General features: G+C 40.6%; 6 protein-coding genes and 1 non-coding gene across 14 annotated transcripts in view; 2 read left to right on the top strand and 5 right to left on the bottom strand.

The window, feature by feature from the left end:
• Positions 1-35,754: 35,754 nt before the first annotated feature.
• LOC128110619 (translation initiation factor IF-2-like) lies at positions 35,755-39,751 on the bottom strand. Its single transcript, XM_052738255.1, has 3 exons — positions 39,644-39,751; positions 38,169-38,883; positions 35,755-35,986 (listed from the first exon to the last, which is right to left on the bottom strand). Exons 1-2 carry the CDS (start codon positions 39,749-39,751, stop codon positions 38,269-38,271), a joined length of 723 nt encoding a protein of 240 aa, XP_052594215.1. The 3' UTR covers positions 35,755-35,986; positions 38,169-38,268.
• A 9,650-nt stretch (positions 39,752-49,401) lies between these two features.
• Mis18bp1 (MIS18 binding protein 1) lies at positions 49,402-83,997 on the top strand. Of its 2 annotated transcripts, XM_052738610.1 has the most exons (16): positions 49,402-49,509; positions 51,314-51,933; positions 54,896-55,362; positions 58,602-58,675; positions 61,054-61,184; positions 61,811-61,898; positions 62,855-63,000; positions 65,775-65,878; positions 67,300-67,396; positions 69,792-70,599; positions 74,061-74,233; positions 75,644-75,804; positions 78,216-78,355; positions 80,381-80,477; positions 82,874-82,928; positions 83,107-83,997. In XM_052738610.1, exons 2-16 carry the CDS (start codon positions 51,399-51,401, stop codon positions 83,202-83,204), a joined length of 3,174 nt encoding a protein of 1,057 aa, XP_052594570.1. In that variant the 5' UTR covers positions 49,402-49,509; positions 51,314-51,398; the 3' UTR covers positions 83,205-83,997. The 2 variants fall into 2 exon arrangements, with proteins under 2 accessions (XP_052594570.1, XP_052594571.1); XM_052738611.1 differs by lacking the exons at positions 49,402-49,509; positions 78,216-78,355; positions 82,874-82,928; positions 83,107-83,997 and having other exon boundaries at positions 50,414-51,933.
• A 2,289-nt stretch (positions 83,998-86,286) lies between these two features.
• Fancm (FA complementation group M) lies at positions 86,287-142,028 on the bottom strand. Of its 2 annotated transcripts, none has more exons than XM_052738608.1 (23): positions 141,411-142,028; positions 140,534-140,706; positions 136,053-136,130; positions 131,629-131,787; positions 128,917-129,048; positions 127,067-127,199; positions 125,673-125,798; positions 124,280-124,366; positions 123,255-123,439; positions 121,516-121,722; positions 119,663-119,867; positions 117,119-117,270; positions 116,126-116,281; positions 111,556-113,383; positions 100,204-100,289; positions 100,034-100,099; positions 98,223-98,351; positions 97,475-97,631; positions 94,484-94,590; positions 92,614-93,174; positions 90,137-90,509; positions 88,513-88,804; positions 86,287-88,067 (listed from the first exon to the last, which is right to left on the bottom strand). In XM_052738608.1, the coding sequence occupies exons 1-23, from the start codon at positions 141,886-141,888 to the stop codon at positions 87,911-87,913; spliced, it is 6,027 nt and encodes a 2,008-aa protein (XP_052594568.1). In that variant the 5' UTR covers positions 141,889-142,028; the 3' UTR covers positions 86,287-87,910. The 2 variants fall into 2 exon arrangements, with proteins under 2 accessions (XP_052594568.1, XP_052594569.1); XM_052738609.1 differs by lacking the exon at positions 141,411-142,028 and adding an exon at positions 141,072-141,399 and having other exon boundaries at positions 86,290-88,067.
• A 1,626-nt stretch (positions 142,029-143,654) lies between these two features.
• Fkbp3 (FKBP prolyl isomerase 3) lies at positions 143,655-160,005 on the top strand. The gene is made up of 7 exons (XM_052738607.1): positions 143,655-143,809; positions 146,973-147,074; positions 147,991-148,098; positions 154,709-154,844; positions 155,811-155,878; positions 158,149-158,246; positions 159,659-160,005. The coding sequence occupies exons 1-7, from the start codon at positions 143,702-143,704 to the stop codon at positions 159,711-159,713; spliced, it is 675 nt and encodes a 224-aa protein (XP_052594567.1). The 5' UTR covers positions 143,655-143,701; the 3' UTR covers positions 159,714-160,005.
• Positions 160,006-160,280: 275 nt separating this feature from the next.
• On the bottom strand, positions 160,281-186,033 carry Prpf39 (pre-mRNA processing factor 39). Of its 4 annotated transcripts, none has more exons than XM_052738603.1 (14): positions 185,896-186,033; positions 180,906-181,249; positions 180,341-180,466; positions 179,577-179,695; positions 174,329-174,496; positions 169,426-169,591; positions 168,806-168,913; positions 167,132-167,296; positions 166,691-166,817; positions 165,888-166,156; positions 164,649-164,833; positions 162,353-162,427; positions 161,164-161,278; positions 160,281-161,016 (listed from the first exon to the last, which is right to left on the bottom strand). In XM_052738603.1, exons 2-14 carry the CDS (start codon positions 181,218-181,220, stop codon positions 160,960-160,962), a joined length of 1,995 nt encoding a protein of 664 aa, XP_052594563.1. In that variant the 5' UTR covers positions 181,221-181,249; positions 185,896-186,033; the 3' UTR covers positions 160,281-160,959. The 4 variants fall into 4 exon arrangements, with proteins under 4 accessions (XP_052594563.1, XP_052594564.1, XP_052594566.1 ...); XM_052738604.1 differs by having other exon boundaries at positions 181,044-181,249; XM_052738606.1 differs by lacking the exons at positions 180,906-181,249; positions 185,896-186,033 and adding exons at positions 179,824-179,986; positions 180,090-180,157 and having other exon boundaries at positions 180,341-180,451.
• On the bottom strand, positions 165,749-165,835 carry LOC128111371 (small nucleolar RNA SNORD127). The gene has a single exon (XR_008218615.1). It is a non-coding gene; the product is annotated as a small nucleolar RNA SNORD127 (small nucleolar RNA).
• A 10,460-nt stretch (positions 186,034-196,493) lies between the features above and the next one.
• Togaram1 (TOG array regulator of axonemal microtubules 1) overlaps positions 196,494-203,217 on the bottom strand; it is a 61,485-nt gene continuing 54,761 nt past the window's right edge. For all 3 annotated transcript variants that reach the window (XM_052738599.1, XM_052738600.1, XM_052738601.1), the window contains 3 exons: positions 202,831-203,050; positions 198,590-198,676; positions 196,494-197,613 (listed from right to left, as the gene is read on the bottom strand). In XM_052738599.1, coding sequence (XP_052594559.1) covers positions 197,348-197,613; positions 198,590-198,676; positions 202,831-203,050 — 573 coding nt within the window. In that variant the 3' untranslated portion in view covers positions 196,494-197,347. The remainder of the gene's footprint in view (positions 197,614-198,589; positions 198,677-202,830; positions 203,051-203,217) is intronic.

Here is a 203,217-nt window from a genome sequence, read left to right as displayed (position 1 = left end):
AGCCCATACTGGTCTCAGTGTCCCCTCTCTCTGCCAGCTGCCTGTGGATCAGGATGTAAAGCTCTCAGCTACTGTTCCAGCACCATGCCTGCCTGCATGCTGCCAAGATCTCTGCCATGATAATAACAGACTCGCCCTCTGAAACTGTAAGCAAGCCCTCAATTAAATACTTTATTATATAAGAGTTTTCTTGGTCATGGTGTCATTTCACAGCAATGGAAACCCTAAATAAGACAGCCACTTTCAGAAGAAAGAGTGTATTGAAGGCTTACGTTTCAGAGGGGGAGTCCATTATCATCTTGGCAGGCAGCATGCAAGCAAGCATGGTGCTGGAGCAGTAACTGAGAGCTTCAAATCCTGGTCCACAAACGCAAGTCAGAAAGAGAGAGCTAACTGGGGATGTCTTGGGCTTTTGAGATTTCAAAGCCCACCCCCCCCCCAGTGATATATCTCTTCCAACAAGACTACACCTCCTAATGCTTCCCAAACAGTTCTACTAACTGGGGATCCAGCATTCAAACATATGAGCCTACAGGGGCCATCTTCATCAAAACCACAAAAGAGAGGAATAATGCCAAACTAGATACCTCTTTACCAAATAAAAACTCCATTACCAATCATGGGTTACCTCTTTTTGAGTTGTTGGACAGTGAGGTCCCATAGATACCCAAACATTGCAGGCTACTGCCATTGTTCTTGCTTACCCACAGAAGTTGGCGGTAAGACCTTATTGCTGAAGACAACACATACTTAAGTCACAGAACATAGATAAATCAAGCTGATAATAACCTGGAAGCTCACCCCTACTGACTGGTTTCATAGTGCTGGAAGGTGGTAGGCATGCTAGAGAAAAATAACCATCAGTCTCACCCAGTTACGAATCTTGCAAGCTACAAAATGATGGCACAACTGTTATGGGAGTAACCAACCACTTTAGGCTTTAAGGCCCACTCCATGAGATGGAATCTTACCTAGCACTGTTAATGAGGCTGAGAACCTGTGGCTAGATAAGTCATAGGCCCTAGAGAAAAACTGACTACTTTTATCCCACTAAATGAACATAATATTAAAACTACTCCTATTGCTATACCATAGATCAGTCCATCTTTCAACCCTCATCTGGGAAGCTTCTTTCTATGGTACATGGCAATTAACAAAGACCCACAACTTGTAAACATGCAGAGAATAAGAGACTCTAAGGTACTTGACCCTAAATGGGATGTCTGTATCATACCCTTCTCCTCAAAGCTCAGAAATCTTCAAGAAATTGCAGGTGGAAAGAGTTTAAGAGCCAGAGGTGATGATGTCTTCTAAAAAAAGTGATGTTTTCTGAACATAACAGGACAGTTGTTCATATAAACTCACAGACACTGTGACAGCATGCGTAAGACCTGTGCAAACTCTGGCCAGACCAACCAGAATGAGAGTGGAGAGGAAAGCATGAAGTCCCAGACATATCTGAGAAGCTATTGGTATTTGATAGCTACTTGGAGAGAAGGGGGCCAGTTTTCTTTAATGCTGTGACCTCTGGTTTATTGACCATACTTCAGGGCAAGCCCCACACCCAAGAGTAGTTGACCAAAATAAACTGGACTCAATTGGTTTGACAGACTTATTCTTTAGTACAGCACAAAATCTTGAATTTAATAATTGAAAAGAAGTTTAAATAGTCTTTATGAAAAAAAAATATATGAGTTTTCTTTATATCGGGATCATTTATAGTAAATTTTTATTATATCTTTGGATATTTCACATCATGCACTCTAATCCCACTTATTTCCCAGTCCTTCCATATCTACCCTCCACCAATGTAGCCCTCCCCATCAAGATAAATAAAAAATAAATAAAAATTAGAAAAGAAAGGGAAAAAAAACAAAACATTTCATTGACCCCTCTGGGCAACAACCTGATCCTATATCGACTGCAGCATTCTGTGCATGTACCATTCTGCTCCTCTGTCTTTCATGCATCTCCATCACATATTCATTTGTTGTAGTGGCATTGGAAGCTGTGGTGTGTCACACAATATACCATTTTGCCCAAACAGCTTAACTTGCAAATGTTCATTGCAATGAGTCATTAGGCTAGTTTAAGGTCTCTGACTTCTGCTACAACGTCAATACTGGACCCTTATTAAGACTCTTAGGTATCCTGTTGTTGCCCTGAGTTGTGGGGATTCTGCAGTTATGGATCTGCAGGACTAGCCCCTTCATGCAGTCCAGCAGGTCCAAGGTGAAAAAGATGTTGAGGGATGCCAACTCCATGGATCTGGGCCTGGGTGGTAGCTGAACTGGTCAGCCTGCCAGCTTTCCTACACTCATGCCACCAGAGCCAGCTCTCCCTCTGGCCATGTGAGGGGTGGAGCAAGCTCTCTCATGCTGCCCCATTGAAGGCCAGGGCCACTTCAATCCACATAACCACTAGCACTACCATGTGGTGGTTGGTGAGGGGTGGAGCCAGCTCAGGGTAGCCCTTGGACATCAACATGGCTTCAGCCTTCAGTATAGACCCCAGACATCCTCACCATGTACGGTGGTAGTACAGGCCACTGACATCAACATAGACCCTAACTGTAGCAGGACCACAGCAGGGGCCTGGACGTCACTGTGGACTCAGGAAGCTGCCCAGGGCTCTCACATCTGGCTGCTCCTCACCACCATCTTGTCTCCAGTCTGCTTCTCTTCATAGCCCATAAACTGCTCAGCTTCTCTTTCTCACCCATCTCTCTACCACACACTTGCTCACTTCACCCATGCCCAGCCCAGCACATCAATTCTTAAATAAATGTTTGTTGAGTGGTGTGGAGCCATTGAGATGTGTGTAAAGGAGAAATTAAGTTGTTAAGTAAGCTTTTACCTACTTCAAAACTTTGGCTAGATGGGAAACTAATGATAATTGTGTAATAGTATTGGAGAGCCTTGTCTATCTGCTTAATAAAACTGTATTATAGAAATAAGTAACTACAACCAACTATTTTTGTTGCCGTATAGTAACATGAGGAATAGCCAGTTAGATGCCACTGAGATCAAAACTACCAGCCTCATCCAGCATTTATTTAACTGTGTTTTAGGTTGTTATTTTTTTTTTTTTTCAGATACAAGATCTTATGTCCCAGGCTGGCCTGGAAGTTGCTGTGTAGCTCAGGCTGGTCTCAAACTTTCAGCTCCTCTGCCTCTGTTTCACAAGTGCTGGGATCACAGGTGTGAGTCACCACTTGTCTAGCTATAATAATAGAGGAGACAGTATATTTAATGGTGAAGCAAAGAACAAATTTCTAACTATTAATTTGTGTGTGTGTGTGTGAGAGAGAGAGAGAGACAGAGACAGAGACAGAGAGAGAGAGAGAGAGAGAGAGAGAGAGAGAGAGAGAGAGAGAGTGTTTCTGTATCCCAGGCTGGTCTGGAACTCACTCTAATCACTCTACAGCTACGTAGTCCTAGCTAGCCTCAAACTCCCTGTATCCTGCAAACTCGGTATCCCCAAGTGGGAATACAGGCATGGGCTGCTGCAGACAGTAAAAAATAACGTTTCTGAAGAAGGGAATATTCACTTATTAATAGATACAACAAAAATTGTGGAAACAAGAAGAACATAATGAAACTTTTGCATGATCTTAAATGTATTCTCTCATCTCTAGGCTGTGGGCACTGTCTGTGGGAAAACATGAGGGATGGGGTTTTTTAAAAAAAAAAAAAACAAAAACAAAAACTGGGTTTGCTTTGTGTGTTCTGTTGTAAATGGTGTGAGAATGGGAATATTCAGAAATATGTAAAACTTGGATTTGCGTTATTAAGTGGTAACCACATTCTCAGAGAGAAAAAAACCTTATTTCCCATCATTAGATTTTCAGTACAGTTGACCCACTTTGCTCCTCATTAGGTGCATTCCAAAGAAGCTCCCTCTACGGCCAAACACTTAACTGTATCCACTTCTTTTCTCACTGCTGAGGCACAGCTCTTGATGAAAGCCACCGTAGGCAGGAAGGGTTTCTTTAGGCTCCCGGTGACAAAGTTGATCACAGAGGGGAAGATGAGGTTGAGGTAAACGAAGCAGATGAGCACACTGACTCTAGAGTCAGCGAGCAAAGCGAGTTGAATGTTGGCACTCGTCTGGCTTCTGTTTCTCTTTTTATTCCATCTGGGACACCTGCCCATGAGGCGGTGCCACCCACAGTCAGGGTGGGTTTTCCTTCCTCAGTGAGACCTCTCTGGAAACACTCCGACAGACGTACTGAGAGGTGTACATGGCATTTTGCTGAGTGGCCAAATGAACACCCTGCACCATCCCCCTCCCCTTTACTTGACCTTACCTTACAGGTTGATGCTTAGCCCAAGCGCAAGAGCAAAATTTTGTTCAACTCCCTTGTTGAGATGGTTTCTCTTCCTCACATTACTCCTCCCTGACTCCTCATACTTCTCTTGCATCCGCTGTTGATTGTACCATGTCTTTTAAGATGATCACTAACAATAGGAGAAAGCATTAAACAGATGGTATTTCCCACAAGATCCTAGATAAGGAGTTGAAAAGTCTTTGCGTGAGTACTTGAACTTTTCATGATACTGAACTAAGGAAATGAACCCATTTCAGAGAACTCTTTAACTCTAATATCCCCTGTCCTGACACTCTTGATCATCTGTCAATTCTTCTGTGGCTTACTAGGAATAAATTGCTGCAGGATAATCCTCTTGTACACTGTAAAGATTTGTCACTTGAACTGGTTTAATAAAACACTGATTGGCCAGTTGCCAGGCAGGAAGTATAGGTGAGGCAACCACACGAAGGATGATGGGAAGGAGAAGGGTAGAGTCAGAGAGTTGCCAGCCAGACATAGAGAAAGCAGGAAATGAACATGCCATGCTAATAGAGGTGCCACCACGTGGCAAATCATAAACAGAAATATGGGTTAATTTAAATGTCTGAGTTAGCTAGTAACAAGCCTGAGCTATCGACTGAGCATTTATAATTCATATTCAGCCTCTGAGTCAGTTATCTGGGATAGGGCAGTCGTGACAGAAAATGTCCAGTTAAAATAATATAACTTTTGGCCGGGCAGTGGTGGCGCACGCCTTTAATCCCAGCACTTGGGAGGCAGAGGCAGGCGGATCTCTGCGAGTTCGAGGCCAGCCTGGGCTACAGAGTGAGTTCCAGGAAAGGCGCAAAGCTACACAGAGAAACCCTGTCTCGAAAAACCTAAAAAAAAATATATATATATAACTTTTGAATACAATTATCATCTTTTTAAGATACAATTATAGAATGGAGAGACAACTGAGGGGATAAGAGGACTAGCTGCTCTGGCAGAGGACTCATGTTCAATGTTCAGCACCTATATGGTATACAGCACAATCCTGAGAGTCACAGATGTTTAAGGATAACTCCGGGTCCAGGGGATCCAATGCCTTTTTTTTTTTTTGGATTCTTCAAGAACCCTGTATACATGCAAGCAAAACACTCACATAAAATTAAATTAAATTAAAGTCTTTTAAAAATACTTTTTAAGCCAGGCAGCATTAAGCTTAAGTGTACATCTTTAATCCCAGCAATTGGGAGGCAGAGGCAAGTGTATCTTGGAGTTTGAGACCAGCCTGGTCTACAAACCCAGGGCTTCTAGGACTACGCAAAGAAACTCTGTCTTGAAAAAAAACAACATATAAATAGTCAATGCTACCCCCCCATATGTTTTCACATGTGTGTGTGTAATTTTATATGCATATAATAACTACATATAATTTTATATGTATATATAATTATATATATAAAATTTTAAAGAAAAAACTTTTAAAAAAGAGATGCAATCAAATCTACCCATTTTTCTCTTTTCCATTTAATACACTTTTCATTCTCTCAACTATATCTCTGTAATGCGTAGTTGTTCTGTCTATAACCTTGAAGCGCCGTCCCTAGAGATGCAGCAGGTAACTGCTCCACTGACCTTGAAGTACCTGCTCCTGGGGCGTGGCCTTGTGGACCCTTAAGACCTGGGATGCATGTAAGCATCTCTCTCTCTCCTCATGGTATTAAATGCTGAGACGAATCAAGCAAAAGAACAGTGTGGACCACAGCTCAGCTTTCCAGGACCCTATCTCCTGTGCTGTAGTGAATTTTTAATCCCCTAATAAATTCCTTGCCCTTTAAGCAGACTCCATGGATTTCTCCACGGAGAAATGATGTGGCTTCAATTTACTCTTTCTCTTCTAGAAATACTCCAATTGACCAGTAATTTTCAGAATTGATGGCCAAATTAAGTATAATCAATCAGATAAGTTTTATAGGTAAGAGAGGCTATGACTTCCTTAGTGATTGGACCAATGACTTCATTATAAGTTTGGGGTTTGATATTGGAGAGGTCCATAACATCATATCATCAATGTGTTTTAAATTTAAAGTCAATGATACCCCCATATGTTTTCACATGTGCTATATTATACACCATCATGGGGCCTGCCATTGGATTACTTTTAGAAATGTAAGCACTTGGTGCCTGAAGAAATAGCTCAGCAGTTAAGAGCACTTACTGCTCTTGCAGAGGACCCAAGTTTGGTTCCCAGAATCCACATCAGGTAACTCACAACCAAGAGTATCTAACAACCTCTTCTGGCTATCTTAGGTAATGCACACATATACTTGGTACACATACAGACAAGGAGGTACACACACATACAAATAAAAATAAACAAAAAACATTCTAATGCAGCACTTTACATTAGAAAGTTTAGTTTCTTTAAATTTGACCTTTCACCTTTCACTCCACCTAACCAGGTTCATTCAGATATTAATTTCATCATTCAGCAAATTATTTATATTTCTTATCTTCACCACTTTCCAATTTAGTAAGTAGATTATTTTAGTGAATAGTTTTAAATGTTTAATTCAATATTTCAAAGGCATATTACTAGAGCTATATTTTGGGCACTGTCAGAACACAGCCTCCAAGCCAGTTTCAAATTCCATTTCTATACTTTTTTTTTTTTTTTTTTTTTTTTTTTTTGGTTTTTCGAGACAGGGTTTCTCTGTGTAGCTTTGCGCCTTTCCTGGGACTCACTTGGTAGCCCAGGCTGGCCTCGAACTCACAGAGATCCGCCTGGCTCTGCCTCCTGAGTGCTGGGATTAAAGGCGTGCGCCACCACCGCCCGGCTCAATTTCTATACTTTTAAGTGGACTGTGCCTTGAAAGCATGTTTGTATTTTCCTGTGAAAAAAATTAAGTGCCAGAAACCTTCATGGACCCTCTAATTTCTAAAGATGAAGTAAAATGCTGGAATGTGGGACAAGTTTTCCCACAGGAGACTTCTGCTGTTGTTCCATTCATAGCCCTGTGCTGACAAAGTCAGCATCTAGATTCTGCCCCTTCCTGTAGCCATAAGTTTTCTCAGGTCCTGCCTGGCCTGCAGTCCCTCAGCCACTTATAAAATAATCATTCAGGGCTTAACATCATTTATAAACTGTATGGCCTCTTGCTAGCTAGCTCTTATAGCTTAACTCAACCCATAACTATTAATCTATGTATTATCACATGTTCTGTGGCTTTACCTGCGTCCCATTACATGTTGCTCCCAGGATGGCAGTCTGGCATCTGTCCAACTTGGCCTTTCTCTTTCTTGTCTCTTTTCTTGGATTTCCAGCCTGCCTCTAAGCTGACTTGCAATAAGTCAAAGCAACTTATTTATTAACCAATGGGAACAACATATATTCACAGTGTACAGAGAGACATCCCATAGCACTTCCCCTTTTCTATCTAATCAAAAAAGAAGGTTTTAGCTTTAATATATTAAAATTATATATAACAAACAGTTATCAAGCAAGAATTACAGTTAGAATATCTAGTCTATTTATATTTGGCAAAATAAAGTAAATATCATCTATCCTTTATTTGTGAGTCTAAAGTTTCATATCTAATTTATCTTTTATCATAACCAAGAAAAATTAATTATAACTATTTAGTCTTCAACTATATCAAAGACTCCAGAAGGATATGATATTACCTAAGTAAACAGGAATGCATTGCAAGCAATTTCCATAATTCTATAAATGACAGAGACATCTGGTTGTCAGGACAGTCATCCAAATTTTCTCAGCATTGTTGAGACATCTATCTTCAGCCTACAGGCCTAGAGTCTCTGGCAGACTTTTTAGTGAAGCAGAAAATTTGAAGGATTGTCTCACCTATTGGCAAAGATCATCAGTCGCTTCTCCCTGTGTCCTGCAGAATGTCTGGCAATCTCCTCTGTGAAGAAGGAACCTGAAGGACCATCTCACTCTGTTTAGGCAAAGTTTAGTGGTCACTTACCCATGGGTCCTACATGTCCAGTCTATACAACATACTGTCAAGCAGTCCAGGCAAAAGCAGTTTCTTACCTAAATGGTCAGTTTTGCCAAGAAGAAGACAAACTCCATGATATAACACAAATAGCTTAATGGTCTTATTAATAGAAAACCCAGAGCCAGATATCAGGGTGAAAGCTGAAAGATCAGAGAAGCAGAACAGCCAGTCACTAGTTCTTACTTCTATGAAATCCTCAGTCTAAAGGGAGAGAGAGTTCCTGTTTCCTCATGCCTTATATACCTTTGTGTCCTGCCACATTACCTCCTGGGATTAAAGATGTGTATCACCACTGCCTGGTTCTGTTTCTCTCATGTAGCCCAGTGTGGCCTTGAACTCACAGAGATCCAGATGAATTTCTGCCTCCCAAGTGATAAGATTAAAGGTGTATGCCATCACTGCCTGACCTCTATGTCTAATTTAGTGGCTGGCTCTGTCCTCTGATCCCTAGGCAAGCTTTAGTGGGGTACACAATATATCACCACACCTTCTCACAGCAGTGATTGAGCTATTCTGAAAATTTGTATAATATTGTCTTGAGTGAGACTGCTTATAGGGCATGTAGTCTACTGAATTCTTTTAAATATGAACTCAGTACAGACTGTTTTTCATGCAGACATTTATAGCAAACACCTCAATAGGCAGAATCTACATACAGGTTCCAGGCAACCAAGGAGGCCTGTAGCAATACAACACTGAAATTGTTTCCTACTTCCTATTTGCTTTAGAAAGTTTTATAGCCTGTCTTTTTTTTTTTTTTTTTTTTTTTTTAGTTTTTAGTTTTTAGTTTTTTTCAAGACAGGGTTTCTCTGTGTAGTTTTTGTGCCTGTCCTGGATCTCACTCTGTAGACCAGGCTGGCCTCGAACTCACAGAGATCCGCCTGCCTCTGCCTCCCGAGTGGTGGGATTAAAGGTGTTGTGCCACCACCGCCCGGCTTATGATCATTCTTACAACACCCCCATGCCACTGATTCTTCCCTAGAATCTGCAGCCCTGGCTTGGTGAAAACATGGTGACTCATAAGCTATAGCTTTATTTTTAGTGCACAGCACAATCCTGAGAGAATCACAGATGTTTAGAGACAAAAAAAAAAGAAAAAGAAAACTAGTAAGACTAAAATAATACTCCTTTGGACTTTAAAGAGAATGCCTCTTTCTGCCTGAATTTTAATGCATGTCATCAAGGCACGTGGCACATTCTGGAGAAACTGTGTGCTCTCAGCACTTTTTCTGATGCCTTTTGAAGTGTGACAAAAGCCACAAATGTAAAGGAAGAATACTGCAACCATCACATTGGTGAGCCAGGTTAGCAATCTACCATACAGCTTCTATTACCCAAAGGCTATGTGGGAGACTGAGTCACCAGAGAAAGGGGAGCTGGAAGTGGCACTGGATTCCAGCTCAAACAAGCCATTTATTATTTATTTATTTTTTAAGTCAGAGGACATTGTGCTCCAATGTTTCTAAACTATAAACATTGTAGCTCGAGTTTTCTTGCCTGGCCCACAGTCAGGACAAATTTCTCTCACCTGCCAGTCCCACAGTCACTCAGACCCAACCAAGTAAACATAGAGACTTATATTGCTTACAAACTGTATGGCCATGGCAGGCTTCTTGCTAACTGTTCTTACAGCTTAAATTAATCCATTTCCATTCATCTATACCTTGCCATGTAGCTCGTGGCTTACCGGCATCTTCACATGCTGTTTCTCATCATGGTGGCTGGCAGTGTCTCTCTGACTCAGCCTTCCACTTCCCAGCTTTATTCTCCTCCTTGTCCCGCCTATACTTCCTGCCTAGCCAATAGCCAATCAGTGTTTTATTTATTGACCAATCAGCAACACATTTGCCATACAGAACATCCCACAGCACTTCCCCTTTTCTTTTTTTTTTTTAAAAAGGAAGATTTTAACCTTAACAAAGTAAAATTACACATAATTTGGGAATTTGGGCGTAGCTTCTCTTACTACTTCCTGTTGGAGGGGGTGCTGTATCTTATGGGGACACAAAGAAAATTTTAGGATTATGGAATAGTCCATGAGGTTGTATTGTCTGAGTCAGTTGCCTTGAAACCATTCTGGATGTTGGATCATATGGGCCATGGTGTCATCAGAGACCTTTCACAGGGTCTTGGCTGGTCAAACCTGATGTATCTTAATCTGGAACAAATCCATAGCCTTTGGCTTTCTGTGGGAACAAAAGCAGAGTCTCCTTTCCAAAGCAACATATCCTTATATCCAAATTTTGAAGTCATGGTATCTTTAAAATATACATATTGGTTTAACTCAACATCTTTTATGATCAAATGTTTTTCTGCAGTTAAAAATCCCAAAGACAACACAATCCAGATTCTCTGTGTAATATTTATCTTTACGTGGCTTATTTTATATATTAATTTTACTGTCTCTTTAAAGACTTTATTTTTTAAAACTATGTATTTGTTTCTATAACTCTATATATTACCTTTTTTGTCTCTTTCAAACCTACGTATCTTTTACACACATTGTAAACTATTACATCTGAATCTTATTGTGAATCTATTGCTTTAAACTGTAGCAGCTGTGGCTGCTGGCTCCACCCACCTCAGCTTCCCAACATGGCGGTGTTACGTTTTCCACCAGCTCTGGGAGCTATCGTGGGTCTATGCTTTTAGCCAAGCAGTGCGTAGCCCAGAAACCTCTTTTTTTTTTTTTTTGTTTTGTACTAGCAAAGGCTAAATCCACAATGCAGCTTAATGTGCCACTTGCAGAGGCCTCATTCTCGCCATACAGCAGGTCGAGCGCGCATGATAGGAACCTGCCAGTAGCTCAAACCAGCAGCTGCCGCTCATTTGAGAGAGACAATTAAAAAGCTGTTTTTAGCTCTGTTTTAGAATCTTTTTTCTCAGTTTTTAGGTGGAAACTCTTGCCCCACGTTGGGTGCCATTTGTAGCTCAAGTTTTCTTGCCTGGCCCACAGTCAGGACAAATTTCTCTCACCTGCCAGTTCCACAGTCACTCAGACCCAACCAAGTAAACATAGAGACTTATATTGCTTACAAACTGTATGGCCATGGCAGGCTTCTTGCTAACTGTTCTTACAGCTTAAATTAATCCATTTCCATTCATCTATACCTTGCCATGTAGCTCGTGGCTTACCGGCATCTTCACATGCTGTTTCTCATCATGGTGGCTGGCAGTGTCTCTCTGACTCAGCCTTCCACTTCCCAGCTTTATTCTCCTCCTTGTCCCGCAATACTTCCTGCCTAGCCAATGGCCAATCAGTGTTTTATTTATTGACCAATCAGCAACACATTTGCCATACAGAACATCCCACAGCAAAACATGTCAAAAAATACCACTTGTTCAAGTGTAGTTGCCCACTTGGGTTTAAAAAAAAAAAAGTGCCGGGCGGTGGTGGCACACGCCTTTAATCCCAGGCGGATTTTTGTGAGTTTGAGGCCAGCCTGGTCTACAGAGCAAGACCCAGGAAAGGCACAAAGCTACACAGAGAAACCCTGTCTCGAAAAACCAAAACAAAAAAAAAAAAAGTGTGCCAGTAATTAACTACTTTTTCAATCTCTCTCCCCTCCCCCTCTGTGTGTGAGTGTGTGTGTGTGTGTGTGTGTGTGTGTGTGTGTGTGTGTGTGTGTTATGGTGGGGAACACGCATATGAGTGTGAGATACACCCACGGATAAGCATGCAGAGGCCGCTGAAGGATGACAGATGTCCTTTCCTGCGATCTGCCTTATTGCTTTAAGATGGGTTTTTACACTCAAGTGAAAGCTCACCTGCTAGGCTGGCTGGTCAACAAGCTCTTAGGGTCTACCTTTCTCCCCTGTCAACACTGCAGTGGCAAGCACGCGCAACCGAACCCAAGTTTTTACATGAATTCTGGGGACTCCAGCTCAGGTCCTCCTGCTTACAGATCAAGTACCTGTATGCACCGATTCATTTTCCCAGCCTTTTTCCTGCTTGCTTTAGAAAGTTTTACAGCCTAAATAACGATAAAGGTAAATTAATCCTTAACTCAGAATGTGGTTGTATGATTCAATTGTTTTTTTCCTTTGAATAAGTGAATTTAAAATAATGAAATCATGTAATATAATGATTTTATACACTGATTGTTCTCCTTCCTGTCGACAAAAATGCTGGGTTTTCTTTACAGTAAGAACTCAGGTGGCTAAATGGTCTTATCTAGCAGAAACTGGTCCCAGCCACCATGGCCCAGACATCAAAGACCTCAGGATATCCTAGAGAAAAAAAAAAAAAGACCTAACAGAATTGACTTCAGTGCAATTCATGGTGGCCAGAAATGAATGATCTAATGTAATGGTACACAGATTGGGAACCCATGTTAAAACATAGCTAAAGCACTCACTCGGACACACACACACACACACACACACACACACACACACACACACACATCAGTTTTAAATGCTTGCATTTGCTATATACACTTAAAGGACGTTTGAGTATTTTCACTTGTATCATAGTACTTTGCTACCAAATTATAGTTCATAAGTCAGTGGCACTGGCCTCTCTTGAACAGGGGATATAGCTCAGTGGCAGTGTGCTTATATAGCATTTTTAATCCCCAGCACCAAAAAAAGATAAAGTAAATAAATGAATTAAAATTCAGAATCTTAATCCTGCCCCCACTTCTTGACTCTAAATCTGTATTCTTTTTTGTTTGCTTTGTTTCATTTTTGTTTTTGTTTTTTGAGACAGGATTTCTCTGTGTAGCCCTGCTGTCCTGGAACTCATTCTGTAGACCAGGCTGGCCTCGAACTCACAGAGATCTGCCTGCCTCTGCCTCCCGAGTGCTGGGATTAAAGGGGTGCGCCATCACTGTCTGACTCAAAAATCATAATTCTTAACAGAACCCAAGGTGGTTCATACTCACACTAAGCTTTGAGAAATATGATCACTGTAGACTGAAAGTGTTTTCTAGCTCCAACCTTGCACAGGCAGAATCCCCTACTCCTGTTCAGATACCTAGACGCATTAATAATAGATCCGGTATTTAGGTTTGTGCTCTATTGAAATGAACTGGAATAAAAAAATGTGAAAGTTGTGAGTTCGAGGCCAGCCTGGACTACCAAGTGAGTCCCAGGAAAGGCGCAAAGCTACACAGAGAAACCCTGTCTTGAAAAACCAAAAAAAAAAAAGTGAAAGTTGCCAAATAACAAACAAACAACCGGCTCTGGTGGCAGGAATGGAAGTTATATAAAACCTGATCAGAGGAAACAAGTCTCAGGGACTGAGAACACATTTTCCCTCTTCTAAAACGGAGAAACAAGACAAAGTGAAATGACCAGGCAGACACCGAAGAAGCACTTGGGAGAAAAAGACAAGAAGAAGGTCACTATGTCCACACAGAGGCTCATTTGAAATGGGAAATAGACTTGTTCAGAGCATGGGGGCTGATGGTGTCGTGGGGCATTTTGTCCTTCTGCCTCACCCTGCGCGCATGCCTTGTCTATGGGAGAAACTGCCCAGGCAAACTCACACAACTGACCCCATCCACAATTTCGTGTAGACTTCTTCGGTCTCTCCAAGCTGTCACCGGAGTGGGGTGCTGTGGGATGGTCTGTATGTCAAGTGTGTTGCTGATTGGTCAATGAATAAATCACTGATTGGCCAGTGGCCAGGCAGGAAGTATAGGCGGGACAAGGAGGAGAATAAAGCTGGGAAGTGGAAGGCTGAGTCAGAGAGACACTGCCAGCCGCCATGATGACAAACAGCATGTGAAGACGCCGGTAAGCCACGAGCCACGTGGCAGGGTATAGATTTGTAGAAATGGATTAATTTAAGCTATAAGAACAGTTAGCAAGAAGCCTGCCACGGCCATACAGTTTGTAACCAATATAAGTCTCTGTGTTTACTTGGTTGGGTCTGAGCGGCTGTGGGACTGGCAGGTGAGAGAGATTTGCCCTGACCGTGGGCCAGGCAGAAAAACTCTAGCTACAGTGGGGTTTTAACAACTGCAGTGTAGTTAATACAGCAGCAAAAAGAAGAGAAAGGAAAGGGCCCCAAAGCTGATTCAGCAGCACTTACAGTACAAGTCTGATGACCTGAGTTCATTCCCTGAAACTCAGGGTGGAAGGACAAAACTGACCCACAAAAGTGGTCCCCCGCCCTCAACATGCATGCCGTGGCATGTGTGCACCGGCAAAACCACCACCAACAACAACAACAACAGCAATAGTAAGAGCAGTAATAAATTAGGGAGAACAGATGAAGTCCTGAGTGGATGTATATTATTGCCATGGGCACAGCACAAGTACCCCAGTGCTTCAAACCCATGAGACTGGCAAGGCCTTCCTCAGGTCCTAGTACTGCTGTTGAAACTGTATGCATAGAGTATCCCTTGAGGTTTCCTCCTTTAGAACTACTGCAGTCTGAGACTCCTACCCTAGAGAAACTCACACCCCACCCACCCAACCCCTCATACACAGACCAGATTAGCTAGCTTACCTCCTCCCTATTCTGGCTGTCTACAATGAACTTGATGAGTTTCTGGATTGCTGCTGGTGCGTCTCCAGCAGAGCTTACTGCCCATCTGATTACAGCTTTTCTGTCTTTTCTTCATTCCCTATTATCCCAGTCAGATCAACCCCAAGGTTCACCTGCAGTGACTCATTTCCTCTAGGGAGGCTCCACCTCCTAAGGGTTCCATACCTTCCCAAACAACACAACCACCTGGTGACCAAAAGTTCAGACATATGGGCCTTATACAGGCCATTTCATATTCAAACTAAACAGTGGGCATAGTATTTTGTCCAAGAATATAATAGTCACCTGCATTTCCTCCAGAACTAAATGTTTCTGCAAAAGTCTGATAGAATAACAGACATAGGCAGGAAGACAGAGTTCAAGGTTATCCTGTGCTACACAGTGAGATCCTGCCTCTCAAGACAAACAAATAAAAATGATCTGATGCAAGCTAGATTTCCCCCCCCATTTTAAGGTAATTTTTTCCTGTTTGATATCTAAACAATTCTCTTTTGTTAATACTCAGATGTTGACAATCCAGTATCAGTTTTTCCTATTTGACGCATGTACTTTCTTACTAAAGAAGTTTTCTATTATATATCTTTGATTACTTTTTCTTGCCATCTCTTGTCTTCCTTGGAATGCCAACTGTTTTGACAATGATCCATGTCTATCAACCTCTTCTAATTGCTTTCATTTACACTTCACTGTCATTTAGTGTGATATTATTAATTTCTTCCACCACACTAATTTGAAGTTAACTATGTCTTATCCATTCGTTAATTTCTAATATATTTACTAGATTAAAAATGCTGTTTCATATCTGCTTACGATTCTTTGAACCAGGACTTGCCTTTGCAGGGGAGGGAATAGTGGCTGGTGGGGTTTTATTTGGAGATGGGTTGTTCTAATTGCAACTTGGTGAGGAAAGGGCTTTGTTTCCACGTTACACTCCACCACCCGGGGAGGGGGTCGCGAGGCAGAGGCCACAGGAGGAATGCTATTTACTGACATATTTCCCTTTGACTTGCTCAGCTACCTTTCTTACACAACACAGGCCCACCTTCCCAGGGACAGCAATGCCCACAGTGGGTTGGGCTCCCCTACATCAATTAGCGATTAAGAAAATGCCTCTCACAGACATGGCCACAGGTCAATCTGATTTGAGCAATTCTTCAGCTGAAGTTGCCTCTTCTCGTTTACTTTATTGACTTTTTATTTCTATAAAAAAAATCTTCCACAGCAAGGGGAACTCACAGGAATTTCCATTATTGAAATTATGGACTTTTACAAATGGCCTTTTTCCCATCTTCACATGTGTCTTGCCTATTCTGACTCTTCATTGTACCTGTGCCTCTGTCTATAATCCATTTGCAGATTTTATGTTATTTCTTTGCAGCTGGTATGTCCTTAAAATAGGCAATACTGAGCCAGGTGGTGGTGGCGCATGCCTTTAATCCCAGCACTTAGGAAGCAGAGGCAGGCGGATCTCTGTGAGTTCGAGGCCAGCCTGGTCTACAGAGCAAGATGTAGGAAAGGCGCCAAAGCTACACAGAGAAACCCTGTCTCGGGGGAAAAAAAAAAAAAAAAGTAGGCAATACTGTTCAGGCATTATGCATTTTAACACAGTGAACTCAAAATCATGTTTATTTATTTTCACAGCCTTCCGTAAAGGTAATGCCAGAAGTTTTAACCTTGATAATGTCTACAACAAGAAGAAATTAATAATTGATACTTTCAAACATTTATATGTATATAATATATATGTGTGTATATATATACATATATATATATATATATACACATTTTGTGATAAGTAAGTAAGTTGGTTTAGTGTAATTCACTCATGGTAGGCACTACCATGTAATGGCTAGATGAACAGGCTCTGGGACAAACTGTGAGTTTTATCCTGTATATTTGGTCAGTAAATTATTTAATCTCTGTAGACATCAGTTTTATAATCTCTAAAATGAGAGTAATAAAAACATTTAATCTTATCAATGGGAAGAGTGACTAAAACAGTGTGAACATACATATAAGACACTCACTGTGTGTCAGATGCATGAATGAATGAATGTTCTCAAAATGAAACTTTTAAATATCGCAATGTATTTTCAGTTTCAATTGACTTGATTCTAAATTTGTCTAAATTTGTGAATTGGTTCCTTTATCTTTTTTTTTAAACAAATGCAGCTGTTGTATGCAAAGATGTAACTTTTAAACAGCAGCAATTCTTTAGCTCACAGAGAAATTGAAAGACAATGCTTGCCATCTAGTGGAAACCTGATAAATTTCAGTACCTCCATTGAGTTCTTGAATTAAAACAAATACAAACTCTTAGATTTAAAATGAACTTCTTCACTTTGTAATATCCTTTTGCTACATTTCCTTCATATACATTTTGTGTAAATTTATCAAAGAAAAATGTTCTATAGTGGAGAAAAACAACATTAATAATAAACTTGAATTTTTCTCTGAATAAAAGGCACCTGCTTTATAATATATTTATCATAGTATCTACAAGCGAGGATTGAAAATCAATTCCTGAAAATGATAAACAATTATTAAGACATCTACTTGTTTAAGAGTTGTTGGAGGTCCAAGAATACAAATAGAATGCTGAGTCCTGGTTGTTTTCTGATTTCAAGGCTCATTTCTTTGTTTCTACAAATTACCTCCTTTTTCTTCACCCTTGTATTTCTGTAGATAAAAGACTTTTCATAAAGTTCTATTCTAATTTATCTTTCAAAGAAATTTCATTTTATCGTCCAAACCATCCTGGGGCTGGGGAGATGACTCAGCGTGATAAGGCGCTTGCTGTTCAAGCACCAAAAATTGAATTCCTGACCCACAGCACCCAAGTAGCACAAGTGTGTGACCCCGGTGCAGGGAGGTGAAAGCAGGTGGACCCTGGGGGCTTGCTGGCTGGCCAGTCTAGCCAAAATGGTGAGTTCCACGTTCCGTGAAAGAGTCTCTTAAGATATAAGGTGGAGGGGCTGGGCTGAAGAGATGGCTCAGCCGTTAAAAGCTAGGCTCACAACCAAAAAAATAAAGTCAAGAGGCTGGTGAGATGGCTCAGAAGTTAAGAGTACTTGCTGCTCTTACAGAGGACCTGGGTTCAATAGCCAGCACCAGCCTGGTGGCTCACAGCTGTCTGTAACTCCAGTTCCATGGACTCTGGCCCTCTCTTATGAGCTCCATGAGCATCAAGCACACACACACACACACACACACACACACACACACACACACACACAGTACACTTACATACATCCAGGCAAAATACTTCACGCACATAAAATAAAAACAAATACATCATTTAAAAAAAATAACCTGGCAGCTGTGGTGCACACCTTTAATCCCAGCACTCAGGAGGCAGAGGCAGAATAATCTCTGAGTTTGAGGACAGCCTGGTCTACAGAGCTAGTTCTAGGACAGCCAAGGCTACACAGGAAACCTGTCTTGAAAAAAAAAAAGGTGGGGTGTCTCCCCAACAACAAAATAATAAGATAGAGAAACAACTAAGGAAGAGATTCTGTGATCAACTTCTGGCTTCCCACATAGGCACACATACATATACATACCTATCACACACACACACACACACAAAAAAAAAAAAACAAACAAACAAACAAAAAAAACCCGATGGCTATTTTTGGTTTTCAACTTGACTACATCTTGAATTAATGAAAACCCAAGAGTCTGGGTATACCTGTGAGGGATTTTTCCTTAATGAAATCCTTTGAAGTGGGAAGACCCACTTTTAGTCTGGATCTTTGAGGTAGTAAGAGCCACCTTAAATCTGGACCACACCTTGTGCTAACAGCCTGTGTAAGGGACATGGAAGAAGGAGACTCACTCTTGCAGGCACGTCCATTCCTTCACTGGCATTCGAGCGCACTTCTTCAGAATTCCAACATAAACTGAAGACTGTTGGGTCTGGGAATCATGCAAATATTGAGGATGAGGCCACCAAAGTTAGATAAGAAAAAGCAACTTTATTCCATCACCACAGGGTACCAGAAATTCTAGCTAATTAGGGCCATGGGCAAATCAGTTTCAGACACTGTGACCCTGAACAGAGGGAGTAGGGTCCTTTATAAGACAAAAGCCACAGGTGGGGGGTGGTCAGGGGTGGTGTAAGAAAAAGAATTTTTACAATTTGAAGTTAAGTCCTAGGTGATGGTACATTCCCAGAATTTACAACTTGTGATAACATTGTGTTTGTACAAACTGAACAGGGGAAGGGGGGGGTGCTTACACAAGTCCGTGGTTATCTTAACATAGCTTTTGACACAGCTGGGGTCTTGTATTAATTTTTAACCATCCGTTCTCCCTGTGACTGAGAATATAGGGCACGGGTCAAGTGATAGAAGAAGCTGGGTAGGTGGGCTGATGTTCAGACATACTCTGGGCCCTTCAAAACCCAGGCTGAGACACCTAGCCTTATGGACTGAACAACTACTGGATACTTTGGCTTCCTGTTGGTATACAGCCATTGTTGGACTAGTTGGACCACTAGGCTTATTGGCCTGTAAACCATTCTAATAAAACCCCTTTCTGGAACAACCCTGAAAGGCACCCACAAAGGGAAATCTTCACAGTGGGCAGAACTTCAGGCAGTACACATGACCATGCATTTTGTTTTGAAGGAGAAATGGCCAAATATCCAATTGTTTACTGATTTATGGGCTCAAACCAATGGACTGGCTAGATGGTCAGTGACTTGGAAGGAGCAGGACTAGGAAACTGGTGAGAAAGACATCTGGGGAAGAAGCATGTGGATAGATCTCTCCAAATGGGAGAAAGATGTGAAGATACTTGTGTCCCATGTGAATGCTCACCAAAAGGTGACTTCAGCAGAGAAGTTCAGTAATCAAGTAGATAGGATGACCCATTCTGTGGACAGTCAGACTCTTCCCCTAGCCATTCTTGTCAAATGCCTATTGGGGGTTATGCATGGGTTCTGCGACATAGAGCTCCAGTCATCAAGGCTGACTTGGCTACTGTTACTGCTGAGTGCTTTATCTGCCAACAGAAGAGATCAACACTGAGCCCCAAACATGGCACCATTTCCTGGAGTCATGGTCACTGGTGGCAGATTGACTACACTGGACCACTTCCTCCACAGAAAGGACAACATTTTGTCCTTACTGGAGTAAATACTTACCTTCTGGACTGGCCTTTCATGCTCATAATGCTTCTGTCAAAACTGTCTGTAGACTTTCAGAATATCTTATCTAACATCATGGTATTCCACACAATATTGTTTCAGACCAAGGAACTCACTTCACAGCCACAGACGTGTAACCCTGGGCCCATGATCATGGGATCCACTGGTCTTACCACGATCCTCACCATCCTGGAGCAGCTGGCCTGATAGGAAGATGGAATGGCCTTTTGGAGACACAGTTACAGAACCAATTGGGTGACAGCAGCATGAAGGGTTCTTCAGAAGGCAGTATATGCTTTGAATCAGGATCTAATATATGGTACAGTTTATCCCATAGAGAGGGTCCAGGAATCAAGGGGTAGAAAGGGGAATAGTTCCACTCACTGTCACCCCATTAACCCACTAAGAAATTTTTTGCTTCCTGTTCTCACACCCTTAAGTTCTGCTGGCCTAGAAGTTTTGGTTCCAAGCAGGGCAATGCTCCTGACAGGAGCCACAACAAACATTCTACTCAACTGGAAGCTCAGATTTTCCCCTTAAGGGCTTCTGATGCCCTTAAGTCAACAACAGGCTAAGAAAGGAATAACAGTTTTAGGAGGAGTAATTGAGCCAGATTACCAAGGGAAAATTGGCACTGTAACTGTGTCTCCACAATGGAGGTAAGAAAGATTATGCCTGGAGTGCAGGAGATCTCTTAGGGCATCTTTTGATGCTACCATGTCCTACGATTAAAGTCATTGAAAACTACAACAACTTAATCCAGGTATGGGTCACTCCTCCAGGGAAAGAGCCAAGACCTGCTGGAGTGCTTGTTGAGGGTAAATACAAAGTGGGTAGAAGAGGAAGGTAGCTATAAATACCAGCTAAGGCCACATGACTTAAGGCAAAAATGAGGATTACAATTGACATGAATGTTTCTGTCATATTTTGTTATGAATATATTTGTATAGATATTTGTGTTTTCTTTCCTTGATTTCTTTATCGTGTAATACAACATCAATAAAGAAAGTATCAATGATTATATTTAAAATTTTGATACTAAAGAATATCCCTCAAGGGACATTGCCATCTAAATTTGTAAAGTGTTCGCAATTATACAAGAGATAGTTATAACATGTTAGGTTTAATTATGACCTGGTTATTGTTTTCATTTGGAAATTATGCATGACATAAGAAGATACAATTGTATGTCAAGTTGACAAGAGGTGAAATTGTGATGGCTATTCTTGGTTGTCAACTTGACGACATCTAGAATTAACTAAAACCAAGCACCTGGATACACCCATGAGGGATTTTTTTCTTAGTTAATTAATTAATCTTTTGCAGTGGGAATATACACATATTTATTTATTTATTTGCTTATTTATTTATTTATTTATCCAAAATAGGTTCTCACTATATGTTGTCTCTGGCTGTCCTGTAACTCACTATGGAGACCGGGCTGTCCTTGAACTCAGAGACCCACCTGCCTCTGCCTCCAAAGAACTGAGACTAATGGTGTGCACCACTATATCAGCAGAAAATACACCTTTAATCCAGACCTTTTGAGAAAGGAAGATCTACTTTTAATCTATACTTTCTGTCATCAGACTATATAAAGGACATAGAGGACTGAAGCTTACTCTCTTTGTCTACCTGCTCTCACTGCCCATTTCTTCACTGGTAGTAGAACCTACTTCTTTGGAATTCTGGCACGTATTAAAGACTAGCTGAGACATCCAGCTATTTCAGACTAGGTGGATGACAGCTGTGGTGATATATTGTGTACCCTAATAAACTTGCCTGAGGATCAGAGGACAGAGCCAGGCACTAGATTAGACATAGAGGTCAGGCAGTGGTGGAACACACCTTTAATCCTATCACTCGGGAGGCAGAGATCACTCTGGGTCTCTTTGAGTTCAAGGCCACATTGGGCTACATAGGATTGATCCAGTATAGGAGAGAAACAGAGCCAGGCAGTGGTGGCACACACCTTTAATCCCAGCACTTGAGATCTCATGCCTTTGTTTGGGAAGCACACATGACTTTAATCCCAGGAAGTAATATGGCAGAGCCTAGAAAGGTATATAAGGCATGAGGAAACAGGAATTCTCTCTCCCTTTAGGCTGAGGATTTTGTAGAGGTAAGAACTAGTGGCTGGCTGTTCTACTTCTCTGATCTTTCAGCTTTCACCCTGATATCTGGCTCTGGGGTTTTTTTAATAAAAGACCATCTAAGATTCAAACAACAGACAGCTTCTAAGTCATTCTAATAAATACACTATATATGATATTAATATTAATATAATATATACACATATATTCATTCTATAAGTTCTGTTCCTCTAGAGAAAACACACACACACACACACACACACACACACACACACACACACACACACACACTGCTAGTCAGGTTTAGTGATACATGATTATAATTCCAGCATTCTAGAAGCTGAAGCAAGAGGATTACAAGTTCAGGCCAGCCTGGGCAATGTAGTCAGGCCAACTTGAGCTACATAGTCAGACTCTGTCTTATTTAAAATAATTTTTTTATTTCTAAACAATTTTCTTTCCTAGCAGATTATTACCTTTAATAAGCCTTGCTCAGTTTGAACTTTGAACTTAGTATGTTCTTTTAATCACCATAGCAGTAAAAGTTTAAAGTAGTTAAGTCTTGTGAGACATCCTACATCTCAAGAAACAAATTAGATTGGCAGAGTTAAGAATTGTGGCGATGATGTACAGTTCTTGGGTCAGAATGGTAGCTAATCTACACATTGAAGAAGAATCCTGCTCGAAAAAGAAGGGAATTTGACAAAGTTATGGGCAATAATTCTTAAAAGAGGCAAGTAAGTAGATTCCGTAAAAATTATTTGAAAGGTTAATGGTCTTAAAATATAATGAGGCAGGAGCTGTGGTTGGTTAGGAAAAATATGCCAGTGAAGCAAGGTATAAATGTATTTGTGCAAAGGGAAGAGGCAACTTGAATGAGGCTATTTTTGACATTCATCTGTATACTGAGCAGCATGCTCTGTAACCAAGCTTAATTGCTTTTATCTTTCAGGTGGGATGTTCCAAAGACCCATAGACATTAGAGAAAAAAGCACCAATGAAAGTTTCAAGTGCCACTGTGTCATGAAGCTGGTGTGTGCTGTCTGATCATGCTCATAGTTACTCCCAAATATACCAATTCACTTAGTGGTACACAATACATCAATACTAAACTCAATGAGTAAAAGTGATTGCTGTACATGCCTGGCAATCTAAGTTCAAGCCCTGGAACCCAGCTTCAAACCTTGGTGTGGTTAGCATCTGCTGTCTTGCACTCTAACAGCAAGGTGAGAGGACAAGACAAGAGAATCTCCGGGGGCCTTACATTCCAGCTGGTAGGTCTCCAGCAGTCTATGTCTAGAAATGAGCTCAAGCTGGACCGTAGAAGGACTTCTGGCAGTTAACTTGTGAAATGAATTTTCCATCCCCAAAAAGGAGACCCTCCCCTGCTCATCCTCCTTGATTTATCCACCCCCTCACTCTCTCCCTACTCTCACATTATCCTGCTACTCTCACACTATAGAGAATAAAGGGGGGAATTATGGACTGAATTGTGTCCATCTCCCACTTATGGCTCATATTTAGAAGCCCTGTATTACTATTGCAACAAAATACTACAGGCTAAGATGCCTTGATTAAAATTCATTTTTTTCTACAGTACCCAAGTGTGATTGTATTTATAAATAGAGCCTTTAATATGGTAATTAAGGTTAAATGGAATCATAAGGGTAGAGCCCTAATTTGATAGCACTGGTGTCCCTTTTAAGAGAAGGAATATACAATATATATATATCTTTTTTTCTTGTGCTACAGAAGGCAACATGAGATCCCCAAAACAAGATGATGTAAGCTTCTTGTCAAGTCTTTCATCTCTTTAGCTTCCCTTCCTGAATACAGCAGCTCTTAAGCTATTAGACAGAGCAGAGCCCCTACTGCAGGCTGTCTGAGCTTGGCAGAGCAGAATAATGAGGAAAGCATATAAGAGCACTGTCTTATGATGTCTCAGAATCTCATGGAATGCACCAAGCGTGCCCATGGCAGGATAGCAAGAGAAGGAATGTCAGAGCCAAAGGAGAGTGAGAAAAGTATCTATACTTTGAGGTTACCAAGAACATACAAAAATGGAACCCTGTGACTGTAATGAGATTCTGAGGGATTATTATCCTTAAGGGTATTCTGACACTCTTTAATTATGTATATGGAGCTTAAACTGGGAATGGAATCCCTCAGCTCATCTTTTTCTTTTATCACTTTGTCCAGCCACACCAGCATCAAGAAACCAACATTGTTCTATTCCCCAGTTTTCAAAAATGTTCAGAATGATCATAAAGTCACTAAGTTTCTTACCTCTTGTAAGCAGCTGCTGAAAAATACCCAATACAGACAATTTGTGTATCTCCATAAACAGCCCAAGCTATAGACCATCAATACTGTCTGGACCTTTCAAAGTAGAGCTGTTAGCATTTTTTTAAGTCAAAGGATACTATGAAACCAATTCTGGAAAGTACAAAGCCAATGAAGAAATGTCATCAAGATTCTGTTTCTCTAGACTCACTCCTAGCACCAAAATCTGTATTAGTGTCTCTAGAGAAAGTTAACCAATTGAATAGATGATAGGTAGGCAGGTAGGAGGGTAGGTAGGTAGGTAAATCATGATGAGTGAAGAATTATTAAAGGAATTTGAACTGGTCCATTCAATCATTAAGGTTGTGAAGCCCCATAGTAAGCTGTCTGAAAGCTGTCTAGAAAACCAAAGGCCTCACAACCAGGAAATCTGGTGTGGAACTTTTATCTGAAGCTGTAAACCTGAGAACTAGGAGATCCTTCTACCAGTACTTGAGTATAGAAGTCAGAGAGTGTGGACCATCAGTAGCTACAGGAACAGAAGAGGGAGAATGTGGTGATATTGTGTTCCCCAAAATATTGTGCACCTTAATAAACTTATCTGGGGTCAGAGAACAGAACAGCCACTGGACATAGAGGCCAGAAAATGGTGGCACTCACACCTTTAATCCTATCACTTGGGAGGCAGAGATCCATCCAGATCTCTGTGAGTTTAAAGACACACTAGAAACAGCCAGGCATGGTGACTCATGCCTTTAATCCCAGGAAGTGATGTCCGAAAACAGAAAGGTGTATAAGGCGTGAGGACCAGGAACTAGAGCTGATTAAGCTTTCAGGCTTTCGAGAAGCAGTTCAGCTGAGATCCACTTGGATGAGAACTCAGAGGCTTCCAGTCTGAGGAAACAGGATCAGCTGAGGAATTGGCAAGGTGAGGTGGCTGTGGCTTGTTCTGTCTCTCTGATCTTCCAGCGATCACCCCAATACCTGATCCTGGGTTTGTTTTTATTAATAAGAACTTTTAAGATTCTTGCTACAAGAGAAAGAATGAATATCCATCTTTCCTCCACTCAGTCCTTTCATTCCCTTTGACCCCTCAACTAATTTCGTAGTACCTACCTCCACTGAATAAGGGTGGATCTTCTTTATGCAGCCTCGGAATCAAACAGTATCTCTTAGTCTGGTGCGATGTAGAGGGCTTGCAAGTTGAAGGCCAGCCTGTGGAATTGAGTGAGATACTGTCCCCAAATAAGATTTTGTTTGTTTGTTTGTTTGAAGAGGGTAGGAGTGGACTCGGTGATAGAGCACTTGCTAGCCTGCACAATGCCTAAGTTCAATTCGCAGTTCTGAAGGGAAGAGGTAAATTGAGTTTAAAAGGACCTGCAGAGGCACATCCTGAGATAATATTTTACTAATTATCTGGAAATCCCTTACTCTACTTATTCTAGTCAGGCTGATACCTAAAAGTAACTATCATAAAGCACCAGGAGACAAAGAAGACTGCTGTTTTTCTGTTGGCTTAGCGGCCACACCTGAATACTGATATTGTACCTACTGTCTGCACTCTGCCCCTCAGGCTGTGGTCTGGTGGGATTTCCAGTCCTGCCAGCACTGGCTCTGTAGCTGCCACCAAATGTAGTTTTTAGCTAAGTCTCTATCATTCTATTTACCAATAAAGACTTGAGAGTCAGATGTTGGGGTGAAAACCTGGTAGCTTAGAGGGGCCAAAAAGCAACCAGCTGACCTTCCTTTTGGACAGAGACTCAGTAAGAGAATATTCTCCATTCATCCCAAACCAAAAGGACCTCAAATCTCTAAGTCCCTCCCTACTCCTTCCTGTGCGTCTCTCTATCCGTCTTCCTGGATCCTCTATGGGTCCTGTATTCCTTCCTGGTCCTTCTAGCATACTCTCTATGGCTAATTCTTATCAACTAGCTGCTGGCTCCACCCCCCCCATCCAAGGTTGATTTTATTAACACAGTCTTGGAGTTTCAGTGCGATCAAATATCCCACAACAGAAGACCATCTACATAGAGGGGTTGCTCAGTAAAGTGTGTAAAAGTTCAGATGAGATGGGCCTTTACATAGGGTGAAAGGGAACTAGGAATGAGTGGTGAGGCATAAATTTGGCAAATCAGGCTTCTGTGTAAGGAAGGAGATAATGAGGGTGAATATCAGGGTGGTTAAATACAGGAATATAATATATATATATATATATTTTTTTTTTTTTCTTTTTTCCTGAGTTTAGGTTTTCTCTATTTTCACTTTCAGGTGTTGAACATTTTTTTCTCATTTCCTTCTACTGTTTGCTTGTGTTCTCATAGATTTCTTTAAGGGATTTCTTCATTTCCTCCTCAAGGATGTCTGTCATATTCATAAAGACTGTTTAAAGGTCTTTGTCCTGTGCTTCAGCTATGATGCAGTACTCAGAGCATGCTATGTATATTAATATTAATTAATTAATATTAATAATAAATTATTATATTAAAGATAATAGAATCCAGGTTTGTCACTGATGAAAAAGGGTTATTGAACCTGGTATGATGGCACTCTTTTAATCCCCACACTTGGGAGCAGAAGCAGGCAGATCTCTGAGTTTAAAGCCAGTCTGATCTACAATAAGAGTTCCAGCAAGGGCTACATAGAGAAACCCTGTCAAAAAAAAAAAAAAAAAAAAAAAAAAAAAAAAAAAAAAAAAAAAGAAAGAAAGGAAAGAAAAAGAAAAAAAGAAGAAAGAGAAGAAAAAACAAAACAGAAGAGAAAAGGGATTATCAATGTAAAGAGGGAGAAAACTAAAATGTGATGTCAAATAAAAAGGGAGTTAGGACAGCCACTCCTGCTAGGGAAGCAGACTAACTGCAGATTTTACCTCTCCTTCAGCCAAGTCCAGCCCCCAAGCCTCATCCCACGCTCATAGCAGACTACCTACTGGGGGGGGGGGGCCTCCCTTTCCTCTCTGCCCACATCTCCAATCTATCCAGATCATCTCCCTCCTAACTTTCCTCCCCACATTCATTGCTTAATATTAGCTCCAACCCCCAGGCATTCACTGGGAACCCTCAGGCCACTCCAGCTAGCAAAGCACATAGGCTAACTGCAGATCACCTCTCTCTCCATTCCTCCAAATCCAATCCCCCAGTCTCATCCCCAGCTCTGTAGCAGTCCACCTGCTGTGACCTCTCCTCACCTTCCATCCCCATTCCCAGGAGACTAAGCAGATCTTAGTGGAACACCCTGCTTTCCTCACTTCTCTGAACCTACCTCGCCCCACCCCCATCCCAATCTCATTTCTAAATGGCAGCTCCCAATACCCAGAAACACATTTTACCTGGAACTCCTAGTGGCCATACTTACCAGGATCCCAGAAGAATTTCCTACCAGGCAACACAAAGCCACCAATACCTCTAAGAACCAGAGATGACAACAGAAACAAGGAACAAAACATCAGCCCAACAAACACAAGACCAGATATCAGCATCTAGAATTACAATCATCTCAACCCCAGATGCCAAGATGCCACCTTAAAAGCACAATCAATAACAGCCAGGACAATATGTCTCTACTAGAACCCAGCACAGGCTCTGAGGACTGAAACATAGCTGAAGCGCAAGACAGGGGCCTGAAAACAGCCTTCCTGAACTTGATAGCTATTCCTGAGGAGGAAATGAAGAAATCCCTTAAAGAAATGGATGAGAACACAAGCAAGCAGCAGAACTAGAAGAAAAACAAGAAACAAACCAGTTCAAGATCTGAAAGTAGAAATAGATCAACAGAGAAAACCCAAACACAGGGAAATCTGGGAATTAAAATTTTAGAAATAGGAACAGGAACCTCAGAGGCAAGCCTCAACAACAAGATATAGAAGATGGGGGCTGGAGAGATGCTTCAGTGGTTAAGAGCACCGACTGCTCTTCCAAGAGGTCCTGAGTTCAATTCCCAGCAACCACATGGTGGCTCTCAACCACCTGAAACGAGATCTGGTGTCCTCTTCTGGACTGCAGGGACACATGTAGGCAGAACACTGTATACATAATAAACAAATAAATCTTTAAAAAAATTATATATATATATAAATTATAAATTTTATCATATATATATATATATATATATATATATATATATATATATATATATGATGGAAGAGAGAATCTCATCAGGCACTGAAAATACAATCGAAAGGCCGGGGGGTGGTGGCACATGCCTTTAATCCCAGCACTCAGGAGGCAGAGGCAGGCGGATCTCTGTGAGTTTGAGGCCAGCCTGGTCTACCTAGTGAGTTCCAGGATAGGTCGCCAATGCTACACAGAGAAACCCTGTCCCGAAAAACCAAAAAAAAAAAAAAAAAAAAGATGAAGAAGAAAATACGATTGAAGAAATGGATACCCCAGCCAAAGAAAATCCAGGCACAAAACATCCAGGAAATCTGAGACACTATGAAAAGACCAAATATAAGAATAATAGGAATAGAGTGAGGAGAAGAAACCCAGGTAAAAGGCACAGAAAAATATTTTCAACAAAATCATACAAGAAAATGTCCTTAACCTCAAGAAGGAGATGCCTATCAAGGTACAAGATACATACAAAATACCAAATAGACTGGACCAGAAAAGAAAATCCAGTCTACACATAGTAACTAAAACACTAAAGGAAAAAAAAAAGAAAGAATATAAAAGGAAAAGAGATCTAGTAACATATAAAGGCTGACCTATTAGAATTACATTTTACTTCTCATTGGAGACCCTAAAAGCCAGAAAGCATGGACAGATGTGCTACAAAATCTACAAAACCACAGATGCCAGCCCAGATTACCATACCCAGAAAAACTTTCAGTCATCATAGATAGAGAAAATAAGACATTCTGAGATAAAACCAAATTTAGACAATTTCTAACAATAAATCCAGACATACAGAAGGCAGTAGGAAAACAAAACAAAAAAAACCTCCTACCTAAATTAACTGCACCCAAGAAAACATAGGAAATAAATAATCCCAGACCAGCAAATCAAAAGATGGGAAACAGACACACACATCACCACCACCACCACCAACACCACCACCAACAACAAAATAACAGGAATCAACAGTCACTCTCATTATTATCTCTCAACATCAATGGTCTCAATTCCCCCAATAAAAAGACCCTTACTACCAGAATGAATACAAAAACAGGATCTATCCTTCTACTGCATCCAAGAAATACATCTTAAAATCAAGGAAAAACATCACCTCAGGATAAAAGGATGGAAAAGAATATTCCAAGAAAATGGATGTAACAAGCAAGCTATTTTAGCCATTCTAATACCTGGCAAAATAGACTTCAAATCAAAATGAATCAGAAGACATAGAGAAGGACACTATAGACACATCAATGGAAAAATTCATCAAGAGGGTATTTCAATTCAATTCACCAAAAACAAGGGCACTCAAGTTTGTAAAAGAAATACCACTACAGCTCAAATCACATATTGCCTCACATGCACTTCAATATCCTATTTTCACCAACAGACAGGTCATCCAGACAAAAACTAAACAGAAATGTTGGAACTAATTGGTGTTATAAACCAAAGGGACCTAACATATTTACAGAACATTTCTCCCAAACACAAAAGACTACACTTTCTTCTCACCACCTCATGGAATTTTCTCCAAAATTGACCACATACTCACACACAAAGCAAGTATCAACAGATACAATAAAATTGAAATAACTCCCTGCATCATATCTAACAACCATGGGCAACCCATGGTTATCAACAACAGAAAAAGCAACAGAAAGCTTACAAACTTAATAGAAATGGAATAACTCATTACTGAATGAAAAAAATGGGTCAAGACATAAATTAAAAGAAAAACTAAAAACTTTTGAGAATTGCATAAAAATGATAACCAAAATAATATCCAAACTTAGGGGACACAATTTAGGCAGCAATAAGAGGCAAGTTCATAGCACTAAGTGCCTACATAAAAAATTCGGAGAGATTCCATCCCATACTAGTAACTTAACAGTACACCTGAAAGCTCTAGAACAAAAAGAAGAAATCACAGCCAAAAGGAGTAGATGGCAAGTAATAATCAAACTCAGGGCTGAATAAAATAGGAACAAACAACAACACATACAAAGAATCAATAAAACAAAGAGTTGATTCTTTGAGAAAATCTATAAGATTGACAAACTCTTATCCAAACTAACTAAAAGATGGAGAGAGAATATACAAATCAACAAAACTAGAAATGAAAAGGGGAACATAAAAATAGACACTGAGGAAATCCAGAGAATCATGAAGACATACTTTAAAAATCTGTACTTGACCAAATTGTAAAATATAAAAGAAATTAATAATTTTCCTGATACATACCACTTACCAAAGTTAAATCAAGATCAGATAAGTAACTTGAATAGGCCCATAACCTCTAGTGAAATATAAGCAATATGATGATATTTTGTTTGTGCTTTAACAAATAAATCTTGCCTGAAGATCAGAGTGTGAAGCTAGCCACCAGAGGCCAGACAGTGGTGGCACACACCTTTAATCCCAGCACTTGGGAGGAGGAAACGGGAAGTGATATGGCTGGGCAGAGAGAGGAAGTGATAAGGTGAGGTGGAGGCAAGAGCTTGGCCCTTTCAGGTGGAGGATCAGTAGAGGTAAGAAGTCTCTCTAGTGGCTGGCTCCTTTACTGATCTTTCAGCATTTACCCTGATATCTGGCTCCAGATTTTTATTATTAAGACCAATTAGGATTCATGCTAAACAATAATTAAAAGTCTCCCCCACCCAAAAAAAAAAAGCCCAGGGACAGATGGCTTTAGTGCAGAATTCTACCAGACTTTCAAAGAAGAGTTAATGCCACTTCTCCTCATGTTATGCCACAAGACAGAAATAGAAGGAACATTGTCCAGTAATTTTAAGGCCACAGTTACCCTGATACTCAAATCACATAAAAGCCCAACAAAGAAAGAAAATTATAGACCAATTTCCCATAGATGCAAAATTTGTCAATAAAATATTTGCAAGCCAAATTAAAAAAAAAAAAAGACCATCCATTACGATCAAGTAGGCTTCATCCCAGAGATGCAGGAATAGTCTGACATACTTAAACTGATAAATGTAACCTACTATGTAAACAAACTGAAAGACAAAAATAACATGAACATCTTATTAGGGACAGAAAAGGCCTTTGACAAAATCCAACACCCCTTCATGATAAAAGTCCTGGAGAGATTAGGGATACAAGTGACATATCTGAATATAATATTGGCAGTTTACAGCAAGTCCATAGCCAACATCAACTTAAGTGGAGAAAAACTCAAAGCAATTCCACTGAAATCAGGAACAAAACAAGGTTGTCCACTCTCTCCATATCTATTCAATGTAGCACTTGGAGTCTTTACTTGAGCAAGGCAACTCAAGATCAAGAGGATATGAATTAGAAAGGAAGAAGTCAAAGCATCTTAATTTGCAGATGATATGATATTATACACAAGTGACCCTAAAAATTCCACCAGGGAACTGCAATAGCTGATAAACACTTTCAGCAAAGTAGCTGGATATAAAAACAACTCACAAAAATCAGTAGCCTCCTATATACAAACAACAAACAGGCTTGAGAAAGAAATCATGGAAACAACACCTTTCACAATAGCCTCAAATAATATAAAATATTTTGGTGTTTAACTCTAGTCAAGCAACTGAAAGACTTGTATGACAATACAATTTCAAATCTTTGAGAAAAGAAATTGAAGAAGATATCAGAAGATACAAAGATCTCCCATGCTTATGGATTGGTAGTAAAAATGGCCATCCTACCTACCAAAAGCAATCTACAGATTCAGTTGAATTCCCATCAAAATTCCAACACAGTTCTTAATAACTCTTGAAAGGACAACTTTCAGGTTCACATAGAAACACAAAAAACCCAGGATAGTAAAAATTATCTTGAATAATAAAAGAAGTATGGGTGGTATCACTACCCCCCTACAGGGAACCATAGAGTCGGCTTGGCCTAGCTACCTTGAGAGGCATGGGTCATAAGTTTTTCAGGTTAGAGTCCATGGCTTCTGGGGCACAATGTGCTTTCCAGTTCCTGAGAGACTAATGCACTCCCTCAGGCAGTGGTGTCCAGGCCCCTTTGTCATTCTCTGTATGTTGTCTTAGTAGTCAAGGAAGCATGGAAACTTGACAGGACACTTGGTCTTAGACATTAATCTTAAGGTCCCTGTATGGCTTGCAAACTTCACTGTAACCTGGCAACTACAACTGTATTGATCCTGCCAATTGCCACTCTATTCTGTCTCTGATAAAGGTATAAAAAGTCTGAGTGCTCTCAATAAAATTGTCACAGTCTCAGTTGTGCTGAGGCCCCTCCAACCTGGCCTGATTTAATTCCTCAAGGCCATATCAGGTGATCTTGGCCCAGTAAGCAAGCACAGGCCCTTACAATCTCCAATTTCAAGTTGTACAACACAGCTATAGTAATAAAAAACAGCATGACATTGTCTTAAAAACAGACATGTTGGTCAATGGAACTGAACTGAAGATCAATATATAAATCCACACACTTACGAATACCTGATTTTTGATAAGGAATCCAGAAACACACACTGAAAAAAAAGCCAGCATCTTCATCAAATGGTGCTGGTCAAGCTGGATGTCTCCATGTAGAAGAATCCTAATAGATTTATATTCATCACCCTGCACAAAACTCAACTCCATATAAAGGAAAGACCTCAACACAAGGCCAGGTGGTGGTGGTGCATGTCTTTAATCCCAGCACTCAGGAGGCAAAGGCAGGCAGATCTCTGTGAATTCAAGGCCAGCCTGGTCTACAAAGCAAGTTCCAGGACAGCCAGAACTATTACATACAGTAATTCTGACTCAAAAAACAAAAATAAAAACAAAAAAACCTTGTGGGGGACAAAACTGGCTATGGCTTTTTTTTTTTTTTTTTTTTTAGGTTTTTTTTTTTTTTTTCGAGACAGGGTTTCTCTGTGTAGCTTTGTGCCTTTCCTGGAACTCACTCTGTAGCCCAGGCTGGCCTTGAACTCACAGAGATCCGCCTGGCTCTGCCTCCCGAGTGCTGGGATTAAAGGCGTGCGCCACCACCGCCCGGCGGCTATGGCTTTTTAAACCTCAAAGCCCACTCTCAGTGACACACTTCCAACAGGGCCACACTTGCTAATCCTTTCTAATTAGCCCATCTGTGGGGAACTAAACATTTAAATATATAAATCTTTGGGGAACCATTTTCATTCAAATTACCACAGAAGTCCATATGCCCAGATATCTTGAAAAATATTACCAATAATATGAAAGATCAAGTCAGTCTCTTGTTCCCAAAACCTACCAACCCACTAGTCTGATAGAAATGTTTGCCAATGAGAATTACCAAGATGAACCATAGGACACAGAATTTAAAAGAGCAATCATAAAGTTCATGAAAATTCAAGTAACTTAAAGAAGACACAAAGAAACAGTTCAATGAAATTAAGGAGAAAGATATTAATGAGAATAAACACCTGAGTGATGCCCTTCCCCCACAAAAGACCACACAAATTACATAAAGCTTGTATAAAGGATGAAGACAATCCAAGACTTGAGAACTGAATTCAATAAGGAAATAGAAACATTGAAGAGGACTCAAGCTGAAATAAAGATGGAATTGAAAAACTCAATAACTCAACTAGAAAACTCAAAGGAAAGCCTTACAAGTCGAATGAATCAAGAAGAAGATTAAAAAATTTGGACTAGAAGATAAAGTAGAGGAATAACAGCTGATTTCTCAAAGGAAACTTTGAAAGCCAGAAGAGCTTGTAGTAATGCATTCCAAGTCCTAAAAACTGTACTGGCCAGCCTAGGTTAATTTACCCAAGACTGTTGGCCATAAGTGAAGGAGAAAGAAAAACTTTCCATGACTTAAACAATCTAAAACAATCTATTTCCAACAAACAAAACATAAAAGAAAATATAGGAAGCAATATTTCAGGCTGAAGAAAGGAATGAATATAGTAGAGAGACTGTGGAAAAAAAAAAACAACAGCAAGACTTAATTATTAAAACACAACAACACCATAAAAAATAATCAACACAATGACAGCAATTAACACACACCTTTCAAAAATATTTTTAAATATCCATGTTCCCTCCAAGAGCCAAAGACCACCTAACGAAAGACCCTAACACCAGGAATAAGAAAAGAATTCTTGAGTTGTTAGTCAGGGTCGCCAAGAGTTTCCCCCAAACAGTTGACTATTGTTAGCACCCTTGGTTTACTCCAGAGGTAGAAAACAAATCTCTGTTGCTGAAGACACCAGGCACTCTACAAATAGGGCTCAGAGGCTCTAAGCTGGAACTGACTAGCTTTCCCGGTACCAGAAAGTGCTGTATTTCCAAAGGAGGGAAGCAACCAACAGTCCTACACGGCTACGATATCTATGAACTACAGTAATGACCAGCATGGCACAACAACCCAAAGGGTGGGTGCAAGAGTGGCACACATTTCTTGGTGGTAACCAATAGGTCTCTAACTGGACTTAATATGCATTCAACAAGAGGGAAACCATGCCTGGTACTGGAAACATAGCCAACGATCACAGATCTTGGAGAACATATAACCACCACTTTATTAAACCAATATAATATCCACTACATTCTAGCTATTTGTCCTTATACACACAGAGAAGTGTAGTTCTCACTCCCTATCAGGAAACATCCTTTTGCAACGGATACACTAGGAGACCATTATGGAAAACCACAACCAATCAAAACGCAGAATTGTGGAGCTCAGTCTCAATAATCTCCCAGCCCCGAGGCTCAGGGAATGTTTCAGAAGAGGGAGGAGGAAGGATTTTAAGAGCCAGAGGATGATGCAATTTGCTATGAGATTGTGTCTCCGAGGAATGTCAGATGCTACACCTATAAAGTCTCACCAACATGACTGTCTAAACATGAGCTGAATGAGGACAACAAGACATGCTGACGTGGGGGGAAGCCCAGGTGGCTTCAACCCTACACAAAGAACGACAGGATGACAGCGGGAGAAAGTCTTCACCAGGGAAAAGCACGTCAATTGGTTGTCCAATACCAAATGGTTGGCCCTGAAAACATACATACAAGTAACACACAGACTGAACAGGTTATATTTAGGAATGTCTATGTATATTCACATACATACATACATACATGGAATAACAATTAATAGAAAAAGGAGGCCATTTGTAAGAGAGCAAGGAAGGGCATATGGAAAGGTCTGGAGGGAGGAAAGGGAAGTGGGAGATGATACAATCTCTAAAGTAAAAAAAATATGAATGGACTCGAATAGAAACTCAAGGACAATTTTATTAGAGTTTAAAAGAAAAACACCTCAGGACATGTAAATCTTAGCAGCTGCCCAGAGAAAGAGGGAGCAAAGAAAAAAAAAAAAAGACCGTGCCATTTGAGTTAAGAAAGCACTGAGGTCAGACACTAGGTGGCAGGCAGCCACAAGGCAGGGAGAGGAAGCTTTAGAGAAAAAGTAAAATAAAATAAAATAAAATAAAATAAAAAGCCCATAGCATTGTAACCGGCTCCAAGACCTTCTTCATACAACCGACTCCATGATGGAACTATCAAGCAGGCCATAAAACTCAGCATGTAGTAGACAGCATCACCTGCCAAAACAAAAACAAAGACCTAATCCACAAAAATCCATAGTTCTGGGAAAGTCTCTAAATGTACTACCCTTGTTTTTTTGGCTTCTGTAGTTCTACTTCTGGCTAATTGCAGGATGTCAACCCAGGGATGGTTTTTTTTGTTTGTTTTGCTTTTTGTTTAAAAGCTCACCTTAAGAAAGGGCTACACTAGGATCTCAAACACCCAGCATAGTCATTGGCTGGCTAACTGAACGAAAAGGAGGACATGACTGCTCCCAGGTATGGTTGAAGAGAAGGATTTTATTGTAGATATAAGGGAAAGTATAGCCAGAGGCATCTGGAAGGGTCCAGACTGAACCTGGCCATGAGATGTGATAGGGGTTAGAGGAAAAGCGAGAGAGAAACGGGGAGAGAGCAAGCAAGCAGATCAAGAGAGGAGCAGAGGGCCACGAGAGAGAGAGAAGAACCAACAGAGTGTATGGCCAAAATGGCTGGTTTATATAAGAATTAGAAGCTGGGGAAAGGGAAGGGAAGCCTAGCCCCTGGGCTGGAGAGGTGACCAGGTGAGAAGCGCTGGGAGGAACCATAGAAACTGATAAGCCTTGTTCTAGGTCTCTTTGGGACCTGACACTAAGACTTTCTATTGCCTTAAAACCATGTCTGAGCACTCTTCCCTGGTGGATAACCCACACTGGCATTAAAGAAGCAAACTTAGGTTCTGGCCAGCATCCTGAAGCGAGAGCTAGAAGAAAGGAAAGGAAAGTTCACAACTTTCTGAGCCAGGACTCAGAAGAGTGAGCAGACCCAGCCAAACTTCATGACAATTCATAGGGGCTAAGCTAGGGCAGAAGGAATTCTGGGATGGAAAAACATAGTTCATTAAAGGAAAAATTAATTTGCCTATGTCTTTGGACTAAGGTGAATCTGACTTCCTCAGGGTGGTCCTGCCTTCTGGAGGCATGAATTCATGAACCCGCCCAACTCTATTAATTTAAAGTCTGAGTCAATCACATGTCTTCACCTAAAGGTCAGTCCACAGGCCTGGGCACACGTCTGTCCCTTTCATCTTAATAAAACTCTTGTTAGCGGATTCTGTCGTGTTTCATGACATTTCCTCGCAGGGTAAGAGCGCCGCAAAATAACTAACAATAACAGTAGCAGAATTACAGTTATGAAGTAGCAACAAAAATAATTTTATGTTTGGGGTCACCACAATATGAAGACTTTATCAATAAAGGGTCGCGGCAATAGGAAGGTAGAGAACCACTGGTCTAGGGAATGGTACTCAGGGGCACAGTGTTTGACCATCACCCATGAGTTCCAAGGGCAGATATCAAGTAAGAAAAAAAAATTTGCCTGGAGAGATGGTTCAGTGGTTAAGAGGACTTCAGTTCAACTTCCCAGCACTGATACAGTGGCTCATTACCATCTGTAACTCCAGTTCCAGGGGAGTCAAGACTTTTTTCTGACTCCCCTGAGCACGTGGTACACATACATATATGCAGGAATTCATACACATAAGTCTTTAAAAATAGAAAAAGAAGGCACTGGAGTGGTTGGGAACAGAGCTACATTATCATTCCGGCTCATTCCTACTCTTTTTTTTTTTTTTTTTTAAGATTTATTTATTATGTATACAGTATTCTGCCTGCATGTATCCCTGCAGGCCAGAAGAGAGCACCAGATCTCATTACAGATGGTTGTGAGCCTCCACGTGGTTGCTGGCAATTGAACTCAGGACCTTTGGAAGAGCAAGCAGTGCTCTTAACCTCTGAGCCGTCTCTCCAGCTCCTCATTCCTACTCTTAATGTTAAATTCCTGACCCCCCCGCCCTACAAATTAGGACAGTGAATCACTATGTATTACAGGGCTGCCCTCCAATTCTCCATCCTCCTGCCTCAGGCCTTCCAGTGTTGGGATAACAGGCGTGCGCTACCAACCGGCAAGGCGCACTTTGGGGACCCGGGCCACAAAATGCACTGCAACCGATGTCCACTGAGAAAAGTGTTTGTATTCTACCACGGGGCTTGGATTCTTCAAAAGAAAAGAAAATTACATGTCCGGCCGGGATAACTCAAATTAAACGCTAAAATGAGAATATAACTTTATGTCCAGTCTACTTGCCGGGAACAAATTTTTTTTTTTTTTTAAAAAAAAAACACTGAACGGTGAATTGGAAGAAAAATTCCTCCAAACTCACTAAGCAGCTTCTCCCTTCAGAACTGTATTTGACCGAGAAGGAACCCTCCTCCCGGTGGGCGGAGCCTGAGACTAACAAGTGTGGCCCGGAAGGGTCAAACTTAGTCGACTCCCGCCGCGCTGAGCGAGCTCCGGGGAGAGGGGTGCCAACCGTAGTCGGCCTTTCCCACGCAGAGCATCACGGGAGGAGGGAACGCCCTCCCTGTGGAGAGCCACAAGGCCCACGTGCCGCCGTGGCGCTCGCGGCCTGGCTCCCAGGCCGTCGGCTCACTCCAGCCTCGTCCAGGCGGCGCGAGGGGTGCGGCGGTCTGTTTCCGGGAGTCCCCGGAAGACGCTGGGTGACGCCATTTGCGAGCGTGCCAATCCCGGGCACCGGAGGGCGGGCTCTTCGGATTTGAATTCCAGCGCTGCTGCTGTCTGTCCGTGTGGAGGGAGCGAATGCCGCCGGGGAGCCGAGCGGGGCTCGTGTCGGTGTCTCCTCTGCGGTCCCGCGTGTCGTCCCTCCCCGGGCCTCCGCGGGCCTGCCGCGCAGCGGGCCCTGGGGCGCTCGGGCCCCTGGGCTGGGAGCCGAGCGGTCGCCACGGCCTCGGGCTGCTGCCTGCCCTGAGGTAGGTCCGCTCTGTTCCCTCCGTCCCACCCCCGCCCGGCGCTTCCGCGTTCGCGATCACGCCGGGTTCGCACGGACGGCCGCGCGCGGACCTGGCTGCTGGGGCGCTCTAGACATTTGCTCTCAAGTCAGAATTGTCGGGAGCCATAGCGTGTCGGTGCCCCCCCCCAACCCTTCAGCTCCGGGCCCAGCACTCCAGAGAGACTTCCGCTCACCCTTTCTTGGGATTGAATCCCAAGCTTGTTGCAGGCTTTTGTTTTGTTTCTGTTTTTCGAGACAGGGTTTCTCTGTGTAGCTTTGCTCCTTTCCTGGAACTCACTCGGTAGCCCAGGCTGGCCTCGAACTCACAGAGATCCTCCTGCCTCTGCCTCCCGAGTGCTGGGATTAAAGGCGTGCGCCACCACCGCCCGGCAATTGTTGCAGGCATCTTTAGATGTTAGAAAAATTATTTGAAAAATGGAAAGCCCCCTCGTCCGTTCCTTAAAGGAAAAAAAAAACTGTTTACAGCCAGGTGCATTTGTTGTTGATTTTTGAGGCTATAGTTTAATTGCATTTCTCCCTTCCTTTTACTCCCTGCAAACCCTCCCTTACACACACACACACACACACACACACACACCTCTTTACTCTCCTTGAAATTCAGTGGTTCCTTTTTCACCAGTAACAATTGCATGCATATATGTGTGCACATATCTATCCCTCGATATAACCTGCTGAGTCCGCGAATGTGTGTTTTCAGAGCTGATCTATTTTTGTTTTGTTGTTTGGCCATGTTTAGGGAGCATGGCAGTGATCCCTAGACACCATTACCAAAATTCTAATTTTTGTATCATTTCGTTGGGCGGTAGCTGTGCCCTCTTTGGGCTCACATCTTGGGATTGGTTCATTAACATATCCACAGCATCTTGAGGTTCATTAGCGTATTGGCGCAGCCCTGGGCTAGGCTCGCATCTGGGTGGCCTTTCTCTTTTTGCCATCATTATTTCAAGTTGCACAAAATGGCTTTTAAGCTATGTTCCTTACAATCACCTTTAGGGTTGCTTATTATTGCAATTTAAGTTTGAACCTTGGGTCGCCCAAGCTAGGCAGGCAGCAAGCATCTGCCACTGCGCTGTAGCTTCCTGTTTACCTTTTCTTTTGAAACAGGGTCTGTTGTTGACTTGGCTCCGTGCCCCCTTGGAGACCTGGAACTTTCCGACCTCCGGTCCTCCGGCTGTGCAAATAGCTAGGACTATAGGCCTGTACCTCAGGCCAACTTTTATCTGTCCTTGAAATTCCTGTGTGTTGGTACAAAAATTGGCTTGTTTCCAGCTTATTTGCAATTTTTATTTGTGAAGCAGTTCATCAGACTGAGGAACTGAGATTAGGTCACTTTGACCATACTTTGCCATTTTCCCCTGCGATTATATAGTCTCTTCATTTTTATTTATTTATTTTTTTCCGTTTTAAGATTTATTTAGCCGGGCGGTGGTGGCGCACGCCTTTAATCCCAGCACTCGGGAGGCAGAGCCAGGCGGATCTCTGTGAGTTCGAGGCCAGCCTGGACTACCAAGTGAGTTCCAGGAAAGGCACAAAGCTACACAGAGAAACCCTGTCTCGAAAAATCCAAAAAAAAAAAAATTTATTTATTATGTATACAGAAGAGGGTGCCAGATCTCATTACAGATGGTTGTGAGACACCATGTGGTTGCTGGGAATTGAACTCAGGACCTCTGGAAGAGCAGTCAGTGCTCTTAACCTCTGAGCCATCTCTACAGCCCTTCATTTTTATTTTTGAGAGTGTAGTTTTTTTTAATCGGTATTGTTAGTGGATATTACTAACTCCGATCAGTGCCCACCTGATGAATATACATCTGTTGAGTGCTAGGACTGTAGCTCAGTGGTTATATGCCTAGCATGCCTGAGGCCCTAGGTTCAATCTCTAGCAGTGCTAAAATAAGTAAATAAATGAATAAAGCATATCAATACATAGTTGAGATAAGGCTTGTGAGAAAATTACAATGGCTTTTCTGTCACAGGGCCAGATTTACAAGATAGATGTTTGTCAGCTGTTGAAAAAAATACTTCAAGTAGCAGGGTGTGGTGGTGTGCATACCTTTAGTCCCAGGACTAGGGGGCAGAATCCCTGAGTTCGAGGCCAGCATGGTCTACAGAGCAAACCCTATCTCAAAAACAAACAAACAAAAAAAACAAAACAAAAAGAAAGAGAAATAAAAAATACTTCTCTGTATTCCCCCCTATAATAAACTATTAGATAAAGTAGGATTTTGTATATGGATTTTCAAGTTGCTTATTCACTTTTTGAAAAAAAGATTTGATAGCCTTTGATCTAATTGCTTTAGTAATTATTTTTCTATGTTTTGAGACAAAGTCTGTTTTGTTTCAGCCTCCTGTTGAAAGACCCCCGAAGGTAGTCTTCCCTCTGGAGAAACCCTCGCCCAGAGATCACACCGAGACCACAAGTCAGATGCAAACAGCAAGAGGCTTTATTCAGGAACACGGGTACCCGGGGCGACACAGTCACTCCAGAGGCTCAGGAGGCTGGCGCGCCCACGGGCTGGAGTGGAGGGTTTTTATATGGTCGGGCAGCAGAAGGGCGGGTACAGAAGCAAGAAGCATGGTTTACAGGGTTCTGATTGGACGATTCATATGAGGCCAGGTTACAGGGTTCTGATTGGACAATTCATATGAGGCCAGGTTCAAACTCAGGACAGTTCGTGGTTTTTCCCCGAGCTCGACACGCCTGCTGACTTGGCTCTTATCTAGGGTACAAGTTGTTTTTCTGACCTTTTAGTTCCCTGTTCTGGGGCCAGGTGGCCGACCGCAGATACCCTGTTTGTTCCTGTGCCCATGTCCTCTAACTGAACTTTCCCCGTACTTTTCAGGCCTTGCTCAAAATGGCGTTAGGTTAAGCAAGTATGCTGGGGCCTTTCATTCCCCCATTTTCTTATCTCAGGGAATGGAATCCTCCATTCATGGGGAAGAATAGGGACGTGGCTCCATTTCCACCTGGTTGAGTCGTTGGTATTGTTGGGTCAATACCAAGGTCTGAACAGTAGAAACGCGTTCCCTGATAAATTGGACAAGTCTGTTTAGGATACAGGGCCCGAGCGTCAGAAGGAGCAATAAAATCAGAAGGGGTCCCATAAGGGTGGAGATGAGGGTGGTGAGCCAGGGGGACCTTCCGAACCATCCTTCAAACCATCCCTGCTGTTTTTCTAAGAGTTTTTGTCTTTGTTCTAATCTCTTTCTTAATTTAGCCATGCTATCTCTCACCACCCCAGTATGATCCGCATAGAAGCAACATTCTTCTTTAAGGGCGGCACATAACCCCCCCCCCCCTGCAGGAAGAGGAGGTCTAATCCCCTCCGGTTCTGCAGAACTACCTCAGACAGGGAGGTGAGTGACTTTTCCAAGGCACTCACGGATTCCTCCAGTACCTGGATATCGGTATGCATGGCAACCTGGAGTTGTCTGAACTGGTTGGTTTCCATGAGGGCAGTGGTACCTGTGCCTATTCCGGCGGCGACTCCTCCCATAGTTAATCCACCTAGTATCAGGGCCAGGGTTAGCGAGACTGGCTCTCTTTTTATACGGGGGACCCCTGTTTCATATCGGGCATAGATATCTTCAGGTGCATGGTAGACTATCTTGGGGTACAGTTCTATGAGCACACAATAATCGGCCGTGTTGGCTAGTATTGAGGGGGAGAGGCATGGTGTAAGTCCGGTGCTACAGGCCCAGTGAGTCCCGTTGGGAGCCACGAGATAGTGGGGTCCTGGAACAAGTGCCTGGGTACGATTACACAGGTGTTGGTGGGTGTAGGGTACCGTCCCCAGACATAGTCCTTGTCCTGACACCTCGGAGATTGTGAGCTTATGCTGAGGTGCCGAGGCACATCCTGACCGGGGTGAAGAAGAATTGGTGAAGCTTCCGACTACGGCCACCCCCTCATAATAGGGAGGTGTGGAGACTAGGCATAACCAGCACTCCTGAGTCCGATTTGGGTTGGTGACATTGAGGGCTGAGTAAGCGCCCTCTATAAGATTCAATAGCCGGTCTCCCGTACTGGGCCTGGGTGGCTGGAGGGTGACTGGGGTTACAGTAGCATTCGGAGCCGTGCTTGGGCGAATGGCCGAATTGGGTCGGGGGGTAGCCCTCGGGGGTGCCGGAGCGGGTGAAGAGGGGCGCTTTTGGTCAGAGAGAACCTGGTTGGGACCTATAGAGGCGGAGGGCTCCGTGATTTTAAGCCTAATCGTAAACACGACTCCCTGGTCCCGTCCCGTCATGTAAAGTCTAAGTCCCCATGTTTTACCTTTAATCCAGTCTTGTGTTATCTCCCTTCCCTTTTGAGTAAAAGATATATTCAGGGGGTTGCAGGTGAAATTTACACAGGGCCCCCCCCCCCTTCCAGTAAGTGTCATCTCTTCCTGACGTGACAGTTCCCCAACAACGTCCTTGGGTAAGGGGGCGCCATGAGTGGCTTTCTCCTTGGGTAGTCCTTTTTATCCTAATGAGGTCCCAAGTGGATGAAGGCTTCCAATAGGTATTACCAGTTGTTTCACATCCCCATGCTTTACAGAAGTAACTTTCATAACCCCCACATTGTCTAATCGTCTCTCTGTCCCTACCATCCCGGGGGCAGACGTAGAAGGATAGTTGTGACAGGGCTGCTCTGGTTTCAGGGTGACTACATCCGTATCTCCCGCCACTACATTTGCAAGTTCCCTTACCATCCTGACAGACGTTTGGTGCTCTAGGGTTCATGGGGTCAGTGGTAGGGATGTCCCAGTCCTCTGACCCTGCTACTAGTTGGCAGAGATCTGGATGCAAGTTAGGCCACCATGTAAAGGGGGTGTGAAGGGCGGTCGTTTGTCAGACCGTCTCCCCAGTTTGTGAGATAACCTGCCAAGTGAGCCTCTTAACTAGGTGCGGGCTCTCTGCCGCCCTAGTCCCCTGGGGGTAGGCAGAGATTAAGAGGAGGGGGAGGAAGAGGAGCCGCGGGCCAACCTTATTTTTAGGGGGTTTCGTGTGCGGCGCACTGTCCATGTTGACTTTCTGGATCCTGCTGGGTCGGGTTCCCTGGCAGCCTTCACATGAGAGGCGTGGACCCATGCAGCAATCCCGTCGACCTTGAGTGCAGTGGGGGTGGTCAGCAAGACAGTGTAGGGCCCCTTCCACCGTGGTTCCAGATTCTTGGTCTGGTGTCGTCGGACCCAAACGGAGTCCCCGATCTGGAAGGGGTGGGGCACCACCGGCTTGTCTAGCTGCTCCTGATAAGCCTTGGCCAGGGGCTTCCAGATCTCCCTCTGCACCAGTTGGAGGGCTTGAAGATGTGCCTCTAAAGTAGGGGTGGTGGCAAAAGATGAAATATCAGGATGGAGAAAGTTTACAACAGGAGGTGGGGCCCCGTACATGATCTCAAAAGGGGTTAGGCCGTGTGGGCCAGGAGTATTTCGGGCCCGGTAGAGAGCCAAGGGAAGTAGGAGCACCCAATCTCTAGTGCCAGTTGCAAGCGTTAATTTGGTTAAAGTCTCCTTGATTGTTCTATTAGCTCGTTCTACCTGTCCTGAGCTCTGGGGGCGGTACGCACAATGGAGTTTCCAACCAACCCCCAATAGTTTGGCCACCTTCTGACTTACCTGAGAGACGAAGGCAGGCCCGTTATCCGACCCCAATATTTGAGGCATCCCGTACCTGGGGAAGATTTCTTCCAACAGTTTCTTTGTTACCACGTTAGCCGTCTCATTCTTGGTTGGAAATGCCTCGATCCATCCGGAAAAAGTGTCCACGAAGACCAGGAGGTACCGGTACCCGTAGAGTCCGGGTTTTACTTCTGTAAAGTCTATTTCCCAATGAACACCAGGACGATGGTCTCTTTGGCGGGCCCCCTTGTTTAGATGAACCTTTCCTGCGTTGACTTGAGCACAGGCTGGGCAGGTAGAAGTTACCTGCTGGAGTACCTGATCCTGGTTCAGCAACACTGCCCAGGTGTTTTCTCTGTCCAATAGGGTCTTCATCTTGTTTTTGCTCAAATGGGTCAATGCATGGAGGAATCTCAGCATATATCGGGTATGGGAGGTTGGCATGACCATCCGGTCCCCTAGTATATATGCTTGTCTTCCTTGTTCCCAGTCCGCCCCCATTTTCTTTGCTAGCTCATGGTCTTCTGGGCTATAGGGCACAGGGTCTCTCTCAGGCTGTGGTTCTTGTATGGCCATCAACTGGCTGCTCCCTGCTGGCTGGGAAGCCACTGTTCGGGCAGTCAGATCCGCCAGCCGATTCCCTCTGGCTACCGCAGAGTCATCCTTTTGATGCCCTGGGCAGTGGACAATACTGAGTTGGAGCGGGAGGAACAGGGCCTTTAGGAGGTCTAGGATCTCTTTTTTGTTTTTGATTTCCTTACCCGCGGACGTCAGCAGGCCTCTCCGTCTGTAGATTTCTCCGTGGACATGCGCAGTGGCGAAGGCATATCTGCTGTCAGTATAAACTGTGAGCTTCTTACCTTCTGCCATCCGGAGAGCTTGGGTGAGCGCAATCAGTTCTGCACGCTGGGCCGATGTCCCGGGCGGGAGTGATGATGCCCATACCACTTCCGATTTGGTGGTTATAGCTGCCCCGGCTCTGCGTTCCCCCTCCTCCAGGAAACTGCTCCCATCTGTGTACCAGACAGCGTCTGCATCCTTAAGCGGCTGATCTGTCAGATCAGGGCGGGTGCCATGTGCTTCGGCTAGAATCTGGAGGCAGTCATGCTCCTCGGAGGGGCTAGGCAGTGGCAGCAAGGTAGCAGGGTTAAGGGAAACTGTCGGCCCAAAATTTACCCGGTCTGAGTCCAGTAGTAAGGCCTGATAGTAAGTCATTCTGGCGTTAGAAAGCCATCTGTCCGGTGGTTGTCGGACCAAGGCCTCCACTGTATGGGAGGCCAGCACAGTCAACGGCTGTCCCAGAGTCAGCTTCCCGGCATCCTTGAGTAATATGGCAATGGCTGCCACCATGCGGAGGCATGATGGCCATCCTGTAGCCACCGGGTCCAATTTCTTGGACAAGTACGCTACAGGTCTCCTCCAAGGTCCCAGTCTTTGCACCAGTACCCCTTTGGCAAAACCTGAGTTCTCATCCACAAACAGCTCAAAGGGCTTGGTTAGATCTGGCAGACCCAGAGCCGGGGCCTCGAGTAAGGCCTTCTTGATCTGTTGGAACGCTTTCTGGTGCTTCTCCTCCCATTGGAACATGGCCCCTGGTTTAGTGAGGGGGTACAATGGGGCTGCCAGTTCGGCAAAGCCAGGAATCCAAAGGCGGCAGTACCCAGCCGTACCCAGGAACTCTCGAACTTGGCGGGGGTTCCGAGGAGGGGGGATGGAGATTATCGTCTCCTTCCTTGCCCTTGTTAACCATCTTTGCCCCCCGCTCAGGGTGTAGCCCAGGTAGGTAACCTTGTCTCGGCATATTTGAGCCTTTTTGGCTGAGGCTCTATAGCCCTTTTGTCCAAGTCTGGCCAGTAAGGCTCGAGTGCCCTCCAGGCACTCGGTTCGACTCCTGGCCGCCAGGAGTAGATCATCCACGTACTGGAGCAGAGTCAGGGTTGGGTGTTCAACCCGGAATCCGGCCAGATCTGCATGTAGGGCCTCATCAAAGAGGGTTGGGCTATTTTTGAAGCCCTGAGGGAGCCGGGTCCAGGTTAATTGTCCCGAGAGCCCTTTTTCTGGGTCCCTCCATTCAAAAGCGAATAGCACTTGACTTTGAGGGTGCAGTCTCAAACAAAAGAAGGCATCCTTCAGGTCTAGCACAGTGTACCAGACGTGGGTCGGTGGGAGGGTGCTCAGAAGGTTATAGGGGTTGGGCACCGTGGGGTGTATGTCCTCCACCCGCTTATTGACCTCTCTCAAGTCCTGGACCGGCCTGTAGTCCCCTGTCCCCGGTTTCTTAACAGGCAAGAGAGGGGTGTTCCAAGGGGACTGGCAGGGCTTTAGCACCCCTTGGTCCAGGAGCCTTCGAATATGGGGCTTGATCCCCTCATGAGCTTCCCGTGACATTGGGTATTGTCTGATTGAAACGGGAGTCGCGGAGGCCTTTAGTGAGATCACCAGCGGTGGCTGATCGTGTGCCAGCCCTAAGCCCCCAGTCTCTGCCCAGGCCTGAGGAAACTCTCTCAGCCAGTTCTGTAGCTCCTCAGGTGATTTCTCCGGGGGTTCTGGCTCAAACAAACGGTATTCTTCCTCTAAACTGAGGGCAAGGATTTGTAGAGGGTCTCCTTTAGGACCCGTGACCCTCGGTCCCTTCTCATCAAAATAGATTTGTGCCTTCAATTTGGTTAATAGGTCCCGTCCTAACAGCGGATGGGGGCATTCAGGTATATGCAAAAAGGAGTGAGTTACTTGCCCTGATGCCAGTTGGACTTTTCTCTCGGCAGTCCAATAATACCTCTTGTTTCCAGTTGCCCCCTGCACCAGTGCAGAATGCCGGTAGCCTCCGGCATGGGTTAGGACTGAATGTTCGGCACCAGTATCAACCAGGAAGGTCACGGGCTGCCCCCCGATCTTGAGGGTTATCCTAGGCTCAGGGGGGGGGGGGCTCCTGGCCTCGACTCCCCTAGTCTTCCAGACTAAGGAGGTCTACGGTCTTGGGCTTGGGCCGGCGGGGTCCTTGTAGCTTCTTGGGGCACTCTCGGGCCCAGTGTCCCTTCTCCTTGCAGTAAGCACATTGATCTTTATCAAGGGGTGGCCTCCTTCACTCTCCCGACCTATCTCCCTCTCTCCGCTGTCCCTGAGACACAACGGCGGCCAAAACCTTTTTCATCTCCCTATGCTGTTTCTTGTCCCTTTCCTCTTGTTTCTGCCATCTCCTTTCCTCATGCTCCTCAGGAGTTTCTCTCTTATTGAACACTTTCTCTGCTTCCTTCAATAAGTCTGGCAAACCTAGCGCCTGTAAACCTTCCAGCCGCTGCAATTTGGTTCTGATATCTGAGCTAGACTGATAGATACATGATAGGATGACACCTGGTGCTTGCCCTGGGTCTTCTGGATCATACGGAGTGTACATCCTATAAGCCTCCTTCAGCCTCTCTAAAAATGCAGCGGGTGTTTCTTCCTTTCCCTGTATCACATTCCTTACCTGAGCCAAATTGGTAGGCCTTCTGGCGGCCGCTCGGAGACCCGCTAAGAGCAACTGGCGATAGAGACGTAGATGCTCCCTACCTTCAGGTGTATTGAAGTCCCAGTCTGGGCGGGTCAAGGGAAAAGCTGCATCGATGATATTTGGGAGTTGGGTTGGCCTCCCGTCATCGCCCGGAACCTGCTTCCGGGCCTCCAGGAAAATTCTCTGCTTCTCCTCTACTGTTAAGAGGGTCTGCAGGAGCTGCTGACAGTCGTCCCAAGTCGGCCTATGAGTCACTAGGATGGACTCAATTAGGCCGGTCAAGGCAACAGGATCCCTGGAGAAAGGGGGATTATGTTGTTTCCAATTATAGAGGTCTGAGGCTGAAAAGGGCCAGTACTGCAACTGACGATTCGGCCCCTCTCTGAGCGGGAAGGCCCTGGACTCATTAGGGGGGTCATCCCGGCGGCCGCGGAGGCGGCCGGCAATGGGGGACGGGGCTGCGTCCTCTTCTCCAGCCCCGTGGGTCCTGCGAGTCGAGGTGACTTCCGGATCTGCCACGGGCACGGCCGGGGGCGCCGCCACCGGGGCGGTGGCTGGGGCCGCTTCGGCCGGCTCTCCAGGTGGTCCGGCTTGATATGGTGGTGGGTCCTCTGTCAGGAGATCTATAAGGGGGGTATGGGGGTCTGGGGGAAGGACTGGAGGCTTAGGAGTCTCCTTGTGAGGGAGCACGGGGTAAAGGGAGGAGTCCGGGTTGGGGGGCGCAGAAGGCCCAGAGACTGGAGGGGGCTGTGGAAGGAAAGGCTTAACCCATGGAAATGGGTTCTCGACCAGTGATCTCCAGATGGCGATATATGGGACCTGGTCGGGATGCCCATAAGGGCTAGGGGCAAAAACCTTGCCCTCCACCTGTGAAATAAGAGAGAGGTTAAAAGATCCCTCTCGCGGCCAGCCGACATTCATCATGACCCATTCGGCCTCGCAGATGGTGATCCATTTCTTCTTCCTGATAATGACACCTTCATTGTTTCCTCGGGCCTTAACATCGGACCAGTGGTCCGTGGTTAGGCTCAATGGGGTGGCGACAGCCTGTCCCATGGTGGTCTCTAAATAAAGAAGGGTTAAACACACAGCGAGAAACAAACAGACAAGACAGACCACAGAATTTCGCGCTGCGCGGCTCCGGCGTAAAACCGAAAGCAAAAACTAAGATGGGGACGCGGAGTGTTTGAATTCTCCGTCCCCTGCCAGTACCACGTATCCTTCTGATGCGTGGGTGGCCCCGAAAAACTGTGCCCCAGAGGGGACTTCAGATACCTGTGGAACGTCTTCCAGGGTTTCTGTGGGCGAAGTCCGAGCTCGTCAGCTCCTTCAGCCCCCACCGACTCAGACCTGACTTAGGACGCCCGACAAAAACGAAAGACAAGTAAACAGACTGAGACAATACAGACAGACAGTGGCCGGCCAACTTACCTCCTGACAGTGGGTCGGTGGTCCCGAGGCGGGGGTCTCCGATCCCGGACGAGCCCCCAAATGAAAGACCCCCGATCTTAGTCTTCCCTCTGGAGAGACCCTCGCCCAGAGATCACACCGAGACCACAAGTCAGATGCAAACAGCAAGAGGCTTTATTCAGGAACACGGGTACCCGGGGCGACACAGTCACTCCAGAGGCTCAGGAGGCTGGCGCGCCCACGGGCTGGAGTGGAGGGTTTTTATATGGTCGGGCAGCAGAAGGGCGGGTACAGAAGCAAGAAGCATGGTTTACAGGGTTCTGATTGGACGATTCATATGAGGCCAGGTTACAGGGTTCTGATTGGACGGTTCATATGAGGCCAGGTTCAAACTCAGGACAGTTCGTGGTTTTTCCCCGAGCTCGACACGCCTGCTGACTTGGCTCTTATCTAGGGTACAAGTTGTTTTTCTGACCTTTTAGTTCCCTGTTCTGGGGCCAGGTAGCCGACCGCAGATACCCTGTTTGTTCCTGTGCCCATGTCCTCTAACTGAACTTTCCCCGTACTTTTCAGGCCTTGCTCAAAATGGCGTTAGGTTAAGCAAGTATGCTGGGGCCTTTCACTGTGAATGCTAGAACATGGGTGTGTGCCACCATGCCCCATATGTATTAATATTTTCCATGATAGGTCTTTTCCATTTAGATGTAAAAAGTTATTAGAATGGTTATAAATTCAGTAGTAAGAGATGCTATAATCTTGATTAGTAAATTCCAGGCACCTAGTATTGAAATACTAATTTTCTAATTATTAATACAGTGTTTGGTTCTATACTTGGAATTTTATTTCTAGTTATGGAAAATACAATTTACATGTAAGAAAAAAGCCAGGTGTGGTAATACGAGCTTGTAATCCCAGCACTAAGATGGCTAAGGCAAGAAGATTTCAAGGTTAATGCCAGCCTGGAGTATAAAGCAAGAAAGAAAAAAACAAGTTTAAAATTATACATATTTATTTATTTATTTATTTATTTATTTATTTATTTATTTATTTTTTTGGTTTTTCGAGACAGGGTTTCTCTGTGTAGCTTTGCGCCTTTCCTGGAACTCGCTTTGGAGACCAGGCTGGCCTCGAACTCACAGAGATCCGCCTGGCTCTGCCTCCCGAGTGCTAGGATTAAAGGCGTGCGCCACCACCGCCCGGCTAAATTATACATATTTAAATAGATAATTTTCTCCAAAAATTCTAAATGGCAATACATTTAAAGAATTACAATAAATTCAAATTCGTTCTTTATTTGAAGTTTTTGACTAAAATCTTATAATTTAAATATTCTGTAGCATAATAGAGCCAGATATTTAAATAATTAAATGGGTATATCAGCATTCATTAGGATCATTGTAGCTGGTGCCTTAAAAATTTTAAGTGCATAAAGGGAAGTACATTTGTTAACTTACTTTTTTGTAGCCTAATGTAGTACCTAATGCAGATGTCATTTTTGTTTAATGCAAATACTACTTGGAACCTTAAAGACTTGATGTCTGAATAAATTTCATTGCTGCAGTAGAATGCTTGTATAGCATGTTCAAGGTCCTGGGTTTGATTTCTAGCTAGCATCAGAATCAAAAATATATAGGAAACCTGATCCTGGGTGGCTCTAAAACCCCTTTAAAAAGCACATTCCCATAGCTATCAGGTAAATTTAAAAAACATATGTTTATAAGTCAGAACTTAGAGATATTAACTAAGTTATTTGTTGAATGGTGCCTTTTCTTTTTTTTCCGGAAAGTAGGCAGTTTTGAATGCCAAACTGCTTTTTTCTTGAAAAATGGTGAAAACTGTAATTTAACAAAAATGTTAAATATTAGTCTGAGTTGTGGTCTTTATGTTATTTAGTGTTGATAAGAACCAATTAAACCTTTTTAATGGTATACTGTTATGGAAAATTGGTAAATTTAAAAATCACCAAACAGTGATACAAGTTGATTTTATTACAGGTTTCTCTGGACTCCTGTTCTGCCCAAAAACTTGTGTTGATTGAATTTTCTATAAGAAGAATTTTTTTGCCACTGTCTTATCAAGATGATTTCAACACCTTTAAAACATTCAGGAATTCATTTGTCTTCTGGGACATCTCAAAGAAGAAATCTACCTGTAGATGCAGTCTTTATTGACAGCATTCCTTCGGGCACACTTACTCCTGTAAAAGATTTGGTGAAATATCAGAAGTCCTCTCTAAAACTGAATGGTCATAAAAAGAATCAGTTATCAGAAACGGCAACTTGTAACAATAAAAATAGGTTTCAGTCCACCATGCTATCAGAGGCTGCCCCTTCAAACAGCTCTCTTGATGTCAGTGCTATCGGGCCCAGTGTGAATGGATTAAGAAACGAAAAGATCTATGAAACACCTGGAAAAATCTTTCAAAGAATGAAAGAAAAAGTGCAGCGTGACAAAGAAGAACAAGCATCAAGGAGCAGTGACCTGTTAGGATCACCAAAATGTGAACGTAATAAAGTCTGCACTTCTAACCGAGATAAGAAAATTCAGTTACAACAAACCTACCTCTGTGAGGAAAAAGAAAAATCGTTCCAATTCAATAATACTCTATTAGGAGGTTAGTTTATGCATGGATTTAAGAAAAAACTACAGTGTCTTTTTAATTGTTGAATGTGTCAGACCCTTTTAAGTTCTTGGGATATCATAATGAAGAGAGTACCAAAATGTCTGCTCACATTCTGGAGAACTTTAAAAGTAATTTTTATGGTACAACAGAAGAGAAAAAACAGAAAAGGGGGAAAAAAAAAGGAACCAGGCATAGTGGCAAATTCCAGCAAAATCCAGCACCGAAGAGGCTATCAGGAGCATTGTTTTTTGTTCAGTACTAACCTGGACTACTGGGCTATGTAGTGGGACCTTGTCTCAAGAAACAACAATGAAAAGTGTAGTAAAGACGATAGCTATAAGTGAAAGGTGTGCTGTGGTCAGAGTAGGCTTCAGTGAGATGATGAGATTTTAGGTGCCAAAGTTTGTGAGGGAATGGTTGTATATTCGAACAACTAACCTAACCTAAATTCAGAGACTAGCTGTGAGTTTAGTGCATCATGAGTGAAGAGGCACCTCAAGAGGATTTAGAGATAAGAGAGTCAGTTAACAGAGGATTTTCACTGAGGAAAATAAGCCTGAGTTACACAGAAACCATCAAGAGAGAGAAAGTTGGGAGGGAGGGGGAAGGGAAAGAAAGAATATGTCTTATGATAGGGATAATTGTTGATTATCAGTGTTCTGGAAAAGTAGAAGTGGTAAGAAATGAAAAATGGAATTCCTTCCTTCCTTCCTTATACTGGGGATTAAGTCTGCAGCCTCAAGTATGTTATGTAAGCACTGTCACTAGCCTGGTGGAGGTTTTGTTTTTGACAAGGTCTTGCTATGTAACCCAGGCTAACCTGAACTTGAGAGATTCTTGTTTTAGTCTTTAAGTGCTAAATTGCAGGTATGTGCTACCAGGCCTAACAGATATAAGAGAATTTGGGGTACGGGTCAAAGAGTACACAAAACAATGCTTCTTATATGAAGTAGGAGGGTAAAAAGGAACAAATGAAGCGATGCAGGATGTGTATATATATATACATGTATATGTATATATATCATGTGTATGTGTATACACTCGTGTGTGGTGTGTGTGTGTGTATGCATACATGTATGTGTGTGAGTACGTGAGTCAGAGATAGGCTTTGAGAGCAGATGAAGTTCTTGTCTAGATTCTGATGACTCTTTGTCCAAATGTACACACATAAAAAATGATCTTTTTGTTCTCTGGCACAAATTTTAAGTATTACCCTTTTATGTATGAAAAAAAGTTTGCTTCTATATTCAAAATGCATTACATGTTAAGATTTAAAATATAAATCAGAATAAATTGGAAATAGCACTACTAGTCCATATTTGTCTGATTGACAAAATTTCATTTCTTTGAAGGCCTAAAAATTTTGTCAAGAACTGGGTGTGGTGATATATTCCTGCAATCCCAGTATTCATGAGGCTTTTAGACTTGAGGTCAATTTAGACTCTATGAGACCCTACCACAATAGAAAACGTCAAAAGGATTTGCAATCCGGTCTTGATATTTTGAATTTTAAATGGTAGGTTAGAGCCTCTTAATTGTTCATGTCCTTCCTTAGTCAGGACCACTTAAGAAGGACCTGCATAGGGCCTTGGCGACGTCTGGTACACAGTAGTCTGAAATGTGCTGCTAATCCAGAATTTGAGTAAAGACTGCCCAGATAGCTCCCTTGGCTATCTGTGCACCCCAGTATTTGGTGCTGCTTGTACAAGGAGGAATGCTGGCCAAAGACTGCTTACCAAAGGCTTAATAGTATGCTTTTGTCTTGAAAAGGCAAATTGTAATTTGGAGATAATTGATTTTTCCCCCTCAGCATAATGTAAGTATAGCGAGTGGAGGCAAAAGGAAGAAATGGGAAAGGGAAATTTATTTATTATGAAAGCACACTCTACTGGTCTGATTACTTACTCAAAATGCCTTCCAAATTTTTTATTTTCTCTCTTATTTTTTGTCTGTCTGTCTGTCTGTCTCTCTAATTGCCAACCTACAAGTTGTTCCTCTGGAATCATCAGACATCATTTCTACTGTCTTAGTCATTGTTCTATTGCTGTGAAAAGACACCATGACCATAGCAACTGTTATAAAAGAAAGCATTTAATTGGGAGCTTGCTTACAGTGTCAGGGCTTAGTCCATTATCATCCTGGCGCAGGCAGAGTGGGACATTCTTATTCAAACCACCACACCCACACTTCTTCCAACAAGGCGTACCTTCTAATCCTTTCAAATAGTGCCTCTCCCTGATAACTAAACATTTAACTATATGAGCTTCTGGGGAGTAAGGGACATTCTTATTCAAATCAAATCACACCCACAAACAAAAGATTCAACACCAGCAGGAAAAGAAAGCAGAAAGGCACAATTTAAGTGATGGTAAACTCTTGTGGTAATTGTTTTATATGTTTACAGTTACCAATTTTGTTTTTTGTTGTTGTTCTGTTTTTTTTTGAGTTTTTTTTTTTTTTTTTTTTTTTTTTACTTCAAAGTATTGTTAAATGTTTAAATGTTCTAGGTAGTTCCCAGTGGGCAGTAAGAACTAACTCTGAACCTTGAGTTATTATGTGTGGTGACGCATGCCTTTAATCTCAGCCCTCAGGAAGCAGAAGTAGGTTTGATGCTAGGCTGGTCTGCATATCGAGTTCAGGATAACTACATAGAAAGACTCTGTCTTGAAAAAACAAAACAAGCCGGGTGGTGGTGGTGGTGACTCACACCTTTAATCCCAGCACTTGGGAGGCAGAGGCAGGCAGATCTCTGAGTTTGAGGCCAATCTGGACTACATAGTTCCAGGACAGCCAGGACTCTTAGAGAAGCCCTGTCTTGAAAACACCAAACCAAACAAAAACTAGAGATACTTAGGTTGAGGCCAGTCTGATGTATTTTTAATATGAGTAGATTTAAAACAACTTTTATTTCCATGGGACTTTTCCATAAATTTTTTTTTGTTTTTTTTGGCAGAGCTTCCAATTCTGAACCAAGAACAAGGAAATGTTTCAGCTTCAGGCATCTCAAGCAAGGCATTAACTAGAGCTCAGTTTGCTAGACAAGTTCTTCATTTGAAAGAAAATACTGTTAAAACCACTGTATCCAATAAGGACACATTTGTTTTGGAAGGTGGTAATTCTGCTTATAAACAGTTTGAAAATAGTAATGTTACGGCCGTTAGTACTAATTGTGTTCCTGTTAAGCATCATAGTCAGTTGATGACTTCTGATAATGATATGACAACAGAAGGAACTGAGAACGAGGATATTACAGAACAAAATGAAAAAACGGGTTCTAGAAGGACTGTTCTTCAAGATTCCATGAAAGATACATGTAAAGTTATACCTGCAATTCCAAGACTTAATCTAACAATACCTGGCCGGTCTCAAAGAAAGGTTGCAAAGCTTGACATGATTGTAAGTGAAGTCAAAAAATACCAGGTAGGAAGACATTTATTTCTGTTTCTAATAGCCCCTTATCTAAACTCTTGTTATGGTTTCTTGTTTTATTGTTGACTGTAGTAACTATAAGCCTAGTGAAAAGATGTATGGGCTGAAAGTAAGGTGACTCAGTCATCAATTCTTGTCTTTCACTATTACTAGTTGTAAATTTCAACAATTCACTTATGGTGTAAGATATGAATGCTGACGTTGCTCCTACTTCCATTTTTCTGACTTTTGAGGTATTATTAACAACATTTGAAAAGAAAAGAATTTTTTAACACCTAAGGAGTCAAGAAGTTTTGGGCTGGAGAGATGGCTCAGAGGTTAAAAGCACTGACTGTTCTTCCTGAGGTCCTGAGTTCAATCCCAGCAACTACATGGTGGCTCATAATCATCTATAGTGAGATCTGGTGCCCTCTTATGGCATGAAGGCAGAACACCATATACATATGAATAAATAAATTTTTTTTAAAAAATTTAAAAAGTTGAAAATTTTCTTGATACAAAGTTACATAGGATGATCAGTAAAAAATACTTTAAGCATCAAACTATGTTACATTAAGATACATTTTTGATGGAAATATAATGTCAGTTCAAGAAGAAATGTAAGCATGTATAAACCCAAGGCTTGATCTTCCAGCACTGAAAAAAGGAAAAGGACAATGTTAAAAGAATGTTCCTTAAGTTTTAGATGATAGAGGCTATCAAATTATGGTGGTATTTAATTCTATCTTAATTTTAAAAATGAAGTAGTTGTAGTTTTATATCTCAGTGTATTTGCTACAAATTGTATCGTTTACAAATACTTAAATGTAATGATGAAAAATTTAGATATTGACTTAAAATGTATGAAGAAAATTTGAAAAAAAATATTCTAAGATTTCCTAGTATTTCTTCATCTCTACCATGCTGTTTATACCAGTTACCATAAGAAGTTCAAGCTTTCCAGGACTCATATCCATGGACAGTTCTGTACATTTCCTAACTTTGACCTACTCTCTCACTCATCCTAAGTTCTTCATTATATTGTGTCCTCTTCAACTTGAGATACATGTAACACAGGTAACAGAATCAGTATTCTATGTTGATTCTATGAACATTTTTTAACTTGCTCTAGCTGAAATGGGCATTGTACAACCTCCTTGATTTCTTTTTCTTTCTTTTTTTGTTTTGTTGTTGTTGTGTGTTTGTTTTTTAGTTTTTTGGGTTTTTTTTTGAAGACAGGGTTTCTCTGTATTAACAGTCCTGGCTGTCCTGAAACTCCCTCTGTAGACCAGGCTGGCCTCAAACTCGCAGAGATCCTGCCTCTGCCTCCTCAGTGCTAGGATTAAAGGTGTGTCCAACCACCCAACGATTTCTTTTTTAATGATCCCTCTTCTACCTTTATCGTCTACTTAAGCCCTACTAATGTCTCATTATTGCTAACACATGTACCAGATTCTCAATGCAGATGCATCTCATGTTATTATCATTCCCCCTTCACTAATCTTTATATCTACCTTATGCTCAATATTCTGATGCCACTAAGACAGCCGTTAGTTATTACATTCACATATTCTCATTACTCTTTTCATCCCATGCAGATTTCTGTGGTCCATCATTACAGCTATTATATGTTAACTCTGAACTCTAGTTTTCCAGTAACTTGTAGTTACGGAAGAAAAACTTGTGCCTTTACTCTACTTTACCATTTTCTACATCATTGGTCATGGAGTGAAGTCTCCCAACTTACCTTATGTTCCTTCTTACTTACCCCTTTCAAGGAATTATGCTTTTCCTGCTGCCCATTTAGGGCTTTTTTAACTTGTTCTTTGATTAGAAAAGTCTTACAAATCATGTGGCTTGTACTTTATTTTATTCAGTTCTCTGCTCCAAGACCTTTCTTAACTATCTGTCTTAAGCACTCCTGTATGCCTCTTTTATCCATAGCAACTATGTATATATGTGTTTGAGTACTATCTCCTTTCTTCCTGCTTCTACTCCCTCCCAGTGTGCTCTTACACACAGGCAGTGTTTACTATGTAATAGCTTCCAGTTTATTTCTTGTTGAATCCCCAGTGTGTAGAACAGTGCCTGCCTATAGCTCAAATGTTTGATGACAGCACGTTTTAAATAAGAAGTGTAGCACAAGATTCTAGAATTTGCATTGTAACCCATCAATTCCACTAGTCATATATTATAGAAAAATTATTTATATATATTTTACAATTTCTTTTTCTGCAAAATGGAGATGGTGCTTGCTTCCTACAATTATAAAGATAACATGAACTAGTGAATCTAAGGCACACCAAGGAATACTTTCTCATATTTCCTCTTGCCTGCTGGTATATCTAAATGTAGTAAAAATAGTATTAATCCTAGTCTTCTAACCTTTTTGTTTTAATTTTGGAGAACAAACTTGGGGACTTGTGCTATACCACTGAGCTACATGCCCAAATACCTATATTTTAAAAGAATTATTAAGAAATGCAATACCAAAGACCATCTGTCCATTTTAGCATGTTTTCCTGGTTCAGTTTAAAGTCACTGGTGAATATATATAATGGCACTTATTAGTTATTCTGTTAATTTTGGCTTTAGTTCTGTTCAGAAATACTGTAATTGTTTGTTATTGTTATGAACTATAAATGGTTTTATTATCAGTGTTCATAGAAAATTTTATATTTTCATGACATTTTACTTATACTAAAATCATTTTCTGAGCTATTCAGCTGTTTACTTTGGAATAGAATGGTATTGAATGTTTATTACCAACTGTGACCTTTATGGTATATAGAAACTGAAAATGTAGCTCTAAATCAGCTTAACAAAAATATACTGTTAATTTCTTTGGAAACAAGGTATATAATACATTTGAGGGTTTTGTTGTTGTTGTTTTGTACCCTTGAAGTTGCTATGTTTTCTAAAAGATTTTGGTAGTTCAATGTATATGTTACGATTCTCCTCCCCCCTATGGCTAAGCCATTTTGTATGAGTATTTGAAATGTAGACCTTTCTATATTATAGGCAAACAATACAGTACAACCTCAGATAAGTGTCTATTCTTTTTCGGTCATTCAGTACAGTAGTTTTAAGAATTGCTGTTCAAAGTGGGCTGGTTCTCAGATGGGTACTAAAAAAACTAGGATTACTTACGGTTTTTCTTGTAGTTCAGATTTTCTAGTGTTTAATGCTAATTTTATAATTCTGCATGCAAGTAACACAAGAAATGTGTTCTTTGTTTTATGTTTGATTAGGTAGTCCAGCTACAGGAATGGATGATTAAAGTTATCAATAATAATACAGCTATATGTGTAGAAGGAAAGCTGGTGTAAGTATAATATTTAAGTGTTCTTTTTTTTTTTTTTTTTTTTTTTAATTTTTGGTTTTTCAAGATAGGGTTTCTCTGTGTAGCTTTGCACCTTTCCTGGATCTCACTCTCTAGACCAGGCTGGCCTCGAACTCAAAAAGATCCCCCTGCCTCTGCCTCCCGAGTGCTGGGATTAAAGGTGTGTGCCACCACTGCCCGGCTTAAGTGTTCTTTTATTAACATTTAAGGTGGTTTTATGTAAGTGATCAGTGATAAATAGCATCTTCCTACAAAACACATTCTTAGGAGGTTATAAACTGAAGGTAAAAGCAAAACATAATGCCAACCCCTTGCTAAAGTTGTCTGATATAAATTACTGATCCATCAAAGGATCAAAATTATCTAAAGCTGTCAAGTAGTTACATATGAAGTAATTGACACTTTTGGTTCTCCCAGAAGTGAAAGCATTGTCAGACGAGTAGACGAACTTAGCTACTCTGTTCTACATTTGAGAACCGGTTTCCCCGTAGTAAAACACTTGTGGTAAAAACAGTATAAAGTATCCTGGTTTCTAAGGTTGAATATGTAAAGTTGTCTAGTGGTCTATCTTACTGCCTTATCCCCTTTTCCATAATGTTCAAGATTAAACATTTGCCTTTGTGCATCCAATTAATGCTGCTTACTGCCAATGTTACTTGAACAAGTTACTTACACTCTGTGAGGCTCAATTTCTTCATTGGTACAATGGTAATAATAATATGACCAATACTGTGGGAAGACTTTTGTTTTGAAAGAATCTCATGTATCCCAGATTGGCCTTACACTACTATGTACTTGAGGATGACTTTCAATTTATGCTTAGTGCTCAGCTTTGTTGCAGATAGTGTCAAGAATTAAATGAGTTAATATTTGCAGTATTAAAGAGCAGTGTCTTTTAGAGTTTGATTTAAATGTTAAATAAAGCTGCAGGCTGTGGTGGTACATACCTTTTATCCCTATACTCCAGAGGCAGAGGCAGGTGACTCTGAGTTTGAGGCTAGCCTGGTCTACATAGTTCCAGGACAGCCAGGGCCATGTAGAGAGACCATGTCTCAACAACAGCAAGACAAAACAAAAAAACCATATATACACAGAAATCAAAAAAATATATTAAATAAAACATAAAAGAATCAAAGGTAAGTATTAAGGTATGTGTTTAATCCCATTTGATTTAGTTGAGAGAACGTCCTTATAACTCAGGTATATGTATGTTTATTATCTATTGAATGAAGAATGTTCAGCACTTATCTAATACACCTTCATATTTGGTTCTAATTTTATATTTATTGTTAGTTTCATTTAAAGAAGTATGAAGAGTAGATTTCTGGGTCAGTGATTTGCAACTTTATTTTTTTTCTCAACTAGAACCTCCTTACAAAATGAAGGTAAAAGCATTTGCCTTTATTTATTTATGGTTAAGAAAAGACAAAACCCCTCAAAATTTATAGTTAAGAAAAGACAAAACCCCTCAAAATTGCATGGATCTACTTAACATTTCAGAACATGGAGCAGGAGGGTGGTAGGGAGTGGGAGTGCATGTTAATCTATAATCTCAGGTACTTTGAGGATGTAAAAGTCGAAGGCTATCTTGGGTAACATAGTAAGACCCAGGAGCCAGCAAGATGGCTCAGAGGGCAAAGGTACTTGCTGCCAGGTTGTACAATTTAGTTTGATCCCTTGGACCCAGTTGTTGGAAGTAAAGAACTGATTCCCAGAAGCTGTCTCTTGACTCCATATGAATTCCATGGCATACACAAACTAAATAAATAAAAATATGAAGAAAACAGCAAGACTCCATCTGAATAAATAAAAATACATTTCTGGAGGGGAAAAAAAAAGCCAACATAGTATAAAAATGTCAGGATAAGGGTTGCCAAAATTCTTTGAAAGCTTAGCAACTGTTAAGCTGAAGTTTCAGTTATTGCCAGCAGCAAATATTTGATGATAATTGGTTTCTGTTTCCTTGCTAATGCTATATTTTATATTAGATACATAGATTGATTGACCACAATATAGTTCTTGGCATATACTCCGAGGATTACATTAGCCAAGCAGTTGAGTTCTGTACTGGTTAGCCCTCAAGTGTTTTACAGTTAGAGTAGTAATGCTGTTGTTGTAGTAGCTAAAAGTACAAAATTAGTACTTTTTGAAGGGTGGCATTCATCTCACTATGAGGCCCTAGTTGTCATGGCCTCAAACTTGGAACAATCTTCCTGCTTTTACCTACCAAGTGCTAGGATTATATATACCTGGCTCAAAATCAGTACTTTATTATAAATTTGTATGCTTCTATATGTATATAAAGCTCTTGGTAAAGTGTAAATACGGTGTCCTTACTAAGCTTATCCTTTTTTCCCTAGAGATATGACTGATGTTTATTGGCATAGTAATGTAATTGTAGAGCGGATTAAACACAATGAACTTCGGACATTATCAGGCAACATTTATATATTAAAAGGATTGATAGACCAGATTTCCATGAAAGAAGCAGGTAAATGGGTATCATTATTAGTTAAATCATTGCATAGTTTCTCCTTTTTCTTAAATAAATGCCCAGGCTCATATATCGCCCCTAACCCTTGTAATGACCCATAACACCCCACTACCTTTATTACCCCTTTGAGTAAACATCTAGTGCTGACTCCATGTGGCAGTTTAGCTTTGCTAGTCTCATTTCACAAACAGACCAGCTGTTACCTTGTCAGAGACATTTCATTTTCCTATTTCTAATATTCTGACTCCATATTGCCACATGACTCACTCCCTCACGTTCCTAGAACTTGTCTTCCTATTGCAGTAGAATCTCCTGACTTCCCCTTTTTCAGTTCTGTTCTCTCCTTTTCTCCCATGAAAATGCTTGACCACTTTTCCTGTAACTCCTGGCTTGGCTTTCTCTTGCACACTAGACATCAACTGTGTAGTGGCGGAATTTTTACTTGCTTAACTGATGGGTCCTCAGTATCTCCAGCAGTGCTTAGCATATAGTAAAACAAGTATGCATTTCTTGACGGACAGTCAGCTAGAGATGCCACTTTAAAATAATAGGCTTTTGGATCACTTTTTTCTTTCTTTTTTAAATTAAAAAATTATCTATTTATTTTGCTTATTGTTAAATAGGATATCCCTGTTATCTCATAAGAAAATTTATGTTTGGATTCCCCCGAAATTGGAAGGAACACATTGATAATTTTCTAGAACAATTAAGGTAAAGTGTCCTTAACGTTTTTTTTAAATCGGCTTTATCAAGGTATAAGTTATGTTCCCTAAAATGTACTCACTTTAGATACAGAATATAATGATCCTTTTCAGATGTATATGCTTCTGTAACCAATGTAAAGTGGTTTTTAGTTTGTTGGCTTTTTGTGTTTATGTGCTAATTTTGAAGGGTTTTTTTTTGTGATCTTAGGTGTTTTAGAAATAATAATGTTTTATTAGAATTTCTGTCATGTTGAGTAAGTTAAAAATAAAAGCTTAGCCATATTTCAAGGAGAATTCTTCAATCACCTACTCTTTAAATGGCATTTAGTTGTCAAATATTGGTCTGAACTTCTTGATTGATTTTTTTTTCCATTAATATTCAGTCGTTTTTGAGTGTCACCTGCCGGGTACTCAGCAGCCATTAAGAGAAAAATATTTATTAATTCTTGTTCTTCGAGAACCAGTAGAAGATACAGAGCTTTAAATTTTATTCAAGCACAAGTAACTCAGTATAGGAAATGGTGGCTGTTTTTCCTATAAAGTGCCAGATGGTATTTTTCTGGGCATGATACTTCTTTTCTCAACCACTCAACTCTGTCTTTGCAACAGAAAAGCAGCTAGAGGTAGTATAAATTGAATGAGCATGGCTATGTTTCAGTAAACAGTATTTACCAAAATAAGCAACTGCCCAGTAGTGTTTTTAATCCTGGCCTCACACTTGCTAGGTAAGTGCTCTACCACTGGTAGCTCTTTCTCCTATAGTTTTTTTAAATTCGCTTAAATAGTTGTTCTTTGTTTTTTAAATGCTCGTTTGTTTTGAGAAGGTTCACATGTAAGGGGTTATCCTCAGTGTGTAGCCCAGACTGCCCTTGAACTCCTTGATCATCCTGTTGTTTGTGGGTTGAGCTTTTCAGTTCTTTTGAGAACCAATATTAGAGAGAAAAAATAACACAATTGTTTTAGGGCTGAAGAAAAGAACAGAAATAAGACCAGACAGAAAACTGCAAGACATGAGAAACAAAAATCAATGAAAAATTATGTAGAAGATAAACAAACTGATGTTCTCCAAAAGGCCAGTGTCACTTACGACCTTATTGATGATAGCTTGGGTATGTTTGAATTTTTCTTTGTTGCTACAGTGATAGTCTTACATAAGCTAACACTGTTTGTTGTATCTAATGTATAGTGTGGTGCTCTTTGACTAACTAGTACCTTGAAATTCTTGCTTCTTCACTCTACAGACTGCTGTGCATCATTATTCCTTTGATTTCATGGGATAAACCTTTAATCACAATGCCGAAATTCCAATAAGTAGATCAATAAAAGGTTATATTTAGGCTACCAGCAATCATGTAGTAGAGACAAGTATCTATATTTGTGCAGGAACTGGCCTATATTCTTGACTGGCAAGTGCTATAAAGGTAGTTGGCAGAACTGTTCTATGTCAGCTCTTGTCTAACATGCTCTACATCTAACACCATCCCACTCTCACAAATAATGTCTGAAGATTAACTTATAGTTCCCTCAATTAAATAGATGGTAAAAGTTACTGAGTCTGTTGTGCACATTTCTTGGAATTTTACCTTAACTTTAGCTAAGAGCTATACACAGTTTTAAAACTTCCGAGAATTGGAGATTATTTTTGCTAAAAGTATGGTATGGTGTCGTGTTAGATGTAAATATACTACATCTCACTCTAATGTTGTTAGGTCATTTGAACTCCCTTTCTTGAAATTTTCTATATCTTTTTTTAGTTCAGAGAAAGCAATAATTTAAATATGTAAATGATTGCAAAAATTTCACTTACCAAAGCTTTAAATCTTTCTCAACCCTTCCTTTATACAAAAGTCATTCAGGTTTCTTAAAATTGGCAGGTTGACTATTACTAGAACATTTTGAGTCTTCTGAAGTCTTGGGACTATATTACTTGTGATTGCCCAACCCACTCCCCTTTTTTTAACTCCTAAATGAAAAATAATTCTGAGTCACTTTTTTTAGGAAAGAGAGCTGAATTGTAAATACGATTGTTGCAAATGCTATAGAAAACATGTGGCAAGTGGGGTGGCATACAAATTTAAAAGACCGAAGTTTGGTAAACAGTTTACCCTGCAGTCTGTCCACCTGTGAAGAACCAGACACCTTTAAAGCATCTATGGACCCTGCTTCATGTTAGAAATTTAGGGATGGTTATGGCTTCTCTTTTAACAAATGCAGTTTAAGGGCACATACTATGATATTATGATTGAATCATTTTTCTAAGATGATATGTTTTAGTGGAACTTTTAGATGTTAATTATGAAGTGTTAGTAAGTAATTATCTTCTTTCACAAATCATTTTGATTGATGATGCTTTATTTTCTTATTGGTTGTTTTTGTTGTTGCCAATATATCATTACATTTTCTATGAGAAAATAATGAAAAACCATGGTTGGAGAGGTGGCTCAGTGGCTAAGAGCATGAACTGCTCTTGCTGAGAACCTAAGTTCACTTCCCAGCACCCACAACAAGCAGCTCACTGCTGCCTGTATTTCCAGCTCCAGGGAATCCAATATCCCCTCCTGGCCTCCGGAGCCATTGCTTGTGCATAAACCCCCACACAGACACACAGACACAGACACATAGACAGACACACACACACACACACACACACACACACACACACACACACACACACATAACTAAAAATTACATGAAAAAAAAAACCACTTAACTCTGCCTGACATTAAACAACTAAGGTTATATAAATGTTCCAACCCATGATAGTTTAAGATGACATGATTATTTTAATTATCTAATGTAATTTTTCATATTTAGTGTTATAACTATTACATCATAGTATTGTAGTTTAAAAAACTCTTTAAACACTTACATAAGCATGTTATGAAGGACTACTATAGTATCAGCTTCCTATACTATACAGTAATCTCAGGGGTTAGGGCCATCCTTGTGTATCTTTATAGTTTCTAAAAGAGTAACAAAATACCTTTCAGGCCAGATGCTCTGGCACATACCTGTAATCCCAGCAATTAGGAGAACGAATCGGGAACATCTGGAATTCAAGGTCATTCTGGTCTGTAGTACAAAATCCAGTCAGAAAAGCAATAATAGCAACTAAAACAAAAGTCCTCATTTTAAGTAATTAATTTTTGAATTAGTGTTTGTGTGTAGGTGCCCATGAGCCACAGCATTCCTATGGAGGAAAAAAATAGAAATTCTCCACAAAATAATTTAAAACTTGATTTTGCTAAAAATAATGTGGATTCAGTTATACATTGAAGTATATAAATTAACTGAAACATAATTTCATACACAAAAAGAATAAGAAAAACAATCACTAACTTTCTATTTAGTAGATGTGCAGTTTGGATGTATAGGATATATAAATTCACAAAATTAATTAACTACACTATTCTGTGTTTAGATATGATAAGAGGTTCAAAGCAGGTATAAACAATATGATTGTTCATTTTTAATTTTTTTTAGGAAAATAAAAGTAATTTGAACTAAGCCATAACCTATTGAGAGTGGACTGTCCTACCAAAAAAAATTTATTATAAATCAAATTACAGTGAATATACATGACATTTCATTATGCAGAGTTTTCTTCCCATAGTTAGCTCTTTAATGTGGAAAAGCAACTTATCTTCTTATCCTCCTTCCATTTTTCTTTCCCTCCCTTCGCCCTCTCTCTTTCTCACTCTTTTTTCTTCCTTTTTCTTCTGTCTTTCCCTCCCTCCTTTCCCTGAGACAGCCTTTTTTATGTTGGCAGCATTCATTTTAGTGTCCAGGGTGATACGAATACAGGCATAGAACACCATGATCTGCTGAAAAAAACACCGAATCTTTTATGTAATTACTTAATGCTCCACCTTTGAATTCACAGAAATGAAGAAAAATAAGCACAATGGGTTGCCAGGAACTGCAGAAATAAACACTGGATATAGTAATTGTCTAAATAAGCCACAGTTAAGGCTCCTACATAACCAAGTAAGTCATACTACTCAAATAGTGGCATCTATGACTTCGTCAGTTAGGTCAGGTACTGATGCTTAGGGACATAATGTACCTGAAAAGTTTCAGGACTGCATCAAAAGATATAATTTCTTTTTGATAAGTATCATTTATATTGGTCAGTCCTAACTCAGAAACTGCAAAAGTCAAAAGGAATCTATTTGAGATGTTTTTGTTTTTTTGTTTTGTTTTGTTTTGTTTTCTCTATTTGAGATCTTAAGAACTGCAAGAATTGTTTCAGGAAAACAGACTCAGGTTATCTTTAAGTCAGTGTTTAAGAGAAGGTTAGAAAAGGAAAAGCTTACATTGAGAGTAAAAACTTTTTTGAGGGACCTGCTGTTGAAGTTAAACAGGTGTTTGTGACAAGGACTATGTCTAATAAATGATAAAGAACAAAAAAACGTAGGGATGGGATGTACTTCCATTGGTAGAGTATTTGTGATGTGTAAGAGATACACCCTTGGTTTGATCCCAGTACTCCTCAATCTTTTAAGTATAGAGCTTGCAAAAATGCCTACCAGATAAAGTTTATGTAACTTTTTTATTCATCTTAAATGTCTGGATACGATGGAATTATGTGTTATAGCTGCCTGCAGTCAAGTAACCATCTCTAGGCAGTAGGGAAAACTTTGTATAAGTCTTTTCGTCTTTGAAGGCCTCAACTGAGTTTTGGAAAACTCTGTTAACTTTAACTCTAATTTCTATAGTGTTCTATTTTGTTTTAAAATTTACATTTATTTATTTGGTAAAGCAGGGAGGGCGTGTGGATGCTACCTCAAGCAAGTGGGCATCAGAAGACAACTTGCCCATGGCAGTTTTCCCCTTCCATTATGAGAGTCCTCAGGATCAGCGTCTTTATGTGCTGAGCCATCTCTTCAGCCCTTAGAGATTTTGTTTTCCATTTTTCATTATAAAAGCACAGGCAACAATAACAAAAGTGAAGCTTTAAATTAAAACATATAAAAAAATACTTGAAATACGCAAAAGTACTTGAAGTACTGCAAATATGGTCTTAAGTGTGCTTCCTGTTTTCCAGTGGACATATAGTTCACTTCCCTGAACCTACATCAGTTAGGTTTTTTTAACTCCAGTTCCAGGGGATCTGACACCTTCTTCTAGCCTCCTTTGGGCACTCTTACACACATGGCAGACACATGCACATAAATTACAAAGCACATACCTTCAAAAAGAAAAACTGCAAATAATAAGGCTTTTGTAGGATCATGTAACCCTATGTACTACTTCTAAAGTTACAGTTCTAATTTTCTGAATGCTGCATTAATGAAATTTGTAGAGTAGCAGGTACCTAGAATTTTTTAATACTTGATGCATGCTATAGAAATGCCCAAGGTCATGTCTAGGTTGTAGTTGTTAAAAGTGCATTATTTATTTTGAAGGAATTAACTGGAAAAAAAGAGTGCAGAAAATTTCCTTCAAAAACCTGTGAGAATTCTGAAGGAATAAATGAAAAGAAAATTCAAAGTCAGAAGCAAGGTAATATCTTTAGTAACTGTGTAATGACTAGGACAGTAACTTTAAAATAATTTTTAATGTAATAAAATGGTATTCTAAGTTTCTTGATATAAAGTGGTAAATACGTTAATGATTTAAAGTAGTTATTTGTGCATAAAATGATTATTTAATAAAGTAGCATGTTCCTTTAAATATGATATTATTTATAGATTTGCCTTTAATGTGATCCCTAAGTCACTTTATTTCATAAAGTTATATATTGCTTTAATTGTGCTCATATGAATGTTTTCTTTTAGGAAATTAATGCCATAATTAAGGTTTGATAACTTTTGATTTTCAGAATAATTAAAGGCTATGTACCAAAATATAAAGTGCCTTTTCTCCAAATACTAACAAGTTCAAGATTTCATGTTACGTTAAGTCCATGGACCTAGTGGTATTTTTACTATAACTGAAAAGCGAAAATGAAGAACTGTGAATATTCACAAAAGTGGGGAGGAATACAGTACTGTCTAGGCTACTAGATTCAAACAAGTGAATTTAAAGTACCTAAAAGAGGCTGAATGTTTATTGAGATTGTTAAATAAAATGAAATGATTAAAAATATTCTCACTAGAAATATTTTGTTCAAAATGAGAATATTCAAATTTTTAAAACCTCCTTACTGAGCCGGGTGGTGGTGGTGGTGGTGGTGGTGGTGGTGGTGGTGGTGGTGGTGCACTTTAATCCCAGAACTTGGGAGGCAGAGGCAGGTGGGGATCTCTGTGAGTTCCAGCATAGCCAAGGCTACAAAGAGAAATTCCATCTTGAAAAAAAAGAAAAGAAAAATTTCTAACTGAATGCTTTATTTGATTTATGTAAGGAATTGGAAGAAAATACTTTGTAAATCTATGATTCATGAAAAATCTTATGGAAACATTTTTGGGTTTTTTTTTTTCATTAGGATAGTGGTACTAATCAAATAAATTATCCACAAATTATAATTTTGAAGTTTCCCCCACCATTATTAACTGTTAACAGTTTATTTTGTTGTTTACCTTTTATGGCATGATATGTATACATAGTTGCAGTATTTTTGTTACGATGGTATGGTGATTTACAATTCTTAATAAGTGTCTTAGTTACTGTTCTTTTGCTGTAAAGAAACACCATGACCAAGTCAACTTTTAGAAAGAAGTGTAATTGAGAGGCTTGCTTATAGTTTCAGAGGATTAGTCCATGGCCATCATGGTAGGGATCATGGCATTAGGTAGGCATGGTGCTGGAGCAGTAGTTGGGAGTTCACATCTGACCCTCAGACATGAGACAGAGCTAACTGGTAATGGCATGGGTTTTTGAAACCTCAAAGCCTGCTCCTCAGTGACACATCTCCAACAGAGCCAAACCTACCATTCCTTTGAAACAGTCTCACTCATTGAAGACCAAACATTCAAACATGTGGCCTGTGGTGGCCATTCTGGTTCAAACCACCACAATAAGCATAAGTAGAATTTAATGAAGTTAGAATTTCAGGTAGATTTGCTTCTAGTTTCTCAATTTTTCGATCAGACAGCTGGTCTCATTTGCTTTCTTCCCCAGTAAGATGATAGAATAAAGATACCAAGTTCTGCAGTTTCTGTTACTTCCCATGATAATTCTTGGAGATCTGGAGAGATTTGAAAAAGGTGCTACATTGGCTACATTGGGGATGAAAGCAGAGCTACTGGTATGCATAGAGTTCCACATTTTTCTGATTGCTTAGGTTTAGTGACCCTAATGGATTTCTTCATCTCCTGTTTTACATTCTGAGAATTGATTCTTAAAACATTTGTTTAGTATCTACTAATACTTGAGAGTCTAATAACATCAGCCAAAAAAAAAAAAAAATTTATGAAAGTAAAGTTCTTACATTAATGATTTTCCTACTGTAACTAAAAGATGACTGGTGTACAATGAAAAGTAGGACACTAAAATGGCATTTTAAAAAAGTATTCTAGAAACTTAAAGGATGGAGAGCTTTTAGTTCAAAGAATGGGGACAGTTTATGGACACAGTGGGTTAAAGACTAAGGTCTATGCAAGTAGTATTTTGTCTTATAGATAGATAAGTAAAGGAAATTTTTCAGAGAGAGTAATATTCAGGTCCAAGCATATTTGAAAAATACATGTTCTAATATTAACTCAGAGAATGATTCTAATTTGAGGTCAGTGACAGATTGAAACTATACCAAAGGCCAGGTACAAAAGCTTACATGTATGCCAGTAAACTGGGAAGTCCTTGGCAGGATTGTATAATTACATGCTTATATTTAAAGTGACAGTGATCTACATAGACCAGTGCTTTGTGTAACCTATGGGGGAAAATTGTTTTATTTCGTAAAAGTATTTTTTTCTATACTAAAGGGATTTTGGTTTTGGTTTTGTCCAATGCAATAAAGAGAGAACTGAAGTATTAGATGTACCCATTGATACACCGGACTCACTGGAACAGCCTACCTCTGACAAAGAAAGAAAATACCTGCCTCTGAATCAGAAGGAAGTTTATGTTTTAATGACACCACTTAAAACTAGAAAGGTGATAGAGCAAAAATGTATAGAGCACAATCTCTGTATCAAAGGAGTACCTGATTTTTTCCAACCAAAGCATCAAGAAGAAAGTGAGTCAGATGTACATGTAAGTTCTATGCATAAGTCCTTAGAGACCTTTGAACACAGCATGGGTTATAAAAGTAACTCCAAGGAAGATTGCAGTAAATGTGATATACTCACTGTCAGACAGAAAATTCAGATACCTTGCCCTAAAAATAAGCAAGTGGTCACCAGTGATTTTAAGAAGAATATCAAGTTGTCCTCGAAATTGAAGAAAACTGAAAATCAAGTAGCCGTATCACCTAACAGTCATTTCTCATCACTTTTGTCAAGTGAAGAGAATGAAACAGAGATTAGAAGTAAAACCAGAGCAAGAAATAGAAAAGAAAGGCTGATTGACCAGAGAAAAAACCCGTGCAGTATCACAAAAGATATCCTGCTGGTTTCAGAATCTGAAGGTGAGAGTGGTTCTCGTATCACACCACAGAAACCTAGATCTTCTGCTAAAGAAACGCTTCCAAAATCTGGTGTTAGCAAGGACTTTCTGATTGAAGTTAAAGGATCTGATACAACAAACAGGCAACTGGTAGGCTGTCATCTACCTGGTTTAATTGATAATGAAGAATGGAGTGAGCAAGAATTACAGAAGCTTCATCGGTAAGTAGTTTTGTCTCTGGAATATCTGCAGAATGGTTACAAAACAGGACAAAGGGCTTGATTTAGTGATTCCACATCAGTCTTAGGATAGTGATGTTAGGAAGTATTCAGAAGAAATGAGCGATTATTCTGTCTGCTATTGGTGATAAATCACAATCTTTAAGAATTGAATTTGAAACTGGGCAGTGGTGGCACATGCCTTTAATCCCAACACTCTTGGGAGGCAGAGGCAGGCAGAGCTCTGTGAGTTCAAGGCCAGCCTGGTCTACAGAGCAAGATTCAGGACAGGCTCCAAAGTTATACAGAGAAACCCTGTCTCAAAAAACCAAAAAAAAAAAAAAAAAAAGAATTGATGTTGAGTTCTGCTGGAGAGAGGGCTCAGCAGTTCAGAGCACTGACTGCTCTTCCACAAGACCTGGGTTTGGTTCCCAGCACCCACATAGTGATTCACAGCTTTCTATAACTCTAGTTCCAGGGAGTCTGATACTTTTCTGGCCTCTGTGCACAAACATAGATGCAGGCAAAACACTCGCACTCAAAAAAAAAATTATTAAAAAGTATTAAATTTGACTATAGAGACTAAGAGTTTCAGTAGTGTGGTAGTATAGAAACTAGATCAGAATTGAGTCATGAAGCCTAAATGGGAAGATTAAAGAGATAGTACAACACATGTGGACAAATCAAGAAAATCGGAAATTGTCATTGCATTTAATGTAACTTCGTATATTCTGCTTTAGATCAAAATCAGACCATGTTAACAATTTTACCTCTTCTAGCTGTATCTCTCATCATTTCTTTATCATATAACTTCTTACCCTTTATATTTCAAAACATCTAAAAAGGTTTTTAATTTTTTTTACATCTCTCCTTCCCTCCCTTCTTTCCTTCTTCTCCCCTCCTCCCCCCAGTGTTGGGGATCAGGCTCGGTGCCTTCTTTATAGTAGGCAAACATTCTACCACTCAGCTAACACCTCAGTAGTCACATTTCTGTACTGTAAAGACTTAATTTCCAGTAAGGTGGAATAAGTGTGCTATGTTTATTGGACTGTACAGTTAAAACCTAGACAGAATGCTTGGAATCTTTTGTAAGTTTAGGAAAGTAAACAGTAGTGACTCAGTTGGAAAGTCTGGAATGTTACATATCACCAAACCCGGGGTGAATGTCCACTTTTTTTCCCTTTTGTTTCTCCGCCTAAGCTAGACTTAGGGCTAAAAATGATCAAGAAATGGGCCCATAAGCATACTGTTTGCCCGTTCTAATTCTCGTTCTCTTGCTTTTCTTTCTCTGACGTCCAGTCCCCTGTGATCCCACACAAAAACCTATTCTAGACCTCCCCAGTGATTGATGAGCATCTGAAAAATGCAAATTACTTCCCAGTCTGACTTCATGAATTGAAATCTTCAAGTGGTTCTTAATATTCAGCCCATTGCTTTGTATTTTTTTTTTTTTGGTGTTTTTTTTTTTTTTTTTTTTTTTTTTTTGGTTTTTCAAGACAGGGTTTCTCTGTGTAGATTTGCGCCTTTCCTGGAACTCACTTGGTAGCCCAGGCTGGCCTCGAACTCACAGAGATCCACCTGCCTCTGCCTCCCGAGTGCTGGGATTAAAGGCGCGTGCCACCACCACCCGGCGCTTTGTATTTTTTAATTGTATTTATAGCCTAGAAGATGTTTAGCATCTACCGTATCACTGTAACAAGTTTATGAGAATATGTGCTTATGAGACTATAAAGACAGTCTGACCTAATTTAGATGGATATGTGAACTAAGAGGTGAAAGATAAATCAGAAGTGAGCCAAAGATTGAAGATAAGTGCATTTCATATAGAAAGGAGAGGACATATTTAGAAATCTTGACAAAGGCTAGAAAGAATAGAGTACTGAAAGTTGAGGAGAGAGTGCAAACCTGACAGGACTAATGTCAGTCAGGGCATCACCCTAAGTTATATCAAGGATCTATTACTTTACCTGGAATAACCTGGAAGTTATTTACAATTACTGACTTATTAAATGCATTAAGAATAATTTTTTAATGAAAAATAGTTCTTTTAAAATATAGACAGTCCTAGATTTGCCAATAGCTTTATACACTACTAGGAAACTTGATAAAGTTGGAGTAATATTATTATATTAGTTAATTACCCCTCATCTGAAAACCTAAAAGCTCTAAAATCTAAAACTCTTTGTGAAACAGCTAACACTAGTGGAATATGCTTAACCTCCTGTGATGATGGATCACAGTTAGTACATAGGTGTGTTAAAATGACTATATGAAATTATCTTCTAGAGGTTGGTGTTGCTTAATGGTAGAGTGCTTTCCAGCTATCAACAAAACAAAATTATAATCACCTGTGGTCTGTATGTAGACGGTATATATGAACATGAATTAATTTCATGTTCTGACTGAATCCCATCCAAGTATATGTATCTTAAATCTGACACACCTGTGTCTTAAGTATCTGAGATAAGGAGTATTCACTCTACCATGTTAGGGCGATTTCTGAATTAGTTATCATCTGGCTGAATTGTCACCTTAACCACCACAAAGTCTTGATGGGAGTGTGAGGAGGTGGAAGTAGTAGGGTAGCCTTTAAACTGTTATTTGCAAATGAACTTTCAGAGTTTCATTTATAGGTTGACTTGGAACCACTTTGTATTTAAATCTTTTTAGTTTTTGAGACAGTATTATTTATTTTCCTTAAACTTTTCATTTTTTTGCCTCACTTTCTCTAGTGTTGGGAGTACAGGTGCATGCCATCATTCCCAGCTTCATTTTTATTAGTAGTAGTATTAAAGTATCAGTTGTATGTATTAATGTGTGCTATTTCCATTATATGCACATGTCATGCATTCATCATGCATGACCATGCCCATTCACCATTAACCATAAAACTATGTAAGACCTAGGAGTTCATCTGGCAGATTTAGCACTAGTAATACTTGATAAACAATATATAGAAGTTATTTTATGCCAGAATTCCCTCAAAGATCAAATCACTGAGTAGTTGAACTTCAGGGGGAAAATGTTAAAAGATTGGAAAAGATTTTATATTTAATAGAAATAGTTTGAAAGCATTTTATTAGACATGTACAGTTATATATTCTTCATATTGTAATTATATTGTAATAAGAAAGTTATGGAATACAGGGAGATTGGTATCTTTTTTTCTGAATAGTTATCCAGAATCATTTTGGTTTAAAAAATAGTCTTCCAGCCGGGCGGTGGTAGCGCACGCATTTAATGCCAGCACTCAGGAGGCAGAGCCAGGTGGATCTCTGTGAGTTCAAAGCCACCCTGGGCTACCAAGTGAGTTCCAGGAAAGGCAAAGCTACACAGAGAAACCCTGTCTCGAAAAACCAAAAAAAAAAGTCTTCCAGCTTAGTAAACATTACTGACTTATGCTCTCAGGAGATCCGTTTAGTGACTTGAATCTTTTGTTCTTAACTATTTTTGGTCTCCCCTAGTGCTTTTACATCTCTTCCAAAGCACAAGCCTGGTTTTTGGTCAGATGTGGCTATGGCAGTTGGTTCTCGAACTGCTGATGAGTGCCAGAGGAAATACATAGAAGATCCCCAAGGCAAAAGATCCCGAAAACATGTCTCTAAGAAAAAGCAAGCCGATTTCAAGGTCCAAAATGGTAACTTTTATCATTGTTTTCTTAGAGTGTTTAGTGTACTTCTAAATGCTTACGAATTATATTTTATGTTTATTCGTGAATCTTGTATCAGTTGTTTCCTTCAAAATTTAAAATCTTGAAAGATAATATTTTAAGCCTTAACCTATGTAGCTAATTCTATTAATAATAGTTTAGTAGCCTTTTGCTCAGAATTTGTTCTAGTAAGTTTGAAATTTGATACATATTGCAATATCTGAGGGTATAATTTAGCTCGAGCATTTGCTTACAGTCCCTGTCATACTTTATGAAAAACTAATAAATTTTGTTTTTGTAATCTGAAATGTACTCCTATCTGTTGCTTGTCAGAGAAGTCCCATAGTAATTTGTTGGAGAGGCAAAGGTCTCAGTTCGTTGTCCAGACTGAGCTCAAGAGAGCCTCCAAGTAGCTGGGACTACAGGCTTGTGTCATTGTGCCATGTTCCAAAGCCACCGCTTTTTTTTTTTTTTTTTTTGGTGTGTGTGTGTGTGTGTGTGTGTGTGTCTGAGCTATGCCTAGTGAGCTTTGTTAGGGCTTCAGCTTCAGGAATAAAAGTTTTAGATGGGAGGCTGCCTCCTACCTTTGGGCGTGTTTTTCTTTTTTTTTTATAATTTAAATTTTTAGCATTTATTTATATGTGTATGTGTGCATGTGTATGCTTGCATGCTTGTTTGTGTGTGTGCGCCAAGGCATGAGAATGAAGGTCAGAGGACAGCTTTAGGGAGTTGGTTCTCTTCAACCATGCAGGCCCCAGGAATTGAACTCGGGTTGTCAGGCTTGGAGAAAGGTCCTTTACCTCGGAGTCCTTTCTGGCCCACCCTTGGTTGGTATAAGGAAACACACAGGGATTAAGTCATTCTTAGAACAAAACATTTTTAAAAAGTGAGAGTGGGCCTGGAGAGATGGCTCAGAGGTTAAGAGCACTTGTTACTGTTGCAGAGGACCCAGGTTTGGGTCTCAGCAACTCAAATGATGGCTCACACCATCCATAATACCAGTTCCGGAGGATCCAGTGCTCTCCTCTGACCTTCATAGGCACCAAGTATGCCTGTGGTGCAAAACACACACATAAAATCAATCTGTTTGTTTGTTTGTTTGTTTTTGTTGTTGTTTTGTTTGGGTTTTTTTTTTGGTTTTTTTGAAACAGGGTTTCTCTGTGTAGTTTTGGAGCCTGTCCTGGATCTTGCTTTGTAGATCAGGCTGGCCTTGAACTCACAGAGATCCCTCTGCCTCTGCCTCCTGAGTGCTGGCATTAAAGGTGTGTGCCACCACCGCCCAGCAAAATAAATCTTTAAAAATTATTTGTTCTGTAGGAAAAAAGTAAGAGAGGGTTTTAGTTTTATAAAGCAGGTAAAATTACCAGACCATTGTCAAAATGTTTTATTAACTCTTAGGTGAGAAAGACAATGCTGCTGAGCAAAAGAGTATTAAGATAACTGCCAGAGTGGGAACTCTTAAAAGGAAACGACAAATGCGAGATTATCTGGAACAGCTGCCCAAAGACAACCACGATGACTTTTTCAGTGCGACACCCTTGCAGAAACAGAGAGTACTGGTAGGAGTGCTGACTGCATGAAGTCTGCATTTTTATATCGATTCTGGTAGTTTTCATTTTTATATACTGTTAGTGTTTATCACTAATATTACAGTCAAGGATCTGTAGTCTTTACATACATGAACAAAGTACAGAAAGAGATCTGCTGATACATGCTGTTTTTACCAGTTTCTAGAGTCTGCTCTTGAGTGTTTAGTACTGGTATAACCAAATACAAGATGAAGAGATGGGCCAAGGACATTACAAGATAGATGACACTCATTTTTCTTTGACAAAGAATAAGCAAAGCAACTGGGTCGAGAGCTGCACTTTGAAAGTTTAGACTTACAAGCTGAGCATTTGGAGACCAACTGGAATACATACAGCTCTGGGGGATAGAGGCCTTTGACTCTCCATCCCTGGGTCCTCACAAATGTCACTATACTAGAACAGGGGCTCTTCCTCGCTAAACCAGCTAGCCCCAGCAGAGCAACTATTGCAGTACCTAGACAGTGCCCTGCACTACAGGAGACAGGTGGTGAAGCTGTGATCATTTCAAAGGTTCCCATAAAGCAAATGAATTGTTTTGTGCTTTGGAATCTGTATCATATAACTAGCCCACTTAATTCTCATGAAGAATCTATATAAGGCTAGATGAGATGAGTGCTACAAAACTGATTTTATATGTAGAAAAACTTACATGTAGAAAGACTCCTCAAAACTGAAGCAGTTAAGCAAAATTGCAGGATCTAAAGCCAACATATGGGGCTGGGGATGTTGCTCAGTGGTTACATGTGCCAGGCCCTGTGTTTTATCACTTATCATCACAAAACTAGCATTTACAAAAGAAGTAGCACTTATATACACCCTCAGTGAACTGGCTGAAAAAAAATCAAAAAGCATTTCCATTTACAATATTCAAAAAAACAAAAGACATTGGAAGAAATTTAATCAAGTGGGTAAAAGATCTCCACAATGAAATTGATTTTAGAAAAAGGAAAAAACTTATTAAAAAAATTGAGGACACTAATAAATGGAAAGATGTTTGTACATTGGAAGAATTAATATTGCTAAAATACCCATAATGTTCAAATGACATTCTTCGTTAAATTAGGGAAAAAAAAAATCACAAAGTTCATATAGAAACAAAAAACCCAGGATAGCCAAGGGAATCCCAACTCAAAACAACCAAACAAAGACAGAAGAAAAATAGATAGCAGTTACTTAGCTTATTTTTCTATGCCATAAGTCTACTTCTGTGTTTTGCTTTTTTCTCCCTTCATTTTTTTGAGACATGGTCTTGCAATATACAGCCAGGCTGGCCTTGAATCCACATCCTTCTGCATCAGTCTCCTGTGCAGTTATAGCCATGCCTCTTCACTTTATGATTTTACTGTAAAGGTAAATAAAATCTTAAGAGTTGACTTGGCTATTGGAAATAATAGTGTAAAACTAGTTGAGTTGCCACTAAGTGTCAAAACAGTAGTGAATGAATTTAAGTTTTGTTGTAGTAACATCTAAATTCAGCAACTTATGAGCCAAATCCAGTGTCTCATTTATTTTAAATAAAAAACAAAAAACAAAAAAAAATTAATGAAAAAAAGATTGTGCGTGCATGGTGTGCATGTGGAAGGAAGTAGGGACAGTTTTATGGAGTCACTTCTCTCTTTCCACCAATATATGGGGCTAGGAATGCCACTCTGGTTACATGTACCACGCCCTAGGCTCCATCTCCATCACTTCTCAGTGACTAACTTTACATGGGTCCAGGGATTGAACTCGTCACCTGGTTTCAAATGGACCTTTACTGGCTGGGCCATCTTGTTAGGCCTTTTACGCAGGTTGGTTTTTTGTTTTTTTGTGGGTTTTTTTGTTGTTGTTTTTGGGTTTTTGTTTGTTTGTTTGGTTGGTTGGTTTTCCAGACAGGGTTTCTCTGCTTAGCTTTTGGAGACTGTCCTGGAACTCACTCTGTAGACCATACTGGTCTCAAACTCACAGAGATCTGCCTGTCTCTGCCTCCCAAGTGCTGAGATTAAAGACGTGTGCCACTGCTTCCCATTACATGTTTTTATAAACAAAGTTTTATTGGAACACAACCATACTCATTTGTTTTCATATTATATATTATTATATATTATAGTTTTCATACTTCAATTAGAAGCTTGAGTAATTGGGAAAGACTATATAGATATAAAGCCTAAAAGCTTTAAAGATGCTTAGAAAATACTTGACTACCTCTGCTCTCCATAGCCTTTAGAAATAGGTGTAATTGTCTGTATTTTTCACAAGAGAAAATAGTTTTTGTAGTGAATATTCTGTGTTTTATTATTTTTAAAGCTTGAAAAAGATTATAGAGGAAAAAACCTAATCCACAAAATCACTTTGTAATGAGAAAATTTTGAGTGTGCATGGTAAAAATATTTGTTTTCTAGTTGCCAAGTTTTCAATACAGTCAAGATGATGATTTTCTGCTAGATATGGACAGGAATACAGCATCTCCATCATCAGTTGCTTTGTCAGACACTCCACAATGTCAGCATGTCAGTCCTGGTATGCTAGCCCCTGTAAAAAGGTAAATGTGAATGTGCTGTTCATATTTTAATTTACTCAGGAACATTGAAACATTTTGTGAAATGATAAACATAGATGAATCAAGGAGAAGAGTTAACATTTTAAAAAAATGAAGAATAGATACTTCTAAAAGTTAAGGATGGATAGCTTTAACAAGTTAGGGGTTATACGTAGTACATAATATTAGAAACAGAATAGTTTTTCTTGAGAAATTTAAAATATATATAAAAAAACTAGTGAATCTTTGTGGTATTATATTGTCAGGTTAACAGTCTTTGTAACTTAAATGCAAAATGCATAAGTCATTAATGAAAAAGTTAATAATTTTATGTTTTGCTACCAATCACTGTAAACAATATAAAAACAGAAAAGAGTGTTCTGTTGGGTCTGGAGAAATGGCTCAGTGGTAAAGAGCACTTTAGTGTTCTTGCGGAGGACCTAAATTAGGTTCCTAGCCCCAACGTCTGGCAGTTCTCTACTCATTTATTTCCTCCAGCTCCAGGAGTTCTGACTACTTCTGCCTCCATGAGCAGTGCACTCATGTGTATAACCTCCCGGCTTCCACATGCACACATAATTAAAACTAATACTCTAAAATCTTCAAAAAAGAATATAATGTAACTTAATACAAAAATGTTCATGTCTCTAATATATTTAGCATTACTGCCAGTTAACAATGAATCAGTCATTTTTTCATGGCATGTTAGTGAAAAAATACACATCAGTATTATCTGTGCAGCTGCATTTGTTGGTAACTATTTATATAACTATGAACTTTGACCCAGGAATCCTACTTTAGTGTTGCAGTATTCAAGGAGGCTAGAAGTTATCTTGCTAAGCATGGTGGTACATGCCTTTAATCCCAGCACTTGGAAGTCAGAGACACAGATCACTGAGTTTGATGACAGCAAAGCTACATAGTAAGATACTATCTCAAAATTTGAAAAGGGGTGTGTATGTGGTTACTTTTTATGATAGTTTTAAAACTTCTAAAGTGAAAAACTTAACTTTTGTTGTACAAAACAATCATTTGGAAAGTAGACTTATAGGCTGCTAATCTGGGTAGACCTGCCATTCACTAAGCAGTATATTAGCAGCTGATGGATTTATTTATTTGAATAGCAATGTTTGTGATTAAGATACATATCTTAATATATAATCAAATTTATAAATTTTTACATGTCGTATCTTTGTAGCTGCTCCAAAATAATCAATAAGGAAAAAAGATAATAGACCATACATGTAAGATCTTGAGGCCAAGGGAGAGAATGCAAATAGCTATCTGTTTGACTTCAGCTTTTGTATGTACATTACAGATAATCATCTTTGCTAAACTAAACTCTTCATAGTGAGGAAAGGGGACAAGAAACACAATTATCTAAAAAGAAAAGGTTTGCTAAGTTGGATTGGAAACTTGATTAGAAGATACTAATTGATAGTTTTTGTACATCATAGCCTAAAAGTGATCAACTGTAATATCCAATTTAGATTAATGGAAGTGAACAGGAAAAAAATACCAAAGACAGGAAGTTAAGCGTTTTAGGGATAAACGTATATGGATGTCTTAGTTACTGTTCTGTTGCTGTGAAGAGACTCCATGACTACAACATCTGCTATAAAAGAAAGCATTTAACTGGGGCTTGCTTGCAGTTCCAGAGATTTAGTCCATTCTCATCATGGTGAGAGTATGTAGACAGTGCTGTAGAAGTAGCTGAGAGTTCTACATCTGGATCTGCAGGCAGCAGGAAGAGAAGGACACTGGGCCTGGTTTAGGCTTTTGAAACCTTAGCCTATCCCTAGTGACATACTTCCTCCAGCAAGGCCACACCTCCTAATCCTTCTGTAGTGCCATTCTTATTCAAACCCCCACAGCGGGATAGTGGCCAAAAGGAAAACATAATTTCCTAGAATATTCTTTTGAGAGAAGTTAAGTAAATTTTAGATTTTTATTAATTGCTGTTCAACATATGGGTAAAATTATGATAATGTTGACTTGACATCTTGATATTATTTTGTATTCACGCAGTGATGATTATGATAAATATGTTTTCCATATGCAAAAAAATGCTAAAAAATGTGGCAAGAGTAATGGCTTTGTCTGGGGCAACATTAGGAAAAAGACAGTAAGTATTTTTATTATTTATCTGACACTTTTATGTTGAATAGTTATAACACTTGATAAATTGTGGTCGGTATAAATTGTATAACAGTCCTTCCTCTCTAGGAACTTACAACCTAATCTAATTTTAATATGAAGCTATTAGTGAAGTAAATACATACACACTGTAGAATTATTTATAGATGACAGCTATATCAATTGAACGAAGATGAGAATGGGTAAAAATTCTCATTTGAAAACTAATTGGAATATACCAGTCCAAAAAGGCCATTTAAAGCAATATACAAAAATAATGTATCCGTTCAACAACTGTGAATCCAGACGAATTGATTTATGGCCTATATAGAATAAGAATTTTATCCAATCTCTTACATCTTTGAAACAGGTTCAGATTCTTTTAGCTTTAGTGACTCAATTTGTTTTAGCATTCCAGTATTTAAAATCCAAACACAGAAAACTGTATTTGAAGGTTGCCTTAATAATGAATTCTACCGTAGACGAAGAACCATCTTTTATTGGGGCTGAATGTAGAATACTTGTCTAGTATGCCCATGGGCCATGGGACCAAGCCCCAGTACTGTTTCAAAAATAAACACCTTAACCTGGGCCTGGTGGTACAGACATACAATACCAGCACTTGGGAGGTGGAGGCTAGAGAATCAGGAGTTGAAGTCATGAGGCCGGAATCCCAAAAAAAAAAAAAAAAACAAGTCTTTTTAAAAACTTTTAGTTTTTTGAGATTATAATGTAATTACATTATTTCCCCCTCTTCTTTCTTCCCTCCAAACCTTCTATTATATCCTTCTTTTTTCAAATCCAGGGCTTTCCCCCCACCTTATCTCTTTTTTTTGCCTTTAAAATTTTCCATTTCAAATTTTTAAACTTTTAAATTTCTGAATATTTGATTTTTTTTTCAAAGTAGCTCATCTTGGAGAATAATTTATACAGACGAATTGTGACATTAGTTACTTAGGAAAGTAATTCTTCAGGCTAGATATGGCCATCTTTTCCTCTCTTTAAAATCTTTATACTACAAATTTGTTAAGTAAAATTCTTCTCAGATTGGGATTATATAATCATACTTCATGAGTTTAGCCACAAGAAATAGTAAATACTTCATCAGAGACCTTGATTTAAAATTAACTTAGTGGCTCATTTCTTAAAAAGAAATCCATTTTATAAGTGAACTAGGCAGACTACTTCTCAGTACTCTTCAGATACTTGATTTTTTTTCTATCTCCTTATTCCTTAATGAGAATGAAACTTTGGTTCTTGCAAAATGACCTGAAATTAACATTGTTAGGAAGCCTTGAAATAGGAATCCAAAGATTAGACTTTTGGTCCTTTTTTTTGGTTGTGTTCATAAAGTACCTTAAGTAACTATTTCCTTCATCTAAATGTTTGTAGAAGTCACTTGAGATCTTGTGAAGTCAAGATTCTGATGCAGTAGACTTGAGAAATTCATGTTTCTAATAATCCCCAAGTGATGTCCATTTTGTTGATCCATAGACCGTGGATCAGCACAGCAAATTAGTGCACTTGTTTTCTCTACTCAATGAGGAGAGGTAAATTGTGATAATCTTTGGGTCCTTCCTATTAGAAACACATTTTTTCTTTCTCTTTCCTTTTTTAGTTTTTTGTTGTTGTTTTGAGACATGGTAGGGCTACATGGCTCTTTGTAGCCCTGGCTGTCCAGGAACTCCCTTTGTAGAACAGGGTGGCTTCACACTCAGAGACCTCAGAGACCCACCTACATCTGCAACCCAAGTGTTGGGATTAAAGGCACCCACCACCACATGGGCCTATTTGATTGTTTTACTTAATGTGTTAAAATTAAGCAATGAACAAAACTGAGATTTACCCAGTTCTTTTTCATAGTCTAGTATTTGTAGCCAGTGTGTTAGTGTGGAAAGAGCCCAGAATTTTGTGTTAAAAGTACTCATTTCAAGGTCTAATTACCAGTAGCAGCCTCATTACACTATGAAAGTGACTAAACTTTTCTAATTTATGCATATTTAGATAAAGACAATGGCTTGTTACTGAGTGGTTACGAGAAGTAAATGATGTCTTTATCTCATCTTACAGGGATAATAATAAAGTATTCTAAACCAAGATAAGTACTGAGTATATTTGGGCAACTTTTATAGGCTATAGACTATTCTTTGCCTTCTGTAGCATTAGCTGATAGTATTTTCTTATGTATATAAACGTTGCCAGCAGTGGGAAACAGCACTAAGTTATGGGTTTTGCTCTGGATAAACTCAAGATTTTGGTTGCTTTAGTTATAAAAGTGATGTAATAGGCCTATGTTTAAAGTACTCTGGGGATAAAGCATGCTTGATTTCATCTAGGAGGCATCACAGGAGATGCAATTTGCCACTAACATACACTCTTTTATAGGTTGAAAATGATCTCTCATCTCTAACATCAATACGAAAAACCCTGTTTAACAAAGGTATTTATTTTATAGCTTAGTTCCATTACAATATGATCTCTATTTGATAGTATTACAATTAACTGGTTCTCAAGTAGACAGACCTATGATTTAATTTGTTGGAGTTGGTTTCACTTCTGTTAAAATTACTGAAGATTACTAAATATACTAATCCTTTTCATTAAATTTTTCTTTACAGATTTAGGTGAAAACACAGCTATTGCAAAGTGTTTCGTTGATGATGCCATAGAATCAGATGAAGAAGAGAAAGATTATTACTTTTCTAATTCTGACTGATAGTAAATACATTTGCAGGAGTTTTACTATCAAGCAGAGCATACTTATATTCTCATTTGATGAATGGGTATTTTCTTTGTAATAAGAGGATGTAGATTTGTTTCCAAACGATGTCTTATGTTTGTATGCAAGGTTAACAACATCCTGTAGAGCATCCCTCAGTGTTACAATATAATACAAGTAAAATTACTTTGCCTGTGTATGTAGATGTAAGTTTTATTTTTGTAATATTAATGTATATAAAGCTTAAGTTTCTTGAACACCCAAGTCTGTTTACTTTAGTAATCATGTCTCACATAGGTTTTTAAATAAATTTTTAAAAACCTTGAAGTGAGGAGAGGTAAGGAGCTGGAATTAGAGTTTGGATTGGTGAATACTGGAATGAAAATTTATAGTATTTTGCTGCCTGGTATTATAAGCCAGAGTTCATTGACTATTTCAGTTATGTTATTCAGTTGGTCTATGTTTTACATGTTTTCTTCTGATAGTTTTTCTTAAAATTTATCATAAGTTGGTCTGTTTGTGAAACCTCTATCTCTAATTCATTGCTCTTTATTTTTTTATAAAGTGAACCAGAGGACAGGTTCTGTTGTATTCTGCAGCCATGTTATGTACAGTTGATAGATCTACCTTTATAAGGAATTACTCTGCCATAATAATCAGGTTTTCCCTTGCTGACAGCTCCTTTAGAAGCTGACTTTTATTCTGCCATTGTTTTAAAGTTTGACATAAGTTATTTGTCTTCTGGTTGCATTACATATTCATCTACCCTTTGCATCCAGTTAGACTGTTCAAATAAAATTTTAAATTTGTATAGTATTTGTTTATGGATTTTTTTTTCTTTTTAAATTATTTAATCAGAAAAAGAATGCATTTTGTTAGTGTGTTACAGCTATGAGAAGGAATTTTTTCCCAATGCACATGTTAAAGCTTGGATAGAAAGGTATCCTGGCAGCCTGGAGCCAAGGAATACACAAAGTCACACAACACAGCAAACCTCACATGAGGTTTATTGGGAGGGGGGAAAAAACCAGGAGTGTAGCATGAATCTTAGAGAGTCTTATTAATAAAATCAAACCTGAGGCCAGTTATTGGGGTGAATGCTGGAAAATCAGAGAAGCAGAACAAGCCACAGCTACCTCACCTCGCCGGATCCTCAGCTGGTCTTGTTTCCTCAGACTGGAGGCCTCTTGAGTCCCCATCCAGAATGGGTCTCAGCTGAACTGTTGCTCAAAAGCCTGAATGCTTAACCAGGCCAAATGCTTAACCAGCCAAAATGCTTCTAGTTCCTGGCCTTATATATCTTTCTGCCTTCTACCATCACTCCCTGGGATTAAAGGCTCACTCCCTGGGATTAAAGGTGTGTGTCACTATGCCTGGCTGTTTCCAATGTGGTCTTTGGTCCCAGATGGATTTCTGCTTCTGGAATGCTAGGATTAAAGGTGTGAGTGCCACCATTTTCTAGCCTTTGTATCTAGTGGCTGTTCTGTCTCTGGCCCCAGATAAGTTTATTAGGGTGTACAATATTTTGGGGAACACAATACCCCCACACAGGAGGGTGGCTGCGTCTTCTTGGGCAAGCAGCAGAGAATTTAGCAGAAGAAAGGGTTTATATAGGATTTCTTGGGGGTGGAGATTTTCAGGGTGGGCAACTGGTGGGATTTCAAGTCTTGAGCTTGGGTTTTTTACTCAGTAAGGTGGAGCTTGGTTGACTGCATCCAATGGGGCTGGGTTCAGCAATATGGTTCTTAGAGTATTATGTGGGAGGAACATGGCTTTTGGAGGTCCTCCAGTGGGGCCTGGCCACTCTTGATCCTGAAGTGCCTTACAGTTACTGTTCCCTCTTAGGTTTCCTAAAAACACACTGGAACATATAGTACAAATCATTCATTCATTCCTTCTCTTTGTTTCTGTCAGTCTCTCTTCTCCCAGTCAAGGTCTCACTGTGTATCCTGGAACTCAATATGTAGAGCAGGCTTTTTTATTAAGCCAGTTGCTAGGCCTGGTGCTTCAGTCATGTTTCAGCTATAAGGCAGGAAGAACTGCAAGTTTGAGACCAACCTAGACAATTTAATAAGACTCTGTCTCAAAAACAAAATTAAGGGGATCAAAAGATGGCTCAGCAGTTAGGAGTACTTGCTGCTCTTGTTGACATGAAATTTGGTGCCCTCCACCTATGTTAGACAATGCATAACACCTGTAATTCTAGCTCAAGGAGACGGATTACTCTCTTTTGGCTGCCACAGGAACCTGCATTCAAATATGCACATACACACACATACACGTAATTAAAAAGAAAAACAGTAAGAAAAGGTGGTTTAAAAACATAAAACATAGGAAGTTCTTAACAAGTGGTGGGAGGAAGCTGGGCAAAGCAATTAGAATGCAGGTTCAATTCCCAGTAATGCTCCTCTCCTGCCCCCCATGGCCAACAAAACCAGCAGGTGTTGGTAGCTATAAAAACAAAACAGAATGGTTTGAGCTGTCAATCCTTAATGTGATGCTTTGCTGGTTGAGATTAATAGGTAGTATTTTAGAAGAGGGCCACTAGATCTGCTTTATAGCTAGCAATATTTAAGCCTACACTGACTAGATAATCAGTGTGGATTTGGATTTGAAGTAATTGCTAAATGCGTACTGGTCAATATTTTTGAATACTTTTTTTCGATGATTTTAACAATTTTGAACAGCAGGTAAATTACTGGAATTTTAGGAGATGGGATTTTAAAATTATTTCAGATGAACAAAATTCAGAACTGAGTAAAAAAAAGTTTCTTCCTGGGTTTTGTTTCAAATTGCCAGTATAAATATGAACAAACTAATTATTTCAAGACCTAATTTTTATGATCCAATAGGAAATAAAAAAGCACGTTGAATTAGATGCATTCTGAAGTTCCTGTCATATGTAAGGTTGGGGAAGCTCTCTTGTGACTCAATAGGAGAAAGGATGGAGGCGAGGAAATCCACTGGCAGAAGAAACAGTCTTATTCACATTGCAGATATAAACAGACCCATCTTAAAATATTTACGGCGTAAGAATGAGTTAAAGCAAAATTTCATGTTAAAATATTGACTGTATTCAGAGACATTTAGTGGAAATTATATAACTTAAATATTTGATCTTAATTATTAAATCATTTGCCTCACAACATACATTTTACTCAGTATATATTTAGACTTCTTAACACATTTATTTATTTATTTATTTTTGTGTGTGTGTGTGTGTACGTGTGTACATGTGAGTGCACTGCACAAGGAGGCTAGAGAAATTGGATGCACCAAAGCTGGAGTTAGGCAGTTCTAAGTCACCTGATGGGGGTTCTGAGTCTGAAAGAGCAGTGTGTGCTCTTAACCTGAGCCATCTCTTAAGGTCCTAGACTTAGTATGATAAATATTACAATTCATATACAGTACATGTTATTTATAAACAGTTCTTACCAGTTATAGAAACTATTATGCTAACAAATCACAGTACTTACACTTAGAAAAATTCCAAAATACATTTTGCTTTTAGTGGTTTTTAGATTTTTAAGACAGGTTCTTGTTTGTAGCCAAGACTAGCCTCAAACTTGTGCCTACTGCCTTGGGTTACAGTGTGCTAGTATTCTCAGTCATATTCATCTTTGCTGTGTATGTATGAAGATGTGTACACACAAGGAAGCATGTATGTGTGTGGTGGCCCAAGATCAACATGAGATATTTTTTGTTATTGGGGTTTTGTTTTTCCTTTTTTGAGACAGGGTTTCTCTGTGTAGCTCTGGCTGTCCTGAAACTCACTCTGTAGACGAGGCTGGCCTCGAACTCAGAGATCCACCTGCCTCTGCCTCCCGAGTGCTGGGATTAAAGGTATGTACCACCACCGCCCAGCCGCATGGGATATTTTCATCTGTCATTCTTCACATTATTTTTGAGACAAGTCTTCCACTGAACCTGTGTTGGAACCCATTTAGGCTTTACCCAGCAGGTGTGCATAAAGAGGATGATTGGACCACAGGCTGGATACCAGGTGTCTAAGGTGGTCTGCACTTAGCTGTGCTGGGGGGAGGTCTTTTGCTCCACCCCTTGGCATTTTTTAAAAGCCCTTTGGCAGAGACAGTCAAGTCAGGGCCTGATGAGTTAGGATCCAGGTTCTCCCAAGGTTATGCTGTATTTTCTATCTTTTTCTCTCCTCTCTATCCTTCTAACTAATATTTCCTGCTGCTTCTACTCAAGAGTACTCTGGGGAAAATGTAGGGGTGAGGGATGGCCCCCCACAAACCTGAAACTCACCAATTCTGCCATACTGGTTAGCAAACTGATATCCTCCAGTCTCTAAAATCCTCAGCACTGAGTCCAGGTGTGCACCACTCTATCTAGCCTTTACATGGGTACTGGGGATGAACTCCGGTTCTCAGGTCCTCAGGCTTGTGCAAGAAGCACTGAAGCAACTGATCATCTCCCAGCACCTCGGCTTGCTTGCTTAGATGCTTAAGCCAGTCTGAACAACACCACACAGCCTTGATTTATTCAATAAAAAGTTATTTCACAGTTCAGTCAAAATGATTATGGAACATCAAAGATTTTCTTTTAAAAATAAATTATGCAGTCTATAAATAAAAAGCTTTACAATATGTAAAGATATCTTTAAGAGATGAAATATTTACATATTTTAAGCTGGTAATCACAAACTACAATGATTATTTAGTATTGTGAGAGTTCTTTCATAATCACACTTTGAGTGCTGAGCATGCATCAGATTTCAGTCTATCCTGGTTAAGATCACTTGGTAACATTTGCATGTCAAATGTATAGTGAATATATCTGTAGATCTCTTCAGCCTTTTGACGAGTTACTTGAGCACATGCGGAGATTTCTTCAGGTGAGCTGAAAAGAGAAACAGTGAACCTGGCTTTTATGACATTTACTATTTTTATCATGTCTCAGTATGGAGCACTTGTCTAGCAGGTATGAGGCACTGTATTCAGTTAACAGTACACATTCAAAAACCTCTTCCATTGTACATCTAGCTAAATGCCCTTAGCATTAGTTTAAACAGAACAAAAACTTGTTTTCTTTAAACTGACAGTATACTGGGCATGGCGTTGCACTCCTTCAATTCTAGCATTCAGGCAGAGGAAGGCCAGCTCTGGAGTCTGGAAAAAGCATAGTCTATATAGTTCCAAGGGCACATAGTAGGACCATCTCAATCACCTACAGTAGTTAAAACATGAGATCCGCAAAGGAGCAAATATCTATGAAATCTTCCCCAGAATATTCACAATAAAAAAAAGACAAAAAATTAATAAAAATACTAGTAAAATAGACATACCTGTTAGCCATCTTTTTCACAGATGAAAACCGGTGACACATATTTAAGGCAGTTATATAACTTATACTGGGAATACTTAAATAGAACTGAAGAGCCTCACATTTACTAGGATTCAGCACGGCTGGAACATGAATACCAACATTCTTTCTTTGTTCCACCAATGATAGCTCCTTTAGTAAATCTGCAGTTTCTTCTTGTCCAGAGCTGAAAAGGATTCGGATTCCAGCCCCAACTAAGGCGGTCAGCAGACTGTCATAGCACTTTGTCCTTCTAAACATTCTTGATGTGTCTCCTAAAAATTTCATATTCAGGGAAAATGAAGGTCAGTGACTAAAATCAGGGAGAATAATTGGTACACTTTACTAGAATTCTAGCATCTCATCACTGAGTTAACAAGTGGTACCTTCTACTAATGAGAAACTACAACTAAGCTTCAATAGCTGATAGAATAAGGGGAACAATCTGTGCCTTGAACTGAAATTAACCTATGAAGAAGCTCATTAAATATTGGATTAGTTGATATAAAGTTGTGTATTGATTCCAATGACGACTAGCCGAATAAATAAATACCTGGATGGCCTTCTAATGCTACCATATCACTCCTTACCTTTCCTGTTCACTTTCTTTTCCATATTCTACTTCTTTTTTTTTGCATTCCTCACTATAAGTTCCTCATAAAGATATTTTTCCATCACGTCTACCATATTTCCACTTTGTTTTAAACTACTTTCTCCATCCCTCACTTTTCCAACTAGGAAAAAAAAAAAAAAGGACAAAATTCCTGAAAGATAAAGTGACCTATCCAAGGTACAATGTTCTAATTCACTAGTGACGGAAGGAGGAAGGAAAATGCTGCCCAATTTCTAAACCAATGTCTTACACAAACCACTATGTCCCTTTACTTAATTTTTTCAATATTTCCATAATGGCTTTCCACAGCATGGTTTTACTTCATCCTTATAACACCATGAGATGAGCAGGGCAAGCGTCTTACCAACAATAAACATACTTGTTATTCAGAGGCAATGACTTGTCAATGAAATATCTACAGAGCTGTAGAGAAATCAGAAACCAATGCATGGTTCTATATCCCATGATCTGCACTCTTCTCAACAGAGAAATCTTCCAGCAATGATTCCAATCTTGCATTTTCTAGGTGCAACCTAGACACCCATTTCAGTGACTTATGTAAACCCAATCATACCACGTTCACAATGAACCCTCCTTGCCCCTCCCACGTACATCTTCACTTATACTCAACAATTACAGCCAACAAGCCATTCCCTTACTGCTCTGTAACAAAGACGCTGTTCAGGTAGGTGTAACTCTCAGCTCTTCCCACCAACCCTGCGAACCCTGGCTCCTAAGCACCTGACTCCTACTTCTCCCCGAGGCGGCACTGTCTGGGGTACTCATCCTTTCTGGCGTGCCTGGAAAGGTCTTATGACTAGTCTGCTTTGTCTTTGGTTTCTCACTGTTCAATTTTCATGAACCTCATTAAAATACAATGACTAATGAAAAGTATACTGGTATTTAGTATGAAATGATACACCCTAGCAGCAGAAGGATAAATTAAACAAGTCAATTTGGTATACAATCTTATAAACATTTGAAAAGTACAAACCTGCTTTTTCTCTGTCTTTTTCCACAATCACACATATCCTTTGAAACATGCTCTGCAGGCGCTGGATCTGCTCAATGAACTTGTTCTTACTGCCATTATTTAACATTTCGGACAGAGACTTCCTTTCTACCACCATGCGGTTACTTACGATGTAATCACAGCCATTAAGAGGACAAACCTCTACTTGTAACCCATGAACTGTCCTTAGCGAGGAAATTACTTCTAAACCAGAAGTGATTTCACGACTGTCCACAAGAATGCAAGCTCTATTTCCTTCTTGTGGTGGTCTAGGGGCTGTATGTCCATCAGCTACAAGTAGTGATGAATGAGAACAGGGTACTGCGGAGGCGCTGCCTTCCTTGGGGTCATCAACCTGAAGGGAGAAAGCACTGGTCACTGTCCAGCTGAATATGCGTCAGTGCCACGAATGTCACATGTAATGCTGGGTCTCCCTGCTGAAGACATTCGTCACTTTAACTCCACCATGACCAAAGTAACTGTAGACAGAACAAGCCACCACTGTAACAACTCAAAGTCAAGCCACAGTTGACAAACAATAGGAATAGAAAGACAATGAAATCCAGTGAAGTCTAAACCGAGCAGGGAAGAAAATAAGTTTTCAAATGGAAAGTGAAGTTTTTACACTAGAGAAAAGAATATCTTAATAACATGAAAGCAGATTGAACTGCATCTCAGGAATAAGGACTCTAGACAAGATATTATTGAAAAACTGGGAGATTAGATAACCAGAAATCCATCTGGCTGAAAACAAACCTTAACTGTATGTTGGGGTCTCTTTGTTCTATAGTAGTGAACCCAGGCCTTTTGCAGGCTAGACAAGTGTTCTACTATTAAGCCACATCTCTAGCCCTTAAGTAACATTTTCTTTTTCTTTCCCTTTTTTCCCCCAGGGAGTGGGGTGAGAAGCGGTAGTAGGGACTGAACCTAGAACATCACACAAGCTAGGCAAGCACTGTACCACTGAACTTTGTCTAAGGCCCACTAACCTTTTAAAACCTAGTTTTAAAAATTGTAATATGACATGATGTGTGCATGGGTGCATGTCCAAGTGCACATGTGGAGATCACAGGACAATCTGGAGTCAATTCCTTACAGCTGCCTTTCCACAGGAATCAGGCTCAAACTCCAATAACCAGGCAGCATGGCAAGTGCTCTGAGCCATCTTGTCCACCCCTACAAATACGTAAAAGAAAACTGCGTGTGTGTGTGTGTGTGTGTGTGTGTGTGTGTGTGTGTGTGTGTGTGTGTATGTGCCCGAGTGTACGTATGTGCACCACATGTGTGCAGGTGTCCAAAGAGGCCAGAAGAGGGTGTGTGAACCCCTCAAACTAGAGTTACATGTGGTTACAAGAGTTATAGAAACCACTAAACATGGGTGCTGGGAACTGACCTGGGTTTCCTTCAAGAAAGCAAGTGCTCTTAACTGCTGAGCTCTCTCCAGCTTTGTAGTAACACGTTAAAACAACCGGAGCTGAAGATGTAGCTCAGGGTTAGAACTCATCCCTAGCACTGTAGAAAACAAATTAAAAAGGGGGGGGGGGGGGGGAGATACAGCTGGGTGGTGGCACTGAGCGCCTTTAATCCAAGTACTTAGAGGCAGAGACAGGTGGATCTCTGAGTTCGGGGTCAGCCTGGTCTACAGAGCGAGTTCCAGGACAGCCAGGGCTGTTACACAGAGAAACCCTGTCTTGAAAAAGAAAAAAAAGAGATGCAATAACTAACGAAAAACCTCCTCACAAGCCCAGGGGCAGATGGCTTCATTTATACAAGAAGTAACGCTGATAATTTGCAAACTTTTCTGAAAAGTTGAGGATAGGATTTCTTATTATTTTCTACAAGATCAGCATCTATGAAGTCAGACAAACACTCTAAGGCACCTACAACCAATATCTGTTACGAATTAAATGCAGAGTCCTTCACAAAATATTGGTAAATCAGAGCCGGGGTGGTGGCTTCCACCTACAATCCCAGCACTGAGGAGGTTGAGGTAGGAAGTTTAAGGCCAACATGGGCTAAAGAGTTGAGGCAAGCCTGGGCTACATAGCAAGACCCTACGTTAAACAAATCAACAGAAAGCAGCAAATATTTGTGATTAATTCAACAGGTTAGACATTTTTGTGGATGAGAGCTTTACGTATGTAGTATTTGCATGTATGCACATCTGTGGATAGACTCATGACTGTAAACTTCCAGAAGCCAGAAAGACTTCAAGTGTCCTGCTCTATCACCCTTTGTCAGAGTCCTTTATATGACAGCATCTCTCACTGAACCTAGAGTGAAGCTAGCAGCCAGTCAATTTCCAGACTGATCTGTGCTATGGGAGACCCTGTTTATTCTTTGACTGAGTTATTTAGGGTAAATAAAAAAGAAAGAAAGAAAGAAAAAAAGCACACACACCCCCAAACAACTCTTTTAAATAAACCTATGATGGCACTTTTCTTCACTTTCATACATACCTTCAAGTCGACTGGCCATTTCCCACATTCCTTCCTCCACTCCACACTCGGATATGGAGATGAAGTAAATGCGCCTGAGTTATGGCTCTGAGCCCTGGGGTTCACCACCTCAGGGACGGCATCCAGTATGCTCTGTACCACCTGCTGTCTCCGTGTGGGCTTCTCATTCGCTGTTGGACTATGAAGGACCCTGGGCTGCGCTGAAGACCCAGGAGGCCCTGAACTGCACTGCTGGCCCTGCTGGATGTGCTTGTCAGCATGGCTGCCATGGGCACTGGAATCTTCTCTGTCATTCACGGGGTGTTGTTCTTCCTCGTCTGAATCGTCTGGTAAGATAATTCTAGATAGTTTCTTCTTTGACCGTGGACAGTTTTGTTTCGTGCTCATTTGTTTTAGCTTTACTGCGTATCGGGTTTTATATCTGACATTCTCATCTGTAAAGGAGTCTTTAGTTAAGTTAAAATCGACACAGATTTCTTCTTCACATGACTGGCTTTGGAAAGACTCCTCTCCATCAACACAAAAACTGTCCTCTAAATAGTTTTCATCTTGCTCAGGAATCTATGATAAAAACAGAAATATTTGAATTTATAACTAGGTTAAATTTACATTCTTTGAGGCACTAATGTTTATCTCATTTCATGAACAGCTACTCAGTACCTTCACTATGGGGAAAATGGGGACTGAGAGATTTAAAAAAAAAAGAGAGAGCCAGGTGGTGGTGACGCAGACCTTTAGTCCCAGCACTCGGGAGGCAGAGGCAGGCGGATTTCTGTGAGTTCAAGGCCAGCCTGGTCTACAGAGCAAGTTCCCAGACTGGCTCCAAAGCTACACAGAGAAACCCTTTCTTGAAAAACTAAAAAGAAAAAAAAAAAAAGCATTTTACCCTCTAGAAATTTACAGTCAACTGCAGGTATCCAGAAAAGCAAGTAAGAACTGTGTCAAGTGCTACAGAAAAGTCTAACATTAAGTTCAGAAGTCTGAAGAGCTCTATTATCAAGCTGAGCATGGCAATTTATGGATAGAGAAAATATCACCTTAAATGAGAGCTATCCGAGCCATGCAGGATGGTGTGAGCTTATAATCCTGGCCACACGGGAACCTGACACAGAAGGATCTTCTGAGTGCCGAAAACAATGTATGTGTGGGTAATAGCTTAGAGCTCTCAACCCGTGGGTCATGACCCCTCTGGCAAACCTCTATCTCCAAAAAATAGTTCCGTTTCAATTTATAACAGTAGCAAAATTACAGTTCTGGAGTAGCAACACAAGTAATTTTACGGTTAGGGGTCACCACACCATGAGGAACTGTATTAAAGGCTGCAGCATTAGGAAGGTTGAGAACCCCTGGCTTAGAGGTTCAGCACTTGCCTAGTTATGTGGGAGTCACTGGGTTCAACGGCAGTACTACTATCAGTAACTAAGTAAATAAAGATCAGCACCGGTGACACAGTAAGATCTTGGCCAGAACTCAACGACATCCCAGCACCCCAGAGGGGTGAGGGTGAGGTAGGAGAATCTCTAGTTATATATGGCACTTTAGATACAAAGCACATTTGGCTACACAGCGAAATTCTATCGCAAAACAGCAATAAACAAAGAAAGAAAAGATCCATCTGTAATTTTTAGAAACATTTTTGGGAAAAAGAAAACATTTTAAAAGAAGTATGACATGTGAAAAAAATTAACTAATAGATGATCAAATTCTATTTATTTCCTTTAATTCTCATAGTTGGAAAAAACATTCACAGAACAATTATCCAAGCCAGCTCTGACTTCCTAAGTTTAAAAACAAGATGGAAGCTTTATTAATATGACTGCATTTCAAATCACAACAGGAAATCCTCCACTATTACTTCTGTAGTAAGTACCTGTGAGAAGATGTTCATGTTATGATGTTTCTCAGGGACCATTTTGTACTTAGTGCTCATCAGCGGACTACGTACAGATTTCATGTAAATAGCTCTCATTTCAGAATCTGTGTAAAGATAAGAATTGAAAATAAAGTAGCAAAATCACTTACATGAAAATTTTCATTTAACTTTGACTACTCCAAATTTGCATGGCTCAACAGTAAGAAAAGATTTATAAAAAAAAAAGAAAAGAAAGAAAGAAAAAAGAAAAGATTTATGGAGTAGACACACACACACACACACACACACACACACACACACACACACACACACATTTATATGGACAGAGCAGCTTGGGCAACATAGCAAGATCTCATCCAAAACCCAAATACATCTCAGCACTCCAGAAATTGAGGCAGGAGACTCTCTGCTTACATATGGTACTTTGGATACATACCAAGTTTGAAGCCCATCTGGGCTACACAGTGAAATCCTATTGCAAAACACCAACAAAGAAATAAAAGATCCATCTATAATTTTTGGACTAAAATGTTTTAAAAAATTAAATTTTAAAAGCAATATGAGACAGAGACCTAAAAACAACTATTTAAAATGTTGTCAGAGGCCAGGTGTGGTGGCACACGACTCTAACCCTATGGTCCGGAGGCAGAGGCAAGCAGATCTCTGTGAGTTTGAGGCCAGCTTGCCCTACAAGGTAAGTTCCAGGTGAGCGAGAACTACATAGTGAAAACCTGTCTTTAAAAAAAAACAAAACCAGCTGGGTGGTGGTGGCACACACCTTTAACCCCAGCACTCGGGAGGCAGAGGCAGGCGGATCTCTGTGAGTTCGAAGCCAGCCTGGTCTACAGAGCGAGATCCAGGACAGGCACCAAAACTACACAGAGAAACCCTGTCTCGAAAAACCGAAAACCAAACAAACAAACAAATAAAAACCCCAAAACCTAAAGATAACAATGATGACGATACCAGAAGCTTTGCCTTTGAAAACCATCGTCTAGTTGGGTGACGGTGGACAACTTTCTTAAACTCTGTTCTGAAAATGAAGAGCAGGACCACAACTTTCTACTCAAAACAAAAGCATATAAAGACTTCAGGACTGTACCTGACTTACATAAGTACTAAAGAAAATCTCTAACAGCAAGAGAAGAAATCCAGTCAATAATCAGAAAGGAAAATGTACTGAAAAACTTATACGAAAAAAAAAAAAAGTTGTAATCTCTAGTTAAGGACAAAGTGGGAAAACATGGGTTGTTATTTACTGATGCTTATCATTTTAAAAAAATATAGCAAAGGATACTTAATACATGAAAATAAGAATTTCTTTGTACTTTTGAAACAGCTTTGAAATCTTTTCTTTCAAAGGTGCCAAGTCTAAGGGGAATTCGGGGTGTCTCTCTTTGTTCAAACCACTTATCTTCTTGGTTGCACAGCAGAACTCCACCTGTCCACTCTGCGACTCCAGCCCTCAGAGAACCCTGTCACCTTTAGCTGTCCAGAATCTAATCTCTCTCCCCTGTCAGTACTGCCCTTAGAGGAGCCGCCACCATGCTCTCCTCCTTTAAAGAGATTGAGGGACTGTACTAACGATGCCAGCCTGGGACCTAACCGCTGTCCCTGAGCTTCCCGGTTCCCTCCTACGATGCTAGTCCTGGAACCGTCTAGGAGCACTGCTGCCTGAGGGCCTTGGAATTTGCTGTTATCTTTGAATGTTACCAGATTTTACTAAAGTCTGCAAAACCCACATCCATTACTGAGCACTGAGGGCAGTACACCTTATTCTGGAGACTGCGTATCCAGGATTATAGCATGGAGAAGTTTGTCCATAAACAAGTGTTTACTTTAAACTTATGGTCCTTGGGAAATTTTGTAGCTGTAACTTATATCACAGTCTGCAGAAACAGAAAAAAAAAAAATGACACAACCTGATCTCTGAAAGGCTAGGAGACTGATGAGCCAATTAGAATGTTTCTCACTTCAGTAGCAGGCAATCTGAATTATCGGCTCTGAATGTACTGGGCATGCTCAAGCATTACTTGACCACATTATTTTCTGAAAGCAGATCTCCCTTATCTGATACACAGTAAGGTTAGTGTTTTCCTCAATTGGTTTTATTCACCCACATTTGCTGAACAGCTTTCTTCCCGTCACTGGTCAAATGCCACATTCTCAACGAGGCATACTCCTCACAATGGCAGCTTGATCACCTCGCAGGGTAAGGCACTCTTAATTACAGCAACCAGCAGGCTCAGGCGGGAGGGAGGCTTAGAGATTCCACTGTCAGCCTGGGCTACGTAGCAAGACCTAGTTTCTTTTCTTTTTTCTTTTTTTTTTGTTTTATCGAGACAGGGTTTCTCCATATAGTTTTTGGTGCCGGTCCTGGATCTTGCTTTGTAGACCAGGCTGGCCTCAAACTCAAAGAGATCCGCCTGGCTCTGCCTCCCGAGTGCTGGGATTAAAGGCGTGAGCCACCACTGCCCGGCTTAAGACCTAGTTTCAAAACAACTAAACTACAACAGCAAGTTGCCTGTGTTCAACCCCTCCAGCCTTAGCAAGTTCAGGTCCCCATCCCCACTTCCCTTACTTCTCTGTAAATGTTTCATCTTATAAAACACCACACACTTCAGTTGTCGTATGTATTGTCTATCTTCTTCCATGTGAAAGCAAGCGTCATATGGAGACATGTCTTTCTTAGCTGCTTTCTATTAACAGCAAAAGGAAGGCACTGAACACTAGTTAAATGGATGTCTGATGTTTGAGCTGCCTAGGTAAATCAGAAGCCTAGATCAAGTATTGCAGAATTGAAATGAAATTTAAATCAGAAACCTATAAATAAGCATTGCAGAATTTAAATGAAAATGAACAAATAAACGTTTTATACATACTAAATATAATCCCTATAAAGCCAAGTTTCTTTTAATAAAGAGACCATATTTAAATATGACATTAGACACACTGGAAATAATTACCAAATGTCATGACAGCATTTACCATTTACAGCCTGTGAAAGCTGGGTCTGGTCATTGACAAAGTCGAGAAGTGACGAATCCTGCCCGTTTTCCGACTCATCATCTTCATCTGCTGAGACACACCCTGCATCCTCTTCAGAAACCTCTGCCTCGTCATCTAGAAACATCCGAGCTATATTCTATGAAGAAACAGGAGACAGGAAGACACCCCAGAAAACGAAAATTACATTTTTAGGTTTTTATTTCCAAATTGAACTGGCATGTAATTGTACATACTCGGGGTACGGTGCGACACTTCAATACATGTGCACAATGTGTAATGTTGAGATCATGGCATGTCCAGCACCTGACGCATTCCTGATGTGAGGTATCTCCCCTGCCAGGTTAAGTATGGGAAAATACTTCTTTAAAATTAAAAGCTCTTGGGTTGAGGGGCTGGAGAGATGGCTCAGCACTTGAGAGTAAGTACTGTCTGCTTTTTCCAGAGAATACAGGTTCACTTCCCAGCACCTACATGGTGGATCACAACCATCTGTAACTCCAGTTCCAGGGGTTCTGACAATAATCTCTTCTGGCCTATGTGGGTACCAGGCACATACGTGGTGCATAGATACCTACAGGCAAAACATTTTTCTTCCTTCCTTCCTTTCTTTTCTTTCTTATGTCAGTCTATCTACCTAATGTATACATAACACACACATGTGTACTAAGACACATGCATATGTGTGTATGTAATATTATATACATTAAAGAGACTAAGCAAAGATTACCTTTACATGATTCTGTTTCTTTCGGACTTTGGAGCGTTTTCTGGGGTTCCTGTCACAATCCTTGAAGTCTTCCAATTGTGTACATGGTATGTGAGAATTCTCACTCTCGTCACTAGATGACAATTCTGACTATAAAAAGTTAATACAACATTTACGTAAGAAAAAAACCTAACTGTATTGATTTAACTTACTGTATTTCTCAAGAGTGATTGATTTTATTTTCGCTTTTTAATTACAAAGTATTTGATTCAATATTCTCTTAGAATAAAATTGTTCTCACTAGTTAGACCCACAAATGTCAAGTCAGGTAGCAGTAGTATTAGTGAATGGGTGCACTCAACTTAGTATAACATCAAATATATCTGATGGAAACCTGCAGTGTTTCCTTTAGATTTTCAAGGGTTTCACAAAAGATAAAGTCTATCCAAACATAGAGAAAACCTTTGAAATCAAGAATAATATAGCAGTAACAAATTCTAACTGAGACTTACAACCACTGCCCTAACACAATCATATAAAGCCAGTGAAGGAATAGAAAGTTTATCCAAAACTTCAATTAACAGGAATAATTTTTACTGAACACAGCATTACGATCAGCTTTGCCGTTATTTTAACTCACTGGTTATAAGCCACTAGTCATTTTAGACACAGCACAATATGAAAGCAATTTTTATGGTGAGTGTATGAGCATACAAGGTTAACATGATGGGCTCTGTTTTTAGTTAACTTTGTCCAAATGACCCTAGGTTAGACACAGGTCTACAGTGTCACCTGTGGATATTTGCTGCTACAGTCAAACACAACTGGAAGCTAAAGAGACGATTTTTGTTTTGTTTTGTTTTTTCAAGACAGGGTTTCTCTGTGTAGCTTTGCGTCTTTCCTGGAACTCACTTGGTAGCCCAGGCTGGCCTTGAACTCACAGAGATCCACCTGGCTCTGCCTCCCAAGTGCTGGGATTAAAGGCGTGCGCCACCACTGCCCAGCTTAAAGAGACGATTTTAAACATGAAGCAGTTAGAAGGTCCCGGGTGGAGTAGGCAGGACAAATTCCCCAGTTCAAAACCTCGTAGTGCCAAGGTGCAAATCTCTCCATGGGCCACTGTGTGAGCTGCTCACTCTGCTGACAGCGACTTCTCTTTGTCCCTACCTCCCTCCTGGCAGCTCTGACTTACATTCATTCCATCTTCTCTCTCTTAAGAAGCTCCCAACGGTTAGGCTAAAGGCTGCGTTTTTCTTATCTCAGCTTCAAAACTTCCACCTCAGTGACCTACTTTCTTCTCTATTATTTCTGTTTCTGTATTATTGAAACTTGTTATCATTAGGAAAGTTTATAATAAATACTTTTCTTTAGCAAAAGTAAAAATTCTAATCACATAAGATATAGTATCTATTTATCTGTTAAGTATAGACCTGTAAGATCAAATATACTATTATTTTCCTGTGCCCATTTTTCTTATATTACTTATCCTAAAAGAATTTAGGTACTGTGGCTGAAGACATGACTCAGTGGTTAAGAGTACACACTGCTCTTCCAAAGGACCCAAGTTTGGTTCCCGGCACCCAGGCTCACAACGGTTGTAACTTCAGCTCCAGGGCATCTGATGCCCTTTTCTTGCTTCCCAGGCACCGGCACTCACATACCCACACACCCACACCTACGGATACACACTCACACATTCACACACACACACAGATACACACACACACACACACACACACACACACACACACACACACACCCCTAGAAATAATAAAAACAAACCTTTTTATAAAAAGAATGTAGGTATTATACACTGCCAGTAATTTACTTACCCTGAGAACCCTGGACTTTTTTTTTACAGCATGAACAGGAGAATCAACATCACTGTTGTTCTGATCCTAGAAAAAATAGACAAACAGTTTAATTAAAATATGATGCAGAGTCTGCAGGGGAGGGCATGGCCTTCACTTGATTACATTACTATGATAAATGAATGACTTACCTCAGGGGACTTCAGGACATTTCCTTTTGGTTTTCTAGTTTTTCTCAGGAAAACATCGTCTTCACTATCACTAGTTAAGTGTTCAACTATAATTAATTGAAAAGTGAATCTTGTCAATCAGAAATCATTTTATTCATGACTACAATAAAATTTTCTAAATTTCTTAACAACAATCTCATTATTTACTTTTGTAAAAGGTCATCAGGCCGGGCGTGGTGGCACACACTTTTAATCCTAGCACTTGGGAGGGAGAGGCATTCAGATCTCCATGAGTTTAAGGCCAGCGGGGGTACACAGCAAGACTCTGTCTCAACAAAACAAAACAAGATCTTCAGAAGTTTGGCCAACATAACCAGCACACAGACACATTTCTATAACACAGCAAGGGGCTGGAATGATAGTTCAGTGGGTCAAGGCACTTGCTACTCAACCAGAAGTCCCCAGTCCAGTTCTCAGTATCCATGCCAAGCAGCTCACAAGCTCTAGAACTTTGGGCCTCCAAGGATACCCAAGCATGTGGCATATAGTCAAAAAGACACACACATATGTACATAAATTTAAAAAAATAAGATTTTTAAAGTCTTTAAAAAAAGGAGAATAAAAGACACTAGTTTGCTAATAAATACATATTTAAGGGGCTGGAGAGATAGCTCAGCAGTTAAGAACACTGGCTGCTTTTGCAGAGGACCAGGGTTAAGTTCCCAGCACTCGTAACTATTTCTAGAGAATACAACGCCCTCTTCTGATCTCCAAAGGTACTACATACATGTGGTACACTTTCATTCATATAAACAAAACACTACTCATATACATGAAATAAAAACAGATCTTTAAAAATACATATTTAAGTGAGGCTCAAAATTTTAAAAATTAAATGTAAAGAGAAAAAAGGTAAATATAATTTATTAGTCCATGTTCATTTTTTTTAACATTTACACTGTGTGGGAGGGACATTCGCAGGGTACAGAACACATGTGGGGATCAGAGGACAACTTGTGGGAGTCTGTTCTCTCCTTTCTCCATGTGGGTTCTTGTAGGAGCCTACAACTGACTCAGTTTCCCAGTTTGAATCTGAAGTCTATTCTGAGTCAATAGAGTTCAAGCTTGTTTGCTCCAAGGCTGTGAGAAAGTCCTGATTAGCCCACAGGAAGGAACACACTAGCTAGATGCAGGCTAGTGCCAGCCAGAGGTACATTGAGATAGAAAATGAAACTGCCTGCTCCTTGATGCAAGGCAGGATAGATAGTGGTTGAATGTCCGCGCTGTGCATTGTTCTACCTCTGTCCTTAAAAACTGTATATAAGCTGGCTATGAAATAAACTCGGGCTGTCTGGCATTGACCAGCAGACCTCTCGACTCTTTTCTGTCTTCTTCATTGTCTCTTCAATCTGCATGCCTCTACCCAGCTACCCAGCTGACTGTCAGCAGGCACAAAAAGTGGCACCCAATGTGGGGCCCTGCTCTCTGGGAACTCACCTCCCCGCTCGGGGAGAGCCTGGTTAGGGCCGTGGGAGGCCCCAGTCTCAGACCTTCCCAGGGACCAGGGAGTGACGAGCACTCAGCACATGGCCCCGCTGATGAGCTTCCCCATGGGGCGGGTATGGAGGAGTCCATGATAGACACCACAGAAGAAAAAGGAGTGCACTTGACAAAAGTGGAAGCTGTGGTGAGTTAACTCGAGAGTAAAAGTCATAAGTGTAAATAAAGTAAACCCAGGGTAAAAAAATTTTGTGAATAAGAGTAAAGTATAAATCTGGGTCAAGCAAATAGAAAACAGAGGTTTGTATATTTACTTAAAGATACTTTAAAGGTTAGAAGCGCTAAAGTAAAATGTAAGCAGTTGTGTAAATTTTTAGAATTTGTAAATAAGATTTGTCCTTGGTTCCCTGAACAAGGTACCTTGGACCCAGATATTTGGAGACGTACTGGAGATAAAATACAGCAGTATTAGGATAAGCATGGTCCAGAAAAACTTCCAATAGATATTTTTAGTCTCTGGACACTCATTCGGGACAGTCTAGATCTTCATCCTGACAGACAGAAGATGTTACCTAAATCGAGAAAAAATAAATCTTCTGCTCCACCAGAGGAATCATTTAATACAGATGCCTCTAAGAAGTCACCTGATGAGGATAATCAGTCAGATTCTGATGATGAAACAGAATTAAAAGTAAAGGCTGCAAAATTTTCCTCTCCGCTTATGACTTTGAATGTTGAACAGCAGCCGAGTAAAGAATTTAAGGAGGGGGGGAGAACTGATAAAATTGGAAGCTCCTTTGAGTAAAAAGTTGGAAACGCTTCAAGTTTCCACCTTGAAAAGAAGCACTCTCTTCCTACAATGATAGCGGGTTTAGACCCTCCTGAAGACTCAACCATTAAGGTAAAGAAACCTCCTGTGATTGAAATGGTTCAGAAGCCTCCAGGCTCTTGGCAAACTTTAACTATTAATCCATTACAAGCTAGCTTAAGGGAAGCGGCTAATAAAGGAGAGGATATTAATGGATTTAAGATGTTTCCAGTTATGGAACAGCAGGATGTTCAAGGAAATGTAGTCAGAGTACATACGCCTATTCCTTTTAAACAACTGAAGGAGTTAAAGTCTGCTTGTTCTCAATATGGTCCAACAGCGCCTTTCACTCAAGCCATCTTAGAAGCTAGGGCAATTGAAGCCTTGCCTCCTGAAGATTGGAAATGATTAGCTAAAGCTTGTTTATCTGGAGGAGATTATTTATTATGGAAAACAGAATTCCATGAGCAGTATGAAAGTACGGCTAATGTTAACAGAGCTCAACAGACTGCTATTACTTTTGAGATGTTAGCAGGTAAAGGTGATTACAGAGATGTGGATAATCAGTTAAATTTTAACGTGGCAGTGTATGCTCAAGTCAGTTCTGCAGCAATGAAAGCTTGGAATAAATTGCCTAGCACTGGAAGGCAAACAGAGGATTTATCAAAAATAAGACAGGGACCTGATGAATTGTTTCAAGATTTTGTTTCCAGACTAATGACAGCAACAGGAAGGCTATTGGGGGATAATGAAGCTGGACTTTTGCTTGTATAACAGATGGCTTATGAGAATGCTAATACAGCTTGTCAAGCTGCCATTAGACCATTCAGAAAGAAAGGAGATATTTCTGATTATTATTTGGTTATGCTCTGATATTGGCCCTTCTTATACTCAAGGGCTGGCTGTGGCTGCTGCAATGCAGGGAAAGACAATTAAAGATATGCTTTTTCAGCAAAGACGACAGGTTCCAGATAAAAGGAGGATTGTTGGACCACCTGGAAGTTGTTTAGGGTGTGGTCAGATGGGATATCAGATTAGGCAATGCCCCAATAAGGGAAAGCCGAAGGAACCTGGATTATGCCCTAGATGTAAAAAAGGGAGACATTGGGTTAATGAATGTAAGTCAATAAAAGATGTGCATGGAAACCCTCTGTCAGGAAACGAGCAAAGGGGCCAGCCTCAGGCCCCCAAACAATATTATGGGGCACTCCAACAACCATTCGTTCCTCAGCAAAGAAATCCATTCAAGACCTCTACAGAGCAACCCCAGGCAGCAGAGGATTGGACCTCAGTTCCTCCTCCTACACAGTATTGACTCCTAAAATGGGAGTTCAGGCCCTGCCTACAGGTGTTTATGGGTCTCCACCAGAAGGCACAATTGGTCTTTTGTTTGGGAGAAGTAGTATTGAAAGAACCCCACCAAAGGCCCAGACACAGTTTCCCCCAGAAACCCAAAAGAGCTGAGGGAAGAGATATCTTAAAGATAAACAGAACTAAGTCAGTTCCCCCTTCCTGAAGAGGGTGAAATCAGGAGTTTTCAAAAGAACAAAGTCAGGATGTCTGATGGTAACTGATTAACCACGAGATGCCCCTCTCCGGAGATAACATGACCAGATCCCAGAGATGGATTGTAAAACTCCTAACAAGGCAAACAGATAAGCTGAAGTAAGACCAAAATGTTTTCACCCTAAAACTAAGGCCTAAGATTTCTCCTTTTAGGTGCAGGCCATGAGTTACTGGAATAGGCCACAAGTCCAGATTCCAGAAACCAGGAAGTGTAAAAGTACAGTCACAAGGTAGTCATGAGGTAATGACTGCCGGACTATAGAATGTCCTCTCCCTGGTTTCCAGGGTAACTGACCACAGAAATGTCCCCACCTGAGGGCAGCTAATGAGAGATGGGGGCGGGCAACCACTCCCTTAGAAGTAAAGATTAAGCCATGATTTCTAGAAAGTCCCTAGAAGTGAGCCAATCAGAATTGTACCCGTAATAGCACCCCTAAATGATGTAACTTTGTGATTTTTTTTCCTTTAAAAACTGAGCTTGCAAGAGGTGGGCACTTCCTCCAGCCTACACTGTGTTGGACCTGTTGGATGAAATCCCTGCGTAGGCTTGTATTTGGATATCCTGAACTAAACCTTGCTTTTGCATTCCGGCTTGCTCGTCTTTGGTGGTCTCTCTGGGGGTTGCGATCTGGGCACAGCAGTATAACTAATCAGAACTTTCTCACAGCCTTGGAGCAAACAAGCTTGAACTCTATTGACTCAGAATAGACTTTAGATTCAAACTGGGAAACTGAGTCAGTTGTGAGCTCCCACAAGTTCTTGGGATAATCTCAGGTTATAATGCTTGGCTGGAAGGGCCTTTATCAACTGAGTCATCTCATGGGCCCTGTTTGCCCATGAATTATAGAACTCTAATTGAAACAATTAAATCATGAAAATAAAGGCTACAAATAGAGTGAAAGGTTCTTTGGGATTTTTAAGTATGCATATGAACGCATATGCATGTGTTTATGCAAAAGCGAGCATGTGTTTGAGTGTGGTGGTTTGAATAAGAATGACTCCCTTAGGCTTATATATGTGAATGCTTAGTCATCAGGGAGTGGTACTATTTGAATAGATAGAAGGATTAGGAGGTGTGCCTTGTTGGAGGAACTGTGTGGCTTTGACGTTTTAAAAGCTCAAACCAGGCCTAGTATTTTAGTCTTCCTGCTGCCTGCTGCTCCAGATGTAGAACCTTCAGGTACCTCTCCAGCCACATGCCTGCCTGCATGCTGCCATGCTCCCCACCATGATGGGTATAGGCTCACATCTTTAAACTGTAAGCTCCATAAACTCTTTCTCCTCTAAGTTGCCTTGGCAAGTCTTCAAAGCAATCAAAAAGTAGAAAAGTAAGAAAAATACACACTTCAATAAATTAAAAAAGAATATAATAGAAGTGAATGTGGGTTATTTATAAGTTCAAGTTACATGAGGTGTTGGAGCATCGTCTTTGCTCTTTCTCTTTGATGATTTGGCTGGGAGAAGCCAGATGATGGTTTTGTCTATGGTGTCCAGGCTGGTTCTTGAATGTATAGGTTTAAGCACACTTTTGCCCCAGCCACCCGAGTAGACAACTCCACAGCCACACACAACTATTCTAACCTACCAAGCATCCCTATGAAGAGGTTTGTAAGTAAGAAACCACAGTCTCCCACCAGTCGTAGTACTGTGAGCAAGCCGGGCTGAAGAAAGCACATCTTTTGGGGGGTAGAGGGGTGGAGGTGGGGGGCTGGAGAGATGGCTCAGCAGTTAAGAGCACTGGCTGCCTTTCCAGAGGACCTGGGTTCAATTCCCAGCACACACATGGCAGCTCACAACTGCCTGTAACTACAGTTTCAGGGGATTAAACACCTTCACACAGACAAAAGAACAATGCACATAAAAAAAAAATTAAAACATGTCTTCCAGGGGGCTGGGGAGATGGCTCAGGCTTGAGGACCTGACTTGGATTCCTAGCACCCCAATAAAAAGCCAAGCATGGTTGTGTGTACATGTAACCCCAACACTGGGGAAGGAGGAAAGCGGACCCCAAGAACTAGCCGGCCTCTAGCTCAAATAGTTCAGTAAGCACCCACCTCAAAAACTAAGGCAAAGTGACACATGACGCTGTCCTCTGGCTTCATGAACAGGCACAGGAGTACAAGTCCGCACACTTGTGTACATTCAACACACACACACACACATGCACATATGAAAAGCACATCTTCCAAATCTAGTCACGATTTCAGAGAACAGAAATAAAGCCCTGGCCAAAGTCTTGATAGCAACCTCAATATGCTGATCCAGGCCCACTGGGCCACACTTGGATTCCTGACTCACTCACATAACATTTTTGTTCTAAACCATTAAGGTTTGGGACTAGTTCATCATACAGCAAGCACCACATATATCACATGTATCTTGACTTCTAGAAAGAAGAGGCTGTCATTACAAAAACCTACACCAATGAAGTAGCTTTGGAACTAGACCATGGGTAGAAACTGGGAGGATTTTTTGTGGTTTTTCAAAGGCTTAGGAATTGTTCATAGAAAGATTAATGGCCTTGGGGGGGTTATTGGTGAGGGCTTAAGAGAAGCAAGAGGAAAGGAAATCCTTACAAATCCCGTCGAGAGTTTAACATGATAAAAAAGAAAGTAGGACATGTCCCCAAGACAGTTAAGAACGCATGTACGAGATCTGTACGGTATAAGCAGCTGATTCTTGCTGTGACAGCAAAACGAAGGAGATATACTCCTTTAAAAGATGAAGCAGCTGAACTTACTGATCTTAAAAATTCCCAGCCTCTCTAGACAACAACAACAACAAAAATACTAAAATTGATAAATCTTCCACTCAAGTATCAAATCCAGAGGACAGCCAGGAAAACATGAAGTTGAAAGCGCTTGGGGAAGACCTCAAGAAGGTCAAAGGTGGCACATCACATGGTAGCTAGCAGGCAGACAAAAGGCACCTTAAGTTTTCAAAGGACGATCCTCAAAGACCCTCACAGACAACAGGCCTGCTATAGGGCTTAAAGAATTATTTTCTGGTATCTCAGCAGAATGCCAAAGTAGAGAAGGGCTTTTATTCAAAGGATTTGTGGACAGGGAGAGTGTGCAATGGAGTGATCTCCAAGAAGATCCACTAGAAATCCGTTCCTCAGGGTTATGTTAGAAGAAATGCACCGAGTAACGTGTCTGAGTGATGCATGGTGAACAATGCCCTGGAGATCTGTGAGACAGGCTCCAGGAAAAAAGGCAGAGGGCCTTTTTCCTCAGGTGCATTTTGTTCATTGGAGTGTTCTTGGACGCGAGTTCATGCTTCCTGTGTTAAACATTTACATTCAATGTATAACACATGTTTATTCTTGGATGTCAGAACATCCAATAGCTGTAGAACCCGATCTGGTCAGTGTACCCTGGATCCGGATATGGCTTCGGCCTTGCTTTGTGCTTTGCCAGATTCAATATATAGAATGTGACAGGCAATTGTGTTTAAACTGGTCTGTCCTGAGAAAAGTTCTGGGAATGCTCAAGATTTTATCAAGAGGAATCAGGCTCAGAAACCTCACCGGGTCTACATACAGTGAGAAAGAACAGGAAACATGGAGAACAGTCACAGGCCCTGAGTCCTAATCCAGGACCTTCCACTGGCAGGGCAGGCATGGGCGAATGATTCCTGTGTGTTCACGGCCAACCTCCTGAAGCAGCCTGTTGGAAGGAGCTTCTCCACGCTTCAGAAGAGCTTCCATATGAGTCCAACTCTAATTGAAATTCTGACTCTGATACCACTCAGCTAAAAAGCTGCTGATTTGCTGAACTATTGAAATGGAGTGAGACACTGCATATTCCAACTTTTTTTTCTATTGTCTTTTTTGCTTTTTTTTTTTTTTTAAAGATCTATTTATTTATTATGTACACAGAAGAGGGTGCCAGATCTCATTACAGATGGTTGTGAGCCACCATGTGGGTGTTGGGAATTGAACTCAGGACCTCTGAAAGAGCAGTTGGTGCTCTTAACCTCTGAGCCTTCTCTCTTTTTTGTTTTTTTAAGACAGGGTTTCTCTGTGTAGCCCTGGCTGTCTTGGAATTCACTCTGTAGACCAGGATGGCCTCAAACTCACAGTGAACCACCTGCCTCTTCCTCCCGAGTGCTGGGATTAAAAGCGTGAGCCACTATGCCCAGCACTTTCATTATCTTTTAATGAAAACAGAGTTAAATAAATTGTTTAGCTATAGCAATAACCATTCAGGAAGCTTAGTTTTTAAAAACTGCTTCTGTGGAGTTTTTAAGGACCCCACCACCAAACATACAGTATGGTAAATAATGCTAAATCCTCTTTTCATTAGGTGAAGAAAAAAGTACTAGCTACAGACTCCCTTATTAATTATTTTTATCCACATGCGGTTCATCGTATTGGACATAAGTAATAGTTAAGTACAAGGCAGGGAGAAGTTTTAATTTAGAGCTGATATAAAACCGGAAAAATTATTGCAACCGTCAATGAGAAGAAATAAAGACGTATTAAAGAAGAACTGAAGGCTCAGAGAGACAACAGAACTAGTGAGTAGACAGAGCAGAGCATTCCAGTGAGTAGACAGAGCAGAGCATTCCAGTGAGTAGACAGAGCAGAGCATTCCAGTGAGTAGACAGAGCAGAGCATTCCAGTGAGTAGACAGAGCAGAGCATTCCAGTGAGTAGACAGAGCAGAGCATTCCAGTGAGTAGACAGAGCAGAGCATTCCAGTGAGCAGATAGAGCAGAGCATTCCAGTGAGCAGATAGAGCAGAGCATTCCAGTGAGTAGACAGAGCAGAGCATTCCAGTGAGCAGATAGAGCAGAGCATTCCAGTGAGTAGACAGAGCAGAGCATTCCAGTGAGTAGATACAGCAGAGCATTCCAGTGAGTAGACAGAGCAGAGCATTCCAGTGAGTAGACAGAGCAGAGCATTCCAGTGAGTAGATACAGCAGAGCATTCCAGTGAGTAGATACAGCAGAGCATTCCAGTGAGTAGATAGAGCAGAGCATTCCAGTGAGCAGATAGAGCAGAGCATTCCAGTGAGCAGATAGAGCAGAGCATTCCAGTGAGCAGATAGAGCAGAGCATCCCAGTGAGTAGACAGAGCAGAGCATTCCAGTGAGTAGACAGAGCAGAGCATTCCAGTGAGCAGATAGAGCAGAGCATTCCAGTGAGCAGATAGAGCAGAGCATCCCAGTGAGTAGACAGAGCAGAGCATTCCAGTGAGTAGATACAGCAGAGCATTCCTGTGAGTAGATACAGAGCATTCCAGTGAGCAGATAGAGCAGAGCATTCCAGTGAGCAGATAGAGCAGAGCATTCCAGTGAGCAGATAGAGCAGAGCATTCCAGTGAGTAGATACAGCAGACCATTCCAGTGAGTAGATACAGCAGACCATTCCAGTGAGTAGACAGAGCAGAGCATTCCAGTGAGTAGATACAGCAGAGCATTCCAGTGAGCAGATAGAGCAGAGCATTCCAGTGAGTAGATACAGCAGAGCATTCCAGTGAGTAGACAGAGCAGAGCATTCCAGTGAGTAGACAGAGCAGAGTATTCCAGTGAGTAGACAGAGCAGACCATTCCAGTGAGCAGATAGAGCAGAGCATTCCAGTGAGCAGATAGAGCAGACCATTCCAGTGAGTAGATATAGCAGAGCATTCCAGTGAGCAGATAGAGCAGAGCATTCCAGTGAGCAGATAGAGCAGAGCATTCCAGTGAGCAGATACAGCAGAGCATTCCAGTGAGTAGATACAGCAGAGCATTCCAGTGAGTAGATACAGCAGAGTATTCCAGTGAGTAGATAGAGCAGAGCATTCCAGTGAGTAGATACAGCAGAGTATTCCAGTGAGTAGATAGAGCAGAGCATTCCAGTGAGTAGATACAGCAGAGTATTCCAGTGAGTAGATAGAGCAGAGCATTCCAGTGAGTAGACAGAGCAGAGCATTCCAGTGAGTAGATACAGCAGAGCATTCCAGTGAGTAGACAGAGCAGAGCATTCCAGTGATTAGATACAGCAGAGTATTCCAGTGAGTAGATAGAGCAGAGCATTCCAGTGAGTAGATACAGCAGAGTATTCCAGTGAGTAGATACAGCAGAGCATTCCAGTGAGTAGATACAGCAGAGCATTCCAGTGAGTAGATACAGCAGAGCATTCCAGTGAGTAGATACAGCAGAGCATTCCAGTGAGTAGATACAGCAGAGCATTCCCGAAGCTATGTTTTAAAACTTAAATGCTTTTCCACTGACGTCGTGGTATATGCCCATAATCCTAGCACTGGAGAGGCAGATACACACAGGGGGAACTCAAATTTAAGGCTACCCTGGGCTACGCAGTGAAACACTGTTCCCAAAACAAAACCAAGAAAATCAAACACATTTCTAGAACTTACTTTGTTCCTTCAAAGATGCCCTTCCCTTGAATAACATAAAAACAAGATTAGAGGAAATCATTTCACCTTACATCTGCTCCTGCTTTGTACAGTCTATAAGTCAATGAGTTCAAAGTCACACCAGGACTTAAAAAGACACTACGATCACAGGACCTCATCAGCTATGCAGCCCAGGCTGGCCCTAACTCACGACTCTCCCACCTCAGTCTCCCGAATACTGGGACTGTTAAGTCCACATCACCACACCATCTTAAGTCATTTTGTTTTATTTTGTTTTTTTACTTTGAGAGAGGGTCTCACTGTATAACCCTGGCTGACCTGTAAGTCAGTATGTAGACCAGGCCATCCTCAAACTCAGATCCATCTGCCTCCTTCCAGAGGGCTAGGGTGAAAGGCACGCACCTCCACACCTGGCTCCAGCTTAAGTTATTTAATACCTAATATTGATCCATGTTTCTAGTCTTTCTGTAACTGTAACAGTAGGCCATAAAAATTTCCAGCTCTCCCCACAAACGCATATAATTTCCTTCCTTTCCTTTGCTTCATTATTTTTAACACCCCAATTCTTTATTTTCAACATCTAAATTATACATATTCCTCAGGAGCCAAACTGAAAGTCAGCAATACCCACGAATACTTTCCAAGCTAATCTAATTCAACATCTTTTCACTGCCTTCTAAACTTTTGTTTGTTTTGTTTGGTTTTGGTTTTGGTTTTTTTTGAGACAGGGTTTCTCTGTGTAGCTTTGGATCCTGTCCTGGAACTCGCTCTGTAGACCAGGCTGGCCTTGAACTCAGAGAACCACCTGCCTCTGGGATTAAAGGTGCGTGCCACCACTGCCCGGCTTGTTTGTGTTTTACAATCAAGTAATTGTGGCAAATTTTATACTTCTTTGTACATTTGACAGTAAAGAGCATAAAGCATTCCTGTGGCATACAGAGTCAAGTTTCCCAATAATGAGCATCTGCTTAAGAAAGAATACACACATAATTTTCCAAATATATATATATATATATACACACACACACACATACACACATTGATATATATATTGAGAAAAGTTAGTTTTTGAATAGTACAGATTTATTTCTGGAATGTTTTCCAGAAACTCATAGATTTCAGAGATGAACTCTTACCTGCAGTGTGTTGAGGAGACAAATGCAGAAAGACCTGATCACTGCTTTTGGCCTCTTCTCCTAAATCGTCAAATCTTGGACTCAACGTCACTTTGAAACTCCGTACACTGGCTTTCTCCTCGGTGGATTCTGGTGTCTTAAGCACGCCTGCTCCTGTCTTAGAACCCAGGCTCCAGATGTTTGCTTTAGAAATCGGCGTGCTCATAACTCTCTCCTTCACTGGCAAGCATGGGGGGAAGTGGGGAGATGCAGGTTCTTTATGCTCTGTAGAGTGTGAACACTGCTTGGTTTCTGTCGGGATTGGTGATATGGCTCCACCTGGCGGACCTACAGCATCACTGGCATCCTTTATCTCCTTGTTATCAGAATGCCTTCCGGGGAGACCAGCTGCTGCCTGTGTGCTACTCCTACCTGACACATGGCCTGTGACTTCATCATCAGAACTTGAACTACGAAATCCCAAGTCGAAGGTAACAGAAAATAAATCCCCAGAGCAATCAAAAGTATGTCCCTCGGTCTTCAGTTCCTCATGTTCGTCTTTCAAACCGTCCTGAGATTTCCAGCTCTTGGTGTCACAGATGATTTGATCTTCCGGCTCAGAATCATCTAACAAAAGCTCATGAGAAATTAAGAAGTTAGAGGCTGGAGGCAGTTCACATGTAAGAGTTTTTTCTGGCACACACAGGGGCCAACTATTACTGTGGAAGGGAGCAAGGCCCACACCATTTAACTCTTCGATACTATCATCAAATAATAGTAAGCTCTCACCCTCATTGGTGAATACTGGGGGTTCATTATCATCATCATCGCGGCTATTTTTGTCAACCAAACTCTTTGCGAGGTTTACTTGTATTTGAGCATAATTGTTAGATACTAAGTTTTTATTTTTAATATTATTTTGGGCTTTATTATCAGAGGCGCAGAAAGAGGGCTGATCAGAAATCTTATTGTCAGTTGTGCCAAAGAGACAACAGTTTTCAGAAGGATGATTAATACGCTTCACTGAATTCGTTTCTAAATCTTGTTGAGCATTCACAGCCGAGTGTGACATCACAGCGGCAGGTTCATGGCTGTGTCCATGCTCTGAGGAGGGTAAGTAGGACGTATCGTCAAGTTCAAGGCCCCGAGTGACTTCATGCTCCAGGTCTGAGAGTCCACTGAGAGACGGGGGAGAATGGGATAACAATCTCTCCACATTAGCTAGCGCCTCTCCTGTCACCAGGCGACAGCTAGAAAACGGCTCCGCTGCTCTCTCTGTGTACAGCTCTTCTTCCAATGGAAGGAGCAAATGGGACGAAGTAGATTTCTCATCACTGAAACTGCTATAACCAGAGTCTAAGGAGTACCTGGCGGACGAGCCAGATTTATCTGTGGCCTGACACTCCGTTAGTAATGCTGCCGGGTGGCCCTCATCGTCAACAGCCCCCATGGCGGTGATTCCATCCGCCCCCGCCACCCTTTCGCCATTCGGTGGGTCTACCGGGACCACGGCTTCTGCAGGAGAACGTCTGCCGGTGTCTGGAGAAGCTGCACCCTCGTCGTCGCATGTTTCACTAGCCGCGTCTTTTCCCATTGCCCTAGAAGCTTTGTCCCTTAGAGAAGCCATCTCAGCACTCCCGGGAGGAGTCTGTCCAACAGTCCCAGCACGCTCTTCCGCAGACTCTCTCACCGAGAAGGAAGCCCGTTCATCTACACTCTGTCTAAATGAAGATTTCTCGTGAGTCATACTGGTGACACTGGCTAGATTATTACATGCGTTCCTATATGTTGAGCTGACATCTTTCATTTGTAGAAAAGGCTTAACTGTCAGTTCATAGCTGCATTCATCCTATAAAATAAGAAACAGAAAAAAGTCACAGAAAACCAAAGTAAGCCCATTCTGAGACATGAGTTTCACTCTATAACATTTTTCTAAAAAACAATTATCGTTCAGATGCTTTTGTTTTAAATCCCCCAAATTCTAACAAATCAAGAAAAAAAAAAAACTAAATCACATCACTATAAAATCACTGGTTAATATTTTAATCTCAGTACTCAAGACACAGAACCACCATGGAGGCTAGTCCTACAAAGAACAACTTCAATTAACATGTAAAGCTATAAATACTCAACATTTAATTAAAAAATTAATTTCCTAAAAATACATACATATAGCAAATTTAAATTCTCAATAGTGAATAAACTGAGAGCTGCCTCGTTTGTTTACTTTGCTCTTTGAGACTGGGTCTTGCCTCCGAGGTGCTGCGTTTATAGGTATGCACCCCCATCTGGCAAAAACACTTTTTTTTTCCTCAAGACCCCTAAAACAATGGTAGGCTATGGCTTTGGGTATATATAGTTCTATTTTTAAGCAAAATTCTCAGCTAAGACCTTTTTTCAAGTTTCCAACCAAGAACTTCTGAGGTGAATCTCTAAGTCTTCCTTCTGGGTCATCAGCTAGAGCTGTAGTCTCTATCCCCCCTCTTCCTCTGCTAATCATAAGTGAAACCCCTCACCTCTCCACACTCTGGAATACTAAATGACTGCCGCGGTCAGCAATGTCTGTCTCCTGCTAGCAGATCTGCTCACTGAGACATAACATTGTCTTTGCTTTCCCTACAGTTGTGGCCTAGAAGCCAGCACGAGACATAGAAATGATTCAGTAAATGTGTTAATTTGATGGTACACGATTTGCTGAGATTCACCACTAAATTCTTAATTTGAAAGTATTCATGATCACTCTCCCCACAATAAAGCCAGCTACAATTATTAAGCACTGATTTTGTGCCAATTACTGTTTAAATGTCTTATGTCATTTTAATATAACAACAGTCCTATGAAGCGGGCAGTCATTATAGACTTCATACTCATAAGTAATTCACTATTTCACTCCTGTCAGAAAGTGAAAACGAAATTATTCAAGGGTGGGCTGTGGCTCAGTGGCAAAGTGTTTATTTTGCATGCATGAGGCCCTAAGTTCAATTCCCAGTACTAACTCACAAAACAACAAACACTGTTCAAGGAATTAACTATACCAAGGTCTGGGTCATGGTGGTGCACGCCTTTAGTCCCAGCATGAGAAGCAGAGGCAAGTGGATCTCTGTGAGTTCAAGACCAACTTGGCAAACAGAGAGAGTTCCAGGCCAGCCAGAGCTACACAGTGAGACCATGTCTCAAAAAAACTAAAAAACAAAAACAACAACACAAAAGAAATTAATGATTCCCTAGTCCACTACCAGGATACAAGACAGACACCAAACAACCAACATGATAAAGAGTATTTTAAGAAATCCCAAGTCCCAATGCAACAAGAATCTATTTTTTAAAGATCTTATTCTTTCATTCATTCATGTATTAGTTTTTTAAGACAGGGTTTCTCTATGTAGCCCTGGCTGTCCTTTGTAGACCAGACTGGCCTCAAACCCAGAGATCCACCTACCTCTGCCTCCTGAGTGCTAGGATTAAAGGCATGCACCATCACGCCCAGCATTCTTTTATTTTTTTTAATTGTAAAAATTCCTTTATTGTGTGTATGGGTGTGAGTGCAATGCCACAAGTTTGTAAGGGTATCCCAACCCCCCACAGGCTGCAGGAGCTGCAGGCAGCTTTGACTACCATTGAGAGTGCTGGGAACCAGATTCAGGATCTCAACTCTTTTTTTTGTTTTTTTTTTTGAGACAGGGTTTCTCTATGTAGCTTTGCGCCTTTCCTGAAACTCGCTTTGTAGACCAGGCTGGCCTCGAACTCACAGAGAAGATCTCAACTCTTAACCACGGAGCCTTCTTTAGCTTCTGTGACAACAATCTTAAAGTGGCTTTACACAGTTTATGTGAGTCACTACGCATATTAGAATAATATTGTGACATGGTATTTAGAGATGTTCTTCTTGTACTTAATGAGATCTACTTCTTTTAAGGCAGAAAATTAGTTCTTTATTGCGATGAAAGATGCTATACAGAAAATATTCTATCTATAATTAAATATAATAAATATTATTGTTTCTTATAACAATGACTTCACATTCATAATGAAGGTTAAGGACGGGGACTGTAGCTCAGTTGGAAGAGCACTTACCTAGCACACAAGAAGCCCAGGAACCCTGTAATCCCAGCCCTAGGGAGGCAGGGGCAGGAGCTTTAGAAGTTTTAGGTCATCCTTGGCTACATAGGGAAGTCAAAGCAGCTGGAGTACATGAGACCCTGTCTGTCTGTCTGTCTGTCTCTCTCTCTCACACACACACACACAAAACAGACAAAAAACAAGCAGGAAGAGGAGGAAGAAGAAGAAATGAAGAAATGTTTATCTGCACATTAGCAAGAGAAAGCCGTCGCCACACAGCCAGGAGTATTACAGGCTGTACCTAGGGGCTGCACAGGCCTGTAACCCCAGCACTCAGAAGACTGAAGCAGCCAGTCTGGAGCTGAAGCTATATAACAAGACTTTGTCTCCAAAAACTGACAGAGAGGGGGGAGAGAGAGAGAGAGAGAGAGAGAGAGAGAGAGAGAGAGAGAGAGAGAGAGGAACAGAGGAGGCAGGAAGGGGAGAGCAAAAAAGAGGGGGAGAAGGAGAGAACGCTTTAAGAAAACTCTACCTCTTCACGTCTCATTTCTTCTATCATTTCCATAATGCTTATAAAATGGTGGCAACGATCTGAATGGTCAACCTGATGTGTAGGAAGTGGATGATCTTGCCACAGACTCCATTCAGAGAGTGAGAGTTGACGAATTCCAGTAGTTGGCTCTTTCGTCTTAATTACGATTAAAAAAAAAATAATAACAAAAAATGAGATTTCACAAGACAATTTTAAAAGCATGCTTAGTTGCAAATAACAAGCTTTACATAAATCATTTAAATTCACATATGCACTTTCAACTAAAATTCTCAAGGGAAAAAAGGAAGATAATTTTATAAAATATAAGTTGCTCTTTTAAATACATTTAAAATGAACTGTCCTTTTAAGTTATGATTTACCACATTCCAGTTTCTATAAAACATGCTAAGAGCAAATATTTGAGAAAATATGTTTGGTTTTGAAGTCACTACTTTGCTATATATAGATCCCATAATATGAGGTGGCGTCCATACTGTCCCTGCTAAGCTGATCGAGACTCTGCATGCCTCCCGCTATTCGCCATTCTCCATGCTAGTGGTTAAAACATGTTGTAGCCAGATTAGGAAATCATCCCTGAGCATCTTCCAGCTCATGCAACCTGGGTCAGTCCTCTCCATTGTAACTAAGCTCACCACGTCTGTTCAGGGAAGCAATAGCATCCAACTGAAAGTCTTGACTAAAATTTCAAATAAGTAGACAAACAAATAAAGCCAGGTTGCCCTAAGGCACACGGGACAGTATGATCTACGCTAGTAAAATATGGAGGATCCTAAGACACAAGAGGGAAAGAGTCACGCACTGTACTGTACTGCAGGATGATGGTAACCAAGTCACAGGCAATCAAAGTACAACCTACATAAAAAGCAGTCACGTGAAAGCAAACGAAACAGTAGTTCTTAACGGTCTGAAGTCGTGACCTGACATTCCAATGACACAAACCCACTGCGTAAGCCCCGCACACAGCTGACTCACCGCTCGGTCCTCCTGTAAAGACAGGAAGCGAGACTGAGGGAACGCCACTCCTTTCACCGGGTCACTGTCTCCTAACCTGTAGAGTCTGGTCCATAGGTTCAGTTCCTCTTCTGACAGGAGCCCATCTTTATTTGAATGACTAGCTTTCACCCCTGGAAGTCGAAACAATGGTTGAAAAAGAGGTTTACGGGAATCCGCAAGACAAACCCAAAATACGCAGTGCCACCTGAACTCTACCTAAAAGTTAACTTCTGCTTCTGCCAAGCCAAGATTCCATTTCTGAAAACTAGAAGGGGTCACATAAAACCACCGTGCACAGCTTCTCCATTCTACCGTTGCCAAAGCTGCTCTTCGCCTGTCGTCTTCATCTAGGAGCTAACCTAACAATGGCGTCACAGTGGAACAGAGTTAGGTCTAAAAGAGCCCGACCCTGGCTTCCTTTGGACACTCGTATGTGAACTCTGTTGTGAAACAGAGTGAGAGTGACTTACATATGAAAACCAGCGCCAGCACAGAGGTGGTAAAACGCTTCGCTGAAGCTTCGGGAAGGGAGAAGAGCACTGAGGACCGAAAGGGTTTTAGGCTTAAGTCTGAAGTAGGGGTCAGATGGGGGAGACAAAGGCAAGGGGGACACAGAGTGTGAAGCAGAACTCCGGCCCAACTCGGGCAGGAAAAAATTCACAGGTCACTAAACCAGGGACTCAGAGACTTTGGTCTGCACTTCCTCAATACTGTGGAGGAAATTATAAAAAAAAAAAAAAGTGAGTTTTCTGAAAATGTTTGCCCATCTGTAAAACTAAGACCTTGAGCTAAATGATCTTAGGGGCTCTATGACTTATTGTAATTTTTAAAGATATTTTTTCTTTCTTTTAATGTTACGTGTATAGCTGTTTTTGCCTACATTTATGTCGTGCACCACATGTGTGTGCAGTTCCTGAGGAGGCCAGAAGGGGGCATCAGATCCCCTGGGACAGGGAATTACAGACCGTTGTGAGTCACCATGTAGGTGATTAGATTAGAAACCAGGTCCCCTGGTAGAGAGAGCAGCCAGTGCTCTTTACCACTGGGCCATCTCACCATGCGCTCTCTCCATGTTTTTACATAGGAAGGAATTCCAATGTTTCAGTTACTTAAAAGAACTCCAGGCCTCTACACCTTGATGAATTATATTCTACTGCACGTGTATGATGATTTATGAGAAACTGTAGAACACAGTCACATAATTTGAATCACAGACACTAGAAAAATCAGAATGGAGTGGGGAGCAGGAAAGTGGACACCAGCAAATATTATATCAATTTTGTTTTGCTTTGATTTTTGAGACAGTCTCAAAAGTGACCTAGAACTCGCCATGTAGTCGAGGCGGGCATCTAAATGTAGTACATTAGTACAAATGGCTGTGAATTACCAGATGGCTGATGAAAGGCTGTGTCGCCATTGGTGGCAATGGTGGTGTCCTCCTATAGGAAGGCAAGTGACCACTAATCCTGGGACTGTGCATGGAAGGGCTGTACCTGCCTGGGTGGACACACAGGGAGAACTCCCTTCTGCTTTGTGTGCCGTAGACTGTGTAATTACACACGTCAGTCTAACTTAATGCTTGCTTATTCTGCAGCTGGTTTCTTTGTAAACTCTGTGGAGAGAACCTCTCTGGCTTGGTAAGGTCATTTGAGTTTCCCTACAAGGTTTGTGACGCTACTCCACCAGTGTCTTCCCCTGGTCACAGCAACAATTCCTTATCTTTTCTAAGAGAATATGCAAAACATCTTAAAACATGCACTGAGATTTTCAAAGAAGAAATACCTTATCAAGATGAGAATATGCCTTTAATCCCAGCACTCGGGAGGCAGAGGCAAGCGGATCTCTGAGATCAATGCCAGCATGGTCTACAGAGCAAGTTCCAGGACAGCCAAAGCTACACAGAGAAACCCTGTCTCGAAACAAGGGAATGCTCCGTTCCTTTCAGGTAGAGTCAATATCTTCCAGGAATTCTCCAAAATGACAAAGCAGTAGGGAAGCACGGTGGCGCTGATGCATGCTAAGCCTTCTAGAAGACAGTTATTTCTTTGGCCACACATATGTGGACCTACAGGAATGATACTGCAGATAGTAAGGGATCAGGGACTGTTCACAAAGGAATGCCTCGTAACTGTTGCCATGACAAAACTGGGAGCGTCTACAATACACTCAGCATGCTGCTGGCACGGCTGTAAACAAGCATGTAGGGGCAAGATTCCTGCCAAGAGTTTCCGTGCAGCGAGCGCGGTAAGCGCGGAAACTCAAGACGGCTTCCCGGAAGGACAGGATGCAGGAAAAGGACCAGGACAGAAGCAAAGCCAGGGAGGGCACCTGGGTTCAACTGAGGCACCAGCCTGGTCATCCAGAGAAGCCCTTTGTGAGGAGTAACGGAAAGGAGCCTGAGCTGCTGGAGCCCGTGCCCCATGAACTCCTGACTTAGAAAGCTCTAGAGTGTAAACCAAAACAGGGCACACCGAGAACAGAGGAGGAGGAGGAGGAATGTGTCAAGTGTAAAGTTTTACTTACCACTCCTCGAGGAAACCGACTTCCGATGCACATTCCGGGACTTCTCTGGTTCATAGACACCCGGTGTGAGGGACATCTTGTGTAATTCGGGATTGATTTTATCAGGGACCATTCGTGGACTTCCTTGGTAAAGATGAAGCAATTGTCTGTTACCTGAAATAGCTTTATAAATATTTTTTTTGATGGACTGGCTCTGATTATATGTCTGAAAAACAAATACAAAATATAAATTTTCATTGTTTTTATAATAATCATTTAGCTATAATAAGAAATTAATATGTTTGTGATTACTTTAAACATAAAATTAAACTTTGATTCACTTAAGTAAATAGAGAATAGAATTCCTCTGGTCTTGAGTGTGAAAACAGATCAAAAAACTATTAGATACTTGAGAAAAATCATTTTAAAATCCATTATTACATAAGCTTAGCAGCTGTTTGCAAAAAGGAAATATACACACATGTATGTGAGGATTTCATGTAGGTATTTATTTTTATTGGCTTACTGCTTTTGATATGGCTGACATTTGGACCTAAGTATACGGCTCTTCTTGGTGCAAGGGAGAGGATTTATGGGACAGGCAGTGACACCTTTATTCCAGCTTGGTCATCTGTCTGCATTTCCACTTTCTTTACTGTCTCCAACAGCAGAAGCTCCACTCTGCTCACAGGCGTGGACCGGAGTAGATCATAAGCTAATCTAGCACACTTGAAATACCGCACAGCACAAAAAAAGGGCTCATTACATATGAGCCACTGCTCTACTTCACAGAGAAAACACCCATCTAAAGAATGATGGTAAGTGGCTTGGCTAGGTAATAAAATCAGAATGTGGCTCCATTTTGACTTGACATACGAACGTTACATTTATTAGGATCATTTTATGGGTATCACACACATTATAATGACATGAGCAGCCCTACTGAATGGAATTCATTTCTCAGGTTGAAGGGTAAATAAAACATTTTAAATCAATTTCTAAAAACTAGCACAGATGATGAGAGAAGCCGTAATGTGAAACTGTATTTGCTCGCTAAATTCGTCCTGATATGTTATAAAATTAGCAGATATTTTACTGTAATAAAGTGTAATATCATATTTAGAAAGTTTTGCTACGTGTTGTTAGCTCATTATGTACAGTGCAAAAACTACTGTTTTATATAGTTCCGAGAAAACCATCTAAGTACCTGGATGTCTAGGAAGAAGAAGGAGAGGCTGCATGAACAGCTCAGTTGTTAGTGTTGGCCTGGCGTACAGGAAGTAGGTACTGTATCAACTGTGGCAGCCCTGGTGCACACACGGAATCACGGTGCTCAAGAGGTGTAAGCAGGAAGATCACAAGTTCTAGGTCAACCTTGGCTATAGGGAATTAAAAATGAACCTGGGGCAGTGGTGGTGCACACCTTTAGTCCCAGCACTTGGGAGGCAGAGGCAGGTGGAGCTCTGTGAGTTCGAGACCAGCCTGGTCTACAAATAGAGTTCCAGGACAGCCAGAGCTGCTATATAGAGAAACCCTGTCTCAAAAAAAATAAAATAAAGTAAAAAAATAAAAAATATATAAAAAAAGTGTAGGGAAACAGTAAAAAGAAGAAATACATATTAGTTGCTGAAATGAAGGTGTCTATGACTTATGCTGAAGAACCAAAATGCATTTCTTCGAATGAGTAAAACTTAGGAAAGTGAATTTTGTTCAAAATTTATAATCATACAAAAACATTAAGAATCAAATAAAAATGGGGGAAAACAAGCCACATTTACCTAGAGTGCTTGGACTTTTAATGCTAAAAGACGGGCAGTTGTCTTTGGATTGTTTCTCAAAAGTCAACGTCAATCAAGCTTGCACAACCCACTCACCCGCTCTTCCCGGCCCTCTGCGAGGATGACAACAATCCTGCCTTGCCGTCGGCGGCCAGTTCTGCCCATGCGCTGTATGAGGCGAACTGGGCTCTTCTGGGCATCAAAGCATATTATAAGATCGACTTCCCCTATATCCAAACCTTCTTCGCCGACACAGGTGGAAACCAGCGTGTTATAGCCGCCATCCCGGAACTGCCTCACCACCTCAAACACAAACAGCACAGAATTGTCACACACCACACAACTGCAGACTTTGCACTCTCTGACTCATCGTGAAAAGGTAAAATCAGATTTTAAAGCATTAAGGATGCCGAGAAGCGGGGAGGGTGTCATAAAATGACAAAGTCAGTCAAAACAGTACTGATAAAATGGAAAGAACAGTGCTACTTCCTTTGTATAATAATTACTATTGTCAATTATAATTACCAAGTCAAATCTGTAAATAGCTTTATGTTTCTCCATCTACGAGCAAGCCCAGGTTTTACTTTTAGCATCATTGAAAGCCGAGGGCAGATAAAAAGCCTGAAGCCATTACTCCTATTATATCCTATATCTTAGAACTAAATGTATGGTTAGGTGTATCTAAACTAAGAATGTTTAGCCCTGTATGGTGGCGCTCACCTTTAATCCCCGTACTCAGGAGGCTGATGGTCTATGAATTGCAGGCCAGCTAGGGCTACAAAGCAAGACCCTGTCTCTAAATAAATAAGCAAATCAGAAAGAATGGGCTCAGGCCTGAAAGACGGCTCAGCACGTAAGGACACTTGCCAGCAAGCCTCGTAGCCTGAGTGTGATCTCTGGGATGGCAGATGGAGAGAACTGACATCCTCAACTTGTCTTCCGACTTCTACACACATGCTGTGACATACATGCACCACACCCCTATACACACACACACACACACACACACACACACAAAATAACTAAATGTAACAAAGAGTTTAAAGTAAAGGCTGGAGAAACCCTTCAGCGATTCAAAGCACCTGCTGCTCTTGCAGAAAACCAGGTTCGGTTCCCAGCACCGACGTCATGCTGGCTCACAGCCACCTATAACTCCAAAGACCCGACACCCACTTTGGGCCTCTATTTTGATCATATACACAAACTCCTCACCAGCCCCCCTATACTTAAAAATAAAAATCTTTGTAAAAATTAAAATGCTTCATTACTCCTTGAATTCTCCCACCCCAAGGGTCACATGGGCCATACGCCAGAGCTGTAAGAACAAACTCATTCAACATTCGCCGAGGTAACGGATACATGTGAGATCCTAGCACTTGGGAGGTAGAGACAGGAGCATCAGCAGTTCCAGGCCAGCCTCAGCTGTATGAACTCCTGTCTCAAACACCAAAAATAATTAAATGATTGAATAAATAAATGTTTCAAAACTACATAAAACACATTATCTGATCTTTCAAAACATGCTTATCTTTACTTCCATATTAATTTGTAAAATTATCTTTTTTGTTGTTGCTAGGTTTTTTTTTTTTTTGGTTTTTGTTTTGTTTGGTTTTGAGATAATCGGGCTATGTAGCTCTGGCTGACCTGGAGTAAACCAGGCTAGCCCTGAACTCAGAGAATGCCTGTCTTTGCCTCCTGAATGTTGGGATTAAAGACATGCACCACCATGAACTGCTTATAGAATTACCTTTAAGTAACCAATTAGAAGATGGGTTATAACACAGCTAACCCATTCTATTTTTATTTCATTACCTACAAAAGTAGTAATTAGTTACCTCTAGTTGTTCCTTCTGGGTAAAACCTTTTGTGTTCTTCCCCGAAGCATGGCCAACAAATGTCATCACTCTAATCACTGGCTGATGCTGTAAAAGCATTTCTGCAATTTCTTCCACACTATCTCGGAACGAGGAGAAGACCATAACTCTGGTCTCATGGCTTTTCTTTTCAGTGGTGTTTTTAGCTGTGGAACAGGAAATACTGTATGTTTTTAAAAGGTATTTAAGGCTAAGAAAACACTTCAGTAGTAGATTGCCTAGAATGTACACAGCCTTGTGTTCAATGCCCAGGATTACATCCCCCCAAAAAAGCAAAAACAGCATTTGGAGAGGAACTCCTAGCAAGCACAAGCCTGAAACGACATACTCAGGAGTAACCGTTTCAAAAAGTATTTAAGACTTTTTGAACTCCCTGTTTCTCACTGGCTATCATAAAATAATGGTCAAGAAATCAACTCATTCCTGGATCAATACCTGACTAGTCCATCAATTCGAGCACATCCCTGTCACCTCCCTTTGCAGACTCTGCAGACAGAAGCATTGTAGAGCTCCACCGGACTGTATCCACCTCCCCACCTTCACTACCGGCCCCGTCTAATCAGGCCAGGGAAGCTCCAAACCTGCTGGTCCTTCAGCTTCAACCATGACTGCACGCCACAGCCTGTGTTCACTCTGACACCGCCTCGGTGTCGCAGTGCTCGGGAGGGGTGGGTGGAGCTGGAGAGGGCAACGCTTTCTGACTGACGGCCACTTGCTCTCCTGGTGTCTCCCCGTGACCCAGAACCACTGCGGTTACTAAACGACTTAAGCTGCTTGATTCTCTGTTTCCCCTGCATTGCCCCCAAACTGAACTTTCCATGTAAAACCTTAGTTTTCAAATCTCATCATTTCTTCTGCTCCTAACCATCCAAACTTTCTCAGAAATTCTAAATATCTTTAACCAGAGTAATTAGAATTCACTTTCTCCCTTGAATTTTAGGGTTTTTTTCAGTAACTACTTGGCCTTGAAACTAACTGTTACTCACCATTCCATGACCTGAAGTGTTCAATTATAACTTCTTCCAGTTTCTTTAACTTCGGATGACTATAGAAAAATTTTTTCTCTTTATTTCCTAAAAAGGGGAGAAAAAAAAAACAAACTTTTTTTTTCTATATTTTCCCATATCTATTATGGTCTTGAACTCATAGAGATCTGCCTGCCTTTGTCTCTGGCGTATTGGGATTAAAGGTGCATGCTCAGCCCACAGTAATTACCTTACTGTGGAGTGACATCTTTTTGAAAATACAAATTAGGGCTGGAGAGGTGGCTCAGGAGGTAAGAGCAAACTGCTCTTGCAGACCTGAGTTTGGTTCCCAACATGCACAGCAGGTGACTCATAACTACCTGTAACTGCAGCTCCAGAGGATCCTACACCTCTGCGTTCCAGACCAGCTTGAGGCCATATAGCAAGAGCCTGTCTGTGATACAATCACACACACACACACACACACACACACACACACACACACACACACACACTTAAAAGTAATAAAATCGAAAACAAAGAAAAAAAAAAGCACATTAAAACTTAAAATTTTTGATCCAGGCTTTTAATCCCAGCGCTAGGGAGGCAGAGGCAGGTGGATCTCTGTGAGTTCAAGGCCAGTCTGGTCTACAGAGCAGGTTCTAGGACAGCCAGGGCTACAGAGAAACCCTGTCTCAAAAAAACAAAACAAAAATTGAAATTTTCATTCACGTGTGGTGGTACACTGTTGTAATCTCAGCACTTGCAAGGTAGAAGAAGGAGAATTAGGTCTTCAAGGCCAGCCTCAGTTACAGAAAGTGCTCAAGGCTAGCCTCAGCTACGTGAGACCCTGTCTCAAAAGAGGCTCAAAACACACACAAAAAAAAACTTACTTTTTACCTGTCAAATGCAAGTACCCTCTCGATAGTGTATAAGTGTAAACAAAAACTTTAATTTTTGTGAAAATATCATCCTGAGAGAGAGTTCAAATGGACTCAGAAAAGTAAAAGGGAAAAATATTTTTAGTTAAACCATATTTCAATGTTAAGTAGTTCTGAGGATTTTCACAAGCAGTAACTACCACTGATATTTTTTATTTAACGTTTATTAGCCTTATACAAATTTGTACTCATCAATCTTAATACCCTAACTTACTGAACAACATACATTTAACAGGCCTGTTTCTATACAAGTAGAAGAAAGTAGACGGATGTGTACGTAGACAGAGAGACATTTCAACATTAATCCTAATCAAGAAAAACCATAAATAGCATTTATTTTTTCTGAAGGGCTCTTGTTACGACGCCTAGACTGGCCTAAAATCTTGGGCTGACATGCCCCTACCTTGGCCTCCCAAGCAGCTATCACTGTCCTCAGTTAAAATAAACACACACTTCCCAGTGAAGTATCACACCTTTCTGCAGGGCCGAAGCGCCGCTGGCTGAAGGATCTCGCACTTGAGCAAACACACCATCCAGGTGACTGTAGAGCTTCATGAAGTCCTCATTCCGGCCGAGCTCAGTCTTTACCCGTGCCATTCCTTCAAAAGTAAGACAGGGTTTCACATAAACAGGGGAGGAGCTGTCGACATTTACTGCTTATTACAAAGAAATGAAGTTTTAACTATGAAGGCAAAATTATCGACCATTTGTTCTCGTTCAACATTTCTGTTTGTTGTTTGTTTGAGACAGGGTTTCTCTGTGTAGCCCTGGCTGGCCTCAAACTCAAGAGATCCACCTGCCTCTGCTTCCTAAATTCTGGAATTAAAGGTGTGCGCCACCACTGCCTGGGCTAGTCCCACATTTATGATACACGATTTTCTAGCAAGCTATCAAAAACAATGAAACATGAACTTCATTATATTAGTCCATTGCTTTTAAACACAAAGTATTTAAAGTTAGCTCAAGTTACATAGTAATGACTTCTAAGAACACTCTGGTATACCCATAAGTCAGAACACTGCTCAACGTTCATCAGAGAAGCTTCCCCTTGCAGCAGATGGGAACTAACACAGACCCACACCTGTGCAATACGAGGAAAAGGAAGGACCTTGGAATAGTCAGTCCTAAATGAGATATCCTCATCAAACTCCTTCACTGAGTGATCGGGCAGCTATTCAGAAGAAGAGGCAGAGAAAGAGTGTAAGAGCCAGAGAGGATGGAGGCTACCAAGGAAACAAGGCCTTCGGACACAACAGGACTGACCGACACACAGGAACTCATACAGTGCTAAGAGGGGTAAGTGGTCACAAGCTCCCATCCCTGGCCTAGCGGCTATATCCAACTGACAACAGCTTGCAAAGGAAAAATTAATTTTCTCCAACTCGTCTCACTGGTTATACAAACTATGCTTGCAAGGCCCCATGCCCACCGATAGATGACCATCACAAAAAAAAAAACCTCAAAGGTACTTTTGGAGATTTTTGTCTCAAACTGTATTGCCTGGGTATTTTTTGCCTTATTGATCTTTTGCTTGCTTATAGCTTCTGATTTTATGTGTTTATGGGTTTTGTTTTTGTGCGTATATGTGTTTCTCATGCTTCTTCTTTTTTTTTTTTTAATTTAATTTTTGGGTTTTTTTCTGTTTGTTTTCTAAAGAGAGAGAAAGAATGAGGGAGTTGGACCAATGGGGAGGATCTGGGAAAAGATGAAGGAGAGCAAACAGTGAACAGAATATATTGCATGAAAGAAATTTATTTTCAACGGAAAAAAAAAAGTTAACTAAGTTTAAGCTGATTCAAACTGCTCAATGCCTTGAACCAGAATAACACATTTCATTGTTTCTTTAAAACAATGTCATACAACTTACCTTTAGTTCCATCCATGATTCCAGAAAGGAAGAAATATAACGATCGCATTCCCATTTGCTGCAATAACTCAAATCCATGATATAAACTAATACAGATGGCAAACTCACCCTCAATTATGCCTTGTTGAATTCCCTGGAAGAAACACATGTCAAATTTAACCAGAGAAGAAAATGAAGACACACCCTCCATGACAATTGCTACTGTAACACAATATAGTTCAAATGACCAGAATAACCAACCCTTTCCACTGGTTATGAGTTAATGGTTCTACTGAGTGTTATGTTACAGGGTGGGGCTACGGAAGCATCATGTAGTTTCCATATAAAGCCTGTCTCCTAAGAAAAAGAAACCCAACAGGAAACCAGTCTTTATCATTTTTCTTCATAGGTAAATTATTTGCAATATATAGGTTCACGTGTTCTTTCAAAGCCATCAATAATTATCTATCATAGGTCAAGCACTGAGGCAAATATATGTAAAAGGTATGACTGAAACAAAACAACTGAATAGACTTAGCCTCATGAAGGACAAATATTTTGTTTTGTTAATCTTTCTCTCTCTCTCTCCCCCTCCCTCCCTCCCTCCCTCCCTCCCTCCCTCCCTCCCTCCCTCCCTCCCTCTCTCTCTCTCTCTCTCTCTCTCTCTCTCTCTCTCGTGTGTGTGTGTGTGTGTGTGTGTGTGTGTGTGTGTGTGTGTGTGTGTGTGTGTGTGTTTTGAGTGTATCACAGGCTCTTGGCCCAGTCTGGCTTCAAACTCAAGGCAATCCTCCTGCCTCTGTCTATCAAGTGCTGGGATTGTAATATGTGCCACCCAGAAGGGACAGATATTCAATCAACGTAGACGCCAGTGCCAGTGCGGAACTCCACGTAAACATCTCCTAAGGGTAACACTGGGTATTAGGCAGTGCTCTACGTCTATTCCTGTGCAAACTCCCTTCATCTTAGACAGGTACTGCTCTGCTCACTTCCCAGAGATGAAGAGGGACACCTGTAGGAGCTGTAAAAGCTCACCGAGACTTACCGTCCTGTATGTGATAAAGACATTTTTTCCTCCTTCCTGTCTCCCACCCTTCTTTCCTTTCTCCCTTCCACTCATCGACTTGTTTCAGCAGGGCTCCCCACCTGTAGCCTAGGCTGTCTTAGAACTCTGAGCAACCCAGCAATCTTCCTGCCTCCACCTCCCCAATGATGAAATTATGGCCATCAGTTACCACATCCAACTTAAATCCACCTTTCCCCGAGAGTTTCTTGCCATAACACTGCAAAGCAGTCCCATGTAGTCACATTTACAGTAATGGCCTCCAATCCCTGTCTCGGCCACATTAGTTTCTGTCCTCTTTCAGCTGCCTCTGGCCTTCTGGATGCGGATTTATTCTCATTTCAAAGGACTCAGAACCTGTTTGTATGGTGAACATCTCTTCTGACTTCAGACATAGTCTGATAGAAATTTTCTTATCCATCCACTATTTTTCTAGTAAAATTAAACAAGAAGCATGTGGGCCAGCATGATGGCCCAGCAGGTAAAGGCACTTGCCATCAAGACTAATGCCCTGAGTTCAATCCCTAAACCTTCACGGTGGAAGAGAATTTACTCTCACAAGTTGTCCGCTGACCGCCCCACGTCATGGCATAGACATGCCCACATACGTATGCAGGCCGACATACACACACAAATCAATCAATCGATCAATCAATAGATAAATATACAAGCAAATAATTAAATGTAATTTTCTCTTTCTTTCTTTCTTTCTTTTTAAAGAAGCTTTCTAGAGGGGGCTGAGCCATCTCTCCAGCCCCTAAGCGCTCAGTAAAGATTTAATCAGTCACCAAAATTTATTTAAAATACATACCACAATATTTGGGGATGGGTTCTTCCTAAATTGATCTCTTGCCAGAATTATCTGGTATTTTGTTAGATTGGGGATGTCTCTTTTCATCAAAACATTTCTCTGAATCAAAGAACTTGCAAATGTTTCCAAAATCTGCAAATTTAAAAGAAATTTACTGCAAGCTTACTTTCAAATACAATGACTTTGCCATATATTAAAAGTTTGTTATTTAATAAAATATACCATGAAATTAATTTTTAAACTAACACAAGATATCAAAATTATAAAGCATTGGCATTTATATCTAGACACCATCCACCTAAGAGTTAGCAGAAGTACATATTCAATTTTATTCAACTATAATTTAACAGCATATTTACTTCTTTTCATTTCCTCTTCAGCACTGGGGGTTGAACTCAGTCTTGCACAAGGCAGGCAGGCAAGTGCTCTACCACTGAACAACATCCCCAACCCATTTCTTTCTTTTCCTTCTTCTCTTCTCTCTCCCTCTTAAACAAGAGTCTCACTGCACAGCCCTGGCTGGCACCAAATATACAGACTAAGTTGGCCTTGAACTCACAGAGATCCGCTTGCCTTTGCCTAAGTGCTGGGAGTAAAGCTATGTGTGACCACGCCTGGCCTACTAGCTTATTTCTAAATCAGGGCAAGCCCAAAGGTGAGGAAAGGGAAATTTCACCCCATCTCTCAGCGGGCTAAGTGGGGAAAAAAAATGGAAACCATTTTTAATCCATGGGATGTCGGTTTGAAAACACACAGTTCTCTCCTGTGAGACTAAAGGACAGACAGAACTGCCTCAAAAGTCAAACTCTGGCAGTCTCTCAAAAGCTGCAACACTGGTACATGGTGACTGGGCCAGAGAATTCCTTGTTGTGAGAGGGCTAATGTGTCCACTGCAGGATGTCAGTCATGTTCTGGTCTCTATACACTAGGAGCAGTATTCTACACCTTTTCTCCTCCGTGCCCCAGCTCCCAGTTAAACAACAAAGTGTCAAGATATTGCCAGACAGCATCTGCTGAGGAAAAATCACTTCCGTTTGAGAATCGTATTGTAAGAATATTATAAAGAAACTGCCAGCACCCAGAGGCAGAAACAGGCAGCTCTCTTTGAGTTCGAAACCAGCCTGGTCTACATAGCAAGTTCTAGGATAGCCAGGGCTACATAAAGAGACCTCGTCTCAAAAACAAAAAGAACTTCTGGCTGAATGATGGGTAAGTTCACTTTGTGAAAACTCAGTTTGTGGGCAATGCTGCTTACATACATCTATGCATGTGTGCATTTCATACCGAAGTTCAAAGGTTCACTCAAAAAATATACAATCAAGCTAGGCATAGTGGTACTCGCCTTTAGTCCCAGCACCGTTAGTCCTAACAGAGGCAGGCAGATCTCTGAGTTCAAGGCCAGCCTGGTCTACAGAGTAAGTTCCAGGACAGCCAAGGCTACACAGAGAAACCCTGTCTCAAAAAACCAATAGATATGTATTCAGCTCACAAGGTCTCATCCTAGACAAAGGACTACAGGCAACAACGGAATGCTGAGAGCAATAGGAATAATCTTCCCGGGGAAGGGCACACCAACTGGTTATCTAATACCAAATAGTCAGCTTTGAAAACATACACCCATAAGAAACACGATACAGATTGAGCAGGATGTATTTATACATTTAGGAGTACATACATACATCCTCTCAGTCTCTCTGTCTCTGTCTCTCTCTCTTTCTCTCTGTCTCTCTCTCTCTCTCTCCCACCCCCCAAAGGGAGAAGATATTTGGCTGTCCTTCGGGAAAGCTGGGGGGAAATGTAGTTTACAATCTGGTGATCCTTTGCTGTCTAATAAGCCTGTATCTCCCAGAATTCGTGTTTATTTTCCGCAGGCCCTTTCCCCCTAAAACCTTGAACATTACTTCTAGTCCATAAAAGTCATCCTTGGGAGAGATGTCATTTGTACTTTACAACAGCCTAAGGGACTTGTATGTTATCTTAGGGCCAGGCCAAATCCTGACTCCCACAGGGATTATGTTTACCTCAGTCATTCTCCTAGACCAGTGGTTCTCAACCTTCCTTATGCTGTGACCCTTTAATACAGCTCCTCATGTTGGTGACCTTGCAACCATAAAATTATTTCGTTGCTACCTTGTTACTGTAATTTTGCTACTGTTATGTATCAGAATGTAAATATCTTACATGCAAACCCCAAAGGGGTCCCAACCCATAGGTTGAAAATCGATGCCAGACTTGCTTCTAAGTCAACAAGAACCCCTCTCAGAGATAGAGCCATATGAACTTTGTAAAGAACTTCAAAGCAAACATGCCTTAAGAATGTTGTACTCATGGGACTGCATTGTTAACTGAAAACCTTTTTCCAGAATTGTACTGTGCTTAAATATAGCAAAAAAAAAAAAAAAAAAAAGGGGGGGGGGGGTGGGGGTGGGGGGGTTGATGTCAGATCCTAGAAGTTCTGACCTATAACCAGTTACCTAAAATCAGGCTTAGGGCTATTCATCTGTTTTACAAATAGCCCATTTTGTAAATAGAAAATGGTTTAGTGCACATAAAAATAGGGTTGACTGACCCCAAGTTTCAATTTCAGAGATGTTCTTCAACTTCACAACTATACGAAATGAAATACCGCATATACACTCTACTATATTCTAACTGAAATAATTCCGTCCCCGGTTCATTTACCAGAACCCCACACTGATAAAAATGGCTTACCTGGATGTATGCCTTTTGGATGGCTCCAAGTTCCTCCCCAAGGGGGACAACAAGCTTCTCAACTTGTCTTTCATGAGAATAAGGCAAAATATCCGGAGAATCTTCAGACCGAAGCTCTATCTTCCCAATCAGTAGGTTGGTAACGACCTGTTGCACAGCCTACGAGAATCGCAGAAGTACGGGTCTAAGTTAGACAGCATGCTGAACTATGAATCTGAAGCGAGCCTGAGCTCACGAGACCCTGCATCCAAAACATAATGACACGATGATAGAAGAACACATACATGATGTAATACCTTTCTGAGGTAAACTTCACTCAAAGCTTACAGTGGGACTAAGAACTAATGCATCAAAAGACACTACGCGCTGACACTCTGGTCAATAGTTTAAAAAGGGAGCAAACAAGCCCAGTCCTGTAGGATGCAACTGCCTGCTTGGCAGAGTCTAAGGCTAAGGCCTGCCTGGGCTTTGCACTTTCAACCAGGACTTGCGCTACAGAGTGACACTCTAGCTCATAAACATGAGACAAGATGAAAGGAATTCTGACTTAGTTTAACTCAAAAAGTACTCTGGGGCAAGAACCGCAGTTCAGGGTCTGGAGAGATGGCTCAGTGGTTAAGAGTACTGTCAGCTCTTCCAAAGGATCCAGGTTCAGTTCCCAGCACCAGCAGCATGGCAGCTCACAACTATCTACTAACTACAGTTCCAGCAGGTCCAACACCATCTTCTGGCCTCCGTGGGCACCAGGTATGCACAAGATACATAGGTATAAATGATGGAGGCAAAACATTCATACATATAAAGTAATAAAGTAAATTTGCAAAACAAGAATTACATCTCCGAAAAACCAAATCAAACAAACAAGAATTACACCTGCATCACCCTTGTATACCCAAGACCTAGCATAGTGCCGACACACCCAGTCTACTTACTGTGTGAGGTCCATGGATCTAAGCACTACATTTACAACCACCTCCTAAAATGAAGGCTTTCACTTATTGTTCTTTATTTATTTGAGTCAGGGTCTTCCTTCCTTCCTTCCTTCCTTCCTTCCTTCCTTCCTTCCTTCCTTCCTTCCCTTCTTTCTTTCTCCCCTCACCCCATCCCGCCTCTCTCTCTTTCTTTCTTTTTTGAGACACTCTCAGATTGGCCCAGATCTCACCATATAACCCAGGGTGGCCTCAAATTAGAGGGACTATTCCTGCGACAGCCCTGATAGTGCTGGGATCACAACTGTGAACTACCATACAACCAACAAATATCTGAGTAAATTCCACAGGCCAGGCATTCAACTAGTGATAAACTAAAATAGGCCTTACCACTGCATGCATGTATTTTACAGTTTAGTAGGGAGAGAAAGTTTTTTTTTTTTTGGTTTTTCGAGACAGGGTTTCTCTGTGTAGCTTTGCGCCTTTCCTGGAACTCGCTTTGGAGACCAGGCTGGCCTCGAACTCACAGAGATCCGCCTGCCTCTGCCTCCCGAGTGCTGGGATTAAAGGCGTGTGCCACCACCACCCGGCTAGAGAAAGGTTTTTCTTAAAGGGCAGATTGTGATGAATTTGAAGCTGGAGAGATGGTACTGTGGGTAAAGCGCTCCATACAAAAGCATGAGGACCTCCATTTGGACCCCAGCACCATATAGAAGAGGAAAGAGCTGGGTGTGACTATATGTGCATTATTACAACCCAGTACGGTGGTGCAGAGGTAGGGCGACCAGACAGGGCTGGAGAGCCACTAGCCTAGCTGGTTTAGTGGCAGGCCCTGTTTCAAAGGAATAGGAAGAGAATAGTAGAGCCAGATGACTGCCATCCTCCTCTGGGCCGTGTTTTAGCATGAGCAGGAATACACACATATGCACATGTGTGCGCTCACACGCAAACACACACACACACACACACACGTAATAAAAAGAAAAATAACATAAAGAAAGCTGACTTTTGATAATTTAATTAAAATAGATCTTTTTTAAGGAGATATTTAAGCAGTGATTTAATACCTGACAGAAAAATTAATCACGTTTCAAAAAGAATAAAGAGGAAAAGAAGAGATGAGAGAAATTTCTACCTATCATAAAGTATGAAGTATGGAATTCTTAAAGAATAATCAAGAAGATTATGTAGAGACAAAAAAAAGAGCCTTGCAGCTTGGGAGAGGTAAAACAATGTTAGAAAGCACCAGCAGATAAAGACCACAGCACTAAAAGCCAGGATGTCATGCAGTAGAACTCAGTCAGAATCTGATTTGGGGACTAGGGTACTGCTCAAGCGGGGCAAACTGTATGCACAGCATAAAGCCCGGGTTCAATTACCCGCACCAAGTGGGACAAAGTGCATTTTTACTGTTGCCCAGAGATCCTTGGAGAAATGGTCGATTCCATGATCAGAATAGAAAAAACATTAAAGGAACATAAATATTTTATGAAGCAAAAAAAAAAAAAAATTTTCTTTAAAAGCAACAGATGGTGTGGTGTGGTGATACATGACTAACAGACACAGGAGCCATTTAAAAATGTTCCCAATGGGCAAAGCTGGGACAGCTGACAATAATGCCTCATTTAGTAATAATCCACAGAAACACTATGATAAATACACCTTAGTGCACACAGACATAAAGAAATGAATAAGCAAATAGGATTTTGAAAGAACGTGGGTCTTTATTGCAGAAGTCACACAGCAAATGCAAACTCAGACTAGGGATACATTGCAGTGGGAGACTGCTTGCCCTAGCAGCATGCATGGTGACGTGGGTTCATCCCTAGCACAGCATAAAAATGGGCCTGGTGATGCATGTCTATAGTCGCAGCACTCAGGAAGTAGAGGCAGGAGGATCAAGAGTTCAAGGCCATCCTGGACTATATAAGGCTCCATTTCAAAAAATTTTTAAAAAGTAAAAGAAATTTGGGAACGGAAATAAAAAATGATGAACACGTAAATGCTAAAGTGGTAACTGCTGCAGCTAGAACTGTAATTAGGTGCTGAAATAGGATGTCTGCATACTTTCAGCGACTCTTCTCCACAAGATGAGACAAGTAGTAAGTTTACAATGCAGAGGACTAGAACCTATCACTTTAACCAACTCAAGGTCAGCAGCACCAGAAGACCAATCCACAGCATGCGTTCCCTGCTAGCCTATGCTGAGAAAGGTTCCACGTCATTTCTAGAACACTCTTGCAAAAGTCAAATAATATTACTTTATCATAAAAAGCACCAGACAGACTCAAACTGAGTGATAGTTTACAAAAAAAAATAGCGGGTGCCTACTCTTCAGAAGCGTAGAGGTCATGGGAAACAAGGCTAAGTAATTATCACAGGCTGGAAGGGAGTAGAGATGCTGTGCCTAACTGCAGTGTGGGATCCTAGCACAACCAGAGCATGTAGGGAGGGGTGGAGGCCCACTGGAAAAACTAAGATCTGCAGAGGACTTACTAGTTTGTCTTTTTGGGGGGTGGGGGTGGGGGGAGGGCTTTTTGAGACAGTGTTTCTCTTTGTAACAGCCCTGGCTGTCCTGGAACTGTCATGTAGCCCAGGCTGGCCTCGAACTCACAGAGATCCACCTGCCTCTGCCTCCAGAGTGCTGGGATTAAAGGCGTGCGCCACCACTGCCCGGCCTAGTTTGTCAATTTTAATATTATGGTTTAAATTTATAGTTATAATCAATGCTAACATCAGAGGAAGCAAGGTGAAAGTCATTTCAATTTCTACACATTATCTCAATGCCAAGAAAATTGGAAAATGAAACTTAAAAAAAAAAACTCTAGCCAGGCAAAGTCTACAATACTCAGCAGGATAAAACAAGGATAGGGTCTGCTTGGGCTACTTACTTAGCAAGACCATGCCTCAACAAATACTAAAAAGAGGTTAGGAACACAGCTGGGCACTAACAAAGCATGCTTATGGTTCTGGGTTCGAGGTCCAGGCCACCTGTCACAGCTGGGGCTCAAGCCTGCAGTTGTAACTGAGTTGGAGGCTGAGGCAGAATGATCCCTTGAGCAAGAAGTCGAAGGCCAGGCTGGAGAGATGGCTCAGTGGTTAAGAGCACTGGCTGTTCTTCCAGAGGTCCGGAGTCCAATTCCCAGCAACCACATGGTGGCTCACAACCATCTGTAATGAGATCTGGTGCCCTCTTCTGGCCTGCACGCATCCATGCAGGCAGAACACTATATACATAAATAAATAAATCTTAAAACAAAACAAAACAAAAAAAACCAAAGAAGTTGAAGGCTTTCCTGGCAACATGACCAGAACCTATCTCACCAAGGATGAAATAAAAGAAGGGGAAGGGGCAGATGGTATTAATACAAAGAAACTTCTTCAGTCCTTATGTCAAACCAGGTAAACACTAAAATGGGGGCCAGACTGATCTGGCCCCACTTAAAAATCTGCATTTTCTTACATGTAATAATAATAGAAACTCATGGTACTTACCTTGATATCACTACCTGGCGTGGCACTAAGAGCCAAGATTCGAAAGTGATTTGTGTATTTGACCAGTTCCCTTACAACCTTTAAAAAAAAAAAAAGTATTTTAATATCATCTACTCAGTGGGAAAATAACAACGGTTCGGTTAAACCCTTAAACAACGGTTCAGGCATTACGTCTGGTCTATTATGGTTATTCCTCCACTGATACACATATTCTGGTGCATGGAACTAACACTAATCATTTCACCCCATAAACACGATTTAGGTTTAATAATACACTGAATCTTGACTAGTGCTCAAAACATATTATTTAACATATATGTTTAAAGATGCTAGATGTCACATATAAAGGCATAACATTATACCCAAGGCAGACTTCCGTAGAAATATTCTGATTAAGAACTAATAAAGCTGGACATGGCGGGGCACAGCGATAATCACAGCACTCAGGAGGCTGAGATAGGAGACTTGCCAAAGATCAAGATTAGTCTGGGCTACACAGTGAGTTCTAGGCCAGCCTGGGTTATAGGTTGAGGTCCAGAAAATGGAGGGATAAAAGGACTGATAAAAGGCCTGAGGATGTAACTTAGAGGAAAAGTGCTCGCCGAGCATGCACAAGGAAGGCCTAGGTTCACCCCCCATCATGACAGAAACAAAAGCTTTTACGAAAGATAAAATATCCTCGCCGGGCGGTGGTGGCGCACGCCTTTAATCCCAGCACTCGGGAGGCAGAGCCAGGCGGATCTCTGTGAGTTTGAGGCCAGCCTGGGCTACCAAGTGAGTTCCAGGAAAGGCGCAAAGCTACACAGAGAAACCCTGTCTCAAAAAACCAAAAAAAAAGAAAAAAAAAGATAAAATATCCTCAATAACCAATTTTGTCTCAGTGGTTATTCTAGTCTGCTTTTTGTGGCTGGGATGAGATACTGACTAAATGAATATTGGGGGAAAGAGTTTACCTCATCTTACAAGCTACAGTTGATGGTTGAAATGATGGGAGCCCATTGCATTATGGGATGAAATGAGGGGGGTCAGGGCAGGAACTGAAGCCGAGACCATGGAGGAACGCTGCTTACCAGCTTGTGAGGCCTGCTTTCTCATACAACGGAGAACCACCTGCCAGAGGTGGCAGCACTCTCAGGGGGCTGCCTCCCCCGCACTCCCAGTCATCACTAATCAGGAAAATGACCCACAGACATGTCCACAGGCCCGTCGGATGGAGGCAATTCCTCAGTTGAGGGTCCCTCTTTCCAGGTGACTCTACTTTGTGTCGAGTTGACAAGAACTAACCAGCGGGGTGCTAGAAGGGATATCCTGAGGTACCGAAGGATGAAAAGCAAAGGCGTGGCTACAGCAAGGAAGAGGCCGCTCTTTGGGCTGGTGCTCTAAAAAACACCCTTTCTCGGATGAAGGTGGTGGGAGCCTGCAACCTTTCTCGGAAGAATGTGGTGGGAGCCTGCAACCTCAGCTCTCAGGAAACTGAGTACAGCAAGTTCAAGGCCAGTCTGGACCACATAGCAAGGCCTTGTCTCTAATAAGCAGATAACAACAACAAAATGTAAATCAAAGTTATTGGGGGTGGGGATGAAGTTCAGCAGTAGGCAGCCTGTTCAGCACGCTGAGGCCCGGAGCTCCATCCCCAGTACTTCAAGTGAAAAAGAAATTGCTGCATGAGAACCAGGATTCAGAGTTCTCTCAGACCATGAAGAAGCCTTGGGTCAAGTAACCTGTACTACACACCCCCAGCACAAGTCCATCCACCACACCGTTACACAGGAGAAGAGAGCCGGGGTCTTGCTAATGGCTATCATACCAGCACTTGGGAGGCTGAGGCAGGGGGACCGGCAAGAGTTTAAGGCCAGTCTGGGCTACACAGTGGGTTTCATCCCGTGCTACACCATGAGGTAATTAATGGTACTGTATTCTGTGACTCGGCGAGCTGTATGTTTCATGTAGCTTGTGCGCCTGTTGTCACCCATATCTCGAGTGACTCAGGGCTGTTTTGTTATTAGTTAAGTCAATACATGTTCAACTGTATTCACTAAAAGCACAAGACTTACAGTTTTTGAAAAACAGATTGTGTGGTTCTCCCCGAGGAGCCTGGACCCATACTTGGGTAGGTCTCACTTTCCCTGAATCTTCTTAGAGAAGCATATATCCACACTCTCAAGTGTGTCTTTCTTCTGGATGCCTCCTCTTAATCCTTGTACTGAAAGCTATCTTAAAGTATCTGTATTAAATCTCAACTCTGCTTCAAAAAAAAAACAAAAACAAAAACCATGTAATGCCTAGACACCTTCTGAAAATAAAATGAGTTAAATAGAAGCTAGCTAACTCTACAAAATGAATTTCCACATAGCTGGAATAAGTTTAAACTATCTCTCAAGATGGGTGGACTGGTAAGTGATGTAATCCAGCTCTGGGGAAAGGAGGGAGGAGGGTCAGGACTTCCAGGTCATCTTTGGCTACAGAGTGAGTTCAAAGCCAGTTCTGGCTAAAAAACCAAAACAAATAAACAAAAAGAAACAATAATTAAATATCTTCCTCAAACGTAGATTTCATCACAAGCTGTATTAATCTGGAAAGGTAACAAAAGGCTGAAATAAATATATTTCCTAGATCTAGCTAAAGTGATAACGGTAAGAAAGATCATTCTTCCTAGGATAATACCAAGTAATACAATAACAATACTTCTCATCTCCAAGGAAACTACAAATCCTAAACTGGCAGCGAAGCCCAGGGCTTTGCCTTTCCTTCCTTCCTCTACTTCTACTCCTGCTTTCTGTCCTCAACCTACTACATCACCTTCGGTAAGACCACCACCTTCAACTACTTACTGTTTCCTACACGACATCGGATCTATTCACGTCAGATTTCAAAACTCCACTGAGCCCTCTCCTCCTCACTACCTCCTGCACAATGGATATTGTACATCTCTACAGTCACCAGCTATGATGGCACACAAACCATCCCAGCACTCTAGTGGCTGACTCGGGAATATTTCAAGTCAGAGGCCAACCTGGATTCACAGGGAGACCCTGCCTCAACAACAACAACAACAGCAAACGATACCTCCAAACTGGACACATACAAGGCTACTTGGGCTGGAGACAGCCCGACCGTTAAGGGTGCACACTGCTCTTGCAGAAAGCTTGAGTTCTGTCCCAATACCCATGATGGCTGCCTGGAACTCTAGCTCCAGGGTCTTCGACAATCTACTCTGGACTCTGAAGGCACCTTCACTCCCAGTTGCACAGGCCCACCCACTCATGCATATATATATATATATATACACAACTAGAAGTAAAAAAAAAAAAAAAAAAAACAACCAAATCTTAAAAAGATAATAAATGCCTTCCTTTATGACCAATACTGAGGTAGAACAGAACAGTCAACAACATCTCAACAGAAGAGGGAGAGAGGGGCTCCTTTCCATTTGGTGTAAAGAGATGAATGACGTCTGTGACCAAACCCAACGGCGGTGAGTGCTCTGCAGAGCACTCAACGGAAGGTGTGGTTAGGTACGCTGCTGCATATACCATGTCACTTACTCCTTACAACACTGACGGTTGTTTGCCATCCTACCCAAATGCCAAACAAGGGCACTATATATCCCCTTCAAAGTTTGGATGACTACTTCCCAAGTTCCACCTATGTCCTACTTTAAATTGTTGCCTAAACGAAGACCAGGCTTGTCTATAGACTATGAATAAACAGCCTTGCCCACTTTAAGAATGCTTTCATGCCAGGTACTCTCCTTAATTTGACAATCCATTGGAATGTTTCGTGAGCTCTGGTGAGGCCCAAGGGTCAAAGCAGGCTCTTGGGTAAGAATGCAAATATACTGTCTTTAGATAATTCCTATGGAAGAGCAGAAGATATGAGGAGAAGCCAATTCTTCAAGTGGAACGTCCTTATTGGGAAGGAAGCCAATTAACACGAGCCACATCTGACATTAATGTCCTTGCTAAAGTTAGGGGGGCAACAGAACGCTGGGTGTGGTGGCATATAGTGTTAGTCTCAGCAGAGGCAGGCAAAGCTCTGTGAACTGGAGGCCAGCCTGCTCTACCGAGTGAGTTCCAGGCCAGCAAAGCTACACAGTGAGATCCTGTCTCAAAAAAAGAAAAAAGAAGCCGGTTGGTGGTGGCGCACGCCTGTAATCCCAGCACTTGGGAGGCAGAGGCAGTCTGATCTCTGAGTTCGAGGCCAGCCTGGTCTACAAAGTGAGTTCCAGGACAGCCAGGACTGTTTCACAGAGAAACCCTGTCTCAAAAAAGAAAAAAAAGGAAAGAGCAGCAGACACAGATCTGAATGGACAAGGGGGTGTGATTTCCCACCACCATGTGTTCTGACACACAGTGAGCGTGAATCACACTAGTGATGTTTTCCATCATTTAGACCTATTTCCCCAAATGCTCCTGAACAATATATGCCTCCTCTACAAAACAGCATTCAACAAAAAAAAAAAAAAAAAAAAAAATGATTACCTGGCAGTAAGCATAGTTCCCGAGAGCCTTATGAGCTTCATCAACCACAAGACACTTTATCTGGGCAGCAGGACAAACTCCTCTAGTCAGGTCATTCACCATGACCTGAGGTGTAAGAAAGAGGACCCTCTTGCGGCACCAGATCTCCTTCCTGTTGACAGCTTGAGTTGAACCTGTGAATCAAAGTGACAGTGGAGCAGGGTGTGGTGGCAGTCCTCCGTAATCCCATCACTCCAAAGGCAGAGGTGGAGGGACAACTGTAAACTCAAGGCTAGCCTGTTCTACACAGAGTTCCAGGTCAGGCAGGGCTATACAGCAAGAGCCTGTCTCACAACAAAACAGAATAGACACACACTAAGACAGTGAACATTCAGAAACTTCAGACCATCATCGGTAGACTATAAATAAATGGTCTGCCCTGGTTTCTGAATACATCCATGCTCTGGTACTCTACTTAAGGGGAGAACAACTGGAGAATCCGTTGTATCGTTGCATTTTGGAGCTCTGATGCAAACCACGGGTTGAAGCAGGCTCTTACCTAACACTGCAATTACAATGTCTCTAGATAATTCCTACAGAAGAACATAAGCTCTCAGGAGAAGCAAATTCTTCAAAGGGTAAATCCTTCTTAGATAGGATGCCAAGAAATACGTTCAGCACACCCACACAATTGTTTCAAGACACTGGCAATTTACAAGTTATCTCTGAAAGTAACCAAAGCAAGTCAATGCATCAGACTTGGCTTTGCTACCGACAGACGGTGCTCCTATGGCAAAGAATGTAAGATGAACACAGTCGCATTGGGGAGTTTTTCCGCCTGGATAGTCATTACCACAAGAGCCAGGCTGTCCCCGGGAGCCGAGGTGTTCTCAGATACCTGTCATTTCAGCCATGTGAGACTGCGGGATACCCATGACGTGGAAGCAGGCCTCCATCTGCTGTGTCACCAGGGGTTTCGTGGGTGCCATGAAGACTACCTTGCCGGAAGGGAACCAGCGGTAGAAATTATACATGACCACGGCAGCAATAAAGGTCTTGCCCAGCCCGGTGGGCAGGCACACCAGGGTGTTGCAGAACAGCGCGGTCCGGGAGATGTGCAGCTGGTAGTCGCGCACCGGGCAGTTGGTGGGGTAAATCCACAGGGCGCCCGCAGCCGTGCAGAAGCCGCCGTCCTCGGGATCCAGCTGCCGCTCGGCCTCGTACGCCGCCACCAGCAGCACCTCGTCGTCGTCCTCTTCCCGCAGCGCCTCCGCCACCGCGGGCGAGCGCGCCTGGCTGCAGCCCGGAGCTCCGCCGGCGCCTCGCACGAGGCTCGGGCCCCACGTCTGGAAGAGCGTTCTCTGCCGTCCGCTCATGGTGCCCACCCGCGACGGGGCTCCGCTGAGACCCCCGCCCGCCTGGCAGCGCAACCGCCGCGGTTCGGACGCCCATCAGTCTCCGGCCGGCGACACGGTGGAACCCGGGGGCGGGACTGGCCGCAGCCCGCCGGGTTGAAAAAGCCGCCGCCTCGTTTGCAGGGGGAATATGATTGGCTGCCGTTCCGGAAACCTGCTGGAACGCATGCGTATTGTGCGCGGCGGGGGGGGTGTCTTTGCAAGTTGTTGTTTTTTTGTTTTAGTTTTTGTTTTTGTTTTTTTTTTTTAACCCCTCCTTCCCGGCGAGCGCTTAAATGCAATCTACCACCAGGCGTGGTGGCACTTGCCCAAAGTGGATGGAGGCTGGAGGATCAGGAGCTCAAGGTCATCCTTGGCTTTAGCGTTTCCAAGCTAAAAGTACTTAAGTAAATAGGATCTAGTTATTACTTTGCTTCCAATGACGAGGTGTCACCGCTAACTTAGTACCATTTATAATGTTATAGAATACATAACTTTGAGGTCTCAGAGAAAGTACATACTCATTAATTTGTGACCTTAACATTATTGACTATTTAAACCTGAAGATGAGAATAAAAGCAAAAGTGAGACAGAGTTAAATAATTCATATTCTCCATTTATGCTGAGAAAAGTGCAGTCTTCTGTGTCAGAAATGGCAACCTATTATTTTAATATTTTTCCTGTCTAATGAAAGTGAATATGCTCTGGCCCTGTATTTATTGGAAAACTCAAACAAGTAAGATTTTTTGTCTTGGGATTTCATTTTCTTTTTCTTCCGTATGCTTTTGCTTCACACAGAATCTTGCTCTGAGGCCCATTCTGGCCCGGAACTCATCATGTAGACCAAAATGGCCTTGAACTGGCCAATGTCTTGCCTCAGCTTGCAAGGGTCTATATGGGCTCTCAAGTATTACAGGCATGTGCTGTGTATCTGCACTATTACATAATAATTACAGGCTTAGCGCAGTAAGCGTCCCTGCGCAGTTGTTAGCCATAGCTTTCTACTTCAGACTTGGGTTACCAAGTACAAATCCGGTGCAAACCCGTTCCATCCGTTACTGAAGCCAAGTACAAACACATCCTATAGCCCTTGCTGTACGCCACCCTTCATCACGGTGTTCTATTCAAGTTTCAAAATTTGTACACAAACATCTGTCGCTTGATTTGGGGGCGGTCTGCATTTAGTTTTGTGTAAATAAACTTTTGATGGGCAAGGTCTAAGCCAATTCGGATGAGATTAGGGTAGAACTAGATAAAATGAGACGGAAACCCGAATGCAGTTCTTTAAACGGTTTACTATCTGTACCTCTAAAGACATGGTAGGCTATAAAAATTAAAAAACAAGTGTGGGTAATGACTGCCCAAAGAATGCCTCACAAAGCGTCAAAGTAAAGAGGTTTGACATCACTGCATTCAGTTGGCAAAGCTATCTGCACAGATTTTTTTCATTCTACTCAACAGAGTCCTCACAGCCCAGCCTTGACATCACTCGAGCCCACGTCCCATTCCCTGTGAGATCACAGCAGCCTCGCCTCTGAGCGCCTGCAGGCCCGGGGGGGCCAGGAATGGACAGAAACTTGCAGGCTCAAGAAAGGCTGAGGCCCCGCCCCCTCGAGCCTGGCGCATGCTCTGGCCCCGCCCCCCGAGGCGGGGCCACGCAGGACTGGCGGGCTGACTCAGAAAGGCAGAGAGGCCCCACCCCTAGAGCGTGGCGCAAACCCAGGCCACGCCCCGGAGGCGGGGCGCCGCCGGACTGAGGCGGGCTGGCTCAGTGCAGCGGCGGCAGCGGGGGAAGATGGCGGCGGCTGTTCCCCAGCGTGCATGGACCGTGGAGCAGCTGCGCAGCGAGCAGCTGCCCAAGAAGGACATTATCAAGTTTCTGCAGGATCACGGTTCAGATTCGGTACCAGAGGCACCTGGGAGGCCGGGCCGGGGCGATCCAGGGCCGCTTCACCCCCCCGGAGATGCCTTACATCCCGGATTCCTCGGTGCCCCCCGCCCTCGCCTTCTGTGGCCGGTGCTGGCCAGGCCCGAGCGGCCCGCGTGAGCTCCCACCCTCCCGCCCCTTGGGCCGCCCCTGCTTCCGCGGGGATCGGCCTTGTTTCTTAGGGCTGGCGAGCGAGCTGCAGTCGTAGGTTTCAATCTCAGTCGGGCTCGGTGAGGCCGAGGACCTGAGATCTTGGGGTCTGAGGCGGGGGCCGAGGAACCGCGCATTGCAGGCTTCCCGGGCGCGGAGTGCTGGCCACTGGGAAATGGGAGGGAGGGGTGTAAAGATGTGGGACGTCGTGTGTGCATCTTACTGGTTTTACCAATTTACTAAATAATCTGTGATTTTCAAAAGTCATAATATTACGGTTTAACATTTTTTGTTAGAAAATCCCTTTACCTTTAGTACTTAGGGGAATTAAATGTGAAATTTTTGTACTGTGGCCTCTCCTATGGTTATAAACACGCAGATTTGAAAAATTGTAGTTTTCTAATGCAGTTTTCAGCCTGGTCTCCATCTTAGTCACCCATTTTTTTAGTCACAGGTTGTTTTTATCGGACACCTGACTTTTTGTCCTTCAGAAATGATAATTCCGGCGACCACTACCCCCCCTTTTAATGTCTTTTTGGGGCAACTTCTGACATAGCCCAGGCTGGCCACAAACTCCTGACCCCCTTTCCTTCACCTCCCGAAGACTAGGGATAACAGTCATGCGCCACTATGTCGTCGTGTTCCTTATCTCTTTAAATTGCTGAATGATGGTACACGTTGTTGAAATCAGAAGGTGCAGCCTGAAATTTGATTTTCTTACAGTTTTTCAAATTCTAAAATGCTAAGTAATCGAGCGTTCTGTGATTCCAGAGTGTGAAAATGCTTTTGGTGATAGCCATTTAAATCCATATTTTGCAGTGATCATTCACATACTCAGGCCTGTGTTTTTCCAGGATCTTGACGGGGAGATTCAAGAACTCTTACACTTCCAATTCCTCCCGTGTACATAATTATTCTGGCATCAGGACATAGTTAAGCCAGTATTTATATAACATATGTAGTAAGAGTAAGAACTGTGCTCCATATTTAAATATACAAGCGTGAAAAGGAAAAGACACCATGCAGATAGGCCCTTATGCCATTTTAATGGGATGATTTTTTCTTGAGCCATTCTGCTTTTCAACGGAAGTAGAGTTAGACATTTAATACCTCAAAACGGTACTACTTTAAGCTGTCTTTAAACAGCTTATCCCAATGTAGACTTTATTGTTTGTTTTTTTTTTCTTCTTCTTCGTTTATACTCCTAGGTTAAAATGACCTGATTTGGACAATTTCAAGAGATTTGGAACATCATAATATTTTGTAAAAAATAATGCCTGGTCCCCAGTGATCATTCTCTTACCTTAATTAGTTGATGGTCATTATTTCTGTTAATCGTAAAACATTAGATAGTTGTATTTTAGATATTTTCCTGGGCTCTTTCAAAGAAATCACAGGAGTGCTGAAGTAACTGATTACTTCTATATAACCAACTTTTATATTGCTTCACCAGTCTTTTATCATTGAAAATTTCTTTTTAATGCAGTTTTCAGCCTTTTCTCCATCTTAGCCACCCATCTGTAGCACAGGTGTGGTAGCACACCTTTAATCCCAGAGGGATAAGTAGGTAGATCTCTGGATTCCAGGTCAGCCTGAACTAGAGTGTAAATTCTAGGCTGACCAGGGTTACATATTGAGACCCCATCTCAAAAGGGGGGGGGGGGGACAGCAAAGAGGGGAAAATGCAATAGTGATGAAGGTAGTTAACAAAAGAAAAACTCTTAGGCGCTAAAACAACTTTAAGAAAACTTGGAGAGCAGCAGCTTCCAAATACAGTGAAGGAAGTAGACGACAGTAAAGGACTGGAGAAATGGCTCAGTGGGTAAAGGGTTTGCCACACAAGTATGGTGCTGTGAGTTAGGATGCCCAGAGTGTCTGAAGCTGCAGGAGGTGGTGGTACTTACAATCACAGGGCTGCATGGGAAGTCGAGACTAGAGAATCCTTGGGAGCTCTTAGGCCCCCTAGACAGTAAGAGAGACCCTGTCTCAAACAAGGTGGAAAGTGAGGACTTGAGCACACCATGCATGCTTTTTGTGTGTCCAAACTGACAAACACAAGAATTTTTTATTCAATTTTTAACACAAGATTTCTAACTCTCACCTGATGTTAAGATAAACATACTATGAATTGATTTTATTTTTATTATTATCATTATTATTATTGCTTTTTTGTTGTTTCTTGAGATAGTCTTACTGTATAGTAGCATAAGATGGTCTAGAACTCTCCATTCTGGCTTAGCCTCACACGTGCATTGTTATTTTACATTCATTTCTTGGCTTAATGTGTGTGGGCTTGAGTGCCATGACACTAGAAGTCAGAGGACAACGTGTAGACTTCTAAAGGCATGCCAAGTAGCATTTTACCAGGGCAGCTGCTTATAGTATGCTTAATGTCTAAATAATCTTTTCTGTGTGTTCTGTAATGGGAGAAAGGTTAAAATGAATCTCTGTCTCCCATACATACTATAGTTCTAATTCTTTAATTCCTGGTATTTCAAAATATGCCTTTTCAGAATGGGATATAAAATGGCAGTGTTTATTTCTTCATTGTTACTATTGAAACATAGTAGCTAGCACCAAAAGATTGTTTCTAAGTTTCTTGGTTTTGAGACCGGGTCTTATTATTTGTACAGACTAGTCTTGAATTCCTGAGCTCAAGGGATCCTCCTGCCTCACTACAGTTCCATCACACCAGGCTCCATTTCTTTCTTTGTTTTCTTCTGAGACAGGGTCTCATGTATCTCAGCCTAGTCTTGAATTCACTGTGTACCTGGCCATGGCCTTGATTACTTCTCAATGCTGGGATTTTAGGTGTGTGTCTCCAAACCCAGTTTATGTGGTGTGTGGAATGGATCCCAGGGTTTTGTGCGTACAAGGCAAGCACTCTACCTGCTGAGCTACATCCTCAACTCCAGGCTCCATTTTCTAATTTTAGATCCTTCCTACTTGAGGGAAATTGTTTTAACTAATGAGCTTTTTTTCTTTGTAGTTTCTTGCAGAACATAAACTATTGGGAAACATTAAAAATGTAGCTAAGACTGCTAATAAGGATCATTTGGTTACAGCCTATAACCATCTTTTTGAAACTAAGGTAAGTTATAAGAATTATTAGAATATATTAGAAGAACTTCAGTTAGAAATTTTATTTCCACATAAAAATTTTAAATGCACTTTTTTTGAAGAATAAGTTGGGGTTTTTCCACTTGCAGTTTTTCTTAAGTGTGATCATAATTGGACTTTCTGTCATATCAAGCAAAGCTAGTTTAAAACATGGTTGAGTACTGGGGGTTATTCTTAAAGGAACCAGATTTAACAAAAAAACAAAACAAAACTTCTAGTGGTATAAATCAATATACAAATTCTTAGGTCATAAATCTGGTAAGCCAGTTGACATTCTCTACACTGTTACAACATGTTATGTGGAAACAGTGAGTTCTATGTCATGGAAGAACTTAGACTAGTTTATATGATAAAAACAGATTTAAAGAAATTCTTTAATGTTTGTTTACTACAAAGTGATTATCATCTACAAAAAAGGACTTTTTATTGAAGGAGCTTTGAGTAGTATGCGTCTGACTTCCTTGTCTGTTTTGTTTTTAGAGACAGGGTTTCTCTGTGTAGTTTTGGTGCCTGTCCTGGATCTCACTCTGGAGACCAGGCTGGCCTCGAACTCACAGAGATCCGCCTGGCTCTGTCTCTCAAGTACTGGGATTAAAGGTGTGTGCCACTGCTGCCTGGCCTGACTTTCTTGTCTGAAGGTCATGGTGCTTGTTTAGAATTTATATCATGAAATGGTTTGAAGTCATAATTTATTGACTTTATATATTTAAATCAGTAATATCTTTGTTTTTAGATGATCCCCGTGGGTGATTTGCTTTTGTTTGAGTTATTGATACATAAATGTGTCTTCATTGTGCAGGTGCTCATTTATTGGAAGGGTTAAATCTAGATACTCTTCCTAGTTGCTGGCCTGTCCTCAGTACTCATGTTAGAATATTTTTTTACAGCGTTTCAAGGGTACTGAAACTGTAAGTAAAGTGTCTGAGCAAGTGAAAAATGTGAAGCTTAATGACGATAAACCCAAAGAAACCAAGTCTGAAGAGACTCTTGATGAGGTTTGTATCTGATAGTTTTTACTTTTTTCTTCTTTTAGTACTAGGGGCTGAACCTAGGACCTCATGCATGTGTGATGTGCTCTACCACTAAATTAATTCCAAGTACTTGTTTTAATTTTGAGAAGGGCTTCACTAAGTTGTGCAGGCTGGCCTCCATCACCGACTAGCAGGGATCGCCTCCCCCCACCTCAGCTAACATTTGCTTTATATCTCTAAATAAACTAGGTGTGGTTGAGTACAGCTCCTTTTTCAGAGGGAAGCTGTGATTTGGAGTGCACTCACTCCCTATCCTTGGTATAGAAATAAACCCAAGAGCTGGTAGCTTCTGGCCAGAGCTCCCAGGCTTTCTGAACTATTTTAAGAACCTGATTCTGTAGCCAAGTTGGGTTGAATTAAAGAAACTTCCTTTTAAGTTATTTTTAGCTTTTTCTAATGAACATGATGTGCCGGGCTTTGGAAACAGTTCATGCCTCATTTTCCCAACCCAGGTTTTACATTCTTACATAAACTTTGAAGAATCTGATAAATCATTTGGGGGTTTGTTTATTTTTTTGGATATAGGGCTTTGCTTTTAGTCTAGGTTGGCTTCAAACTCTTTTTTTTTTCCCCTGCCTCACCCACCTAAGTACAGGAATTGTAGGCCCAGCTTTAAGCTCATTCATTGCAAGCAGTCAGTATCAATGATAATAATCTACATTTAGTTTTATAGCTTGGGTATGTGTTCACAGACTGAAAGTTAAGGTATAGTGAAGTCAGATAGTTATGTGATTAAAGCCAGTTAATTTTGCATAATCTTTTTCAGAAAGCACAAATTGTTTGTGGGTATGTACACACAGAAGAATTTCGAGTTTTATTATAACTATGTCTGATGACTGTTTTATCTATTGAATAAATATTAAGTGGCTACAAAAGTAAATAAATCTATGATTACTATAGGGTTTCAAAAGCATAGCTTATCCTCATGAAAATTAGACATGTTATAAGATAAGCTCATATACTGTTAAAGAGTTAAGAAAGGGGGTGGTGGTGATGGTGCATACCTTTAATCCTAACCCTCAGGAGGCAGAGGAAGGCAGGTCTCTGACTTCGAGGCCAGCCTGGTATATGTATTTGAGTACCAAACCAGTGAGGGCTATGTAGTACGATCCTGTCTCCAAGAAAATATAGAGCAAGCAAGATCCAGGACAGGCACCAAAACTACATGGAGAAACCCTGTCTTGAAAAACCAAAAAAAAAAGTAAAGAAAAAGAATTGTAGTAAAATACAGTTTCTTAGCTAGAAACAATGCATTAAAAAAATTTTTTTCTAGACAGGTTTTCTCTGTATAGCTTTGGAGCCTGTCTTAGAAGTCACTTTGTAGACCAGGCTGGCCTTGAACTCACAGAGATCCCCCTGCCTCTGTATCCCAGAGTGATGGGATTAAAGGTGTGCACCACCACCGCCCAGCCAATGCAGAAAATTTTAAAGGGTAATTTTTGTAAGGACCTGTAGGTTTGACTATGATTCATTGGAAGTCCTGTGAATACTTAACCTCTCCTTTTACTTTTCCTGTGTCCTTAGAACTAAGGACCTCATTTATTTTATTAAATTGGGAACACTGAAGTCAATTACACACACTCTCTCTTCCTGGATCCTCTCAGTGATACTGTGCTCATCCCTGTTGTTATATTCTATGCTTGTACTTTGGAACTACAGAGGAAAAATGGTGAAGAAACAAGCAGAAATTGTTCACTAGGCCTGGTCTGAATTCATGTTAGTTTGGTTAATTTGAGGCAAAAGTCACAAGACAGTATTCTAAAAATCAGAATGCAATTCATTGCTCTCATGGGTACTCATGTAGCAGACAGATACATTCTCTTAAGAAAATGATGGGCTGGTGCAGTGGCTCAGTTGGTAAAAATATTTGCATTACAGGAGAAAGGACTCTTGAGTCCCTAAAACCCATATTAAGCCAGCCAGATAGAGTAGTAGATTGCCTGTAATTCTAGCACTCCAAGGAGAAGGCAAGCACGGACAGAATCCCCAGAGTTTGTTGCAACACAGGCAACCCTCAAACGCATGATGATCCTTCTTCCTTGTCTCCCAAGTGCTGGGATTTGGATAGGCTACCGTGCCCAAATTAGACTTTTTTGCTTACTTGGTTTTTTGTGTTTGTTGGCGATTAAGGGGAGCTCTGGGGCTCAATTTATTATTTCTTTGTTGATGGGTGTTATTTGGGGCTGTAGAATGTGTAGTAGATATCTGTGCTGTTAGTTCTGTCGACACAACAAAACCAGTCACATGACAAAAGGGAACCACTATCGAAGATGTGCTGCCATCGGATTGGCCTGTGGGCATGTCTGTGGGGGCATTCTCTTGATTGATGTGGGCAAGTGGCCTAAGGTTATATAAGAACACAAGCTGAAGGATGGGCGGTGGTGGCGCACACCTTTAATCCCAGCACTCAGGAGACAGAGCCAGGCAGATCTCTGTGAGTTTGAGGCCAGCCAGGGCTACACAAAGAAACCCTGTCTCGAAAAACAAATAAACAAACAAAAGAACACAATCTGAGCAAGCCAGTAACCTTTCCTCTGTCAGTGCCTTCCCTGACTTCCCTCAGTTATGAACTGTGATTGAGATATGAAGGCCAAAATAAACCCTTTTCCCCAAGTATAGTTGGTTGTTTTTACTCTTTTGGGTCTTTATTCTTTTGGTCTTAGGTGTATTGGGGGCCTGCCACCCAACTCCCAGATAAATCACATGGAGGCTTATTCTTATTTATGAATGCCTGGACTTAGCTTGGCTTATTTCTAGCCAGCTTTTCTTAAATTCTCTCGTCTACCTTTTACCTCTGGGCTTTTACCTTTCTCTATTTCTGTGTACCTTTCTTTACGTCTTACTCCTTGTCTTGCTGTGTAGCTGGGTGACTGGCCCCTAGAGTCCTCCTTCTTATCCTGCTCCTGGAGCTTTCCTCCCAGATTTCTCCTATTTATTTGCTCTACCTACCAGCCCTGCCTATCCTTTGTCCTGCCTTGTTATTGGCTCTTCAACTCTTTATTAGGCCAATCAGGTGTTTTAGACAGGTAAAGTAACAAGTTTGACAGAGTTAAACAAATGCAACATAAAAGAATGCAGCACATCTCTGCATCATTAAACTAAAGTATCTCCAGACAAAACTGAGTTCCTGAGGAAGCAAAATTCCTTGTATAAGGTATACTATTGTTATGAACCGCAATATAGTGCTAGTGAAATGGCTGGGTTAGTACAGGTGTGTAATGGGAAGCCTGGCATCCAGATTTTGTCCCCCAGACTTAGTGGAAGGAGATGAGTCTTGGAGAGATGACTCAGAGGTTAAAAACATTTTCTGCTTTCTCAGAGGACATGAGTTCAGTTCCCAGCACCCATGTGGGCATTTTCATAGCTACCTGTTACTCCAACTCCAGGGACCAGACTCTACTGGCCTTCACAATCACCCACAAATATATGGCATGCACTCACATTCACACAGATAAAAGTAAATCTTTAAAAAAACGTGAGTGGGGGCTAAGAGAATCAACTGACCCACATGTATATATACACACTAAAAAAATTTAAATAAAAAATTGAAACATAGTGTCAGGTGTTCATTCAGGAAGCATTGCAGAGAGGAATACTTGGCAGGTGTCCTGAGTTTGAAAATGGAAAAGATTCCACAGAGATTGTCTCTTCTATGGTGTAGGCCTTTGGGCATTAGAGTAGTAATTTTTGTTTGTTTGTTTTGTTTTTTTCTGGTAATGTTTTTATTTTTTTCTTTCTTTCTTTCTTTTTTAATGCTGAATGCCGTTTATTGAAGGAGGGAGGAGGTTTTAAATACAGGCTTACAGCACAATGGGAGAACCCCAGAGGGCAGAAGTTTGCTACTGATGTTTTACAATCTTGCATCTAAACTGTTAACACCCATTATGCAGGATACACAGACAAGGAACTTCAGCAGGTCACCTTACCCGTCATGGAGATGCCTGCCAAGGCCACACAGGTGCTCTGTCTTAGGTTGATGAGCACCCCCAGGCATTACCCATCTCTGAATACTCTTTATCATACAGGCTCAGTCGTGTATGAGCTGCAGAGTTAACTGCTGCCAAAGATCTCAAAGTGGCGCTGGGCTTGCAATCTGTGTGTTCAACACAGAAAAGACTAACGTACTGATAGCCAGTAGGCTAAAGGCAACTGAGTCATTCCCTTCCTTAACAAGCCTTACTGCAAATTGGAGTCCTTGTAAGATGGTATCCTAAAAACAAATGGAACTTGAGTTTATAAATTTATAATTTTCAAAGCCAATCGAAATGTATATAACTATTGAATTAAATTTATCATGCCCAATAGAATGAAAGATTAACTGTTGTAGCTACTTTTGCTGCCAGGGCCTCCACTGTGCTAGCTGTAGTAGGCAATTATGAAACGGTAATCCCAGAAACAGTAGCATAGAGTAGTAATTTTTAACATCACTCAAGAACTACCTATGTCAAAGATGCACTAAGCAGACTTTTAAATTGGCACAGACAGTTTTGTTCAGACTGAAGCCCCATTTACATGTGTGGGTGACTGGGCCTTTTAAGGAAGAGTAACAGTGAGGGAGAGGGAATGGTAAAGACTTTAATGGGGGCAGGAAGTGAGATGTTCTTGAGACCCAAGGGGAATAGGAAACCTCTGTGTTTCCAGTTAGGCTCTTAAACACAGACAGACAAGAGCCTTAAGCTTTAGGATGGTTGGAACAGACAGGAAATTCTTCTGGAAGTGTTGTTGGTTGTTTTTGCTATTTGGGGGGGAGGGGGGCTCCACCCAGCTCCCAAATAAATCACACACACACGGAGGCTTTTTATTACTTATGAATGCCTGGCCTTAGCTTGGCATGTTTCTTGCCAGCTTTCCTTAACTTAAATTATCCGGTCTACCTTTTGCCTCTGGGCTTTTCCTGTTCTCTTCTGTAAATCTTACTTTTACTTCATGGCTTGCTAGGTGGCTGGCCCCTGGAGTCCTCCTCCTTCTCTGGCTACTGATTTCTTTCCTCTCTGATTTCTCCTTCTATATATTCTCTCTGCCTGCCAGCCCCGCCTATCCTTTCTCCTGCCTTGCTTTTGGCTGTTCAGTTCTTAATTAGACCATCAGGTGTTTTAGACAGGCACAGTAACACAGCTTCACAGAGTTAAACAAATGCAACATAACAAAAGTAACACACCTTAAGATAATATTCTATAACAGGAAGTGTTGAATTTCTCAGAAGGGTAACCCTAGAGCAGTGGCTCTCAGCCTTCCTAATGTTGTGACCCTTTCATACTGTTCCTCATGTTGTGGTAACCCACAAACATAAAATTTCCTTGCTACTTCATAACTAATTTTGGTAGTTATGAATCATAATGTAAATATCTGATATGTAGCATATCTGGTATATGACCCCAAAGGGTTATAAACCACTGGCCTAGAATAAGGCCCTTGAGCTATTGGAAACTATTACTGCTCCTCCAGTCTTCACAGGTCAAGATTCAGACCTAGCCCAGAAAAGGATAAAGCCCTGGCTAGTTTGGTCAATAAAATCTTTATCAAAGGGAGAGACTATTAGCAGAAAGACTAAACAAGTTTAATTCAAGTTCTGAAAAGTTCAGGAATCTAAAGTTAAGGGAGTCAGACAGTTGAATACATGACTTGACCAATTGCAACTAGGTAAGGAAGAAAGAATAACAACACTATTTCTCTCATTTCCAAACTCAGGAACCAAATAGATTTTTAAATCCTTGATAACTAGCCTTGCTTAAAAAAAAAATTTTTATATTTATTTATTTATTTATTTCTGGTTTTTCGAGACAGGGTTTCTCTGTGTAGCTTTGCGCCTTTTCCTGGAACTCACTTGGTAGTCTAGGCTGGCCTCGAACTCACAGAGATCCGCCTGGCTCTGCCTCCTGAGTGCTGGGATTAAAGGTGTGCGCCACCACCACCCAGCTTTTTTTATATTTATAAACCAAAAATTAATTTGGATAATGCAGATCCATTTCTGAATACAGGAACCATTTATTTGCATGAGTATTTTTTCCCTCCAAAATTTGTTGTTGTTGACAGGATCTCAGCTTGCAAATCTGACTGGCCTGGAACTTGATACGATACGTAGACTAGGCTGGCCTTGAATTCACAGATCTGCCTTCCCCTGCCTCTTTGAGTGCTGGGATTAAAGTTGCACGCCACCATTCCTGGACCATCTAAGATTCTTGAGGGGTCATAGTCAGGCTGTGGATGGAGGCAACGTCACTGTATTCATTTTCACTGCATACGATCAAAAAAAAAAAAAAAATCTAGTAATTGGCATGGGGTAGGGAATGTCATAGTACCTTAGGAATTTAGTATTATTTTTCTAACTTTGAGAATTTATGGTATTGAATAATTAACAAAGTCATGCCATGAGAATTTTAGTTTCCAAAGATACTGTAAGTTATTTGACATTAAATTATGGCCTCCTATGTGAATAATATTCTCATCATTGGGTTGTTTTCTTAACTCATTTTGGCTACAAGTAGTTTGTTACTCTGACCTAACTTTAGTAACCATTATTTATAAGTATTCTGTCATCTTTTTAAAAGGACATAAATATGTATTTTATTTTTAGGGTCCACCGAAATATACAAAATCTGTTCTAAAAAAGGGAGATAAAACCAACTTTCCTAAAAAGGGAGATGTTGTTCACTGCTGGTATACAGGGACACTCCCAGATGGAACTGTTTTTGACACTAATATTCAAACAAGTAAGTCTTATCGTTTGTGCACTAGACAGATAAGCAAAAGGTCATTCTTTTTTCTTTGCTATTACTTTTCCCTGATGTCTTTTGTACCAAGATTTCCTTGGTGGTGGTCTACCATTCATGGGTTGTTGGCTGGCTAATCTTGATCATTTGGGAAGCAAAGGATGTGGAACTTGAGGAAAGCTTTATGTCTGTTTTTAAACTCTTGAGACTTATTAAAGAGGTTTAGCATGGCTGTTAGTTGTGGCACTCCAAGAACACAGTGGAAGTGGCATCTGCTCCTGCTCCTGATGTCAAGTGCTGTCTGTCCTAAGAAAGTGGGGACCACATGAAGAAAAGTACTTGTGTGGCCATGATTGAGGGAGATCAGTGCTCAGCTTGCTTTGCTAATAATCTATTCTGCATTTTACTACTAAGTACCACAGGAGTGAGGAACTTCTTCCTATTTAAAAAAAGCATTCATACCCTTTATGCATCTAATCACCTCTTCAGGTTCCCTTAAACTTGCAACACTGTGACATTGGGGACCAAGCCTCAGCATCAGGTTAGAAAGAAAAGCAATATTCTAACCTAGCCATGTCCCAGAATGCTTTACAATTTTAATGTAAAAACAGATTAAAAATAATCCCAGCACTCTGGAGACAAAAGGCAGGAAATTCACTGTAAGTTCAGGGTCTAAGTAGTAAGTGCTAGGCCAGCTACACAGTGAGATTCTGCCTCAAGGAAGTCAATATAGCTTGTTATTTAGTGGTCCAGATCCTCTGCTTTCAGATTTTGTTCATCTTAAGGCTATATGCAGTTGTAGGTAGCTATGTATGTATGTGGTACAACAATCAATCACATACTTCAAACATGTTTTAAGGTTTTTTTTTTATAACTTTGTTGGGCAGTTTTTAAATATTTTAATAATACAGTTTAGAAGGTAATTAAAACTATAGTATGTGATTAAAAGGTAAATCTGTTTTGCAGGTTCAAAGAAGAAGAAAAATGCCAAGCCTTTAAGCTTCAAGGTTGGAGTAGGCAAGGTTATCAGAGGAGTAAGTAAATAAAGATGGCAAATGAATCTCTAGGTATTCTAACAGAAGTTTGGATTGTGGGGATGGGGAGCAGTTTTGTGATGGAACACTTGACTAGTATATACAGGGTCCTAGCTAGGTTAGATTCTGAACGTGTCTTCGTTATTACTCTTTTGCTGTGAAGTGACACCATAACCCAGGCAGCTCTTATAATTGGAGGCTTGTGTACAGTTTCAGAGGCTTACTTAGTCCATTCATGTCATGGTAGGGAGCATGAAGGCATGGTGCTGGAAAAGTAGCTGAGAGCTTTACATCCAGATCTGCAGGCACCAGGCCGAGAGACAGAGACACTGGGCCTGGCATGGGCATTTGAAACCTCAAAGTCCATTCCCAGCAACACACCTCCTCCAACAAAACCACACTCTCCCCACCACTAACCTGCCCCCCCACCCCCCCAGGTTTTCTCTGTTTATCAGCCTTGGCAGTCCTGTAACTGACTTTGTAGACCAGACTAGCCTCTAACTCAGATTCACCTGCCTCTGGCTCCCAAATGCTGGGATTAAAGGTGTGCACCACCACACCTGGTAAACCCACACTTCCTAATCCTTCAAAGCAGTTATCAAATGGAGACTAAGCACTCAAGTATATGAGCCTATGGGGGCATTATCATTCAAACCACCAAAACATCAAAAAACATTTTGTAAAAATACAAGAATTAGGTTTGGAGATATAAGGAAAATAACCTAAGTCAGAAAAACTTTGTAGTATCCTTGCTGGCTGACCTGGTTACTAGTTTTCTAGGTGTCAATTTCCCCATCTATAAAGTAAGAATCCTGGGCCAGGAATGCTTGTTCACACCTTTCATCCAAGCACTCCAAGCAGATGTAGCTAGATCTGTGGAGGCTCCAGCCAGGGCTACATAGAGACGGTATCTGAACAAATAAACAATACTGACAAACTCCAGAGCTATAAGCTTTAGGGAGTATAATTTAATATAATGGGGACTCATACAGTAGTTTCTATGTGTAAGCTTACTTTGAAAGTTAATACTGTGAGAAAACAGCCTTTCACATTTAATATTTTTTTATTAGAAAAAAAAGGTTTTTTTAATTTTACATACCAATCCCAGTTCCTCCTCCCACCCCCTCTTCCCCCCAAACCCCCCCTCAGAGAGGGTAAGGCCTCCCTTGGGGAGTCAACAAAGTCTGGCAAGTCTGGCATACTAAGTTGAGGCAGGACCAAGCCCCCTCCACACACACACTCACTCTCCCTCTACACCCCCACCCCTCCAGTGTCAAGGCTGAGCAAGGTGTCCCACCCTAGGGAATGTTTCCAGCAGCCATTTCGAGATGAGTCCTGGTCCCACTGCCAGGAGCTCCCCAATTCACCCACATTCAGAGGGCCTAGTTCGGTTGGCACATATAATGAAGAAATCTAGTCTACTGAAGTACTTGTAGAAAGAGCAATTTATTTCTTCTAAAAATCTTTGAGACATCAACATGCTTTTATTTGTCCAAGCATGTGAGAAATAACAAAGTAAACCTTAAGGAGAAGTTAGCCTTAAGTAAGATTAACTATTAATACAGTGTATTGAAGAAATTAGAAGTCGAGTTGATAATTTCCTCAAATTATATTTTGTTGGAACTACCTGTTTAAATTGTTTCTCAGAAACTCAAATGGTGACATGTAAAATGTTTACTTAATGTAGCTACAAAAATATGATGACATACTGCTTTCTGTAAATCTAAGATGAGACTTAAAGACTTCTGTGTAGAACTCAAACAATGTAAAACAGCAGGTCAGAGGTTTTAGTACAAGATGTAGCTTGACTAAAATGTACAAGGTTTGATCTCCAACCTAACAAAAAAAAGGCTGACTGGAGCTTTGCTTTTAACTTGTTGAAACTTCATGTTAAGGAAATTGAAGATGGATTTAGGAATTCATCCAAGGATATTACGGGGCAATAATAGAATTTTTTAAAGGTTTTTTTACAGTTAAGTCATGGTGGCACACACTTTAACCCTAGCATTTGAGGCAAGTGGTTCTGTATGAATTCAAGACCAGCCTGGTGGACAAAGGGCACATAAGCTACAGCTACATAGAAAAACCAGGATCTGTCTCAAACAAACAAAATTATTGAGCTGGAGTTAGAGGCAGATAGGAGCTGCCTGATGTGGGTGCCGGGAACTGAACTCTGCGAAAGTGTTAAAAAACCATCTCTGCAGCACCAATAGAATTAAAAAATGTTTATTTGCGTTCTGTAATCGTGTGTATTTTGTTCTTGCTTTTAGTGGGATGAAGCGCTCCTGACTATGAGTAAAGGAGAAAAGGCTCGACTGGAGATTGAACCAGAATGGGCCTATGGAAAGAAAGGACAGCCTGACGCCAAGTATCCTTTTTCCTTTAGAATTTAAACACACACACACACACACACACACACACACACACACACACACACACACACACACACACACTAAGGACTAATTTCCAACTTTGATAGGGAATTCAAACAACTAACAAGAAAAAAAAACAAATAACCCTATTTTTAAAATGTGCACACGACTCAAACAGCCAAAGAACATAAATGGGAGGGCAAGATGGGTCAGAAGCAAGATGGTTGCCATTAATCCTGGCAACCTGAGTTCAATTCTCTGAGCTTCCATAATGGAAGGAGAATACTGGTTCCTGCAAGTTGTCCTCTCACCTTTATACACATGCTGTTGCTTGTGTGCTTGTACACATCTACAACACACACACACACACACACACACACACACACACACAAAAAAACAAAATTCTGACAGATTTAAGATCGGGGCCAGTGACTAAGGATTCAAATCTTAGAAATAGAACGTAAACAATGGTTACCACATGAAAAATGACAGAGACCACAGGACAAATAATGTTAGTAAGCATTTATTAATAATTATAGTACTTCTATGACAAACTGGTTTGTCAACATTTACAAAAAGCAGAAAGGCAATGATTGTACACCATTTAAGACTTTAATCCAATAGTTAAGTGGGAAGTAATTTTTAGGTGTTGATTCCATTCTTGTTGGCAAAATTAGTTTTGATATTGGAATTTGGGGGGATAAGGAGTGAGGTTAAGGCTGGAAGTCCTCTCTGTAGTCTTAAAAAAAGTTCATTTCAGCTTGCCTGCAGCTTCATCTCATGTGAAAGCATCAAGACTAATCTCATGTGTATGATGAAAGACTGTTACCTTTTTTTCTATTTTGTTTTTTGGAGATGGTTTCTCTGTGTAGCCCTGGCTGTCCTGGAACTCAGATCTGCATGCCTGTTTCCCAGTGCTGGCATTAAAGCTGTGCGTCACCAAGTTAGCTTTGAATTCACAGTAGGTGCCATATTCTGACTTGTACAGACTCACTCACTCAGATGTTCTGAATACTAAGTAGCAAGCAGCCTTCATAAGATAGTGGCTAATTCCCTAGCATTAGTGAGGCATTCAGGTAAGAAGAATACTGTTGAAACTCGACTTTTGTGATTGCTTTCTATTGATCACTAAGGATATGATACTTTTAGGAAACTCAAGCCAGCCTCTGAGTCAAAGACAAATCTCTTCCTCTTAAATTTATTGGGACATTCTCTCTGGGCTTCCCTGGAAGTATTTCTGTCTCCAGCACACAAATGTTGAGGCTTAGGGGTGTGCCACCACACCAATAGTCTTTCTTTTGAGCTTAAATTACTAATAGCCAGATTTCACAATTCTAGTATTATGCTATAGATTAGTGGTTGGGGGAGAGGCACTTTTCATCAGTTTTACCTTGACAATTTCCCACAGAATTCCACCAAATGCCAAACTCATTTTTGAAGTAGAATTAGTAGATATTGACTGAAACCAGTGCTTCAGATCAGAAGACATCAACAATAAAAACTTGGCCTTGAAACTTAATGTGACTAAACAAGAGCTTGTTACTATTTTAAGGGAAGAGTCAACTGGAAAATTCAAGGAGTTAAAGCTTGTTTACTTGATCTCAATTTTTGAGAAATGTAATCCCCTGGAAGTCCCTTTAAGTCTCAGATATTTTACTATAGCTGTGTAAAGTATTAAAGAGAACTGCTTTTCCTTTTACCTCATATTATAAACTGAAAGGCTCAATAAAAATGTCATGGATTGTCTTGATTTGACTTACTCTGTGTTGCTGTATTAATGTTCAGATTAGGTAAGCAGGACTTGGGAGTTCATCCAAATAAGAGTATAACTGTCAAGGTGGCTATCTTTGTCCAGGACATTTTAAAGATATTATTCCATGGTGAAAGGTCAAAGGCATAGAACTTGAAGTAGAAAATCAAAGTAAGTAAAACATGCTGGTAGGAAGATAATAAATTTAAAGAAGGCTTACTTCAAAGCAATGTTAATCTGTATTTGGTGTACCTCCCCCAAATGAATTCATAACAATTGCTGCATGAGTCTTCACTTTTATTACAAAATGACGATAAGTTTGATCAAAATGAAAGCTTGCTCGCAAGTTTTACATGAATATTCTAGATACAGTCTCCCAATTCATACTTTGATATTTCATTTCTTAACAGGATGCTGACTTTCTCATTACACTTTCTCATTTACAATCTATTCCAAGGCAGAGCATGTTAATAGTTCATCTTTCTTGCAATTAGAGCCAAATTTCCAAGTATAACTGAAACATAGAGACAACCTTAGCATTTAAGGTTAAAAATCTTTCTTTTAAATCTGTTTTTAAGGAGATAAAATTCTCAATAACCAGCCCTTATTTTTTTCCCAGAATCTTGTAACTGACATGATTTGCAGTCAGTCTTTTTCCCTACACTTAAGGCTACAAATCTCTTGCATGAGTTGCAAAAGAATTCTAGACCACTTAAGTAAAATAAAATAAAAATTAAAAAAAAAATAGTTCTCCAATAAAAAGTAAATTTTAAAAATGGTAGGAAAAGTTTCTATGGTATACTACTAATTGACATTTTCTACTATTAACTAAACAAATGTTACACAGAAACTGGGAAGACAAATTATCAAATACAACAAGCTTATGCTATGTTTACATCCTTCAAAAAAAATAATTCCACATTTCTCATATAACCAATCTGAAATTTACATTTTTTCCATCAGGTTGGCGGTGGAGGATAATACTGTCCATAATTCCAAGGATTCTGATAATTATACTGAAAAGGTAAAAGTAAATATGTCAGCATACTAGAATTATAGCTATGTTCCACATATAAAATTAAGCTGTTGAAATTGCACCACTAAATCAGAAAAGGAAATATACAATATAGACCTACAACGAAGAATAAATTATGCAGACTTACCTGATACCAGGCACTGTAATTATATGCAGCTTGATTTGCCTGTAAATCCCCATCAATGATTTGTGTTGATGACATATCTTCTGTGTGTGCTTTCTTTTCTTCTGGTTCTTCCGAACTATGTGAAAAGCCAAAATAGAAACTCAAAATAGATAGGACCTTTCCTAGACAACTATGCTGTGTACTTTTGTCTTAGTTAATGCTTTCAACCATCTTTTGAGAGCAAGATGCTTGCTATTCAGAAGGTAATCAGTGGGGGGTGGGGGAGGGGTGGCCTGGCTAAACAAACTGTGGTAAACAGACTGGAGACTAAGCCCAGTTTACCTTTCGTTATGGAGCAATCTCTGAAACTTCTCCATCCTCAGAACTTTACCTCCCATTTCTGCCAAGGAATGTGACCTCTAATATATTCCTGAGATGCTATCGAGATTAGCTGCCAAGAGCATAGATGGTACTGATCCCTGTCCTCAAAGGGTCAATAGCAGTCTGCCACTCCAAGTAATAGATTTAAGATTTTTCAAAAAGGTAAAACAAAACCCCTTTCCAATCTGGCCTTTGACTTTTTAGCCTTCTTACTCTTGACAAAATCTACAACTCTCCATTTATACAGGGTGACCTCATGCTGAGAAATTACATGCTTAGTTCTTTCTTTATGCCAGAGGTGGCAAACTAGCCTAGAGTCTGTGTTTCACTTGTCCTTGATGTTTAAAAAAGACTTGTAAATTGGGGATGGTGGCAAATGCCTTTAATCCTGACTAAAACTAGAGATTGTCTACACAACATTCACGTTTCTGCATAACCTGTTACAGCTAAGCACTTACGCCGTAGATGAACAAACTTTGCATCACAAACTTACCTCCAATTCTTTATAGAAACAAACCCCACTGTGCTTGCCACCAGATTGCCCTGAACTGTCACCCTAACTATAAGGATTTCCTTAACTACAACCCTCAACTTAGGGCCAGTGGCCCAACTCTAAATGGCTTTCCAACTCTCAGTCTCATCTCCAGGTCCAATGGAATCCTCATTTTGGGCCTTGGAGAGTGGTAGGCTGAAGGCAATCTTCATACTTGCTTCTAAGCTCAACCATTCATGTTTTTTTTTTCAAGCCATAAAAGTACATGTTTTAAAGGGAATTTTCATATTGAAATGTTTTAAGCATCCCTTCTTGATTTATCAGGAAATTACATACCCATTTTCAGCTTTCCTTTTTAAGGAATCCTGTTCCTTTAGGAGTGTTTGATGTTCATCATATGCATTCAGAAGCCTGAAGAGGAAGAAAAACAAAATCCTTTGGGATGTATAAAACATTTTTTAGAAAGATTTAAGTTATTTCCACATAAGAAAACAACTTATATAAATTTGTAACTGGGCTGTTTGTTTTGTCTTTTAAGACTTAAATCTTAGTTCTGATATCCAGATGCTCCATACCTACATGTTTAACAGCATACATAGTATACCTTTCACTGAACCAGTAATTTGTTTGGATATTACTACCAAATCAAAATGATAGCTCATTTAATTTTGTAGGTGCCAATCCTAAGAATTTGCTGTTTACTGCTGATAGTACAACCTCTGAACTGCATCAAGATCCTAGTTCTGGCCAGGTGTGGTATGCATGCTGTTAACCCTAACAGTCAGAAGGCAGATAGATCTCTGAATTCAAGGCTAGCTAGGGCTCGCTTCAATTTAAAAACAAAACAACCCTACTTGGTTCTGGAGAAGTAGGTTCAATGGGTCAGTGCAGTGGTTCTCAACCTTCCCAGTGTTTCAACCCTTTAATACAGTTCCTCATGTTGTGGTGACCCCAACCATCAAATTATTTTCATTGCTAAATTAATTTTGCTACTGTTATGAATCATAATGTAAATATCTGATATGCCGAATATTTGATATGTGACCCCGAAAAGGGGTTGAGAACCACTGGGTCAGTGGGTAAAGTACTTAACTACCATGTACCAGGCCTTGGATTCAATACTTAGAGTACGTCACATACGATTCCACTCATACACGTTACTGTTAACGTATTCTGTTACCATCGCTGTGTTTCTCTTCATCAGACTCCAATAGGAACTAAATGAAACTACCTCTTCTAGGAAGCATGACAAATCTATTTTTATCCATACAGATCAAGCATATGTCAATCCATATACTTTTGTAGAACCCAAGAATCATACTATCCCAATGAAAAGCTAGCATTACATAAAGTCAGTTTTTCTGTATACCTTCTTCAGTGTAAAATAATAACTGTAGAGTATATAAGGTAGTTAAGAGCAGAAACTATGAAATAGGGTCTAATTTCATCCTCCTAATACATGACTTGAAAAACTTGGGTATCTGAGTGAACCTCTCTCTACTGACTAAAACAACAGTACCTGTATCCATTTAAATGGCTATGATTGTTATACTATATAAATACAAAATATTTAGCATGATTTCAAGAACTGAAATACTAGCTGTGTCAAGCTGTAAACTTACCATCAAAAACATGCACACATATGTAGACACTCAAGTTTAGAATGGTTTCAGTGGGAATCACTGTAAATCATATCAGCAAAGGCACATACATGCCTATTAGGCACTGGGATATTTACTTACTAGCAAGAGAGAAAGACTGGAACTTTACCAATGTTCTAGGCAGTATTTCTACTTTCCAGGTTACCAAATTTAAATCTGAAGTTTAGATCTTATCCTCCCCTTCCCCCAAATCTACAGCAAACCCTTACATCATCCTCAACTTGTAGCCTTTTATGATTCAGGAGGATGAGTCCAGTGAGCAAGATCTGTGTGACCACATCTACCTTCTTTTCCAAGCTGAGATTAGATGGAATTCCTTTTCCAGACTAATCCTATCTTAGCTGTGCATGTTGCTGAGGACTGAATTCAGTGTCTTATACATGACACATAGTCTACCACTGAGCTTTACATCAACTACAGCCACCCCACCTACCTACATTCATGTGTCTCATAGTTAAGTTTCTATCTCATTTCTCTTTTTGCAGGGCCCACATGGTGGAAGGAGAGAACTGAGGGCTACAAACTGTCTTCTAACCAGAGCATATGCATACACAAATAACACTCATTTAAGAGAGGAAAATGGTTTTGAAGAAATGATAAAGCTTAAGTCATATTAAGCATACACATATTTACAAAACTGAATTTACCTCCACTTGTCTCTGAAGGAAAAGTAGCCTTAAGAAACACTTTTAAATTTAGCATTATATCCAATAAGGTAGTTCAGCACCTGGTGACCTGAGTCTAATCCCTAGCGCCCAGGAAAAAGTAAGAGAAAACCCCATGAAGTTGTCTTCTGACCTCCCCACATATATTTTGGAACACATGCACTCTCTCCCATACATATACATCATATATATAAGAAAAATATTTTAAAATAAATTTAGCAATGTATTAATGTAACCATCAAATTATCATCACAAAATAACAATGCTCATGTTCCATTAAAAAATATGATGAATTTAAGATCTTACTTATTAACATCTGAACCAAAATCTTCAAGGAATTCCACTTTTCTCTGAGAAAATGTAATTCTCATTTTAATAGGCAATGAACCATGAATGGCCTTGTCAAAGCAATTGAGGATACTTTCTTCATTTTGTTTGAGATCACAACTGTATTCCATTTCAAGTAAATTGAGGTATAACTTTGTGTTCTCCTGAGTAAAAAGCAGAATCAATTAATAACATTCCTACAATATTTTAATTAAAGTATAAATGTTTAAGATTAAAATATAACTCATGTCAATATTTTCAACATGTATATAATGAAGTGAAACATATTCTTCAGGACATATTTTTTCCCTGTCCTGTTGGACTGGACAGCAGACAAGTACTCTGTCACTGGGTCACAATCCCTATGCTTCTTTAGCAACACTGCTGGGTTGTGACACTACTCTATTATTCCCGCACTGTGCAGTATGTTGTTACATGCTAACCCATTAAAGCTCAATATCCTATGTTAGTTACCTGGACTTTGCCTAACATGAAAATTTGATATTAAAATACAAAAAGATAATCTGTATATTACACCTCTACTTGGGACTATAAATACTTTAATTACAAACTTGTATCTTCAACAGGCCCAATACAGCTTAAAATCTACAAAATGAAACACTTCCAGTACACTAGCTTTTAGTAACTCTTATATAACAGGAACTTTTTTTGGGTTTTTTTTTTTGTGTGTGTGTGTGTGTGTGTGTGGTTTTTCTAGACAGGGTTTCTCTGTGTGACAGCTTTGGCTGTGCAATGTAACTCGCTTTGTAGACCAGGCTGGCCTCGAATTCATAGAGATCACCTGCCTCTGCCTCCTGAGTGCTAGGATTAAAGATGTGCACTACCACTAACTGGTAAAAATAACTTCTGCAAAAGAAAATCACTATACTACTTTGTTTGATACGGTTATGCTTTTGTTCCTAAAGGATTCTCCCAGGCTCTTTATTCTATTTAACAATCATTAAGTTTCTAAAATTTCTAAAGTTAATTACAAAGACCACAATATTTACAATTTTAACTCACTAATCATAATTTTCTCAAACTTTAAATTCAAAGTAATTAGGAAAAAATGTTAAAAATGGCAACATCAGTTTAGAGGGACTGTTGTCCTCATTTAGTAATAAAATATATTACTGTATAGACCAAGTCTTTCATCATGGTTGCCAAAGTGAAGAAGTACTGGCTTTTTATGGAAGATGTTGTTTAAAACATGCGTACCTTATCTCTTTCGATTGCTTCCAAAAGTACCTTTCTTGATTTTGGAAGATTTTTTTGTATTTTGAAAAGATGTCGGGCTAGTTTAATAGCATAAAATGATGACTCATTATTTGATTTGGCATTCTTTATAGCATCTTGAAGCAAATGTTCAGCTTCTTCCATATTTCCATGCCGTCGTTCTAAACTTACTCTTCTCAATCGAACCATTGCCAGTCCTAGAACACATTCTTCAAACGTTCTCAAGATAGTCCTGGCTTCATTAATGTTCCCTAAAACAGTAATTATATGTTTATACTTTTGTTTAAATTTCCAAAATACACTTTACATCACTTTTGTTTAAATTTCCGAAACAGACTTGATATCAAGAACTGAAAAACATTAGCCCACAGACTAAATCTAGCTCTCTATTTAGGGGGTTGTGGGGTTGTTAAGCAGCCATGCTTATTTTGTACTGTCTATGGCTGATCTTAGATATGATATGGCAAGGTTGAATTGTTAAGGAAACAACATAGCTTTTATAGAATTAATCAAATTCTTCTTTGTACATCCCTCAGTGCAGTAATTCCATACTGACAAAGTGCCAAAGTATCATTGAGGAGCTGGAGATAAGATTCAGCATTTAGGAGCACCAGGCTCACTTCTCAGCACCCACAACTATCTGTTAAGCACAGTCCCAGAGGAATCCATGCCCTCTTCTGGTCTTTGTAAACACTTAAGCACAGATATGCATGCAGGTAAAACACCCATTCATTCACATAAAATAAATTAATTAAAATAAATCAACTGAACATTCTCCTTCTTACCCTGCTGTTCCTCAAAAGCTGCCCAAAGCATATGTGCCATGGGTTTCTTTGGAAGATGAACAGTACACGCTCTGCTGAAGACATGCCTTACTCCTTCAATGCTATGGTTTTCCATGTACTTGGCATACTATATACAGAAAAGAGGAAATACTGGAATAATTTACAGTTGAACACGTGATTAAATATGTGACAGAACGATAAAATTCTATTTGTAAACCCATTCAGCACCTTTATTGAACCACTAGACTAGTTTCTGTAAGGAAGGACGAAGAGAGGCAACGAGGTTGGCATATGCAGCAGTCAAATCTGGTTGCAAGCAGACCATCTCCTAATGCAACAGATATAGTTATATGAACAACATTCAACAGAAGTACAAAAAAGGTTAGTCACTAGATCAATGTTTATAATATATTCAAGTTAAACACTATGTCATTTTCTTACCTTAATCCAAAACTCCTCATAGAGGGCACAAGATATGACACATCTTTCAAAGAGAACCACAACTCTTTCATGAGTCCCATTTTCAATTTCAAATTCTAAGTATTCTTTCCAGTTTTTTAGTTGGGCCTTTTCCAAAGGTTTCACATGAAAATAAGGTCTTTTAATCTGCAAAAAAAAATATTGTATGGCAATAAAAGTAAACCAAAGTCAAAATATTAAGTACAATTATATAAATAATTTTCATTACAAAGAATAAAATTTTAAATTCATTACTAATTTTTCAGGGTGGAAGGGGCTTGAGATAGAGTCTCTGTAGCCCAGGCTAACCTCAAACTCCCAGAGATCCGTTTGCCTCTGTCTCCTAAGTGCTGGCACTAAAGACTTATGACACTACACCTGGCATAAAATAGTTTTTTTTTAATTAAAATTATTCAACCTCCATGAGTTTGACAATGGAAAAGAACACATTTTCCATTTATTGAGTCTTTTCAAACAATATGTATTTTATTTTTACTTAAGTGTATGTGCACCTATATGAGTTTATGTACACTACTTGCATGCAGGTACGGGTGCCCAGAGTCCAGAGAGTGTGGATCCTCTGAACTGCACTGACATTTCTGAGCCCCCTACAACATGGGTGCTAGGAACCAAACTTGGATCCTCTACAAGAGCAGCAAGCACTCTTAACCACTGAGACATCACACACCAGTCCTATTTAGTCATTTTTATAATAATAGTGAAAATTTTATTCTTTATTACTTATTTTTAAATTGATCCATTTTAACATAGTTATATATGGATAGAAATGAGAGTAGACAAGGAGACCATTAAAAGAATTATTCTTTGATTACTAAGGTAAACTATATTGTGCATTTATCAAAACTATTTTACAGCCAGACACAACACAATAGACGTATAACTCCATTCACAGGCTGGGCCATGATAGGGTAATTTACAAAAACAAAGCTATATTAAACTTAAGCCTAGGGCTACAGAAGCTAAACTGCAAGTGAGTTAAGAAGGGTAAGAAGAACTCAAGAGGAAAGGCGAGAAAAATATAATCAAGTTGACTATGCTGATGGTAGTACATATCTGTGAACTACTGAACTACATACTTCAAAGAGGCAAACTGTTTGACATGTGACATATACCTTACCAAATCAGTAAGAAAATAGTTAAATTTGCAAGGAAAAAAATATTATTCACCTATAATGGATGGATTATGTATTTATTTTTGAGATGGTGTTTGATGTAGCACAGGCTGGCATAAAACTTACTGGATAACTGAAGATTACTTTTAATATTTGAACTTTTTATCATTAGCTTCCAAGTGCTGAGTTATAAGATTTGGCACCAAACCTGGTCTAAATGTGGTGCTGGCATCAAACCCAGAGATTCATGCATGTTAGACAGGTAGTCTACAAACTGAGCTTAATGCCCAACCCTTATAACGGCTGTTTTATCTAAGGTATAACTCAATAATCAGGAATCTTGCATTTGAAATCTGAATGCAGTAAGATTTTAAAACTGGTCATGGAAAATGTTAAATACAATTGAGACGCATACCTTGAGTTATTACTTCTACAAATAGAAAGAAATATTAACAATGGTTTCACTGCTATAAGAAGAAATCTTATTTTTAAAATTTGAAGACTTATAAAACAAAACACTTACACCTTCTTCAAATGTCCACCTCTTACTAACTTCATGCTCATTATAATTAAACATTTCTTGATGAATTTCAATGATTCTATGTCTCATGTTTTCTATTTCAGTAATTAGCTTGGAAAAAAAGAAAAAAATCTTGTAAGTTACATACTGAAAATTCTCAACATCACACACTTTAAGTATCTTCTACAGATATTTCGTTCTTCAGTAGGGAGTTTTTAATTGTTAAGTGTTATTATTTTAAATACAATTGTTTGTTTGCTTTGGTTTTTGAGACAGGGTCTCTATACATATAACCGTGGCTATCCTAGAACTCATATGGAGATTGTCCTAGAACTAACAGAGATCCACCTGACTCTGCCTCCCAAGTGCCATCATACCCAGCTTTAAGTATGATTTATAAAAGAACTTCAAAAAGCCAATTTCTTATGTAATTTTAAAAAAAGGAATAGATTACAGTCAAAGTAAAATCCTTTTTCTAAACTAAGTTACTTCCAGTCTCATGGTAAGACTTTCTCCTTTAAATTCATACTTAAATCATACTGACGTAAAGGCCCTGAACTTACTGCCCTTCCACATATGCTACCTAGTTTCTTATGTACTGAACATATGATTAAAAAGCTTACCTTTGCTGGGTCAGTTATGTCTTCAATTCCTGATGGAAGGTCATCACCAGGAGGTCCATCATCACCACTGTGTCCATTTACAGAAGCTAATTCCCTTCTCAACTGAATGAACTGTTCACCAGTTAAAAGATCTCTAGGCAAGTTATTCTGTACATGTTCTTTAAATCTGAAGGAAGAATTAAAAACCACATGTCAGGTACCTGCTACATATTATTCCTTCAATTAAGCAGAGAAGCAAATCAGAATATCCTAACATTTCTTTTATTCTGTATTAAAATCCTACCACTTAATATATATGTATATGTATGTATTTAGTTTCCACTCGGTCTTTGCAGTGGAATATAGAGAACAGATACACAAATTCCAACTCTAGTATTCTCTGTGATTATTGGATTTTTCTCTTCTCCCAATCTTAAATCTATAAAACAACATATCTACTTTGCAAATTTAAATAAAACACAGCTAATTCACATTAAAGTGATCATGAAATGTTTACATTATCATCCTACCTACCAATTACTCCTCCATACATTTCTGTTTAACAACCTAATGACACAGGCTTCCTTAAGGTCACCAGTTACCATATATGCAACATCAACGGATATTTGTTCTCCAGTATACCCTCTATCTTCAACATTTGAGCCTGCTAACCATGTTTTCTTACTTTTAGAATCTTCTTCACAGCTTGGTTTGTGAGGTACCACTTTCTTGGTTTTACTCCAAGTCACTTTCTGATTGCTGCTTAATTCTCTCTCAGGTCCCAATTATTACCTGCCCTTAAGGTTATGTTCCCAGGAATTCTCTTTTAGTCTTACATTTTTATACACTTTCTGGCTAAAGTCATTAAAAGAGCTTGAAGTAATTACTGTACCAATAAAACTTAAGTCCAAAATTTTAAAATTGCAGATTACTATATCCAATTGCCAAAAGTCTACAGAAAAAGAAAATGTATAAACTAGTTTCAAACTAATGTATAAAAACTTAAACTTTGTCTTTTGAGAAACTGACTCACTAGCTGACACTGGCCTGAAACTCAAAATCTTTACTTCCATCATGGATTATAGGCCATGTACCATCACATCCAGCTAACACATTTTCAAGAAAATGTCATTTCACTATTTTATCTAAACATACTATTTCAACACCCCAAATTTTAACTAGAACCACCAAAAAAGAGCTCAAGTATCTTCCATCTTGATTTTAATATGGAATCTCCTATACTATATTTATTTATTGGGCTTTCTGTTTTTTTGAGACAAGGTCTATCTATAGCCATGGCTGGCTTGGAACTCTATGATCTGCCTGTCTCTACCTCCCCAGTACTGAGGCTAAAGGCATGTCTCACCATGCCTGCCAGGCTGCCTAGAACTCACTATATACCTGAGGCTGGCTAAGAAATGATCTCCCTCTCCCCACCACCACGTGCTATCTCCCAGTCTTTCCCAGTTAATCATTTACATCCATGGGATAATAGATCCTACTGATTCCGTTTTCTAAATACATCTTTTTGACCTAACTTTTCACCTGAATAAAGGTGTCTTCCAACCTCAAGTCATGTAATTTCCTTCCTCCAAAGTTACTAAAAACATTAAAAACAAAACAAAAACAGTGACATAAGCAGAATGTGGTTATGACATACGCCTTTTAATCCCAGCATTGGGGAGGCAGAGGCAATCCAGTACTAGAAGGTAGATAGCAGGATTCCCCAGGGCTCGCTGGCCTGCTAGCCTAGCCAACAGATGACCTGGAAATCAGAGTGTGAGACCCTCTCTCGGAAAAGTAAGGTAAAGGGTGATGAAGAAAAACACAGAAGGGCTGGAGAACACTGGCTGCTTACTCTTCCAAAGGACCCAGGTTCGACTCCCAGCATCCTAACTGTACTTCCAGTTCCATAGGCATCAGGAACCTATGTGGTACATAGACATACATGCAGGCAAAATACACACATAAAATTAATTTCTAAAAGACAGAAAAACACAGGACTTCAGCCTCTCAACCTCTGACAAGCACATACACATTTTCCCACCAATATGTAAATAATTAAATTAAAAACACTAATACTGATGAGTGTGGTAGTATATATCTTTAATCCTAGCCTTAGGAGGCAGAGGCAGGTAGATCTCTGAGTTCAAGTCCAGCCTGGTATAAAGAATGAGTTCCGGGACAGCCAGAGCTACACAAAGAAACCCTGTCTCAAAAAATAAAAACTCAATCTAGCAGGATACTCATTTGAAAAAAGATTTGGAGGACTGAAAAGAGCTCATTAGTTAATAGCATGCACCATTGTCACGGAATATCAGAGTTCAGTCCCCGGCACCCATGCTAGTTGGCTCACAACCACCTAATTCCAATTCCAAGAGATCTGATGCCTTCTTCTGCACTCCACAGACAACGGTACTCATGTGCACATATCACCCTGCCAAGCCACAATTTTTCTCTCTATATATATACACGTATGAAAGATTTGGAAGGACTGAGAATATAGCTCAGGGATAAATAAAGACTCAGAAAACACAGATTTCTTTAAATAAATAAATAAATAAATAAATAAATAAATAAATAAATAAATAAATAAATAAATAAATGAGGTGGGGGGGAGACTGTCTGAAGGGCCTTATCTCATTCCCAGAAGATTTTTCTGTTTCCAGGTAATTGTGAAATAAGCAGCTTTGAAAACCAAGTACATTCTGCTTCACCTAAGGCACTGAAGTAAACCCAAGTGACCATAGGCACCTTTAAAATTGCTGTTATGTGGAAGGCAGAGGAGCTCACGATCCCTATCCCTGAAGAGCTATTCACAGTTAATGGTTTCTGGGGAAGTCAGTTTTCTTTAAGTATGGCTGGCCCCTGGTAGGTTGACCATACTCCAGTGGATGACTTTATATGCCACGAGTGTATGGGCTATATATTAAGAAAGAAAGTAAAACAAACCAAAACAAAACCAAGCATTTGGTTGTGTGCACACACATGCGTACACAAGACGCACACACGCATGCACTACAGTTGAGAGGGGTAGGGAGTAATTAAGGGGTAATTATGATTAAAACATAATGCATGAAACTTAAAAATATGAAAATTTAAAAAGCAACTTTTCTAGTAGCAGAAAGCTAGTATTTCCTTGATTAAGGTCTTGTAGACATAAATGTCATTGCATTTTAGACAAGAATTAGTCTATAAAAAAGCCTTGTAGGGGCTGGAGAGATGGCTCAGCAGTTAAGAGCATTGGCTGCTCTTCCAGAGGCCCCAGGTTCAATTCCAGTACCCACACAGCAGCTCACAACTGTCTGTAACTCCAGTTCCAAGGGATCTCACACAGATACACATACAGGCAGAACACCAATGTACATAAAATAAAAATAAAACAAACAGATAAAATAACACAAACTGTAAAGAAAAAAACCTTGTCTTTGGCCTTCATTTGCACAACATGCATATTTATCAAGCATTGCCAAATACCAAGTCTTGTTTTAATAATTTATTTCAGCAAGTGTGTGCCTAGCTCATTATCTTCTAGAAAGCTGTCTTTTTTAGCTCATCAATAATAAGAAACAAGAGACCAACCTACGATGTTTCTATTTATATTTTTCTTCCTAGTTCCTATTCCCAACACAAGTCCGTGTAACTTCTATTTTTAGTAGATTTATATATAGTAGTTTACAAATATCTCATTACATTTACCTGTGAAATTCATAATACCATATAAAAATTTCAATATATAATACTACTCCTAAGAATTAACAAAAACCCACAAAATAGCTGGGTGTGATTATATACACATGTAATCTCAGCACTTGAGACAGGAGAATCACAAGTTCAAGGCCAGCTGAGATAAAACAGTCTCAAAAGAAAATAACCCCACACAAAGTACATATGTTATGTACACATACTATAGAGTTAAAAAAAAAAAAAAAAAGAAAACGGCAAAGACACAATCTCCTACTTATTTACTTTCTGGGTTCTGATCAGTGAGGATACCTTGCAGCAGGCAAAGACACGTGGAGCTGATCATGTGGCACACACCTGCAACCACAGGACTCAGGAAGCAGTGAGGAAGAGATGCAAGGTCAAGGCACATGGGTGCCACACAGTAAGTTCTAGGCCAGCTAGAGCTACCTACCTAGTAAGACCTTATCTCAAAAGAAAAAGAAAACAAAACCAAAACTACACATGGAACCCACAGTACACAGAAATTTTTTAATGGTACAACGACCTTGAAAAGTTATAGTACTTTTTATAAACAAAATTTATAATTTTTTATAAACAAAAAATTCAGGGTGTAAAATTTAAATGGAATTATACTTAATTTGAACAGAGATAGAAAGAAGTTAACACCTACACTACAATCTCTGCTGTTCTGGATATGTTTGTGAACATCAGGAATATACATTTTGTAAATCATTAAGTTGTTAAAAACAAACAAACAAAAAAAAGCAGCAGCAGCAGCCAAATAAGATTAAGGTGTGTGTCTATAATTTCAGATTTGGGGATGCTGAGTTAGGATTAAAGACTCTTCGCCAGCATGAGAAACACAGTAACACACTATCTCAAAAAATTAAATAATATAAAAAATAAGCACTTAATATTTGCCAAGCACCATATAAATTTAGTATTACAAATAATAATTTATTAAACTCTGTTTTCTCATTTCTTCACTGCTCTAAAGTACCTCAGATATAAAATGGACAAAGAAAACTTTCAAACAAAACTAGTAAATTATTACATTTCATAAAATACAAGTGAAATGTCAAAGTTAAGGCATAAATTTTGATTCTCTAGAAAATTAGTTTCATCTACTAAGATCCTATACAGCATTTCAAAATAAACTGTAATGCTCAATATTGGGAACTGATCACATAATGTTAAACAACCAAAGATATTTCAAAGAAAAGATCTTTCCACATACCTCTGAAAATGATGACTGTACAGCTGTGTTGGAATACCAAGAATCCGATCATACACAGCTGTAACTTCTCTCAGATTTCCCTGTTCATTTTCCCAGTTTATATACATTTCCCATAGTTTGTCAGATCGAAAATCTGTTCCTGCAGCTAGAACAGCATGCTCAAAAGTTCTGAAAAATTAAATTACTCTTAAGTTATCTTCTCCAAATAAAATCACTTCTAAATATTATTACTAAATTTAGAAAGTAATATTGAAATCAAAGTTATATTCAGTTGCTTCCTAGGCAAGCATGGATTAAAAAGTAGAAGGAATCATAAAAGAATTGTTTAAAGGAAGAATAAGTAAGAAAAAACAAAGGGAAAAGATGAGTGTAATGTATACATTCCAAAGTAAGAGGAACATGGTAGATGAAGTATCTGTTATGTATTTGAAAAGTCCTTTAGGACAGAGAACAAAACTGAAGATTATAGACAAACTACCTCAATTCAAGGAACACTCCAGCAAAAATGACTGTAACAAGGGACTCAAACTACTATATAAACTAATGAGAAGTATACATAGAACTCTCAAAAGTATCTTTCAATTTTAAAATTTCGGCCGGGCGGTGGTGGCGCACGCCTTTAATCCCAGCACTCGGGAGGCAGAGCCAGGCGGATCTCTGTGAGTTCGAGGCCAGCCTGGGCTACCAAGTGAGTTCCAGGAGAGGCGCAAAGCTACACAGAGAAACCCTGTCTCGAAAAACCAAAAAAAAAAAAAAAAAAAAAATTTCATTGTGGAAGCAAGTATTTTTTTACGCTATTTAGCTAATCTCAAGAGATATCTGTTTAATCGCTAGATCTGACATTCAATAAACAAAACTTCATGACTTGGGAGATGGCTCAGCAAGTTAAGTGCTAACTACATAAATGAGGACTAGAGTTCAAATGTCCAGAACCCTTCTAAATAGTAGGTGATGGGTATGGTAGCCTAGCCTTAATTCCAGCACTAGGAATGGAGACACAGGGGATCCCAAGAGCAAGCTAGGTAGCTTTTAAATAACCTAAGTGGCAAGTTCTGGGTCCAACTGAGATCCCATTTCAGTGAATAAGTTGTCAAGTGACTGAGGAAAACACCTAAAAAGTCAGCTCTGGGATCTAACACCCAGTACACATGAAAATTAAAACAAAAAACACTTTTTGGTGCATAGTTTCAAAATAAGCACCTTAAAAAAGAAAATCAACCAAGGGCCAGTGAGTTTCCTCAACAGGTAAAGTCACTTGCTAGCAAGCCTGAGGACCTGAGTTCAATCCTCCAGACTCACTGGAAGAGAACTAACTGACCTGTGACATAAACCTCTCCCTACATACATATTCATAGATTTAAAATATTATAAAAAGTCAAGTGAAAACAAAACAAACAACTAGGCCCTTTTACCCCAAACAGACCACATTCCCTAAATTATCTTATAATTTTAACACAATCTCAAATTTTAGGCAGAACAGAAAATTCAAATTCAAAATTTATTTAGTATAAGATACAAATATTTTTATATAAGGGTAATGTAGTTAAGCATTTCCTGAAATTATCATAAGAATTTGAGACATAGTTTCCTGGGCACCTGGCATAGATATGGTATACATACATGTGTGTAAAAAGCACTTATTCACACAAAATGAAAGTATAAATTATTTTTTAAACAGATTAGTGTCCAAGAAAGAAAAAAACAGAAAAATGAATGTGTGAGAATTTAATGTATATAAAAGGAGGCATTTTTTTTTTTCTAATTTATTTTCTCTTTCGGTTTTTGAAGACAGGGTTTCTCTATCTAACAGCTCTGGCTGTCCGGGATCTCGCTCTGTAGACCAGGCTGACCTTGAACTCACAGAGATCTGCCTGCATCTGCCTCCTGAGTGCTGGGATTAAAGGAGTGAGCAAAGCAGGCATTTTAAATCAACACAGACTGAACTATTTAGCAAAGGGAAGGGTTAATGTGTATGTCAGAACAGCTAGATGAATGACAGAAAAGTATTTAAAATTAAAAGTACAGGGCTTAAGAGATGGCTAACAGTTAGGTTTGATTCTCAGCACACACAAGGTGGCTTAATCATCTGTAACTCTAGTTACAGGCGTGCCAACATCCTTTTATGGTCTCCACAGACACCAGGCACACACATGTTGCAAAGACACACATGCAAGCAAAAACACCCATATACATAAAATAATTCTTTAAATTAAAAATACAAAATTTATATATTCTTGGCAAGAAAGACACAAAACTCAGAATCCAATGACTTAATTTTTAAAGACAGGTCTCCTCATGTAGCCCTGGCTAGCTTGGACTGCACTATGTAGACCAGGCCTACTCCAAACTCACAGAGATCTGCCCGCCCATGCTTCTAGAGTGTCAAGATTAAAGACATGTGCCACCATTCATGACTGAATATTTTAATACATTAAGAGAAAAAGTATAATAAAAAGACACTGAAAAAGTTTATTACTTTTCTTTTTTAGTATTTTCCGTATTTCTATTTATGTGTGTATGTGTGTCTGTATGAGTATATGCAGGATCCAGAATGCAGCACTGGATATCCTGGACCTGGATTTACAGATTGCTATGAGACACCTGATGTGGGTGCTGGAAACTAAACTTGGGTCCTCTGGAAAAACACACAGTGCTTTTAACCAGTAAGTCATTTTACCATGCAAAAAACAAAGTTTAAAGACATATTAGTACTGAAGAAATGTTTACTATACAAAGATAAATTTTAAGTGTCCAAGTGTGCATGTGGCAAGCATATGCATGTTTATATGTAAGAAGAAAGATGTTACTTCCCTAGAACAATCTCAGTGAATCCAGAGAATTGCCAGACACTGAGGAAAGCTGGGGAAAGAATGACAACATAATAAAGGCAGAAGGGTTAGATGAAAGTCTGATTAATCTTTGGTGGGGAAGCTTTAACTCTGACCAGCTGTGAGATTTCAGAACTTGGGTTTACATTCATCAGGCAAAATCAGCTGCTCCTCCTCTGAAGAAATTGCTTAGTGTAAGCCTTAGACCAACAGGATTTCTCCGACAAAAAACTGAATGTCTTTTATTTTTTATTTCAAGTATCCTCTATGAAGAAGCTACTGGCTATACTTCTACAAGATGGGCATAAACAAGAAAGAAAAGGATCTATCAAACTTCAATAAACAGAGCCTGAAACCTAGGAATAAAGTGAAGACATTCCTAGAACCATGGTGATGAGAAAATCCAAAACTGTGTGGCAGAACTAGATGACAGCATGGAGTACAGACTGCAGAAGAAGAGAGACAGCTGCACGAGGGTGAGGGAAACAGAAATGAAGTCTACAGATCATCAAAAGATCTGTTTGGAAAGCTGTAAGAAAAGCCTTTTTCTAGACAAATGACAAACATGGTTGAGGGAGAAGTAGTAACCCCAGGAAAAAGACGACTATTAAAAATGAGTATGATAAAAAATACTCAGACTCAAAATGATTAAAATACATACACATAATGAACAGATTTACTAAAACCTATCCTATAGCTATGCTGAAAAGGTAAGAAATGGGAAAACAGAGTATATGCATGCATTCTTTTTAAAAGCAATAACTGCTCTAACCTGCTGAGCCATCTCTCCAACCCTAATACAGGCATATTAAAGGAAAGTTGGGGTGGGGATGTGAAAAGGCCATGGAAAAGTGACTATTTTCATGAATTTGTGAGAGCGTAAAATTGATACCATTTTTGAGGACCATTTGATAAAATGTCTTTGCAAACATGTTCTATTTTTAATGCATTCCATAAAATACACTCGGAGACATTTCTGCAGCACTGTTTCCTATAATAAAAATTTGGTCAAATAAAAATAGGACTTTAAAGGGAAGTTCCTTGTCTGAGCATCCTGCATAATGGGTGTTAACAGCTTAGATGCAAGATTGTAAAACATCAGTAGAGAACTTCTGCCCTCCGGGGTTCTCCCATTGTGCTGTAAGCCTGTATTTAAGACCTCTTCCCTCCTTCAATAAACAGCATTTGGCATTTAAAAAAAAAGGAATATTTAGTACAGTTGTTCCTGCTAAGAGGCTCTTGATAGCACCTTCATTATCTTGAGAGTGGGTCCTTTCCTGAAGTTTTTAATTCTTTGAAAACTTGGTACTGTTTCAGCTGAAAAATTAGCCACACTATTAAGGAAAGCTGGTTAAGAAACTGAAAAGTAATGGCAAGCTACACTGGATAATTGTGGATTTCAGTTGTTCTGTAGCAGTTGAATTTTGTGCTTTTTCCCCCTGTATATGTGCTGGTTCTATTCTCTCCAATAAAACTTCATTTTAAAAAAAAAATAGGACTTTAACATTTTATTTTTGCAAGTTAAAAGAATGTTTGGGAGAGATTATAAAACATCCTGTTAAAAACTTGAAGAATATGTAAAATTCACATACAAATTTGTATCTGGAGGCACAGACATTAAGACATTAACCGTGGGGCTGGAAAGATGGCTCACTTGCTGCTCTTCCAAAGAAACCAGGTTCAATTCCCAGCACCAACATCGTAGCCCATAATTGTCGGTAACTCCAGTTTCAGGGGATCCAATGCCCTCTCTGGCCTCCTGGGCCACACCAGGCACACATGTGATATACAGGCATACATGCAGACATGAAAAAAGAAAGCTAACCAACTGCCTTAGCCAAGCGGTGGTAGTACATGCCTTTAATCCCAGCACTCAGAGGAGACAGAAGGATCTCTAAATTTGAGGCTAGCTTGGTCTACAGAGAGAGTTCTGGGATAGCCAGGGATACAAAGAGAAACCCTATCTTAAAAAAGAAAAGAAAGAAAAGAAGCGGGGAGGTGGTGGCGCACCCCTTTAATCCCAGCACTCAGGAGGCAGAGGCAGGCGGATCTCTGTGAGTCTGTGAGTTCGAGGCCAGCATGGACTACAAAGTGAGTTGCAGGAAAGGCACTAAGTGACACAGAGAAGCCCTGTCTCGAAAAACCAAAAAAAAAAGAAAAGAAAAAGAAAAAAAAGACACTGACCACAAGTGAGCAAAATGTAAACTTGTAAAACTAAGTTAAGGGGGTGTGGAAGAGGAAGATTGTATTTTTCTTATGCAATAAAGCATAAGTTTATTTCATGTGCTGATTTTTAAATAGTAGGAATGAAGCAAATAAATATTAACTTCCAGTTTAGCATTCATGAATAGTTTTCTTATCAACATCTGAACACTCATCTAAGTATCTTAAAATACATTAAGTATCAAATATTACCATACCCTCTTATTGTACTGTTCGTCTCAGGATCACCAGGGTCCAATGTTTCTTTTAAGAAGTTTATATAATGTATCCAAAGATCAACACTAAGAGGTATTGCCTGAAGCCCCCGTCGATAAACCTAAGAAGAAAACAATAAACTGTACCTCAAATATTTAATTATTTCTTAAAAGAGAGGCAACACTGTGTTATCCGGTGAACCTTAGAAATACTAATTACTGGAATTTTGTTTAAATAATCTACCATTACCATTTGGGTGGAGGTTGGATAGAACATGGCAATGTTCTGATCCCCACGTGCAGAGTCTTGATCTTCAAAGCGCAGCAGTCCCTGCATTCTGACCGGGTTGTGTGGGCAGGCTTTGGGTTACAGACCATAGGGCACAGACCCATTAGAGCATCAATGACAGCGTCTGACCAAAAATGCAATAAGACGTAGCAAATGTGACTAGCAAACCAACTCTATTGTTTGGAAATTGAGAAACAAATGTAAGGGAGAGAAAAGCCCTGCCCTACTTGTTAAGCTGCAGTGTAATACAGAGGCTTGCACTGCAAAGCTTGACAAACTGTAGAGGTTAACGCACCTGCCAACAAAGAGAGAAAACATTAGCTACAAATGCCACAATAGTGACAAATGCAAATAAAATACCCTATAAAAAATGTCTGATCATAAATGGTAGGTACTGCCAGCCAGAGAAAAAAGAGTGTTTGTTATTAATTGGCTTACAGTACCTAACAGAGAAAACTGTATTCATTGATGTACGCACCTCATCTGATTGTTTAATGTTGTCATGTCGCTTTTCAAGGTCTGCATACTTTTTCCAGTAACCATAGCAATACGGGTAGTGTATGAAAAATTTGTCAAATGCTTTCCTGGCAGCCATCAAGTGATTCTGATGAAAATAAAACAAAGTGTTTAAACATCTTAGAAGTTTTATCAAAGAAAGAATAATTACTAACTTTGTCAAATAGCAGGGTAGCTTTTTTTCCCCTCAGCGCTGGGGATAAACCCAGGCTCTCACAGATGCTGGGCCAGTGTACTCCACCTTACTTAAGTGCACTCCCATATCCCCAAGGTAACTATTTCACTAATTTTACATACCCACACACAAACCTCAATTACTACACAATAGTCAGCATTATGTCTATGGACTTTACACAATGCATAATCCTATGTAATTTTCAAAGCTAAAATATATGCTTCTATCATTATTGAACTTAATCTGAAGATTATTTAAGAGATTGAACTTTAATTACAAAACAGAAAGGCTTGAATCGATACTACTGGATTATTCTGTCCCTCTTACATACACCATTTAAATAGTTACTAACCTCCTGTTCTACGTATTGAAGCAAATATACCCAGCCTGTAAAATCCTGAGGATTAGTTTCTACTGTTTTCCAAAATTTCTCAAATTCTGGAGGGAAGTTTCCTTCTGTTTCTGTCACTGGAAGGTCCACAGCACTTGCCATTTCATTTTCTTCTGTAGATGCATTCACGTTGGGAGAACCATCAGGTGATTGTTCCATCTCCGTAACATTCATAATCTCAGTACTAAAATCTGGATGCTCTACTACTACCTCTGAACTGTTGCCTGTGCTGCCATTATCAGAGTTTCTGTACTCATCCATGTGAGAGTTTTGCATAGCTACTTATTTGGTCTTCAGTTAATGATCTGCAGAAACACACACACACACAAAAGGGAAACAGATTTCAAATGCTAGTGAACTTATTTGTCATGACCAAACATTTTTTTCTGTAGATTTATTTTTTCATTTTATGCGCACGAATGCTTTGCCTGCATGCATATATGTGCACCATGTACATGCCTAATCTCCAAGGTCAGAAGACAAGGCTGGATCCCCTAGAACTAGAATTACGAATGGTATGAGACACCACGTGGGGGCTAGGTACTGAATCTGGATCTTCTGTGAGAGCAGCAAGTGCTCTCAAACACTGACCCAGGTCTCCAACTCCACACTTTTTAAAACCCTGTCTGCCTACTACAAATACAGATAGGAAAATTAGCACATTTTATTGATTTATTTGTCTACAAAGAATAGAATTTATATTGATAATATCTATCAACCCTCCTGTCAGTCTCCCAAGTACCTGGGATTACAAGCAGGTGCCACAAGGCCGGAAATACCTGGCAATAGTTCAGGTGTACCCAACCTTTTGATACCGTAACATACCATTATCATCTACAAAGATAATGAGAACTCTGCAACCGAGTTAAACTCCCCCTCCCCCTGCAAATTTAACTCATGCAATATTTTAAGTAAGTCTACTATTTTGTGTTAGACTACTATTCTCATATTCATAGCTATCCTCAGACTCATATGGTCCTGAAGACCATACTCTGCACACATCTACAAGAAATTTATTTGCTCACATGATATTTCATTATGCCAACAAGAACCTGGCATTGTGTTAGCTCAGTGGTTTTCATCCTGTGGGTTGGAACTCTTTGGGGGTTGACCGACCCTTTCACAGGGGTTATCTATTTGAAAACACAGATATTTACATTACGATTCTTTGTTTATGTATTTTTTCTGGTATGAGTACTCTGCCATGTATGCCAGAGAGAGCTTCAGATCCCATTATAAATGGTTGTGAGGAACCATGTGATTGCTGGGAATTAACTCAGGACCTTTGAAAGAATAGCCAGTGGTCTTAACCACTGAGCCATCTCTTCAGCCCTACATTACAATTCTTAACTGTAGCAAAATCAGTTATGAAGTAGCAAAGAAAATAATTTTATGGATGGGAGTCACCACAACATGAAGAACGGTATTAAAGGGTCACAGAATTAGGAGGGTTGAGAAGCACTGTGTTAGCAGCTTGCAATTGTCAATGTTGGCACTTAATTTTCTTGGCTAATCCCTATTGACTACTTCATAGATAAAAGTCGTTTAAAGAAATGCTCAAATGCAATCAGGAAGAAAATGATCGGCAGAAGCACACTAGTATACTGTTCTTTTTTAATGAGAAAAAGCAAAAGCTTTCCCAGAGCCTTACAGCATTTACAGTCTCCTAATCCCTTAACTGGAATTGAGTACACTGCTGCTTTGGACTGTTTTCTATTAGTAAAGATAATGTAAGAGGGATCGTGAATAGGTAACTCTTGTCCACTAGATATCACAGAACTTTTCAAGAAACATTCAGCATAACCCCAGATCCTTATTTTTTTCTAGTCAGTATTTGCCCATACTTTTATACAAACATGTGTACGCCTGAGTGAATGTTCGGGTACCATATGTGCGCAGGTGCCTGAGATCAGAGAGGACACTGAATATCCTGGAACTTTAGTCAGTCAGCAGTGAGCCACACAGCATGAGTGCTAGGAATCAAACTTGGTTCCCTTACAAGAACAGCAAGCACTCTCATCCATATTGCTTTTGTAATAATTACTATCTCTCCTATACATCAGTGTTTTTTTTCCAAGCTAAAGACTGCTTCAAGATAGCTTCTGATTTCTTTAAACAGAAAAAAAAAGCAAACAAAAAACCCCAAAAAAAAAAACAGAAAACACCCAAGTCAGGCAGGTACAGTGTCACAAGCCTCTATTCTCAGCTTTTGTGAAATACTTGCAGGAAGATCAAGTGCTCTATAATGGGCTACACAGGAAGGCCCTGACTGAAAAGATAACCAACTGTGTAATCTCAGGACTCAGGAGACTCGATTGGGTTACATAAAGTCCAGCCAGCTTGAGTTATATAGAAGACCCTGTATTTGGGCTGCAGAGGTGGCTCAGTTTTTTTATAGCATCTACTGTTTTCACGGTGGGCTGCTTATAACTACCTTCAACTCAGCCAGGCAGTGGTGGTAGCGCACGCCTTTAATCCCAGCACTCGGGAGGCAGAGGCAGGCGGATCTTTGTGAGTTCGAGGCCAGCCTGGTCTACAGAGTGAGTTCCAGGAAAGGCATCAAAACTACACAGAGAAACCCTGTCTCAAAAAAAAAAACCAAAACAAACAAACAAACAAACAAAAAAACACTACCTTCAAATCCATCTCCAGGGGGTATCCCACACTTCTGGCCTCCATACCCACCTGCACTGACATGCACGTACCACCAGAGACATACACACAGAGGAAAAAGGAAGAAAAAGAAAAAGAGTATATATGTACGGCACATGCTGAAACACACACACACAATTCAGCTCATATAGACATCTTCTATTTTGAGTGCAGTAAAAAAAGGTAAAATACTGCACCACCACACTATTGGTACAGATGAACAAATCTTACTAGATTATTAAATTTAGGGAGAAAGGAGCTTTGTATCCCTAGAAACCTTTGAACAGATGACATATCCAGCCCTAACTTGGCAATATGTTATTCCTCAGACTGACAAAACTCTTCATTCCTACAACTCACCACACTAATGGTTTACTAAGCATACTTTCATATGCTATGACATTTTCTTATAAAATGATAGGGATGGCAGACTCAAATATGTAAGGTAGGTATATATTACATGGAAACACAATCCCTCTGCACTGTAAATTCAATATTTATTTTATTTGGGGCCTATTAAACACTTACCTAACAATCAGCATGCCATTTTAAAAATTAAAAGAAATTTTAGAAAATGACTTAAATGATGAAAAATCATTAAACACAGTTCATTTGACTTAACATCTTTTTTTATATGCCCATGGAAGCACATAAAACACTATATCATTGATTGTTACCATAAACCACGTAAGTAATATATATATAAACTGAAGTCATTAGCTAGCTAGCTTTACAATCCACAAATTACTCCATGTCTCATCCACAGATGAGTCATCTGTGGCTGTTAGAAGAAAAGGGGTTATTACAACAAGTGGTTTTGGCAACCTGCTTTTAGAGACTAAGTAGCATGTTCACAGACAGACCTTGTTTCCTCATTTTAAACAATTATGTCTCAGAAATTGAACTTTGTTTATATATTTACAACGTCTGCATAATCTTCAGAGCTTATGTCTTACACAGAATTTTTTTTTTTTTTTCGAGACAGGGTTTCTCTGTGTAACTTTGCGCCTTTCCTGGAACTCGCTTTGTAGACCAGGCTGGCCTCGAACTCACAGAGATCCACCCGCCTCTGCCTCCCAAGCGCTGGAATTAAAGGCGTGCGTGGCGCCACCACCGCCCGGCAGAATTCTTAACACATAACAGAAGATTCTGCTTCTCCTTGAAAATGCACAAATCCGAATTTTATAACTTGATTCACAAAATCTTTTTTCCTCAATTCAACTCTAAGATACAAACAGCACCATCTACTGAGTCTTTAAAATGCAAAATGGTTCAGCAGGTAAAGGCACTAGCCACCAAACCTCAGAGGGAACAGTGTAAGTTCCAAATTTTTAAATTCTAGAATGAGGTTATAAACACGAGGGGGAGGGAGGAAGGGATTTAACAGCTGTTGCTCATTTTTCTCAAAAGACTTAAAAGACTACCACGGCGCCCAAAGCACTTAAGTCCCAACCTAAGCTTTCTTGTAATGCACCGTGCATTCTTAGCGCCCCCCTTTCCATGTGCAGCAGCTGCAAATTTTAAAGCATTTCCGAATACATTCCATTAGTTTTCTAGTGTAAGTTCTTGAATAGAAGGCCGTATCAGTATCAGGCCAAAAAGGGACATCTGAATCGGCATAAAGCTACATAGTATCATCACTGCATCCCTACTAACACCTTCCACCGTACTGTGAGCTCCGAGGAGGAGGATTTATTAACTAAGACTCTCTTAGACTGCGGGCTCCTGATCACGAGAGGCAAAAATCTATAGACGCAGGCTGTTTAAAAAGGATTCTTTCACGTGTCTTTTCACATAGGCTCTTTCGCGTGTCCCTCCGTCCGTCCGCCCGCCGCCCCCGCCCCTACTCCCCCCAAACCGCTGGCCTACGGTATCGGTTTCGCAGTGACCCATGTCCTGGCCCTCAAGAGCCTCTCCACTTCCCGTCGTGCGGGCCACGCGGGGCCGCGGGTCCAGGGAAAGACGGGGTGCAGCCCCCACGCCGAGCGGGCTCGCCAATGCAGGCGGAGGCTCGCTCCCCGCCCTCCCGCCGCAGCCCTCGGGAGAAGCGCCCGCCCGGCGCCCGCCCGCCCGCCCGCCGGCCCGCGGCGCCCACCCCAGCCCGGCTCTTCCCAACAGGTGGGACCGGGAATCCCGGCAACGCGCAGCCAGCCCGGCGCCAGGCGCCCGCCAGGCCTCGAGGCGGACGAGCAGGCGAGGCCGCGGCCCGGTGCGGCCTGGGGCGCCGCAGGCCCTTCCCTTCCCGGACGCCTCCCTCGCCACCCGCTTCCTGGGGCGCCCGCCCGCCCGCCACAGCTACCTCAACGATGGACGCCGCTCGCTGCCATGAGCCGAAGCCCGGGCCAAGCTCGCCGAAGATGGGACTCCCAACGCCTCGGTCCGCGCAGCTCCCTCAGCCACCGCCGCCACCAGCGCCGCCGCCTCGTCGGGGGACACACTGCGCATGCGCCGGCGACTCCAGGGGCGCCGCGGTCACGTGGTGCTCACCGCCTAGGCCCCGCCCTCCGTGGTCTCCAGCCGCGGATGGCCCTCCCTGCAGTCTGCGTTTCCAAAAACCTCCAGTACTCGCTGCCCAACTTCAGCCTCCAAGAAAACCCCTGAAATATCGTCATCCTTTTCCTAACTGCCCAACTTTTACCCATAAAAATTTAGCAGGAAACGGCCAGAAATTCAGCCTAAAACCTCCAAACGTCAAGACACTATGGGGTTGTAATAGACACAAGTATTCTGAATGTGGAAACCTCATGGGCTTGGGAGTTTGAGGCTCTCCTCTGGGCAGAGAGAGGCAGCTCTGTTGACGGCCTTAGCAGCCCTCTTCGGTTGTCCTGTCTTCTCCGGGTAAGACTGTAACAACTGCCGGGCGGTGGTGGTGCACGCCTTTAATCCCAGCACTCAGGAGGCAGAGGCAGGCAGATCTCTGTGAGTTCGACAGAGAAACCCTGTCTCAAAAAAGAAGAAGAAGAAGAAGAGGAGGAGGAGGAGGAGAAGAAGACTGTAACAACTGAGCGAGCAAATGTTTACTTATCACTCACCAGTCTCCTGACTGGGGTTCAATAAAGTCACAACTGGGTTTAAATCCTTCTCTCTAGAATCAGACTCCAGAATTTTTTTTTTTTTTTTAGGTTTTTTTTTTAGTAGCTTTGCTCCTTTCCTGGAACTCGCTCTGTAGACCAGGCTGGCCTCGAACTCACAGAGATCCACCTGGCTCTGCCTCTGAGTGCTGGAATTAAAGGCATGCACCGCCACCGCCCGGCCAGAAAAAAAAATTTTTTTTAAGATAGCTATTACTCTTTTAGCTATAAATTACTTTGACTGCACCTCTGCTCCCGAATAACCAATTCCTCCCCACATTCTGCGTTTCATTTCCATTGAATGATCACACCTTTCCCTTTGCCTCTCCGTTGGGCACTTTTGGAGTCTCTAAAAATCAGCAGCTTCTAAGTGTTTATCATCTGGAGGAGCAATGAAGAGAAGGCACTATATTAAGATGTATTTATTTTACACGTCCGTTTGCCTGCATGTATATATATGGATCACAGGCTTGCAGTTCCTACGGAGGCCAAACGAGGGCAGTATTTAACAGTCACACCAGCCTTCTCACTGTTTTCCCCAAACTCCCAATAATTCAGTGTTAGAGCTCTTAAGTGTCTAAAACACTCATTATAATTAGTCTAAAATGTGTTCCTCACCACTGAAAACATAAATTACTCAGGCATCGTGGTGCATGCCTATAATCACACTTGGCGGGTAGCGGCAGAAGAATCAGGACTTCGAGGTGATATTCAACTGCATGAGTTTGAGGTGAGCCTAGGCTACATAAGACTCAAAACAGCAGCAGTAGCAGCAGCAACAAAAAGAAAACCACACAAACCACTATAAAAAACAGATTGATCCGCCAGGCGGTGGTGGCATACGCCTTTAATCCCAGCACTCGGGAGGCAGAGCCAGGCAGATCTCTGGCCAGTCTGGCAGTCTGGTCTACAGAGTGAGTTCCAGGAAAGGCGCAAAGCTACACAGAGAAACCCTGTCTTGAAAAACAAAAAAAAAAAAAAAAAAAAAAAAAGATTGAGCCATAGTTTACCTTAAAATAAATTATAAAGTTATATATCCTAATTATAAGCACTCCAAAGAAAAAAGTATTAGACCAAATACTGTGGTTTATAGTCTAGTGGTATCTATAATACCGTGTTTAATGTCAACTGATTGTAGAAACTGAGAAGATCTAAAGAGGAAAGAGGTTATTTATTATCATAATACATTTCCTCCTCCTGATCAATTCTATACCAGCCTGCTCTGTTCTCAAGACTGACCCTTACATACTGTATTAGTGAATTCCCTTGCTCCTGTTAGATCCAGCCAGTTGTCCTTCACTGAATGGCATGGAGTGAAGTAGGGAATTCATTTCTCCTTCTCTGTTTAGGGGTCTCAGGTCTGATGAATGTGTCTTTCTCCACATCAGCTGCTGCTCCTTCCAGACCTCAGGTTTTCCTAAAGTCCACCTTTGCAAAAGTAACTTCTCAAATTCTGATTTTGGTATTCTATCTACTTCTTTCTAAGATCTAGACTGGTAAAAGAGCAAAATGGTTCTTTCTGGACTATTCAATACAAAGTTTCTTTTTTTTTCTCTATCTCTTTCTTTTTTGATTTTTCAAGACAGGGTTTCTCTGTGTGGCCTTGGCTGTCCTGGAACTCTGTAGACCAGGCTGACTTTGAACTCACAGAGATGCACCTAACTCTGCCTCCGAGTGTTGGGATTAAAGGCATACACCACCACTGACTGGCTCAAGGTTTCTTTTTTATGCTTTTCAAAACATAGCACTGCCCAGCTATGGTGGCATAGTCCTGTAATCTTAGCATCCAGGAAGACACCCCTGTGCTGTGGGATGTTCTGTATGTTAAATGTGTTGCTCTGATTGGTTAATAAATAAAACACTGATTGGCCAGTAGCCAGGCAGGAAGTATAGGCAGGACAAGGACAGAGGAGAATTCTGGGAAGTGGAAGGCTGAGTCAGAGAGACACTGCCAGCCACCGCCATGACAAGCAACATGTAAAGATACCAGTAAGCCACAAGCCATGTGGCAACTTATAGACTAATAGAAATGGGTTAATTTAAGATATAAGAACTAGATAACAAGAAGCCTGCTGTGGCCGTACAGTTTGTAAGCAATATAAGTCTCTGTGTGTTTACTTGGTTGGGTCTGAGCAGCTGCAGGACTGGCGGGTGAGAGAGATTTGTCCTGACCGTGGACCAGGCAGGATCAGAAAAACTCCAGCTACACCCCTGAAGTGGTATTTGCTCTGCCCATGACCTTGGGCTATAGGGCCCTTAAGGAGGCAGTGCTTCTTGCAGTTCTGACCTCTTAAAAGGTAAGGGAGTCCCTTCTCCCTTCTCCCTAATGCCTGGTGTGGTATAACTGCCAGGTGGATTCACTCCAGTCAGATCAGAGGATGATTTCAGCTGTCTCCTGCATTCTGTATTCATGAGTGTATTTCCACAATTTACCCTAATAAATTTCCCTAATACTCCTTAACCAGATTTCTGTGGATTTATCGATTATCTGGCCCCCAGACTAGATAGTTATTATAATTTTCCTTAGTCATGATAAAAATACATTAGATATAAACTTTAGACTCACAAAAATAGGATAGATGATATTTTCTTTAATTTTGCCAAATATAGACTAGATATTGTAACTGTAATTCTTGCTTGATAACTGTTTTTGTTATATATAATTTTACTGTGTTAAAGTTAAAACCTTCATTTTTGATTAGACAGAAAAGGGGAAGTGCTGTGGGATGTCTTTCTGTATTCTGTGAATATGTGAGGCTCCCATCGGATAATAAATAAAGCTGTTTTGGCCTATGGCAAGAAAGCTTACAGACAGGTGGGAAATCCAATCAGAGACAGAGAGATGAAGAGCAGAGTTAGGAGAGATACCAGCTGCTGCTGAAGGAGCAATAAGATGCCAGCAGACCGGTAACGCCACAGCCATGTGGCAACATATAGATTAATAGGAATGGGTTAATTTAAGATGAAAGAGCTAGCTAGCAAGAATCTGAAGCCATAGGCTATACACTTTGTAATTAATATAAGATTTTGAGTAATTATTTTATAAGTGGCTGTGGGACCTTGGGGCCAGGCAGGACCAGAGAAACTTCCATCTACAACCCTCCCTTCTTCTTCTAACATATTATGGGATTCATAGATAGTAAAATGGTTCTATGGCAAATTAACACATCCATGATCTCACATGGATGGGGCAGAAGCAGCTGAAGCATATTCATTCAACAGGAATCCCAAATAATTTTTAATAGACTATTAACATAGTACTACTAACTACAGTCTTCCTGTTGGACATTAGCTACCTACATTTATTCATGATGTGTATCAGTTATTTCTATTTTTAGTCCTATAACCATGGTTTTTCTAACTCCCAACCTCACCCTGTAGATGTAATCAACCGTCTTATTAAATAAGAAACACAGAACCGATTCAGAGAAGAAAGCCAAGAGGTCAGAGCTAAGAGCCTTACCCTTCCTGCTTCAGGGATCCTCTTCAGCCAAGAGAGCTCTCCGAAAAGGGGCCTACTTCCTGTGTGTTTGTCTTTATATAGTCTTTGTGTTCTGCCTTCTCATTGGTTGTAAACCCAAACACATGACTGCCTCATCACTGCCTGTCTATAGAGACTTCCAGGTCTTCTATGGTTGGGATTGAGATTAAAGGCATGTGTCTCCAATGCTGGCTGTATCCTTTTACACACAGAGATCTACCTAGCTCTGTCTACCAAGTGCTGGGATTAAAGGCATGCGCCACCACTGCCACACTCTTGCTATGGCTCTAAAAGCTCTGACCCCCAGGCAACTTTATTTATTAACATACAATTAAAATCACATTTCAGTACAAATAAAATACCACCATATCACCCTGTCTGCTTTATTCTCTATTATTACATCTTTGGGGTTTTTGTTTTATTTTGTTTTTCCTTCAGTGTGAGATCATGCAGTATTTTCCTTTTTCAGTCTGACTTATTTTACTTAGCATGATTTTTCTAAGCTCAGCCATTTCCAAGTTTTCATGAGAAAAATTTCATGAAAGTGGGACTGGAGAGCTGGAGAGCTGGCTGGGGGTTTAAGAGCATTTGTTCTTGCAAAGGACCTGGGTTCAGTTCCCAGCACCCATATAGTGGTTAACAACCATCTATAACTCCAGTTCCAGGGGATCTGATGTTCTCTTCTGGCCTTCACAAGCACCAAACACACACAGTGCATAGGCATATACGAAGGCAAAACACTCATACAGATAAAATAAAATATTTAAAAAAATTTAAAGTCTTAGAGGTTTTTTAAAATATGACCTCAAAACCACAGATATCAAAAACAAAAATATATAAACATGCATCAGACTGAAAAGCTTCCACATACACCCATAATCTCAAGTCCTCTTGAGGTTGAGGCAGAAGGATCACCATGAACTCTAGGGTAGCATGAGCAACATAGGAGCTACAGGCCAGTCTGGGCTAGATATCAAGAGCCTGTGCCCAGACCAGACCAAATCAAGCCAAACCCTGTAGATGTAATTCTAAACGGTCTTATTAAATAAGAAACACAGAGCCAAATAAAGAGTTAAAAGCGCAGAGATCGAGCAGTAGCCAAGAGCTAAGACCATCTTATCTTACCACTTGCTGCAGTCCTTCCCCTGAGAGAGAGACCTTCTTCCTGTGTCCTATCTTTTTATTGCCTTTCTGTTCTGCCTTCTCATTGGTTCTAAACCCAACCTCACAACTTCCTTGTCACTGCCTGTCTATACAGACCTCCAAGTCTCTATGGTTTGTACTGAGATTAAAGGTTCGGGTCACCTCTTGGCTGTGTTCTTGAACACACAGAGAGTCTGCCTGCCATGTGATCAGATTAAGGGCGTGTGCCACCACTGCCGGACTTCTGCTAAATGGCTTGCTCTTAGCTCTGATCTCCAGACAACTTAATTAACATACAAATAAAATCACATTTCAGCACAAATGAAATATCACCATAAAACCCCCAAAAGACTTCTGCACAGAAAAGGAAATGATTAACAGAGTAAAGAGAGAACGTGTGAAATGAGTTGAATATTCTCAAACCATAATGCTAATAAAGGACTAATTTCCAACTTTGATAGGGAATTCAAACAACTAACAAGAAATAAAAACAAATAACCCTATTTTTAAAATGTGCACATGACTCAAACAGCCAAAGAACATAAATGGGAGGGCAAGATGGGTCAGAAGCAAGATGGTTGCCATTAATCCTGGCAACCTGAGTTCAATTCTCTGAGCTTCCATAATGGAAGGAGAATACTGGTTCCTGCAAGTTGTCCTCTCACCTTTATACACATGCTGTTGCTTGTGTGCTTGTACACATCTACAACACACACACACACACACACACACACACACACACACAGTGATATTGTGTTCCCCAAAATAGTGTGCACCCTAATAAACTTATCTGGGGTCAGAGAATAGAACAGCCACTAGATATAGAGGCTAGAAAATGGTGGCATACACACCTTTAATCCTAGCATTCCAAAGCCACACTGGAAACAGCCAGGTATGATGGCACACACTTTTAATCCCAGGAAGTGATGGCAGGAAACAGAAATATATAAGGTATATAAGGTGTGAGGACCAGGAACTAGAGCCTGGTTAAGCTTGTTAAGCTTTTAGCAGCAGTTCAGCTGAGATCCATTTGGATGAAGACACAGAGGCTTCCAGTTTGAGAAGTTGAAGTGAGATTAGATGTGGCCTGTTCTGTCTCTCTGATCTTTCAGCGTCCACCCCAATATCTGGTTCCAGATTTGTTTTTATTAATAAGACCTTTTAAGATTCGTGCTACACACACACACACACATACACACACACACACACACACACACACACACACACACACACACACACGAAGAAATTTAATTTTAAAAAGACAAGTAATTGGCCAACAGGCATGTGAAAAAAAAATATCCAACACCCCTAGTCACCAAAGAATTACATTTTAAACACATGGAGAGTCAAGCGAAGTGGCTCATACTTGTAATTTCAACATCAGGGAGGAATTGGCAGAAGGATCATGGCTTCAAGGCTAGATCCTATCTCAAAATCAAACAAGTAGACAACCAAACAAAACCACAATGAGTTGTCACACCAATCCCGTTATCACTCTTTCCTCCAAAGACAAAGGAAAACAGCGTATCTCGTTGGTGAGAATTTAAATTATGCATATGACAAAACAAATTGAAATTTTCAGAATATTAAAAATAGCTAGTACACAATGCTCTGAAAATTTACTTATGGTTGGGTATACAGCAAAAGGGAATGAAATTGACATTGATACAATAAAAGTCATTTCTGGGCTGGAGAGATGACTTAGAGGTTAAGAGCACTGAGGACCTGAGTTCAATTTCCAGCAACCACATGGTGGCTCACAGCCATCTGTAAAGAGATTTGGTGTCCTCTTCTGGCATGCAGGCATACATGCAAGCAGAACACTGTATACATAATAAATCATAAATGTTGTGTGTCACTACATGGGTGTGTGAGTTCAAAGGAATCCGTAGAAAGAAGACTCAGAGGCATCTTCAGAATGAATCTAGCCTTTCATGGCTGCAGGGGGGTCCAGTCTGGAAGGACTGAAGCACTATCCCTTCGCCTAGGGCATTTTTATTACTCTCTATTTACAGCTTAGTCAGTTAATTTCCATACCTTTAAAGCAACCTAAAAGGAGCTCCCAGAGATAAAATGCCAAGTGCAAATTACTTGATTTCTCAGGTACCACGGGGTTCCTGAACCAAGTTTTGCATAGGCCTTTGATCCTTGGGAGACTCTCTGATCCTTGACTCTCAGCAATTATTCACATAGGGCTATAAGACAAACAAAAGGTGTGGTTAAACAAAGGAAGGATTAGGGCTAGGTGCTACTCTTTGGAGCCAGGCCAGGAGCTCAGCAGGAATGCAGCCACAAATAAATCTAAAAAAAAAAAAAACCCAAGAGTTGTCAAACTTCCATTGTGTTGATATAAGGAAGAAAAATAAAAAGGAGTAACTGTGCCTTGAACAACTAACTCCACATACTTTGCCCTTCCCTTGACAAGCTCTTTCAATCCTGTCAGGCCTTTGAGATTGATACTACTGCACCATTTTACGTAGCAGAGGACGGGCTCAGAAGAGTCTCAGTTGCCGGTAATGTGGAACTCACATTAGAACAAAATGTTCTCAAACAAAATATCACTTTTTTCTACTTTCCTAATAAACCTGGATTCCAAAGCCAAATGTCTACATTCCCCCCACCCCCAGGCTTTTGCTTGAAGGATATTGTCTCCTGATTACTGACTTAAGATCTTCCAAATAGTTTTTTTTACTTATAGAATAGGATTTCACATAGAAACCTGTTTGTTTTCTAATGAGAGAGAAATAGGGGGGATGCAGATGGGAGGGAAGTGTGGAGGAGCTGGGAGGAGTACAGGGATGGAAAACTATAACCAGAGTATACTATGTGAGAAAAATATATAATTTCAATAAAAGGAAAATAAAAAGATGTTTCTTCATGTCCACATTCATTACAGAATTCTTCACAATAGAAGAAACATGAAATCCATTGTGCTGAACAGTTTTATGTCAACTTGACACAATCTAAAAGTCATCTGAGAGTAGGGAACCTCAATTAAGAAAATACTTCCATAAGATTGGGCTGTACACAAGCCTGTAGGGCATTTTCTTAATTAGTGATTGATGTGGGAGGACCCAACCCATTATGGGTGATGCCATCCTGGGTTGGTGGCCCTAGGTTCTATAAGAAACCAGGCTGACCAAACCACAATGAACAAGCCAGTAAGTAGCACCCCTCCATAGCCTCTGCTTCAGTTCCTGCCTCCAGACCTGCTTGAGTTCCTGTCCTGACTTCCTTCCATGATGAACAATGATATGGAAATGCAAGCCAAAGAAACCCTTTCCTCCCCAACTTGCTTTTGGTCATGGTGTTTAATCACAGCAAGAGTAACCCTGACTAAGACATCCATTTAAGCATCCTTCAGTGGATCAGGACAATATGATACATACATAATGGAACACTCTTCAGCCATAAAAGGAAACCCTATCATTTGCAGCAGTTTGGGTGTAAATGGAGAACACTATGCTAAGTGAAATAAGCCAGGCACAGACACAAACATAACCTAACATGTAATCTAAAATGATCTCATGTGTAACCTAAAATGGTTGAACTCAAGAAAGTGCAGGTATCAGGACTCATGGGGGATGTACTAAAGGATACCAAGTTTCACTTGGAATAAGTTCTGTACACCTGCTGTATATCATAATTTCAATGAATAATAATGTATCCTTGCAAACTGCTTAAGAGCCTTTAAGTGTTCTCACCACGAAGAAACATTACATGTGTTCTCATCCTATAATGTACTTATAGGGAAGCATGAGGTTGTACTCCATATATAAATATAAATATAGGCAATAAATATCCATTTGCTTATGCAATTTACAATTATTTGAATATAATCTCAGTTACAGAATTAATCCAAAGCTGTAATTTGAATCCAGAAGTTTTATCTTCAGAGTTCCTTAAAAATATTCATTTTCTGACCCTACTCAGAAAAAGTCTGTAATTTACAAACTTAAACTACAGGCCTATAGTTTACCTAAAAGAAAATATAAGGTCTATGGAATTATAAGGTAATGATAAGTCTTCTGCTGTAGAATATTAAGATGTGTTACTTTTGTTTATGTTGCATTTGTTTATCTCTGTGAAGCTGTGTTACTGTGCCTGCCTAAAACACCTGATGGTCTAATAAAGAACTGGTCAATAGCAAGGCAGGAGAAAGGATAGGCGAGGCTGGCAGGAAGAGAGACTATATAGAAGGAGAAATCTGGCAGGAGAAAAAAAAAAGAGAGAGAGATATGAAGGAGTGAGGAGGAAATCTAGCAGCCAGAGAAGGATGACTCTAGGGGCCAGCCACCCAGCTACACAGCAAGGTTTACAGAAGTAAGAGAATGAGAAAAGCCCAGAGGCAAAAGGTAGCCGGGATAATATAAGTTAAGGAAATAAGTCAAGCTGAGGCCGGGCATTCATAACTAAGAATAAGCCTCTATGTGTGATTTATTTGGGAGCTGGGTGGCAACGCTCCCCCCACCCCCACCCCACCCCCCCACCCCCCCCCCCACCTCCAAAGTAAAAAACAAACAGCAACAGTCTTCACTGTCCTTTCATTTACCTTCAAAATCCATTCTTTCTACTTGTTTCCTCAAAAGTTACAGATACAACAGCACTACTTCAGAGACTGGCAAACAGCAGCTGTAGAGTAGTGTGAGGGCTGTAGAGTGCATACATACCATCTGCAAGATCCTGGGTTCTTGCCAGAGCACACCCCCTCCCCAGAGGCAGACAAATAGATTGGAAACTCACAGACACAAAGTAAAAGAAGACAACCAGAGAATCAGAATTTTAGAACAAGATAAGACCTTAGAATGAATGCATCTAGCCAAGCTCTGAGAAAGGAAAAGGCTTCAGGAAAGGAGTATAGACTCACTGTCATGTAGCTAATTTCTTGTAATTTGAGAATGATAATTTGGGTCTGCTCTTACTAGTGATAGGGCAGATGAAATAAAACAAGTCAGTACTAAAACACTGTTGTTATTTTTTATTTTTTCGTTTTTTTCTTTTGGTTTTTTGAGACACAGTTTCTCTGTAACAGCCCTGCTGTCCTGGATCTTGCGCGGTAGCCCAGGCTGGCCTTGAACTCACAGATATGCGCCTGCCTCTGCCTCCTGAGTGCGCAATTAAAGGTGTGTGCCTCCACCCGCCCCCATTGTTTTCATTTTAACATATATGAGAGTTAGAAAAATAGGACACCTGTCACACATCTACAGAAATAAATCCTTTTATTTTATAACATTCCTTTTCTTCTTTAAGATGCATACAGTACTTGTAAGCCCAAGAATTCTGAGAAAAACTATAGAAGACCTGGCACTATTTTTGAGAATTACACAACTGGGCAGCAAAATAACACCTTTATAAATGGACAGACATACAGAAATTAAAAACTTAGTGTTTGCACACAAAAATAATAAAAGTTACATTCAACACGTTTCTTAAACGTGCATTCAAATGTTTAATGTTTTCTAAGCTTTGGTCATCATGCTTTATCACAACTTGTTAAATTTCACAATTGTGCAGATGATTAAACCCAAAAGTTCAGCAAATATACCATAGTAACACAGCAGCAATAGCAAGCTAATACTGCATAATCATATTAGCAGACTGATTCAGAAACATGTTATTCACAAAGAGCACACAAAACTTATTTTGTGATAACATAGTTAAATGACTTTTCTTCCATTTCATAAAACAAGGCAGAGTAATGAGACATAGCAGAACATGATTACATAATAAAAAGTATATTTTTAATTACAAATCTAATTGTACATATGGGGCAACAAATTGCAGTTTCTATAGAATAGTGCAAATGAGCAGAATCTGTCTCAAAAACATTTAAAATTTAGTTCATCCCAGGCGCCATAGATTTCATGACTATTAGTTTATATTAATTATTTCAGGTTTTCATGTGATGGCTATAAGGGCAGATCTGTACTCACAGGTAGGCCACTGACTTAATTTACTGGACATGAAATGCAGGCACTCAAAATGCAAAATATAGCTTTAAAAAGATTTCATTTGTTATCATGTAAATTGTTTATCGTAACTATTTCATCAAAAACTCATAATTCATTTAAAACTGTCATATCGAGCAATTCCTCTAAATTTTTTTTGATATGTGGTGGTTGAGATGCAGCCTGGTTTAATAAATTCTGACCCATCTGTGCAAAAAGTGCTTTTGACAATTTAGCTGTGGCTGTTCGTATGTTTCCGCCAGCTCCAGGCAGGGAGCCGCTGTGTGTCATATTCCCTAAGAGGTGCCACAAAACCACCAGCACTTTCTGTTCCGTGGCATGAGGCTTCCTTTGATAAAGTTCCATGACAATATCTGGAACACAAAACATGGGCAACAGTCAGCTTCCTCAAAATCAATTCGGGGTCTGTTAAATAGCAAGTAACCCAAATATGGACTTCTGCCCTGGGCAGAAACGCTAAGAAGTTAGGCCTTAAAAACAAACAAACAAAACTAGGCAAAACTTGCAAAGACAGGATCTTCAGGTGTCACAGTGCCGTATATACGACAACTAGTTCAGGGGAAAAAATGCTAAAGAGAAACATCAAAACTACAGTAAATCTCAATATTTTCCAAATGCAGTTAAATACAATTTACAGAGCTCAATTCATGGACTGTTCATCAAACAAAACACTGAACTATCATTCTTCTGTAAGCATCCACATCAGCTCTAATGCCCATTTAACAAAGGAAAGAATTCTCCATCTTCCTCTCCCCTCTCCACAGTGCTGGGAATCAAACCCAGGTGTTTCAGAGTGCTAAGCAAGCAATCTACTACAGAGCTATACCCTCAGTCCTAGAATTATTTTAAAGACTATTTTGTAGCCTTAAAATGTTCTTTTGTAGACTACTAATACAATTTATTTCTATTCTGTACAGACTGAATTGTCAGTTGTAGTAAAAAAAATGGAAATACCCATCAGTTTATCCTTAATATCATTTGCAGAAAAATGGACATAACTGGTGATCATCATTTTCAGCAAAATAAGTCACACTCAGAAAGCCAAATGTTGTAGGCTTTCCCTCATTTGTGGGTCATAAATTTCATGTAGATACCCCAAATACTTATGCACATAGGCCATGAAAGTAGAAGAAAGCCTGGCCTGGGAGACTGAATGGGAATAATGGGAAGCCGGGGGAGGAAGGGGGAAGTGACATATGATCAATGTATATAATATACTTGCATGCAAATGTGTGTCCATAAACTCTACATTGGGTACAATGAATGCATCCCTATAAAATTCGTAATAAAAGTACATTACTTTAGAAAATATTACTTAAAACTATTTACCAGCAAGTTTCTCTGTCATATCTTGTTTTGCTTTTCCATTTAGAAACTGAGCTTTTGTGCAAAATGGTTGTAGAAGTAAGTAATTGTCTAAAATAGAAAAGAGACATGTCTAAGAATAAGCTCTCAATAATTTTGATTAAACAGCATTAATAGGAAAAAGAAATAATTTCTACAATGTAGTGTACTAACTTAAGAAGTCCATATACTTAATCCCTACTTAATAGTTTTCTATAACTGTAAGAGTAACATTCTTGAGGCAAAGATGAAATAAAAATAGGCATAAAGCATTAAGAAACTACCACACATCATAGAAGGCAAAGGGCTGTTGATCTCCTGGGCATCTTATTTTCAAATGACTTTATTATAAAACAACAACAAAAATAGTTTTTATGGAGAAGTGGTTTTTACATTTAATTCTTTTAGAAAAATATTTTTATTATAATTACATAATTTCCCACTTTCTTTTTTTCCCTCCAAACTTTAAAAGATTCACAGGAAGTTGTAATATAGTACTGACAAGCCTTTTACATTGAAAGGCTATATCTTACATAATTATAGGAAAGTATTAAGCCAGGTGGTGGTGGTGCACACCTTTAATCCCAGGAGGTAGGAGCAGGCAGATCCTTGAGTTTGAGGCCAGCCCGGTCTACAGAGTGAGTTCCAATACAGCCAGAGTTATACAGAGAAACCCTGTCTCAAAACATACACAAAAAAATCAAAATAAGGGATGAACATACACAGCTCAATTCCATTTCCTCACCCACTCTGAGTCATACAAAAAATAAGATACAGAAGGGCTCCTTCCCCATAGACATCTTGCTAACTCCTCCCTTCTGTAGTGATGGAACACAATCGTGAAAGGGATTAAAGCCCATTGCTTTGGGCTCATGTCGGTTGAGTCCATGCTCACTTAGGGCCTATGGGAGCACAGGACATCATGAAGGAGGCTTACAGTGGTGTAAACAGCTCACCTCACGGAATCCAGAAGGGAAGAGACAGGAGAGGCTGGGGCCTAACATTCCCTTCAAGGGTGGGTCTTCAGGGTTCTGCCTTCTAAAATTTCTAAAACCTCCAATCAGTGCCATGGAGAGAGAACTTGTCTTCAAAAGGGGGGGGGGGAGGGGCGGGGCTCCGCTGTACACTTAAGATGTAAATCATGCTGGGCGGTGGTGGCGCACGCCTTTAATCCCAGCACTCAAGAGGCAGAGTCAGGTGGATCTCTGTGAGTTCGAGGCCTGGGCTACCAAGTGAGTTCCAGGAAAGGCGCAAAGCTACACAGAGAAACCCTGTCTCGAAAAACCAAAACAAGAAAAAAAAAAAAAAAAGATGTAAATCTTAAAAATACCAATACTTGCTTCCCTATCTCTCATCAATGCACACAACTAGAATGTTCATCACCTTAGTGATTTTTGTCCTTTTGAAAATATGAATAAATCAAACAGAATAGAGTATGACTTCAATATAACTTTTTTTATTTTTTTGGTTTTTCGAGACAGGGTTTCTCTGTGTAGCTTTTTTTTTTTTTTTTTTTTTTTTTTTTTTTTTTTTTTTTTAAAGATTTATTTATTTATTATGGATACAGTGTTCTGCCTGCACATATCCCTGCAGGCCAGAAGAGGGCACCAGATCTCATTACAGATGGTTGTAAGCCACCATGTGGTTGCTGGGCATTGAACTCAGGACCTTTGGAAGAACAAGCAGTGCTCTTAACCTCTGAGCCATCTCTCCAGCCCCCCTCTGTGTAGCTTTGCGCCTTTCCTGGAACTCACTTGGTAGCCCAGGCTGGCCTCAAACTCACAGAGATCCGTCTGGCTCTGCCTCCCGAGTGCTGGGATTAAAGGCGTGAGCCACCACTACCCGGCCTCAATATAACTTTTTAAATAGAATCATGCCTCTGTGATTCATACACATCAACCCAAGTACCAAGTCTGCTCCTTTCTATTGCTTAATAGTAAGTACTCCATGGATATGCTATGACTTGGATATGGTCTAAGTGAGGTTTTACACTGAGTGTATTTTGTTTGAAAAGGAACTCGGCATTCTTTCTAGAGTGCCTGCACTACTTATACTCTCATTAGAAACGTACTCAAGAGCTGGGCGGCGGTGGAGGCGCACGCCTTTAATCCCAGCACTCAGAAAACAGAGGCAGGCAGATCTCTGTGAGTTCAAGGCCAGCCTGCTCTACAGAGCGAGATCCAGGACAGTCAAGCCTACACAAAGAAACCCTGTCTCCAAAAACAAACCAACCAACAAACAAACAACCACTCACAATCCATTGCTTCTGGGCTGCACGAGCATTTGGCTCTTTCTACTTCTTCCTTCATGTGAATGTAAGTGTGTAGGCATGTGTGTGCCCCAGGTAAAGTGAGGAGTCAGAGAACAACTTGTGGGAGTTAGCTTTCCCCTTCCAGCACATGGATCCTGGGAATCATCAGGGTTAGCAACAAGCTCTCTTACCTAGGAAGCCATCTTTCTGGCCTCAGTCACACTTAAAAAGGAAAACTGTAGCTGTTCTAATATCATACAGTAATTAGTGTCTTAATTTGCCTTTGCACTGCACTAAGGCAAAGGAATGGTGGATATCTTTTGTGGGCACGTTTTCCATGTATATGCTGTCCTCAGCGAAATGCTTCTTCAAGCCTTTTTTCTACATGGATTTTTTTTTTGTTCAAGGTTGAATTTTGAGAGTTCTTTATATATTCTAGATATGAGCTCTTTGTCTATTATGTAGTTTGCTAAGATTTCTGTCTTAGGATGTCTCTTTTCTCTTTATCTGCTTAATATAATCTTTTTGTACATTAAAAAAATTAAATTTGTGTATACACATTCCATGAGACATCTAAAAATTTTTTTTGGCTTGCATCTGGTTCCTTCACACTTAGACCGTTCACCCTGAAGATTTTGTCTGTGTATCTGTCTTTGTATTAAATCCCAGTCATAAGCAAAACTGTCTGAACATATAAAATGACTTCCATAGACTATCATGCTTTCCTTCAGGAGTCTGGGATTTTGTCACATCCTAGGTAGACAAGGTAACAATCCAGGGAAGAGAGACTCTGTCTTTAGTGAGCTTCCTTGTTAGACAACACGTCACAGTGGATGTGCTCTGTGCAGTGCTTCTGGGAAAGGTCCCTTGAAAGCTGGCTACTGGCCAGACATGGTGACACACGCCTTTAATCCCAGCACTGGGGAGGCAGAGGCAGGTGGATCTCTATGAGTTTAGGGTCAGCCTCAACCATAGCAATTTCCAGACCAGCCAGGGGCTTCTGTAAAGGCTGGAGGAGGTCTTTCCTTCCATCATGTGGGTCCCAGGGATAGAACTCACATTGACATACCTGGTTAAAAAAACACCTTTACTTGCTGAGATATCTCATCACCACAATTTCATTTTTTTACCACAGGTTTTTTTTTTTTGAGAATTTCATGTATGAGTACTATATTTCCATCGTTTCCACCACACACTCTCCCCACTCTAACTCCTTATCTATAACCCTTCCTCTCCCTCTCAACTTCATGACCTCTTCATTATTTTACATATATTGTATGTACATATAAGTACACCCAGCTGAGTCCATGTAGTGCTGCTCATATGCATATGTGTTTTGGGCTGACCACTTAGGATTGTACAGCCTATCAGGGGCTTGTCCTTGGAGAAGATGGATTCTGCCTCTTACAGCAGCCAATGCCTGCGGCTCTTCATTTGAGGGTGGGGCCTTGTGAGATCTGCCCTACCTATGTAGGCATGTCAACTGGTAGTAACACTGTTCCTGCCTTCCATACATACCCATATTGTTAATATTAAATTGATGTAAAGTAACTCCCTTTCATAGATAGAAGACACTATGTCTAGCAGACATCCTGGTCCTCTGACTCTTACAATCTTTCCACCCCCTGAGTTCAGTTTATTGACATGCATGGATCATGCTTGTAGAATGATTCTTAAAGGTTTATTAAGTTCTAATGTCCTGAAGATGTTTGAATGTTATGTCCCAAAAGCATTAGTTATATTTTACATTTAAATCTGTAATCCATTTAATTTCATAAATATGAGGTAAAAAAAATTTAAAACTAAATGAAAAAGACAGTCAATTTAAACATTTCATTACTAAAATAATTTATGAAAAAGTTTAGGATATACTAGGAGTTAAAAAATATGACTTATTTCAACATATAAATACTACATAGGCTAAGAAAGCATGGAAGTAAAATCACTAATTGGAATACCAATTGAGACTCCTTACCTACATGCTGACTCAGTGCATGAACAACATTGGTAGCAGCAGCATATATGCCTGGATTCTTGGAATTCAGATTGTTATCCACAATTGCGGGGATGAGCATGTTGATTATGGGAGACAAGTTGTCTCCAAGTAAAGGAATCATTTTATGCATTGTTTCCAGAGCCACCAGATTCACTTTGCTGTTAGAATCATGAAGGCGAGACTTAAAAGCATCAAAGATCTGAAAAGAAATTGGTTAAATTATTTAAAGTAAAACAATGCTTATACCTATTACATTATCCTTGTTTGCCACTTCTTATTTCTCCTACTTTACTCTCACACACACACACACACACACACACACACACACACACACACACACACACACTATTCATTCGTTTGTTTGTT

This window comes from Peromyscus californicus, unplaced genomic scaffold, assembly GCF_007827085.1.
Source record: "Peromyscus californicus insignis strain IS unplaced genomic scaffold, ASM782708v3 Scaffold_15__1_contigs__length_86483966, whole genome shotgun sequence".
NCBI classification, from domain to species: Eukaryota; Metazoa; Chordata; class Mammalia; order Rodentia; family Cricetidae; genus Peromyscus; species Peromyscus californicus.
The sequence above is the reverse complement of the archived record's forward strand: the minus strand, read 5'-3'. Positions and strand labels throughout refer to the sequence as shown.

Bases quoted from the DNA above. Each gene is read 5' to 3' on its own strand.
- LOC128110619 (XM_052738255.1), bottom strand. From the start codon at position 39,751: ATGGCAAAAAGAGAAAGGCCACCCAGATGCGAGCCTAGCCCAGGGCTG. The intron at 38,884-39,643 runs GTGAGCCCAAAG...GCAAATGTCTAG, and splicing joins TAATGAACCAATCCCAAGAT to AGCGCCCCAGCAGCCAGGTC.
- Mis18bp1 (XM_052738610.1), top strand. From the start codon at position 51,399: ATGATTTCAACACCTTTAAAACATTCAGGAATTCATTTGTCTTCTGGG. The intron at 61,899-62,854 runs GTAAAGTGTCCT...CAATTGTTTTAG, and splicing joins AATTTTCTAGAACAATTAAG to GGCTGAAGAAAAGAACAGAA. The intron at 82,929-83,106 runs GTATTTATTTTA...TTTTCTTTACAG, and splicing joins AAAAACCCTGTTTAACAAAG to ATTTAGGTGAAAACACAGCT.
- Fancm (XM_052738608.1), bottom strand. From the start codon at position 141,888: ATGAGCGGACGGCAGAGAACGCTCTTCCAGACGTGGGGCCCGAGCCTC. The intron at 131,788-136,052 runs GTAAGTACCATG...CGATTCTCGTAG, and splicing joins CGCCAGGTAGTGATATCAAG to GCTGTGCAACAGGTCGTTAC. The intron at 127,200-128,916 runs GTATGTATTTTA...TGTTTCTTCCAG, and splicing joins ACCCATCCCCAAATATTGTG to GGAATTCAACAAGGCATAAT.
- Fkbp3 (XM_052738607.1), top strand. From the start codon at position 143,702: ATGGCGGCGGCTGTTCCCCAGCGTGCATGGACCGTGGAGCAGCTGCGC. The intron at 147,075-147,990 runs GTAAGTTATAAG...ATTTTTTTACAG, and splicing joins ACCATCTTTTTGAAACTAAG to CGTTTCAAGGGTACTGAAAC. The intron at 154,845-155,810 runs GTAAGTCTTATC...TCTGTTTTGCAG, and splicing joins TGACACTAATATTCAAACAA to GTTCAAAGAAGAAGAAAAAT.
- Prpf39 (XM_052738603.1), bottom strand. From the start codon at position 181,220: ATGCAAAACTCTCACATGGATGAGTACAGAAACTCTGATAATGGCAGC. The intron at 179,696-180,340 runs GTGCGTACATCA...TTTTCTTCTTAG, and splicing joins ACATTAAACAATCAGATGAG to GTTTATCGACGGGGGCTTCA. The intron at 169,592-174,328 runs GTATGTGGAAAG...TTCTTCCTTCAG, and splicing joins TACAGTCATCATTTTCAGAG to ATTTAAAGAACATGTACAGA.